The 243,793-nt window shown below is 42.4% G+C and overlaps 6 protein-coding genes across 9 annotated transcripts; 2 read left to right on the top strand and 4 right to left on the bottom strand.

Moving 5' to 3' along the window:
- Nucleotides 1–1,333: 1,333 nt before the first annotated feature.
- zmym2 (zinc finger, MYM-type 2) lies at nucleotides 1,334–33,733 on the bottom strand. 2 transcript variants are annotated; one of them, XM_076746862.1, is made up of 25 exons: nucleotides 33,653–33,733; nucleotides 25,717–26,430; nucleotides 25,104–25,272; nucleotides 21,690–21,844; nucleotides 21,378–21,526; nucleotides 20,968–21,130; nucleotides 19,261–19,473; nucleotides 17,500–17,650; nucleotides 16,391–16,506; nucleotides 15,634–15,759; nucleotides 15,246–15,396; nucleotides 14,949–15,121; nucleotides 14,682–14,847; nucleotides 14,358–14,386; nucleotides 14,049–14,190; nucleotides 13,558–13,679; nucleotides 13,202–13,352; nucleotides 12,749–12,985; nucleotides 11,035–11,159; nucleotides 10,743–10,935; nucleotides 10,492–10,634; nucleotides 8,414–8,528; nucleotides 7,361–7,603; nucleotides 6,789–6,933; nucleotides 1,334–5,694 (listed from the first exon to the last, which is right to left on the bottom strand). In XM_076746862.1, exons 2-25 carry the CDS (start codon nucleotides 26,413–26,415, stop codon nucleotides 5,472–5,474), a joined length of 4,299 nt encoding a protein of 1,432 aa, XP_076602977.1. In that variant the 5' UTR covers nucleotides 26,416–26,430; nucleotides 33,653–33,733; the 3' UTR covers nucleotides 1,334–5,471. The 2 variants fall into 2 exon arrangements, with proteins under 2 accessions (XP_076602977.1, XP_076602976.1); XM_076746861.1 differs by lacking the exon at nucleotides 33,653–33,733 and adding an exon at nucleotides 31,831–31,916.
- A 3,023-nt stretch (nucleotides 33,734–36,756) lies between these two features.
- mphosph8 (M-phase phosphoprotein 8) lies at nucleotides 36,757–67,683 on the bottom strand. 2 transcript variants are annotated; one of them, XM_076747663.1, is made up of 14 exons: nucleotides 67,482–67,683; nucleotides 65,162–65,323; nucleotides 63,514–64,587; nucleotides 62,661–62,757; nucleotides 59,972–60,232; nucleotides 59,573–59,695; nucleotides 58,499–58,587; nucleotides 46,845–46,985; nucleotides 46,383–46,469; nucleotides 45,895–46,049; nucleotides 42,164–42,315; nucleotides 41,585–41,709; nucleotides 41,178–41,261; nucleotides 36,757–39,877 (listed from the first exon to the last, which is right to left on the bottom strand). In XM_076747663.1, the coding sequence occupies exons 1-14, from the start codon at nucleotides 67,581–67,583 to the stop codon at nucleotides 39,836–39,838; spliced, it is 2,694 nt and encodes an 897-aa protein (XP_076603778.1). In that variant the 5' UTR covers nucleotides 67,584–67,683; the 3' UTR covers nucleotides 36,757–39,835. The 2 variants fall into 2 exon arrangements, with proteins under 2 accessions (XP_076603778.1, XP_076603777.1); XM_076747662.1 differs by lacking the exons at nucleotides 36,757–39,877; nucleotides 41,178–41,261; nucleotides 41,585–41,709; ... (2 more) ...; nucleotides 46,383–46,469; nucleotides 46,845–46,985 and adding exons at nucleotides 48,520–52,216; nucleotides 53,948–56,321 and having other exon boundaries at nucleotides 67,482–67,680.
- Nucleotides 67,684–68,927: 1,244 nt separating this feature from the next.
- ttf2 (transcription termination factor, RNA polymerase II) lies at nucleotides 68,928–81,613 on the bottom strand. The gene is made up of 23 exons (XM_076747666.1): nucleotides 81,539–81,613; nucleotides 81,169–81,274; nucleotides 80,517–80,603; nucleotides 79,519–79,588; nucleotides 78,112–78,987; nucleotides 77,161–77,281; nucleotides 76,839–77,015; nucleotides 76,560–76,666; nucleotides 76,243–76,324; nucleotides 75,972–76,097; nucleotides 75,566–75,716; nucleotides 74,963–75,068; nucleotides 74,612–74,796; nucleotides 73,871–74,024; nucleotides 73,579–73,670; nucleotides 72,560–72,645; nucleotides 71,468–71,610; nucleotides 71,164–71,343; nucleotides 70,990–71,045; nucleotides 70,677–70,830; nucleotides 70,156–70,238; nucleotides 69,484–69,558; nucleotides 68,928–69,072 (listed from the first exon to the last, which is right to left on the bottom strand). Exons 1-23 carry the CDS (start codon nucleotides 81,564–81,566, stop codon nucleotides 68,928–68,930), a joined length of 3,390 nt encoding a protein of 1,129 aa, XP_076603781.1. The 5' UTR covers nucleotides 81,567–81,613.
- A 1,191-nt stretch (nucleotides 81,614–82,804) lies between these two features.
- cpap (centrosome assembly and centriole elongation protein) lies at nucleotides 82,805–93,048 on the top strand. 2 transcript variants are annotated; one of them, XM_076747665.1, is made up of 18 exons: nucleotides 82,805–83,188; nucleotides 84,122–84,248; nucleotides 84,379–84,597; nucleotides 84,775–84,919; nucleotides 85,114–85,207; nucleotides 85,412–86,197; nucleotides 86,389–87,241; nucleotides 87,686–87,818; nucleotides 88,121–88,286; nucleotides 88,685–88,816; nucleotides 88,934–89,068; nucleotides 89,284–89,392; nucleotides 89,708–89,859; nucleotides 90,228–90,317; nucleotides 90,786–90,926; nucleotides 91,029–91,113; nucleotides 91,588–91,708; nucleotides 92,135–93,048. In XM_076747665.1, exons 1-18 carry the CDS (start codon nucleotides 82,805–82,807, stop codon nucleotides 92,325–92,327), a joined length of 4,065 nt encoding a protein of 1,354 aa, XP_076603780.1. In that variant the 3' UTR covers nucleotides 92,328–93,048. The 2 variants fall into 2 exon arrangements, with proteins under 2 accessions (XP_076603780.1, XP_076603779.1); XM_076747664.1 differs by having other exon boundaries at nucleotides 89,705–89,859.
- A 569-nt stretch (nucleotides 93,049–93,617) lies between these two features.
- On the bottom strand, nucleotides 93,618–114,516 carry rnf17 (ring finger protein 17). The gene is given in 37 exon segments (XM_076747400.1): nucleotides 93,618–93,718; nucleotides 94,571–94,757; nucleotides 95,001–95,136; nucleotides 95,430–95,553; nucleotides 95,934–96,044; nucleotides 96,527–96,580; nucleotides 96,663–96,785; nucleotides 97,023–97,103; nucleotides 98,137–98,256; nucleotides 98,407–98,570; nucleotides 98,894–99,005; nucleotides 99,596–99,758; nucleotides 99,969–100,123; nucleotides 100,339–100,429; nucleotides 100,851–100,963; nucleotides 101,069–101,216; nucleotides 101,445–101,702; nucleotides 102,173–102,290; nucleotides 102,401–102,518; nucleotides 102,962–103,077; nucleotides 104,308–104,470; nucleotides 104,716–104,845; nucleotides 104,998–105,185; nucleotides 105,418–105,559; nucleotides 106,113–106,284; nucleotides 106,731–106,889; nucleotides 107,125–107,211; nucleotides 107,322–107,581; nucleotides 107,783–107,857; nucleotides 108,221–108,297; nucleotides 108,555–108,723; nucleotides 108,830–108,933; nucleotides 109,116–109,205; nucleotides 110,312–110,399; nucleotides 110,559–110,656; nucleotides 111,621–111,733; nucleotides 114,450–114,516. Coding segments are annotated over 37 exon segments (4,770 nt in total). The 3' UTR covers nucleotides 93,618–93,622.
- Nucleotides 114,517–195,355: 80,839 nt separating this feature from the next.
- Nucleotides 195,356–227,350, top strand: LOC143330588 (rho GTPase-activating protein 20-like). Its single transcript, XM_076747273.1, has 15 exons — nucleotides 195,356–195,656; nucleotides 198,774–198,859; nucleotides 207,225–207,401; nucleotides 209,003–209,152; nucleotides 209,815–209,856; nucleotides 210,198–210,282; nucleotides 210,466–210,543; nucleotides 210,790–210,856; nucleotides 211,362–211,565; nucleotides 215,015–215,199; nucleotides 216,099–216,263; nucleotides 217,204–217,313; nucleotides 217,869–218,058; nucleotides 224,053–224,167; nucleotides 225,201–227,350. Exons 1-15 carry the CDS (start codon nucleotides 195,564–195,566, stop codon nucleotides 226,907–226,909), a joined length of 3,456 nt encoding a protein of 1,151 aa, XP_076603388.1. The 5' UTR covers nucleotides 195,356–195,563; the 3' UTR covers nucleotides 226,910–227,350.
- Nucleotides 227,351–243,793: the final 16,443 nt, after the last annotated feature.

Below are 243,793 nucleotides of genomic sequence, written 5' to 3'. Positions count from 1 at the left end.
ACATCCACACTACTACCGAGTCCCTGCGTAGTGACACAACACATCCTGGCCGCTTTAACCTCTCCAACACGACTTCCTGTCTTGCGAGCCTGAGCCTCGTCTCCCTGGCTGCCGCACTGACCCGGGGGTGTCGACAGGCCACACCTCCCCCTGCCCTGCTGTCCGTCAGCTCAAAGATAACTCTCCCTGCCGCGGTGTCATGTCCGCCTGGCACCTTGTAAAAAATGGACATGATAGCGAGGAAGGTCAGAGCGCAGTGAAGAGGCCCCCATGCTGTGCCAACATTGACACCCTGTAATAATTTTAACCTGGGGCTCACATATTTCTATAATCTCTGACGTTGGAATGGATAGCAAGGTCATTGACCCAGGATAATAATTCTTCCTTAGATAAGTGTGCTTCCAACTTTGTGTCAATAGTTTGGACCTTTCCCCATTTTAACATGACGGAGCCCTCCGCGCACAAAACCAGGTCCATGAAGAACTCGACAGGACTGATGAACTGGAACACTGACTGTGAGCCAGACCTTATCACCCAGTTCAAGTGCTGGTTCTCCCCAAATGAAAAGAACAAACCCAAAAACTTGCTTGTGATTAATATATACTAAATAAAACTTCAGTTGGACTTTTGTGCTACTTAAATACTACTGAAGTGTAATAAGTACAATATTAGTCTGGATGCAAGTACACTTAAGAATGCTCAGTATACTAATATTTTGTATATTTTAGTGTGTTTTTTCATCAGGGTCACTAATGCTCTTGTCTGTTTGGGAGCAAATGCAGCAGGACAAACATCTGGTGGAAACCCTGAAGACCCTGTGTGACCCTGTAGTGTATATAAAGTATTATCAGAGTTTTCATTCGCTGTCCCCTGCTGGTCTTTTCTCCATTTCCCCATTTGAGGGATTTGCAGCATCAACCTTCATCACACGACCCCGGTTCTTTAAAGGGTAAGTTCACCAACTTCACAACAGGACATTTCTCTTAGGTCGAGCACTATCAGGTTTTAATCTGTGGCTCTCTGCTCTTGACCCAAAACAATGAAACTGAACAGGAATGTAGTTTAAACAAGAAAATGTAAAAAAAACATAGCAGCACATTGTGTCAGCAGAAACAATGTCCTGGTTACTCCTAATTCTTTTTTTTTGTTTTAAGATTCTGTTCACCACCATCACATTGAATAAGCAGCGAGACAATCTCAAAGTCTGAGCGCATCAGAGTAGAGCTTCACAGCTCCATACCAGCAGGGGCAGGTAAGACTTCATTATGGTGTGCTGAACCTTTAATGTCCATGTGTTTTCACTACAGGCAAATAAAAGTGCACCGTTAAGGAGTCTGATTAGAAAATGAAACCATTTATTTAACATGACCGTATCAGCAGATCAGCCCACACATAGCATCAGACTCAAGTCACAATCACTCACTTTCAGTATATACAGATAGGCACATTCACATTAGGCATTAAAGCCAGCCACAGCGACTACTGAAGGTCCAAACCTGTGGCAGGTTTGGTCACTGCCTCTGAGTCCAGCAGGAAAGCTAGCCAGGTTGACCGGGGTCTCTGATCCTGCGTCAGTTTTGTTAAAACGCCACAGTCAAGTTTAAAGGTTTGGATTTTGGACTGGCGACACTCCTCTGGTGTCAGAATCCAGACCGACGTTCTCCCGCTCAGTCCTCTGCCTTAGTTCCTGAAATGTTACACTGCAGTTCAACACCACTCAGTCAAGTGTACAAAATAACAGGGACACCTGCTCTTTAGACAAAATAAAACTCTAGAGGAGCATTCCCTGACCTTGTTCCCCAGGTAAATCCACTTGAGCCAGGAGGAGCAGTGATGTGGATCATGCAGAGAAGACATGTTTGATTTTTGACCAGTGAGAAATTTGAGACATCGAGTTCATGGAGGGTCAAACTCAACTCATCCGGAGGGTGTTCCTTACATTTTGAGCACTGCTTGTGGGAACAGAAATTAGCTTGGTGTAAAAATGTATCCAACTTTAACATGTGAGAGCGCTGTCTCTATTTAAACGACAGCCAGTAAGTGACGACGAAGAAGCAGAAAAGGAATCTTCAAATAATCTTCACTTGAATTTAACTTGATGACACTTTATCCAATTTATTGAAACAATCAGAGCAAAGAATAAAACTCATAAGTAAAAAAAAGGGGACTTAAACCACAAATTAAAATAATAAAAAAAAAATCATAGAAATTAACAATGGATAGTATAACTCTGAAAGAAAACAGGTTCAGTTCATGAAAATGAAAAAAAATTCAAAAGCCCAACCAATTCTTTATTACATACAAGCTCTTGCTTCGCAGTGCTAACACTAAAACAGCTGGGAAGAAGACGAGGGCACTTCTTAACAAGTGCTCAGTTTTCAAACTAAATCGATATCAAGTTTAGAGGTGACTAATTGAAAAATACAAACACGGGGACAAAAGCGGAAAGGAAACATTCAAAAATAGTCTGTTGAGCTCTGAATAATCAGTGTCCTTCATGGTTAGCAGGTTCCTGCACCATATACCCTTTAATTAATGGACAAGAGAGAGACCAGGGTGCAGGACTGCAGCAGGTTTTCAAAGAATGACAGTTAAGGAAATGGCACCCATAAAAATCCCATCCCAATGCAAAGAGGATACAGTCAAACTAATAAAAAGAAATAAATAATCAGTCTTTTAAAAAGGCTTCTTGGGAGGCGGGTTTTCAAGCTGAAGGTTTCGGAGGGAGTTTTTATTTCCCCCCAAACGACACAGTGTCCCTCTGTGTTGACTCCATCTCAAATCACTTCCTCGTTTCAGAGATATTTACACTTCAAAGCAACCCAATCTGGGCTTAGTACGCATATAATGCTACATTGCATGAATGAAGGTTCCCCCAATGCAAGAAAATCCAAGAAATGCAGCATGTCGGTAGGTTGCCTTTACCTGACACCACAGCGAGTCAGGTCTGTCGGAAGAGAGATAACACAAGCTTTAGAGTCAGTCCTCTCTTACTGTCCTGGGATCAGTCCTGACTCCTGCTCTTCTGAGCTGAAGTCCTCTGTGGTGCAATGGTTTTTGCCTGAGAGCAGTACTGACAGAGGAAGAGCCGTGAGCGGGATGATGGGATGGAATGAAAGCAGCCGTTAATGGAGATGTGTGATATGGTAGATCGCCCTGACTGAGAGGAAGAGGCTGCTGGTCTAATGCTGCGTTCCAGACACGTTGGAGAGTCAGAAATTCCAAATTTCACCCAAAACGTGGCAAAACGTATCACACTGGAGGTTTCTGTTATGCACTCTGAAGCTGTTAGCACTACATAGCATCACTTTCAGCCTAGTTCGGTTTAGGTTCACAACTTTTAACCGCATTCACACACACACACACACACATACACACACACACACATTTTACCTGATTAGATTATGCTTGACTAGACTGTGCAGGTGTGCACGACATGTCTCTGACCCTTCTGTTGCACCTGTTAAGGCGGGATGATTTACAGCTGTTATCTCTTGGTACGATGAGTTTGGTGATCTCACAGTATTCACTGCATAAAGATATGGTCACAGAATAACACTGCCCGGCACACGCCCTCTGAAAAAGAGTCATGTTTCTGATGCAGGTGAGAACATTTGCCGTCTGGTAGTGTGACTATGCACTAAATACAGCGATGAAACAGGCTAAAATTATACCTCTGAGCACATCAGCCCAGTCAAAGGTGAACTCTGACAGCCGGCTGGAGAGCACACCAAAACAAGAAACGCATGCTTGGATTCGTCTGTTTTATGGACTTCAGTAAACGGAATGGTAAACGGCGAGCGAGCACTGGTGCGATGGACGCGTAATGTGACCATATCTTTATGGAGCAGTCAGAACAGATTTCACTCACCATTCATTTCTATGAGGAACAGATGTATTAGCTCCTGATCACAAACTGATCCCACCTTTCACTCCACACAGAGTTCAATCAGCCTGAACTGTGACACACGACATCTCTGGTGGGTGGGATTGACCTGCCATTCAATGTGTTCCAGCTGCATGGCCAAGTAATACCAGCAGAGAGGAAGGGATGCTGTTTAGCTGGACTGAGCGCAAGAACAGTGACAGAGGTTCATGGAAATGTCTGATAATGAACTTTGTGTTAGCATGCTAGCCCTGCTAAGCTCCTGCAGTTTCCAACCCTACCCACGCCATTTCCCGCCTGTTTTTCGCCAAACAACAGAGTAGTCAGACAGCACTTTCACACCACCAAACTTTGACCTGAGCAGAAGTCCGACAAGCTGACATGTGCGTGTGGATGGGTGATGCTAAATCTATAATTCATGAAACCAAATATTTGTTAAATGCACAAAGTGACACCTTCACTTCCATGTAACAGCAGAAATGTTAAACCCTCATTGGTGAAGTCACACTGGTCAAAGATGCAAGAGACCTGAAGCTGTCCGCCAATCAACGCATTTCTGCTGGAGAATATTAAGCGTTTCATCACACATTAAAATAGAAATTTGTATAAAGTAGCTCTTATACCAGCACGATTAGCTGCTAAATTTGGAACAGGATAGAATGTTGGCAGAGAAAACAAACAAACAAAAAAAAAAACTTCACCAGCTATGTTTCTACCTTTTTTTTATTTTTTTTAAGAAGCTGAACTACAAAATGCATCAAAGGTGGAATTTCAACCTACCAACTGGGAATTTCCAACTTCCAACTTTTCAGACAGACACAGCATCAGCCTTGCACTGCCTCCTCTACTCTTCTTGGGTAGTGGTCCTGGTCTCATCCAGACCCCTCCGCCTGCCTTGTCCCTTGCTTATTGATTATCTTTGTAAAAATTGAGTCCCTCTCTCACCCCAAGCACTCCACTGCCTCTCTTCCACACACAGACCGGTAGCGGTGAGGAGAAAATAACATCCCGACCCTTCGCCTCTGCGTCTGCTGGTACCTCCTTGTTGCCTCCTGGCGGCTGCTGATAACCTTTGTTAAAGCATTATTCTGTGTTGTTTAAAGTTTGAATAGATTTAAGATGAGAACTATAAACACGTTAGGCCCTTGGAATTGATGCCAGTGCACGACAGCACATCTTATCTTTCCAAAATATCATGATAACCGTCAATACGCTTTGTTTTCTACCTGACTGAGCTTTTGTTTGGCTAAAGATAATGAATTACAGCTCCACCCCCTCCATCTCTTACTCCTTATCCTCCTATTAACGTGAACTAGTTCACATCACACATCAGGACACATTGGTGGCCGTCCTCCTCCTCTGGTTTGTCAATCTACCAGCAGAAGCACAAGCTTGGGCTGCTCTTCACCACCATCATCATCCTCTGCTTTCTCAAGTTCCCTGTTGTGGATGCCCCTCACCAGGAGGAAACAGCAAGTCGGCGAGGAGGGGAAGGAGGGCTAGACGATAAGACAGGGGAGGAGCACGCACACTAGCTATCCTCTGCTGAAGGTTCTGGCTCTGCTAGCAGAAGTCCAGGCGACTGCTATTCTCCCCCAACTGCTTCGCCCCTGTCCTCTTCCTCCTCGTCTTCCTCCAGGTGTTGTTTGTCTGTGTAAATGTCCCTGACCAGGAGGACTCTGGTGAGGAGGCTCTCCAGGATCTGTCGCTCCAGCGGTGTGGAGCTGAACCACAGCGGGTCATCAGGACTGCAGGCTGGATCCGGTTGAACATAGAAGACGTCCAGACGCTCCCGCAACAATGGTGGACTGGAGGGAGGGAGGAAGGGTGAGGAGGGAAGGACGGGGTGAGAGAAGAAGTGAAGAGGCCAGAGTGGAAGGCAAGAAGAAAAGTGAGGAGAGAGAAGGAGAGAAAGGAAAGAAAGAGATAAGAGGAAGCATCAAGAACAGTGTGAGAAGAGAGGGGAGGTCAGGAAAAAATAAAAAGAGAAAGCATCATAGAGTGATAGAGTAAGAGATCAGTGTCGCAACAGGAGGAGTTAGAAGAGCAGGAAAAAGGGTGGCAGAGCAGAAAAGTGCAAAAAAATTAGATAAGAAGAGAAGACAAAGGAAGAAGAGAAGAAAATATGGTTAAAGGAGGGACAAGGAGAGAAAACGGGAGGTCAGAGAGAGAGAGAGAGAGAGAGAGAGAGAGAGAGAGAGAGAGAGAGAGAGAAGTGTGAACTTATTTGGATTTTCCTCATGAATAATACAGAGAAACTTTTGACAGCTGACAGTATTTCATGGCGAGTCCTCATCTTTCAATAATCAACACTGTGGTTCAGGATGTGAACAGCAATGAGTTATAATCACAGGACTCACACTGCTTAACTGAGTTTGGGATGCAAGACGGAGCAACTGAAGAGAAACACGTTGCCTAAATCAAACCTTCTACAGATTATACACATTATGAAATATATTCAGTTACTGCTATCTAAAACATCCATGAGGTTAATGTAATGTCTGAAGTTGAGCAACATTTTTAGGTTGTATTTTCACACTGTTTCACCATTTTTTGTCAGATAAAATACTAAATGTTTAATCACTACATTCATTGATCCATAAAATCATCAGTTGCAGGCCAGATTTTGATTTCAGCTGCTTCAGATTTAAAGAGGAACAACTTCTCTCTACAGTAACCTCCAACACTTTGAATAACTCCTGGAAATGCTTTGAGCATGAGATTAATGAAGTGGGAGAATCTTTGTTTTTCCAGCTGCTGCACAATCTGCTCCTCTGGGTAAGAACAGCAGGAGGAGTTTGAAATTGCTTCAACTACAGAGGTGAAGTACTGCGGTGAGGAAGACGGTACTTTAGAGAAAGAGTACTGTAATTAGCTGCAATAGTAAAGATGTTGACCTCACCACTTTGATCTGTAGAGGTCATACAGGCGACACTCGTGCTTCTTCACCGGGCAGCGTATAGTGGGGCCTCCTGAGTCGTCGTCTGGTTCATAGTCCTGATCGCTGTCCTCTAACTTACGCTTCCTCCTCCCAGACTCCGTTTGCACTGAAGGACCAGAAGACAAAATCAAACATTTTTAACGAGATAACGTGATTTGACCTTATTATTAAAGGCTGCAGGTAAGAGGTGGTACTCACAGGAGAGATGATGTCATCAACAGATTAACAGATTTAAGTGCAGATACAGAGAAAAGTTGTGGGACAGTCATGTTGGGGAGATTTTGCTGTAACGACTAAATTTCCCCAGTGTGGGATCAATAAAGTCATAAATCTTATCTTATCTTATGTTTTTCTTTATCTTATCTAGACGCTATCATGCATGTTCTTTACGGTGGCTGTGATAACATGCAGGTTCTTTCTACTAATTTTATTTTCTAAGACAAGACGCTAGTCGCATTAACTGCACTGATATTGCTCGGACGCATCAGAAAAGTGCTACAAATGTTCAACTGTGTCCGCGCTGCTCGCCTCACCGTGGTGATCCTGAGAGATGGAAGGCACGCGGATGCAGACAGTGGTCTCCTTGGTGACAGGATGGACGGTGTCAGGGCTGTAGACGTTGGCGAAGGAGAGGCGGAGGTGCTGCTCCACGGTGCGCAGGCCGAAGTATTTGGTGTTCAGGTAGACCAGAGAGCGCAGCAGAGCGGAAGGACTCTGCTCGCCGAGCTGCCGGCTGCTCCACAGGCTCTGCTCCTCCACTCGACCCCACAGCGAGCCTGGAGAGCAGCAAACACGTTAAAACCCTTTCTACAACCCCGATTCCAAAACAGCTGCGACGCTGTGTAAAACATAAATAAAACCCAACGCTATGTGCTTAGTTGTGTTTGTTCACGGCTTTGATTCCATCCATCTATTCACAATTGGATCTCACTCATTTCAAACGCTCAGATTTTTGGATCAAGCAGATTTCAATTCTGGGCTCCCCATGAGCTCGCCCAGTGGAGTGTGTACCATGTATTAAGGCTGAGTCCTGACTGCAGAGGCCCGAGTGTGAGTCCAGCCCTTTGCTGCATGTCATTCCCTCTCTCTGCCCTGCCTTTCCTGCCTCTATCTCAATACAGCAGAAGTAAAAACTAATTTTAGTTTCAGTGTAAACTCATTTTTAACTTCATAGCTTCAAATGTGTTGCCTGTTGGGGCTGATAGAGTGTCCTCATTTGACAGTACAGTGCAATCACAGCGTGTCAGGATGTGAACAGCAGAGGAGTTCTAATCATTGGACACCGCTCACGATGGAGCAACACTACAGTTAAACGGTCACTAGCTGGCGCCAACAAGCACACACTCATACACTCATACCACAGTGCCACATGTCCAGTGTCATCATCAGTGGTAGATTTACTTTCTAAGCTCCACATTTTTGGATTGTGTCCCTCTAATTGTCCTATTTTGTGTACAAAATGTGGTCACTCACTTATGTAGTGGGTCAAATTTCTTATAAATTCCAAAAAATTTGACAATATTCAATAGAGCAGACTTTTAGTGCTGGACTGACGGTGATATCAGACGACGCGTGGCTGCACTCACCATCAGGAAGCACACTGGGCTGCCAGTCCTTCAGGACCTTATTGAGTTCCTCTCCAAACTGCTGGTAGCACGGGTCACTGAACAGGTCATCCGTCCGGCCTTTGGCGTGAAGATGCTTCAAACAGACAAAAAAACTCAAAGTTAAAAAAGGTGAAACACACGCAGGCTGTGTTTGCTCATATGCATTCAACCTTCAGTGTCCTCATATTTAGATCATCATCACTGTTTTCCAGAATGTGAACAGCAAAGAGTTCTAATCACTGGACACACAAATCTGTACATTCAGACCCATCTGGAGCAGAGCGTGGATATTTTCTGGCTTCCTGCTAAAAAAATACAAAATACAAGTCTTCACCTCAGTGAAACCCCACAAACCAGCTCACTGAAAGGACATTTTCAAAAAGGGAGGGAAGTTTACCAGCAGGCCCAGACAAAGTGTGAAACATTTTCAAGTGTTTTAGGCCTCAAACTGTACATAAACCATGAAATCTGAAAACAGGGATCGTTCTTACCAACAGAGTCACAGTTCTTACATGTTTCTGTGAGAAAACTCTCACTGCAGAGGACCTCTGGCCGTCCTGCGCTCCTCTCTGCAGCCATGCTGTGCTGCTGCTGCTGCTCACATGTGGGAGCAGGAGGGAAGGCTGTGCACCAGTACTATCTGTCCCTCTGGAAACACACTCTGAAGCTGAGTTCCTACCTCTAAAATGACTACAGAGGGATTTTACTGGGACAAAAAGGAAAGTTCTTGCTTCGTGTATTTACTCCCTGTGAATATTTATATTGTTTTATATAAATCTAAATTTCATTATTTTGCATTATCTTCTTTTTTTTATTTTAGTTGGTGAAACAGTGACACTTAATGACAGGAAGTCAACAAAAATACTACTGAATTGAGCCTTCTGCTACATTATGGCAAGTGCCAGAGATGCCTCAATTTTGTTTTAGTTTTTTAAAAGTATTTTTAATGGCATATTTGCCTTTATTTGATAGACAGCAGTGAGGTAACAGGAAGTGAGGGGGGAAACAAAGGAGGGACATCAAGGGTAGGACTGTGATTGTATGCAGCAGGATGTCCCATTCTTTTCAGAATGCCTTTATTAGTCCCCCGAAGGAGAAATTCCGTATTGTTTTTGCAGTATAAACTGGATACACTGGAAGTTGAACAAAGCTCCACAGAACTAGTTAGATGAGGAGAGACTGACATGAAAATAAAAAAAAATGTTTTCATTTTAAGAAACAACATGACAACTAGATTTCCTGCCTCATGGTTTATGCCTCCATCAGTCAAGCTGCAGTTTACATCCATGTGTATCCAGACTGATAACATACAGTGAAGACTTTTGAGGAATTCAATAAAAGGTATTCAGTGTATTTTTTTGGTGAAACAGAAGATTTCCAGTGAGAAACATGCTGTCCTGAGTGCAGAGGACTGATAGAGAGCTTCATCACATGGTGCAAAGACAATCCCCTGAAGCTCAACATCAGCAAACCACTGAGCCTGTTGTGAACTACAATGATTCAAAGATGGATGTCGCTGCAAAGAAGCTACAAATTGTAATCTTCAACCCGACAGCACAGAAAATCTCTACAATCAGCACAGTTTGAAGGTGGACACCCAAGATCAGTGTCAACAATTCAGCATCTGACCAAGTGTGAAATGTGGTCACAATCTGCCCTTCTGTTCCTGAGTTAAGGTGTTGAATAATGACCTGAGAAGAGTTTCTGCAGAACATTATGATGTCACAGTGGAGTTGACCTTTGGATATACAAGGTCATGACTTCAGCTTTTTATCCTGTCAGACATTTGTGTGAAATGTCATCATAGATAGTGTATGAATTCTTGACTTACGGTCAAATATGTGTCTGGTGTGGTCACAGTAACATTTGTGCCAATTTTAAAAAACAAAGGGCATAAATAAATAAATATTTCAGATGGACTGTTTGCACAAACATGTGGTGCAATCTTTGTGGTGCAATGATAAATGTCTCCATGTCCAGTCTTGAGACTTTGGTGTCTGCTTTACAGTCTTATGTCTTGCTGGAGAGGTGCTGGTGTTTCTGGGGTTTGTACCAACCTGCTGGATCCCCAGACAGAGGTAGAGGATGCTGTCTGGAGAGTAGCGCTCCCCACTGGGCCTGCAGACCTCCCTGACAAACCGGGCCAGAGCCACATTCAGCTCCTCTGAGCTCAGCAGCAGCAGGTTACTTTTAGTCCGGGCTGCAGGAGATGGAAACAGACACCGACTCCGGTTAGCAACACATCTTACAGGTTTTCAAATTCGACAATCAACCTTTCACTTCTGGCATTTTCAGCCAAACAATGCACCTGGTTTGGAGCTGTCCTTTACTTTGGTGTCATCTGATTGGTCAGAGGGAGACAGCGCCCAGCGTTTCCAGGCATGGACACCATATCGAGCTTTGAGGGGCAGTGATCGACCTTCTGAGTGTCTGCCTGTTGGATGGGAAGAAGAGGACAAGGCTGGATCTGAGCTCTCCTCCACCGCTTGCCTTTTGTTCCCCTGCAACACAATCACACCAGTTACTACACAATTAACTGTAGCTGGCCACAACAAAGGACTCACATTGTTCCATGCGCGTGTTTGTGTCTGTGCACATACTTGTCTCCTGGGCTGTGGTCGAGGTGAAGACTCCTGCGCCTCCTCCTTCACCTCTGCCAGGACTGGAGGTAGAGAGAAGCCCATGTCCTCATCCATTCCCTCCAGGACTGGAACAGGGTCTGAGGCTGAGACAGGAAACAACATCTGTCAGATTATTTTCTTATTTGTTATATGATGGAAAAATAAATCCAGTCAGGATGGGAAACAGGTAACACTACTTTAGATTTAGGGGTTTATACACTGTGACTCGGCATTCAGAGTTCAGTGGGTCAGCACTTACTTCAACGACTTATTGTTAAGACACTGAGTGTGTCAGCATTATGGGGTCCTGAGCCTCAGGTAGAGTGACGCGCTGTCATAGTCAGTATAATTACATGCATTTAACAGAGCAGGTTATTCAGACAAACAGGTTTAGGCAGCAAATCACACAACATGTTTACATGCACTGTCACTGAAGAACCATGTATACCTGCAGGAAGTCAGTAGTCACATATCTCCCCTACCCCCCAAAACTATTCCACAGCATTACTTACTTATTTAATCTATACTAGTGATAGAGGAGGCAGAAGAAGACAGACAGATAAACATGAATGTGTCTGAATTTAACACATATGAGGATAAGGCACTTTTATCTCTGATAAAATATCTCTGACTGGAACTCTGTTACTTAAGAGGCCGCAGAGTGTGATGGAAATTAGCCCCAAATCAGACTCTCTGGCTTGTGGACAGGAGAGAAGATGAGACTGATCGATGCTAAAAAACCCGTCTGGCAAGAATGTTGTTCATATTACTAGTAAAATCAGCGATAGCAGCTGGTGAATTTTCAGCAGCTAAAAGAATCCAACTGCTGCAGCCACATTAAAGGTTACACTTAAAGTATTTATATAGTGTGTAGATGCTTGATGGGGCGTTACATTAAAAGGTTACCACTTTAATTTGTAAGGTAAAAAAATGCTCTTTATGATGCTAATAATGCAATTTATTTACCAAAAATGGAAAAGCATTCAATGATGCTGTTTACGAGAATTATACAAAAATACTGAAGGCTGAACGTAATGAGTTCTGAAACACTGCTTTCTGAGTTTAGGGCAAAAAGCTTAGTTTGAGAAAGAGACCAGCATATTTTGGCTATGCTCCCAAGAATGGACCGAATATTGTGGCTGAAGCTGCGGTTGAAGGACATATGATCATGGCTGAGCAATACACAGTCAGGGACAAAAAATCAATAGAGTAAGAAGCTAGCACATGTATTGGCCTGGTTAATGACCTCATACTCTTCTGGACGGTAGGTGGCGATGACAGCAGGTCCAGAAATAGCCAGAGGGAGGAATCTGAATTTCAATTACCGTGCTGATCCATTAAAAACCCATGCAGTCGGATGCTGTTACATAAGCGCTGCTTCACTAAACAGAATGAATGAGATGGCTTCAGTTCCAAAATAATGTCAGGAATGATTTTTATATTCAGTTATGTTTAGTATGGAATGAATGAGGTCTGTCGTGCTTAGCAGATGATGAAAAGTGCACCTAAAAGGGCTCAATGTTCCTTTCCTGTTATATCGAAGTCAGTCTCTGACTGTTTGAAATCCAGAGCCTATCAACACCAAACACTGCAGGACCACGATCCCTCTCGGCTTGTGAGTGGTTCCTGACCGACGCTGCCTCCCTGGTCTACCACTGACAGGCCTGGAGCTCCATGTACAGGAGGTGTTTACCTTGAGGGAAGTCCGCCTCCAGGTCCAGGTCAGGCTCGTACTTCTCCTCCTCCTCTTCCTCCTTTTCCCCCTCCTCTTCCTCCTTTCCCCCCTCCTCTTCCTCTTCCTCTTTCTCCCCCTCCTCTTCCTCCTTCTTCCCCTTCTCCTCCTCTTTCTCTTTCTCCTCCTTGTCCTTGGACCTGCTGCTGGAGGACTCCTCCCCTCCACACTCCGTCTTCACCTTCACCGGCTTCACATCTGAAACACACAGCCGGGTAGGTGCTCGCTGTCATTATTTGCTGCTTTATGTGTATCTGACTGAACTGTCTTGCCTGGTCAAGACTGAAATAAACAAACAGTTAAACCTAAAAACCACGTCTCTGTGTGCACTTTCTTCTGAATATTTGACACTTTGGACATTTAAAATAAAGAGAGAATTTCAAGAATTTCCATCAGTGTTCATCCCCTGTGTACCTGGCGTCTGGTCCTCTGTGATCATATCGGCCATGGAGAGCAGGTCTGCCTCCAGAGGATCAGAGGGCACTTTGTTTTTCAGTTCGTTGATGGTCTGGATGATCTCCTCTGCCCCCTGCAGGGTAGTGGGTAGGAAAACAGGCACAGGAACCTGGATGGGACGAGACATGTAGGTTTTTGGTTAGAAATCAGACAACTCTGATTAGCAAATCTCCCCTCACTTTGCGTGAGTGAGTTTGCTGCGTTTGCCAATTTGTTCTGACAAGAGACACTTTAAGCAGCGTGTCATTGTAACATCCATTAAACAGGCTTTTGTTGATTTTTCTGATGTTCTTCAGCTAAGGGTCATATCTTACCGGTACAGGCAGAGAGATGGGAGCAGGAGTGACCTGGGAGTACATGTTCATGGGCACGGGGATGAAGACTGGCACAGGTATGGGTACGGGAACATACTCCCTCTTCACACCATCATCTACATCTGTGGACACAGACATGCCAAATCATAACATTATCTGTGCAAATCAGTATGTGTATTAATGGGTCATAAAGTAATGATTTCAATATGCAAGCAGCAGGAATTCCTCCACATAACTGTTAAGCTGGACTCAGACCAAAACTTCACTAAAATACAGCAATGTCCCAGTTCTACTGGCTCGCTAAAGCAAACTTTATCTGTGTCTGACCTGTGATCATATGCTATTCACTGAGCCCTGCACATCTCTGATTCAAATCCAGCTGGCTGCCTTTACTGCCTCATATCATTTCCCTCTATCAAACTAATTCAAAGTGTCTGAAATGAAAGGAAAACTTGGTAGCACTCTTCTGAGTGTGATGCTGCTGTGTTTACCTGTCTGTAAAAGTTTGCTCTGCATATGAGGCTTGCAGTAGGTGGCCTTGGTCAGGGTGAGCGGCTTGCAGAGCACTGCCTTGTTCTTGACATCTCTCACCAAACCTCCACCGGCGTACGCCACAGAACCCTGATTCACCAGCTGCAACGTGGCAGAGAAAAAAAAAAAAAGGGCAGGTTTTAATTGCAAACAGAAATAACAACAAACAATAGGCTTGTTTTTAGAGGACAGTAGATAAATCTGAGAAAACAGAAAATATAAATGAAGTACATCTCAGAGCAACTGATGATGATGAAATTCTTCCTTACCCCAAGTTTGGTGCCTTGCATGTCGAACCCTGTAAAGAGGAAAATGAAATACATCACATCTTTAACTCGTAAAGAAATCATGAGAGACAGTCACACAAGCAGGCAGGCTTGACTTTCTTTGTATCACTGCAGTTCAGATAACACTGATTCATTCTGTAATACTTGACCCTTAAAGAGCATTTTCTGTTACATGGAACAGTAAGCATGTCCTTAAGAGGGTAATCTGTAAGACCTTAGTTCCTCAAAAGGAAACACACACACACACACACACACACACACACACACACACACACACACACACACACACTAACACACAGTTCATACCCATGCTGGAGTTCTCGGGGCCTTTCTGTGTGACCATGATGGGCTCGTTCTGCTGGCAGTAGAACTTCAAGAGACACTCCTGGTCACAGAAATGCTTCATCTCTGCTCTCCACATCACGGACTCCGTCAGGTTACCCTGCACCTTACAGCAGTCACACCTCGCCGCCTAGTGGCCACAAGCGGACAGATTCACAACACTGAGAAAAACTTGTTTCGCATGCGGAATTTGTGTTCATTTAGTAACAGACACGTTGAGTATGAGCGGACCTTGTAGTACCAGTCGTGGAACTTCTTGGCACAGGTCTCGCTGCAGAAGTCCCGGGTCATGCCACCGAGCTGCCGGGTCACACCTCTCTTACAGAGCTGGTTGCAGTGGTTACAGCTGACACACTTCAGACCCAACCGCTTGATAAAATCCTGCTTAAATAACAGCTTGCAGCCTGGAAAACGACACCAAACAATTAAAGAGAAGAAAAGATAAAGAAAAAAATGAAACAGAAAAAGGAAGTGTAAAACAAATTGCTCAGATTTCTGAAGTTTCTTAGAGAGGAAGGAGTTTAGTACCTTCGCTGCAGAAAGGTCTCTTCACCCCTGAGAACTTGACCGTCTCATGTAGCGTCTTCTCCTCCTGGCAGTACTCACAGAACGTCACAATGCAGTGGAGCTTCTTGTAGTCCTCACAGCACGCTTTACTGCAGAACTGGTAGACCTTATCCTGAAGACACACACACACATAGATAAATGTACTGTACCTATTCTGATTCATCTGCTCTGCATTCATTTACTGGCTAAAGTTTCAGCTCTTTGGTCGACTCCTTGAACTTTTATCATCTATGGTTCTTTTATTAAAAACAAATAAAAAATAAATAAAGAAGAGCATTATTACTTGAAGAAAAAGACAGATCTGCCTGTGATATGTATAAAAAAAAGTTGCTCCTGGAGGTGGTCTTACCTCCCAGTCCAGAGTTTCGGGCTTGAGGCTGAATGATCCTCGACAGTAGTTACACTTCAGCTGGACAGTGTTGTTCGTGGTGGAGAGGGGCGTCTGTCCATTGGTGGCCATTTGAAGAGTAGCATTCTGTTAAAAAAAAAACAAAACAAAACAAAACAATCACATGGAGAAAATGCAGCTTAGGCATGATCCAACATGCCTAATGCCTGTCAGCATCCTGTTACTGGATATATCAAAACACACCACCTGGTTGTACTACAGAGATAATTAATGAAGCTAAAAAACACACACAGTGACCTGAAAATACCTCAACGCCCACAAACCTGTCTTTCCACATGGGCGCTATTATATGAACTCTGTGTCATAAACAATGATGGAGGCATGGAAGTCAATATGTAAATTTATGCAACATGATGCTAAAAAACTAATCAGGCCATGGACTCCACTGAAGAAAGGTGGTGTCTCATGTTTGTGTTTAGAGCTGCTGTTTTCATGAGCATGTGTCCAATGGGTGGAGGACAATGGCTAACCTAGGTTGCATGCAATTAGTATTTTCTGCTTATTTCAAGGAGCATCCTGTTCACTGTCACAGCAGCAGACACTATAGTTAGACAAAACTATGTGGCATTTTCATTCAACTACACCAAATAATTACTGTATTTAATAATCCAGAACACATCAGAGGGACATGAGGCACTAAAAATAAGCTGGACCCATATTTGTGTCTTCTGATTTGAAATAATAAAAGAGCCCCCACCTGGAACTTGGTAACACACTGCGAGCTGCAGAAGTTGAGGATGTTTCCCTCTGGCAGTGTGGCCTGGTACTGCGGTAATGAGTTCCTTTTACAGAAGTGACATGTGGGCTCTGTGTCTGCATACACACAGACATCAAACATCACAACAATACAAAGAGGCAGTTATTACATATGCTTGTGGTTTTTAAAGATCCTTTTTACATAAGTTGTTCCTACTTACGTATTCAATGTTTGGTAACATAAACAGTGGTCTACCCAGGCCTTACCATGACAAATGCACATTATGTTTCTGCTAAAGCGTAGGGTTGGGCAACATGACGGTGTATACTGTACAACAGTAGAAATGCTCCCACCGGTAGAGACTCGGGAGTGCTGTGTCCACAGCAGGAGCTATCCCTTAGTGTCTCAGCTATATATTTGGGGCAGGATCAGGGCTGGATTCTCACATGATCTCGTGATTCTCACAAATCCAGCTGCCTCGCAAGGCAATTCGCTTTGGGCAGCAGGATTGCTAACCATGCTCTCACGGGACATGACAGCAGCAGTTGGTGACAGTAATGCACCTCCAAGCTGGAGAAAACGCAGAGGACTACTTGTAACACTTGAACTTATTGTTCCCATGTGGAACGTTGGAGCTTCTGTTTTGAAAGAATGCTAGTTCTTCTGTTTTGAGTTTTTCTGTGGTTGACTCAAAATGAAGAAAATAATCCAATATGATGAAGTGTGGTATGCCAATCTTAAAGCATTACTTCTTTCAAATTAGAGAACAATTACTGTATCCTGATAAATACTGTTGTTATGATAGAAGATTACACATGCCATTGATTTTAGCCATGTTGCCCACCCCCACTACTGCCCACCTACAGCACTGAGAACACAACTTTGCGTTGCTCATATCTGTTGAACATCTTATAGGATTTTGTGGAATACATTATCTCTTTTTCTGGTTGAAAAAAAAAAAATTTTCAACATGATAAAAGGTTTAAAGTGAAAGCCACACTTCAGATGGCCCTTTCAAAAATCAATATTCTTCAACCTGGAATGTTTATGGTTCAAAAAGCTCACTTTCAAAGCTTCAACCCTCTTGTTTGAGTCGTCTGGTTACTCACTGAGGAAAGAGGTTGACGTCAGTTTGCCCTTGTTCATGCAGTTGACAGAACAGTAGGAGCCCATGGTGCCGCCTGCTCCGAGGCTGTGGAGCACCTCGCCTGTCTTGATCAGCGTTTTGCAAGTCAGGCAGCTCGCAAGTTTACTGTGGGCCTGAGACAGAGGAGAAAACACCACATCAGAACAAACAACGACACAATGACCTGCAATGACTATAAGATTCTAGCAACTCACTGATAAAGCTAGTGAGGGGACAAACGGATTATTAGTAATTGTGGGAAATCTTCACTGAAACCAGAGATTCTGATGTGTTTGTTAAGAATCCAGAGTGGCTTCTGACCTTGATGACATATGAGCATTAACAGAGCAAACAGACTATCTGTTCGCTTTGTGACTCTTTTCCCGCTGCTCTGTCCTATTATTATCATCACAGTGGTAGCAGCATCATCGGCCCTGGAAATGTGTTACAGCATTATTTGATAAAAATGCATCTTCAGTATGTGCAGTCAGACCTGGTACCGTTGTCACTTTTATTTATTCCTCCCAACAAAGTACATCAGGGAAAATGCAATTACAACTGAGTAAAGATTGAGGTCATTTTCCTCACTGTGCTAAACTGTGATTATTGAATTTGAGTTCTTCAAAGATTGATTTAAAAGTGAGGCGACATTACAGAATTCAGAATGTGCCTCCTCTCTCCTGCTGGCATAAGTTAGGATCTATTGAGAGGAACTGATAAATTCTTGAGGATTTTTCAACTTTTTATAGAAATGTGGACAACAGAGCTAGTCAGACAGAGAGAAGACTTGTCATCAGCCATGGAAACACTTAGCTTTCACTATTAAATCAGCTGCGCTGGTCTGTTCTAGATGGATCATTACTGCTCATATTGGATGTCTGACAAACACCAGCTCACAGTTTCAGTGAACAGTCAGCCTGTCGTTTGAATTTCATGCCACTGCAATGAGACAGACGCCATGGTTTCTTCCACTTATTAGCAATAATGTCCAATAGGCCAAGCAAATATTGAAAATTAACACAATTTAGTTGTGATATCTTGAAAAAGGGGAATAACAGAATGACTAGAGATTTAAAGGGCTCCAAAGGGTTGGTGACCCATGTCCTGCTAAAGTGTGCCTTTCATCATCTGGAGGTTCCTAGTCTGTCCACACAACTTGGCAGGACAAACAGTGGCTGCTCAACTCTGTAACTCCATCAACAATCATGACCAAGACTGGACCTTTAAAAAAAAAAATTCACACAGTGGAGGCCAACATGTAAACAATCATTGGCAGAAAAGAACACACATCCTCAAAATAAAATGCTGATCGAACCATTAGTAATATGGAGTAGAATATAGTCCTTTTGCTTTCAGTGCAAACAGAGTCCTTTTTCATTTGCTTTGTTCACTCAAGGACCATTTGCTGTCTCACTTGGATTTTCATTTCCTATTATGACAAAGCACACTAGTATTTCTGCAACTGTAAATGCTTTTTTTTTCTCATATATATATATATCTTAGGAGGACGAGTAACAAAGCCAGGTTGATGATTTTATTGTAGTTACTGTGGAGGCAGATGCCTGGCTGTGAGGAGGAGGAGGGGTCGCCCCAGCAGAAACTTTGCCATGTGTCAAAGTTCTGGCTGTCAAGGCAAAGCTGTAGTTTTAAATGAATGTAGTTGAATGAAATAAATGAATCAATCACATAGGCCCCAATCAGGCAAATCCTACACACCTGCAGCCTGCATTTGGGCCTACAGTACCTGCTTGTACTCCCTAATGCAGTTCTGGCAGCAGAAGCGTTTCTGTTGGCCATCAACCAGCAGGAAGTGGTTCGCTGACGCTCGGCTGGGCAGGTAGTCGCCACACTGCTCGCAGCAGTTCATGATCAACCCATTGGCCCTGCGGTAAACGTTGAAACATGTGTCGCTGCAGATCTTATGAGTCACAGTCTTAAAGCTAACCTCGTGCCGTATCTGTTGACAGAAAAATGCAGAAATGGCAGCAAGAGCCGATTAACTCCACTTCATTTATCTTTCGTCTGCTCAGTCTGAGAGCAATGTAGTTATGCATCACACTTTGTTTCACTTCATTTCTGTGGAATTCTAGCTTAGCCCAAACAACCCTTTCAGTGGAAATCCAATAGTGCTTCCCATTGTGAAAATGCAGGCTTGCTCTTGAACAGCTGATCAGCGCCTCTTTCATGCATTTGCTTTCTAAGTTGTCCTAAGTTGTGACATCCTGAAATTAAAATTAGCTAAAGCTACAGGGAATGACAAATCTACTGGAAAACTCTTGTTTCTTTGTTGTTTAATTCCTACATCTGCATATTGTCCATGTTATGTGCTTGCTTAAATCATGGAGGAGATGCAAATAATGCAAGCAATTTTATGATGTCACAAATGTAGATGGCTGTGGCTGCTAGGTGACAGTAGTGCTGGTTAGCTGAGGCACACAGGGATGCAGGTAACACAATAACCCCCCTGCCTAATACTGAATGTGAGGACTAGAAAACACAGTGAAAAACATATTGCCAAGCTCACCAGAAACTGAACTGAACTAGTTTATCTATTTTGGATACTTTCCCCAACTCCAACTCACTAACTAATGCTGCATTGTGAGGTGGAAGGAGCTTTTTTCCAACTCTGGGACAACTGTTTTTGCATGTGGTGCTCATGGAGACTGAGTCCTGCTGAAAATGGGCCTTGAGAAGCCAAGCTGAAATGGAGGGATGGAGAAAAGAAAAGCCAGAAAGAGTGAACAAGAGAACAATGAGGGCACACAAGGAACAAGGCAGAGATAAATATTGAATGAAAGTGACCTGAGGTGGAAGACAAAGCGGAGGAGAGGCAGTGAAACGGTGTTAAGAGAATGTTCGTTAACGGATAAGAACCAAACACAGGAAAGACAGAGAAGAGGGCGAGAAGATGAGCATAAAGACAACAAAACAAACAGCCAAGCCAAGGAAGTAAATAATGAAGAGAAGGGGAAGCTTAACAAGAGTCTGCAGAGATCTCGATTTCTTTAAGCTGCATACTTATATGTGGACAGTCTTCAACACATACTACAATTGTAGAGCTCCTCTATTTGATGTGTTTGTCTGAACAACATGTAAACAAAGTAAACAAACATACCAACAAACAAAAAATGGTGTTTGCGGACGCAAGAAGAAAACAGGACCACAGATGGGAAATACAGTACATACATAATATGCACAAAATAAGCGCTAACAAGCTTTTCTTGTGTGGGTGCAGTCAGTGTGCTTGTATTGAGGACGGATGTGGAAACCATGAATTGGCTGTCACACTTCATGGGTGCTAACTAATACACCCACTGTGTACCCACTGCTAGCCAGTTATTCATCCCATTGTCAGGAATATAGTGGCAGGTGTGTTGCTCTGGTTAGGAGTGACAGGTTAATGGAGAAGTGGACAAGAGAATGTGCTGTACGGTGTGTTGGACAGACTGACCTCCGTGAGCTTGCCGCAGACTGTACATTTGGTTTTGAGGCCCGATTTGGGGGGGTTTTGCTTGTTCTCATATGCACCTAGGCAGCCTGTGCTGCAGAACTCCTGGAAAGACTCACTGGAGTCGACCTGGGCCACGATCGTACCCTTCATGTTTGTGATGTCCCTGGAAAACAAGAAAAACATCACAGGGCGCGGACAGATTAACATCTACAGGAAGTGTGAGTCAGTTAGCTCAAAGAATAACAGCTGTCCTTACACTCAGATGCTGTGCGTAGGACTTGCAAACACATGAGTTAAAACTCAATAACTGGAACAGACAGATAACTCTTCTTTTCCCTTCATTCAACTCAAGCACAGATTTGGCTGATTGTTACAGATATCTCCAGGTCAGTGGGTTCCAGCACGCTCACTTTTTGCACATGGTGCAGCTCTTTTTGGGGGCGGGTTTGTGCGAGAAGGCAGAGAGACAGGTGGTGGAGCAGAACAGGTGTGTGGAGCCTTTACGCTGGTATGCCGTTTGGCCTTTCTTCAGAGGCTTTTTACAGTTAGCACAGGTCACCTGCGATGAACAAATGACAATGACTTAATGATTAAGCAAGCCGGTTTTACAATGGCAACAGGTAAACTCGGACTTTAATCCATTAGCTGCGAGTAGAACCAGTGCCCCTCTGTACTACTGAATACAGACAGAAAAAGAAACCAGAGGGGGAAAAAAGGATCACCTTGACCGTCCTGGGCTGTTGCTGGGAGCTTGAAGAGGAAGTAGATGAGGAAGACTGGCCTGGAGGTTTGGGCAGGGAGGTGGCTGGTGACGGAGAGTCGACCCCTGTCTGTTTTTGGTTGCGAGGGACAGAAGCTGACTGGGAAATCCACGAGTCTGCAGGGAAAGACAGAGCGCCAAGCAGTGACTCTTAGTGCTGTTCTTCAACACCTTTTGTTTCATGTCCTGATGTTTTTATCTATGAAATTCTCTAAGTTGGCTTCACCATTCCAAGTATATGTCACAAGTATGCTGTCTTTTTCTGCATGGTTTGGGCTCCTAGTTTCAATTCAGGGAAATCTTAATACAACAGCAGAACTGAAACACCAACTGCAAAACCAAAATCTGAGCAAGTCTCTGCAGCCAGGTTCAAAAATCTAGTGGAAAGAGGAGTGGAGCGAGCTCTTCAAATATATGAATGTCAAGTATGGGTGTCCACATACTTTTGATCTTATAGTGTAATCGTACTATATCAACAAGTGAGTCATTGCATCTTTTTATATACTAGTCATTAATCAACCATGTCCTTCTTAACTCCAGGAGTCTGAACATGTCTCCCTTGCCTGCATTCCTTTCATGATAACATCTTTTAAGATTATTTATATGCTGGATGGGTGACGGTAGAGAGGTAAACGCTGCAAAGAAGGGGAGACACGGGTGTGACGTCTATAAAACATACCTGGCTAGAATCAAACGAGGGACATGGGGGAGTGTGGTCTGCACCTTGACCATTTGGGGATAGCGGGGCACCACATAACAAAGCACCATGACCAGTAGGATGATACAATATCCATTTATGCTGTATAGCCGCTCCACAACTAGGGTAAAACTGAAAACCAGGAAATAACATCAGACTTGCTGTTAGCACCACCAATCCATCTGGCCTAAAGTCACACAGCCGCACACTTGTTGTATCTCCAGCCAAATCATGGTTTGTTGTTTTTTGTGGTTGTAAATCTGGATAAGATGCTGTTGCAGCACGAAGTGGCTGCTCAAAATGTGAGTCTGCTGTACTGGCTTAAACTGCAAACATCCAAAAACATAATCCTCCAGCTGCCAGTTTTAGAACAGAGTACCGCTGCAGTCAACAGCACCATCTGGAGTCCGTGTGGAGCAAGACTGGAACATAAAACTGTCTCAGGCCCCGTCCCAATGTCCCACCTTATCGATTCATGGACTTAAATGCCAATAAGTCAGTCAGGGCTTGGGACTGTGCCACCATGAAATCAGAAAGTGCCTGATGGCACACTTGGGAACTATTTAATCCCTGTATGCACACTCTCCACAGGTCTGCAATGCTGGGAAATTTGCTTGAGGGAATCACCCAGTTCATAGTGTTCTAATCTTAAAAGCAAGTATGACAGGCGAGAACAAGTTCAGTGTGTTTGGTTCTTTGTCATGTGAAGGCATGACTTCACACAATGCTGTCCCATTCTTCATAAAGCATGCTGACCCCCTCACACCACACACTCACACATCTGTGCTTAGCGCACAGGTGGAGTTTTTCAAAGTCTGTGATGGTTCACTGGGCAGGTCTGAGGGTGAAAACTGGAATTTGTCTACATGAATTTCAATACTTACTCAACCTACACACAACTGATCAGCTTTTCTCCTTACTCCTCAGCTTTCCATTGTTTTTCTAGATGTGAACATCAGCTCTGCTCAGCGCAACAGAGGTTTTTTTTCTTTTTTTGACAGAATTTAGACCTACAGCAAAGTGAAAGCACATGCTTCTAGAGGCCAAAGACTCCACAGGATACATTTAGATTATATCAGTTTGTAATTAAACTGATGTTCGGATTGAATTATTACTTATTTAGTTTCAAGTCTTTACTTTCACCCTACTGTGCCAAGCAAAGCATGACAGAATGCCCTGTCCGGTTCCTCGTAGCGTGCACGCACTCTTGTAAAAACCTCGTTGTCATGCATTCTAACCAGAAGCAGCACTATAATGGGCTGATTTCGCTGCGGCGCATAACTTCAGGCGACGAGTGAGACGACGAGACAAAACCATGCAGGAAAGCCAGTTGGAGTAATATGTCAGAGTTTGAAGGATAATCTACCACCAAAACACTAGACAGTGTTTTATAGCAGCCTGCTGTGCTTTGCAGAGTAATGCTGCATTGTGTTGCAGCAAAAGTTAAAGCAGGTTCAGCTTTTTTTCACGATGACCCTGCTGCTCCAATCAATGAGAGGGCTGTGTCTTTTCACACAAAGTGCAGCGTCTACCTGAACACCTAATCACTTGTTTACATGTGTACGCATGTAAACACACAAACAAACACCGGAAACACTTCTAAAGAGCACGCATGAAGTTTGTTCCACATCTTTTTTTTAGAATAGGTTTTGTCAAAGATGTACAGTATATATCAGCTGATACGGATTGATATGTGACGGACTGTATCCACGGTAATAGCGGCAGACATTCTGATTAAATACACTGTTCGTGAATATCTCCTCCCGGCCCACTAGCTGTGTATTCTGTGTGTGCACTGAAAAAGTCTGGTTTTTGTACACAGCGCTGATTCCGTAAGTGGCAAACATACAAAGTGGCTTGGATCGAGCCACACACCACTCTTCCAGCCAACCAACAACAGGTGGCGTTCATGCTTATGCAAAGGACAAGGGGAAGAGGAGAGACGAAGGTCATGAAGAGCAATTTCACAGAACATAGGCCTAGTTCAGACTGCCAGCCCAAATCTGTTTTTTTGGCATATCCAGATCAGTTTTAGAAAGTCTGGACAGTAAAAAACCCACAAGAAATGTGATTTTTGCTAATCAGAAACAGGTCACATTTAGAGGTGGTTTGAAATACGATTCCAATCAGATTTCTACAGACGTGTCTCAGTCCGGATACCCTGGCCACGCAAATCAGATTTCAAAGTGTCTTTTGTGTCATTTGTAACTTGATACACAACAACAATGTCAAATCCAGAGTGACGGGAAGAACATCAGAGAGGCTGAGCAGAATCCACAGGCTGTGTGGACACACAAATCTGACCGGATCACTTGCAAATGACTTTGCAGACAGTCTGTCTTAAAGATCTGATTCCAGAAACAAATGTGAATTGCCTGTTGTCTGACCAAGGCCAAAGGCAAAGGGCAGACAGTGAGGGCTGAAGGGATATGCTTTCCAGCACGGGTGGAGGCAGCATGCAGGTTCCTCAAAACAAAAACCTGAATAAAGTGATGGTTAACAGACACATGTGGCCTGTCAGCACTCACATGATGTTAACTAGCTTCAGTGCTGCTAGCTTGCACGCACTGCAGGGCCCAGGCTAACTGTGACACTTCATTGTAGTCACAAACAATCCAAACGTTTTACCTGACAACACATCAAACCAGATTTCTTCCACCTGCGTGATAAACTTGTTACCTGTTCTGTTGTGCGTCCCTGTGTCTCCATTCTGTACCAGCTGGCCCAGGGGGCCCGAGCCTCGCCCAGGGTTGAAGGAGGCTGTTGGTCGGCCAGGTGGGGTGTCGGGATTCAGGCTGAACGTGCTGCTGATCTGCAGACCATTTTCTTCTGCCTGGCCTTCACCTGCCTAGACGAACAAGTGGCTCAGGTTAGTGTTTCCTCCTTAGTGACGAAACATTAGAAAAGAAGATGACAAAGAACCAAAGACACAAGGGTCTGGTATGCTGTGCGGTGTGAAGAACCCACAATGAATCCAACCTTATCTAACAAGGAGCTGCCAGTGAAACCTGGATGAATAAACACTGGCATAAAATATCGGCACTCAGCAGTGTCATTCTAAAGATATCATTATCCACTTTGCCAAGAATGAAGCTGCTTTGCCACAGAGAACACCTGCTTTCACCAAAGTCTCGCAGCAGACAGCATCAGAGGACACAACTTCTAGAAATAAAAAAACATTTGTTCAATATATGACCTAAAAAAACCTAACAACTCAGAGAGCAGAGATGAATGTCAATGAGAAGAGAGCAACATAATGTGTATAGGTCAAATCAGTCCTGGTGATTCTTACCGCCGCCACAGACGCCACCGCGTCCTGCAGTGATGTCACTGAGGTTATCATCAGGTTCATGTCTGCCTGGATGTCCACTGGATGTGGTGGAGTATTTACTGCAGCCATGGCGGAGCTTTCTTTCTGGCTACTGGAGCCCAGCGTGGTGACACTGGCGATCCTGATCTCTGAATCTGGCTCAGTGCTGCTGAGTGCACCTGGCGAGTGGGATGGGGAGGAGCCTCCCGGGTGTGCTGGTGAGGAGAGGGAAGTGTCTTTCTGTTCAGAGTCCTCCTCATCATCAATGACAATAGGCTCCGCTGCCGTGGTTGGAGGTTTCGGGGGTGTGGCCACCGTGGATGTGCTGGAAGACGCGGGCGAACTGGGGGTCTTGGAAGGCATCGCTGCCATGGACATGTCCACAGTTTCCACGGCAGCAGCTGGCTCGAGGCAGTCCGTGCTGGGCGTGTCTTGGGAAACGGTCGCGGCAGAAGGCTGGGGAGCCTCCTCCCCGACAAGAACCACATCATCATCGTCGTCATTGTCCTCTGTGCCATCCTCCTTTGTGGCTCCATCTTCTGTTACCATGGAAACAGCCTCAGCAGCCTCCTCCGAGGGGGGCGTGGTCTGTTCCTGGGGGGAGGGCGTGGCATCCATGGGCTCCACCTGCTCCCCTGCCTCCTCTGCTACGACAGGGTTGGGTTCTGACTCCCCATTCATCGCTAAGGCAGCCACCTGGCAACACAAACAAAAGGCGGTTGAGAGATAATGAGGTGGAGCGAGCACCAGCGACTGGCTTTATGATGTCTGACAGCTGTGCAGGTAGCGCAGGTATCCCCAGAGGCAAACTCCCCCCACACAGCTTGCTCACGCCTGATGGAGACTCACTGCTGGCTCCCACCTTTTCTGCATTTTTTTCTTTTTAGCAATTTGGTTGAAGTTCACCTTTTAAACATCCGTCTAATTTCCAACCAAGCCTGTCCCAGATAGCAGCCTTTCATTTTAAACCTCGACCTGATTCCTCCGCGATGCAGTTACAGCCGTGATTTAACGTGATGCTCTGCTCGCAGTTGGAGCCAAAATGGATGTCTCTGTGATGCCGGGGCTGTCGTGTCAGTGTTGTGTTACTTCACTGAGGTCACTGTGGACGAGTCAAACTATCCCTGCTTGACCACGAGGCTCTAAACATTGGACTTGTTTTGTCCAGTTAATGAGAGCAAAGAGCAGCAGCAGCTTATAGAGTCATTTTGAGGCATAAACCCTGATAACACCAGAGACTTCCTTCATTGCTCAGTATTCTTATTATTCAATAACTGGTGGAATCTTAAATCTAATTACCGCGACACGTTCATGTGTTTTTACTGCAGCCTTTGGACGATTAGTCCACGCACAGAATGTACAGCTCTGAAATCTTGAGAATTATTGCTAATCAGCTCAGAAACCTTGCCGTTTTATTCTATCAAAATACCTTTGCTGACATCATTCTCTCAAATGATTCCTATATTGATTTGACTGAAGGACGGTGGAGGGTTTTGTGCTCCTGTAGTAATGCAACAGTGGAGGCGATGTCTTCATGGCTGAGCGTAGACTCAAGAACTGCGACGTGCCTGCCCAGCAACGATGGGGGGGTGCAACTTTGCACCTCCTCCTCCCCATCACGTCTCTTCCTCTCATTCTCCTTCACGTTCTCTGCACCTCCTTTAACCAATCACCCAGAACTCTACTCCTCCTCTCACCTGCTGTCTTTCACATACCTCCCTCCCTCCCTCCCTCCCTACCCCTGCATGTCGCTCGACACAGCTTCTGTCTTGTTGCCCCCGGCAACTGGTGAAGCTACACCTTGGTTGCCGTGGTGACGGTAGGGCCCACAACCACAGGGACCTGTTCTCTGTGTTCTACATCTGGGTGCTGTTGAGTTGGAGAACACAGTATTTAACAGGCTTAGATATCACCCTCCATGATAATGAATGAAGCCATAAACAGCTTTTCATGAACGGTTTGTAACGTTTGGTGTGGAACAGCGTTTCTCAGTGAAGTGTTACTAAATGTGGGCTTCTGAAGTATCTATAGATCCACGAGAGAAGAAATATGTTGTCAGCTGATTTGGTGCCACACTCAGGATCAAACATTATTTAAAGCACTTTTGGGGATGTCGACACTCTGTGTGTTGATCTGTTTCTGTCAAAGTCTCCTTTTCATGTTACACAGCAGTGAGGGTGGCTGTAAGCCACACATCACATCACTGCTGACAGCTGCAGCACAGACGCACACACACAAACAGACAGAAGCTCAGACACACTCCTGTACAGTCAATGATCTTTGCAGCTCTTCTTCAACATTCACGATGAAAACACCTGAATCAGCCTTTAGAGCTAGAGCTGAGCACAGTCTACATGACAGAGGAGGCCAGGTCACTGCCTTGACATCACTGTGGCGGCCATTTTGGTCCCAGCACTGTGAGGTGCATCCAATAAATATCACAGGGCTGCAGTTATGGTAGATAGATACCCAATATCAATGGAAATGGGTGGCATGTTAGCTAGAAAGTCCATCCTTTATCCAGACGTCCTCGATTGAACATCAGTCCCTAAAGGTGCTGTGCTGTCTGGCAGGTGACCCTGACCTCTGGACAGAGCTGAGTGAATCATCACAAGGTTACAGACTGTGACGCATCTTTCTATGACTGGAGATGAACGTCACAACCAGCATGTCTAGATGTCTCACAGCTCTCTACAGCCACGAATAAAGGAGATCTGCACTTTTGATTTCCAGAATGTGCCGTTACAAAGACACAGAAACTAAATTCATTTTCCTGACTTTCAAGACTTCCTGGGACATCTTTGCTTATTGCTCATTTTCAAAAAATAGGGAGCTGGCCTGCTACTGGAGGTTGGCAGTTTGACCGTATTTTACTTGTCAAGAAAAGGACGGGGTGGGACAAAAGACAAAATACCTCACATGCAATGCTATAGTCCTCCTGAAATTGGGTTGGATGTAATGTAAAAAATGTAAATATGAGTGCTAATTGGCCAACTGTCAATTGGTATACCAAAACTAAATATCTTATTTTGAGATATAATAACAAAAAGTTTTTCATTTTTTATGACATGTTCCTATACACAGTGTTTACGTGCGATGCCAAGACCTAAAACTTCCTGTCAACACACGCAAAACAGTGAAAACGTATCAAACGCAGCGGTGACATTAAACAGAAGACCTTTTATGGGATGTTTGTACAACAATGCTAAAAACTAAACCCTCAAAGACAAATATGGAGCTGAATCAACACCTCTAACTGACTCACCAAAAATCAAACATTAAACTCTGATATTTACAGCAGGGTTGCATTTTCAGACGCTCCAGTTACAGGTTACACTCCCATGTAAACAGCAAAAAAACCACACGAGAACCATACATTCAAGATGCAAACAAAAGTCAAAGTCAGCCTCTTTAAAGCATATGTACACTTCATACATATACACACACAATCCTGCTGCATTGATTACGTTAAACCCAACTATGTTGTTTTCTCTTAGTGACAACTGGAAAAGGCTGCATCAACACTGAGAGGAGATGGGCTACATGAACTGAGCTTTACTAATGATAATAATAATAATTCACCAAAGCACATCCAAAAACTATAAGCAGGCTGGTTCTTTTCCACATTAACTCAATAAAAATCTCAAATGAACAGCTTCGTCTGGAGAGCAATTCATGACAAAACAGATCCAAGTCTGTACTTTTGAATAAAAACACTGCGTACATTATTACACCTCAGTGCTGCGTGCTCAGGAAGGACGCCGTGCCGGAGCTGTGTAGAGTATGTGTAGTATGTGACTGTTAAGATCACTTGGCTGTAAAACACTAAAGCTGGAAGAGGAAGAGAGTCGCTCATGGTGACCATGTGACAGGAAGCAAAAGCCAAAACAGCGTGACATTCAAGATCAATAAGCTGTTCTTGACTGTTCAAAAACAGGATGGGATTCCGAACCACTCTCAAAACCCAGTGTGTAATCTCACTCAAGCTCGTCTTTTAGAAGCTTCAACCCAACCATAAGTCTAGAGAGCACGTGGTTTAGGGTTACAGCACATCTGTCTGTGACCGTGGGGTTAACTGGTGTCAAAACAGAGAGGACCCAAAGGCACCCTTCTCCCCGCGTGCAAACCCTCGCCAAAGTCAAGACGAGCTGCAAAAAATATTACACCAACAGAAAGGGAATCTATGTGCAAAGCATCTGAGTAGTGCTCTGAGGGGAAAAAATAGCCTGGTCTAGACTCACTTCAGACTGCAATGCAGAGCTATGAGCCAGCCTGCATTCACGTGGATGAGAGGGAAACGAGGGTCCAGCATTAATGAGCTCTGACATGCAACCCTGCACTCAACGTCAGCACCAGGTGGACAGAGAGGTGGTCTGTGCTGGGCTGTAGGCTGTAGGCCTGCCCCCCCCCCCCCCGAAACAAAACACTCAGCAGACAAGCAGTTCAAATCAACAGCTGCGCCAGACCAGCCCCGGCCACATCACCACCTTTCATAGGTGCTCCTCTACCTTTCCAGCGCTATCGGTTTGCGCATGCAGCCGGGTTGACATCATTTTCCCCGCAGGTCACAAGGTGGAGACATGCAGCTGTTTGCGCCAGTTGCGCAGAGAACAACCGACTAATAACATATTCAAATCAAACGCCTGAGATTATTATATAAGGCTTATGTCACTGAGAAGTGATGCGTAATGCGCAGCCACCAGAACATCCCCCAAGCCAGCTGATGGGCTAAAATGCAGCCCATTCCCTGTTTACCTGGCAGCTGAACGCAAAACTAAACCCTGACTATTCTGAGCTCCTCACAGCTGATCAGCTCTCCTCTGAAATGTTTGAAAATCAAGGACAGCTTGTACCAAGCTTTCAGGGGCCGCTAAAGTCCCCCTGGCTGTGCCCTTGATGATCAACACTGGCTAGAAGCTCAGCTCCATGACGAGGACCACCACAGCATGAAATCCGGTCCAAGCGCCGGGTTTCCGAGGGGACTGTGACTCGACCTTATCCGAGCTTCCCTCCTCTTCTCTCCTCCAGCAGTCATATTTACCAAACTTAGCTATGGAGAGCAGGTCCAAAACTTTAATCAAGAACGATGAACAGAACCAGCACTACCTGAGCTGCGCAACTCTTCCATAAATAACCCAGGTGAATAAGGGGGTAGGTTGGCTTCCAAGTTGGGATCCAGAAGAAACGTGGTTCAGGGTGTTCCGTTCCGTTCCGCTCCCACCCCTGCCCTTCCTGGCGCAAACAGCCATTGGATTAGCGGCGGATCGAGGGGAGGAGAGCAGACACAGACTGCGCCGTTGTTGAAATACCACTAAATATGACCACAACTTACGTGCATCAAATAAATGAAATTAGAAGCAAATTTTGCACCGGATGCACAGTGTCACACTCAAAAACATCTCGAATGGCTGGCAATGTGTGCTTTTACTACACACCCCCCATCTCGTGCAGTTCATTTCTTCTACTTGTACACAGAGCAGAGCCGCCAAAGCAGACCCGGAATCCGCATAAAAAGCCCGATTTTTATGATACCTGTGACACTGGGGTTTTAATTGGAAAGTTACCCTGCACGTCCACCCTGGCGCAATCAGTGGCAAATATACCCGGCCGCCGCTAGGGGCGCCCTAGTGTTACGTATCACATGAACTGTCTTCATTTGTGTCATGCGGTGGTAAACAACGCGGCTCGATTCATTTCCAGCATCGTGCTTGCAAGAGTCTCTCAGGAGTTACCGTGACACAAAGTCAGGTATAAACCCCATATTTTCTCAACCAGATAGAATTTGCCCCCCCCACACCCCCCCCCCCCCCTCCCCTCCTCCTCCCCCAGCGGAAAGCAGCACTGCCTGCCGTCCGCCATTAGGGAGCTAAGTGAACAATACTGGAGACTAGAGGCGGCAGCAGCCACAGCACACAGAGCAGAGGAGAAAATCTGTTAAAATTAACTGTTTATTGTTCCCTGTGTGTGTCTCCTCGCCCCAGCGTGACTGCTGAGAGAGTCCCTGGAAATCCGCCTGACGGCTCGCACAAGTTCCCGAAACTTTGACTAATTAGGCGTAAAACTGGAATATAAAAAACGGCTGTGAAATTCGCTTACCGGAGTACAGCTCGGAACGGTGTAGCGCCACTTTTGTGCCTTAACATTAATCCGGGGAGCGCGTGCGCACAACGTAGAACTTTCCACTTTCTGTCCAAAGATTGTCTAATGAGCAGATGAGTCACTCCGTGCAGACGGCTTTTCACCTGACGTAACACGCCTGTTTGTAGCTTGATGAGGGCATTACCTTCATCTTTCAGCAGCAGTGTGAGGACGTAGATTGAGATTGATTGATTGATTGATTTAGGTGCATTATATACACTTTTCTGAGTCATTTTTGTTTTGTGTGAGTATTAGCAAGGTTAAGAATCTGGTCAGCTCACTATCACTGTGTGATGCTCAGGTGACCTTTTGTGCAGCCATTTTGAACATGTAGGGTGAGAGAATGATTGTACTGAATATTTAAAGTCAGCAGGGAAGTTTGGGTTTCCAGACTAAATAAACAGTAGGCAAAGATAACATTAAGCTGTGGTACCTCGGCTGGGGGATGGAACCCCCACAAGGGGTTGTAAGATAAATATGAAGGGTCAGGAAATTATTCGAAGCACTGGAAAAACAGAATCAATTTCTGCTATGTTTATTTTTGAGGAATGATCCTTTTTTTTTTTCTTGTTGAGCATTTTACTTATTCAGGACTCCAAATGTGATGAGTGGGTGCTAGTTGATGTTGCTTTGTTTTAAGCCAAAAAAAGACTAGGAACTAGTGCAGTAATGGGACAAAACTATGGGGTCCTCTAATATTAAAATGAAATGTGTAATCTATCTGTGAATAAAAAGTGTGCAGTGTAATCTTAAATCATTCTAAGTTATATTTCAATGTGGGATAATGCTGTGCAGACTTTGCACAGCAATCTGCACTCAATGTGCGTCCCCACTGAACACTATTAGATCTCTGGTATTCACATTCACATTCAGAACTCAGATTCAGGAAAACTTTATTGATCCCTGCAGTAATATTTAGCTATAACTAGTTGAAACCTCTCAAAAACGCTGGTAAGGTCCTTTAAGGCGGAAGTCCTCTTGCACTCACGTTTATTGTAACCGGAAGTAGCGGCAGAGTGGGACCTCACTCATTTCTTACCCTCTCTGACGGCATCCATTCGCATTTCTTATATATTTTTTTCGGTGCGCAAGCGCAAGAGGGGCAATCAGGGGTTGCATGGTTGGCAATTAAATTCTCCATTAAGACGATTTAACCGTACCGATGCATATTATATGTCACGTGTAAACTATCCCCAGTTCTGCAGAAAAATGACATAGTTTGATCACGAAAGGGTTTTGAGGAACAGCATAATAAGCTGCATTGAAGTACAGAGCTCGGGTCCAATCAGGAGCAGGGATCCGGGTTGAGAGAGTTCATGTTCTCAGCTCTGTCGGTGTAACATCGGGTTTCCTCACGTAATTTCGTCCAGACATACAGTAGAAAGTAAACGGTAACTAACAGGCTAGTCCCACAAGAGTGTTGTAAAATGCTCAACACACCTCAACATCAGTCCCTGCATGATAAGCAGGCTGGGATGCATGTTAATGTCGGAGGAGACTAAAGCCCCTTTAAGTCTGATAATATCAACGTAAACTCACTACTTAGTACAACGGGCCAATTATGAGTCACGAGAAAAAAACATCAGCAGGAGGAAGCGCGTCGTTTATGCATCAGGGAGGCTAAAAAAAGTCAAATGATTACGTTTTAAATATGGCGGATCAGGTGCGTTCAAAGCAGTGACCTGTACACCGCTGAAACGTGCCGAGCGGATCACGTCAAGAGTCGACGGGGCGGAAAAATGACTTCCATCTCTCCAGCAGCGCACATGTCTGAACTCACCAGACTGAGGGAAGCAGTGGACGAAGAGTAGGATTATTTCTTAATCAGTCTGATGAAGTGAACAGATCTTGCTGAGCAAAATGTCGGAGATTTTTATGTTGATAGGATGTGACGCTAGATCCAGACTGAAGAAGAAATGCAGACTGATCCTTTATCACCCCCAGACAGTACACACAGCCTTTATGAAAGTACAGTGTGTGTGTGTGTTTGTGTGCCATTTGCTGATTCCATAATATTTCCATTTTGAGCCAAAATGTGCTCTTCCTTGTTCGATTCCTCCATGAGCCTCTTTATTGTGGACGATCTTCATGCATTGCCTCTATGCGTCATGTGTATGGAAACATGTCCCCTGCTTTTACAGAAATATGACACGTGTTATTTGAGCAGTTGCACCTTCTTGAACCATCAATTTGGCAATGTTTGTTTTTTAATCAGTAATAATAAATAGAATTGCAAGCACTGCAGCAGCATCCTTACCCTCAGCCATGTGTAGAGGGCAAGTGCCCCATTATCACGTCAAACACGTTTCTTCCATTTAACATGCAAGGATATAAAAAAAAAGAAAGAAAGAAAGAAAAAGAAATGCTAAATTAATCATAGAAATATGTAATGGAAGTAGTGGTCCCCTGGAGTTGTGTCACGAAAATCAATTATTTTTAAATAAAAATCACACTGATGACATCACTTGACTTCTTCCTGTAGATATATGAAGAATAGACCGTGGAAATCCACTGTCTCTCTGTAGTTATCACAAATGTTCTAATTTATCTCATGATTTCATATGAAGCAACTTGATTGTGGAAAAAATTGATTAAATGCATATATCAGTAACACCAGCTGTTCATTGAGTTCTTTAGCCCCAAAACAGCAATAAGACTTAATAAGACTCATTGTTAATCATCTGTTCTTGTACGGCTGAACTGAATAAAGCTGAGAAGCAGCGACTTTACAAACAGTGCAGGAATACTGATCCTGAACGCAGAGCAGAAACAAGGCTATGCAAGAGACATGGGCAGAAAAAAAGACAAAAAAATGGAGCGTGAGAATAAGTGAAAGAGAGAAGAGAGCTGAACGTGAGGCATGCGTCAGTTTAGATGCAGGCAAAATCTCAGCAGGAGCATTCAGGAGATACCTTTTAATATTCCCTGGCAATACGACGCATACAAGAATCTCAGAGAAGGCCTCACCACCAAACACTCCCTGATCCACATCGATCTCAAGAACTGTGCTTGTAAATACTCATTTCAGTCTGTCCACTCTGAGGGGGTCACATCAGCAGGTGACCCTCCACACTGGAGTGTTTCATCTTCCAAAGCAGGCACTCATGCCCTTCTGCAGCATCTCTTCCACAGCCAGGTATGAGCCACCAGCTGTATGGGCTCACGTGGGCCCTGTTCTTCATTCCCGGCAAAGGACCACTCTGATGTCCAAAACCTTCACCCAAAACAAAAATTGAGCCACACTGGAGGAGCTTCTTGACAATGATATGGAACTTCTGTGAGGCAAGTCAGGGAACGGGTACACAGGAGGAAGAGGGAGCTGCACTGAAGACAGCAGCTGACACATTAGTTGGTGAAGGTAAAGATATTCCTGAGCTTTTTCCAGATTCTGAAGGAGACAGGCAAGATGAATGGATTCAGCCACCATCAGGATGTAGTTAAAATAATCATCTCAACCACCTTTAACATTAAAATGCTGCTAATATGTTAATGCATCCATATGCTGTGTACACACACGCTGCTGATAGTACTGGTTCATAAAGTCATTTGATTCCATTTTCTCATTGATCATACAGTTTGTTTTTGCATCATGTTTGTCTGACCTGAGTTCAGATGTCAGGTGGTTTTTAGTAGCAGTCTTGAGTGCAACTAAACTGAACTAGCTGACAAAATAATCTCTACTCCAGGTACATTTAGTAACTGATTTGGAGGTTCTGATGATGTCACATAATCTATAACGAGGCCACTCCACCTGCAGAGGAAGATCGAGTGATGCATCTGATGCTCCAGAGCTGCTACTGCATGGATTTCACATAAGATGACATCTACAGCACCTGAGGAGCGTAGAAGGACGAGAACCAGACTTGAACCCATAATGCTGCAAGGAACATTTTCAAGACTTATCAATAGAGGAAAGATATTGCCCCCCTCAGGTCTCTGTGTAGTCAGTACACCTTTGACTGTTGCAGTCACGAGTCTATGCACTTTTGGAAACTGCAATTTTTAAACAATTCTCTGTTGCGAAACTGTTCAAGTTGTGGACTCTTCAGCTCATTCCTGCCTACCTTTGGCTTTTTGTTCTCCTCAGCTGCACTTTCATTGAAGACTGCAGCAGGATATCCTCCATGAATGAATTTGAGCCTCTACCCACACAAGGCTTCCATGGTTTGACCTTACTGACATCTGCTGATCCTTCGCCTTCCCCTGAGAGGTACTGTTGTCACTATGTTGCCATATTTGACAGGAAATTGACTCACCTGTCCAGACCTCCCAGATCCAGGTGTATTTAGCCAAAATGACTTCTCACACCTTGAATACAGGCAGGTGACCTTAATTCCAAACATGAATATGAATGCATGACTCCGTGGCATTTCTAGCTTCATAACCAACCATCTCTCTCAGACTTCTGCATTTTTGTGTAATGATCTGTGTACTCAGAATAAGGGAGGCCGGGGGCCATGTGTGGAACTACTTGCAGTGCTTTTTTTTCTTGTGATGTACCCAGCTTTGTCCATTGTTAGAGTGAAATAATTCACAACTTTTACTGTGATCGCGGAAAGTTTTTAACTTTAAAACTATGGAGGAATTATTGCATCGTCAAGAGAACCAAACCAGAACAGGGAGTAACTTTTCTACAAGGGGCCCACATTTTTAAAAGATCACCTTCAAGACATCTTTTCCGTAAACTCCATGTCATCAAATATCCCTCCTTTTTTACCCCTCACTTCTTGTCAGATCTGTTCTGTCCTCTACCAAATAAAGGCCAAAATGTCTAAAAAGAAACTATTTTAAAAACAAACAAGCAAACTGTTTTAGCCCCTTTACCAACCTCAAACTGGATTAAAAACTTCCCATTTGATGAATGAATACAGGCAGAGAAAGCAGTGTGGAAATATATGTACACCTTTTATTCAGGACAGAGACGCAGCCTCGGGGTAAGCAGTGACTGGCTGCAGCATCTATACAAACAACATTGAGATCATTCTTTCTCACATATACAGTACGTCTACTTGCAGGAACATTCTGAGCCAAACATTTACCCACACCCTCAAAACAAAGGTGCACACAGCAAGACAGAAGAGGTGTGGATTGGCAAAGGAGTCAGAAAACCACAAAGGTTCAAACAATCAGCAGACACAAAGAATCAAGACAAATGCTTCTGCTCATGAAACAGCCTGTTCACAAGTTTTAGCTCAACTACAAACCCTCGATATTGTCCATAACTAATGACTCAGTTTTAAATGGATTTCTCTTGAAACTTGCTTCGCGTGTGTGATCCATCACAGCGAACATCAGCTTCAATAATGCAGCTTTTTGTTTAAGTTTCATGACGTGATGGATCACACATCTGGGAACCAATCACTGTGTGAAAAGTAGGAGAAATACATGAAAAACCAGGAGACACAGCTCAGTGATGTGTAAAACAGTGAGCTGTGCTTGTAAAGCAGGTGATTAGTCTGCTCTGGAGTCATCTTTGGTTTCTCAGATAACCCATGAATGGGACAGAGCTGCTGGTCCTCCCAGCTCCACAGGCTGGACACAACACTTTCATTTCTTTGTTGTTTTAGGTTTAAAACTGCCATCGCTCAGTTTCCCAAACTTTTCCTGTCACACGGATTGGTCAATTCTCAGTTGTCACTGAGTGTCCCAGGGGTTCTGCTGTATTAAAAAGGCAGTGTGCTTGTGTAACTTAACAAGGTGCTTGACGCACCAGTTTCTGTTTAAGTGAATGTTTGGCTGCGTTTTGTCAGGGCTGAACTTGCCCCTTATCTTGCTCATCTCCAAAAACCTCCACCAAAACACCACCTTTTCCTGATGAACTGATTCCTCCCTCTGTATTTAAAGCCAGTTCTGATGTTGCTTTGGATTCACTTTTTACTCTCCCTGCCATTAAGCATGGTAAGATGATGTGGTGCATGCCTCCACTGACTGAAGTCAAATATGTCAGGTCAGGGATAAACTGAAAACAAAAGTCCTGCTGGAGCGTATCAATAGGATGGAAGGTGTTGTTGGGTAAGATTTCTGCAGCATCCACACATGCTGCCCAGCTGGGACACCAAGTTAGCAAGAGGTAAGCAGCTCTACACTGAAATGACAAGAATGAGTCGGAGAGTGAGGAAAACAAACAGTACGGGACGCAGGCGTCCATATTACTATTACTATGGATATTAAGGCAGCATGGAGAGGCCCCATCAGTTTGGAGTCTCGGACAGCTTCATTAAACACAGCAAACAGACGAAAACACAGAAACACTCCACTAGCATTATTCAACGCTTCAAAGACACATCGCTGCCCTGAGCTGAGCTCATAGACAATATGACATAGCTAGAATCTAGACGTGCTCCTGCAACATTTGGGTTTGGTATTTGTGCCGTGCTGCAGAGGGGCTCCTTTAATATCAACTGCACTTTTCAAACGCTAACAAGAAAGATTGTCAGAGGAGAGAGGAGAGCACTGAGGGAGCTCTGATTGGCACTGACTGGCTCGGTACAGTGTCGGCAGGTGACCAAGAAGCTTTTACATTAAAAAACCCCGAACCTCAACTCACAGGGCAGTCCATCAAAGCTGAGGCACCGCAGCCCTTCAAAGTAAATTCACATCAGAGCTTTCAACTGTACACGCTAAATAAGTTAACCCACTCCTTCAGTGGCAAAACATAGTCAGTCATTAGATGACACTTTGCAACTGCATATATGTATGAATATATTTATATATAGTATGTGAATATGTACAGGGCAGAAAATATAAACAGCAACTCTGTGCATGGAAGGCAAAAAGGAACTTTTTCTTCATTCATTAAAACATCTTACTTTGCAATCAATTCTGTATTAACTTGTGGGAAAGTGTTGTCAGCAAGACACAGGGCGAGTAAAGGGGGGTGACACCAATTTAAGGATGCATGCACGCTGTGTGTGTGTGTGTGTGAGTGTGAGAGTGTGTGTGTGTGTGTGTGTGTGTGTGTGTGTGTGTGTGCCCCAGAGCCAGCATTTGAACTCCTACCCCTCGATTCTAAAGTGACGTGACTGAGATTATTAACTACTCCGCTGATAGCAAATTGGACTCTGATTTTGTGAAACCAAAAGATGTTATCGCCGTAAGATGGAAAGCAAGTGTGACAAGCAATTCAAATCTGATTTTGGGTGTAGAAATCAGCGGAGCAGCGCCAGATCCGACGTTCAAAACATTGTCCCTTTAGGTGTGATGTTCACGAGCGATGAGTTCACAGGTTCTGACTGACTTTTCCAACAGGACAGGATTAAAATCCTTGCTGTACAACACTGACGCACAGCTTAATACGCCGAAATAAATCCACGATAAAGCAACGTGTTACCAAAAACAGAAGTGGAAAAGCATAAGCTTGGTCCAAATGCTAAAAATAGAGAAAAACAGTGAGGTAAAATCCCCTCATGTTCTTCAAATGCATGCATGCATGCATGCAAAAAAAAAAAAAAAGTCCACGTACACACACCTACACACAAACTAGGTTTACAGACAACACACGCTTCTATCATATCCACGCCGACAGAGGGTGGAAGTTGGAGAAAGGCACGACTCAGGAGGGTTTCAGTGTCAGAGGTTACTACAGTGACAGCACAGGGAGATCTGAATGCCTCCTTCCACCCGGAAGCTGCGTAGCGATGTCATCACCAATGAATGGACGGGCTGCTTGAGGGCTACCCCTGGTTTCATCGACCTCGCGAGATCCTCACATTTGTGCTGCGTACGTAGGCCGTCGCAGAGCTGTGGTCTGGACGAGCTGCAGCCTTTGAGAATTTGTGCTGACGCCAGATGAAGGCAGCTTTTAGTTTCACTTCACGGTGACCAGGATCCAACAGGCTCTTCCTTTCTTAGAAGACAACGAGCATGGCAGAGCACTTCAGCTGCTGCTCAGTGCATGTATGTGTGGTGGTGTGTTCTGCTGTGTTGAGCAGGCTTGGTGTGACCTTTGACATGAGAGGGGGCATCATTGCAACTGGACTCTGTACGCACAAATGAGGAGTTTGACCTGAGGAGAGAAGAAGAAACAATTAGCACTGGAGTAGCTTCATTACAATAACACTGTGCCTTTTTAGCCTCTGATGCTGACTGAGGCAGCAAAGTGGAAGTTCTTTCTACACTGGCGCTTTCTACCAAACGCTTCGTATGGAAAAAACAGAGGAAAAACTGGAGTGCTAATAAGTCAGGCTGATTATATTCTATGTTTTTCTTATTGTCCCTTTAAGAGGTGTATCCTGACATGTCTTCATCCTCTGTGCCAGAGAGCCATTGTTAAAAACACACCAGTGAGCAACACTGCTGCCCTGGGTGACACGTTCCTTCACCACCATGAACACACACACACTGAGGTTTATTTTGAGTCAAACCCCCCCACGCCGTCCTGCTGCTGGAAATACTCACTTGTGTTACTAAATGTGTATTAATCCATGACTGAAAATAGTTCCCAACAAATGCATTATTTGATCAAGGAAAAACTACAGGGTCCAGCCGTGATGGGAACATTCTGAATAACATTATTATCATATAATATCTTAATATTAAACTATGCATTTGTAACCTGATTTATGTCTTCTAGGAATGAACGGGCTGAGTGCCACAGACGGGGCAGGGAAGAGGGGCAGACTTACACTGTGTTTTTCATGGAGCATATTGCTTGACATTAAAGAAGAAACGTATAGAATCATGTCATCTTCTTCCCTTAACATGAAGAGACTGCCAACATCACTGCACAGGACAAAGATGACATTAGAGTAGAAAGTCTTTTTTTCAACAGCTAGGTCACTTCATCTGACATACTAAGTATTACTTCAAGCCCAGATAGGCGGAGCATAAAACCACCGATTTGGCTCATCCTCAGCTGTTTTCTTCTCTTTCAGGACATCTTTTTATTGCTGTAGCTGCTGAATAATGTTTGAGACAGAGAGAACATGAGCTTGGAGGGCGCAGACACTGTTACATGATTCTGGATGCTCGTCAGCTTTGACAGAAGCTCGCAAGCCGTGTTATTTGTGGTAGCTCGCTAACCTTAGAGTGACGCTCCACGCCAAAAATGGTTTGAGACTCTCTACCCCTCCAGACGTGACATGTCTCTTTAAAAATCTCGTAGCTTATTTCTTATTCACTAAAACACTGCAAGCTGCTGTGTTCTGCTGCAAGGACAGATGATTTCTTTTTCCTTCGAACGGCTAACAGTGACAATTCTCAAACCCATAAGCGACTTTTCGTCACACTACCTGAGAGCCTGATTGATGGCAGAGGGTTTATGTGTATGGTCAAATTCATGCATGTGTTCTGTGTTTGTGTATCACCTTGGCTGCTGGTGCCTCCGCTAAACGAATGAAGAGCCTGTTGATGCCTGGAGCCGGGCTGAAGGAGTAGATGAAGTGACTATCCTGAACATTTGAAGACAAAAATGAAAACATTAGGAAAAATAAGCACATTGCCATGTCGTATAAAAGAAAAAATTACCAGGTAAAACAAACTAACTTAACAGTACCACTAAAATACATGCCTGTATGTTTTCCTGTTAATCGCCTGTGCAGAAATATAGCCACTGTAGTATCAAAATGGGGTTTAATGTAATGATGTAATCTTGTATTTTAACTATTTTTTTTCCATATTTTGTCTTTTGACCAAGTGCTTCATATTTGTTCTGATAAACCACTTTTGCTTTTACGTGCTGTGTAACTCTCTGCTGTTTTTGTTAAGGACCAACCAGGAAGATGGGCAGCTGGAACTTGTCATTGAGCACCACGGCGTGAACACTGCAGGGTCCACAGAGCCTGGCTGTGATTTCATTCATGAAGTTAGCGTGGAAGATGAAGAGGAGGATGCCAGAGCCTGCAGAGGGAGGGAGGGGCAGAGGTATTGGGGGAGAGGAAAACAGGGACGGATAAAAAGGAGGAGAGAGTCTTAGAAGTCTCCCACAATGTTGTCTGAATGTCACAAAGTCCCAAACGCAAAGTTGAGAAACTTGGATGGATCAATGACAACATGACCGGCTCAATAAGAGAAAAACAAACCACATCTCTTAAAGGTCCACTGTGTAGGGTTTAGGGGGATCTATTGGCAGAACCTGAATATAATAATCAAAGGAAGGGTGTAGCGAGGGGTATTCAGCTGATTACAATCTGCAACCTCAGTGTTACGATGCCACTGAATCCTACACACTGGCCCTTTAAGTTATTCCAGATCAGTGTCTATGAAAAAAATAAAATAAAATAAAATAAAAAATAAAAAATCAACCAGCTGTTACCAGAGGTGATGACCTCCAAATTCAAAGATTGTGTATTACCCTCTGGTTGTGGCTGTGACTTGAAGCCAAACTCCAGAGAGAAGTCTGGTCCCTCACAAAGCCTGTGGCAGGCAAGAGGGAAGACTGGCTCCAGCAGCACCAGACGAGACTCAAAATACGCTCGGATGGTGTCCTCCGCCACACTGGACAGCCTGAGAGACGGAGAGATGGACGAAATGCATGAGAATACAGGATGGACAGATGGACTAGAACACAAACATGCAGCAAAATGCAGGGAGTCAATTTTAAAACCAAATGTGCCTTGTGTTTAGTACTGAAATTCACATCTTTCAGACACACCACACTATGGCACCAATAAAATATCTGAATTTCTGTCTCTCTTCCAACACACACTGGGCCAGATCTACTCAAGTTTTGCATGTATAAAAATGTGTGCAAACTCATTGCACACGCAAAAAATGTACAAACTGATTTACTAACAGTGCGCACCGAGGGTTGAGTCTTTCAAAGGTGCAAAATAGCGCGTCTGCATCCAGTTAGTACGTCTGCCGCAATGAATATGCAATATGGGGCATTTCCACGCAATTGTGCGCGTGTTGGGAGGAGAAAATGTAAATATATTAATTTAGCACCTGCAATGTGATTTATCAAACCTGAGAGCAATTTTGCTGATAGAAACTGCATCTATGTTTAACACGTGTCAAAAGGAGGTGCAAACGGTTTGTATGCGTAATTGCGCACACATGGCTGCGGTTACTGTCGCAAGAAGGAGACATCGAAACGATGAAAGGAGACGCAGAGAACACATTTTTCACCCTCGAGTGAACATTTTTTGGAATGAACGAGGAAACACTCATTGAAACATATCGCCTATCCAGCATTGCCATTCTGGAGCTGTTGGAGGAACTCAGAGTGGAGCCAGCCACGAGAAGGAGTCACGCAAAGCCTGCAATGACAAAACTCCATGCAAGTTTACTTTTTTTTTTTTTTTTGCATCTGGGTTGTTCCAGTGTACGGTGGCTATTACAGCTGGGATCTCCCACTCCCGTTTTTCAGATGTGCTGGCTGAAGTCCTAAATGCCATGTCGTGCCGGATGGCCAAGTTTATTGGGTTTCCACGCACTCGGCACTCATTGAATGAGACCAAACAAGACTTTTTTGCAGTAGCTGGATTTCCCAGAGTTGTAGGAGCGATTGGCTGCATCCATGTACAGCTTGTGCCCCCCGCAGACACTGAGCATGTGTACAGAAATCGCAAACACACGCATTCATTGAATGTGCAGTGCGTTTGTGATGCCAAAGGGAGCATTACCAACGTTGTGGCAATATATCCCGGGTCAGTACATGATTCTGTCATTCTGAGAAACAGTTTTCTGTTTTCCAAGTTGCGAGATGGCGAGTTTGGAGATGGCTGGTTTGTAAGTGAGTCAATTTGTAAAATCTTTTGTAAAATAATTTATGACATTAAAAACAAGAGCATGTTTCATATTGATTCATATGTTTGTTAAGGTGACAGTGCATACTCCCTACACCCCTTCCTCCTGACACCTGTTCTCAACCCGACCACTGCCGGAGAAATAAGGTACAACGAGGCCCAGAAGAAATACACCTATATATTCATCTGATATATTTTACAGCTGTTTTTTTCAGCTTTTTTCAGCCACATGTGTGACTGAAAGATAAGATCTGATGAAGCACAAAAACTGAAAATGCAACATAGTCAATAGTGTTACTCATTTTTGAAACATCCATGACTGTGATAACAGGTAAAAGAAACAAGTTTCCAAGAACTCTGTATTAAAAATAAGTCATTTTGTGTGTGTTTTTCCCCAAATCAGTGATCACCTATGAAATTGGCACCTAAAGGGTTAGAATCCTGATTTATTTATTTATTTTTTTTTAAGATTTGGTAGTTTCGATCAGAACTGAAGTGGATTAACAGATTTAACCAAAAAAAGGTAAAAACATATGTTTCTTATTTATTTTTTATAGCTGTATGTTTTAGTGGCTGTTTTCAGCCACAAACCACATTAGGGTAGTAAATTTGCCAAAGCTGTATTATTGATTTTTAGAAAAATTCAAAATCATATTTCCAAAGTTTGCATTAAAGTAAGAAATCTCCCCAAAAACCATTCAATTTGCTGAAACACAGTAAAATGCAAGACCGTTCCCTCTGGTTAGTGTGACCCAACAAACTAAAGTGCAGAGCATTGCAAAGTTAAGCAAATCAACATTTACTGAAAAAATGATGATGACACTTTCTTAAATTCTGAACATTATTATCAAACGAAATACTCGGTGTCATTAACGTCTAATTATGTTAATCCCCGCAAAATCATATTAAAGACACACTGTTTCCTGTCAGAAAATGTATTAGGTTATAGTTATAACATTTATGATGCTAAAAAAACGAAAACAGCTCTCCATCATATAGCCCGTTTTACACAAAATAAATATTCACAGCCAATATAAGGCAACTTAAACGTGACAGTTGAATGTATTATTTGTGTTTCCTTTTACGCAGGTGGAACTTGCCCGCCGTGCGCACCTCTCCTCCCTCCTCAGTCCCTGGCTGCCTAGCTGTTGCTGTGGGACTTGATCGGCCCGCTTCTACACCTGGATTGAGGGCAGTCATTGCCTGCATCCCTTCCCGTAGCCCTCTTGCCACAGAACTGACGGCCATCGTCAGGGCAGATACTGCGCTGACCATCTGTCTGCAGTGCGTGGTAAAGGCCCGAGTGTCGCGCCCTACCGCCCGTGCCAACGATGACGCCGCTCACGTCTCCCGTGCAATTGTCTGAAGGGCTGCAGACTGTTTCTTTTGTTCCTGCAGCAACTCCAGATCAATGTCCTCTGAGCCCTTTCGAGGGTCTGCAGGGGTGGCAGCTGCTCTGGGGGGATTTGAGGGGGATGGCTGGACTTCTGATGAAGATTCTTCATGTAAAAAAGAAATGTTTTTTGTTAGGGTTTTTGGGATTTGACTTGAAAGACAGCAAAATGTAACCACAGGAGGTACATTCATTTTCACTTACTAAATAAATATCTTTTCAGAAAAAAAGTGTGTTTGTACAGTATTATTGTGCGCCTACCTTGTTCTGCTGTTTGGTCCAGTGTATCAAACCCGGCGATTCCAGTGACTTGCTCTGCGCAGAACGTCAACTGCACCTGTTCGTCAGTGCTGGTCAGAGGCATCTCACTGCGCCCTGACTTGTTTTATTCGCAGATGTTTTATTGTACTCCAGTTTTTCTTTTGTTCGTCTTCTGATATCTTGATATCTTCTTTTCACTTCATCCACCATTCGCATCGTTTTGCCAACAGGATTTACTTTTTCACAAATTTCTCCCCATATAGCGTTCCTTTGTCCGACAGTCAGATTTCTTTGCTGTAACTCATTTAAGTGTTTACTGGCTTCATCGACCAACACCTCTAATTTCACAGGGTCGAATTTCACTTTGCGCTTTCTTCTCTCCAAACTCGCCACGCTGCAAACCATGAAACACGCAAAGCCCTAATTTAAATAGGGTGTCTCCAACACGTTTGCGCCTGTTGACATTTACGCAATCACTCTTAGTAAATCACTCGCAAACCGTGGTTCAGCCCCACGCGCAAAATTCTAGATTGCATAAGCAAATTAGTACACGCAAATTGGGATCTTAGTAGATCCAGCCCACTGTCTTTTAAACCCAGCTGCTGACTCCATCCTTTACCCATTACTCCATCCCATCCTCAGTGTTAGCAGAGCAGGCTGGTAGCTATGGTGCACACTCACATGCTGATGTGGTCCTTGATGAGGTCACACACCATCAGATTGTTGCTGAGCTTGGCAAAGTACATGGCTGTGTTCTTGTGTTTGGACAGGATGTTGCAGTCAGCTCCATACTCCAGCAGGAGGCGCACTACATCAGCGTTCCCTCTTTTGCATGCCTAAAACGAAGAATAAGAAAGGATTTACCAACACAGCCTATGTCCCATGTACAGGTCCTACCACTGTAAATGAAGCCCTCGGTTTCTTTATGTTTAACTTCCATCTCTGCCTGTCTCTTGGCACATTGTTGCATATCTTTGTGCATTCCCATCAAGATCAGTGGAATAGTGTGACACCATTGTTGGGACTGTGTATCGCTGTGCATAGACCTGCAGTTGGAGAACCAGGACAGATCTGTCACAGCACCTGTGTCAGGTGTAAATGGTCAAACCTGGGCTGCTTTCATTGCTCTGTGCCAAACACAGAAGCTTGTGTGTGGTATGTGGCATCACCTTCATCAGTGCCGTCTCCCCGCCCAGTGTCTGAGCGTTGACATAGGAGCCCGCCTCCAGCAGGATAGACACAGTCGTCAAGAAATTCTGACAGAGAACGGAAACAAAACAAATGTGTGAGGAAAGTGCTAACAATGTCAAAAAGTGCACGAGGACATGAAATGAACACTGGATTCTGGAAGTGCTGCAGTACAGTACGATGGTGCGCCCACCAGTCTGTCATACTTTGTGTATCAGCAGTGCAACGAGCTGTAAACACAACAGTGACACATATCACCTTAAAGACTTTAAGGCTAATGTGTGAGAAAACCGTGCTTTACATATCAGCAACATTCCAATATTTAGTCCAATATTAACTCACCTTTCGGCTGTTTTTGTCTAAACTAACTCCTGAGGGAAATGTCTGAGATCTCTATCTCAGTGTCCAACATCACATCCTCATCTTAGGTGAGGCTGCGTTACCTTTTCAGCGGCATGCATCAGGGCTGTGGTGCCGTTCTTCTGTCGCCCATTCACCCTCACCCCCTTCTTTATCAGCAACCTGAGGATGTCGTCCTGCCCCCCCGCGGCTGCAAGCATGCTCAGGGACATACCACTGACATCCTGTGGAAGAACAAACAGAAACAAAGCTACAATGTCACGAAAGAATGGGGAAATATTCTCACTGACCTGCTTTGGATCTTGATTAACAGTCTGTAATTTATTACAGTTGAAGGATGGGAATCCCTAAAACATTTCTACAAGGTTTTTTCCAATTCTGCTATTTTCTCTGTGGCCCTCAGAAAACACCGTGCAACCTCTCTGCAATCACATCCACATCTTTCAGATAAAGGACGTGCACACCATGGCCAGCACTGCCGAGTTTGTGATGAGACATTCCTGGTAATATGCTACATGTTAAGCTATTAAGCATGACGTTCGCCCTGCACTTGCACGCTGCATACTTGCCTGAGGTTGAGGAAATTGGCATCTTGTCACAGCAATGCTGATTCTAAAATGTCCCAGACTGGGGAGTCCATCGGTAAGACGGATAAGTGTCATAATACAGTAATTACTCTTCACTGTTTCAAGACCTCATAGTTTATAACTGTATTTGAGGAAGATTATTCAGTTCAGTCAGCATCTGCAGATGATGTATGAATTGTGAATAAATGTGCGTATTTGAATAATTTTCCATTAGTCCCTGAGCGGAAACAGATGTGTGAGACAATGTGTTGTTGTTTCTGCATAAATGGTATAAAATAATGATTGTACACACACACACACACACACACAAACAAAACAAAAAACAGACGGTTTGAGCAGCTTTGTTATAGATATCAGAGCTATTCCAAATAGCCACAGTAATTGTGAATTGTGATTCGCAGGCTGGCAGACGGCAGCAGCCAATCTCAGCTGACATCAGACCAGATGCCTGGTTCACTCTGGACAGGCAGTCAGTCTCACAGGGCTAACACATATACACACCAACCGCACTTTCTAGTCTACAGGTTATTTAGTACTTGCAATGTGTCAGCTACATACCAGCATGAGCCATCAGCAGGTCAAAATATTATTCAGTGAAATATCTCAACACCTACTAGATGGATGAGCACCAAATTTTGTACATTCATTTGACATTCATGCTGCCCAGATGTTGTACTCTTCATGACTTTCCAATGATGTGATGATGATGATGTGTGAGGTTGACATTTTGTTTTCATTGAAATAACTCAACTGTTGGGTGGTTTGCCATGAAGATTGATACACACCTTAAGAATAAATTTTCTGTAAAAAGTTTGATCCTCTGCTCTTTCATCTACCACCATCCATACAGCCTCAGCTGTATGTTGAGTTTATTGCTATTTAGGAAATATTAGCAAACCAAAACACTAAACGAAGGAGTTAACATGGCTAATGTTACAGCTGAAAATGGTATTTTGATTGAACCATCGCTGCACTTAAGAATAACCTCATAGAGCCACTAGCATGATGGTAAATACTGAAGTCTTGCATAAAAATTCATACAACACTTTGGAATTGGTATCAATTAAACAGTCACCTTTGACACTTTGGGGAATTGGATAAAAACACAAAAACTTCAACATACAACACTTTATGCACAAATACACAATGTCTTTTTCATAACAACAAAACCTTTCTTAAGCCAAGGAGGATTTTATTGTACAAGCAGAAGTCATAAATTCCTTACAATACTTGATAAGAAGCATTAACTGAAGGCATTGTAATTGCACCAGGATGAAAAGAGTAACACGCACTGTGTGCTTATACAATAGCAATGAAAGAAAGCTATCTAATATACAGACAAAAAATGTTTTACTTCGCAACACTAAACAGCAATGGTAGCGTCTGAATGATCATTTATCATTTGTAGACCTTGAGCAGATTCATTTTCCAAGCACTGATGTATGCGGGGTGTGACCCTCATTAGTGTATATACACTGCGACACATACATACCCCTTTCACAAGGAACCAACGATATGGGAAAAAGTGTTTTCCGTTGGTGTGAATGAGTTAACATGGTTTTTCTAGTCCAGGTCTGCAACCCTGCTCACAGTCAGGGCTTTATGTGTTTGACACTAATTGCTTTGGTATGAAAGGGAGAACACTCATTACTCTACATAGGTTCACTACAGCTGCTACTGAGGATAACACAAAAACTTTTGTCCATGACAAATAGCAGCAGTGCTATCTGGAACTCTTACCCATAACTTGTGCACCTTTTGATTACAAAGAAAACTGTTAAAATTACTGTAGATGCTGATGAAGACATCTACAGTTTGCAGTGACCCTACCCAACAACAGGTGGTCCACACCCTTTGTGCAAAACAAACACTGTGGTGACCAATTTTTGAAACTAAAATGGGACGACCCCGTTGAGCCTGGACTCCAGTCACAAACCCTGTGACCAGCAGTCTGCTATTAGTAAATATTCATAAAGTCAGTACTATTTGAAACCTTCAACAAGGTTTGTATGCAACCAAAAAAAGAAAAAAATTAAATAAAAAATGAAGGAAAATGACTTTTTCATCAAGACTTCAAAAAAGCTATGCCCATCCCTTCATATTTAATGTAAAGGGATGTCTTTCACTTTGATCTTGTTTTGAAGTTTTGTCATGTATAAACTTTTGTAATAACACTAAAAGCCAACAACAAAAATCATTTGTTGGTTTACCGGCCAGCTCACAAAATCTATCACATTTGTAGTTACTACACTACGCGTGGGATACAATCAACATAAATGAGGAAAAAAAAGTTACACAGTAAAAAAAAAAAAAAAAGTAAAAATAAAATGAAATCAACATAAGGCAGTCTGATCTTCACAACTGGATATTAATGTCACAAACATCCAGATAATAAATGCTTAAAAACAAAGTGATGCAAATGATGCAAATTAGAGTGCTGAAGTAATAAAGTACTAAAATGTTCTACAGTTACTGTATAGTGATAAAAAAATACAACCAAATCTTGTGGCAGCTTATTAATACACAAGAAAAAAAACTATCACATAAAAGACCATCATGAACACTTATCGACAGGACCCTCAAAGAAAAAAAAATGTTTTCAATATTTAAGTGAGAGGTATACACAATCAGCTCCTAAGTCTCTAACATCAGCAAGGAAGGTATACCATTACTGCTGCAGGCTATCAGGGGCCTTCTACAATACAGGCTACTGGCTAAAGCAAGAATACAATCCATCTGGGCCAGGCATTTGGGAGTTGTATAAAGCAAGTCAATGCACACCTATAATGTTGGAGGGAGTGGCTGCAAAGATTTGCTGGTAGGTTTCCATTTCTGTTTTGATAATCAAAATTCATAAAAATGCTACTGAAAACAGTACAGGCAGAAAGATAGATGTCCAAGTAAGTTTTGAAGTAAGTAAGAGTAAAAATCCCTCTAGAAATGTACAGACACTGAGGCTACCTTTGCCCAGTGCAGGGTGGGAAATGCCCTGGCCACGGTGGCTGAGGAGTCCCAGACAATTGTGAAAGCTTTCACCATTTTCACAAATATTGTGTTTGAAATTGTGAAAGTGTGTTTGGGTGCCACAGTGGCTAATTGCCACAGAAATTACTCGTGGCAGGTTGAAAATCCTGGCAAAAATGAGATTCACATTTCCTAAATAATCACACATCTAAAACTTGAACATTTATAGAGATAACCTGCAATGATCTGACAAAGTGACAGTGTTACATATCTGACTATGTTACATACATATACGCAATCTAACCATATTAAACATTAATATCCGCTTTTTCAGAGTCAAAGCTACAGTTTAAACGTCCTCATTTCCACTTATGTATTTTGTGTATATTCATGCAAGAGCTTGGTCCAGTGAGCTTGATTCTGAGTTTCTCAGGAACTTCTTAAAAAGTGTGACTAAAAGAAAGGCAGGACTTGACTGAGACCAAGATTCACTGACAGTACAATTTACATCCGTTGAATTCTTAAGCCCCATACAATTTGAGGTTAAAGCCACAGCCCTCACGCACTTCTCACTGATCACTTATTGTTTTCTAGCAAGTTCATTACAAATATTTACAGGGACAGATAAACGGGACCATCCCACTCCGTGCTTGGAGTATGAATCTCTGGTTCCTGTCTTCCACCTTGTTTGGAAGCGACTGGATGCCCTCTTCTTTTCATCGACTGAATTGAGTTATGTACAAAATATTTGACTTCCCTCCATGTTCTGCTGTTCAAGGCAGGTTCAGCAGCTAAACATGCATCACAATCCTTTTTGCCTGGTACTTTTACCAGTTTACAGAAGTCTCCGAGCTGCCGTCTCACCGCGGCCTGCTCCTCCTCACTCCACAACCTCTTGTTTCTCTTCTGAGGCTTGACAGCTGGAGTGATTATAGAGGACATGGGTGTACTTTCCTGTACCACGAGTGTTCTGTCAGGAACACTGGGTCGATGGATTGTTGGGACAACCTGTGCAGTTGTAGGGGCCCTAGGTGGATTTGTGGGGTAAGCTGGTGCGTTTGAATGGTTCAGAGGTGTGAATGAAGAAATGATAGGCCTACTTCTGTCATTTAGTGTTGAGAATGGAGGGACCATTGGTGAACTTGGAGTATTCAGTGACGTGAAAGTAGGCACCATTGAGGTACTTGGAGCATTAAGGGTGCTAAAATTAGGGATCATTGATGAAGTCGTAGTGTCCTGTGGTGCATACACTGAAGGGGGTGGCATACTTGTGGCATTCTGTGAATAAGGAGGAGACATTGGCATAATTATGTTCTCTGATGTGTATGCAGGAGGCATTAGTGCATTTGTAGTGTTGTGTGGAGTAAATGTAGGAACCACTTGTGTATCAGTAGCATTCAGTGGTGTGAAAGTAGAAATCAATGGCTGGCTCGTGTGGACCATATCTGTAGTAGTGGAACACAAGGTTGCATAACTTGAAGTCATCTCTTGGGGGAATGGTGTTGATGACTCTCTTAAGCTGGTTGGCGGTGCCATTGTCATACAACAATTTGAACTTTCTCTCAGGTGATCTGCATGCACTGTTGTCATACTACAGACAATGTTTGCATCTTCCAAATCTTTCTTTGTGGTTTGGACTCCAGCTTCTGGACTCTCATTTACATTTCCTTCAGTGTTTTGCTGGTTATTTCTCCTCCGTATTGTCTGTAGTGTGTTGTGTACATAGTTTTTGACATCTGTCCAAGATCTTCCACCAAGATCTGGTTCAGCAGCTATGCAAGCATTACACTCCTTTTTGCCTGGAACCTTCATTGTCGTGATAAATTCACACAAGTAACGCTTCACTGCAGCCTGCTCCTTCTCACTCCAAGGTCTTCTCTTCAAAGCAGGCTTCTGTACAGTTCCTAAGATAAAAAGTGTAGAGAATTGTGGTTATATAAGAGACATACAATCTTCATTGACTTCAAAATGCAATAGTATCAATATAAAATGTTTAATCAATGTTAGCTGCAGGGCATGGCAGCTCGATTTTGACCATGGAAAAAGCAAGATTTTGTTTTGTCAATTGATGTTTCCAAGACTGTTTGATATATTGTCAACTTCATCTGCTGATGAAGACTTTGTGAGATACAGTTGAAAGTTCCAGTTCTAGTAAATAAAGACCTATAAAGAGACATAAAACTTGGGCTCTTGTTTGGTGTACCAGGGACCCAGGTCACTGGCTTGCTTTTAGGCAACTTAGGAACAAATGCACATCTGAAATAAGAAAGGCTAAAGCTAATAATGATTTCTTTTTAATTCTCAAATCATATTCACATCCAGCTAAATCATTTAATACACTTGATAATGCTGTCTTTTAAAAATGCTTCACAATATTGAATTTGATGAAAGTCCTTATAAATGGTTTCAGCATTACCTCATGGACATTTTGAAATCAGTGTCGTGATTAGAAATGTTAAATCTTAACTTGTACAAATTGTAAAAGGTATCACTCAGGGCTCAATCCTGAGGCCTGTTCTGTTCACTCCTCATACTGATGATGTTGCTTCTTCTGTAAATGGGTTTAATGCACATCTAATATACATTTGTTTTATACTGTATTGAGATAATGTGCATTCTGCTGTTAAATCCCTTCAACACTGCTTCGCTGACTTAGAATCTGCACTTGGTAATCATACAATAGTTATTAATGCGGGCAAAACCAAACTTATGCTTTGCACCAGAGCTGAAAATATCAATTATGATAATCTCGTCATCTCAACTAAGAATGGTAAAAATATTAAAAGAGTCATAGAGTACAAGTATCTTCATTGACAGTATCTATCAATGAGAAGGTAACTTTTTTTTAAAATATCATAACTTACGTGGTGAGCATCTATAGGAATAAAACACGTCTTCCTGTGCACTTTAGAAAGGTGCTAATTGAGGTAGCTTGCCTGTCAGTCTTGGATTATGGTCACATTTTATAGATGCATACTTCAGTTGTGCCTCTGAAACCCCTGGATGCTTTTAACACTACACTAAGATTTATCACTGGTGATAATTCTAATACTCATCATTGTGAGCTGCATGTTAAGGTGGCCCTCTCTCTTTATGAGGCATTATAGACACTGAGTTTTATTCATTTATAGGGCCCTTACTGTCTTTTCCCCCCTTACATTACTTCTTTGCTGTCTTTTAATGTGGACCCTTATTGAACGTGCTTTTGCTGAACTTGGAAAATCCGTTTTTTCTCACTGTGCACCTGCAACCTAGATTAACACACAGAACAATCTAAATCTTACCTCATTTTTATTCTTCGGGCAATTCGTATTTTTAATCTTTTCTTGTTTCACCTTCAGGTGTTCTTGTTTTACTTGATTCATTCACTTTCAATTTTAACTGTTTATTTATTTTTATGGATTTATTATTTTACTGATTTGGCTTTAGCTTCCCATTTGTCTTTGTTGGTGTCTCCAACCTTTTGCTGTTTTTTTTCTTTTTAAACTTGGTGTATCGTTAATGAGGTCTTTACCTCAATATGTCAAAATAAAGGCTGAAAAAGTGAACTTAAATTGTAGACTATTTGCCATCCAACATTTGTAATCAAAGAACACATTAATGCAACAAGATCCAACGGAGCAAATGGTACTCACCATCTTTAGCAGTGCTGGGTAGACCTGATGGCAGTGTTCGATCTATCTTGAGAAGTTGTTTGCTCACTTCCTCCAGCTCTGATGCACTTTGTGAGAGCCTGTAACACTCCTGGCTGCTCCTTCCCACCAGCTTGGCCACTTGATCCAATTCGTGTTCATTGAGACTCATTAGCTGCCAACAGCTGGCAATTTGCTCTCTTAATGATGAGGACAGAAGTGCTTCTGGGTTTTTAACTCCACATTCCATTGCAGACCTTCGGAAACAGTCTAATCCTCTGATGAAGGATGGACCTTCAGTCCTTGCAAACAGGTATGGGTTTGTTTTTGACACACCTGCTTGTTCTCGATTTTCAATGAGCAAGTCGACTGACAAAACCATCCTTTCTGTTAGCAGAACCAGCATGTTCCTTCCATACTGACCTTCCAATTCCAGCCTGGTGAAATTGGCACCAAGGTCCAGCTCCAATTTTGTGCTTTTCCTTATTTGATCTGCAGAGGGCACAAATGCTGCCTTACTCTGTTTGCGAGTGTAAGTTTGCAAGAGCATTCTACCAATATTTCCTACCCTTCCTCTGTTAAACAGACAAACATCTGCTAGAGTGGCCTCACTGAGCTTTTTCCATGTTGACAAACTAGGATTTTCTTTCAGCTCCTTCCTGGCTTCCTCTTCTTCCCCTGTGATAAACCTGTGGAGTTTTATCAAATCTTCTGTCACAGTTGATTTGTCTACTTCCACTTTCTTGACTTCTTGCTTAAGAGATAATGCAAGAGCTTTGCGAGAAAAACACTCATTCCATTTTGTATCAAGAAGCTGTATGAACTTTTTCACTTCACTTTCAGTTTCACTGTCCTCTGTCATGCGACTTTCCCCAAAAGCTATTTCTGCAGCTCGTTTCAAAGAGTAACCAATCTTTGAGACAAGGGAAAAGGTTTTAAACTTACTGGAACTGGGATCAAAACCACTAAGTTTTTTGGCCCCTTGAACTGCTAATTCAAATCTGGATGGTAAACATACTTCATGCAAGTACTTCACACTCTTGTCCAGCTCATTTACAGCGAGCACAAATCTACCCAGTTCTCTCATCTTTTGTGCGATATAAGCAAACTGAGACTTGTCATGATCATACTTAACAGACAATGCATTGCCAAATTTACAAATAAGTGGGTCATTTCTGATATGTCTGGAGATGTCATCTTGATGCATAATGTGGATGATTTCCTCACAGCCTCCAGTTAAGAACTCTGACATTGGAAGTAGCTGGGAGGAGGCACTGTGGACTCTGTTTCTTTTTGTCCTTTCACCAGATTTTTGATCTCCCTTTCTGGCCTTGCATGACCGCTCATGTCTCCATAAATCAGTTTTGCGGTAAAAAGCAAAGCAGTGCTGACAAGGCAGAAAGTCACGAACAGATACGCTGGGATTTTTTACCTGCTTCTTCGTGACGATTTCCCCCTCGCCACTTTTGAGAACTTGGAAGTTATGTTCATAATCTCCTTTATTGCGAATTTGGTCAAGCAAGGTCTGTCTGACTTTGGAACCTTTGGGAAAGTGTATTGCATGGGCAACATCTGTTTCCTCTGCATGTTTCCTTTCCAAATGCTTTGCAAGTTGGGTAAAAGCCATTTTGCAATATAAACAGAAGTGCTTTTTGCAGGGCTCTTTCTTTTCATCATCCAGTATGCTAGGTTTTGTTTCAAGCACTTTCTTACAGGTCCTTAAACTGGATCGTGTTGGTTTTCTCTCCACAGTTCTTCTGCGCCGCTGTTGTGTTTTAGGAATATCCTTTGCGACCAAATTGAACACAACTTGATCGGTGCTATCTGATTGACCTGTCACCGCATCCTCTGCCTCATCGCTTGAGTAATCTGCTTCCTCAGGGGAACTTTGTTTGTTAGCTATGCCCGTTTGTTTTGGATTGTCATCATCCCTTGTCAGTATCCCTTCTGCATTTCTGTTGAGATTTGAATAATCAAAGTTCAAACCCATTTTACTTGGTAAACCACCTGTTGTGTCGGCTGACATCTTGTGTTCATGTGCTTGCTTCTGGTCTTCCTCTCCTTGACCTTCCTGCATGGTAGCTGAGTCACAAGCAGTGTTTCTGGATTCAGTTACATCTCTCCCATATTTTTGGATCTTTTCATGTTCCCTCACTGTCAGTTGCTCAGTGTTTGTACTGGCAGGGCAGCTTGACATTTTTTCACCATCTTTTGGACCATCCAACTCTTGTGGGGTAATCTCTTCTACTCTTGGAGTACCCTCTTCATTTCGTGCACTGTCAAGGTTAGAAGTTAACCTAAAAGCATCACTCGAACTTCTCTCTTCAATCAAGCTCCTCTCTCCTTCAAATGACTTCGTCTCATCAATAGTACAAGCCTGCAAAAGAACAAGTATAAGTAAGACTCATCGCCAAATCAGACCTTGTGAATAATTTGACTGAGTGAACTTCAAACACAGACCTATAAGAAATTTTAAAAAAGCTAAAATTTGGTTTGAATTTTGGTTGTTCAGTGGTGGTGAAAATTGGGTAATGTTTTCATGGTATTTCTTGTTAAAAATCCTTTGCACATTTTCAACTGCTGTTTAACGCATCAGCACCTTGGCAATGCCCCATCAAGATCCAGGCTCATTCAAACAGAAGTCAATGTGATGGCCACACATCACTTTTGGGCCCAACATCAGTATAAAAAACCCCTGACACCTCTCAAATCTCCAGTACAAAAACCACATGTGACCCATTCGAGAATAGTTAATGGTTTTATTGGATCAAGCAGCGTTTTGACATTGTAATTGTCTAACCAAGTATACGTAATCATGGGGTGTTGGATGACAGGCTACATGGAGAGAACAAAATATGCACTAGACCTACATTCATGGCTTGCAATCAAAACAAACAATTATGTTACTTTTGATGGCATATACAAAATATTTTGGCTAAGCATAGCTGTGTTTTTTTAACAATTAAATCTATGAGTGGTGATTTAACATGTCTTCAATATGGCTAGGAAAAAAAAAGATCCTGAATATATGATATTTATATTTACTGGGGCACGGTGGCTACACATGGTGTGCTATGATCATGAGGATGATACATGTTCTGAAGGCATATACAGTATGTACCTGCTTCAAAAGAGTTCATCTTGTCCTTCATGTGTTCGGGGTCTTCTTCCATTGGGTTGTTCACTGTAAAGAAGGATGATACCAGTCTCTTATGTGCAGACATTATGATGGATATATAATGATGGCTTGATAATATTAGCTCCAAGTTACCATTGTTCAATTACACATACATTAAAGTGTCATTTTAAACTATTTATGGTTGATACAATAAGTCATCTTAACTTAAGATGCTAAGAGCAGTGAGTAATCTGACAGAGAGAGGCAGTAAGATTTCATGACACAGGCCTCAGCTGAGGATTTAATTATCTTTTTACATATTTTGCCCACAAAAAATACAGTTCAGGTTAAAAGTGACATGGCTCTTTAATTCTCAACACACTCTAGGTATAATTTAACTCTAAAACCTACTAATTACCACAAGGTTGTTCCTACTTCATGTAATACAGACAAAAATCTAAATAAATGACTACAGTACTAAATTTCCACACTACTATGTCATTGCTTAACAAATATGAAAAAAAGAAGAGAATATTTGAGGCCATATTCTTACCTTGTTGCAGAAGCCACGGTGCTTTGGAGTTGTGAAAAACATCTTGTGGCGTTGAATTATTAGTAGACATGAAACAGTAAAGCCTGAAGATGTAGATCTTGAAGAGAGATTCCTTGGTGCACAGTTCCTTTGAATTAAGAGAATGGACTCGTCTCTGCTACATCAAGTAGCCTTAATAAGCCATTTCGCTAATGTTTGCTATTTAGTATATTCCATTGCTGCAGATAGTATTGTGTAACTTGGAATTTTATCAGAGGTTTTCCTAAGATATTTTGAAGAGGTTCCAGAAGTTCCAAATTTGATCAAGTCTAGTCATAAACAGATAATTGTAGCAGATACAGAAAATTTGTCTACATTCATCTGTTATGTGTTATGTAGCACCATGACATTTTCAAGAAGTTTGAAGTTTGTTGACAGCTAAAATATTTAATTCCTGGCCCACAGATGTTTATATCAAATCACGTTTGAAGTATGTCCTTCTGCAAAATGAAGTGCAATTTTAATTAATAAATTAATGAATGCTATTTTTTGTCAGTTCATGTTTTTGTAATGCAGAGGATTTGGCTGGGCAAGTCGACCATATTAGCACTGTTCGTGACAGACATAGCACTGTGTTTTACTGATCACCCACAAAATTCACACCAGACTGCACAAACACTCACACACATACACACTGGGGACAACCAAGGTGCGAGCTGTAAAATTTGTAAAATGTGTTTCTGACTTGAAATTGAAGACTCACAAATCTTGACATATATGTAAATCAAAAATACATATAAAACAAAATAAAATAAGGCTAAGCTAGTCAGCAGATGGTTTGGAGGAAAGTTTTGTTTTATAAAATGTACTAAGATAAACTCTTTTAAAAGGAGAGAGAACATACCTCCTGGTCCAGATTGTAGTCCTCTTTGGAATTAAGTGCCAATTTTACAGCCATGTAATCTCCACTTTTCACAGCATCCCGCAACTCACCTGACAGGAACAAGGTAAAGCCAAATGAAGTTTAAAGAAAGTACACCTCATAGATCTCACAATCAAACATCCATGAAGATCCTGACAAAAATCTTTATACATGTTATATAATATCTATTTAAAAATAAATAATAGCAAAAACTAAATAAAGAACAAAACATCAACTTCAAGGGTGGGCTTATTCTGGCAATTCATTACATAAACCATTCAAAGAAAATAGCTGTAAACTGGCAGCCAGCATTATAGGACAACAAGTGCAGAGACTGTATGTATTGCATACTTGTAATGACACCACGGCACACTGATACAGCTGCTAGCATAGTAATATATTAGCAGCAATAGAGGCATTACATTCTTCAAGCAAACTTTGGCTACATCCACAGCTCCTATTCATGAGTTTTCTCCAACAGCAGGCAGAGCTATTTTCATTTGAATATCCATTTGACCAAAAAAAAAAAAAAAAAATCACAAATATTTGAGTTCTATTAAACTATTGTCACTATACAATATTTTGATGACTGGAGTTACACTAAAGGGTGAATACACATCTAACCCAAAATGATCTGGAGCTACTTCCTAATCTTGCCCATCATATAGAACTGCATTTGGGTGAGAGCTCATGGCTCGTTGTAACTAGAAGAACCATATCAGACCTGTGCGTTTTGGATATCAGCTGGAAGAAACTTCAAAAGGATCATGGTTGTGCTTCAACTTGTTCATTTTGCCCTTGTTTTCTCTTCATCCAGATTTAACAATGTGGTGAAGGAGGTGTGGGTGGAAGCCAACAGTTCTCTACAGCTCCATATTGTTCATAATCAGTAAGTTAGGCCCACTATCTATATAGTCTATACCCCGCTCATATATTCTATTCATACTTCAAATAGGCCACATTACAAATACTAAAGACTCTGAAACTGATGTGTGTGGATAGCAATAGCAGTCAGTAGACAGTCATCAGCCAAATGTCTTAGAGGTTAATACTCACTGGGTGATAAGGGTGGACCTGACAGGATCTCATCCTCCCCATTCAGATGTTTCCGGAAATCGTCCAGAGTCATCCAGTCCAGGTTGAGGTCCATTCCTAGACTCAAAGTGGCTTGGCCCTTGTCTTTACAACACAAAATGCAGACAGAGATACTGCATTAATTGGCAGACTGAAACCTCACATACTGCAATTTAAATGACCTCTTATTCTCTCTGAAAATCATGCTCACATTTATGTTTCAAACTTCATTTATTGATTGTTGTTTCACTGTGATCACATAAAAAATGACCAAAAACTGACATTTCAACTGAGCAGAAGGAAATCTATGAGGGAAACACCACTCAAATGTTTGGAAACAGCAACAATCAGCATGTGCTCAGTGGCCAGTCAGAAACATACCAGATTTGTCAGCGCCCTCTGCTGGGTCCTGGGTGTCCTGATTGTCATCACATGCCATGAAGAGTCTGGGCTCACTGTCCTCTCGCCTCTTCCTCCTATCATCTGTTGGGGTTTTCCTCTCCCAGCCTGGCCGCTGTGTCTCCTCTGGCCTCTCCCTGCGCTCCCGGGGTTCCTCTCCAGGCTTCTGCTTTGCTGTAGATTCCTCTCCCTCCCTCTCATCACTGTCCAGGTTGAAGCCATAACTCTGGCCAGGCCTGGGGACTAGAGAGGGAGAAGAGACATTGTCATATTTCTTGGAAGATAAAAAGCATAAACAGCCTTTTATCCTCCTTCACAGCTGTCAATCAAACCTATAGAAAACAGCAGTGTGCTTTATCTTCATGGTTGCCATTCCCCATTCCTGCTTGGTAAAGACTTTTTTCTCACTGGCTATTGTGGGCATGTTGTCAAGTGGTGACAGCACTCAGAAAAAGAAAGGGAAAGAAAAGGTTTGAAGTTATTCAGGGACATGGTGCTGGACCATAGAGGTAAAAAAAGAAGAGCACAATCTTTGCTGGATTTAAGATACTTTCTCTTTGCTCCAGAAATTAATGATATGAGATATGTACATAAATGTGCTGCTTGTGGAAATGTTTTGTGCCTGATTAAATGTGAACCTCTTTCTGCAGTAGCAATTTTAGGCCTATTTTGTCTGATTTTATATATCTCTATTGTTTTTCTTTTATCTTGACAATTTACCATTAAGTGTTTCAATTTAATAATCTCCATGAAAATATAGGACAATTTAACTGAACCCCTGCCCTGCTTCTCCAGTCATCTGCCAGTCATGGCAGTCCCTGAAGCAGAGATGATCTGGGATTATGCACAGAGGCTCATTGTAAGACTGGCACTAAAGGATTGTCTTGTTTCTCTTCCTCAGGGCACAGCAAAGAACACAGTACTTCCTTCCTGTTGTTGCCTTTCCCGACGACCCAAAAAGCTCACATCAGTGACAGTTAAAGGAAAACAACAACTAAGCCTCTTTTCTGCAGCCTGCACCTGTGGCACTGATTGACATAGAAATTTCCGTAACATTGCAGCACCTTAACCAATGCCCATGCCTGTGCACCATAACCACATGCCCCTGGGATTTATTGTGTACCTTTTGAAGCACAAGTGCTTCCACGTTGCACTGTGAGGCTGCTACCTGTATGCATTGTACAACTAGGCTAGTAAGATGTTGAAAAAGTCAAGCATCTGGAACAATTGCAAAATCTGCAAAGATGACCCCCCAAAACGTTGAGTGCCAGATATGCCAAAGGAAAATGGTATATCACAAATCTGATGTTTGAACCAATGGTCCCCACAAAACTGCTCATAACTGTTCACTGCTCATAACTGCTTATGACTAATTTATTTTTCAGGACAGGAAAAGGCTGCACTCTGCCCAAGCAAGGGAATGTCTCTCATGTAACGACAGCAAGATCCACTGACATGCAGGACTGGATCAACGGCGACTGGGAAATGGAGAGCTTTGTATCGGACTCTAAATCAGTGGATGAGAGTCACATGACAGCACATAATGCATGCAGAAGTGGCAGACGGTTCTCTATCCCTGCTAAGAACAACAACAATGCCGCAAACATGTTCCTGTGTGCCGTCTTTTATTATTTATTCACTATTAGTCTAATAATTAAACAAAATAAACGGACAATGTCGAGAAAACAAATATTCACATAATATTCCTTATTTAACAGAAAAACCAAGTTTCTCTCTTTCACTGACTTGACTCCTCATCAAACAGACTTTATTCAAACTTGACAGTAACAAAATAAAACTCAACAAAACAGTCTCAGTTAGTCTTTCCATTGTTCCACAACCAGCTCTGGTTTGGTCAAAATAAACCTTGCAACCTGCAAATAATTTGGGTGCGTGGGTGGGTTGGTGGGGAGGCAATGGACTCAGCCAATACCGCTCTATTCGTCCCATCGGCCAACTCCAGTATGAAAGTATTGAGGCTTTGAATATTCGTGGGTAATTCTCACTGATGCTATAGTATAGTTTTCATTTCCATGGTTTGTGGTGAAGAAAAAAAAAAGTCTAACGTTTTCTTCACCACAAACCATGGAACTGAAAACTTTGTTGGAGGTGGCAGAGGAGATTTTTATGACTGTGTCTAAGGGAAAGAGTAACAGAGGCTCTGACTCTGGGAGGATTGCTTCTCTTGAGGAGAACACAGGATATAGTTTCAGTGAGAACTGCCCACGAATATTCAAAACCCCCACACACATACACACTCTCTCCGTTCTCTCTCTTTGCACTTGCTACAGATGCTCTGTTGATGAATAAATAGAAGTCTGCATAACACAAACATCCAGGGTCATGTATAAACTGATCAAGCATGCCATATATCATTAAAAAATCTTCAGTTTTGATTAGTGAGCAACTTGTTTTGCATGTAAACAACTTCTTCTGGTGTATAATCTGGTGTCCATGCAGATGGGAGCACTATGCAAAGAGGCTAAATCACTCCTACACTTTTTGATTTTCGCATATGCAGGCCATTTCTGTATTTGGCTTGTTTTCACCTGGTGTTAGGTTTCTCTTTAACTGACGTCAATTTGCATTGATGTGACTATGTTCAAACTCAGCACATTCAATAACTAAATGTTTTCTACATGTGTTTTTTGTGCCTGTGTATCGTGCATACCATCTGATTGCTTGGTCTTCTCCGTCTTCTTGGACTCTGGTTTCTGAGCTGGAGAATCTTTGTTTGACTTGGGGATCTTCTCAATTTTTCCTATTAACTATAGTTGAGAAAAAACACAAGATGTTAAAACCTTGTAGTATTTCTGGCAAACCACTGAGCAGAGGGTTCATCACATAGAGCAAATGTTCATGCTGGCCAAGGGAAATGAGATGTTCAACATTTGACACAAGTCTCACATATTCTGAAAAGACAAGCATGTCAATGTGGTCATATCATGTCTTGACTTCTTTTAGGTTTTATTAAGCAAAGGCCTATCAAATGTGTTAACATGGAAATAAAGTATAGACTCTGTTCCATTTGACCACCAAAAGTAATGATGAAATTGTACAAACATCGGACAATATTCTTGATAATGCCTGCAGGTGTTTTTGGTGCCATTCCACAACTACCTTCACAGTATGCTGGCATGTGTTCAGTTACCGCTCACACTTTCTGCATGTGTATTCAAATAACCACATTTTAATCTGAAGGTGATGGCAGCCCTTTACTGTGAAACCAGCTTGGGTTTCTTTTTTCTAACAGTAATTTAGCAATTTGCTCAGTAAATCAGACCTTCTAGAGGTTTGTGAAACTTTGCATGGGAGGAATATGTATTATTACATCTTTAACAATAAAGGGTGGAGTTGGAGCTCAACAATAAAGACAAAGGCACAGGAAGCAATTACATCTTTTTAAGAAACATTTTCCTGCACTTTTGGCAAGATAAATCAACATGTACCCTATTATCCCCTCCAACATGTTATGCTATATGATGCAAATCAATGGAAATACATGCACAGCACTAATACTGTACCTTTGGGGGTTTGCTGTTGTTGCTGCTGCTGCTGCTGCTGCTGCTACCACCACTGGTCTTTTCTGGGGGGGGCTGATGCACTGGCTGCCTACGGGGGGCGCGGTCCTTGGCCTCGCAGTTTAACAGGAACTTCTCAAAAAGGTTAGTGGAGCCTGTGGCGTCCTTCTGTCCCAATACCTCCTCTTTAGCCACCTCATCCTCCTTACCCTTGGTGCTGCTAGTTGCTGTGACAGAGGATGAGGAGGATGAGGAGGATGTGGACGAAGGGACTTTGGGTGGTGCCGTTGTGCTCTCCTGCCCTTTGCTCTTGGCTTTCTTATGTAGTGTGGAGCTATCACTGGAGTCTGACAGTGGGGCAGCCTCCTCCTTGCCTTTAGAAGTTAGGCTCTTAAGTTTTTGGAGGCTGCCTTCTTTCTGGGCGCTGTCTGGCTTTCTGTTCTTTTTGTCATGGATGAGGTCCTTAATGCCCTGCAGCTTTACTTCCCATTTCCCCTTCTTTTGCTTGGATTTGTCATCCAAACGTACCTTTTCGGGGGACTTTGCTGCAGTATCCGTTGACGCAGCATCGTCTGTTTGGGATTCTGATGGGCCGTCGCTCAGGTCGTCTTCCAGAGGTGCAGCAGCCTCGTCTTCAGATGTGTCAATTTTCCTTTCCTTCTTTGTCTTCTTTTTCTTCCACTCCTCTTCCTTTTCTTTCTTATGCTTCCCTCCCTCCTTTCCCTTTTCCTTTTTGTGTTTTTTGGAGGGAACGGGCTCATCGTCCTCCTCCTCAGAGTCAACCAGCCGCTTTTTTGATTCAGTCTTTTTCTCCTTGGGAGGAGAGGGTGGAGTTGCAGCTGTCTCTTCTTCCTCTTCTTCCTCATCTGTCTCTGGTGCTGGTAGAGGTCTGAACTCCTCCTTCCGTTTGTCTTTCTTCTTCTTCTTCTTCTTTTTCTCCTTTGGAGGTGATTCCACTTCTTCTTCCCGAGTCTTTGTCTTTTTCTTCTTCTTGAGGGGCGCCTCAGCTGGACGGTCTTTGTCACTGTCACTCTCTGAGTCAGCATCAAACACGTCACTCTTTGTAGGCAGCAATTTCTAAACAAAGAACAGGACAAGCAATGCCACATTTTTTAAGATCATACATAGTATTTTTGGTTTTCAGGCTTAAAGGTTCCCTGTGGAGTTTCAGACCTCTAGCAGCACTATGGAGCTGTGTGAAAGTAAGACTGTGTGCACTGAGCTTCCAACTGGTGCGGTCCACATGTTGTGTAAGATTTCAATGTCCTGAACAAACCAGAGGAATTTCAGACACTTATTATCTGATTATGGAGTGTTTTTACCCATGTTATTGTGTCCAAGTGACTAATGGACACATCAATTTAGAATTTTTTCCAGTATTTAGTGACAGTGCTCCAGCCAGCAGCCACGAAACGGGCTGCAACGTAATCCCCCCAAGTGTTTGTGCACCGTCAATATGTGTCCACTAGTGTTTGTTTTGCCACCGACAGGCTCAGATTGTTACAATAAGTACAGGAGGAATACAAAATAAATACACTAAGTGTCTGACTGTCTTAATATATTTGTAAAAAGAGTGTACCTACACCAATACTATTATTCTGGTGAATACAATATCCGAAATATTATGTATACCTGACTGTCACAGACTTACCACGCTCTTCTTGGCTTCGGCATCTTTCTTGGCCTTAGCATCAGCCATAGACTTCTTAAAAGCCAGGAGAACCTCGCGACAGTCCTCTAAATGGGCCTCAGGCTCCCACGTGTCATCATCAGAGCAGTAATTCTTCCAACGGACTCTGTAGAGCACTTCACCCTAAAAACAGAAAGAAGATGTTCAGCTCAAGTATTACCTCCACACCAATCTGACATGGTGACTGGTAGCTTTCAGAATTTCACTGCAGACTATTTCACCAGCAAACACAATCTGTAGAGTACATATCCATATGATGGCTGTCTGCATGCTAACATGGCTGACTAAGTAAAATCAATAGTTAGAATATTTTGAATGGTGGATATTTTTCTTTGATTCACTGGTTGTAACAGATACACTGTACAAGACAGCAAGAGTTAAATAAGGAGAAAAAGCAAAAAAGACTTAAAGCTGCACTCGCCAACTGCTGGAAAAATGTCCATGTGCAGAAAAGGCAACATCAATTACTGCTCAATGCTGATGCACATATTTAGCAGTCTGGACCACACTGTACGCATTTATACAAAGGAAGACAAATGGAGGGGGGGTGGTTCTGATGTCATGCACATGTATGCAACAAAGTTTTGCAATGAAGTATTGATTTGTTAGTTTGACAAAACACCACAACTTTATTTAGTACTTGCAGTGCCAATGTCTATTAAGGGAGCTCCAATGTCTCTACATCAACTTGATTTACAGGACAGCTCAGGCTGAGTCTTTTTGTTTGTTGACAACCTATAAAGCGTCAGTCAATAGTCGAATGTGTCAAAAACAAAAACAGGAGTAACTACAACAATAAAAGAACAGACTTTTACAGAGCAGTTCTCCTGTGATACAGCACAGAAATGTGGCTATCACAGCGATACAGTTTCTCCTGCACAGTGTTTATCAAAAAATACTGACATTATTCAAGTTTATTTAAATGCAGATTTGATAGAAGAAAATTGATATGTTTAAGAATTTGTTGAGTGATGCTGCTGTGAATGTTTTTTTTAAAAGACAAATGCTGCAGTGTGGAAACTGACTTATTTAACAGTCCTATGTTTGACGGGAAGATCTACGCAATTTTGATCCGATGGATACCACACTGCACAGTTTTAAGTAGCGATCTCTCCCCTTCTGCCAAGTTGCCACCTCCCCTATACTGTACTTATTCCTGTGTCTTCATAAAGTAGCAAACTTACAAATAAATAAATACAGGCATAAATTCACCTATGTTTACTCCGTTTTTCTTAATCCTTTAATCTTATAAATCAACTTGAGAACTTCAACAGCTGGGGACAAAAAAAACTGATCACTTGAACTGATGTAAACAACCACAGTGAATGCATGTTCAAACCCTGTAAAAACACCCTGGCACTCAAGGAAAAAACAACAACAGCTGACACAGTTAGTGTCATTCAAGTGCCATTTCATCGTGGTTAGTAACAAGTTGGTGATATAGAAATCCGCAGGATGTATGCAGCTATGAAATATGAATATCTTATCTACCGTCAAATACTTAAGGCCTGCTCGGTCACTACATAGACAGAATATGTCACTAGAACCTCAACTGAAACATTCAAGTCACTTAACGCAGCAGGTCCATACGTTACAAACACGTCACTACGTTCTAACAAAGACACAATGCCAGTTACAATAGCCCAAGTGAGAGAGGACTATTAATTATGATGAACTATTATCCAGTGCGGTAATTGTTATTAATGCACAGAAAAGTGAAATAAGACAGGTTAGTCGGCCAGCTGATGCCATTTCAAATACGGCGGCCACTGTGATACGTAACGTTAACAGGCGTGAGTAAATTCACATTGGGAATTACGTTAAATTGCATGGTTTATCGCTAGCAAACCATCTACATTCTTATTTGTTTAATGCACAGTGTGACTAGCACAATTCCTGGGATTTGTTCGATGTAGCTACATCGCTGGTCAGGAGCATTGATGAAATTATTTGCATGCTTGCAAAGCGTCCGTCCGTCCGTCCTTGGCCCCAGCAGGGGAGAGGCGAGCAGACATCATGGGAGAAGTTGTACAGAAAAACGATGCTATGTATGGACGTGCAGTGAGCCACGACAAGTGTACTCGCATTAGGCTAGGTGAGTGACACAAGAGCAACCAAGTGCAGCAAATTACTTGTTAGACGGGCACTTTGTTGACGGAAAGTGTCTGTGCACCGCCGTAGATGGGCTATGCGTCGTGAGATTTGGAGCGAAAGCAATGCCAGCCATGTTCGGAGAAGCTAGCCAGGCGGCTACGTAGCATTTAGCTAGCTTTAACGTTACCTCCTCCACTCGCATGTCAATAATCCTCTCCACTTCGTATACATCTTCTTCCTCATCTTGTTCACTGTCCGCAGGCTCCAACTTGTCAGTCTCCGCAGCCATGGCGGATTGTTTTGCTAAAATGTAGCTATTGATTCAGCACTCGTGAAGGCCGCGTTAGCCGACGCAGGACGCTAGCGTACCTGGCCGTACTCACTGCACTAGCTCTGCAGCTCAGAGGGATATAGAGCGCGGACCAGCTACCGCCCGCTCTTACAACGCTGCATTCAAATGCTGCTCATAGCCTCCTACTCTGCTACTTCTACGTCACATTCACGACGTTCACAAATTTCAAATTGTTTTGTTAGAAGCTTATACGTGGGACAATTAATTTAAACTTTCCAATGTGCAGCATTAATCATTGAACTGAAAGAATGCTGAAATACGCGATAGCAACGTGAATCATTGATACATAAACACTGGCACATTGTCTTAACATCTGTGTCTGACATGCGTTTTATAAATGTAGAAGTTTGCTCTAAAGAGAAGTCTTGGCTACATTGATTATATGAAGACACTGATTAAAAAAAAAATAAAAAAATTAACGACTCGTGGATTCCGTCACCGCTCTGTATAGTTATTTCAGAAGCTGATTCCAAAAATCCCCAGGTTTTTAAAGGCAGCATGGACATAAAGCTACCCTCTGAATTTTTTACACAGCGAGCAATGAAGACATGGTGGACTGCTTGGGGCAGGCAAGCAAGGGATACATCTGATAGAAAACATTGGTTTTCTATCAGATACTTATAGGTTATCATCTCCAACATCCTATTATGTTTAAGTACACAAAACTAACTCAACATTAAGTTTTTTTGCCCTTAAAGACAGGTGACATTAAACATTTTATGCACATATTTTTAGCAGCAGTGACATTGAGTTTCATTGAATCCTCAAATCCAAACAAGCCTGCCAGTTAAAGTAGGCCAACATCTTGACTTAATTTCCTAACATTTTCAATTGATAATCATTTCATTTACTAAATTTCCCCGGTGTGGGATCAATAAAGTCCTATCTTATCTTATTTCAATTTACTATGCAAGTGACTTCATACAGCAGGCGGTCACATTCTTCTCATCACAACTTCTATAACTTTGAACCACCTGAATTTATTTAAAATCACAGAAACACACATACAAAAAAAAAACCAACTTGATGATGTGAGAAAAAAAGGAAAATATCTGCTTGACACCAATAATGTGTAAGCTACTAAAATAACTGACCGCACAAAGAAATAATTACATGGTGGAAAATGAGCTCTCTTGTATCTCAGAGCTCTGTCATTTATTACCTCAGTGTTATTAGGTTATTTCAAGAGACTCAGACTTCAGAATGTGTCTATAAGCAGCTCTGTCTTGTCATAGCTGTGGGGTTGACCGTGTGGCACAGCAGCCTCGATTCCCTCCCATCTCAGACACCAAAAATGATTCTGAGATCAGCCAGGGAGAGTTTGGAGAGAGTGCTTCCTGTTCCCGACAGCACATTCTGGGCCAGCTGCTTCTTCTTCTCCTGAAGTTTTGAGATCTTCTCCTCCACTGTCCCTTCACACTCGAACCTGGAAAAACACACACAAAGCTATTAACACACAATTATTATTCTACTCTTATTAAAAAAAGTCACACCTCAGCCTTCAGTAGAATTACCTTACAATGAAGATGCATACAAATGAAGTTTTGTAAAGATTCAATCAGGAGCAGTCTAAACCACTCCAAACAAACCTAAGAAAAACGCTTTCCATGAATCTGAAGGTTTGTTTCGCTCCCCCACCTGACATGAGGATTTTAATTCGATCTCCCTTTTAAGCTACTTAAGCTGTATTTAACTTTCACTTGGATTCAGTCACTTTGTCACTTGCCTTAGTCGATATTTTTCTCAGTATTGTCCTTTTGCAACAATGGCATATGATGAAATCATAAATAATAGTAGTAACCACAGACACCCGTCAAATGTCCCGCTGATTGGTTACCTGTGGATGGTGACATCTTTAGTTTGTCCAACTCTGTAGATTCTGTCACATGCCTGATCCTCCAAGGCTGGGTTCCTGTTAAAGTATACGTGGGTCAGAGGTCAAAAACCAACCACTCTTACACAGATGATGTCAAATATTTTGACACTTTATTCATAGCATTACATATTCATCTGTGTGTGATGACTTGATCTGATCTGATTGGTTTTTTAATCAACTGAAGTCTGGATGTGCACATTTGTGAGACAGAGGACTTTCAATTTTTGAAGTGTATTTAATCTTAAATTACTTTATTACTTAAAACTTATATTACAAAATGCAGAATTTAAGAGGGAGTACATTTGAAGAAAGTGAAAGTGTGCTCTCTTTTGCTCAAAACACTGTAAAAAAGGTTATTATGACTTTAAACAATGTCTTTCCTTGTAAGCCACTGAAAGGGGTTGAAGGTTAAGGCAAGCTAAAGGCTCATCTGACGTGGAATAATCATTTTGTTTCTACAACATTTTTCGAGTGAAGTTCAGCTGAAGGTCAAATAAGGAGCAATAACAAGAAGTAAAGGTACTTTTAAGAACATCATCATAAAAGGAATAAAAAACAACCATATTTCAGACAAAAGACATACTGTGTATACAACCACTCTTTTGGTTTTGTGCACGCCAGTGTGTGTCTCACCAGTGCATGTCCACGAGGAAGAGGTGATTCCCACCAATGAGATTGAGCCCAACCCCTCCAGCACAAAGAGAAACCAGCATCACCTTTGGCAGAAAACCACACATAAATATATATAAATACACGCACACTCACAATATTTACTCACAAAATATTTAACGTAGCACTGCGCCTCAGCAGTACTGTGGGGGCTTTCACTGAAAACCACTTTGCACTGTGTATTTCAAGTTGTGTGACAAAACTGTGGGGTTAAAGGTACATTTCGTCATTTCTTCACCATATATTTGAAAAACAAAACACAGATGTTTGTCAACTGATCAAATTACAGGCCTGTTATACTTGTGTTAATGAACATTTCTGATGTATACAAACCTTTAACAGCAAAAGAATATGTTTTGTCAAAGGTCTAATTGCTGCCAAGTATTCATCCCTGCATTAAACTACCTGCTAATTAATGTAAAAGCAGTATTAGGTTGTAGTCATGTGTTTTGTTTTTCAGGTCCAGAGTTTTGGGTGAGATTTACCCTCGGTCCTTCAGGGTTGGTGTTGAATTCTTCCACCAGGTCCATGCGGCGTTTGGGGTTGACAGTTCCGTCGATAACACTGTATTTCAGGCCAATCCGCTGCAGATGAACTGCTACAATGTGCAGCATGCTGGTCCACTGGGACACGATCACACTACGCATTAGGAGAGGAGGAGAGGAGATACCAAGTGGGTTGAAAAGAATGCATTAAAATTTTGCTGCAAGACGAAAAGTAAGTCAAACTGAAGCAGCTTTAGAATGTAAGTGAATGAAAAACTGAGTCTGAGGCGACTGTGAGACTTTAATATTTTACCTTTTCTGATCACTCTTCTGTCTGATTGCTTTCAGCTCAGAGATAATAGCAGAAATCTGGAAAATTGAGGTAGAATAATTGGTTCAGCAGCAGACATCAAACAGCCGGCATTCCACATTCTCACATTCAGGATGTATTTGCGATGTTAGGGTGCTGGGCACAGCGGTAACCCACCTTGGTGCTCTCATTGGTGTCCCCAAACAGCTGTGAGGAGAAGCGGGTGCCATTTAGGGCCACAGTGTCTTTGGGGTCAGGGGCCGATGGCGAGGGGCTGAAGGAGAGTGACAGTGCATTGAGCTGCTCCTCCAACGACAAGACGATCCCATCACCCTGCAGCTCCGACGTGTCCAACGTCTGAGCAGAGAAGAGAAGGAAGGAAATCAGAGCTACACAGACGCTCTTTGTTGTCTTTATGTGTGTGAGAATGTCTTTTGATTAAGGACTGGTGAGCCTTGTCAGAGCACGCCAGTGTGTGTACCTTCCTAAGAAGTGACAGGTGACAGCAGCACTGTCGGAGGCGCAGCAGCAGAGACAGGATGTGGATGGTGCTGGACGCCTGCTGAGGCTGCTGGGAACCTGACACAGCAGGGTAAGCCTGGGACACCCCAAACTCTTGGGCCACTGGGGAAGAAACACACACACTTTTCATACACCACCAAGAGAAACAGCCACGCTGATTACTGATCAGGTTTGGCTTAAAAGGCAATACAAGACTTGATCAGACAGACACACCTCAATGGAAAATTCGCACTTCCATGATTTAATTTTTGGATAAACTACACATAATTTTGCACATGTCATAAAACAGACAATACAAAATAAAACAATAAAGCCAATGGTGTGGGAGAGTAAGGCAGAGGATCACAGGAAGGCTGAACTGTAAAGGGAATTAAATGAAGACACAGATTTAGTCATCCTAATCTTCTCTAGAAGGCTGGTCCACAGTCTGGGCGCCCTGATGGCAAATGCTCCATCACCTTTAGTTTTTAGTCTGGAGTTAGGAACCAGCAGGAGAACAGCATTTGAGGACCTCAGGGGCTCTGAATGTACATGGGGAGTTTAAAGGTCAGAATTATAGCTTGGGGCCAAACCATTCTGGGCTTTAAATGGTGATCAGTAAAATCTTAAAGTCAACTCTAAAAACTAACAGGCAGCCAGTGCACAGATGAAATGTGCTCTCTGCTTTCTGATACCTGTTAAAATCCTGGCAGCTGCATTTTGGATTAGCTGCAGAGAGGACAAACTTTTTGCTGCAGATAGAGAAAAGGGAATCGCAATAATCTAACTGAGATTAAGTAAAGGTATGAATGACAGCGTTGATGGTAGACAGAAATGGCTTCATTTTAGAAAATTCCCTGAGTTGAAAAAAAACATTGCTTACAGATTAGAGACAGCTGTTTAGAATGAGGTTGCTGTCAAACTGGTTTCTTTAACAGGTTGAATACAAGCATTTTTGAAACAAAAAGGACAAATTATGTTTAAAACGGGCAGGAGGAGGGGTTCATTCGTGTTGACAGTTTCTAACAGTGCAGCCTGTTGAGGACGATAAATCAACCAGCTGATGTCTCACCTTTGTTAAAGGGATTGGAACTGGAAGGGTTTCCCTCGTTCACATCATGTCCTTCATGTCTCTTCAAGTAGTTCTGCAGAGTAGATCTGGAGAAGAGCAAATCACCATTTTAGTGTTGTTTTTGTTGTTTTTAGTTGATCCATCAACTGTATCCAGGAAGACTTGAAGGCATTCCATCCAGTTTTTTATGCAGTTACACATGTTTGAACTTTCAAGATGTTGTAAGCATCCTTGATGGTAGTTTTCATCATATTTTACGACATCAGCCCCCCCCCCCCCAAAAAAAAACAAAAAAACGTTAATAATTAATCCTCGGACAAAATCCTCATTTTGAATGAAGTGATTCATTGGATTCAATGAATTAGTCTATTAAATCATCAGTCTTCAATGAATATAACTTGTCAGTGTCATCAATAAGAATACACATAACTACACTTGTATGTATGTATTTCCAGCTCTAACACAGCTGCTTCTCTGTGTCTGTAGTCTCACTCAATGTCCTGCCCACAGCGCTGTCTGATTGGTTACACATCATGAGTAATAGCCATCAACACTGAAGGCTTCTGTGCCACAGAACAGGAAGATCTGCTGCAGTGAGTGAGTGGAGCTGTGTTTTGAAGGAAAGGCAGCAGATATAGCCAAAGTTGCAAAAACACCTCAATCTTATGATCCACTGAAGGTTGATTTAGATTTTGAATGTCAATGATAGGAATGAGAACTATCCAGTACAGCCCTAATTTATTGTCAACACCTAAATAGTGTACTGTCATTAAAATATTAACAAAACAAGGTTCCAGAGGATGGTAATATATTCTTTCCTTCGTTAAGCTTCAGGAGACAGGACAAGAAGCTGTACACCAGCATGTCTCAGCATTTTCTTATCACAGCTGCTCAGTTTGAACCTTTCTATCCAAAACAGAATGAGTGTATACACTGTGAGAGACTAAAAAAGGACCACAAGGACGTTTTCTCATAAATCTTTTGTTAGATTAAAAAAAAAAAAGAAATTGTTGTGTTACCTTGATTGGGCAAAGACCACATCATACACAGCCTGTTCATCCTTGGACAGTCTGAGTCGATGCACCTCACAGGTCCGATTAGGAAGAGACACCTGGAACATTCAGCATTTCACATCAGCTGGGATCAGGACTGAGCGTGTGGATGTTTGAACCAATCAAAAGCTCAGCTGTAGCTTGCAAAGAGTCAGGTCTGTTTGCCTGAACAAACCTAACAAGCTATGGAGATCAGATACTCTGCCATCATTTAAAGACAAACTCAAAGTCGAGCGCCCGCGTGTGTGTCTGTCCGTACCAGTGGTTTCCCTGTGGAGTCCAGCTGGTCTTTGCTTCGTCGGAGCAGGAGACTCCTCGTCAGGATGTTGAGTCTCTCTCTGCCTCTCTTAGAGCCGTTGTCCACTTGAGCTTTCCACAGTTTGTACTCATCAAATGGAGAACAACGCAGAAACCTGACGAGACAGTGAATGAACAGAATCTCATTCCAGTTAACCGTCTGGAATTCACTCGACTGCAGTGAAGATGCTGTTACATTAGTGGATTGGTAAAGCACTTTGGGATCATAATCAATCTCAGAGCATTATCGGGAGAAAAGCATAATTTCATCTTTCTTCATGCAATGTGAGAAAATGTTGGCAAAATAAACTGAGCCTTTGCTTCTTCAAAAAGTATTTCAGATTTCAGTGGAATTTGTGAAGTTGAAGTTAATCTATAGCTCCACCTTGTGGTCATTTCTAAAGCACTTTTCAATCTTAACTCCTGCTCAGTAAGCAAAAACTTACTTTCCCAGGATTCAAGACAGAAATGGATCGAACAGATTGAGCTTTCCACCTGAACGGATTCTAAATTAATTAATTAATTACATGAACATTTATTATTTGCTTATTTTGTGTAGCTTTAACCTGCTTGCATTGTTTATTTTATTTTATCATTACACAAAGAAGCCATTAGGGTCATTAGTCATATATCTTCCATGTTCCAAGCGTCTCTATCAGATTTGATTTTTAAACCTCTTTTGTTCTCTGTGTTTTTGTCTTACTTGAGCAGCGAGTACATGTCCAGCAGGTTGTTCTGGATGGGTGTGCCAGTGACAGCCCAGCGGGCTCCCGCCCTCAGCTGACACACAGCCATGGAGGTCTGCACTTTTGGGTTTTTGATGTTGTGGGCTTCGTCCAGGACCACCCGGGCCCAGGCCACCCGCAGGAGAGGAGCCAAGTGTGGTGACTGATGAAAACAACATGGGATAAAGTGTCTGAGTTTGTTTGAGTTTTGGAGCCAAAGATTATTGATTTTCTGTGTAACTAAGACTGGATTCATATCTTAAAGGCAGAATCTGAAGTTACAGCCCTGAAGCTGATAACCTCTGAAGTCCTAAATATAGATTTCTCACCACATCCTCAGCATCTTTGGTGGGTTTCTCAGCCTTCTCCTTCTGGACTGGGATCTCTTTAGAGACCAAGCTGTATGTGGTCACCACCACATCATGATCTGCCAGCCTGAGGGATGACAGAGAACGCTTCATTCAAGAATGGAAGCTGATGTCCAAGCGTTGAATTTTTCATACCAACAAATACAGTTTGAGCTCAGTTGGAGACCATGCAATCAACTGCTAACTATGATCATGCTGTGATATCACTTTACAAAATTCTGTAATTAAAACAACAATAATTCTAAGCAAATTTGAAGTAAAAACTAACAAAATTAGTGTTTGAAGTGGTCATTTGTTGTATGAAAAGCTTTGTCAAAACACAAACAGGACGTGGGCTCTGTCTGCTCTGCAGCGTTTTATCCAATCATGTTTAAGTCAACAATGTAATCCTGTTCCTGTCATGTTATCTGTGGTTAGAAGCAAAGGTAAATGAAGCAAATACAAAAACTCCATAATAAGAAGCTTTCATTTTATCCTTGCTCTGACCAAAGAAAGCAGGCTGTGACTGCAGTGCACTGTGGGAAGAGAAGAGTGGTGTGTACAGTATGTGCACAGTTTCCTCACACTTTGGCACTTTTCTCGCGGTTGGGGCCGTGGTACAGGTACACAGTCAGCTTGGCCGCCTTCACATGTCTGTCAATCTCTCTCTTCCAGTGGTGGACCAGGGAGGCGGGACAGATGATCAGAGTGCCTTTAGAAACTATGAGGCTGGAGTCTGGATGATCAACAAACAAACAAATCAAAACATTCATGAGAGTTCACCCACAGCATTCAGACGAAACAAGAGGCTACAGAGGCACTGATTGCAATTTTCCATTCAAATTTCTGATTTTTTAAAAGTCAGACATGCTGATTCCGATTTTGGCAAAGATACTGAAAACTGTCCGTCTCTACAAGAGCTGTTGTCTAATTAATCATGAACTGCATGGACCTATAAAAAACTGAAAGAGTGAGAAGAGGTTTTAGTTACCAGCTTTTGAGATCCAGCTCACCACCTTCTTCTCTTCCTTCTTCTCATCTTTCTCTTTTGTCTTGATCTTCTGGGCCAGTATGAGAGAGATCATGGTCAGGGTTTTCCCCAGACCCATGTCATCCGCTGAATCCAGACAGGGCGAAGGAACAAGACAGAGAAAGGATGAAGACAAACACAATTAGAATTTGAAGTTTCTGTGACATAACAATTAGGATATCATTCATCTGTTTTCAGTTTTAGTGATCACGTATAGAAATGGTGAACATACCCAGAATTCCTCCACAGGGATTCTGGGTTTCTCTCCAGAGCAGCCAGGCCAAAGCTCTCCTCTGATGGGCCAGGAGAGACACCTGACCAACCAATCACAAGAGGACAATGTTATTAGAGAGACCAAACAAAAGAAGACAAAGGATTTTTCGCTTAAAATGAATTTGATCATTGGTTATGGAAACAGAGCCTTTGTATTAATGTTGTTGTGAGTCATCTGTGATCTGTGTAAATGTCTTGATGTATGTCAGCCTGTCTGTTCTGAGCCAGGTGAAGGACTGATGAAAAATCAGACTAGTGACTGAAGGAATGTCTCACCTTGATGCCTTTTGGGTCTGGAGCCTCTGCGTCAGGGTCGGGGCAGGACTCCAGGGATTTGTGGAGATGGTCGATGGCCTCGCAGGTGGCCTGGACCTGTGGGGTTGCTAGAAACATGACGAATTGAAATTTAGGGCGCTTGCAGTGAAAAAGATAATGTAAATGACACCAAATGAGGAGATCACTTCGTGCCACAAGACAGATTTCAGATACATAGAGTCAAATGCACAAGTTTTAATGCTTCAGGGAAGACTGATTTCAACCTCCCGTTTGGCTCACCTCCATGCATCTGGGTGTGTCGCTGGCTCTGGTGCAGGCCCATAGAGCTGCTGGAGGCCTGCTGCTGGGAGGGGCCTGGGGTAGGGAGGGCAGGGAGCAGGATGGTGCCACCCTGCCGGCTGAAAGGGTTTGCGTGGCTGCTACCCGGATCACCGCTGCTACATGCACCCTCGGACTCTGAAAGGGATTTGCAGTGGTCACTGAAACAACTGTTTCACCATATTTGGTCATTAAAAACATGCCTTCATTTCTACCACAGCAGTAGAAGTGGACTCTTGACAAATAATTCTATATTATTCCTACGTAACAGTGAGTGAGTTACCTGGCTGAGAAGCAGCAGTGAGGCTCAGAGACTCCAGAGCTTCCTCCAGCTCTTTGACCTGAGTCCTCAACCTCTCCCCTTTATCTGGCAGAGCTGCTACATTCACCACAGACAGAGTGGCCTTGACAGGAGGAAAGAAATGGGGTGAGAGGATAGATGGATAACCTTAAGCAGAACGTCTGTTTCATTCATTTTGAGGTCAAAGAAGCCAGCACACAAACTCCACGGCCCCATATTTTTGCTGCTGTGGTGTGCCGTACTAAAGACTGTGGACTGCTGTTTCAATAATAAATCAGTATTTCTTGTAGTATGATTCAAGTGGCTGAGAAACTAACACCGTGTCTCCTAGTCTACAGAGTGACACACGTGCAGCATTCAGTTGAACAGTTTTACAGTTAAACTATGTGATAGGTTCAGTAGAGGAAAAGAAAAAGAGAAAATTATCACCTGAAACCAAGTAATAATGTAACAGCATTAACAGGCTAATTTAGCGAATATCACATCACACTGTGACTCATATAAAATGTTAAATATCAACCGTGAAGTTAAAACACATGAGCTCACGCTGAGGCTAAACTACACCAAAAAGGTCTATTAATATTTGGTGTCAGTAGAAAGATTTCATATCTACACTCTGGACTATGCATTTATTTTACTGTAACATGTTGTAAATTTCCCATCCATATTTAATACAGCACATCTGAACAGCAGCACTACAGATTTAATGACACACACAGGCTTCTTGGACTTTCACTGCTCACCTATGACACTATAACAACTAAAAGCAGCAAGATACTGTAGTGCTTCTGCAGACATGTCTGAGGTGCATATCTTGATCAGAATTCTTTCCATGAATATTAGCATACCATTAGTATCAGGCTCAAAAATGCAGTCCTGCTCTTATCGGTATCATAAAAGTGGCTCATCTATGACATGGTGGTCATTGCTCACCTTTTTCTGTTGGAGTTGAGCAGTGAGCAGGCTGTGCAGCCCTTTGGGATCTTGCTGCTGACTTTTGAGCTTAGAAGCTGGCTGGAACCCAGGGAAGGTGGTCAGGGTCTTTTGGACAGCAGAAACAGGAGGAGTTTTCCGAGTAGCAGGTTCCACCGACACCAACACTACATCATCGTCTTGCTGGTTTTTGCTTTGACTGGACTCTGTGGATTGAGTTAGTTTGTTGGATGTGGGGTCTCTGGTGTTATCAGAGTCTCTGGAAGCTGGAGTGTTGCGGCTGGGTGAAGATTCAGAGACACTCTCTTTCACAGGAGGTTTGGTCTGTTCCACCGCACGGGCGCCACCATCGGCTGGTTGCCGGGGCGAGTCCTTGTGAGGATCCTGTGAGGTCTGATTGGTTTTCTCAGGATGAACAGCCTTGACCCTGGAGGCAGAAACTGTTTTTTCTGCTTCTCCTGGCTTGGTGTGATTCTCTGTAGTCTTGTCTTGGGCTTTCTCTGTCCTTTTGTCCGTGCCGCCAGCGTTGGGACGGTTTCCCTCCTCAGCTGAAACCCTCTTCTTTATCTTCATCCCTGGTGGAAGTCGTCTACCTCTGTCAGAATCTGATGAATTCTGCTTTCCTTCCTCTTCTCCGTCCACTCCAGCACCTACACGCTCCAAATTTTCTTTCTGATTACTGTTGCTTCCTTCAGCCTTGTGACTTGCCTCACTGCCTTCCTCCTTCCTTTCCTCATAATCTCCCCCACACTGCAGCTTCCTCCGCTCAGAGTCCTTGTCTGTCTTGCCAGGAACCTTAAAGGGGTTTCGGACAGGCGGCAGCGAGGAAGGCTGTTTCTGTGAGTCAGAGAGAAGGTTTCTCTTTTCTTTCTCTGGCTGTAATGATGGAAGATGACAAACATTTTAAGAATGAAGAGCAGACAGTTTTCAGGAAAGTGATTAAAAACAATTGATCATTGAAAAGTGATATTTATTTGTAAAAGTTAAGAAACTGGCTGAAAATGTCAACTTGAACCAGGGATATTGTGATTGGATGATCAGTGACTTTAACCCTTAAATGTAATTTTTCTGTCCAATTAAATCTCTGTATTAATTTCACAGATCACAGCCTGACATTAACATATTCGATCTTCTTTGGAAAAGTTGGGATAATGACAAAAATTCAACATGAAGCTCTGAAACCGAGTATGTGATGATTAAGGTTTGGATGCAGAACTGAGTCCCAGATATGGTTGCTGACAATGCTCTATAAATAAAGGTGTCAAATGCAGCAAAATAATGATTTACTATTGAGCGGCTGGTGAATTTGAACATGTCTGTCAATGGCAGGTAGATTTTTACATTTAAAAAGTTCAGTTCATTTTCTACCCGGGTGTGTGGGTGAATCTATGACAGGTGTTGTCTTACTGCAGTCCAAGGCACGTTTCCACACCATCTCTTGCCTGATTTTTTCCCCGTAGCACAGCGGAAGAACAAACTGCAGAAAGAATGAACTGTCAGACGTTCACGCCAACCAACCAGGTGTGTGGTCACCTAGAGACAGGCATCTTGCTCAGGTGCCAATTTACATGTATGTATGTATGTAAAATGTTCATTTCATCACGTGTTTTAAGCATCGCTTCCAAAACTGTAAAAAAAAGGGTTTATTAAAAATCACTGGACCATTAAAAAGAGGTGTAGGTACAGTTTTTAACAAAGCCTTGTAAACTGGGGACAGGTGGTGTCTTAAACCTCCTCCTCTGTCTCATGAGGGCTGCTCTACTTTGACACACTTGGTCTCCTCGACACCTGTTTAAGAGCGCCCGTCTTCTCTGTCTAGGCTACATACCTCATGGTCTTTAAAACAATGTTTCTTTAGTCAGAAAAGTGTGAAAACGACCGAGTTTTGGCCTTCTACTCCTCACTGCACTTGACCGCATATACAACATTTCTCTTGAGACACTTGGGAATCTGGTCCTTTGGATGGACACAACACTGTCTTTGTGTGTTCATAGGTTTAAAATACACAGGGATGTTGTGTTTGGAGGAAACCCATCAGAACTTCTCAGAAACTCCAGCTACATATGGAACAACAACGTGGTTTCTTCGGTCACTGTGAGCTCTTATCCTTATCTAGATATCTTCATGTGTTTCATGTGTGTTTTGATTGTGCGCACTCTGGATAGCCACACTTTCACTTCTCATGTGCTGATCACATGACTTCTTTGTATTTCTTGCCAGAGTTACTTTCACTTTCTCTTTCTCTTGTGTGTATGAAAACCAAAATGTCTTACTGTGCAGTGATTTTAATAAACCTTTTTAGCAGTTTACAGCCTGGATTTCTTAGAAAATCCATCTACATAGACATGATAATAAAAAAAATTCTTCTTGTTTTAGACCATAAATAAATCCACCTGCACACCCACCTATGGCTCTGCTGTTGTTGATTGTAGGTGAGAGCTTGGAGTTCCACCATCGAATCCTCATGATGGAGGCAGTGGGATGGTGGGATGCTGAAAGAGATGATAACAATAACAATAATAGTGATAATGCAGATCAAAAACAGGATCAAAAGTCTGTGCAAAAAAAACCAAAAACAACTCATCTTCTCCCCCAAACACAAAAGTGGGAGAAGCAATCCAAAATTTGCAAAACATTTTAACTTTTATGCAATTAAATAACAGCCAGTTATAAAGCTCAAATGTTTGACAATGACAATGCAGATCCAGTATGTATGAAGCAGGCCTATTGGCAATGAGGAGAGTAACACTGGGTACCAGTATGAATACCACAAAAGCCATATCAGCATGAGACAGTTCAGACTTTGCCAAACCAAGCTTAGAAAATGGTATTCATATCATTTTATAAGCAAAACACAGAAGTGACGATCTTTTCAATGAGGTTTCGGTATATTTTTCATAATAAAGATGATTTATAGTCCATGTTACTGCTCTGGCAGTGAGTAAAATGATCCACCCTCGCCTTTGACATCCCCTCTACATTTGTTTGACAGTGTTAGGCACAGGGGATCCACAGAGGACATATCTGTCCTCATTGATGTGAATAAGTTAACATTACCTGACCATCTGAGTGAAATCACAGCCTTCCTTGTCAACGCATACGTAGAAGCTTCTGCCTTTATTTGGTCCATCTTTCACGCCCGTTTTTAGCATACACACGCTGCCTGTAAGGGGAGATAGAGATGGAGTTATTTATCAAATCCTTTCTACTCACTGCAAGTTAGCAAAAGAAATGCGTAGAAAAATTAGCTTTTTACCAAGTCTAAAGTTAACGTTATACAGACAGCTGAAAGAAAGTGCCTTGTCATGCCCGTAGGTGTTTCAGGGAATAAAACATAAATATGACTTCTGGAAACTCAACACAATACCTATATATCTTTTTTACTTTACAATGAACAGTGAATTTCCATTAACATATCACGACCTACCGTGGACATTGCACAAAATCTTCTCCATCTCTCCAACACACACACTCAGCTCAGTTCCAAACTGAATCTACGGCTATAGTGAAAGTCATTGGTGGACTTCAGTATTTTCGTATCAACCAATCACAGTTGTCAGAAAATACATCCGGTGCGTTAATACCAGTATAAAGGTTTGTGTTCAAACTGGTGAAAAAAAAAATCACTTATATTGACTACACAAGTAAAAACACCACAATATATATAGTAATTTAACTTAAACTACATAGAAACGTTGGTAGGCAAAATAAAAACTGTACGGCTCAACGATACGCCAGATTTTATTTGTTTGATGACCATTATTATGAAAAATCTTTCTGAAGCGCTTTTAAACCGGATGCAATTCGAAGCTAGTCTCGCTAAAATGTTATTCAATATAAATATCACGTTTCATTTTGTAAAAAGTTTCTGCATATTTGAACTATTATAGTCGTTTATAAGACACAACAAACCAAACTTGAGTACAATTAGCGAAACCAAAAGTTCAAAAACACAGTTGAACTACATTGCCCACAATGCAACTGACTTGTCGTTGGTGTTCTTTTTACTCTCGCGGGCTTTGTTGTGATGTGGCGGCACTCTTCGAAACTTCTGTTGGTTATGTTTCTATAACGCACGCTTTCGTTCCACCGTTTTTTGGCACATGTCTCAGGTAAATCCCGTGTTATGACAATTTTATCAATGTTGCGAACTGCTCTACCTCGTCACTACGCTGTAACACCCGTAAAAAAAGCATTTTGTATCTCAAATAACAGGCAGCCTGCTAACAACGGCAAGTAGCTACAGTAAATACCACCAAGGAAGTCAAGCCTTTTAAATGCACCGATAATTGTCTGACATGAACTAAGAGCCCCATCAACCCATTAGCTGTACTGCGAGATAGTTCTAACGTGTCTTAGCTCCATGTCACGACTGTTGTCACACTGTCAATGATTCCTAAGCAGCTTTCATTTAGTGCGCTGTTGCTAACCAAACAAATGCTCATTTAAAATCGACCCTCTGCTGTCGTGACTTGCTATGGTGTAACGTGTAATCGATGTCAGATAACAGCTAGGTTACGTATAAAAATAGCTAATGGTATTTCAACGCAAACCGGCTACTATATATAGTTTTCTTGGATCTGGGCATCATCTATTCTAGAGCGTGTTGGACGGTGTTTATTCACGGTGTGATTAACCTGTCACCGTAATCTGTTGTTCAAATCCCGGATTAGTGAGCCCTACCTGAGACATCATGTCATTTCTAGCCGGGCTTGAATACTCCCAGGCAGACTTTTTGGCCCGATGGATGCCAAGTAGCGCCAGAGCCGGGGTGATCCTCAACCCGTGTCCGGACTTGGCTGGCTCTTTGCGGCACACATCTGTCGTCAGATCCCCGTCCCTGGAGCCAGACGACTCCTTTGCCTCCGACTTCGCCCCTCTGCCCGCCTCTGCAGACAGCAGCTGCCTCGGTGTGGATAGATTTGCCCGGTCACCTGGTGGAGAAAGGTCTGGGACTGACAGGCCAGTGAACGATCTGTCATCTGTACCTACGAGAAATTCAGATGGAGAGCTGGACAGTGTGGATGAGATGGCAAACAAGTCACAGGATCTGTCGCTAATGATGAAGCTGGAACAGGTAAGGACATTATTGCATTTCACAATCTGGTTGTCAAAATGAACATTAAGTCAAATGTCTCCCTGAATCATGTCTGAGATACCTGAGCATGCCATCTGAAATTGACAGCTATTCCCACTACTATGTAATACGATGGGCTGGACATCTGCTTGACAGTTTAACTGCTGACACTTGGCAGTCTGTTAATGTGATATAGGTACAGTTTTTGTGATGTACAGTATTCTATGTGTACTAGGAGAAGACCGTGTTGTTACAGTGGTCTTTAGTCACAAACTACTGCAGAATAAACACCTTAAGTTTTTGGATGTACACACCAAACCAAATGGAAATAGGCTTGCAACAGCAAATTAATCAGTAATGTTAGGACATCTGTTGATGTCCTGAAAATGTCAATTTGTGTAGACTTCACTGCTGATTACATCACTGCTTCCTGTTTACTTAATACCCCTCACCTCCATTACACGCACTCCCACACACACTCTGTCTATTATTAGTATTTTTCCTCTCAGGCTATTTTGATGAGGACTCAAATAGTGATTTTACGAACTCTTCCCGAGTTCATGTAGCGCTTGTGATTGACTGAGTCTTTCCAGGATGCCCCGTTCATAGCCAATCATGATACTATCACCTGTTACCAATCAACCTGTTTACCTGTGGAATGTTCCAAACAGGTGTTTCATTCCACATCTTTCCCAGTCTTTTGTTGCTCCTGTCCAAACTTGCCTGAAACATGTTGCTGCATCAAAGTCAGAATAAGCAGATATTTCCAACAATCAATGAAGCTGATGAGATCAGACATTACATATATTGTGTTTGTACTGCTTTTAACTGATATCGTGTCAAAATGGATTGTCAAGTGATCACATTGTGTATGTTTAACACAGCATATCAGCTTTTTTGGATTTGGGGTTATATAAAATTGTGTTTGTGCAGTTGAGAAAATGGCAGCAGCACATGCAGGAGCAGCTAAAGGCCCATCAGTTGGAGGAGCTGCTTCGCCTACAGGAGGAGCAGCAGAGGCTGTTGGGAAAAATAACAGTATCCCAGGACTGCACAAGAGGTAAAAAAAAAAAAAGAGATATATAATAATTTGTTTCACTGAAGATACAAAATATGCCGGTTGTTGTAGCTTCTTTATGTTTATATTTTCCTTCATGCACTGTGTTAAGTGACTGTAATGTGCCTTACAGATCACACAGAGAGTTCAGGGCTGTCAGAAGCAGAGCTGGGGTCACTCCACGGAGACCGTCATTACACAGAGACCCTACACAGCCCTGCCATTAAGTGCCATAGATTCACACAGGGCTCGACCTGTGGCCCCCGACAGGAGCAGGAGCTCTCACCAGCAGGGAGACAGGAGCGGCTACCAAGAGGTCAAGACTGTGAGAAGGTGGATGATGAGGAAGAGGGTGAGGAAAATGTTTTCTGAGCTCAAGGTGACGACAGAATTCGTACAGTTTATTTGATTGTAGAGTACCATAACAAGCACAAGCCTACGCTCACTTTCATCGTTTAATTGTTGGCATGATTGTGGAGTTAAATCACTTAACAGTATACTATAAATAATATAAAATTGTTTTTTACAGGCATGTGGAATTCCAGAGATGATGACCAAGAACAGATTGTTGATACTAGCCATTTTCATGAGCATGACAACAAGTTAATACCAAGAAATGGTGTGGCTTTGACTGAAGTTAACAGCAGAAGAGAAGATGAAGTCTTCCATGACAGGTAAATACTATATTCCAGTATTGTATACGGTGTTAATACAAGACTCTCACGAAGAGATAAACCAAGCAAGTATACAGCAGAAACCTGTCAGTGTGGCTCTTATGTTTGCTGCTTTGTATGAGTGTATTTCTCGACAAACTTGTCTGTATGCATACATTTGCCTTGTGTGCGTCTCTGTGTGTGCCCCTTTACAGACCTATTGGGGGTCAGAGGAAGACGTTTGAGGAGTTGCTGGAGGAACAGCTGAGGCTGGAGGAGCAGAGGCTGAAGTCTGCCCAGCAACAGCAGGTCAGACAATATAACAAGGACTTCCATACATATATTAAAAAGTAAACTTGACTGCATTCAAAGCAGAAGAGTTTTGTAAGCAAAGCTCTTAAGATTGCCAATCATTTAATTATGAGCCACATACACATTTGATTTATTGTTTGATTTGCAGACTGTGGGTGACAGTCTCACTCCAGACTGACTGTTTGCCTCTCACCTTAATAGAGCCAAGATGGAGATGAAGCTGTGCAAGCCCCTCCTAAGAGGGCCTTTCTGAAGCGAGGCGAGGGCCTCTCAAGATTCACCAATAATCGCAAATCCTCGCTACAAAAAATGGAGCTGAAGAAGGACCCCAAACCTCAACTCCAGGCTAGAGTAATCTGTCGCAGCAACTCAGAGCCTGCAGCTATCCAGAGAGGGAGCACGAATGGTGCCCAGCGGCTTCCCGTCCAGCGTAAAACTGCCACACTCAACAAGGAAAACCAACTGAGGGGGTTCATTTCACCACCCCAGGCCATCAGAGTTGAGAGTAAGGCAGCACGGACGAAAGTGTTGGGTAGTCATCAAAGACAGAACACACAAGGATCAGAGTTGATTCAAAGTGACCCAGAGGGTAGACGAGCCAAACACCTGGGGCAAGTAAAGGAGCGGAATAATAGGAAAGTGGGTCTATTAGCTCAGGCCTCAGGGAGCCCGGGTCACAGCACACAGCCAAACCCTGTAACCAAACAGGTGGGCATGGTAAGAGGGCCTGAGAAGGCTGAAAATGAGGCACCTGTGGAGAAAAGCTGTGGTTCAGGAGTGCAATCAGAAGAAGGAGGAACAGGTTCAGAAGGAGGAGGAGGAGGAGATGGGGTTCCGCAGGATTCCTTTGAGTTGTCGTTCCAGGAGAAGCTCCAGCGCTGGGAGTGTGACCGGCAGTTGGAGAGCATGGAGCTGGGAGAGTTTGAGCTGCTGGAGCAAGCAGCTGAGGAGCTGTCCTTCTCGTCCAACTCCTCCTTTGTCATGAAGGTACTTTATTCAAGTCGATCATTCCAAATGTAGCTTGATGCTTTCTTCCTTGTGCCTGATTGCATGACTTGTCTTGGATATCTTGTCCAGTTGTTAAATTTTCTCTGGGTTTTTGTCCCAGTAGGGTCCTGTTATGTTTGACCTGTTGACTGTCCAACAGTGTGATTTTAGTCTCTGTTCTGTACTTGTAGGTTCTTCAGATGGACCAGCTGCAGGCTGCCAGGGGGCTTCATCCACGAAGACTCTCCTCCACCCCCATCAAGTCACCTCCCAGAGCTGCACTTCGGAGGTGCAGTAGTGTTGGTAGTAGTAGCTGTGCATATAAAAACGGTTCCATGAACTCAGATGTTGAGGTGGTGAAGATAAGAGACGATACACTGAAGAACAAAGTGAGCATTGAGGATGAGGAGAAGCAGGACAGTGGGAGAGAAGAAGAGCACAACAACTCTGATGTTTCATCCTGTGGTGGCTCTGAATCCAAAGACCAGGAAGCGGTGGTCAAACCGCCTTTGTTTCCCAGCACTCTTTGCTTTCCTGCACAGTCTGACCCGCCATACGACAAGCGGTCGTATCAGGACGAGGACAGTTTTAGGGATTCAGCTTCCGATGTGACACAAGTTGATGATGGGCAGAGTGACAGCGTTCTCAGCAATGCTGATGAGTCCACTCTGATAGAGGACAAAGACGGACAGCAGGGTAGAGTTGAGTTTGATGACAATGACACATGGAATGACTCGGAGGACACTACAATTGGCACAACCAATGACAGTGGGGGATTTTCCAAGGCAACAGCCAAAGGAATCTCACCTCCTGAGCAGACTCTGTTGAGGAAAGTGGCAATGAGCAAAGTTGTGGAGCTGGATAAGGGCACAGTCATTGGTTCAGCTTATCAGGAGCCAGAACCTCCTCCTCCTCCTCCTCCCACCTCCCAGCTCATGACAAGGTTGTTCCCCTCATTGAAACCAAAGTCCCAGAATGCACCTCTCCCTTCTCCTCCTGCTGCTTCTGTTGCTCTTGAGTCCAAAATGGCAGACGTGGAGACAGGTGAGACAAACACTTGTAGTGTTTTAAATGTCATAACCTGAATCAGCATTTGTCCTCTCAATGTTCAGTGAGACAGGAAGCAAATTTGTTCACACATGAATTAGATTGCTATTGAAGGATGGAAATGTGCTGCAGCTCATCCTTATTTTCATTACCAATCAGTCTCATATTGAGGTATTGAATGGAACTTCAATACCACAAAAGTAAAGCACACATATGCATGAACAGATGCTGACTGGCTGCCACTTTATTCTGCCATGTATGTACTTCTATTTAAAAAAAATAGCAGGAAACAACTATAGAGAGGCCTGAGGCCACATCTGTCAATCCTCAAAGGATTATGGTAAGAGTCACTCTGCTGAATGGTGACTTTCACCAAAGCAGAGAGGATGAAACAGACTTGAGGTTACATGTGTGTGTGTACGTGTGTGTCCTCATTCACAGGTCAGCAGCTCCAGTCTAGACTGCTGAAGGAGAGGCTGGTTGAGCTGGAGATTGAGATCGAGAGGTTTAAGAAGGAGAATGCTGCCCTCACCAAGCTCAGACAGGAGAACGAGAAAAACCAGGAAAAGCTCAGGTGAGATACCTGTCTGCTCTTAATGTTGTTTTAGAATAACTTTGCAAACAGCTTTCTCCTCTGAGTTAGTCTTTTTGATTTCCTGCATGATGCTGCTTTGCAATTCTCCTCTATTTTCCTTCATGCTGTTTTGTTAATCTTACCTGTGGCTGTATGATTGGGATTTCTTCTTGTTTATGGGAGGCCACCCTGTACAAACCAAAGTCAAAATGTTGATAAGTTCTGCAAGTTCTTCTTGTGGCAATGACGTCTTGTCTCTCTTTGCCTGTCTGGTTTATGTCTACTTTGTGTTGTTTTCAAAGGAAAGAGCGTTTGGAGTTTGAGCAGATGAAAGCAGAGGAGCTGGCCAAGTTTGAGGAACACAAGAAAGAGGAGAACAGGAAGTTGCAGAAGGAGCGCAAACTGTTTGAGAAGCATGCGTCAGCCGCCAGAGCCATGCCTGACAAGAAGGAACGAGAGGAAATCCAGGTGACATACTGACAAGACTCGCACCATATCAGCACTTCACATGTCGGTGGATAGATAAGTTGACTCTACATGTGCCTTCTTTAAAAAAATACTAATGTTGCTGCACATCCACGCAGCTTTTTAAGAAAGAGCTTTAAATTTGAGATTAGAGAAATGAAATCAGTGAATTATGTAAAGTCGACATGTTACATCTCTGGGTTAAGGGTGAGTTCTTCAGTATGCAGATCTAGTGTGTGTGTGTGGCACATTTTTCCCTCCTCACATTTTTTGAAAAGTTACTTCATTGCACTTGTGTAATTACTGACTGACCTGTTCAGCAGCACAAGAACAAGATATTATGTGTGAAATCTGAAAATAGGTGGAACTCCCCTCTCAATCTGTCCTTCCCTTCCTGCCAGGCGATGAAGCAGCAGCTGAGCTCCCTGCAGGAGGAGCTGAGGAGGAGGGAGAGTCGCTGGGCCTCCACACATAGCCGGCTGCGGCAACAGATCGACTCCCTCAGCCGAGAGAACGCTTGTCTCCACGACGAGGTACCCCCCTGACCTCTGACCATACCATACACATGTCTTTGTCTTTGCTGTCATTATTCAGTTCCAGCCATGTTGTGTTTGTGAGTGTATTTTTTTTACTTTCTCTTGTAATTCAAGATTCGTATGTTGGAAAAGCTCCGCCTCAGCACCTGGAAGAAAGACCTCAATACAGAGAAGAGCAAAGAGAAGAAAGATGGACCCAAAATATCTGAAAACAACGTGTCTTCTGTGACCAAAGGAGTGAAATTTGCTGTAAGCATGTTTATCCTATGTTTTATTGGTTATATGCATGCTGTCAGTCACACATGATCACACATGGCACTCTGTTCACACCTTCATTTCTTGATTGGGCTGAACAAATCAGTGACTAGGACAGTGTGGGACAATTCCGATCAAACCGTATTTGTCTCACAGAAAGGCAGTGCTTTATGTAAAAAAGCCAAAAAATGCCTTCTCTTGGTTTTCAGAGTCCTCTTGATTCCAGAGGAAGCAGCATCAGCAGCAGCAGCCCTCCACAGAGCAGCACTGCTGCAGCCACTAGAAGGGGCTCCAGGGAGAGCGGTCAGGGGGCTCCAGGTATGGTTTCAATTCAGAGACATTTCTACAGCTCTGCAAAGACTAGGTGATTTCTGGCACATGGCTCTGGGGTTGCAGCTGTTTGCAGACCTGTAAAGGTGCTTTGTTTTGAGGATGAAATCCATCAAGTCTTGATGGAAATGTACAGCATTATGGATGGAATTCAAGCAGCAGATGGTTTTCAGAGCTGATACACAGTAATCTGGATTAAATCTAGTTGAGTGTTGTTTCTGTGGGGCTCTGTCATCAATCAGACACATGAGGAGACTCACACATTCGTTCTAGATTTTTCTGTTTTGTGTCTATTGTCAGCAGGGATAAAGAGCAGCTTGAGGAGGCCAGCAGGGCCAGGCTCCTCTTCCTCAGCCTCCTCATTGGCTGGCAAGAGGACAGAGGAGAGGTCAACACCTGCCAGCAACAGCCAGGACAAGCAGGCAAACCAAGAGAGCTCACACAGCTGCTCTCCGGTGAGACGTTAGCGCTGGTCTCTCCCCTCTGCTATAACAAATCTGTATGAACACTGAAGCTGCCGCACATTAACTACAGATCCCAAAAGAAGATGACGTACAACTGGTTTTAAGCACTGACTGTCCATCAAACTTAGGATAGGTTTTTTAAAATCTGCTGAAAGTTTATTTGTTTCTATAACCGGGACGGCACAATGGGGATAAAGCAACATATTGTGCAGCTAGTTAGAGCTAATTTACAGCCCCTGATCTGCTCAGAGACTGTTGACAGTGTGGTCAGTTCAGCCAGTCACAAGTCCATTGTTTCCAGTGCTCAGCCACAAGGCCTGTGTTTAATAACTTTGTTTTTTGACATCTCCTCATTGTAGAAAAGAGATTCTCTGCCAAAAGACCCAGAGAGCAGTGAGGCTGACGAGCCAGACTCAGCTCAGGAGGTTATCACACACCCTGATGGGAAGGTGAGACAGTGGAAAGACGGGTCATTTCACCACAATATGAAAACTCCTCCAGGCAGGAGATGTTTTCCACACTCTGAGACTCCAATGACCAACACTGCAAAGCAGGAAGTGGCTGATTTTATCAGGTGACCTTCATTTGGATCTCAAAGGAAATGGCTGCCGATTTCAAAGACCACAGACAACAACGTGTTAGTCCGTCTGTCAATAAGACCTCCTCGCCTGTCTGTTGCTCTTTGCCAAAAGTTCATGTGTTCCTACTGAAGATGTGAATCGTTAAATATGGCTCATAAGTGTAGAGCTCCTAACCAGAGTCAGCAATCGCTCACCTGCCACAGTTAACAGATTTGACTAAATTTTGTTGCTTCGGTATGGATATTTAAAAATGTGGTTGGATTTTCAGTTTGTTTGTTGTGAGTTATTGATGTTAAGTGTTAGCTGCTGATGTAGCTCTGCTTGTGATTCTTCCAGATCGAGAAGGTTCTGGCCAGTGGCGATCGCCTCATTTCCTTCCCCAACGGAACCAGAAAGGAGGTTTCAGCAGACGGACTGACAGTCAAAGTCACCTTTTTCAACGGAGACACCAAACAGATCACAGCCGACCAAAGAGTGGTGAGATGTTTAAGCTGAACATAAATAGCCTGTTGGGCCTGTTACCCACCTGTCCTTCTCTATGGGTGATGCTCTTAACAACGCTCTGCTCCTTGTGTTCAGATCTACTACTACGCTGAAGCCCAGACGACACACATCACCTACCCAGACGGCATGGAAGTCCTGCATTTCCCCAACAACCAGACTGGTGAGAGCACTGATCACTCTATAGTGAGCCGTTAAGAGCATCATCACCCGCGATTCCTGCAAAGTATACCTTTAATCTATGACAAATGCAACAAGTATAAAGTAGCATCAAATGAAATTACTCGAGTAGGTGAGTGAGTACCTCCAAAGTGTACTTAACTACAGTTACTTGCCACCACTGGATTTTTTTTGGATCAAGGTGTTTTTATTCAGGCTTTAGGTTTTACAACCACCACTGGATTTTGACACTTCTATATGTTATCTTTATTAATCCATTTGGCAGCTAATTGAAAAAATATTTTATATGCTTATTGGCTTCATTTCTAAAAGGGCTGCACTGAAAGTTAAGTTCAAAAAGCAAACAAAAATGCAGGCGATGGGTTTTAGTGAAGTGAAAATTTGCCATGATCGCCACAAACTGCACCTCGGTGCCTGAAAGCAGCATGTTTATGATTGCTTTGTATTTGTGCTGCAGAAAAGCATTTCCCAGACGGCAGGAAGGAAATCACCTTCCCAGACCAGACGGTCAAGAACCTGTTCCCCAGCGGCCGGGAGGAGAGCGTGCTGACAGACGGGACCATCATACAAGTCAACCCGTGAGTAAAGACCGCAGCTTCAGCTTCTAAAATACAGCATTGTGTTAAACCAGTGGGTTTGTCATGTTTCAGATGTGAATTGTGAGCAGGTATGTCACACATCAAAAGTAAAGGTGCTGCTTCTGTATAATGGACACCAAAGTACATTTAGTTGATAATACTTTTGTACTTTTACTTCAGTTGGATTTTGAATGAGAGTTGTAATGGAGTAGTTTTACATTATATTGGCACTAACAATTGTTTCCATTATCAGCTGATCAGGTGTGTATTTTCTCAATCATTTTGTCTGGACAGTGTCAGAAAATAGAAGGAAAAACTGAATTTTCACAGGGATGAGCTGTTCTCTGCTTTAGCTGATGACTCCAGTTTGGTTCTGTTTTAAAGTCTCATCTTCCATGAAAACTAACTGGGTGCTGCCTCTCTCAGGGACGGCACCAAGGAGATTCATTTCAACACGGGCCAGAAGGAAATCCACACGGCAGACTACAAGAGGAGGGAGTATCCAGACGGTACCGTGAAGACCGTCTACACTGACGGCAGGCAGGAAACCCGCTACCCCACCGGACGGCTCAGGATCAAAGACAAAGAGGGCAATGTCATCGTGGACAACGGGGCGTAGAAGCACCATGTCTCAGACTTAGTGAGGCTAATCTCAGTACACCTCTGATTCCCAGAGACTTGCAAAAAGTCAACATGCTGCCAAAGTGAGAGGCAAAGCTGCAGCTGACAGTCCACAGTGTGAAGAAATGATAAGCCTTTTTATAGCTTTTTAATTCACAGTTAGTTAAAAACTCCACAGGATACCTTTCAGACTCAGGTTTGTTTGAATGTTTTTACACGTGTGCTCCTGTTCTGTTTGTTCTTGTGCACAAAGATGCACACAGGTTCTGATTACAGGTGGCGGTAATGCACCAAGAGATGCAGGGAACAGTTCTAACACGGAAACATGGATGTAAACGATGCAGCTTCCAAACACTGCAGAAAAATGCCTTTGCAAATGTTTGATGAAGGAGGAAGGTCACACACACTAAGTTTTGCAAACAGGAACTTTGTAAGAGAACTCCACAGGGCACCTTTAATGTTTCGTATCAGAAGGTTTGCAGTGAAATCCCTTTAGTCTTAAAGAGCGTCTTTTTGGCTTCTGATCTCCCACCAGGCTTCATTCACAGCCTGAATGTTTTAACAATGACTCCTTGTTTCCACTCTCAGTGAAGGGCAGGGAATGATGAATGGTGTGCAGCAGATCTGCATCAGTGTGGTGTGTGAAGTGTTTGTGCTTTTAAGTATTTGTTTACAACATTTTAATTTGTAAAAATGTTCACTACATATTTATTTTCTTAGTTGACTGTATATTTTTTGTAAATTAAATTTTAACTTTTTTTTTACACTTAAGAATCATTCACTTTGCTTCGATAAGTGTTTAAGCTTTAAGTGTTTATTTCCACAGAAAACTGTGCAGAGAGGTTAGACGGCACTGGAACACTTTAATGTGAACCTTCACACAGACGAGCCTGTCTCACATGAATCAAATGAGGAGAAAACAAAGTGCTCAGCCAACACAGCTCAAACATAAAACAGCCAAACTTCAAGCAAATCACTGGAAAGACTAAGACCTACTGTCAAACAGCACAACACAATGAAATCAACAATTATTTTCATTATTTCTCAACAACTATATTCAGTCCTGATGCTGTCCAGCAAACAATATGAGCAGAGACTGTTTTTCAAAGTGACAAATCTGAGGACAAAGTAATATGTGACGTTTAAATCTGAGCTTCACAAATCAGTCAAATAACTGAAGTTCTAAGAGAGCCACATTTTAAAAAGCACTGTTATATTATTAGAAATAAAGAAATAAAGCTGAAACCCCCCATGAACTGCACCTTCGGGTCCAGGAGGTTGTCTCCGCTCTGCTCACTCGAGCTCAGCCAGTCCTCTGCTCACCAGAGGCAGGTGGACCAACTTGCCCTCCTCGTTGTACAGCAGCACTTTGAGCTCCGGTTCATGGGCCTGAACAGAAGAAGAAGAGCAGTAAAAGACAAAAAGTCACGTCTCATGCTCTGACAAACATCTGTGAGACCAAACAGGCTCTCAAAAATTCAGACTGAAGTTGAGTTTTTTTGAAGTTGAGGCTTTGGTAAGATCGAGATCTCTTTTTCAAGAGACGCCTTCAGAACACAAGACAGTCCATGCAACCAGCATATAAAAACAATATAAATAATGGCAGACAACCACAGTCATGAAACAAATCCAATGAATTACAGGCATTATAAAAATACAGCTTCAAAAACTCAGAGTGGAACAAACAGATCCATCCTGAGGGCAGTTTATTCCTCTGGACTACATGAGCGCAAACTAGTTCTGCCAAGATGAGTGTAGCATATCTAAGGACTGGCAGTTACTGGATTGTGTACTCTAGTTCCAAGATATAAATGAGACAAGATGTGAGAAGGTCTGAACAGTTTAGAGCTTTTTAGGTAAATATGAGAGGTCAGTGAGGGAATCCATCCAACTATTTGCGACTGAGAGCTGCATCTGTACTTTCTGCAGATCAACAGATGGTGATGATGTGCCATCAAAGGCAGTGAAGAAGAAGACTGCAAGCTAGCACATGGGTGTAAACAATGCAGGCTTCAAACGTCACACAAATGGTTTGTAATAATGTCACATGGAAAGAAATACATTTATGGCGTTTGCTGGACATTAAAGATACACAAGATGCATTTTTGGGAGCATGTAAATCTACCCTTTGTTTGTTTCCTCCACAGGGTGTCCAATCCAAACGAAAATCAGTGAAACATAATGATGGCTTTTTCTTTTTGTTTCTTCTTTTTAAAAACAGCCATGTTGTGCAGTTCTTACCACAACAGAGGCTGTGATGTTGTTGTGTAACAGGTCGATCATGTCCATCGCAGCCTTCACGCTCCACCTGGGGCTGTAGGGCAGCACGTCTTTCTGCCTGTTGACACTTGGAGCCTTGAATCCGGCTACTTTGACCTTGAGGGCCTGCAGTGGAAACCCCAGTAGCTTGGCCGGCATCTGACGTATCCTAACATGAAGTGACAGGGAAGATAAGCACAACCAATCAGCCCACTGACACACAACACTAAGATGAGGAGTGCGAACTGGTGATAGCCAAAAAAGGTGGTGACTTTTCTTTGCTGAAAACAAAGTTATTAATGTGCGGCGCTCAGGTCTACCCTCCCTCCGACCGCCTCGTGCCGTGCCTTGGTTGGGTTGGTTAAGTCTAATGTGAATAAAGCTGCACTCCTGCAGTGTGTGTCGTTCGTACTTGCTGGTGGGCAGAGAGTCGTCAGAGCCAAAGTCGACATGTTGGACCAGGATCATGATGGGCTCCACGCTGGTAAACTTGATCAGCTTGGACCGGTAGTAATTCCCGTCACTGTACTCTGCCAGACACGGACTGCCTGCAAAACACAAGCATAACAGTGATTTCTCAGACACACATGCATGTTAGCACAGGACCTGGTGTTAGGATGGCTGCAGAGCAAAGAGGGTCCTTTTATGAACATCAGGCCACTGGACAATCCACAGCTTTATTTCATACTAGAAATGTTTTGATCCAAGTGAGATCCAGCTGCCACTGGAACACACAACTACGTTTGTACATACATTTCCAATAAGTGTGTTACTTTCTGAAGACCAGCTCATCCCTGATATATTTTGAAAGCCTCTGGCGGTGAACACAGTGAAACATTACCATGAGGGAAGCTGGTGAGTAGCGGCAGACTGTTGATATTTGCATTGACTCTGCTCAGAGCCTCATCCAGAGTCTCTCCATCCACCTCCACATAAGCTGTTCCCTCCAAAGGCCACAGGAACAGCTGCAGGACAGACATGAAGACTGATCTCTTTCCAGCAAAAGCATTTCAGTTCAAACATCAGTTCAGTTTCATTTAGTCAGAGTTAATGACCGACTATAGAAAACATCAATATGAATGATGTAAATATTTGGGGCAGTGTGTAATTTGTTGAAATGATCTGTGTTGACAAAACTGTCCATTAATTATCCTGACAGGCTGAAAAGTAACTACAGCTGCAGTTAAACCAAGATGCCTGGACCTTATCATTCGAGCTTCAGTACTAAACAGACTCAAGGATCACAGACCCCATCAAATCACTTCAACAGTCCAGTTTACTGGAACTGATGCGCCATCATCACAATGTTTTAATACATAATATTGTCCCCGTGGCCAAGAGCTACCTCGTTGGGCGTCAACAGGTGCTTGACCCTGACTTGAAACTGCTCTCCTTTCTGTGGCAGGTTTGGGAGGACAAAGGGTCCCAGCATCGGTTCCTCTGGGCCCCTCAGACCCTGGAGATACAGCAGCAGCAGCATCAGTCTTAAGTTCACCCACTGTGCAATGCCAAGACTCACAACCTGAAATGTTCTGCTGCGCTCCAAGTCTTCTTTTGGCTCTGGTTTGAACCTCAAAACATGCTACATGTTCTGCTTCCCTCACCAGCTACTTGACCACTTCAGTTCTCTTTGACTGACTGGGCGGGAAGCATATTCAGCCTCTCTGAGTCTGTTTCCTGGAGAAGGTTGCTTATGGTGTTTTCTGTGTATGGGGAGGTCGACGAGAGCAGTCAGACTCTGATGTTTTCTAACATTACTTCCTCTGGATGAACAAGTGTTCATAACCAACTCAGTCATGTAATTTGGGTAAACAATTATATGGGATGGTCTGCATCTATACATTTTTAATCATAGCTGTAAATATGGTTCAAATAAGTTGAAGTGAGTTGTGGCTGGTTTCAAAATCAATTCTCCAGTCTTCACTCCTGCTACAACACCTCAGTGTCGATGTCCCAGTCATCCAGGACGGCAGTAGACGTCACTGAGAGTCCCTGCAAAGAAACAGATGTTCCTGAGTCAATTATGGCAGAACTGTTTTATCTTGGGAAAACACACACAAATACACACTCGGACCTTGCGTGCTGAGACAGTCCTGTCCATGGAGGCGTGTTCATGGTGACACAGGATCCTGCTGAGACTCTGACCATCCAGGAAGACCTCAACTGTGAGGGGTCCCCTTGGGTCAGTTGGCAGCTTCTACTCCACACACACACACACACACACACACACACACACACACACACACACACACACACACACACACACACACACACACCTTCTATGGATCATCAGCTACTTCACTTGAGCAGAGGACTAATAAAACCACTATTCATCGCTGTGGCCAGTAGCTGACCATGGACAGAAGCCAACGTCCCCAGATTTACAGTAGTTCATGTTTAAGACAACAACGCATGCATTCAAGTGTGATTCTACCATGACTTCTATGTCCACAGAACGCTTCAGCAACAGCTCTCTCAGCAAGGTCACCGCATCCCACTGCCACCGGCCCCCAACCTGAGTACACAGATGAGATGAATACTGTAGCTTAATACCAGGCACACACAGGTCTCAGAAAGACACATTTCAGCCTTTAAACTTCAAGTGGTGTGCCAGTGGTTCTGCATGTTTAAGCCCAATAACTTCGATCTGCTCACACCTTCTGCTACCAGGAGACGCCACTGGGCAAATTTACTAGACTCTATCCTGTTCCTGTGTCTCACTTCCTGCCTGGCTCAAACCGATGCTGTACAGCAGTCGTTCTGTAGAAAGTGTAACTGTGTTCGGAGCTCCTCGTCATCATATTCACTTCACTACTTTTTGTCTGCTAACTAGTATGCAGGTCTTCATCTAATGATCATGCACATCATCAGCACAGAGGTGCTGCTGTGTTGCTAAAACTGTCAGTCAGCTACATCATGTTTGTGGACCATTCAATACACCTAACTGCCAAAGTTCTGAAGTCTTTTAAGTCTGAGTTTCCAAACATCATAGCTTATGAATGCAATGTTATGTGGCAGCTGAAAGGCGAAGCTTTATCTGGGATTTTAACACTATTAAAACTTTAAAATGAACTAACATTAAAGAAAACCTCAGAAGCACGAGGTGTGTTATATTATGATGCATCAGCCATGTTGAGCAAGTTTCAAGTCTTGATGCAAGTTGATTTTAATAGCACACTGACAGCACAGAAACTCATGAGGCCTGGAAGGTTGGAAAAACTCGTCAAAGTGACAGCGTCACACGGAAACGTTCATCAGTACAGTAAATTGTAAGCAGAATGGATTTACTGGGCTGATTGTGCAGAACCACTGGAATGGCTCAGATGTCTCTTGTGATTAAACAGACATTTTTGCTCACTCTCGTTAATTCTGACTTTCTGAATAACTGTGAATTCCAAAATATAAACGAAATTACAAATCCTACAGTGAATCGTCCACTGAAACAAAAATACACGATCAGTTCCACAAACATTTTGTAAGATGTACATTTAAAGACTATTTGCTCCATCTCTGAAGAGCCAGTAGGTCACACACACAGAGACTCTTACAGGGTTGATGCCGTGCAGCTGGCAGGGCACACAGAGCTGAGGAACATCAGGACACAGCAGAATGGGGTACACATGGACCACTGGGATGTTCTCCACCAGGCCATAGTCCACATATTGTACCTGGCAACACACACATACACACACGACCAAACACAACAACAACAAAAATGATTTGCTTCATGTACGTGCTGTTTAGCACATACTGTGTTAGGTACAAAATAGTATAAAATCATAAAGGGAAGGATTTTTTTTTGTGTGTGTTCTCCTGACCTTAACGTGTCCTCCCAGCACCTCCAGCAGCTGTCCGCGATGCCATAGCATATCAGGCCCAATGATGGCACAGCCCAGGACTGACTTCCACGTGTAAGACTTCTGTCTGGGCAATGTCTTCATGCTCTGCTCAATATTCTCCCTAAGATTCTCCAGCTGACAGTCTGACACACACACACACACACACACACACACACACACACACACACACACACACATACAAACTTACTGCAGGATGGCAGCTTCGGTCATGGCAAAGAAATAATATTTTCTATAACATACTGTACACCTAAACCTGTGGCGGGTGCTCACACACACAGAGCAGACCCTTCACCACTCCTCATGTTTTCCATCACCGTATGATGGACAGATTATTCAGTCAATTTGTAATTTCTATAATAAAGCTTAAAGGTCAGAATGAACAAGTTTGTAGTATTAAAAGAAATAAGTTGATGTCAGCTTTAACTCAGTGTGCTCTAATGTGCACCTGCATCCTGTGTTCTGGCATAAATGACACCATCCTCTCCAACGGCAGTAACACTCATCTGGATGTGACCGAGGCATGGAAGCTTTGGGGGGTGGTACAAAGGCGTCTTCACCTGTATACAGGCGTGTGCGCGCGCGCACACACACACACACACACACACACACACACACACACACAGAATACAACCAGAACTATGGATATATATTTTTTTTAACTTATCTACATACAAGTTCTAATATTTTACTTTATATTCACTACGCAAAGTCCCTAAAATGCTCATCTTTTACCAGGACAGGCAGTGCAAATGTAATTCTTTGGTACTTTCAAGAACAATGCAAAGTGCAATGATGCACTTCGATTAATAAAAGGCAGCAGCAAGCAGAAAAGGCTTAAACCTTTATTAAAAAGAATTAAGAGTTGGAGCAGTCTTCAGAGTTTCCTGATATGTGTCTTTTGAGACAGTAAACAGATCAGTCCCAGACAGTCTGAGAGGTCTGGAAGGTTTTTGTTTATCATTTTTGTGATATAGGCATCTTTTATGCTGTTGCGAATGTGAATATTGTTCTGAGCTTAGCTAAATGCTGAAACTGCCATACACTGTCACCGAGTTTGCTTTAGTGAGTGATTAGTTTATGTGTTGTTGCATTTACACAGGTGGAACAAAATGGTTTCTGTGCAAAAAGTGTTCATGTGTATTCTCACCTTTTCAGCAGACATAATGGTGCGTGGGGCTGGTGTTGGACGGGTTGGAGCGGAGACGACGGAGGACAAGGGAGGGACAGGAACGAGAGGAGGAGCTGAGTGAGTGGGTTTTTTGTTGCCATTAGTTTGTTTCTCGCTCACTGGAGACTGTGCTTCAGCATCTCTGCAAGACAGACAGACAGACAGACAGACAGACACATCTTCATTTTAAAATTAATTCAGAGCTGTGCAGTAATGCCTATCAGAAAGAGAGACAGTCAGAAAGTGTTATATAGAGAAAATAAAAAAAGGTTTCATACAGTACTTAAAACTTGTGAATCATAATACTCTCTCTCTCTCTCTCTCTCACTCACACACACGCACACGCACACACTTTCATGCATGTGGCACACATGCACACGCAGACCTTGGATTTTTCTCCCTGAGGGCGAGGCCCTGTATGGCCAGAAATTCTGTTATGTTGACAAACTGTCCCACATCATTGCAGTAGAACAGTGTGACGGGTAATGGACGCTCATCGGTCAACTCCTAGACACCAGGAGAGGAGAGGGAGACACACAGGGTGCACAGTCGTGAGAAAAGACTAAAACAAGTGAACTAACTACGAATTAAACACACAGTAGAGCACCTGTGAAGTCACTGACTTAAAGAAATGATTCATCTCTATAAACTTAAGCAGCAACTCGAGCTAAAGGAATGGGAGAGAGAAATGGGGGCGTAAGGCGAGGACAGGAGAGAAAGACCTTGATGGTTATGTAAGCCTTGGCTCCAGTCAGGTAGTGGGAGATTAATTCGCAGGCTGTAGCTGTCCAGGTGGATAGGCCTCCTGCTGGCCTACAAGAGAGAACGGAGAGTGAGGAAGAGGTCAAGGTGAGAAAAAAGTGAACCATGAAAGAGTAAGAAAGAGGTGGAAAGCAGAGAACACACATTACACCCAAAACAAAATACGAGAATTGTAGAGCAGCCGTCACGAGAAAAGAAAGCACATTCACACAGTGTGAAACTCTCCACAGTCACTGAAGTATGTTAACACATTCAAAACATAAACATTTAGTACTACACCCAGCAACATGTACTCACATTCTTTAGAAATGACAGGAATAGTCAGACATTGTGACATACTGTACATCATGACTGTCAAATGTTCAAAACGCACAGTAAAAAAAAGCTTCGATCAATTCTTTTCATATAGACACTACATGTGTCTCAGTGCACAAGCAAACACTGTGTCTGTGTGTATGTGTGTTTGTGTGACCTGATGTCACTAAGACTGCACTCCACTGCCAGAGAGCCTGTCAAGGAGGTCGGCAGCGGCCGCAGGTTGCTGACGTGCAGCTTCACCTTGCTGCCATGGTCACAGCGCATCACCTGGTAGCAGGCAGCAGAGACACAGGGACACAGGCACTGTGATTGATGAGAGAAGACGACGACTGCTGCTTCCAGGCTGCTGTTTGGGAACAACAGTTTTCATACCTCTGCGATGTTGCTGGATGTGACGTCACAGCAGATCTGTCCTCTCTCCCAAACCCCATTAAGGTGAGTAGCACAGTACATGCCTGCCTTCCACAGCACATCTTGGGGCTCCAGAAGTTCACACTCCTTCTTCACCTCCTCACACATCCTGAAAAACAGATGTTATAATCATAGCACACTATATGTTGCAACATAGTATGACGAGCAGCACCTTTTTTTTGGTGGCTTTAATGCTCATAAAAATAGTAAAACTGTGGTAGGAATGTCAAAGGATGTCGTATTCCTAGTAACCACGAGGTATTCTTCAGAACAGGATTTTCCTGCACCAATACTTCGTTTATCTAAAGCATTTTTAAATCATGGTTTTGCTGCTGACCTTTCGAGCTGAGAGTCGAACTCGGTGAACTGGACATAGAAGCTGCTCGGTGAGTTGACGTGGCTGACTCTGACTTTCAGGTCTTTGAGTTGGGCTGGGAGGTTCTGCAGAGGCTGAAACTCCGGCAGCTTCTTCTGCTCTCTGGTGGTATTTTGGTCCAGAGCATCAACAGCACTCTTCGTGGCCACACCAAGCTCAAGTGGAGGATCCCATAAGGCAGACTCATCAACAGGGCTAATGGCATCCTCCAACTTAAGTCTGCAGGAAGGGAGGGGGAATTGGAGGAGGAGGCAGGCAGTGAGAAAAGAATAACAGGTAAAATGGACGTAATGTACAAGTGGAGTGACAACAAGAGGTGGAGAAAATGAGAGTAAGAAAAAAATTGAAAGAATAAAGATGACAATAAATAAAAATAATAATAAAGTATACAAAGTGAAAATGACCTGAGCAGAAACTGAAAGAGAAGTAGAAATGACAGATTATATTACCATTCAGATGGTCATTTCTTTCCTCTCTTCAATAACTACTAAGCTGTAACTACACCAATTACAATATTGGCCCCAGACTCTTCAGATCAGACTGCAACAACATTGGTGCATAGACAACATCCAAGCTCAACAACTATGTCTTCAGTGGTGTGGAAAAATACATTTTCAAGTCTTAGATTATATGATTTATGTGGGCTTTTAGAGATTCAAGTTACAGAGGGCACTCCAGACCAGTCTCACCCCCCTTTGAAGCAGGCCAGCTCCTCCTTGACCAGCAGCTCAGCTATGTTGGCTGGCGGCCCATTCAGGCTGCTCTCAAACAGTTTGACTGGCAGAGGCCCAGTCTTGCAGGTGGTTCCTGGAGGGACACAAGGAATAAAAATGGTGAAAAACACACAAAATGGACATTGGCGACAAGTGGGGGCTCCACTCTCTCCACAACCCCACAAACACAACCGTGCACAGTACCTGTAGCCACAATAGTGACCAGTTTCTGTTGAGCCAGGCTGATGAATCTGCTGATGCAGGCGTCAGTCCAGGTCTCTCCATCCAGAGGGATCACTTCTGACAAACAGCAGTGGATTGCCTTGACAGAAGAGCAGACTCTTCCTGTTGACTTAACCCAGCACTCTTTGTATGGTCTAAAAATTTACCTTTTATGTGTATTTTTTGCAAATGGAAATGTCAACATTTTAGTATAATATCATGCATGTGTACAGGTTTTAGAGGACTTAAAAAAAAAAAAAAAAAAGAGACTGGGATTGTAAAAATAGAGTCTAATGTTGTGAGAAAGTAGTACAGGAACTAATCTCGGTCAATTTCAATGTCACTGAATTTGGTGGTATTGAAAAGCAACATGTAGAGTATCTAGCCATTTAATCAAGAGAAAAAAAAGGCAGAAAAATACGATTTTTCCTTGAGGACAGGATGGTCAATTTCTGCTAATTTACAGCAGGTGTAGATTATGTTTTCTTTTTACTAAAAGTTAAAAACAAATATAAGTTGATCAATCAAAAGCTGTGTCCTCACCATGGAAGGAAGCGCGAAGAATTCATCCTTGATCTTCCTCAAGTCACTAACTGGCAAGATGCTCTTATTGCCAAAGTCTACATAACATACCTCCACTTTTCTGCCCCCTGGATGACCTACACACACAAGCACACACAGACATCAGGGCGGCAGTGGCAATCATCCACAACACCCCGTCACACAGTACCAGTCGAAAGTTTGGACAGACCTTTTAATTAAGTTTTACATTTTTTTGTTTGTTTTTATTATTTTCTACATTGTAGATTAACTGCAGATTTATGCAGTAAGAAAAGATCTGCCTTCCACACCACTGGCATTTTCTCAACCAGCTTCAGGATGGGGTTGCCTGGAAGATCTCATATATGCTGAGCACCTGTTGGCTGCTTTTCTGCCACTGTGGGTTAGGGCTAGTACAACTCTTGCTAAACCATCTCATTTGGGTTTAGGTCAGCTGATTGTGGAGGCCAGATCATCTGATGAAGCACACGTCAGCCTCCGTCTTGGTCAAACAACCCTTTAATAGCCTGGAGTTGCGTTCTGGGTCTGGGTTCCTGTTGAAAAACAAATGATGGTCCCACGAAGCGCAAACTAGATGTGATGGCAGAGTGGTGTGGTAACCAAGCTGGTTCAGTGTGCCTTGAATTTTGTAAAAATCACCAACTGTGTGACCAGCAAAGCATCCCCACACCATCACGCCTCCTCCTCCATGCCTCATGGTGGAGCCACACATGCAGATAGCATCCGTTCACCTTCTCTGCGCCTCACATAGACACAGCCACTGGAACCAAAAATGTCAAATTTGGACTCATCAGACCAAAGTACAGATGTCCACTCGTCTAATGGCCATTCCTTTTGTTTCTTGGCCCAAGCAGTTCTCCTCTTCTTGCTGATCTCCCTCAATAGTGGTTTCTTCTCCTGATTCACCCAGTCCATACAGCTGATGTTGAGAAGTTCAAAAACAGCTCACTTACCATTTAGACATGTCTGTTACTGAACTCTGAAGCTTAAGAGGGCTCTGAGGTGCCATTAATTGCTATTAAGTGTCATTACACTTAAATCTGACTCATGCATAGTTGGTATGTCAGCTGTTTGGGGCAACCAGGCGGTCCAGTGGCCAAATTTGTGCAAATAACGTGAAGCAGCAAGCCTTTTGTGTCTTTGACACACACCACTTCTGATTTCTGACATACATGTGAGTACAGCAGGGTTATCAAACAGCTGCCTTGCAGGTGTGACAAAGCAAAGCCGTGTCCAGTGAGCATTACGATAAAACTTTCATGAACTGGATATACAGTACCCACTCCTCATTTGCTCAAACTGTGCCATGCACATACACACAACCTCACCTATGACCTGAGCTCTGTACCACAACTTGTCATCATAGCGTGCAACATAGGCCTGTCCTATCACAGGGCAGTAGACGTTGAGGTCATCTTTTCGAACCGCTGGTGTTGCGTTGTAACAATCCTGGAGCTTGGCTGTGAGCAACACGGACTCCACGTTATCAACCTGGTCGGGGTTGACAAAGTGAAAAGATGGGGAATGAAGAAGAAAGGGACAGAAAAAAAGAGAAATTTTGAATTATATTTTTCTGAAATTGTCTTGGTGAGATTGCCTTAAAATGGTAACCTTTAAAAATTACCAGGTTTTTATCTCTTGTTAATCTAAACAATATCCGTGGCATATGACCCTCATTTGAGAACACTGTGTATACAGTGCAGTGTGTGTGTGTTTTCGGGGTGGATATTTAGTACCAGCTGGATGTAGAAGTCAGAGGGGTTGTTGATGTGGGACACCACAGCATTGAGCTCTGTGTTTGTCTTGGGATAGACAGGAGGGTGGTACAGCAGGGGCCTACTGCCCGGCGTCACTGGTGAATAAAACCTTTTGTGATAAGAGCACAGCCAAAGTTAGGCCACATCAGTACTAGCGCTTGATATCCACGTAGTCTGAATTCAATTTTCACTGAATTTCATTCGATTTCACTCTTGATTATTAATTATCATATTTTTTCGTGGTAACTTGCACATGCATACCTGGCCACTTCAATGAAAACAAGGTACTCTCGGACAGAGATGGCCACATCACTGGACTGGTCCATGGGGGCTTTCCTCAGGTCCACTAATAAAAAGTCTCTGTCCTGACCCAAAGGCCGCATCTCCACTGCTGCAGAGTCAACCACACTGTGGAATTCAAACTGTGCCTCTTCACTCCAGCCCTTTGTCTGCATGGACACACACACAAAAATATATTGTAAACTCACCTCCTACTACTGCTGTGTCAGCTAAGATAAATTGACAAATTCAAACAAATAAATACAAAAATTTTAAACAAAATTTCACAAAACAGAAAAGGTACTCTCTCTACCATCTGTCTTCCTCTTCTGATTGTTTGTCTACAACATCAGGAAAATGTAACTACTTAGGCAAAAACAGATATATCTATTTAAATCTTACCGGGTCATAGGGGACCAGGTCCTTGAGTGAACACCTGATGGCCTGAGGAGCAAAGTAACCCAGCTCCACATTCTCCGCTTCACCCACCTTCCTCAGGTGGTGGTTCACAGCCTTCAGTGAAGACTCAGCTGTCCCCTCCTCACTGGACAAAGTGTCAGAGAAGAGTGGAGGATGGACGTGATGCAGAATAATGCTGTGCAGCGTTTTACTGAATAACTGTGAAAAATGCTTCACAATCAAGACATTCAAAATGGGCCAGTTAATCATTTACGCTGCATGTACTATATATTTACGAGACACTTCTATGGGCATTGACAACAGATCAAGCAAAATACGGTTGTGGAATAATGTCTTTAAACTGAAACTACACTGAGATGCTGAGATATTTTGCTGATTTGTTTTAATAACATATGTTTATATGTTTACATATATCTTTCATTCAGTACAGAAATCCTGTTCCAGCACATGTAGAACTGTGGATAACAAAACAATCGCAGGACTTTCTATGCAGACATTCTGTTGAGAAGCAGGTAGTGATGAAGCAGTGAGAATAAAGAGCTGGAGAGCTAGAAGAATGAAAGCTAATTTGTTTGTGTGGCTTAAAATGGCTTCTGTCCCTACCTGTGCTGTGCATCATATTTTTCAACCTGTGGGAAACACTGATTTGTGAACCTCCTGTACATTTGTGTACTTACCTCTGTATGGTGATGCTTTTGGTGAGACCATAGTCAAGGAAGAAGACGTGGATATTGGCCAGTTGGTCGACGGGGCAGGCTTTCACAGCCTCCACGCATCCATTCTGCAAGACTTCAACCACACTGGCCCTGCACCAGAGCCCCTCCTTCCACTTAACAAAGATCACAGAGCCTGGACAGGAGCAGAGAAGCAAAGGCTGAATCACATGTCAGGCGAGAAGAGGAGTGCTGTGTGATGCATCCTCAATATTATTTAAATAAAAATATTTAACGATGATTAAATAAATTTACAACATAAAGCTAGCACCAATTAGTCAGCCAAACACACCATTCTTAATTAAATCAATTAATGAATCTGTCATCAGGTGCAGCACGAGTAACCATAATAAACTTTGTATTTCGCTTAACATTAACTTAGTGAAAACTCTGCTTTTGACCTTTAACTATAACATTAACAGTAACTTTCACTGTTACATGGAATAAGCTTAAATCAACACTGAAAACTAAATTTCTCCTTATGTCTCAAACATTTTGAGGATGGACACATGGAACACACACACACACACACACACACACACACACACACACACACACACACACACACTTCCAGTGACACACCAGTCTCCACTGTGTCACTTGAAGTGAAGCGGCAACTATCTCTGCAACAGATGTGGTTGATTTTCTTAGAGAGAGTCTCGTTTTCCCTCTTCTCAGCCACATAGCGGATGTAGAAGTGACTTGGATTCACAATGTGGGTTACAATCACCCATTGGGCAACTGGAACAGAGGAGCAATGAGAGAGAGAGGAAATGTGATAGCAGGGGTAAGAGGAGAGAATGAGGGCAAGGATGAAAAGCAGGATGACAGGGAAGGTGCACAAGCATTAGAAAGGACATGCTCATCTTCAAAAGGTCTTTATGCACAAACAAAAAAGGACGAGATCTTATGAGGGTTGTTTTCAGTTATAGATATATAATATCAACCTAACTACATGATTGTACAGTTGTCTTACCATTTCTCTTATTGACAAACTGATTTCTCCTTCTCCTGTGAACCCTCCATTTGTCATTAGCCAGCTCAGGGCCAGTGGGTGGGAGAGCTGTAGAAAAACACTACACATTTAACTGGATTGGGCTGGAATTAATTGGATCAGCCATTATTTAAGTGAAATTACAGTCAAACAGAAACAGGTGATGAAGCCACACACACCATGCTCTTGTCCTTCATCTAAAAGCTCTTCAATAATTACATCTGGAGTTCCAGGGTCTGAGGCCGAGCTGTGGCTTGGAGAAGAGCTCTGTGACGACAAACTCTTAGCTCCAAGGCTCTCCTGGTGCCGTTTTTGTGGGGTGGGGGGCTTGTCACGACTGGGTCGGGTAGAGTTGCTGTTGCTACCCACTGCACATTGCCAGGGGGACTTTCTGGTGGAGTTGCCTGGCTGGTGGCCTTTGGATGGAGACTCAGACAAGCTAAAAAGAAGCAGCCAGAGGATGATGTTTTGAAAACACAAATGCCGCGAGTTCAGCCATATGAAAGAGTGCAATTTAAAAACGTTTACACGTAATACTTTACGCAATATTCTCAACAAAATTAGTTGGGGCTTTTGGCAGATTTCATCCTCAGGCCAAAATCAATCCAAATGACATGCTGAAAGATAGTGAAGGACTCACAGCTTTGGGTTGCCGACTTCCATCTTCAGAGACAATGACAGACTCTGGTTCAGACCTTCTGACTGGAAAACACAGCTAGAACACAAAGACACAACCACACCCAAATTCAAATTCAAAATCCAAAATATAAGCCAAAGCTAACATTCGTCATGCTTCATGTGGTTCTACAGTACAAGAGGAGGGAAAATAAACTGTGGCAAGTATACAAATATTCCAAATGTCTTCTGTTTTGGCAATTATTTTCATATTTAACACAATCTGGTTACCAGCTACAGCAGCTGATAGAGCAGAAAGAAATCGCTATTTACAGTATATTGTACTTTGTTATTTATTATGTACTTATTGTTTGTGGCACTCACAGACTGTTGTAATGATGAAATAACACATTTCTGAATAGAACACAAAACTAAAACAAGCAGCAGGCTTAAACTGACAAACCTCAACCCAGAACCCATAGTGACACATTTCATATTGAAGGACTTGTTATCCACAGGAGTCTGCAGCGTCCTCAGAACCTATCACACACACACACACACACACACACACACACACACACACACACACACACACACACACACACCGCAGCATAATTTAGTATCCACTGTATTTTAAGCAATTTAGTTTTTCTTGAAAATTGTTGGAAAATAAACATGAAAGCTGCAGCCAGAGTTTATGAACATGTACTTAGTGGTCATTCTATAGTATCTGACCACGCATTGTGTGCTCATTAGGAAGTATCTGCTGGGATGTATATAAGCAGAGCATTTCATACCTTATCGAGGGTGCAGTACTGCTCCAGGAAAGGAACACGGCGGACTTCTCTGGCTATCTGCATGGCAATCTTCAGGGTTTTTATCCTTTCTTGGACACAAAACACCTGCGCTTGGCTGGTGGAGAATAGTGCCCCCAGTTTTGTGAGCTGATTCAACTGCACATCCTTCCTGTTGACAAAGAAATCACAGGCATCAAGATATATGTTGCTTTCCAGACTTTCTACAAAAAAAAGTATCTATTATTTAACTAGATTTGGAAAGATTATGCTCATACCACTTTTGAATAGCATGTAAAGCATCGTCTGCAGCGTGCTTGATCTCCCTCTCCAGCCGAGCTCTCTCTATCTTGACCTGTCCAGCCAGACCAGCTTTCAGGGTCTGCACAGACGAAACACAGACATGGAACACTCCAGCAACATACTCACAGCACAGTTTCATAATTAATTTTTTCCTTTCTGATGTGGAGAAATTCTGTTTTTTTCCTGCTAGGAAATAAATATTGTCTAAACTTATGTTCTACAAGGTGTGTGCAGCGTTTCTGGATCTAGCGCAGCTTTCACCTCATGGATGTATTCCAGCTGGGCAAGATTTTCTGCAGCCTGGGCCAATGCCTCATCCACCATTTTCTCAATCTTGTCGATGTCAGCTGGCTGAATAAAACATAACAAGAATTTAAAACTTTTTAATCTGAACAATTTATGTTCACTGTACACCCTCCTTCACAATGAACTGAGTTTACGCTACGGTCAGACAACAACATATGTCACCATGCGGGCACTCTGCAACATGAATACACTTCAGTCAGCGGAGGATTTTATCTCTTCAGGGAGTATCCCAGAGTATCCCACAGACCCTTTCCCCAGCTACATCCTCTAGCTGCTCTAGGAACCCAAGACACTAGGTCTACCCCAGGTGTGGCTTCCCAGCGTGACATGTCCAAAATGTAATGTTATTCTTGGTAAGTGCTGAATGCACATGACAACAAGGGAGGAGCAGCACATAGATTGTTGTGATGAATTCACCAGTCAACTTCAACAAAGCTGTGAATGACCTAAGAGACAAGGAAAGAAAGCCTCTTTTACTCCATCAAAAAGAAAACCAAGTTGGACATCCCAATCAAAATTTTGAGCTACTTCCGTCTATGGTTGCAAGTTCTGGGGTCCACTTGCAAACCAAGAGTTTACAAAATGGGACAAACACCAAATTGTGACTCTGCATGCAGAACTCTGTAAATCTACTCTCCAAGTCCAACATAAAACACAGAATTATGCATGCAGAGCAGAACTTGGTTTAACTTGTTCATTTTAGCATTTAGCCATACCCAGCAAGCACGTGGTAGTCATGTAATATTGTGAGTGTGTTTGATTTGGGTCACTGTGATCACCAAGTGGTGTATTAAATCAGTGATTAATGAAGGTAGATGTTAGTATTTTTTACTCTGTCAAGGTACAATGATGCTAACCATAACCCATAATGATATTATCATTGATTTTATTACACAAAAAAAGAACCTTGTCAACAGTACTGATAGTAAAAGTAATTTGCTGCTTCCACCCCTGCCAGTGTGTAGCTTCGGCTATGCCCCTTTGCTAAAAACACATTTATAGTTTGCCTCCCTCTCTTTGGACAATATCAAGAACATTTGTGTCTGATGTTTTTAGGGTTAAATGCATTTGTGTGGAATTTTGGAACCAGTCCTCGATGCCTAACCCGACAAACATGACATCTTCATTCCCCACCAGCAACTCAAACATACCTGCTCCATATCCTCAGTATTAGCGTTCATGTCTGTGGATGTTTGCAATTTGGTCCTTCTGTGATTCCTTGATCTGTCCCAGCGGAGGCTTCAAGAGATTACAACAGTTAAGCAATGACCCATTCTCTTACAAAAATCCACTATACAATCTGATTACACAAGAAGGTAGTAAAAGTTCTTAAAAAGATTCCTTCCACTGCACGTGTTAGTAGTGTGGTTCAGCTTAGGTTTCAGAACTGCATCTTACCTTTTCATCTTGTTCATTTTAGCCGTGTAGATGAGGCCAACGATTCTGCTATCTTCCTGAAGTTCATACACACCACCTTCAGGAATGGTCAGCTCAACCTGCAGAGAGTGGGCTTTTTCAATGACATCACCACCACTTGAACATTTGCAGCCTTGAACTTCATGCAAATGACAAATTTGACCGGGAAGGCAAGATTAAACTGATGGCTGGCTGGTAACCAATAAGGAAATAAACAAGGACAAGGCTTGCATTTAATAAATAGTGGGATTATACAAGACACACCCAAAATACAGAGCTAGACGATAATCAGAGTCTGCAGATATGAGATGCAGAAGGCCACTAAAGCATTATGAAATGCCTTAGAGGACTATAGCAGGGCTATACAGTGCAACATGTATGCACATGCATGTATCTGCACATGCTACAAAAAACAAACAAAACGGTTTGTGTGATGAATGAAATTACCACAGTATTTTCTGCTAACTGAACAGGTCAGAACCTGCAATATGTTGGTGGTAGGGATTCATCTCTGTCCCTGCAACTTACCACTATGGGCAAATAAAGAAAACATTTGTCTGATTTCTTGTTAAGGTTTGGATGGTGTCTTGTATTAATTGCAATACTTCAAGATAGTTACAGACAGTTTATACTTGGGCTACAATTATCACTGCTATGTGCAAAACAAAGTTAACCTACAGCTCTGCACGTGCTGCATTTCTAGACCCACTCTGATCTGTTCCAACTGCAACCACAAAACTGGATAAAATGGCATACAGCAAGAGACAGCTTACATCAGCAGGCCAGAATTCAAAATATAGCCTTGTGTGACACATTTTTCTCAAATTATGCATTCAAGCCAATTCAATCCAGTTTTATTCATATAGTGCAGAGGTTGTCTCAGGACACTTTCCAAATAGAGCTGGTAGAGACCATACCCTTTATCTACAGAAACCCAACAATTCCCTCATGAGTAAGCACTTGGCGAATGTTGCGAGGAAAAACTTCCCTTTAACAGGCAGAACCAGTCTCTAGTTGGTAGAGAAACAGCACTGGTAATTTTACCTCACATTCTGGACATTTAATCACACTGTCATGGTGAATGGACAGCAGGCAAGATGTGCAGTAGATGTGGCCACATAAGAGCACACGAGGGAGGTTGCCGTCAACTTCATTCTCTAAAAAGAGAGAAATCAAAAAGAAACACACAATAAAGACAAGCAGGAATAATGCAGTGTCAGTGCAAACGACGAGTGTAAATGATGAATGCAAGATCCTATACTTCCAGACCTGCAAACCTTGGGAAAATATTTTGAGTACCACAACAGTGTCACACTTAGCTCACATGCTTTCACACCACTTTGCTTTGCACATTGTCATTTCCCCACTCACCGCCATATCACAAAGTTATTTGACATATAAATCGGCTATGAAGAAAACAATTTTTGTTTTAAAGTTTCAGGACACATGCTTAAAACCATTTTTTCATTCTAAATATTTCATGGTATGATATGTGTGTTTATACGAACTTATAACCACAATTGTACTTAAGAAGAAGAAGAATCAGAGGGACAATCCCCTTTATTTGTCACACAGTAACAACTACATGCACACACACACCATGCACTGGTGAAATTTTTCCTCCGCCTTTAACCCATCCTGGTCGTCTTTCCTCTGCGGCAGACCAGGAGCGGTGGGCTGCCATCCGACCGGCACCCGGGGACCCAGTTCTTAATTCACCATTAATTATTTACAAAAATGGAAACAATTTGTTCTGTATATTGTAACACTATGTTTTCACTTTCAAGTATTTACAGAAAGTAATATTATAATGAAAAAAAAGTTGTTTGTGATATAAAACACAACTATAAAACCCAAGGACTTCTATTTCATTTTAGAATTAATCAGTTAAATCAGCTTATATATGCATACATCATATAGGCCTATCAAAAAAAAACATTCACTTTCAGCACTTAAGCTTTATGAGCTCTGTAAAGTTTGCCAGGCATTTGATAAATTGATCATACTGTGGGCTCTGCTCTTAAGTCATACTGCTGTCCACTGTCTGTGAGTGAGGAGCTCAGCCCTGCACTTGTCAAACAGGCAGCGACACAGAGCACAGGCAGACAGGCATTATGCAGCCAGGACACTAACGACCCATGGTATCAATAACCTTGACCTTAAAGACCCCACAGATGTTAAATACCCGAAACTCACTGGTTAAACAAACTACTTCCACAATATTCCCATATGTAACCATTTTTTGAGAGTGTGCCAGTTAAAATTTTTAATGGTTGGATTTATGCATTGCCCTGCAGAGCCAGAGAGCACCGGCTGTTCTAGACACAGCAGTTCCAGACCTACAGTTTTAGCTCCAGGGTTAACACTTTTGTTGACTGTGCTCCTTTGAAAATGTCATTTGGTGAGTTTTTAATAATAGGGTTGATCGGGAGACTGTGCTGACTTGCTGTCTCATTTTGTATGGCCTCGGCTGCTGTTGCGACTCAAACTGTTGTGGTCTGGGTAGATTAATGTGCTCTTTAAACACATCTCATTTAATGTGTAGTAGTTTTGGGTGTTCTGCCTGTCAAATTTGCATTAGCCTCCCCTGGTTGTAACTACTATACTTGCTCTGCTCTGTCTCTCTCTCCCTCCATCTGTGAACGTGAGAGTTTGTGTGTGTGAGGAGTACAATGCAATGTAGTAGCGAACATCAACACCTGTTGGTAATTTTGACTGTGAAAAAAGGAGTCAGTGCAATCATCTGGTTGTTCACTGCATGGTATTTTTAGCTGTGTGGGCTTGGTTCAATTATGTATTCACATTGATTTGACATTGATTGATTGTAACTCCTTGGAACTTAATATAGGATATCTGGCTAACTTCATCATGAATTTATGAATTTTATTAATAGCAATGATTACAGGTTACATCTGGCTGAAAAACTTGTGAGGGTTAGAGTTCAATAACAGGGCTTTTCTATCTGCATCTCCTGCAAATGCTGATAGTTTAAGTCCGTACTGAAATTCCTGTGTTGTTAATAAAGTTCAAAACACAAAAAAACTGGATGCACATGCATGTGTGAAAATAAAAAGGCTGAGACGAAATCATGTACTGCTGCAAACAACTGAGAAAGTCGGAGCACAGTGATTTATGCATCTTGAGCCCTGCATATTGCTGATTTTCCACAGCACACTTAATAGTAACAAATCAATCATTACTCATCACAGACAAGAAAAAAAATCAACATATTTCATATTAACAACTACTTGTTATTAATAATTTAAAAGTTCGGCAGGAACAGTCTTCCAGGACGTCATGCAATGCCAGCAGGTGCAACAAAACAGAACAGGACAGCAGGAATGGGCAGTGGGGCAGGCTAACATTAATAACCCCGTTTATGAAACGTTTGAGAGACTAGCATTAGTTCTGCTCAAAACTAATATGAAGCCAGTCATTTGAATCTGTATATAAACATCCAAGTTGTTGTTGCTCTAAATCTTTAAGTGGTTAATTTAGAAATAAAAACACATTTCTACCAATCACTTTGAGCCACTCTGGATTGATGCTACAATTTGAGTTTTGCTAGCTTAAGTTGAATTGACATGACCACCATGTCCCAGAAGAAAGAAGATTTATAGACCTTGGAAAATCACTGGATTATATTCTTATATTCAAAACGCTTAAGTGGGGTGGTTCCAGGTAATTAGACAAATTTTAAGACTCCCTTGGATCAGCCAGCACACCTGCCAGTTAAATTAGCTAACATAACTTCAGCTGCGGCCACTTGCTAGCTAGCAAACGGTGCTCGTTTAGCTAAAGATAACGTAATTTATCCTAAAACACGGTATAACGGAGCATTCAACTGTAAGAAAAGGGATGTAAATATCCTACCAGGAAGAGTGAATGCCTCTCCACACAACTTGCAAACCACAGCGCTGGGGCTGCCGCCTCTGTCCATCGTTATAACGGTTTCTGAAGCTGAACTGTGTCGAACGACAAAGGCGCAGGCCGTTGACTTTGCCACGTGACCACGTAGGTGCGTTCAGAGCGCATAAGGAGTTCATGAACATTAGCAATAATTAACTGTTTAAATAAAAGGTTTATGATTTGACGTTGCCTCTCTGGCTTTAACAGGTCAGCCATTTCCTTTGTGCGTTTATATATCTTGATAAATTGTATCAGAAAATATTCGCTCTGTAGATGGTCTTGTAAACTTAGCTTTATCTAAATGCTAGTGTGTTGCGATGGCAAACACTAAGTTTCTGATAGACCAAACCTAAACCTAAAATTCAGCAATTACATCAACTTTTATAAAACTGATGTTGTTGTGTAAGATCCATTTTAAAATCTATTCAATATAATACATTTGGAGCATGACTGGTGGTGTGGGGGTATGTCTGCAAAAAGAGGCTGAGAAGTACTGGAATAAACTAACTACTAGTGTATATTTTAATATCTTTGTGAGTATCCAGCAGCTTTCAGAGATATCAGTAAGCTTGGCCTCCAAAAACCAGCATTCGTACAGAAATTGTCAAATTGTTTGACTAATGAATAAAATGAGAAGCAGGTACACATGTTTGAATGTGTTTATTGCAATACCAATATTGATCTGATCTATAGAATAAATACAAACATGAAAAAATAAAATATAACCCCTCATTTTGCCATGATCTGCTCACATCATACTGAACACAGTTGAAATCAAGGTTTTGTACAATGTTGACTGTTATTCAAATAGTTTGTAGGACAACCCCCCCCCCCCCACACACACACACACACACACACACACTCAACATTGTACAAAGCAGTGATATGATTTTGTCAAATGATAACTATTGCCTACTTGAGAATCCGAATTGTGTAGTCTTTGCTGTGACCACCTGGGGGCGCCAAAGACTGAGGCAGACACATAGGCCACAGGTGAGCTGATGCGTTTACAAAGACCAGGTGGAGAAATGTACCTTAGAGCTCTCGAAATGTACAAATAGTCAATTTATGTTCTTTTTGGATAGATACTATTTAAGACCTCTGGCATCACATTTCACCCTACTGAACATCTCCACTTGTTGAAATTACCCAGTCTGACATCCCTTTGTCTTTGGACTTCAGGGTTAAGCATGGCAGATGATGGTGTATGTATAGTTGTTTATATATATGCATGAAAGCTCATTTAGTAACAATATGTTTAGTAACAATATGTTTCTGTTGTGCCTGAATGTATCAATTGCAGCTATATGCTGAAACAGTATGAGATTGCATTATTTTATTTCACACCGTGTTTTTAGCCTGTTGTATGTGCTTTATTGTTTTGCTGTTTTATCACCTTTAATCTCTTTAATCTAACACAATATGCATCCGTCTTGTTTGTTGCATTGTGTGATATATTCTTTTGTTTCCTTCTGAACCAATTGAAAGCCTCCACAGCAGACCTAACGGCAGCATGTCGGTCCTCTCTTCCATCTAAGCGCAGCTGCCAGCAGCACTGCTGCCTGAGGACAATGGCCAGCCACCCAGCGAAGCAGCAGTAACCAGGAGTGACAGCAAGTGGAGAGCACAGAGGCACAGGCATCAGATGGTAAAGGTAAATCATCTTGCATGCAACATGGTCAAAACTTTAACCTTCAGAGAGTGTTCAGCCAGATCCCTGGAGGGGGGAAAGAAAGTGCAGTGCATCAAGGGGATCTTCCATTTAGAGCTGGCAGGATGCAGCCCAAAGAACAGCTTGAAATACATGTGTTTTAACAGTACCGCTCCCACCTCTGGATAAGTGTCCAAATGAATACAGATCCTGGTGTTGATCTGAAGTGAATGTAGACCACCTTGGTGTGGGGTGTCAAAAGGCCTACAGGTATAAAATGCACCTGTCTGCTAATAGGAGGCAGGAAAACATCCAAGATCAGTTAACACACTGGCCTAAGGATGTTCAACACTTCAAATGTATCTGACCCTACACCCTCTTCTTTTTTTTTTTTAAAGGAAAATGATACATCACTTGATACAACACAGACAATGACTAATGTCACCAATAACTCCCATAAATAGAGTAGTAGTGTAAAAATATCAACACACAAACATACAAAATAAGAGAAGGTACCCTCTGTTAATATTCTGTTGCTGTATATGTTTAATGTATAGAATATTCAAACTTAAGAGTCAACATGACATTGAGACGATATATTAATTTCCCCTTAAAGTCTGTAAAAAGAAACCTGCGGAACAAAAAAATATTATTATCATTATTATGTATTATTTTTGTATAGTTTTTCCTCTGTAAACTGACAATATAATTTGATAAAACAGGCCAAACTAAAAATGAAAACATCTTTTTGCCAGTTTCTTTTTACAGGCGTCAAAAATCTACTCAATGAAAAACAATCGATAAAATTTAAGAGTTGATTTATTTCCTCTTGAGATTTTTCTCATTGTCTGTGAACACGTTTTGTAAACTTTACAGCAAACAAAGGAATATTTTCTCCATCCTGCTCACTGAATTCCAGAAGATGGAGAGAGTGTGGAGTTATGTATGAATGTGATTAGGGCACTGAAGGAATCTGACCATTGGTCTTCACCAGGGTAGGATGATCATAGACAGACTGGAAGGGGGGCAGGGTGTGTGTGTGTGTGTGTGTGTGTGTATGTGTATACCAGGGTGGGGGGTAGTAGACGTGTTTACTATGGGTAATGAACCAATCAGCTTGCCGCCCAGGGGGGGATGTGGGGGTGCCTGTTAGGGGAATGGGGGTTGCGCCCCATCTTCCCTCTTCCCAAATGTGGGTCACTTCCCATCCTCGGGTGATTTCCCTTGTGTTTCCGTTGGAACAATAACCCTCCTGCACCCCCCAAAACCCTTATCAAATCACTTACTCATTAATGATGCTCTTAATTAAGCCATGCTGTCTTGTTAGCTGTTTCCTAATGTCTCGCAAAGGTCGTGTACAAACCATCCGTCCGCTTCATTGTTCTTATCCATCTATTTCTTGAATCACTTATTGTGGGTCATCGCCTGTGACAGGAGATGATGTCTACAGGAAGCTGTCTATTTGTGTGTATCTCAAAGGTGTTACTAGAAAAACAACCTGCCTCCTATTCCCTCAATTCTTCTCTATAGTTTACAGAGTAGGAGTGTAAGATGAGGATAGGAGAATTGAATTTGTTGGACTGAAGTCAAAATCTTTTGGGAACCCTCAGAAAGCAGTCAGATGAACTGTAAGGTACATTAACAATACAATTGCAAGGAGATCGTTAACCTTGATGCTACTTTAGCAAACATATAGACTTTTTTTCCGAAGAAGCATCATGGATTTTTCCACGATGCTTTTATCATCCTTTAAATCTATGAAGCTCCACTGACCCACTGGCTTTGTGAGCATATTGTGGTAACAACCTCCTCCCTCTTTTCAGGTTGGGTCCTGACTGTCTGGAAAAAACAATGAAAAAAACAAGGAAAGGTCAGCAGACATGCAAGGAGATGCAGGAGACTCATGGATTGGCTTTAAGTGGTTGCCCCCCACAGGCCACTTGGTCACAGCATGAAGAGAGCAGGGTGATGGCAAATGACATTCACTTTATACGTTCCCTAATCTCTTTGTCTGGTCAAAGAAAGACCTGCCATTGCACAAAGAATCATGTTCCACCAGTGAGAGAAGTGCTTTCAGTAAAAATCTGTGTAACAGCTGGCTGTTAGGCAAGTCAATCTCATTCTTTTAATTTGATACAAATTGTTCTACACATTTATTATATATATATGTTTTTCTGCTTTACATTTCTGAAGTCAATTTTTGTTTTTGATTGGCAGGATATCTGCCTGAGAGTGGTAGTTATAATTAGATCCGGGTCAGCTGACACAAACACACAGGACTGCTCTTTTTGACGTGGAGTGTCCACATCAATACACATGATGCACAACGATTCATACTGGGGGTGGTGGATGTTTCATATTTGTTCACAGTGTGCTCAAAATGGACCTATTATATTAAGAGGTTACAGATTTCCAATGGACATCCTCAAGTGATGTGTTATGGCATAGGGCCTTTTCAGTTTCACCTTTTTGAGGTCCTACTGTAGCGAGGATGAAGCCTGTCCAAACACACTTTTACTTTCCTGTCATTCTTTTTCTAGATAACAGTGCAATTTTGGGCTCAGGAATTACAGATGAGCAGAAAAGTAGAAAGATCTGTATGCTATAATGCAATTCAATAGCCCTGCAATAAATACCACCTTCCTACCTAAACTATTTAAAATATTCACATTTGAAACCACTACTTCAATTGTTTTTGTGTTGACTCAACTCCATATGGTACTGTTAGAGGCTCCCAGTTTAAAAAGCCCAGTTCCCTATCACTGCTAAAGCCAAATTTATGTTTGATGCAAAGGGTTAATGGGAGTCCCAGCACAGATACCTGTGTTATGGGTTTGAATTTGTAGTTCAGCCTCAGGTTTCTCACACTGATGGTACCACCGCACCACTAGACGCTGTATTATGAGTCTGCATTGTTTTATCAGTGATTATGAGACCATTTCATTTTATTCATGAGCAGGGGCCAGGGTGAACATTAGCTCTGCAGTGGAGAATGGTTTCATTAGGGGTGTGTTACTGAGAAGGCGATGATAACTGAGCCTTTCGTCAACTTGCCTCATGTTGTCTTCACTCTTTGGAATCTACACCAGCAGCAGCAGCAGTTTATAGAAAAGCCAACCATAAGATGAACAATCACATTTGTTGTAGTCCCCTTGTGTAACCTCCACCTCCTTGGCCTGGGGAGCATGTCAGCTATGGTGTAGATACACACACAGCATCTAGAGATGCTATGTGTGTGTCCATGGCTATGCTCTAACACCTTATTACACAATCGTAAATGAGCCTTCATCCTTTATGGATAATATCTGTGATAAGTTTTATCTGGACCTACCAGGCTCTAGCACCAACCAATATGAGTCACTAGTGCAGCAACAAGGAGATGATCCCTCACTGGCTCCCACTGATAAACATGACCTGTTGTGTTCTTTGGAATACAAAACCAGTTTCAAGAAACTACCAGCAGGAATCCAATCAGTCTGATTCTCACTCTGAGAACTGTCTCTGATGTGGTGGGCAAGAACTAAACCCCTCCACTGCCAGATGGGTGAAATTAAAGGAAAACTGGAGAAACATAATGAATGGTTCCATAAACTTCTTGAGGGGACAGTGAAGGGTTGGAGTCTGATACTTATGGGACTCACATGGGCTTTTCACTCACCAGATTTCAACTTAACTGAACACCTGTTGGACATGTTGGACTTTTTTTTTCTTCTCTAAAACCCAGCACTCTCTCCATGTGTCATTTTTCTGGTCACTCAGTGTACATCAAAGTGTGTGGTGTTAATCCTTTGCCAAACTGGTGGCAGTGGCATACATCCCATCTTAAAAGAGGGCACCAGGCCACAGCAGCTCCAACAAGCCCTTATTAAAAACAATCCAAAGTCAGGGGTACTGCCTGTGAACCCTTTGTGCCCTTAGTCTCCCTCCCTCCTCTCCTTTCTCACATCCACTCATACCTACATTCACATGTGCTTGAGGACTTCCACTTACTCACACTTGGAATGCTTCCTTGCACACTCAACCCTTCATTCCTCAGGCTCAAAGGCATAGTTAGAGGGCGTAGGTGGCAGCGGCGTTGGAGGCCATGGAACCAGTGGTCGGGAGTGACTTGAAAAGCCGGCGCGTTTGTAAGACCAACCTTGCCGCCTCTGCGACCTAATACCCGTCCAACATCACACGGATCCACATCAAGGGGAAGGACTGGGCAAGGGTGGGAGAGAGCGGGAGATCAGACCAATCAGGCAGCTCGTTAGCCCGACTCACTACTCACTCTGTCGCTGAGCATTTCATGACCTGTCCATCCTAAACACGATCAGCACACCACCGCTGCCACTCGGCCCTTTACACCAGAGGCCGCTGCCTTTGGAAAAGCAGGTTGTTATGAATGTTGTGTGACTTGAGAAGGGTTGAGTCTAAAGGGGGTGGAGACTGGGTGATTTGGGGGGGTTGAGGGGAAAGGGGGTGTTTTAATAGTAAGCCGAAAGCAGTCTATGTTGCAATTATCTCACTTTGCTGCACTTACAGAATGCTTGACCTGCTTCTCAGCATTGATATGGCACATTTCTCAGGGCGAGGCGGGGGTCGGCACAGAGGGTTCAGATCTATGTGGGAGTATGTGTGTGAAAGAGAGATACTTTTGACTGTGTGTGTGAGAAAGGACATGTATAAGTGTGATAGTGTTTGTGTGTGCATGTCTTTTTTTTTTTTTTTTTTACCTGTCATCTGCCCTGTGGTGGGACTGAGGTCGTGAGAGCCTCGGCCTTCCTGGGTGGGCGATAGGAGGGGTGAAGAGGTTGGAAAGAAGGCAAAGTTAGTGTTGGCTGATTTACCTTATCACAAGACCCAAATACTGAAAAAAAAAAAAAAAGAGAGAAAGAAAAACCCACCCCATTCTTAAGAAGTAGGACAAAATACACACTCGTATGGGACATTGCAAAAAAACAAAAGCATATTGCAGTGATTTTTTATTTTTTTCTGGCCTGAGCTACCCCTTTAAGTACCAGACCAAGAGAAAAATGCAGTGGGTCATTCAAAGATCCTCTGGCCTGCTGTGCAGACAGAGTTTAACCAGGTTATTATTTGTCATTGGGAAAAGATACTTGCTGGGGCTGCTAGTTTTGGCTCTGTTGGTCGTAACTGAAAACGTCCCTCATTTAACTCCTTTGAATTTTCAAACTTTCTTCTCTTCTTGCTGAAAATATAAATGCACTATTCCTGCCAGCAATGCCACACTAATTTGTCAACTGCAGCAATTAAGAATATTTTCAAGAGAAAGCAACCTAATACCTGTGACGGACACGGGTATTATTATGTTCACTTTGAGACACAAAATGAAAACATCTCTCCGCTCTGTAGAGCAGCACGTCTATTTCCACTCAGGCTTTGCCATCCAGCCGATGGTGCTGCTGACAGATTTCTGTCTGTGACATCTGTCAGGAGACATGACTCGGCTGGGATGCGTTTTGCCATCAGGTCTTTGACACACACTCTCCCACCTCCATTATTCCTGCGTGAATCAGATGGAGGAACAGCTGCTCGGGTGACTCAGCTGGAATTTATTTACATTAACAGAAAAGCTTTGGTGAAACTCAAACTCAGACTTCTTGCACCAAAGTATTACTTTGTTGTTTAGCTGCAACATGACTTTGTTTTATGCGCATGTTTGATCTTTAATCTTCCTGGACCCTGGGAAGACGAGCGATTACTCTGTGGAAGCTAATGGGGATCCACATAAAGAATAAATGCCCAATGAATCATATTCTTCATGTTCACATTAGTTTTTAATATAAATATAACCTAATTAAATCATCCAAATGATTTATTAGATGATTCATAACAGGACTAGAGAGCCAGCAATACTACAGAGAAGAGGTATCCTGAATGAATACTCCCACTAAGATCAACATAAATGAGAAAAAGAAGAATAAGCCTTTCCCTTACTTCCCAAGGCCAAAGAAATACATTGTAAATTTAGGACAGATTTTCAAGCTTAGCTCTTAACTGTCCAAATATTGTTCCATATTTTCAGGAGGTGAAAAATTGATTTAAATGAGAATGCCAGATATCAAATGAAGCCCCATCCAATGTGTACGGCTGGCCTTTGATTACTGGAATTCGAAAATGGAGACGAGCCCACTGCTTTCACCGTTGCTACAGAAAATGCTGGCTACAAAAAAAACGAGTGATGAATACTCCCACACATCATAATCATGAATCAACCACAACTTCACCTACCTATCTTGGGGCAGAAATGCACACCTGGGCTTGCTGGCAGGTATCAGCTGTTTCTATTTCTTTCCCTGTGAAGTGGTCAGCTGCTACAAAGCTCTGCTTGGAAATGTCAAAAGGTTGACAGGTGCACTAGTGGAGGCTGTTAAAACCGCTATTTGTCTCTCAAGATCTGTTTCGCTGTTGTGTTAAATAGTCTGGGATTTACAGTAAATACTCACACATGCTGTACAGTGACACACACACCTGATCCAGAGGCAGCTGTGTGACAGTTTTAGCCAGGAATGAGGAGACAAATGAAAGGAAAGTTGGCGTTGTATATGAGAAGCAAGTCCAAAGGCTCAAGAGGGAAGCTGCTCTTTTCTGGCTTCCAGGCGACATGAATTACACTGCATGCAGGGGGAATCATGCAATCACCTCTCAGCACTGAACCTTCATAAATTAATAACTTGGGTTTTCTATCATAACTTCATGGTGACACCTGCAAATACTGTTCAAACATTTTACAAAGCATCACAGCAGACTTAACATTTTTTGATTTGGGAGATGATAATGTTACTACCAGCTTCTTGCTATGTCTATTACATTAGAGTTAAACAGATGTATGTCAGAGTGTTTTTTTTTAAGTCTTTCTGGGATAGTCCAAGTCAATTGTTCATGGCAAATTTCAAGTCAAGATGAAAGACTTCAAGTCTCTGAATGCTGACCAAATAAACTGATTCAGCATTTCAAAGTCTTTCCTTCACAGCCCGGTTAATATTTTGTTCTACAGAGCATAAGACAGGCAGAACTACAATTCTGACAGTGTCAGGAAACACTTTCTCACAAGGTGACCTCTGCTGATGACCCAGGCCGACATTGGTCGACATGCCATTGTTTGTTGTTTTGTTTTGTTTTGTTTGCTGCATTTTTAAAAACATGAAGGTGGTGCAGATGAATGAAGCGACATGATGTCTCAGTTTTTGTGCACAGGATTCACCAGGCATTAAAGGAGGGTGAGTCATCCTGGACAAAGATTGTTGATGTTGAGTATTTCCTCATGGTGCACTGGCTGCCTGATCTGTGTGTGCTGAAAAAGAATGTGATGTTTGTACACAGCCCTAGCTCTGCAAATGGGAAACAAACGAAGTTGCTCAGACCGGGCCATGCGACCCTATTCCAGCCAATCAGCAACAGGTGGCGTTTCAAGGCAGAGCGGAAATAGGAGGGGCGGGAGGGACGGTAAATCTGGCATGCTAGCTAACGTGTAATCACACTGTGAAGAAGGAGAAATGGCAATATCAGCAATCTTCCTCCAGAATGACTCTCCCCACCTGTAATTGTACAATCTGATATGGCTCAAATTTGCGATCGCACAGGCTGGCATAAATTGTGACCAAGATTTTGTCAGAAACATCCCGCAGGGTGACCGCAGGGTGACGTGTAATGAACCTGCAAGATCACTTTCGGCACACTTTGTATAGGGGCCTCACAGCAGTCAGGACCAGGTCAAGCCTCATGTCCTCATTCCTGTGACTTAAGTCTGTCAAGTCTAGTTAGATGATGTGTGCTTAAAACATTTCAGAACACTTTCTATGAAGGTCATGTCTATAATGCATTAGCACATTCAGAAGACATTATAATGCACTTATAAGGCTTTACAAAACTCTTTAGAATTGTTTATAATCAATGTATGAAAAGTTATGATAAGGTTTATGAAGTCTTATAAGTGGTGGACATGATGTAGTGTAAGTTCGGCATTCATAATGGCCTATACCTCTATGCCAACAGTCTAACATAAAACACAAGAGACTATAAATTCTATGTTTCTGAAATGGAAAAATGTCATAAACATCAATGTGTTCTGTGCAAATGACTGCAGTATGCAAAGATCATCCAAACAAATTCTTTCCTGCTCAAAAAAATCAGAAAGATATCCTCACTTGAAATAAAATTTCTGTGTTATTGGATATTATTGTGTCTGAATAAAATGATTTAGTGTTTAGATTGGCTCGGTTAGAGCCATAGTGTGAGTATTTTTGCACTGCACTTGTCTAAACTGTCCTGGCTGAATTTACTGTAGGTTTCAGTGACACTGAATAAAGATCAGGTGAGATCAGGTGTCGTGTTGCAGGTTTCCTGGGAAGGGAAGTTTGTTTCCCAAAAAAATCATAACTAAGACGTAAACCCCTAACACACGCACAAACATCTGCACCTATGCTTCAGTGGAATTCTGTTGTTCTCTCCTGTCATCTCAAACATCCTTTTGTTTGTCAGCCTTCCTCCTCCTCTCCCCTCTCCCCTTTGGCAGACAGTGAGTCTCTGTTATCGCCCTTCTTCTCTCTCTCTGTCTCTCTCACTCTGTGTGTCACTGGAGACAGACAATGACAGCAATGCCATCAGCCGCCAAACCCACAGTCATAATTACACCCATAACAGAGAGCCGGACCGCCCTCTTGTCAGTCAGAACCACAATAAACCATGACAGTGACCTTAGAGGAACACCTGGGTGAATGTCTCAGAGGTGACGAAAGGGTAATGTGGTGGTGAAGTGTGGCGCCGTGCCACGAGCACACTCACGGCCCTGTAATCTGGGGAAGCTGGAGGAAATGGCTGACAGAATGACTTCCTGAAATGTTAGATTTGCAGTTGCGCAGTCATAAATAGTGTTGTCTCCCCTCCTAAAGCCAAACTGTGTAAGACAGCAGCCACCGCCTGGACAGTATGAGAGCATTCAGAGACCATTGTTTTAGACGTTAATGTTTCTAAAAACACTGGTAATTGTTTCAAAGTGCCTTATATCAGTGGTGGGAAACTACTATACTATACATCAGGTTTCTTAGACCAAGTTTTTCTGCATTTTTGAATAGTAACAAAACAAATGTTTGATTTGTCACAGAGCAAAGTGTCTCTTCCAAATCTCATCTCATGATCTCAGAATCATAAGGCAACTCAAGACTGACAACCAGTTCTTCATATGTTGCACTGATCTGTCACTCACTCGCTGCTTTTCAGTAGATAAACTCTGAACAACAGCAGAGGTGCTCCCAGTACTTACATAGGAATGTATAGCATGTAAAGTACTGTGAGGCAATTTGTAGTGTGGATGTCACAAACCTGGATCAGTCGTCACTGTCGTCAGAGTTAGACACTATGGCATGTTTTTCTCTTTTCTTGTTTATTCCCCACTTAACCTTTTTTGTCATTAACTTGTAACATAATTACAAAAGCTGAACTGTAGAAGTTTGTCTCTTGTTTCCGTGTTTGACGTGACTGACAGCATTTTTTCATGAAAATACTTAATGGTTCTGTTGGTTATAATAACATACCCACGTCAGTCCAACAGGGCAGGAACCTTGAGCAGTCAGGCGATCAGACAGGTTCTAAACAAGCTGCCCTTTTATCTAAAACACCTTATTTGGAGGCTGAGAGTATGACCAACAATGCTGCTAATAATCCCAAACTACACAGAACACAACTATTCCAAGTACAGTCAAAACTGAACCAGGATGACGGTCTGTGCATTATGGTCGATGTTAACAACTGGCGATTAGGATAATGATTTTTACATTTTCCTTTCTCTTCCAAAAAGGTTTGACGAACCTGGAGGTTTAAAACCTGCCCGACTGAATGACTCTTTGTGTTTTCTCTTCTATTTTTAGCAAAGTTACTGCTATCCCACATTTCAGCAATTACTTTGGTCAGCACAGTGTAATTAGAACTGATGGCTAGAGCAACAAAAATAAAACCCCTGCTATATTAAACCATAGTTTTCCTTACTTTATCCAGCAAGTCTCACTGAGATAACAATCTCTTTAGAGAAACCTGAGAACAAATTACCTACGTAGACACAAGATCAGCTAAAGCAGTCAGCACACACAGACACACTTATTAAAATAATCACTTCAAACTTCCAGCTGTTCATTCCAGCAGGAAGGTGGACAGCTCCAGAGAGTAGTCTGTGCCAGCTCAGAGCTGATATGAGGTACTTTTTAAACTAATCTATGCTGTGACCTGTTATCATGGTTATTAGCCTTTAAATTCAAGCAAGGAGGTTAAATGTCTTGTCAGCTTGGATGTTTAAGTTTTCTAAATTAAAAACACAAGAGCGTTTTCCAGATGTCAGTGATGTCCTTCTGACCTTTTTCATATGTTACAGTGGTTTAATGGTGTTGGCAGCAGCTGAGCATACAGGATATCTCCATTATTGCATTATTTAATATGGGAAATTTGTTCTTTCTTTAATGGTATTCAAATTTATTATATTTACTAGCTGTTTTCTCTCTGTTCCTCTCACCTTCGTTTATCTTCCCTCTGCCTGCTGCACCAGCCCTCACATTCACACTCACGTTTCTCTTCCAAGTGTTCTCTGCATCTCCTTTCTTTTCTTTTCCATCTTTTTCCTTTGCCTGTGATTTCTCAAGGCTCCCAGTTGACCTTCCTGCCCCCTCTGCTCTCTGCCAGTCACGTTTCATATGCTCCCATAAATGGGCCTTCACTTCCCACTGGCACTGGAGTAATTGTGAACATAGCTAAAACGACTGCACTAGACGTCCCCCCATGTTAATTTCACTGTGCAGTTCTTGGGTTGCCAGCTTCAGGCTCTGCACTTGTTTCTAACATCAACATTAGCTGCATTAGGGCTGAAGCACACAAGCGAGGAGGCACATTGCTTCACTGCGTGACAACAACGCAGGCACTGACGCACACGTGCACATACACACATAGTCAAGCATGTGTGTGCTTGTATATTTGACTCAGAGGGATGGATGTCAGTATAATGAAAAGATCAACACCAGGATACACGGTGGGGTAAACAGACGCGGCCGTCTGTTTGATAAAATGCCTGTCAGGCCACATGTCAGTCAATCCTTACTCATTCACATCATGCTGAGAACGTGTTGCTGCGCAGGAGTTGGTCACATGGAAAGAAGTGGATCTGGAAAAATGTGGACACCGTTAAATGAATACTTAAAGGAATACACTAAAATTCTAGATTTTGAGAATCAGGCACATGCGTCAAAAGGTCAATATAGAAACAACTTTCCACTGTCTGTAAGCTCCAAACTAGATTCCCAATGCTCACATTTTCCCTCAGATGAGTAAACAGCTTCACTTTGTCACTTGTACTTTCAACCATTTGTGTTTATCATTCAGGAGCAACAAATTTAGTTGTGTGTGACAAAAATGTGCCTTTAGCCATATTTTGGTCAAAATATGAATGTTTGAAATACACTGAGAATAACAAGGTACAGCAGAGAAGTGGACTATTCTTGATAGTGTTTTGCAAAGAAAAAAGCAGGAATAAAAGACAACATATGTTCATTAAACAGAGGGAGAAGATTAATAAAAATAAAGAGAGGCATTATTCCTTTTTTTTTTTCCTGTGCCTCCAATACGCATTTCTTGCTCATGTTAATGAAAGTTAATGGCAACAGTCAGACAGTGTTCAAGTCCATATCCATTCCTTGTGATAATCTGACACTAATAAGGCCTAATGATAACATAATCCATCACCTTCTGTACAAACTTTCAATGCTCTCATGTTACACAGGCCTCATGCTACATATAAACCTTTTAAAGAAATGGCCTTGTGCCTTAGAAACTCATTTGTGAGTCACTGAGTTTGTCATAAAGTTAAACTAAGCACGGTTTACTTAATAGTGCCTCTTGATGAACACAGTTATTGAATTTGCACACATTAGGGAGCCTTGATAGCAGAGCTGTGTTATTTTTGGATTAATGGAATCCAGCGTGCAGAATCAGCTGGAATTCTTGCATTAGTTAATCCATTATGAATTTTCCTTTATGCTCCTCCAGAGCCTTCACTGTCTATTAGTCTGAGAATAAGCATGAGCCGGTCAGATTGAGCCCACACCCTCCCTGTTTACACTGACACTAATGACTTGTCCCTCGCTGCAGCCCCGCCACAGCCATCCACACATGGAAATAATTCTATCTATGCACTACACAAAGACCGCCTGCTGGATCGCCCCACCAGCATCATCCTGTAAAACAATCTGTTACTAAGGCAACAGGTGGTGCTGGAGACATCCACACTTTAACCAGAAACAGGAGTTGATTATAAGTGGACAGTCACTGAGAAGAGAGCGCTTATGCCAAGGAGACCCTTGGTGAAACACAGTAAGGATGACATCAGTGTCCACACGTGCACACGATCTAGAAATAGAGGCCACGTGCTTGGCTTGGCTTGTCTGTAATTGCTATTATTGGGCTTTTGTTAAAAGCTTGTGTCAAAATGTGAGATGTTGCAGATATTGCACACGCCAGGAAAGCTGTTTAGAGAAAGATTTAATGAGTCAAAGGTATTAATGCGTACTGAGGCACTTTAGGCTCATTCCCGTCAAATTAACATTGCAACATCACTGGACCGGCTCAGCATATTTACTCAGCAAAGACAACAGGAGAAAAAAATAGTCTTGGAAAAACACTGCACTTGCTATCATAAAATCTCCCTCGCACTCTGTTAAGGTTGTCGCTGTTTGAACCATACTGTAAATATTTGAGCATAGTGTGGGTTTTTCCTGGTGTGTCTTCACTTTGCTTTACTGTGTGGAACGAGGAGCCACATGAGGATCTTGCCTGTGTAATGTAACGTCAGATTTGCGTACCGTCTCGCTAAATCTAGGTCAGCGCCGAATGAACAGAACCCATTTCAGAGTGTAAGACAAACACTTTGCCCCAATCAGTGCCTTGCACGACCGCATTCCTCAATGCCAGAGCTCTCACGTTCCTGTAATCCCCCATTTTCAACCTCAAGATGACAATAAAACCCCAAACTGTAATTCACCCAAGCGTGCCCAGCATATTTTGCATACCTTGTGAAATACAGTCAAAATGGTACGTGACTTCTCCTTCCACCCTTCATTGTTTGGAAGATCTTTGCTATTTGTGTACAGTAATGATGCAATCATGACTAGTGCATGCTGCACATTCAGGAATTTTACACACAAAAGGAGTTGACTTTGGCTTTAAGCTCTGTTGATAACAAACGCCAAGAAGTAGGTCTGACTGTTGATAGCGCAGGGTTACAACACACCTGATCAACAGGAACACAATAGACATTCCTGAGCTGAACCTCATTGGCGTTTAATGCTTAACTTTGCTGTAAATAGAAAGATATAGATCGGTCTGAAAGGGGATTCCGTCGAGTCACGGCACCGTGTTGGAGAAAGAGTAGAGCCTTGTGATGTTGAGGCAAGTTGACGGTGTAGCCACAGGATGTAGGCCTTGAGACGAGCTGGAAATAGATTTCTGACATGGACGGCTCATCCTGGAGGGTTGGTAGGTACGGCTGCCCAAACTTTGGGGGGAGAAGATGTGGAGTTGTGGGTGGACGAATCAGTGGACCGGCACAGATTGCTTCCGGGCGTTTCTGAGTGCCAGTGTCCAGACGGATGATGATTAACTGAGGATGACTGGTGCTGGCTGGAACCGACCTGAGATCAAATCAGGTCTTGTCCAAAACAGAATCTGAGTACCTTTTCCTCTGCTCTTTTCTTGCTCCTTCCTTCTTTTACTCCTGTCTTCTTTGACGGCTTGCTCCTTCCCTTGACCTCCATTCCTTCCCACCTTCCCACCATCATTTTCAGGTTCCTCCGTCCCTTTCCCTCTGCTGTTTTTCATAATTTTCTGCCTTCCTTCCTCTAGTTTGTCCTTCATCTTTCTCATTCCCTCACTTTTTTTCTGTCTTTTTTCTTTTCCGTTTCTGTTGTGTTTTGCACGCTTTACGCCGTTTTTTTGCCCCCTATCCACAAGCCCCCCTATCTGTCTTATAAAGAAACAGACCCCCTTGTTCCATAAAAACCAACCAAAAGCCACTGGTGCCGTGCATGACTTCTGTTTTAAAACAAAACCTGACAGTTTCCAGCGTGTCCTTATTCCATTACCTTCACATGGTCTGTTCTGACTGCTGGCATCGTCCCATTCAAAAAGCCTCTGAGTGTGTGAGCCCAGCATGCAACAAAGCAAGGCAAGGCAGCTTGATTTGTATAGCACATTTCATACAGGGTGGTTCAAAATGCTTTACATGAGTGAGTAAGACAGCCACAACAGAGCCAACAAATGACCTGAAACTAAAAGAAAAAAACACTCTGTCCATCATATTCTCTATCAACATGTTGTTTTTCATGGCTGCTGGCTGCATGTTCCATCAAACTGAAATATTTTACAGGTCTTGTGCTGTATTTTTAAACACATAAAATTCAGCTGATACATGTTAAACATTAAATCTGCTTGCAGTCAATATGCAAAAATTGTCATTGAGACCATACCAGTGGGCCAATGTTTGCCAACATACAACCCAACAGAGCCACTTGCATGGCTGTTGATTTTCAGTCTTGTTTTGAGATCAGCCAACACAGTCTCACAGCAGTTTGTGAAATGATCAGAAAAAGGAATTAAAAAATTGGCAACTTCCTGCCACATTTTTAAAATAAAGCTTGCTGAGAAACTTTCTGGTGGTGGCCGCACTTTGGTCAGGTTTAGGAAAACTGTATGGTTTTGGTAAAAATAACGACTTCCTTAAAAACAATCACATGGGAATTGAACCCAGGTCTCCTGTGTGAAAGTCCTGTCATCCACCTCAGTCGCCTCCCTGTGCAGACTCTCTCACTCTTTATACTATGAGAAGGGAAAGAAGGGAGAAGGGAGCTAAAATTTAAAATGTTGTGTCAGTTTTTTGATTGCAGAGCAGCAATGTTGTGAGGAAAGAGCAAAGAAAAAAAAAAAGCAAACTTCCCTCCTGGTTATTATAACTGGAGTATATGACTGCATATGCCTGCCAGCAACTTCTGATGAGCGATGATGCACGCCTGTCTCTGTCATGCTCCTGAGGGGAAGGCAAAGCTCAGGGATGTGCACGGGCACAAGACCAAACCTGAGGTTCTGCGTTGTTGGTCAGAGGGGAAAAGAATGGTGTCATTGACTTGACCTTTTCAGATCACAGACCAGAGGACGGATGAGCTGCAGATTTCTCACACTGATTCTTTACCCAACGCCTTTTTGTCTCAAACTGTACAAATATTTAAGGATATCATTTGCAGCCAGTGAATCAAAGTTAGCTTTATTTCTTATTGCTTTCTATTTAATTTTTGTTAATTTCTGTACATTTAATGTCATTATTTTACTTGTCACATTTTATCACAAAAGATGCAAATTTCAGTAGGAGCCACGATCAGCACTATCATATTAGACTTTCCCTCTGGCACAACGGAAAATTTTCTGTTTGAAATTTTCAACCTGGAACACATGAATAGGTGGTTCAGAGTCTGGTGTCACGATTTGTTCGAAACACAAGGCTGAAGTTACATTTTTTCTGTACTGTGAGAATAATAAGAGAACCTTGCCTCATTCATCTGTGACAGTATCGTTTTGGTACCATGGCAACGTGAGCAGGAACCATGGAAGACATATATATATATATATATGTGTGTGTGTGTGTGTGTGTGCGGGCATGCATGCACGTGTATAAGGTGTATGTATGTATACAGACATTTGAGGACAACAGTTCCAGTTGTGTTCCAGTTTGTACACTTTGGCATCACATCGTCAGTTCATATCAGTACTGACTCACATCACAGAGTAAACATGAACACGCCACAGCTTTATTCTGTGTGATTGTACAGCTTCAAAGACATTCCTATGCAAACACTAGGTCCTCCAGAAAAAGGCGTGTACACTGCATCACATCCTGACATCTGAGTATGTGAACGATGAATTTAACCTTTTTGTTATGGACATAAACACAGCTGGATATTTTGTAGTAGAAGTTATTATCAAGTTCATTTCTAATGATCTGGCTTGAAAGGGTCATGTGGTCAGGGATAGACAGTTTTGGAAAAACACCTGCAGTTAGGTAATATGTAGAATCCCAGAAGATCAGACATCCTTTTTTAGGGGTAGTTATATAATTGATAAACACAGCAATGACCTGTGTGTGCTGTCAAGTATCAAGTCCCATCAGGCCAAAGTTTTATTAGTGGTAGTCAAACTGCCCAGCACCCAAAGTTACGTAATATTTATCACCCGCAGAGCAGGTCAGGAGCACCCGCTGATGGTTGCATCGCATTTTGATAATTGTATTTTAAATAGAAGATAATCTGCATGTATCTTTGACATTGTGAATGTTGCTTATGTTATTTTGGTTGAGGTAGTGGATTATCTCGTCTTCCTCTGCATTTGTACGATTTTTACTTATAAAAAAAATAAAAGAACAAAGAAGAGCACTAAATGAACAGTAGATAAACTCCACAAATCCATGGGTGGCGTCTGCTATGATCACTTGACAGATGAATCTGTGTTTCCTAAAGATGTGTTTCCCTTGGCAAGGCTTCTTGGCCTCAGGTTCCCTCTCGGGAGGATGGATTGTTATGAACTGTTTCTGTCATCACAGTAAAATTACTAAAAAGGAAAAGTAACCTACATTGTCCACATCAGGCAGCTCGAAGCAAAAAACTTCCCAGGTCAAGTCAAACAGCCTGTTGAAAGCTTTCTGTGGGGGATTTGTATGTCTGTCTATGTCTGTGCGGTTTATCTGTGATGGGAGGAAAGTGTAACACATACTGTGATCATATGCATTAGACATTTCAGCCTGCTGAAAACTACCTGACTGCATTACTCATAAACCTTTAACATAATTATGCTACAACACCTTGACTTGAAACATTTTATCAAGAAAATGGCTGACTGATGTCTCTGCCCTTTGCTGCCTCCACTGTCAGAATGTACTGAATGTACTGAAAGGAGGACACACAGCAGTAAAGTGAGTGCACTCTGTGTTACCTCCCTCCAGGACAACATGTTCTGTGTGGAGGGGAAGAGGAGTCAGAACGACATGCACAATGTAATATCATTGCAGTTTCAGGAAAGAAAAAAAATACTTAATGGCATTTCTTTTTTGACAACACACTGAGGACAGATGTTGGCGTCAGTGGAGGCTTGTTTCATATCTGCTGTCCATCTGGCCGTGTGAGCAGAGAGAAACAAGAATTCAAATGCAGGTGATGGATAAAACACCGCATTAACATGTATAATAACGTGTCTTGTAACTTCTCTTCTGGACTAATCCTGCGCTGTGTTTGGCTGCTTCTTATGATTCCTTATACACAACCACGATCCCTGCTCACTACCAGACACCAGCATGGCCAAGAAAACCACACAGGTGCTGAATGCCCAGGCCCTGCTGTCATTTTCTACCCCCTCCCTCCCTTTCAGAAGATGCTCCAACCCTGTCATCCAAAAACAACCATTCTCTCCATCCTCCTCCTCTTACACTCTCTCCCTCCATGCTCCGAGCTCCTCTCTGGTTGCTGAGTGAATTCTGTCTGTGTTTGGATGAGCTCACTGGAAAAGGATGCGCCACAGCTCCACATCGTCTTTCATCTTCCCGCCTGGACAGAGACTTGGGCAACACACGCTGATGCTTTCAAACAAAACACGTTGGGTGTCCACTATGTCCACGCAGCAGAATTGTGGTGCAGCTTTTGAAGCTTTGTTTTCAGTCCATGCTGAAAAGAAAGGCAAGGAAAGACTGGAATACTGCACTGAGGAAGCTGAAAAAGTAGACAAAGTACAATAGAATGCACCTCCACAACAACTTCTTGAATTTTATTTGCATATATGCTGCATGCTGGTCCCTGGTCACCTTAAAGCTCAAGTCTATCTTCACCCTTCTTCTTGTGCTCACTAGCTGTTTGAAGGTAGTATTACTGCAGCCACCGCAGTACTGATTGGTCTCTGGGTATCCGGGTAAATACTGTAGCTGTGTGCACTGCATTCAATGGGAACTACGAGGCTACAAGGTACATACAGCGTACCCAAAGCACAGGTAGGGTGAGGAGTGAGTAGGGATTAATCCAGCCATGGGTTGCAGCTGGAGACAATTCTATCTTCTACAAAATATGATTATTTAGTAACAATTTGTATTTTTTTAATACCTCAAGATGCCAAGTTCTGGTGTCTTTGAACAAATTTAGCACACAATGATCTGTCAAACATTTGGTAACATTTTCCCCTCAATTCTTCGCAGAAATGTAGCCAGAGTGCCACAGCCTTTATCAGAGAATCTAGTCTCTGACTGATTGTTGTGAACACACAGGGATGATCCTGACACAATCGCTGTAGAGATATTTACAAAGCTGCCTCACTGAGGCTTTCATTTTCAGGTTGGGCTACTGCAGAGTTATTCCTGGTTGCCAGCACATGACAGGAGTTGTATTGGAGATGACAGCCAAAAAGCTCTCCTGGCTGAGCAGCCAACACACTAAAGTCCATCTGCTACTGGAGCACTGAGCCACTGGGCTGCCAACCGCATGCATTTATACACTTTAATGGTAATGTGCCGCCTACAGCAGAGATTCCCAAATGTTTTTGTTTTGCCAAAATGTCAGTCAGGGAGATTCCCTAAAATTCTCATTTGAGAACATTTAGGTCCTGTTAGTCTCCTCTGTAGGTTGGCTTGCACCACCTCTGGACACAGCCGATGTTTTACAATTTATTGTATTAATTAGCAGTTAAATTAAAATCATGCTCCTCCATGAAGAGCTCTCACGAGTCCTTGGGAGTCCTCATACCAAGTTTGGAAACAGTAGATCAAGAGGTTACAGGGAATGGCCCTTTGAGCACTCCAAATCCCCAGACTGGCTGGGAAAATCTATGCATAGAAAGTAAGTTGGGAACTGTAAACTGTGGCTGCTCAGTGGCAAGCTGTCAGGAGTGACTGGTGAAAAGAGAACATGCACATGCTTAATGATGACATAAAGAAAAGTTGAGAAGCTTAGTTTCTCCTAAGAGGTTAGCCGCCGTTTTCCTACTGCAAAAAGGAGCATTTGAATATGTCATAATATCTTATTTTAGGATGAATGAATCTCTAACATAAATAAGCTTGTTGATCACCATTTGCATTAGGTTGCATAGGTTTTTTTTGAGGCTTTTGTTTGAAGGAAGCTGGTTGTGATTTATCTTAGTGAAGTATTTATTCTCTTTTACGATCAAGCTTAAAGAAAAGTGGATTGCTTGCTTGACACACTCACATCACCATCAAGAATAATTAATGTTTCAGAGAAACATCAATTAATTTGAATCGAGTTTTTCAGGGGCTTTAAAACAAAACAAGAGAAAGATAACAAGGCAAATGTCTTTTGTTAGACTGATTAGAGACACTGCCTTCACTGCACAAACATATCTAAGCAAATCTGACAATCAGATTTATGTGATAATCTGTGATAATTCAATAAATCTCAGTCTGAGTCATTTTCTGCTTCTCTAACCAGAATCTGAGACGCAAGGCATTGTCAGTCTATTAGAGTTATAATCCCACTTTTATCCACATTCTCACGTGCCAAGCCTTTGAAAACTGCAAGCTGCCTCTAGGGCTTTACAGTAAAACAGTTTTGGCTTTTTCTCTGTCTTGTAATAGTTGTAACATGTATGCCCAGGAGTTCACTGGTGAGTGGATAGTGTGCTTGTTAAAGCAAATTATGAAATGCATCCCTGTAATTACCTTCAGTATTTAGGTTAAACTGTGAAAGGTACACCTACAATTACCTGCAAGATTGAGGTTAAAACATGATATATAGCAGTTTACCATAGAATTTGGGTCAAACTGTGAAATATATCCCTGTAATTAACTTCAAATGTATCAGTTAGTTAAAGGGGCAAAAATGGTTTATTTCCCATGCACCAGCCTCTGTGTCAGACCCGACCAAACCAACCTTTTACAACAGTTCTGTTTGCAGACAGATGTATGTAAGCACTGGTGCAGTCTCTTATTGTACTATCAGCAACAGTAAAACCTGTGCAAAGGTACATAAAGACATGCCTACATCTGAAAGAGAAAAACGACAAAGGGTGGATAAGGGGATGACTTATAGCCAAAGAGGGAATGAATGATGAGATGAAGATTCAAGACAGCAGGACATGAAACAGAAGGCAAGTGCATGCAAGTAAAACAGAAGAGTACGAGCAGACCCTTCTCTCCAAAATGTTGAGAGATTAAGCTGTGTGGAGGTGTTTTTTCAGCATGTGTCCGTCCATAAAACTCTCTATTTTTTGAGTTCTTCATAAAATGTATGTATATGAAAACTACTATATCAATGTTGAATATTTTGTTATTGTCATTGTTGCTGGCTGATTACTGATTTTTGACAGCACTGGGTAAACTAATAGATGGATAGATAGACAGATCACAATAATAAAGTGAAGATGGTGGATGAACTGATAGGTACTGACAGTCTGTGAAATAGTTTTAATTAACACAACTTGGGTTACAATGTGTGAATGTTGTCAACACGTATTTCATCACACAGACACATGATCACACACACATGATCCCACACACACACACACACACGCACACACTTAGGAGGATATGTCATTGACTTGCATTAACTCCTTGGAGACCTCCCCTCACCTTAGCTATAACCACCACATGCCTCAGCCTAAGCCTGACCTTTACCAAAAACCACCCCCACAATGTGACTGTGTCTTCATAATATAATTTCATCATGCATACACCCAGCTCTACTCATATAACACAACATCTAAATCAGACATGCTGCACCACATATTGTGTTGCATGCACCAAATGATCATAATTACCTGTGCTGTAGTGTATTTATTGGATTATGTTGTATACTGCTGCACTCTTCTGTGCTTGTACATCATGTAGCCCTTTGTTCCTGTCTAATGTTTTTGTTATTGTTGCACCAGTGAAGGAATTACAGTAAATGTCATCCCGCTGTTTACCTATATGTGGATGTTCGACAATAAAAGTCTCTGGACTTGATTAGACCTGACATACTGCAGCTTCCAAATGAAGCCGAATGTACCGATGAAGCTGGGTGGGCCTGTGAAGACAAAAACAACAAGCAGCAGACACTGTAGCTCGAGGGGAAATATCGGGTCATGTAGATGTTGGTTACTGTGAACCGATGCTATTTCCAAGTTGAACAGACAGAGAAGCAAGAAGAAAAAGACAGAAGAGAGGGGGATGAAGAGGGTGAGGAATACTATGGAATGCAATTTACTGCAAAATGTGTGCAGGTCATTATGGTCTGTGGGGCTGCACATTTAAACATGGATCATAATAATCATAAGGATTTTAGAATTTTATGAAAGAAGAAAGAATGATATAGAAATTATATTTTTACACCATATATTTAATGAAGACAAAGTTGTCCTTTCCGTCTACTTCAGATTTCCCCGGTTGACCACTGCTTTATGAGCCCATAGGCGAGCTGTTATGAAATCAATGCTAATTGCAGTTACACAAGAGTCATGGGAGTGCATCGGAGGTGTTTGAGCATCTCATGACCGTTTGTGATGAGAGGTCAGAGGTGTCAGGCGAGCTTGTTTGTTTTGGGACGACACTGTCCTGACCCTCATTCCCTCCAACATTTCTTGAGGGGAAAGCCAAGGTTATTAAATAAGGCAACCTGGCCTCATGGTGAAAGGGGAGGGGGGCTTTGTAGCCTGGCTGTCATACGGTATTCTAAAGGCTGCTGTGAGAAGTATGTGCACAAGAACTCTGCGTCTCTGGATCTGAAGCTATTCCTAAACCAGGCCTCATTAATGTTGTACTTGTTGAAATGTATTATCTTTACCAGTGCGTGCAAACAAATTGAAAACTGTGGGATTCATCAGTGTTTTATTGTTGGGAAAAGGTTACTAATTTGCATTTAACTAGCAAAATAACAGAAGAAAAACAAAGAAAGTTGAATATAAGGCTTTTTGTGTCTCCAGATTGAACTACACAAGAAATTGCCTCAAGTGATGTAATTTAAGTCAGCATCAGCTATTAATCCTTACCATAAATCTTTACCCAGATTAGATGCTGAGGTTTCACCACAGCTACTTCCTTACAGGCAAGGAAACTTGGTCCAGACCCGTCATACTCAGTTGTTATGTGTGTGTCTGTATATTTCTAAGTGTGTGCGTGGATAGGTGCAACCTTCTGACCACCAACCATGTTGTACCCAGTGATTCTAGTGTGCTGACATCGTTAGTACACCATTAGCATTTAAATCACCTGTATCGAAATCTCCATATAAACAGTTTTAGAAGCAGCCACTAAGTAGTTTGAGTCTGCAGGCCTGAACGACTCTCTCACTGCTTTATAAACCTCTACTGCAGTTACATTGTTAATTTACAGTACATTATAATTAAGGCTGATGTATCACACTTAAATATTATTCTAAACCTGTAAACCTTTTAAACATCTTAATGTGAAGTCCACTTTCTTAAACACAGAGAGATGTCTTATAAACACTGTAGACATACTCCATCCCAACAAGTGTGTGGCAGAGCTGCAACTAATCATTATTTTGATGATTTATTATTATTATTTTTCAATTAATCAATCATTGTTGTTGTATTCAATGTATAGTGATGAAAAAAGAAAAGCAGCAAACTATGGAGATAGACTTCTATCAAATAATCTGGAGAGTGGAAACAAGCAAGGTCATACCACGGGACACCTGGAAACAGGTGTGTACTGAGGCTAGCCTGGTTTCAAATGCAAACACATGGAGGGAAAGTAAATGGAAAATAGTTACCAAATTCTTCAGAACACCAGAAATAACTTCCAAAATGGGCCCAACACATCCCAGTTCATGTTGTAGAACACACACTGCCAATCACACCCATATATTCTGGCTATGTCCTAAACTAAGTGTATTTTGGAGAGAGAGGTTTGATGTCCTCAACTGAGCATTATGACTTTCATAAGGTAGGACTTATAACAGCACTGTTGTATTAGACTGTAGACTCCTATAAATACCTCAGAGTGCACCTAGACAACAGGCTAAAGTGGACAAGAAGGGCCAGAGCCGGCTCGACTTCCTGCACAGGCTCAGAGGCTTCAATGTCTGCAACACGATGTTGCAGATGAGAGTGATGGTGAGAGATTCTAAGAAGCTCAATAAGCTGGTTAGGAAGGCCAGCTCAGTCATTGGAGGAGTTGAGCTGGTCTTTGTGGAGGTGGTGATGGAGAAGACATCCTGAACAATGTCTACCTCCTCCACGACATGCTGGTATAGAAGAGAGGCATGTTCAGCCAAAGACTTATACCCTCAACATGTTCCACCAAGCAGCACAGAGATCACTCCTGCCATGGCCATCAAACTGCACACCTCATCCCTGCTTTGTCGCAGTATGGACTTCAGTGGAGTGGGAGGATACTGAGGTGTCACTGGACTCGCTAAGTGGACTTTTTAATTACATTTTCTATAACCTTTGGCACAGTGCAGTACATCTTTTGAACTTAGAATTACATGCATTTAGTAATTTACACACTTGCATGTGCTTAAAAGAACATACTTTTTTACTGTTATGTTAGTGCTTGTGTCTAAGTATATTAGTTTTAGCCAGGTGTACCTCACAAACATAATGTAGAGAATGTATAGAATGTCGTTCCATTCCATCTACCTGTGTGTCAGAATGAAGTCATAAGGATAATGGTTATATATAAATGTTAGACTTCATCATTTCAGCCAGTTCAATCTTGTTTGTTGGCCGATGAACCTGTCAAGCAACCTCGAAACATTTTGTCTATTAACAGTTATTATTCACTGAAGACTGACACAAACCAACACTGAAGTCAAGTCACCTTTGGACGTCTGGTAAGTTGATTAAATTCTCCAAATGCCACATGTTTCTGCAGAGAAAAATCACAAGTCTCATGCTGCAGTCAAGGTTTTATGAACATCTGGCTGCACTGCAGATATAAAACTACTTCACTTGGTTCATAAGTAATGTCGCTGACACGGGCAGATTGTTTTTAGAAGTAATGGTGAAAACGCCTATTGTTAGTCATATGAGGAACAGATACTTTGAGAAATTACTTGAATCTCATCTCTCACTGGTGATTAAGCATAACAGTTATGTAAATGTTCCATCTGTATTTTAAGTATACTGAAAATGAAATACAGGTAATATACAATAATATGCAGCTTTGTATGTGTGCTTATTGATGAACAGGGGTGTAAACATGAATACAACAGCAGCAGGAAGAAATCAAATAATAATTATTTCTACTCTCAGGTGTGCAACATTTTTCATCTTGCACCGTTTCTGCCTACCAGTGCTTTCAGGTCATGGTTGGAGGTCAGATCTCCTCCAGCTCCACTGGCTATGAGGTGCAGGCTATCCTGGGGAGTGGCACCTCTGGCGTGGTCACCTAATGCAGGAAGGTAATCGCAAATGAAACACTGGCTCTAAAAGTCCTCAAAACCAAGGACTGCATTGAGGAGGCGAAGGAAGAGGTGCAGCATAAATGATGTCTATCAACGTCGCTTGTATAATAATTCAATAACACATTGCATTCACATCAGATCTCTAATATCTCATACATTCAGGAGGCAATGCTAAAAAAAGATGAAAGAGCTGGACGCAGACAAGTTTAACATTGTCTCTCAAGGGACATTTTTGTCTTGAGTTGGAGAAACTCGACATCAGTCTCCATGACTTCCTGCAGCAGAGCCTTTTCCAGTCTAACCAACAGTGTTTTCCATGCAGGAAGTGAGCCGGCCCTGTGGAGAATTAAAGTGACATTATTTGATCTTCATCTAGCTGTGGTTATATTAACATGTTTGTTTCTTTGTTTTAGTCTGTCACTGCATCTGGAACAAATGAGCTCACTCGAACACTCACCAGATGAAGTGAAAAACGTCTCCTGTAACCTGCACACCATTACCAGCCTGAGCCAGCTGGAGCAGGTAGGATGTCTCTTTAAGAGAGCAAAAAAAACAAAACAAAACAAAAAACCAAAACCCTTCAGATTTTCTTACCATTTTCTTTTGTCTTCCAGTGTGAAGAAATGGTCATATTTTACTCAGTTGTCTCAGTTGTAACCTGACACCCTCATGATTTAGATCATATGATAAAAAACAGCTTATCAGCAGTTTATCTTGTTTGATGATCTTTTTAGGATCAAGAACGTTCTGTTTTTTATGCCTTTGCAGTGAAGCGCCAATGTCAGTGAGCTCCTGTATTTACTCTAATCACATTATCCTGTCAGTTATGGTATGATGAAATGTGTGTGTGACTGCCTGAATGGCAGCTAAGGGGGGAGAGTTTTCTCAATAAATTCTAAATATGTTATTAAATTTTATCTCTGTGGCTTATGTTATTGAGGTCATGGCTCCCACTAAGGTAAAGGCAGTCTTTGAGATGAAAAAAAGCACCATGGAGAAAAGAAAGTGCTTGCAAAAACTGAAAAAAGAGAGTGTTGATAGCAGGGGGCATAAAACACATCTTCACTTTCATTATGTCATGTAAACGGACAGACTTTTCATTTATAGTTTAGAACAGTCCTTCTTCTAGTCTTTCTCTGACATAATTGGCAAAAACAATAATAAAACACGTAATAAAATGTTTTTATCCTCATGGCATCATATCTTCTGCAAGAAGTCAACACTTTACCAATCAGCCACTCACAGCAAAAGTAACAAGCTGGGGTGTCCCTTAACTCTATACAAGAAGCCTGGATTGATTTTTAATGATATGGTGGTGAGAGATAACTGTAGGGGAATATTTGTCAAGACATTACACAGGTGATTCCAGGTCGCAAGCAATGCTTTCGACTTGTCAGTGTAAATATTGGAAACACGTCCGAAAATGTTCTTTACATCCTGAATATACTTTTTGCATTCATTCAAATGATGATTTGCAAAACACAGATTGAGAGGTGTTTGTGTGGGGATAGTAAAACATTTGTGAATTCTACTTTTTGTGTTAATTTTAATGGAGATACTGTATATCTCCAGAGCAACCACTCATATTTGAGAAGCTGAATACAGAATGTTTGGCATTTTCACCTGATGAACGAGTTAAATGATCAATTACTGATCAAAATAATAGATAGCTGGCAAATTTTATGTCAATCGGCTCATTGATTAATCAACTAATTGTTAAAAGAACTTGTATACAGGATTTTTATTGATCTTTAACCACTTTAATGATGGATTCATTTCAATTTAATCATATCATTTAGGTTTCATTTTATTTTTATTCTACGCTTAACATTTCATGAGCTTACAGAATGGAACCATCTATTTTTACCCTCTTCAAGCTGCAATGAACAAGCGAGTGTATGGCCTTGGCAACTGTGTGTGTTTGTGTGTGTGTGTGTGTGTGAGAGACAAAGGCATTGGAAGATCACGTTGCTGCACATGTGTGTTTCTATAAAGGCTAAAGTACTCCATGTTTGTTTGTACAAAACATGCTCCAATTAATTGTTCAATAATTGCTGGCTTCGTTATGTGCATTGTCTCTCGGTGTGGGTACAGTATCTGTAATGCTTTTGATCGGGATGACCGGTCAGCACGACCAGCAACAACACAGCAGAGAGGACAACATGTTTGTATGTGTTTGTGTTTGTGTGTGTGTGCGTGTGTTTGTGTGTGTTCAGGAATTATTTTACAGCACATCAGAGCTACATATACACATCAAACTCAAAGCTTGTTAACACAGAACATGCTGTACCCAGGTTATGGGAACTGGGACAATTACACTGTACCTCCATTCACTCTTACTGAAGCAGAACACCACATGTTGTTGGGTTACTGAAGTTATGTAATATAACGTCGGGCATGTGGTGGACAAGGGTTAGGGTTAGAGTTGAGGTTGGAGTGTTCGAAATTTGTTTTCAGCCACTATGGAGAGTTTAGTGTTCCAACTGATATATTCAAGGTTTCTCATAGCGGATTCTATTTTGATATTCAGCATCTTTAAAGGATCAAGGTCACCCAAATTAAAGAAAGATATTTTTCCACTTAGTGCTCGCTGCAGTAGTTTTGATTTCAGTTTTGACAGAAATGCATCTGACAGTAATGCATTTCCAGTTCATACAAAGCAATGTGGGGTCCTGTCTTGACCTTTGACAACAATGTCTATAGCCCATACAGGGTAACTAGGGTGTAGTTTCTGGAAAACGCTGCTGCATTGTTTTAAATTCACATCCCAAAACACTAGAAACCACTTGTAATTGGGAAAATATGTGTTGTATTTTGGGTGTACAAACCTGTTTAATTTCATTACGCTCTGACACACAAACTACAAACCACTGAAATCACTTCAGAAGACCTAGCCTTTCTTTAAAGGGGAAGTTAAGAGTGTTTGATATGCGTTACTCATCGAGGCTGTCATATAATCACTGCAGCTCTGAAAAACAAACTAACAAGGTGCCCTCACCTTGTCAGGGTGAGATCCAGCTCAACTGCTTCTTTTCAGATGCACTGCAGTGAAGTATGACAGCACCATCATGCACTGGAAACACACACCAGACCACTTCTTTTGCTGTTGATGGTTTGAACGTTTTAACATGTTGTGTTGTGGCTTAAAATGTCTCTGTTAGCTTATTAAAACATCCGTAACCGCTCAGCAAACAATTCACATTTCTGTGTCAGTCGGTCATTTAATTCTTCAAGTGATAATGAAGCCCTTTGCTTTGCAGAACGATTCAGTGAATGGGTTTAATTTTGAACAGATTTCTCGATTCTTTGAACTCAAACGAGTGGTGGCTGAGGTTTCCTTCTGTAGGGCATTGAGGAAATGTGAAACATCATTGACCCAAATAGATGCCACATCCACCATCTGCTTATAGACTCAACAAACACAAACAGCAAAAACCAGTTAACTCAGCTCTCTGATGCTCTGTCCATCCCTCTTCTTCAGCTCTCAGTTTGCTTCTCATTCATATAATCTATTCATAGCATGGATACTGCTAGCTTATGATATCAGTCATAGTACTTGTGACTGTAAGTGTGAATACAAAAGGATTTATATATTTTTTTGTGTGCATGGAGATTAAATATTTATCATAAGATTTGTAATTATAACTGCAGTGGATCACATGGTTAGTGAGGGAGAGAGACAGATAGTGTCTATCTTGGCACACAAATAGATTTTGACACTGGAAACTGCAGTTCTTTCTTCTATCTTAGTCAACTTTTTTCAACAGAAAGACAAAAGAGAAGGGAAAGGAGATATTTCAACTGCACACACTGAACAACCAGTGACGCACTGTGTGTTGGCTCACATACTGCAACCTTCACCTTCACTCAAGGACAGAAAACAGCTGTCACACATTTCATTTGAAGTTACTCACATTTGTAGACAATAGACTCTTTTCACATGCTGACTTGTCAAAGTGGGAAAAACACAGGTGGTATGAATGATATTAATGATGGCTCCATTCCATTAAGTATCCCAGTAAGCCATGTCAGTGAGTGAGCATGTACAACACCAGAGGCCTGGAGCAGGCTCATCTAGGTGGAATGTAGCTACTATGGTGGTGTGGAGAGGTGTGGGGCTCTGTTCCCTGTGCTTCCTCTTCTGGCAGGGCCTGGGCGTGGTTCTCCAGGTGGCTCCTACTCAGCTGGGATTCATCGTAATCAGCACAATATAAAGAAGGGCTGATGAACACTCGTCGGCAGATTGTTATGCTGCTCAGTGGTATTGTTGGCCTGTCACGAGTGTTTGTTATCATCAAGTGTTAGTGTCTCCACTGTTGCATCTCCTCTGTCTTTTTCCTATGTTTTGGTTGAGTGAGTTCACCAGTATTGATCTCCAGCTCAAGCGTTTCTGCCACCATGCCACCCAGACTCTTGCCTCCACCTGCCTCAAGCCTCCAACCCTGTACCTGCCCATCACCTTGCTTCACCTGTGCCTCCATCATCACGTGGCCGCCACAAGTATTCACCCCACCTGAGCTCTGCGCGTTCCAGTATATCTTGGAACTGCTCACCATCTCAGTACCTTGTGCCTCACCTGCTGTTCTCAAGACTTCCCAGCTACAAGTTACCTCTTTGCACATTCAATAAATTACTATTTACCCTTATTCCCTGTTTGTGTGTCTGCTATTGAGACCTCTTCCCACCTGAAACATGACAGCCATTCTATTATTAATTCCAACTGCTGCTTTGACAAGTCAAATTGCTGTGAAATACATGATTTAAAACAGACATTTCAGTTCAGAAAACACTATTTTGATGCAAAATAAGGGAAATGATTGTTATTTGTGATGTAAAATGTTCTCTGAAGTGTGAGTAGTGCAGTATAGTATTTTGGATTTTTGTCATGCTGCCAGCAGCAACTGGTGCAAAGTGTATTAAAAAATCGACTGGTCGTGCAGAATTTGGAGTAACATTCTTCATTAAAATAAATGTTGAAATACTACAATGGGAAAATACCCAGGTAGAAGTCATGCGTTCAAAGGTTTAATGCAGGCAAGTATCAGCAGAAAAATGTATTCTTGTATCAAAAGTAAACATGGTCATTGTGAAGACTCCACGGGTCTGACTCTGAGCACCGTATCACACTGCTGGAGATTTAAACCTGGTACAACAGTGTACTGTACTGCAGCTGTTGGATGGAAGCATTATATCTCCAGTTTTGGAGATAATCTTGTTTTCAGGTCAGTTTAAGGTTTGCATGTTCCTGAGGTGTTTGAGTTACAATGGCCGGTCGACGGCCGCTTTGCTGTGAGGCAGCCACTATTTTGTGTCTGTCCCATTTGCCCTGAGGTTTATTTTTGCAGCTGACTTGGTTGCATGTTAGCCATGTTTTCAGGTAAAACCCAGACAACCTGCAGCGCTCACCTACACCTGAGGAATGAATATGACCACAGACTCTCACACACGCCCCTTCATCCAGCTCTGGTGGTGGCAAAGCTTTGTAAACAACTTTTTGTATCTTTCTGTGCGAGTCTCATGCAGGTTAGTGTGAGAAGTCTGTTTATGTTGGTTGAGCCCACTCTTGATCTTACATGACGTCAATGTATGCCTCATTTATGTACTCTCTGTAAGCATCTCTCTCTAAATGAGTGGTTTTCTCCTTTTGTGGCTTGGGGACCCTTTATGGTACAATATGCTCTGGGCCTCACAGTCACTGGGGCTGGACTGCACCAGTGAATCCTAAATAAATCCATTATGATGTTTATGTGTGATGTCTTTCTTAAGGTCTTAGTAGCTACTAGCTAATATCAAATTATTGGTAATGTGTAAATTGGTTGCTATGAATCCTATGTTGCAACATCCAATCAAAAACAGGAAACAGGAAATGTACTGTAACATAAATTCAAAAAGATGCACAAAGCCTGTGTCAGACATCGTTAACATACTGTATTTAATGAAGTTTGTAGGAGGCTGTGCTTCTTTCCGGTTATGCAACAATGCAAGAGACAAAGAGAGAGACGAGCCCCCAGTTTGGCATGACCTGGATCTGAGGCCATGACAAGCGAGAGAGAGAGATACTGGTTGACAGCAAATGAATGACTAATTTAGTTTAACAAAGGGCACAATGTTAACACAAGGCAAACAATGAGGAGTGCTAATCAGTATAGTCAGTAGTGATGGTGTGTGTGTGTGTGTGTGTGTGTGTGTGTGTGTGTGTGGCTGAGTGAGAGGTGTTAGGAAGTGATGGTGGACAATCATAAATCAAAGAAAAATGCATGTGAGAGAAGAGCTCCACTCGGACTGAAGAGGGGTGGGGATTTACAGCTAAGGGGCACGTGGCTCAGGTGCTTCCAACCACCTCCGGGTCACTGCTACATTATAAAAATACAACATGTAGAACAGGTAAACAAGAAGGCCAGAGGGCTGTCAGAGCTCAGTGCAGGCCAGTCAAGTTCTTTCACACTGAACCGTTGTTCACAGTTGTTTCTTTATAGACCTGACTTTGTGCTTTGTTTGTGTTGATACAGGAAAGGGTTTTCTGTAAAACTGTTGCACAAACTTGGATGCACACTATTGTCTAAAATATCAGTCTATGTTTTAGCAGAAAGACTAAATTGCAACTACAGTCAAGCCTCTTTCACACTGGACAAAAAACCAACTAACACCTTCCAGCATGTGGCTTTTGTCTTCAGTGGGAAAGACTACAATTGGCATTCATTCAGTCAAATGACTCTTTCAAACTCATACATAAAAAAGGCTTTAACCCTCATCCATCCATAGAAAACCAGTGAAATAGTCAAGTAGATCATACGAACGTAGTTGTTATACACCCAGCACCAGTGTCCACGGCTCTCCTCCACAGGTCTCATAAACCCAAAGAATGTCTTTTGTTTGCCATTCTCAAGCCTTTTATAATAACATTACACAACATGAGGAACATATAACACATGCCATGTTGTGGCCGCTTTTATCCACGGCGCCTTGCAGTACAGTCAATGGATACATTTTTTAATATGGGCGGCCTTGGTGGGAATCAAAGTTAACACTGGCAACGTTATTACAACTGACCCAGCGACCTATGCTCATAATAACTTAAAACTAACACATTAGAGCCACCGGGCTAAACTTGAAATCCGTGTTTGATCCAGAATATCTTCTCTGTTGTGGAAACAGTCACTTTACTGGCAAGTGATGTAATGTTCAGTTGCCTTTTCTGATCTTTAGTTGTGGAGGCAGTGTGTTGCAACATAGAGCAGTCCGTTGTCTTTGTGAAAGCAAAGATTTAAATAGTGTCTTTGTGATCTGAATGAAGAAATCATAGAGCATTTTAAGATGAAACCAACAACCTCAGAGCTAGCAACCTACACACTGTTCTAGGCTGAAAATGGCAAGATACTCTAAACTGAATCTGGTTGGTAACAGTACGAATGTAAACATGCTAGCAGCTGTTACCTTTTCATTTTTTTATGCATTTTTTTTACAGCGACTTTTTTCATTTCAAATTCCACTTAAGCAAGTTCCCATGTGACACTGAAAGGGCTCTGTCACTGCATCCTGGGCTCTGCGCTGCCCAAGATGACTGTGCCCAGTTTAAAGAAACACAAACAAGCTAGAGTGTTTTTCCTCTATACGAGAACAATAATATGTGGAACCAGACCTCTCTTCAGAGCTGGCACAGCGCTGTGGAGAAAGGTCTGGCTATGCAAGACTAATAACATCTAAACCAATTAATACCAAAAACATTGATTTTAGGATTACCTGTGACAGTGATTAAAGTTCAGTTTTAATAAGATACAGCAAGCACCAAGTTCCTAGTATATCCAGGGGCTCCTGATCTCATCTTTCTATCTCATCTATCCTGCCTCTGTTGTCGTGTCTGTTGACAGACTGGTGGAGCTTAGAGCTGGCTGATGCACCTTTATGTCCTCAATGATTATTTTTTTGGCAAATTAGACACATCTCATAAATGCACAAAAGTTGAATCCAATGACAAAAATGTAATGATGTGTATCATCTTTGGTGTTAAGGAGATGCTGTCAGATGCGAGATAGGAGGAGGTTTAAACGCTCAGCTAACCCCTTTCCCACAGGGCCTAGCTTCAGCTGCTGAGCCCCGGCCTTCAGATTTCATTTAGCAAAGGAAGGAAGAGTATCTTGATATGTCTGCGCCTGGCCGAGGGCTTCTCTCAGCTGCCACTTCCAAGGTGGATGGTTGTGTAATGGCAGGATGTACGTCTCAGTGCTGTTCAGCCAACTATGGTAGGGTTTCTTGGAGGACACAGGGGTTTATGTAACTGGGATGTGAAAAAGGGCATGGGAGGATATTGTACCCTGCCATCTGTGTCTATCTTTGGATGTTGAGAGCTCTGGTTGAGACAACGACAGGCAGAGGAGGCACAGTGAGATATGCGGGGAACATCTGCCGGTCGCAGTCCAACTAGGCCGAATGGGAAAGTGATTACAGGGTTGGCTGCCACTGTCGCTGTGTTTGTGTGCTGCTTCTGTGTATGCTAACCGAATACACACACACACACACACACACACACACACACACACACACACACACACACACATACAAACACTCTGCACACCAATGTTGAATTTGAATGTGACTGGACTGATTGTGGCCCATTAGGTTTGATGTTCACCGTAATGAAACACACAATTCAAATGTCAGTGGTTAGTGTGAAATGAGATCATGAATTCTCTGAGTTCTTCCAGAAACTGTCCTATTTACTCATATTTACTATCTGAAGAACTCTTAAAGGTGTGTTTCAGTCCAACTGTGGGTCAAACAAGGGTAAAATTGCCATTACTGATTGAATAACTTTTCCTAGACCTGAGGCCGCTTTTGCCAAGATTGGCAAACACTAAAGTTGTTGATCTGTTTATGTAATATTAAAATAACTTGTTGTGGTTTTCATATGATGTGTCTCAGACCGTCAGTGTCATAAAAACACACTTCCCCATGACTAGTCGCTGCGCTGAGAGCTCAGCAAAAGGGAACAGAACAGTCTTTTAGTTCCTGCTGTTGGCACTTCATTTCTTTTGGCTGCATCCTCTGTTGGCCCTCCATGCACACACAGACGTACACACATCCACCACACACACACTGTAATAATGCAGGGAGGAATGCTTTGACGTCACAGCTCTGCTAATGTTATGTTATATTTGTTAAGTACATACTGTAGGCAGAGGGAACCTCTTTGTCACTCTGGAAAAGTGGACAGTTTTCACAGTGAAGGCTTGGAGCTCAGAACAAGCTTTTCCTATTAATCACCACACAATCAAACATTGTAACACAAACACTGCCAGAGCAGCAAATACGTGCGTTCACTGGTTTCTGAGACAGATCATAGAGGTGCTCTGGCCATTGCTTTGGAAATGAATGCTGATGTGGCTTTTGTTGTTGATAAGCTGCAGAGGAAACAAGCTAATACATTCAGTGACTTCTTTTTATTATTTCCCAACACATGTTTTACAGACTCCATTTTGCAATTCCATTATGCAATCTTGCCGATTGTTTTCAGATTTTCTTTATAATAATTTAATATACTACAACTATCATAAATGGTGCAGCTTATAGTAACCTTTTTCTCCAGTTTTTAAGACAATTGCACATCAGTCATCTTACTTAACTAATGTCCTTTTTGTTATTTTAGAGTTTGCCACTTGCAGTCTCTATTGAGAAAACTGTAATTGCTCCTACACATTATTTCATCAAGTTTGCTCCATCATGATTTTTTTTTGTTTCTGCTGATCATTTGCGTTCAGGTTTCATCTTGTACAGATTTCATTTCACTGTTTACACCAACAAACAAGGCAAAACTTAAACTGCACTTTGTACACAGCGGTGAGGAGAAGAAAGTGAGCAGTGTGTATCTCCCAGGTTAGAGCTGCTGCAACTTTCAGCATGTTCGTGTTCTCCATCGGAGAACAATGGCTCTACTGATCATCTGCAGAGGACCATATCTTTCCCAGTTAGCAGCCCAGCTTAGATTTTCTTGGAGGAAAAGTTGTTAAGTTGTTACTGAATGGTGAAAATGCACAAGAAGCTAGAAGTTATTTTCCATGTCCGTACATCACATGCATGTGTTCAAGTATCTGCATGGCCAAGACAGCAGAAATGTAGCTGTGCTAAACACAGACATCAAGGTGAATGGATTTTAACTGAACTCATTTCCTAACCTGCACACAGACACAAGCACTCTCGTAAACATGATGCTTCATAAAATTGCAGCAGAAATAAAACAGTAACCTGGTTTTTGTAGTACATGTAAACACAGTAGATGTGTTGGTTTTGGGTGGCATGTTTTTGAATGCTTTTCCATCTGCTGCCAACTAATGATGAGTGAGTATGCTGTAAGCATAGCCTGGCAGCACAGTTGGACTCAGAGGGAAGCCTGGTCTCAACCCTCCCCCTTTCACAGACCCCTTCAATAGTCAAATCCTCTTTTGTTGGGTCTGAATGATGTGGCTGTCGACCACATCTCCGAGGCTCCAACACAACAGTGATTCACACCAAATGAGTCACACAGTGTTGCTCTTTAAATCATCTTACAATGATCCTTCACCCTGTGGTCCCATCTCTGTCACTGAAACGGTTCACTGTGGCTTGGAGTGAGATGACTGTATACTATGCCATTATTTCCCTGAGATATACGTATAGTAATATTATATAAAAACATCAGTTTTCTCAAATACTGATAATTTAAGCTTGTCAGGAGTTTTAATCTATGTCATTTTACAGGTTAAAGCCATCAGGTTTCAGAGGGTGTAATTATGTTATAAAATTATGTTTTAATTTGTCCATTATACACAGTGGATGCCATGTTTTTGAGTCGTGTGCACTGGACCTTCTTTAGCGTTGAAATGTCTTGTCAAATTGTTTGTTTTTCAGTCCACATTTTAGCTCATAATGTTACTCAGGACACAGCTGCTCCTCCCTCAAAAAGTACCTTCGTTCTACCAATCTGAGGGCTATTTTTATGTTCTTTCAACCAATCACAAGTCTCTCTTTAGAGCTCCCAAAAGCTGGCTTTCCTGGAGGACTCTGGGATTGTGGTTATGTTGATTAGTGGCTTAGGGACGTATGTAGCTATATATATACTTGGGAAACACACCCAAAATACAGGCCATTCTGGAAAAGCGGCGGGGTGGGGGTGGAGCGGGAGAAAGAGATAGAAAAAACAGAGAGAGAAAGAGGATAAAGTCCCCAACATACCACAGATGTTTCTGAAAACCATTTGATCCACAGGGAACTCAAAGAAAAAGTGACTTCATTTTGTGCTTGAACGATTCCGTATGTGATTTGTTCCTCTACAGCCAAAGAAGAGAACGGCCTCAGACCGTAGACATCTTTTATCCTCTCGTAGTGTTGGTGTCCATTTTTCAAATTCTGAAACAAGCTTCAGGTCGGGATGCTACCCATTTGTAAGGACTGAAGGCCGGTAGGCTGAAGCTGCCCACTGCTTCCCAAATTAGATGGTGTACAGAGGATGCATCATACGCGAGCAATATGGAGAGATTGGTCAACATGATGTCAACACACAATTTTGTCCACATAGAGCTCACACAGCTGTAGACTTGACACTTAAAACACTTGACACTAAAAATATCAAATAAAGTCTCTGGTGTCAATTCTGTAAAAGAGATTATTAACTGTTCAAAGATGCTATCACAGCGTTCAATAGAAAAAAAAAAGTGCAATTTGCTTATAAAGACTTGTGACCTGACATGGACTTTCTCACAAGGACTTCAGACCTGACTTAAGACTGGCTTGGACATGATTTGAGACTTAATTTGAACTGATACAAGATACTTAAACATCTCCATAACTATGTGACTTCATCCACAGGAAGTTGTCCGGTTGATTAATCGGTAAAATGATAAGCTGTAAACTGTCCTAAAATGTGACATATTAAAGTAATGTCAAATATTCGGTCTGGCTAGATTTATGTTATGTTAGATTTATATTTTCCAGATGTGCCTTCAGTGGAAAATTGTTGCCAAATTTTTATCAATTCAATGAACTTATCACTATAAGTGAAAATAGCGACAGTGAATGTCCTTTTGTTGATATTATGACCAAGCAAAGCATGTTTGATAAGGTGACAAACATAAAACTCAGAATTGATATTTTCAGGAAACTATACATTTATACTGTATTTTGTAAGGACTGAAATAGATCAGACCTACTAGAAGAACATGACTGCACAAATAAGGTGAAGGTTCTGGTCCACCACAATGAAAGGTTTATATGACTTTCTCTCTGTTATAATGTTATGCTTTGTATTTACACTTTAAGACGTCGCTCTTATGCTCCAGAATATAATGACATCGCTCTCTACTGGAAGTGTAAATAATCTCATCTGTGTTCACGTGAACGTGGAACCCAACCCCAGGTGAGACACACAGTGACGGACTGAGAAACATTTCTCAGAGATGATGATGAACAGAATCAGTCATTTTTGTTGTGGGATCAAATCCCCAAAGGCATCATTTCCAAGCATATCTGAAATGTGTTAGTCATCTTAGTTGTAATTTTGTTTTTATTTTCTCAGAGCTAAATACTTCAACAGAAACCACCCTGAAATAGAAACCATATGGACCTACTTTCCATTAGTATTTGTTAGGATCAACAACTCTCTTGGTAGATGGAGAGAGGAGGAAGAAGAAGAAGAAGAAGAAGAAGAAGAAGAAGAGTAAGACTGAGCTGACAAATACAGAGGATGGTGTTGACTGTGGAACATGTATTAAAATGTAAAGCTTTGAATCATTTAGTGTTTAGTTTAGCGTTAAAGGTGTATTTTGCAGGAATTGTTGGTTACTGTGCGTAAACACAACATTCAAACTCAGGCCCTCCTCCCCGGCTCAACACCACCAGAGGCGCTCTGCTTGTATGCACGCTGCAAGTTATTGTGGCAGGAACATTACCTTTGTTGGAATGGAAAAGCCAATGCTTAAGCAAGCTAACTAAGTTTAGCCCCAACCTGTCCAACAGAAAACAGGCCAAGTTGTGCTGAGTGTTAATCTGGGCTGGTCAAAAAAATCAATGTTATCACTTAATGATTTGCAGTGGAGTTATGTCATGATGACATGAGTGTGTTGTGTTGTCAAAGCAAATAATCTAATTAAACATAATTATGATGCAGGACATTCATTGCTTTCAATTTCAGTTCTGCTAATCTTTTATGTTTGTTGCCATATGTCTGGAAATCTGGAAAACCTAATTATCATTATCATTACACTGATGTCATGTCTTGAGAACAGAAAAGTCGGCCTTCTGATTGATTCAATGAAAGCAGGTTGTTCTGGAGCATTTTTCATGAGACATCATGATCCTGGAGTGTCTTTGCTTTAACAGGGTCTCTCTTGCTCTTATTAGGAGGTTTGGTCAAGTTTGCTTTTGTCCCACTACCAGAATCAAGACATTTCAAAGATTTATGAACTGTGATAAACTAGTTCACATACATCAAAATTTTGTGAGAGATGATTGAACGTATTCATTATTTACTCATCAAATTACAGTATCCATTGCTGGCTTTGGTGTCTGTCAGTGTAGCCCCATCCTTCTCATTCCTTCATTCATTCATCATCTTGAAACCCCCCTTATATTAGCTGAATTCCATCTGCTCTATGTCACTGTTAGGATCCTCTCCTGCCCCCAACAGTTCTGCTGTCTTTCACAGATGTGAAAGCTGCGGTGCTCTTGAAGCCAGACTTGGCCGGGACTGGCCGCGCTGTGCTGGCTTTGGATGACTTGAAGTTGGACAGAGAGATACTGCAGAGCTCCCTCAGCATTACTCCTGTGTTAACAGTGTGGTAAACTGCGTAATGCTGCACTGATTTCGGACTTTTTTTGCTGTCGGTTTTGCAGCCTGCAGTGTCTGTTGTATCTGAAACGCCCCTCATAAATGACAATTTAACCTGATGTCTCTCTTGGAAAACACAGTGCCTACACACCATAATTCAGGTAACTGAATAGTCCCTGTTAGTCCTCCTCACTGAGCTACACTGGTAATGCACCTTGAGTATTTGCAGTATTTTTAGTTTGTTTACTTTTCTGTTGCCATGCAAGGACAAAAACATATTCTCGCCTCTTTAATGCTGCCCTCACTTATCTGTTTGTCAGACCCAATCCCCACTCTCGGATAAGTGCAGTCGAGCTCTGTGCAAACACTTGATGTAAAAGAGACAACCTCCTTTTGTAAGCCAACAGCAGACATTTATTTTGATCATAGTTAAGAAAATTAATTGACATTTTGGGAGGGAATGAAAAAATTGAAAAATGACATATTTTATTGTAATAAAATTATATTATATATGGATTTCTATGCCAAAGACATATAACATGGGCCGCTGTGTCACCAGATTGACTTGTCATGTCATCCCACATGTCTGTCTCCCCTCATTTCCTATAATTTCTCTACTGTCAGCTGTTTTATAAAGGTATGAAATGTCCAAAATAATTAAAGAAAACATCTGCTATGTGGTTTCATAGGCTCAGTTTCTGCTACAAGACTTCCAAAGTCTATAAAGCATCTCCTGAGAGTGGCCGAATATGTGTCAAACCTGTCAGAGAACTTTGGAACTTCTGCTCAATGCTCAATGCATCACAACGGCTTTCTTTCCTCTCTTGGAGCCAAACTTCAGCGGCCATTTGAGGAATTGCAGTTTTGGCCACATTGATTAATTTTTTAGCACCAGAGGTTGCTGCTTGGTCACAGCTAAATGTATCGTATGTAAGTATGATTGTGCATTTATATGGTTTATTTCTGCTCCCAAATGTTTGGAGAAATTTGAGATCTCCAGGATGGCTGCCCCGTCCTTTCTCTTTCAGTTCTCCCAAATATCCCCTAAAAAAAAAAAGAAAAAGAAAAAAAAAGCGATATTTTAAAAATTGTTAGAATGAGAGGGTCAATCACTTAAACGTGGATTCTATTTAACCCTAATATTGAAACTTAGCCGTTCGAATGAGAGACATCAACTAACCCGCAAACGTCAACTGGAATGACAAAAGAAAGAAACTTTGGCTTCAAGTACAGCTTACCGAGAACACATTCAAGGTCATTTGGAAGCGTAGCAGAAGAGAGACAAGTGAGAGTTTTTGGTGTGGGAGTTTCTTTGACGTGGGCGGGTAGTGAGCTGCGGCTCAGCTTTGTGCCAGTCGCTGAGGGAATTCAGCTGTGTGCCCAGTGGGATTGTCTGTGGCTCTGCTGCTGCCAGCAAGCTCTGCCCTTCATTCCTCCAAACTCCATCCACATCTGAGACTTCTGCTTTTCATTGCCTGTGTGTGAGGTTTGCCCTCCGGACTCTGCAGTAAAGCAATACTGCCCTAATCTCTGTGTGTGGGTGTGTGTAGTTTTGTTACAGGTCTTCATCTGAAGCGCTGCATGCTTGTGTAGAGGTGCATGAACAAGCAAATGTGTTTACATGTGTACATATGGATATGCAAAACTGTGGTTTGTGAGTGTTTATGAGATACAGAGCTGAGACTCAGTCTATACTGTATGAGTGTGCAGGAGTGTTTAAACAAAGACCATATTAATAATTTCTACAGGTCATGAGGTACAGAGTATGGATAAATAGCACAGACACACACACGCACTTATATGTTGTCAGGATGATGACAGATGGACAAGGTGATGTGTTTATGACCGTATTTGGTTTAGGATGACTCCGTCTCTTCCTTCAAAAAAACAGATGAAGTATTCTGGCTGCAGCTGCATTGTCTTCGTCACTTGTGTGAAGAGTTATTAGGCAGCTCTCCCACTGAGTTCTCCACAGGAATGCAGCTTGTTTATCAGTTTTTACACCGCATTTTACGATGGCCAAAGCTAATAATGTCAGGAATGTGGGACAAATGTAAATGTTGTACTTACAATATTGATCCCTGAAGAGAAATTCGCTGCTTCTCCAGGGGATCCAGAGGTCACCTGCAGAGCAGCAGCAATGGATGCGCCGCTGGCAGGAATTTGTTTTGCTCAAGGGCACTTGAGCAGGGTGGAGGCATGTCATTCTAGAACCTGGAAGCCAGCTGCTGACCCAGACGTCGACTGTATTCCTTTCTGATGAAATCTATGTCCAGCTCTGACTTTACACGATCACTTTGAGTCATTTGTTACTGCTGCATCATTTCTTTACAGATGCTTTTTCAGCTAAGTGTTTGCTAAGTTAGATTTGTATCTCAAGCTGATTAAAAGCTCTTACAAAAGCCACTTTGGCCTGGCCTAATGGGGTTTCTGTGAAGTTTGAGATAAAAACATTTCATCAGTGAGTCAAAGATCCAGAAAGTTTTTATCATAACACCACCATCAATAACCATGCCTAATTAGTTTCATCTCAGTGTGTCTGAGTCATGGGACACAGAACTCAATAGAAATTAATTACAGACTACAGACTGAGTATGACACATCATCAAAGTAACTGTTGATTTGGATATGATATCTGTTTGTGAACGCACTATATCACTGGATATACCACGAGCTCTGTGCATCATGGCTCCTCTGAAGTGGAAAAGTGCACATGTTTCGAGAGGGAACCTCTGACCTGTTAAATTTCATCCTGGAGCAAACATGGGCCTCCCTCCTCACGTGCTGTGCTCGATGCTAATTCACCTGTTTTGACTGAGATTAGCTCCAAATCAGTCACTTTACTCAGATAAGATCTCGGGGAAGTATCGCTTTACACTGCCTCTAGGGGAAATATTCTCTGTAGCCATTTTTCAATGGGTGTGAGATGTGCTGTGGGCCGTCAGCAAGATTTAAGTTCAGCAGGCTGCTTCAATGAGATTGTTTTCAATTTGTGAGCGCATAGAGCATAGACCCACTGTCGAGTAGTCATTTAATGATGTTTACATGGCATCTTTCTTTTACTATTGAACAGAGCTTGAGCCTCTGTGACCTGCAGTTACCCATAACACTGTGTTCAGAGTAGATTAACCGAGACATTTGGTGCCATTGGCCACGTCAAGGCGTGATGCCTCATTTGATGCACGTCTGTTGACACATGAAACAAGTCATTCGGACAGAAAAAGCAGGCATGGTTCAGCAGCAAGGATGTGGTGAAGAGGAGTCAATGTGATAAAATTGCTGTTTTCCCAGATTTGATGCGGTTGATGCTAAGAAATGTGACAGTATCCTCATGATTTGATGCACATCAACTCGTCCTGACATGTTAAACATACCCTTAGTTATCTTTAACTACTGTTCTTAACCATTGCTATTATTTTACGACTGTGTATCAGGACACCTTGTCATGCGTTATCACACATGTAACTTTTTGCTGGGCTTTTGTATCCTTGCTTGCTCGATTCAGCTGAAAAAGCAATGCAGTCAGAGATTCCTGTCAGAGGTAATTGCTCCAAGTCACACCCTCCTTTGACAAGGTCAAATTTAATGGTTTCCAATTTAGTGTCCTCATCCTTCTTACCTTAAAAGCAGCTGTGTTTGGATGAAGCAAACAAATATTGCAGTTCCAGTGACAAATGATCTTTGACCAATGACTGATTCACAAATTTGATTTTTTTTTTTTTTTTGTCTATTCTTACATCCTACCTTGAAACATATTTGATTGTTTTTCTAAGCATCTTGATGCCAACACAGATAAAAGGACCTCAGGGCGAGAGTTGTGTTCAAAGAAGGGATTTAAGGCATACGTAGCTGGACTTTTGACAGCAGATACACACACTCTCATATACACACACTCTCATACACATACATTCCTGTGCAGCTGAGCAGAGGGATGAGACAGAGGGGGGAAAGAAGAAGAGGATGGTTACTGACAGTCAGGGTTCCAGCAGACTTGAGTCATCGGCTTCATGCTTTGGTGCAATTGGGGTGCTCAGGTCAGCAACACACACACATGCACACACACACACACACACACACATACATATATGTATCACTACAAATATGCACACACACTGGTGAAGGTGATCTCAGATCCAGGTGTGAGAGTGTGAGGTCAGCACATACATCAGATTCCTCTTTTTCTGCCTAAACTCAGCCTTTAATCAACAGCTTCACTTTCACCGCCTCAGGTCGACACTTTCCTTTACTGTTAATCATAAAAAACACTGCCCAAGCAGAGATGATTGAAGGATTCTACACCTACAGCTATCTGCCGTCTTTATGCTTCAGTTAGGTTTAATAAAGTCATCCACCCAGAATGAGAAGAAGTCGAACTGGAGAGAGACATTTTCAGACCCTTTTGTTTTGACACTTTACTGGACACAGCTCAGTGATAAACCAGCTGTTTATTAATGGCCAATGTGGGCGGATTGCTGCCGCGCTGCCAAAAACAACTGCAGCTCCTCCCAGCTGCTACACAGAGCTTTACTCTGAAATTATGTTTTGTTATCTTTTACATTCTTTGTGTTTTCATTGTTTTTTTTTTTTTTGCCTTAAGCTTTGAGTTAAGGGCCGTGTCAGGGAATACTTTCCTAGAAATGCCAGATAATAGCTGGTGACTCTGTCTCACCGCCATCTTACTCATTTACTCTCTATAAACCATCAGAAATTATTGAGAAATTTCCTGTCACAGTGCTCCAGAGCCCAAGCTGATGTAGACAAATAGCCAAAACCTTGAGACAAAATGGAGAAAAGCAGGAAATGCCACATTTAAGAAGCATGAATCAGGGAATTTTCACTTGATAAATATAAATATTTTTCAGTGTGGTTTATTTTCTGTTGGCTGATGAAATAATCAGCATTTTAGTGCTACTTTTTGGAAACATTGTGCACCACAGCAATAAATCCATTCACACCTTAAAGCTGCCCAGTTCAATCCATTGTACCATCTCCACTGGAGCTGAGCTGTTGATTCAGTACTTTTACTTGTTTTACCTCAAGAGAAATTTCAGAAGACAAGAAAGGTCTTCTGTCAACTGTCACCTTTTCAGTTCTAACCCTGCATCTCTGACCTCTAGACTAAAATTTGACACTCTGATAGTAAATCCAGACGAGCCAGCCTCTTGTCCTCCTTTCTGGCTGATCTTCAGTCGCTTTGCACCCAGAGCATTTAGCTGTTAGTGCAGAGTGTTACCAAACACAACATTTAGCCTGTCTCCAGTGCAGAAAAATGGGCCTCATTAGCACTCTCAGCTAATGTGGATTGCTAATACTCCACTGGCAGCGAACCAGAGAGCTAGCTAATGCTCACACAGTCAGAGCCAGAGTTACGTTGCAGGGTGATGATGGCCATAGTAAATTAAACTAATGAGACTCTGGATCATCTGTCAGCTCTGTAGTGCCTGGTATCCAAAAGCTATGAATCTGCTTCTCTTAGAATTAGGTCAGGTCCACTCTGTAACGCAACACTATGGACTGATAATAAAAACATGTTTTGTAAAAAATCATGTCCATATTATCCGGCATGGCTTTAAAATAATGGAGACAGCATCAACTGAGAGATGTGAAATTTGAGGTGTTTGCATGAACGAGGACCTTTTTATGATCACTGCTCTAAAGAACACAGAGGTTTTCCAACAAGACTTGTAACTACAGGGCAGGGAGACAAAGGAGACTCGACAAAGAAACATTTCAAAGTAAGGCACAGATGTTGCCCTGAACGTTAGCATGTTTTAGTTGCGCAGGCTTTTTTGGTCAGTAAGCAGTACGCCTTGCTCTGTAAAAAGTGACCTCTAACAATTTAAAAACTGCTGTACTGTTTATGTCACAGCTTCAGTATTAATGTGTGCAAAGAGACAGTGAGACACTTACACAGCTCTGAATTCTACTGGGCCCATTTACTGACGAAGAAATGATCAAATCCATCACCAGCAAGCATTGGTCATGTCCTCACCTTGTTTGCTCACCTTTTTCTAAGTTATCACATCACCATGCACTTCACAACATAGTGAGTCTGCATTTTAGAACTTAGTTCAGTCATTTGCTGCAACTTATTTAAGTGTTTATTAGATAAACAGCTTAGAAGTCGACCAGCAGTGACAGAGGTATCAGATCATGTCTGTTTCAGTTGCTTTTTAGGAGGAAGCAATGCACTTTGCAATGGCTGAGGAGACAAGGATGCTCTCAGTCACCAGTGAGGACAGCTCCACTGCTGAAAGCACCTGATTCGGACAGTGGAAACTGTGATTCAGTAGAGTCCACTCAGTGTGAAGATCTGGTGATCAAGGTGTGTTTGCGCATGGACTGAGCATCTCTAGTCCCAGTTTCTCCTCTGAATACACAAAATTGATGCTGAACCTCTCATTCAACTCCCAGGATGACAGCAGAGAAACCCACCTCTCTAACTTTCAGAGTGACAGAACTTCATAGAGAGGGGTAAAGGTAGCTGTATTTGAAACTGTAATTTGGGTGAAGATTACACAAAACTATAATGTCCCTTGTTATATTCAGAATGGGGAGTTCTCTCTCCCCATGTTTCTTTTGGGTCTTTACTGTTGTGGTCAATAAAATAGACTGAAATGCCCAAGAACAAAATAATGGAAAGAAAGAACTTGTAAACCTTAGACGGCTTTTTATTGACAAAGCACTTTACTGTTGCTGTTTACTCTTGCTGAGTATCTGAGTTACGAAGTATTGTTTTCCACCCTGCACTGACACTTGATCTGCAGCTGTCTAAAACAAATCCAGATGATATTTCGCATTGATTATAATCAGCTGTTGCAGGCTTGTCATAAACAATGGAACAAAAGTCACGTTTTCTGAGCAGAGTCCCCTTTTGAGTCACAGGATGCATGGAAAAACTGATTACTTTGGCAATTTCTCTTCCATTCCCCGCTGATTTTCCTCCTTGTTTTATTTCGGTTCCAGACATCCACTACGAAGAGCAGTAAAGCTTTCAGAGTGAGAAGAATTGTGCATTTTTCCTCAACACAACAAGAAAATGGTATGGCATAAATCAAGTACTACAGCCTTGAGCCTTCCTCACGGCATTCATCGCACATCTGCCTTGTATCGTATCCTCACTTGAACGTTGCTCAGCAGGAATGAAATCAGGTTAAAAATCTCAACAAAACTGCAATAAACTTCCTATAAACCAGTACCAGATATTTTCTTTTACATTCTGACAGCAGATGGAGGAAGATGCAACAGACGCTCCCTGCAGCTGAAAGATACTCTATTACTATATAAGATACTCTAAAGATACTCTATATACTATATTATTATCATTAAGAAAATGTCCTATAGTTCAAATGTTTCTGAAGTAAAAGCATTATTTTACTAGTGTTCATTTCAGTAAAAGCAGGACTTTACTGTTGTAGTTGGTTGATGTGGAGCTCATTTGGAAATATTTTGTATATAGGACTGCGGCTAATGATTACTTTCATTGTGGATTCATCTTTCTACCTTAACTGATTCGATGTTTAGTTTGTAAAAATTCTGAAAATAGTGAGAAATATCATCACAGTTACCCGGAGCCCAAAGTGACACCTTGACAATGCTTGTTGTGTCCAATAGCGCAAACGGCAAAATTATTACAAATAAATGAAAATTTTGGAAAAGCAGCAGATCCTCACATTTGTGAAGCTGGAACCATGAAATATTGTTGCATGAAAAATGACTTATCAGAGTAGTTGCTCATTAATTTTCTGTCAATCGACTACTTGTTTCAGATTTACTTGAATAAACTAGTGAGTAGTTAATAATAAACCATCACAATTCAAAAGCTCTTCATATGTTCTGTAAGGTAGAATCTTAATTTGTAACGTAACTAGTAATTAAAGTTGTCACATAGATGCAGTGGAATAGAAGTAGAAAGTGCCATGAAAAGAAAACACTCAAGTAAACTACCACAAACTTGTATACAGGAAATATTACATTCCACCACTGCTTGCGCAGTAGTAGCACAGATAAAGTGTTTCGACTGTAGCCCTCCGTGGTGCAGCTCACCTGTCCTCCTTTGACTGAGGACCCATATTTCTTATTTCACCTCTGACTGTTGGCTCTTATTTTGAAGCTCCCCTGAGAAGGAATAAATTCAACTCTTTCTCTCGACAATAAATACTCCAGGATTAGGAATGAGGTGGGGTGAGATTTAGGTTTGTGGGACTGTGTGTGTGTGTGTGTGTGTGTGTGTGTGTGTGTGGCGATTATGTGTGTTCTTTTATGCATGGACGTGCGCTTGCAGGTTTATCAACACCATTATGTTTGGAAAGAACAGGAAACCTTGCCTCCTCGGTCTCTTTCTCTCTCGAGTAAAGACGTGAGTGTAAGATTAGTCTCAGCTTCTAAGATAATACTGTGTACTGCCCGATGTGAACCCAGCCAAACCTCACTCACCTCCAAGCACAACACTGACTTTCCAGTTTTCAGAAATACGATCACGTGCTGATAAGACATGTGATCAGTCCTATCTGCCTCAATCATCGCTATGTCAACACCATCATGGGTGGTGCGTCAGTCATGTGGGTGAACAAGGCATTGACAGAGTGAAGGCTGGAGATTCAATTCTGCTTTGTAGGTCAATCTGTTTACCTGGAGATATTCAAGGGTTATATCCTGCATTTGGAGCACAATACTGTATATTTACCAGTAAATACAAATACAAATTCCAGCAGACATCACCATGAAAACATTATCTGCCTATTTTCTGTCATGTGAAACCTAAATTTCTCAACTCCAGAGGGACACGAATGGCAGCAGACTGAATAAATTTACTTACGTTATTATGATATCAGATTTTTGCACAAATTTGCAGGTTTTCATGCTTGTGCTAATCCAACTGTAAATATATGTTGAATATTGGAGGCCTCTTCAATAGCTAAATCACAGGTGGATACCCTCCACCTGTGATTTAGCATTGCACCTAGCAAGGTAATCAGAAGAACTAATGACGTCTTAAAAAGCGTTTCAGACAAGATACTGAGAGAGATGCAGTTTGAAATCAGTTTGACTTTATATTAACTATTCATACATCTACATCAAAGTTTCAGCACATAAGCTAAAGCGACCATCAACGCCTGTGTCTGAAAATGCAACCTGAGCCGATCTGTTAATAAGTGCCTACAATTACTGTGTTCTGAAGTGTGTCCAGCAGCACACTGACGAAAACACCTGTAAGATCTTGTGGATAAAAGCTTCTCTCAGCTGCAACATCGTGTCACTAACCGCAACACTGGCTACAGAGTTGTTGTGGATCGAAGCGTGCCGTGCCTCAGGGAGAAGGATTAACGAGTGTTTGTTAAGAGATTTATGATAATGGAGGCTGGCATGAAACACGCATTCTTTAGATACATCACCTGTGTGCTAGTTCATGTCCTGCTTTTGTTGAGTCTGTGATGACGACAGGAAACACAAGTACCCATTGTACCTTTTGTTTGCTTATTATAAGTATGTCATTAGTTATTAACTTTTATTTGGCATTTTTAAGTTGCTAGATATTCTATTGTATCCTATTTAAGTCTGGAGTTCAGTTGGAGTGAAACAGAGAGGGTAAGCGATAAAAACACGTTTATGAAGCAAAACATCACGAAAGGTTAAGAAATGATGATAACAAAGTACAATAATTCATTTTTTAATGTAATTTTAATATAAAACCAAACGCACAGAACAAATGCATAAAGAAGTCTGGAAACAAAACAAATTGAGAATGCATTACATTTATTTTGTTTTCTCAAAAATACATCTCACTTTTCATAATGTGCTTCATTACAGGCTATTAAACTGGTACTCGACCCCCTCTTCCCCACCCTTTATTTTCCCCTTTATTCAGGAATCCAGAACCTTTTTCCTATCAAGGGACATTTCAATTTTCATAACTCTTTTGAGGCCCAAACTAAATTACTGACCACATTTACCACACTAACCTCTAATGCAATGGCTGGAACTGCTGGTTCTGTCTGGTGTCAGATGGTAGTGATGATTATGATGATGATGATGATGATGATGATGATGATGATGAAGATGATGCTACTCACAGCTGGTTTTCCAGGTTTGTGTCAGTCAGTCTTGAACTGAGTCTTTGTAAGAGTCACTTTTGAAAAGAGCTGCTCTCAGTAGTGGGTCGTCCCAAACAGAGATGCAAACTCCCTCATACAGTTTGTAGAACTGGAGCAGAGGGGAGTTGTTTTAGCTTTGAGCTCATCATTGATTTACAGACACATCAGCTGGTTCTACAGCAAATCTGTTAAATTCCTTTTCTTGACTTTTCACGTCCTGAAACCTCTCACCAAATGCCTGAAGGAGTTTTCACACTCAGCAGCAGATTCATGTCATAGCAGCTTTTGTTCTCTCAGAGCAGGAAAATGCAAAGTGTTTCCTCTTTCCAGCTGCTGCAGCTTTAAGTTCACTTCAGATGAGTTCACATTTGAAAGCAGAGAACTGATAAACTGGCTGGAGCTTGAGGTTCAGCTCTGAGAGGTTCTTGGTAATGTCCACCATGAAGGCCAATTTGAGTTTCCATGCCAGGTTCTCCTTCATCTCTATGAATTACTACAGACAAACTGGAACAATTTTACTTTGTCTGGTAGCTCTGCGGCCCAGGGGCCAGATGTTCTCCACACCTGCCTGAACAGAAATTTGGTTGATATTCTTAAATCTTATTATTGGCATATTGTTGTGACTTCATTTATTTATTTATTTATTTATTTTTGGCTCATTTTAGAAGCATTTGAAGTAGTTGTTAATAAATCTAACCAATTTCTAAACTGTGCTGTTCGTGGAGCAGCCTTATCATTGCCACGGGACCATACCTAATGCCAAGACACCATATTACAACTGAAGAGCATACCAAAGAAAGAGAGCAAGAAGAGAGTGAAAGCAGTCTGCAGTCCTGCTTCTGCCAAACTCTGTCACATCTATGGTTTGCTTACCCTGAAACTTTAAATACGATCAAACTAAGCCCCCTCAGGAACATATATCCCCCTGAGTGACAGCATACATGCTTAACTGGATGAATGCCCCCCCGACTCCTGTAACCCCATCACACATACACATTGGTCCAATCGCAGCTCAGGAATTTTTACCTGCCTGGAAGCCTTGATTCTTGCTTGTCTAACCATCTCTGTGCTCCACCCTGAGAACTCAGGGTCAGTCAGGAGTTCGTTTCACATCCAAAAGGAGCTTTCACATTGATTTGGCAAAATAACGGACAAGTCTGGGTTCTTGCAGTCATGTCTGTTGCTGGCCCCTGTAGCATGATGACAATGTCAGTCCAACATCTCCTTCACCTGTGCAAAATAGATTGGATATCACAGTGAGGAACTGTAGGCCTAGCACATTGTTTACCACACTGCATCACCCCAGGAACCATCCAAATAGGCAGTCATGGTCATGTGTGTGCTATGTACTTACACTCATGTTGCTCCTATACACTGCTCTGCCGGTCTGGTGCATGGCGAGGTCAGCCAAACAAATCCAAACAATGAAAAATATTTTGCTATCTCTTCTTCTGCTGCCAGCCAGCAGAAGGAACTGCCAGGAGCGTGGAAACTGAATCCAGGAAGGGTGCACTGGAATTTTATCACTGAACTCTAAATACAACAAACACTTTTTATTTTGTTTAGCCGTGGACAGTCATGGACATTTTCATTTACCAACCATGAGGTGGCCACAGAAGACACTGAAAAGGAAGGTATAAGGTACGTTTCTCCCACATTAGAGCTGACTTTATTTTCAACACGCCCAATGACAACTGTTTTTCAGTTACATATGGATATGTACAGTATTCTAGCTAACAGACATAAACTAGCTAGATGAAACCACCAATCAGAAACAAACTGCAGCATGAGGTCAGGGGCTGCACATACAAAGGTTTAACTGTGTCATTTAATTTCTGTGATTCATTTAATAAGTCCTGCAGCTGAGTTAAGGGCCAGTATACTGCATATAGTGCTTGTCAGATGGTCAAAACTCTTCATTAGAAATTTAAGTGCTAAATGCAGCCACTTAACATGAATAGAAACCATCGTGCTATCGTAAGATTTGACTTCCTAACTGTAACACTTGCCTTCAGATCAGAGGTGACCCTGTGAAGCAGTTTCTCATGCCATAAATCTTTTGTTGCAAACTTGTCTTTGTAGATCCAGTGTACAATAGGTGGAGCGACCTCATAGTCTCATCATCATCCTCATAGTTTTCAGAAAAAAATGATATTTTGTTAATTTGCTTTGAATTTTCATGGTGGAGTGGGAAAAATCCTGAAAAGGAAGCATTAAGAGGGTAAAAAAAAGAAGAAGAAATTCCAAATCTCCTCTCTTCCACACAGTGAATGTGCTGTAGTCTGCAACTGCAGCAGCATGAAAAGCTGTCTGCATGTCCTCTCTCCCTCTGACTCAGACACACACACAATTGATTACATCTTACCCGTCTGCATCCCCCTCTGTGTTGCTGTCCACCCCTATCTGTTGTGTGCCCTGTGTGACTCACCTTTAACCTTTTATGCTTCTTCTTACTCAACACCCCCCTCCTCTGAGAGTGACACATTTGTTACAGCACAGTCTTTATCTCTCCATCATCAACGTGCTTTCCAGCACTAAACAATTATCAACTGGTCTTCCTGTCACCCACAGATCCTGCTGCGTCATTTGTTACTGACTAAATAATTGTGATTACATTTAAAGACGAGAGGGCTGAAATTAAGGCTTGAAAGGGGGGAAAGTGACAGCTTAGTTGACATCCATGCCTTAGAACATGTCATCAGGGGCGTCTTAAACAGCATGAAAGATATGGTGTGAGATTGCGAGGCAGATTGTGTCAGCAGTGATGTCACAGCCTGTATCGCTGTATGACTATCAGCCATCAGAAACATCAAGCCGAGCACAGGGCTGTCTGCTTTACTGCAGAGACAACAAACTTGTCCTTTAACCTGTAAATCTGCTCTCTGAGACATTAACCAGAAAAGTTACATTTGGAATGAGATCACATGTTCTTTAAGTCATGTTTGGTGTAAATGACCCAAATGTATGGTAAGGTTAAGAGTTCTGATAGAGCATGCATGTGATGCATTGCAGTGAACCACCTGACCAGCTCCTCATCAGGGAAAAACATTAACACTTATATTTCTATGTACTGTATATATTCTTTGGAACTGACTCATCAAAAAACTATCTTTAGGGAGTATCTGTCTGCATTCATTTGTGGGTGGGCTGCAGTCAGTTCAGGTTATTGAATGGGCCAGTTCAACACTTAGACCACATATTTCCACTGCATATCATTTGAAATGATTCTGAAGTGTGGTAAAATTTAATGTGAGGTCAGTGGACAAAAACCATGTTTCCCCACAGGGAGAGATTTATGATTTACAGTTCTCATTAGAGTAGACATAAAGTATCGCAGATGGGTAAACACTCTTAGTGGAGGAGACAGGGGTGAAGAAAAGAGATTTGAGCCAGCCTTCATACAAACCACACACTGTAGATGAAGAGGGTGAGAAGATGTGAAGAGGAGAAGCGGGGGAGATAGAGGGGGTGTGAGGAGAGGATGGGAGACAGAGCGAGAGGAGGGATCGCAGCCCTCAGGCTTCATGCCACATGTCCAATCACTCATTCAAATTCTTGGCAGAGCCTGGAGCTCACTAACGAATTTAAGGTGGTGAAGACATCAGCTGTCCGTCAGCGCTGTCTTCTGAACACACTGAGGACCAATAAGGATTCATCATTTGGAGACCTTGTCCTTATACGGGCATAGCTTTCTGTTTGATAAGAGGTTTGATAAGAAGAGCCAGGCTGGTAATTTGTCCAAATTTAATAAGAAAAGATGGTGATGGGAAGGGAGGACGATGAATCTTCTCACATTTTTCCTGGAGATTATTTGTTCTAATGGGGGGAAGACCGCATGGCTGTGATGCACGTCATATGGACACAGTGCTACAGTAACATTCATCAGCCTGCCCTGTCTGAGGTGAACTTAGTATGTACTGCTGCAACTGCTGCTGCTCCTTAGCATCACAGACACAATCATTACAGTAGACATGAGGAAGTCGAACCAACACCAGTTAACCAGTTTGTCTGCAATATTAGCAACCAGATAAGTGTTAAGGCTAGAACATGCTCATCCATGAGCCAACATTTGTCAGTGTAGCTTGGAGACATTCATGAGTATATTTTTAATCTAGCACAAAAAGTTCTGTACATTTGCATGTTTTTTTCTCTTCAGTCTCAAATGTGGCTCCTAAAATGAATTGGGTCAACCAATCAGTGTCTTGCAGGATTTGGAAGATTCATGTCAGCTCCTCTGGGAGTCTCTGCAACCCACAATTACCCAAGCCTCTGCAACAACTGGACACAAATCTTTATTTTATGAATTTATTTTTATTTTCTGAGAACAACAATTCCAGCCTTATTTATGCCAGATGATACAAATGGGGGCAATAGAAGCAGCTGCATTTGGCCAATTGTCTTAAAGTTATAATCCCTAAGATTTCACTGCTCACTGACTTGGCAACTCCCAGCCTGTTGTCCAAGGTAATATGTCCACATGGGATGGTTCTCACAACCTATGTCCAATGCCAACAGTCAGTGCCAATGCAGGAAGTGGTTAGCCATTTGGCAGAAAGTATGGGACCAGCATGCATGGGAGTTTACATCCCACCACAGACTGCATATGTTTGCCTCTTATTAACTGTGACAAAGATTTTTCCTCAACCCTAACAAAGTGTTTGAGGCACCCAACTCTAACCATTTCTTAACCATAGTTTCAGTTCTTTGGGGGAATCTGATGTTATGTCAGTGACAAATATTTAGAAGGCCAAAGTTCTATGTTTAATATATTAAGAAGATGTTACCCTCATCCCCTGTGGTGATTATGTAAATAAACATCACATTCAGTACATGTATGCTTTATTTTCTGGGAGTCCCCTGTGCGAGTGTACATAGTTTGAATTCCTTAGGCCGAAAATAGTGTCATAATAACGTAATAACTAGCATCTTTACTGATAATCCAGTCATAATAATGATAATGATAATATCCAGTTATAAACATGTTGATCCTGATCTGACTGAGTGTACAGATATTAAAGGAGATCAAAGGATCTCATGTATTTCTGAGGTTGACAGTGGTTGACTGTTTAATTTCACATCACATCACAGATATTCTAAAATTTGGCTTTCTGCTATGACCTAAAATAACATACAGATTTAAATATAATTGATTAGATTAGATTCATCTTTACTGTCATTGTCAGAGCGCAACACAGAGACAACCAAATGCAGTTTAGCACCTAACCAGAAGTGCAAATAGTCATAATATCCAAAATATAAATACATACAGGTAGTGCAAGTAATTTCTATGAAACCATAAAACATGTGCAACACAGTATATTTGTTCATTGCTAGTATTTGTAAAGGTATGGGGACCATACCTCTGGTGCTTCATCAGGTGGCTTAAATTAAGACATTATATTGCGGGCTGCCCATCAAGCAGACGCTAATCAGACATGTTGTATCGCTCTGCCTGCTTTAAACTCTTTGTCCGCTTGTCTTCGTCATCTGTCTGCTTGGCATTATAAAAGCTTGAGTGAGCCATGATCCAATTAGTCAAATCCAGACCCAGACCAAAGGTTGGCCAGTCACTCAATTTGTTGGGCTTATGTAAGATTGTCTCCTGAGTCAGACAGCGCGGCTGTTGCTTGGTCTGATTGGAAACCAGCTACAGTACCCGAATGGAGGTTTTCAATACAAGGACCAGCAACATAGCAGTTCCATAACAGCTCCAGGCCTTCAAATGCATTGTGGGTAGAAATATGTATGATCCTTAAGTGTATGTCCCTCTAATACTTAATGGGTGCACCGTGTACATGTGCATGCATCTGATGTGTGCATTTAGGATTCATTTCATCACTTCAATTCATCTGATTGTATTAATCCGATGATATATATACATTGCTATTGTTGCATTCATGAGACAACAGACAGTATATAGATATTTACATTTTACAATAAATGTCTGTCCAGGTTTAACAGACATGTCGTTCTTCCAGCATGACGGCACCAAGAGCATAATCCTTTCATATACATACACACTGTTTTTATAAACTGCTGAAACTGAGGCACGAGGCAAACCTAAACACACCGATGGAGAGAGTCCAGAGAAGGTATTAGGCTTGAGTTTGAGACTGAGTCCAAACAAGCCATCACATGCTGTCAAAATATCTTATCTTATCTTAATGCCTGATTCCTGCAGTTTGCAACTCGTCACGACAAGTGGGAGGGGGCACAGGGTCAGCACAGGATTAATGGCATGAAATCTTTTTTGTAATATACAAATTTACCATCATATTTTCACTGTAATCTCGGTGGGAAATGCCTTTCACTTGTGAAAGAATGAACATGTCGCAACCTGGGGGCTTTATCCAGTAATTAATCAAGGAAATTAGCCTGGAAAGAGAATTAAAAAACCTGCTTTGTGTGTCAGAGATCATAATTCTCTGTACGTTTACGTCTGCAACTCCTTTAGGAGGATGTCAGCCAAACATTGGTCGAGATTTACTGTTTGAATAGGAAGTTTATAGGAAGACCTGAAACTTTCCTGGAATTATTAGATTTCCCGAACAAATGGTTTTCAGATGGGATCACGCAAATAAAGAAAGCATTCATCTCTGAAAAGTCTGTCTGTCGATGCCCAGTGTGAACGGTCACATAACAGCTGACCAATGTTTAGGTGGCACTGTGCTCAGAGCTCTTACACCCATGTCCCCTTATCTTAGTTTAGCATACTGGCGTAGCATTTGCTCATTAACTGTAAACACAGAGTACAGCTGCGGCTGAGAAGAATGTCATTAGTTTAGCAGGTATTTGATCATAAACCAGACAGAGAGATACACGAACAGAGAAAAGACGAGGGAACACTGTGGATGCATATACAAATACAAACACCCTCTTCAAGTGTACGTGCTTGTGTGTGTGTGTGTGTGTGTGTGTGTGTGTGTGTGTATGCGCACGGATGTGTAACGCTCATTTGTAGGGGTGTAAATCAGTTTGCACAGTCACCCTGGAGACAAAAGTCCCCATGATATAAATCATTAGATTTTAAGGTGATAGTAGTGGTTAAGGTTTGAGTACGTCTCCAGGAAATGAATGTAACTCTGTCCTCTGAAGTGATGGATGTGTATGTGTGTGTGTGTTTGTGTGGGTGGGTGTGTGTCTGCACACTGGGCTACATGGCTGAACACAATGCCGCCTATTCTCACATCAGCACAGTGCATTTGAATAGCAAAGGCTACTGGGGCAGCAGTGGGTGGGGGAGCACAACACCAGTGTGGTACAGTATCTGTCTGCGGGAGGAGCACTGGGTGACACACACACACACACACACACACACACACACACACACACACACACACACACACTCAGAGTTCTATTTATTTTGTCACTGTTCTCAGTTTGTCAGGATTGTTGGTTAATTTGGCCTTTCTCTCTCTCTCTCTCGTCTTTGTTTTTTCCTTTCATTCCAGTTTAACATTTTTTTTTAAGTTACAAGCATCCCCCTGTCTCTCTTTTTGGTCTAGCTTCAGAGTCCAGGAAGAAGCTTATCTGGTCTACTGTTACTATTGCCACCCCCCACCCCCCAACCCCCCTTGTTGACCCCTCAACGATGAGACAGTAGAGAGGAGGGGGTGAAAATCAACCCTGCTTGAACTACTAAAAACTGTTTTTCAAGCAGAGAAAAGTCCCTGCAAACTGCAAATCCCCCCTCTTTTCCCATCACACACAGCACTTATCACAGATGAACACACTGATCATGTTCTTCCTCCTATTTCCCGCTCTGTGTCAGTTTGGGGACGCTGTCAGTACCCCTTATAGCCCCCCTTCATCCATTTCCCTACACCTCCTCCTTTTGGCCTCAGCCCCTCCCTCTGTTTGCCCCCTTCCACCTGACTAGCCAATGGGACCAGACGGGTTTGTCTGGGCCTGTAATGACCGGGGAGTGGGAGGGGGTGGATGCCGGACTGGACAGGACCAAACACCTTGCCAGCCAGACGGGCTGAAGCAGAGAGGCTGAGAGAACAAGTCGAGTTTCAGAAAATCAGCCTTGTTTTGCTCGTAAATGGGAAGATTGTCTCTGGGTGACTGAAACTTCTCTAACTGTTGCTTTCTTTCAGTAGATTTATACAGCTGCAGGTGTGGAGGACAGAGAAGAAAGGAGAACCAGAAGAAGAGGAACATATACATATGAAGGAGGGAATAAAGAGGGAGGAGAAGGCAAATCAAAAGTATCAGACTGAGCTGATGTCAAGTGAGCTCAGCAGAAACATCGGACTAACACACAAACAACCAGAGTGCTGCACGATGCCATCAGGAGCGCAGAGGTTTTCAGACATGGAGACGTTAGTAGGGATGGAGGATCAGCGAATGAACGCTGCGAGGAGCAGGGCTGGGAGCTGTGTGGAGTTTTACAGCGTCAAAGTAAGTTTTCTTTTCCTCTTTTGATAAAGTTGAGAGAGGGCTGAGGGAGGTGGATACTCAGCGTTTCTGCTTCTAATCAAATGTCTGGAAGTCCGAGAAATGTTTTTCCCCACTTGTTGCACACACTTGTAGCATGTCTGAATGAAAAACCAGGAATGAAACGTTATCTATTTCTGACTCAGAAAATGAATGAAAAGTCATGGAATTTCACATGCAAGTCCACGTGGGAACTTTTGTGATGCTAACTATGACGTGTGATGTGTGTATAAGAAGTCAGCACAATTTTAACAACTCATTTTGGTAAAACGCTAAAAGATTATACTACTCAACACCACTGAAAATTGTTATACAATAACATTACCCAGTGCCAATTACATACAGCTGGCAAGTGAGCAACCAAGCTTACTTACATGGTACTTCTCAAACGTGCTTTACAAGAGGAAGACAAACATTCACAATACACCGTGGAGCACAGGTTGAAAAACAGAGCAAAAAGTAGGCTTAATCTTTGTTTCATAACGCTGGACTGTGTGTTTTTACGGTGATACAAATCTCCACAATACAATAAAGCACACATAATGTCGGTAGCATTTAGACGGATAAGTTCAGCCGTTATTACAACCACTTCTCTGTGCCTCTGTTAAAGCCAGCAGACCAAAAGAGATTTGTATGTGATTGGAAAGAGCTGAGCTGTTTGAGGAGGGTCTGAGCTGTGCTGCCAGATGCTCACACACAGCTGAACCTGGTGTTTTTTCCCAGCTTCGCTCTGGGTTAATGACCTCGAGTCTTGCGAGCAGTCTGCGCTTTTGAGGAAACACTGTATGTGTCGAGTGATACTCCACTCATTTTACTGCTGGATGATTTATCTGAGGTTCAGGATAAATCCACGAGTGGAGGAAGGTCATTCAAATTCAGATTGGATGCTGCTGAGTCTGAAATCTGAAAGGTAAACCTAAGGCCCTCGTGCAGTATGCTGTAGAAAATCCACTGATGGGCTGAGTTCACTGCAGTCCTTGAAGAGCAGACTCTTCTGAGTGTCATAACTTTCTGACTTGGTGTTTGGTAATTGTGTCCTCAGGGGCTTGCTATAAAAAGCACAGGGTACTGCATTAACAGTGTTTTGGAAACAAATAGTGTCTCGTTATGAGATCCTGTTGAGTAAGGTATATATATTATACATTGTTACTATTGTTCTATTTGACAGTTAACTGAAACACTTCATAAAAGTCATGTAATACACTACTGACCATCCAAATAAAGTGATGCCTGATATACCCTTTGAGGTGTGAAGTGTGGAAGAGATGCTTATGCTTATGAAGAGGCCTGTTAATGATCAGTTCTGACGGCGGTAAACCGACACGTCTCTAAGACCAGCTGGAGAGCCGTCTAGCTTCACTGCATTCGTCAATCTGAATCCCTTCAGAAAGAAACATCGGCTATCAAAATGTTTCTGTTTTATCGTCACATTTCTAACTGGGCCTTCCCTTGATAAATCAGACACATGGAATACCTTCAAGCTTGCATGCTGTCTGAAGGATTTACACTGATGTAAATACGTTTCAACTTACAAAAACCCCAGAATAATCTGACAGCATAAAGTCATTGGACCTGATTTATCCAACCTTCTCTTCACTGGATGCAGCAGGTCAGCTATACTGTTGATACATAATACTGGTCTATGCCTGATATCTTCTGCTCATTTTATTGCCATACACTACATAGACTATAGATTTAAGAAGGGTCATGTGCGCAGTGTGAAATGTTATTGTGCACGTGTCTGCCCCCCCACCCCTGTGAAAAGGAAAGTCTACGTCTTTTCCTTTTCTTTGTACAGTCTGTGGCTGTGTTATGTACACACAGATTATACAATTTGGACTGATGGAATTGCAGAGGTGTAAGTATAAGTCAGTGTGTACAGTAGGAAGTCAGGTGGCATCACGTGAGGTGGCTCACAGACTGGACAGACCCAGAGGAATGCTGTTTTTGTGTGGCATGAGACTGCCAGCTCTTTGTTCAAAAACCTGGCTGAAGGGCTGCTGTACAGCACACCCCCCTGAAGCTAAAAGCACTGGTAGCAGCAAACAGATTGTATGAATCTAGAGATTTGGTCTTTCTTTTGCAGAATTTATCCAAACGATTTGTAGCACATAGCCTTAAGTAGAGGTATAGGAGTATACAAGATTTCTCCTACTTCGACTGTCTCAAAAATCCTGTAAAAGAGAACATTTTCATTATCATTCTTTTCATTTCACTGACACAGTGTGTCCAAATGCATTTGCAGTTTTATATATCTAAATATTTACCTTATTTATTTATGTATTGAAAATGTTAATCCAATAAAATGTGATGTTAGATTTTGGGGTGACCTTGGTAATCTGTGATAAAGCTTGCACATCCACCACTGTTCTAAACATGACATTGCCATAAAGGAACATGTATGCAGCAAACCTGATTACTAAATACAGAAAGGGTTGAACAAACAGATAAGCAAACTGGAGCAGTGGCACGGCCTGAATGTGTCAGCTGGGGTGTGAGTTTATTGTTAAACTGTAAAGTTAAGGAGAGTCCCTACTAAACAAATACACACCAGAAACAAAAACACAAATCTGCTCTCAAAGCCGTTTCAGTGGAGCATAAGATGTTCTCTACAATCCACAGCAAACCGTGTTACCAGCAATCAGAATATGAGAAATCATGTTTTGGGGCAAAACGGTCATTAAATGGAAAGTTTGTTTTGGAATGATTGTCCTCGGAATGAACAATCTGTCTAACTCCAGCTGGCAGGAGAAATTATAGCCTAGTTGAAACCGGTATTATTAATTATAAAAACAATCCTTTAGTGTATAAAATTAGAAACAGTCACCAGACCACTGCTTCAGAGCTGAGCTGGTATCTGAACACACGATGTCTGGTCAATCAAATGGCAGTGAAGGTAGAATATAAAGGACTAGTACATGCAGAAACACGCGAGTTCAGCTTAGTATTTAGTATACTACATGTCACCCTTATATACTCAGTAAGGATTATATATGGATGGACTCACTCATAGGTCAGCTGACTTATGAGTGAAGGACTGAGTACACCTGAGAACCAAACTGACTCTTCAAATAACCAAACATGAACACCATTAGCCTGCAACAGACAAGCAACAGTGACAAAAGCGAACCAGCGGCCTAATGATCATTTTGATTTATTACACAGCTTATGGAAGTTTCAAGAATCTGCTGAATGATTTTAACAGTCGAGAAATGGTTCAACCACATCGTTTTAGTTAAAACACTTGATCCTCCAAGACGGAGGTTCAAGACATTTCCAAATGACTCTAAGTTCAAAACAGCAACATATCGGAGCAGGTGGAGGGTTATGTGACTCAAAGGTCAGTGTGTGTGTGTGTGTGTGGGGAATGACGGTCTGTTTGTGTTCAACACAGCCCAGTGATACTACGAGCCCCAGGTCTGAGGCTGTATCAGTTATACAGCCATCCACATGTGCGCACTCACACACACGTGCACTGAGAGTTTGAAGTTCAGAAGCCGTGAAGCTCAGTGTATCATTAAAGTTATCTCCTCACTCTTCCAGGTATATCATTACTGCCCTGAAGTCATAACAGATCAGTCCATACTGATGCACTGTATATGTATTTACACATGTATGGTGCGTGTGTATATATTCAGTCCCTGTGTGTGTGTGTGTGTGTGTGTGTGTGTGTGTGTGTGTGTGACAGAGAGGGTTCAGGGGGTTACAATCATGCTATAAAGGTATGCAATTGTTCTCACGTGACTGATGTAATGTGTGCACAATGTGTGTGAGTGTGCGTGCGCCTGTGTGTGCATGTGTGTGTGTGTGTGTATGTGTGCGTATGTGTGTGTCAAAGAGTCCCCTGGGGGTCTGGTGCTTTATCTCAGTGTGTCCTTGTTTGAAGGGGAATCCCACCAAAGCCTTTGAGGGACCTCACAAATTGAAGATCAAGTCACGTCTTTGGTAATTGCGACCTTGTCATCTTTCAGAGCAGAAGCTTGGCGTGCTTCTTGGGAATAGATGGAGTTGGGCGGGAACGCGTTTGATCTGGGGTCTTCTTGTTTTTAGCATCAGTGCTGCAGTGTGTTTGCCAGAGCTGCAGACGGAGACCAAGCACAAAAAAAAAAATAAAAATTTGGTGCCTTAACACTTGACTTGTGCTTCACTCCTGAAAGACTTGACCCTTCAGGAGGTCAACTTGACTCCCTAAAGACTTGAGACTTGAGACCATAAACGTTTTGACTTGGTAAAATCCAATTGATAAAACATGATCAGGCAGGTCTTGCTCGACCATGCAGATTGCGTACATACATTCAGTTCAAGGTGAACTCTAATTGTTTGACTTGACATGATCTGATTTTAAGGACCTGAGACTTGACTAAACATGTCTGATTTAAGATTTGACTTGAGACTAGCTTCGGAAAGACTTGAGACTTGTCTTTGACTCGCCCTCGAAGATGTTAGACTTGACTTGTCTTTGACTTGCCCTTAAGGACTTCACTCTTTGTGGAAAATGATTTTTTCTTTTTTTACGATTTAGGATCCATGTCAGATCCCAAGTACTTTGTTGCTGATCAACTTGTATTTTTCTCTGGAATCTCTCCCAGCTTCCCCCATGGGTGGCCATTAGGGCTCACTGGGACCACCTTACATATCATCATCAGAGCTTTGCTTCTCCAAAGAGAGCAAGAGCAAAGGATTCAACGTCAGGATGCATTAAGTCTCCTTGGCTTCAGCTGGTGGTCGTGACACGGCAGGTTGTGAAGTCTGAGACGTCAGGGTGGCGGCAGGAGGTATTAGGCCAGCTGTATTATGGGGGGGGGGGGGGGGGGGATTATGTCCCACTGACCCTGTGTTCACAGGTTAGAGAGCATGAGGAGGAGGAGGAGGTGAAGGTTCAGGGTAGAGAGACAGAAAGAGAGGATCAGAACGAGGTTGGTAGGAAAGGATGGAAGATGAAAGGAAGGACAGGACGCAAGGAGAAAAGGGGATAAAGTTTTTGATGCGATGGCATCTGGCAGGCCTTGGCCGCCCCTCCGATAACTTTTACAACTACATTGAGGGAAGTAGCTCCCTCTGCTGCTGCGTCTATGAATACTAGACGGAGACCTGCCTCAACAAAATAGACAGACTGCACCTTTACCTACTGGAAACTGACCTCTTACCATGGGATCACGTGTTCGCTGGCTGTTTGACTACAGAGGTACAGATGTGTGTCACGAAACTGTAATTCCACACTATCAACTGTGAAACATTTAATTGTGGGGTTTTTAATAAAGACTCTTAAATAAGATGGTGGACATAAAACAAATATATCACAATAGGTAGCAGATAAGAGATGGTGTTCGCCTCAACCTCAATGATGCACACATTGCTTAAAGAACAACTGCACCTTCTTCTTTCACTTGTGTGTAGTAATAAACGTACTAAAACATTTTGTCATCCAAATCACAGTGAATTTAGAGCTTTTTTTTTTTTTTTTTTTACCAAGAAGCACTTGGGTTGGTCCAGTGTGGCACAAAATAACACATTATTGAATTGGCTATAGAAGAGAAGCAGTCTATTAAGCGATCTTTGGTGACTTATGATGACATTCAAGCTAAAAACCTTTCTGCTCAGAGTCAGCTTAGTATGTTTATCTGCCCTGAACTCTCCACATTCAGAGAGGCTAAGGACGGAGTAATGACTAAGAGGCGTGTGTGAATGGCCAAACAGTATGTCACTTACTGCATTTCTATAGCAACGCCACCAAACACAACTGCCTGCCCTATCAGCAGTTGATCTTCTGAGAGAGAGAGAGAGAGAGAGAGAGAGAGTTGTGCAGCAGATGAGATTGTTTCCAGAGCATCAGAGGAGATCGACGACTAGTTGGGCTTTTGCTTTGTTGTTGTAGTGCACTCCTAAGCCATGCGTGACATCATTTGGCCATTAGGGTGGGTTATTACTATGGGTTTCTGAGGGTGACCTAGTGTAAAAACATGCACAGCCCTGTTTTCATCCACGTGTTGGAAGTCTACACACATATACAGTATGAGCATAGTGTGTAAAACCTGACAGCATTTCTTGTTGTGGAGGAGAAAAAAAAGAAAGACACCAGCAGAGTTTCTGAGAATTTCCTCCATGGGAAGCAGGAAAGAGTCTACTACAGACACAGTAATGGAAACAATGTACAGGAGGGAGATGTGGACGGGGTGACAAAAACAGACTGAAAAAACAAGAAAGAAAAAGATCTCTGACACATTGGAGAGAGTGATTCATCAGCAAGCCCACTACGTGATCTGGCTTAGGAAATGTCAGGAATGGATTACAGCAGAGAGTGAGAAAGGAGGGGAGCGGTGGATGATAGATTTTACTGTGCGCAGGAAAATGTGGTGGGACGCAGCAGGAAAAATGTTTTTATGGCAGAGAAGGGTTTAGGTCAGGCACTCTCAGACAGCACAGCGGCAAGGTTTTGGAAACTTGTAAACATTTTGGTGTTGCTACATCATGAGAAAGCGCATGTTCGCATGTTTGCCTTGTAGATATTACAAGTTGGATTTTGGTTTGCAATATTTACAAGACAGTCAGCTGCTACAGTCTGTCGAAGTGTTATAGTGGCATTATGGAGAGGTCATGCAGCTGCAGCATGGGTGCAGAATTAGAAAAATCCTTCAGACATGTTATGTGACGCTGTTTTTTTCTGCTAAATCAATACTAGTTTTATTATGATTACCTCGCCAGTGTGTTGAAATCGTTGGCTTTCAGATCTCACTTTCCAGCCTTAACAGCAAAGTGTTCCAGTATTTAGAAAGGTGATATGTGCTTTTGTTGGATTGGCGCTCTAATTAGCTCACTTTCTCTCGCGTGTTTGTGCGACTGTTTAATCTCATTGTTGTCACTCAACTTTGAAATGTCAGAGGATTCATTATAGACCAAAACACATTTCAAAGATTTCAAAGATTAACACATACAGTGTGAAGATGAGTGCCGCGTGCTTTCTGATAACTATATACAGCTTCCTGTTTCGAAGCTGTCTCATTGGTTTGCTGAAACCAAAGAGCTACCGCCAAGCTTTGTGGTGCCAGTCTATGTTCTGATCAGACAGATATCCACTGTTGACATGATGTGTCACTGTCCTGACATCTCTGTGGAACCACAGACAAAAGTGACTTCTGATATGAGTTGTGCTCGATGAATACCACAGATAAATCTTGTGGTTAATTGTTTCGCTGACGGGAATGCTTTAGAGAAAACTGATAGCTTTTGCAAAGAGATGCGCTGCAATGTTCCTGCTGAGCGGCTGAAAGGGAATGAATAGATGAATGTTTCCCACCTGTGGTTGTTCAGGAGAAGGTGTGTGGACCGTGCCTGCTCTGTTCCACTGTCCTCCACATCTCTCCAGGTTAACCCTTCCACACTGCCTCACATCTTCCCGGTGCTGCCCTTATCATGTGGGTGCCTGCAGAGCGCATCAGCTGTAGTCTTCAAGGGCAAACTTAATGCATATCGAGATTTTAGAGCAGATTATAGACTGTGCCAAAAGCTTTCAGTAATGACTAAAAAAAAGCCCCCTGAAGTTTCTCTCTCTCTTTCTGTTGAAGCTGCCCTCTCTGAAAACAAGCTCAATTGTACAAGATTTTTTTTAATGTCGTAGAACATTTAAATATTGATTAAATGTGCACGTCAGCAATGTTGACAAGAAAAAAAACACGAGAAAAATGTCTGTATACTTCATCATACACAGCACAGTGTGTAACCCACGTTGCTTCCTTAAGAATGCAAATGTTTGCAAAATATGAAAATGTTGAATAAATCACATGTGCATCACATATGGTAAATCGCTTTTAGCTGCTTTTGTGCAATGCGGAGGAATGAGAGAAAACTGAAGTTTATCTTGCAGAGCACTTTTCAGCAGATAAGCCTTTCAGATGTGGAGACGGAGCGAGGAAAGATAGCGGCTCTCCACATGTTGATTGAAAGAGATTCTGGTGAGAAAGAGGGAAGGAGAGAGGCTCAGAGAGACAGACGGAGAGAATGAAACAGAGAGGACGACAAACTGCTCAGTTCATCTCAGCTATTTTTAGTCTCGGGCTCCTTGTACGATGCCACTCTTTCTCCTCCACAGTAGCTGGATCTCTGCTATGGCAACACAGGCTTTAATGACTTATGTGAATACTTCCATTTGCCCCTGACATACACAGTGTGTGTGAGTGTGTGTGTCCTTTTGCCCCTTTATGGAGTGCTGCCAAAAAATAAACAGAGCTGTCCATTAGTCTCCTCTGTATGACCATCTTCAAAGGTCACACACGTCTCCCTCTTCCTCAAACACACACACAGACACGCACAGATACATCACATGCATGACACCCTGTTTTCTACTACTTTCTACTCATTTGATCCCACATTTACTGTCAGAAAGACAAGTTGTTAAAGACTTCCTGGCAGCAGATAAAGTCAAGTGTGTTGAAAATGGAAAACAATGTCAAAGTGCTGCTTGGATTTGGAGGTGCTCTCGATGCACAGATGAGCTAAATACCGTCCAGATGAAAAGGATTTACTTTCCCCCAAAAATTCACAGAGCACTTATTTTTTTTAACAGCTAATAAAAGAATATTAAAAACCTTTTAAATCCAATTAAAAACAGGACCAACATAAGAGCAAAGTAAATATATTTTTCTTAACCATAACTGTGAAATTCCTGCACTTTATGAGTGACTGAAATAACACAATGAGTTTCTGTCCTCAACACTCGCGGCCTGGATGCTCTTTCCTGGGAAAAATTCCTCTGATGCAAAGGAAGTGATGCATTTTACATCTCCATTTTTTTTTTTTTCAATCAAAAGCAGAGGAACTGTGGGTAGTTAGTAGAAGCAGTCACAGATATCATGGTTGAAAATAACACCACCGATAGAACTTTAGCCACCAAGTACATTCTGCCTACTAGTTCAGGTTTAGTGCGTTCACACGGTCACTGCAGTGGCGACAGCAACTTGAAGCACTGTTGCCATGACCCCAGATCTCAGAGAGTACAGTGCTGCACTGTGATGCATTGACAAGGTATGGACTTCTCATGAGTGGGTGTGTGCAGACCCAGTGGGGCATGGACCACATCCTGCTTAACCCTCACTCCACTTGATAGCCTTAGAGGGTGAAGCCTATACAAAACAGAACATTAGTTACGTACCCTGACTGCAGCCCTTCAAGCCGTGGGTTCCACCGATTTCTTTAACTAGCTGGAGAAAAAGCTGTTCTTGTGAGCTCATTGTTCTGTCTTAGCTCAACTTGTACACAAGGTGAGACTGAGTGAGGCCCGTGTAATAAGTGAGAGTACAAGTCTTCAGCCCTTTGTGGCCACAAACAAGTGATGAACCAAGAGCAAAAGCCTTAAATGTAGAATAGATTGAATCCCGTCCACCCTGCTGTCTGTGTTTGTTTTGGAGTATAATAGGGCTTTAAACTGTTATGGAAGAGGGATCTATATTTCCCTGAGATAGGGAACAGACACTGACAGAAACGCAAGCCAAATGACCCGCTGCAAGCACAAATGGTTCTAATTTATCCAGTAGGGGAAAAATAAAGATGAAACAGTGCTCCTATCTTTACACAAGCAAACACAAGATAGGGTTTGGAGATTTGCTAGTCAGTGTTTAGAAAACACACAAGCTTAGTTACAGAATGCAAGATTTGTGGAGAGGTGTGTGTTCCTGCTGCCATTCCCTTTCATGGTTCACCTGCTCAGCCGGTGCTTTTCCACTCTCATGCCCCCTGGCAGCCACACCCACCCGCCCACTCACCTGATTCTCATTAGCCATCAGCCCAGTATATAAGCTGCTCTCCCACACTCACTCACTCAGTGCCAGATTGTTCTTTGTTTCCATGCAAGACTCTCCAGCGTTCACGATTTTGACTGACCTCTTGTCACTGAACCTGCCTGCCTTTGACTATGTCTGATCTACTGTTCCTTCCTAAATACCTCAGCCTTCTGAGTTCTGCCTTGCACTCCCTGTCTTTTTTTGTCTGCCTGTGCTAGGTCTGTGTGTACTTCACCAAACACTGAAAGAGACTCTGAAGTTTGGTGTTTTACACTTCCTGGGTCTTTGCTTGCCTATGTTTGGTTCATCAAACATTTTAAGGGACTCAGAGTCCAACAAAAGAGACTTCACATCCAAGCTAGACATTGAACTTGTTGCTGCTCATCTGTTTCTGCCAAGTCCAAGATTAAAGTTTCTTCAAGCTATATCCGTGTTCTGGTGGCACTGCATTTGGGTCCTAAACACCCATGTGACAGTACAATCTGTACTGCCGGCCCCAGTCCTGCTAGCTCCAGCGGCTGAGTTTGCTAGCCACAGGCCTGCTATCTTCTTGCTAACTCCAGTCCTTGAGTTAGCTTGCCAGCAGCTTCCTTGCCCCCAGCCATGTCCCGTTCCTGAGTTGGTAAGCTTCCTGCCCAGGTCCACCCTTGGCGAATCCCAGGGGATTCCAGTCTGGGGGACACAGCTGGCCTTCAATATGGCCCCCACAGGAAGGAAGCAGGGCTGCAGATAATGTCATGCCATGCTACTGCCCAGCTCCTCATCCTCACTCATGCCATGGAGGTCTCATTGTCCAGTACCGTAGTGGTCTGATCGACACCTGTTCCTGGTTCCGAGCGGAAGGAAACATAATCCACAGACAACATTAAAGGCATTTCTGCTTCCACAATCAGCACTATCAGTATGTTTTTATTTGTTTTATCACTTATTACCTCATGCCACCTATAGCATCCTGTGAGTTATTGTCTTTACTCACCAGCAGCAGCTCTGAACAGATATTTAATAATGGCTCAGGTCAGGTCAGGGGCTGTTCCTGAGATACAAATAAAACAAAACAGAAAACAACCTTACATGTGTGTTTTCATTCACTTGTGTTTTATTTGTTTGGGCATGTATGGATAACTTTTGTTGTGTTAGTAATTATATGAATATGCTTTTGCACAAACCACAACTGCAAATACTTAGAAACATGACTGCAAGTGGCAAAATAGACTTGCACCAGAGGAGAACTGCATAAAAACTGTGTATGCCCTCTTTGTGCCTGCAGGAAAATAGAGCCCAGAGTGTCTTTATGAGACTGTCCTTGATGAGCAGAAAGATGCAGTAAATCATATGATTATGATTTTTTTTTTTTACAAAGACTGTTTTCTTAAAGCAGAACTGTATATAAGTAATCAGAAATTGATGTGTAGTCTCATTTTTGTTGCCTTTGACATTCATTTGTGATTATGTGACAATTCTGGATAAAAACAAGATTATACAGCCATTCCACCAGTGTTGAAACTGAGAACCATTCACTTTCTTTGAGGTGGACAAAAGCACAATGTCATCTAAACAGATTTGTCAGCATATCCCGCAAGTTTTTGTAAGTACACTCTTATGGTCTTAGGAGAGCGTGCTGATCTGAAGTAATTACTACATGTAAGAGATTCTGCCTCACTTCTTTGAAGAGCTTGTCCGGTTACTTGCATTGCTTGAGGTCAGGCAGCTTCTTTGAGGATGATTTGTTAAAACATCAGGGTTGCCCTCTGCACTCGATGCTCCACCTGTTGAATGCTTTGAATTTACAGACAAACACAACAGAAAAATGTCTACTGTCTCTGCTTTACGATGGTAGTATTTCATCAGTGATGAAGAAGGATCAAGTAGGATCCTACCACACACTCAAGCATGCACAGAGATGTTGACAAAGCAGGATGGTTGTGTGTCAGGGCGTCTTGGCAATAGTCCAGTAATCTACACTTGGCTGTCGACTACTGCTGCACGTTTCTCCGCCGCTCTGTTTTGACAGGACACATGACTGAATGTGCAGAAAAAAACAATTACAGCGCTCACAGCTCCACAGAGCTTCTGCAGCACGTTAAAAATAGCAACAGGCGTTCCCTGGAAGCAGAGAGCTGTGTGTGTGTTTCTGTGCGTGATTAACACATTTTTGTGAGTGTGTTGAAGTTAATGTGATTATTGGGTTTGTGTGTGTGTGTGTGTGTGTGTGTGTGTGTGTGTGTGTGCTCTTAAATTAAAGCGGGTTAATTGTGGCTAGAAAATGGAAAAAGTTCAACATTGCAATTCTGGTCCAGATCCTGGTTTATTTCTGGCACTGTACAGCCGAGACGTGCCATCTACTCTCATTAAGACACACACACACACCCACACCCACACACACACACACACACACACACACACACACATATGCATCCTTGTCTTTTAATAAAATCCAGACCATGCCTTCCCTGCTCTAGCTGGGTTAGAGAAGCCACAGTTGAACAGGATCCCATCAAATTACAACGTTGGGGAGCCACTCCCTCCAGCTTGGATCAGATTTTCTCTTCCTGTCCGATGCAAGCTGCCGTACAACCGTCATCTCCAGTCAACGTCAATGATATAAACAGATTGTTTATTTGATATAGTGTTCATGTGTGTTATTTCATAATGAAAAGAACCTTAATGCTCGTTAAACCTGGTCAAAATACGCCCTGTGAAGGTTGCCTCCTACCTTCTGCAGTGATGGAAGGTCTGCATGTAGTGCTGCACTTAAGTACAATTTCAGATACTTGCACTTTACTTGAGTATATAAATTTTGCATAATGAGTACTTTTACATGATATTTTAAGTGCATGTTGCTGCTAATGCTGACGTACTTTTACTTAAGTAAGATTGTGAATGCAGGACCTTTACTTGTAGTGGAGTATTTTTACACTGTGGTGTTACTTTCACTAAAGCAGATGATCTCAATACTTCTTCCACCGCTGAGGGTCTGTTATACATCTTTGCACTCCTGAGCTCTGCTTCACTTCATGCTCTGTCCATAGTCTACTGGAGGCCACTGACCTTTGACCTCCTTATTGGCTGTTTGTGATATCCATCATGCAGGAGAGGAAGTTCATTCTGCTGCTATGCTTTTAGACTCACTGTGGAGAAAATGAAAGTATCCATTCAATATAAAACTTAAAAATGTGCACACTTGACATACAATTGTGTGATTCTTCTTTCATCTTGGCTGTTGGTTCAGCGCAGCATCCACTAATGATGTTGACCTCCGGTGGAATGCAGACTTTGACCTTTTGACCTTTAACCTCTGCTGGGCTGATAAGAGTCGTCAGGTAGTGATAGCAGCTCACACATCTCTGCCACCGCTGTGAATGTGAACAACACACACTAACACCATGCACACATACACAAAAACGCTGGCAGATGGACTTAACAATCAGATAAACTCTCTCCTGTGCACACACACACCAACGCCATGAGTGACCGGAGGGTTGAGGCTGTTGACTGAAGTGTATGTAAACACACTCATCCCCTCATCTAAATGCTCCTGATTGGCTTTTGTCTCTCGGCGGTCTGTCTGACTCCTCCAGCAGAGAGTGAGAGAGCAAGTGCTGCCATGAATCCCCAAGTGACTCTCTGTCTGCCTCTGCGTCTCTTCTTTTCTCCCTGCTGTGTTTTCATTTTCAGACACATTACTGAATGACTCTGTCGTTCAAGTCAACATTGTTCTGTGACTGTTCGAAGAAGTGATGCGCTCGTCATTTCTTCATTGCCTGTTTGAGAATGTGAGGCTGACAAGCGATCGCTGGTGCATTCAGTGCAGAAACACCACAGAAATCAGTGACAAGCGTCGCAGATAGAGCCCGAAAACCAAGTGGACACTAAAGACGTCAGCAGCAAAAGTTCATTACATTTCAAAATAATTAAATTCATTCAGCATTTCCCCACACGCTGCTCTGAACATTCAAACTTGACCAGACAGGACCACTATGATACTGAGGGAGGTGGCGTTTTCTAACCATTCTACGTCACTCCACCTTGTCAAGCTGTCAGATGTGTTGCTACCAGGTCTGATGAGGTCAGGGGTTTAAAGCCCCCTCAGAGGGCTTAGCTGATGGACCGGATATGAGCATATATCAAATGGCTTTGTCTGGTTAGTGACATTATTGGTTGTTAACGGGGGGGCAGTTTGATTGATTGATTGGATGAATGATGTTGATGAATGAAGTATTAATAATAATAATAAAAAAAAGTCCTCAAATTTTCCTGGAATTGTAACACTATTAAAGTGGTGATGCACAAATCAAAGTTTGGGATACATTCCTACAACAACCTGAGCCAGTAAGGGGAGGTGAAGTGAAATAATAATCAGCATTATTGCTAATCACAAGCATCCAGAGCCCAAGGTAAGATAGCTAAAATAGCTTGTGTTTGACCCACAGCCTAAAAGCAGAAAATAACAGAAAATCCTCACATTTCAGTGACTGGAGCAAATGTTCAGCATTTTGTTTGATAATTACCAACTAAGGACCGTTTAATCAACTTATCAGACATTTAGTTTAAAAAGAATTGAGACAGCTCTATGCACTCTGTTTCACCAGCATTCAAAGGCTTCAGGAAAACGCTGGGCCACCCACAAAAACGTATGAACGAGCTCCTACATGTTGTCTCTAACTCGCCAACTGATCCTCTGCACAGAGTCAAACTGTTTAAGAGCAACCCTCGCTCCAAGCTGTCAGTGACATTTCAGGGCTGTCGTGACGGCTTTGTGCTTGGAAATCCAATTATTTAAACTCGCTGGCACCTTCCCCGCTCCCTTTAGCCGTAAATTGTGAAACTTTTCCTTTCAGTCACTAATTTTTGGTCTCTGTGCTGTAGAAGGATCAAACGTGACCACATTTTCTTTTGGAAGGAATGCAGGTCAGATGATTTAACGGTGACCTTTGTGTGGACCCGTCATAGTCACTGGCCAGAGGGATTTTTGTCTCCAAACGTTTTCCCTGAACACACATAGAATAAACCTTTGGACGCTGACATGACTTTTTCTGCTGTTTGGATGAAGAACCCTCAAAACATCAGCCAGTGAAGTCAGAAATGCCAGAGATGTATGCAAACATTTCCTGACAGCATAATGATCCCCTGTGATTACATCAACAGTTCTGAAGCAACTCCATGCATGCTGTGTATCAGTGAATGCAAACATAATGTCAATCAAAGATTTAGAGAGAGAACAACAACCAGCATAAGATCTCCATGAGCCAACTCCTCAACACTCTATCTTGTTCACAATAGCTGCATTTTACTTATCAAAACCATTTGTTTCACTTTGCGATGGCTGAAACAGTCACATTTTGGCAAAATGCTGCAGCAATTATTTATCATCATGTTTATGGAAGAATGTAGCTGCACAGTGCTGCTCAAGGGTTGTGCACACATTTATGGAGGTCAAACGTGACTGATTCCTGTCTGGGAAAAGATAATTAGATGACCTTTGTTGGAGCTGCCATTGTTCAGCTGATGGGGTCATGAGGGTCAGCCTTCAGGATTGTAAGCCTGTAGTTCCAGTCGTACATGCTTCAGAAACAGACAGCTGACCAAGTGTGAGAAGGTGAAATGAGTGAGGTTCTTATAGCCACAGAGACAATGGATATCACATTAATTGATAGATTTTTGCAAACCTCAGATGGGCTTCAGTGACAATTCAGTGACGTTTCTGCATGTCAGTGTCTATTTAAATGTTTCTACAATATCCAAGTACAATTTGATTAGGGTGTAATTAACATTAGGGAAAGAGAGTGACTGTTTTTTTATTAAGCTGAAATTGACTGCTCCACAGTGTATCTGACACCTCTTTTCATAACAGACATAATATTGTATGTATTTGCACTGAGCACAGAGCATAAATGGAGCAGTGCAGCGTCGTCTGCAGGGATATGGGGCCAGTTTGAAGGTCATTTTCATAAAGGGCCAACTTTATCTTCATCACGATGATTGTTTTAATGTGCTAGGAGCAGCAGAAAGGTGGGGTTTACTGCAGCAGGTCATGTCAGGTGAGATGTAAGATATCTCATTCATTTGCGTATCTTGAATAGCTCACTGTGTTACACCCTTCAGGCATTTAGAACAGGACCACCTGTTTCTAACATTTGGTGTTTTGGGGTATGTACTGGGATTAGGACGCACATCACAACAGCCTAATACTTTCTCTCTTATATATTAATATATATATACACATATATGTAAATCACTCTAATACATGTTATTGGAACCTTTCACCATATTGCTAACACTTTGCCAATATGTCCCACAAAAATCATTTCATAACATATTTGCTGTTTGCTTGGTTGATCCAAACTCCCTGTTTGGTTGAACCTGCTGCTGACACCAACACGACCCCTCCACTGAAACCAAGCCATCCTGTCAGCCCCAAGGAAATGAATGACTGAACCTGTCCCACTGCATCCTTTAAATGACTCCTGTCTTCTTTTGTCCAAGCACACACACACACACACACTCATGTCTATGCACAAATGCACACACATGTTTGGATTTAAGGACCAAGATGAGTCAGTACTGTAAGCACAGGGAGAAAAATCAAACAGAAAAATTGTTGCTGTTGCTATTACTATATGTTGTTTATATGACAGTGAACAAAATAATTTTACAAAATGCTTCAAACAAAATAATAGTCCAACAAATAATATAATGTAATAACAACAATACAACAAACAACACAAAAAGTTGGAAAGATTTAGAATGAAATTTTCCTAAATAAATACCATATGGAAAATCTGTGTGCTTACACGCAACAACGGTAACTCACACAGCTCAAGCCACGTGCAGCTGAATACATGACACAGCGACACACGGTCAGGATAATGTCACAACAACAACAACAACAACGATAAAGCACAAACATGCACATTGCAGTGTGTCAGTGGCATCCCTCCGTCTGTAGAGAGACTGTGTTAATCAGATTAGCTGGGTTAGAGGGTCTAGAAGGTGGAGGAGGGGTGTGTGGTTGTGTGTGTGTGTGTGTGTGTGTGTGTGTGTGTGTGTGTGTGTGTGTGTGCTCGCCCAACACGAGAGCAGATGCAGTGGACCAACAGCAAGGCTCAGACCGTCTGTTTCTCTGATTTCTGTCTCTCTGTCTGAAGGCCTGTCTGTCTGTCTGTGCTGTCTGTTTGAGACTGCTGGGCTTTAGGTCGACTCAAAGGTACAAGAAACTGTGGCAACTTAAAGGGTAACTTCACCCAAATTACAAAATGACGTATTTTTCATTTACTTCGTGTGATATCTGAGCCTCGGCCATAGTTTTGGTTTTATCTGCAGAGGATCTGTCTCTGAGATTTCTGCCTCCGCCTCAATACAATGACAAGAAATTTGTTTGTTTTGCTCTCGGCACTGATGCCATTAAACAAATTATCCCAATGAAAACAGCTGACTGTGAGGTTTGTGGACACAAAAGATCTAATGACAGTGAATCAACATAGTCAGATACCACTCAGTTTTTTTTTTTGGAATCTGTGTTGAATGGCCCTTCGACAGGTATTCACACAAGCTGTTTCAGTTTCACTTCTGGACATTCGACCACGCTCTGATATGTCATCCTTTAGTCTTTCTCTAACCTGTACCAGGTGTTTCAGTAGACTGGTGCACTTAAACTTAATAACGTGTGGAACCCAGAACACAAACCCCTGGTCTGATGCCAAAGTCCTGTACTTCCTCTGCCATCCACCCTTACCCCAACCCCCCCTCTTCTATGACATATAAGAAAATTACACGTCCTGGATTTTTTATTAAAAAGCATTGTCAGTGAAAGCAATCCTGGTGGCAGTTATGCTTCCTCCAAAACAATTTTAGTAGAATATCTTTTTTTTTTTTTTCTTGAAAAACAGGCACAGATTCAGCTTTTTGTTGTAGGAACAGAGAAAAAAGACAAATAAGTCAGATAATTTCCAGAAACTGGAAATAACTTTCTAACTTGACAGGATGACAGATTATGTAAACTGTCCAATAAACTCGCTGCTTTTAAGTCACAGGACTGTAATTAACAAGCCCTGGTTGTAATTTTTTGTAGTTACAACCTAAATTGACCAAATGAATCCCAACTTGGCTCAAAACAAAGAAAACAAACTGAAGGGTAGCTTACATCTTACAGCTTTCTGGACATGATATGCTTTCAAAGTGGCCTTGATGTCATGGGTACTTTGAATAGCTTAAAAAAAAACCCCTGAAAACGTCATATTGCTCGAGCTGGTCTGGTAGAGGCAGTGGCCAGCTAACCCACAATTTCCATCTCCAGCACAGTGTTGTTTAGATGTCATCCCTCCCTCTCCTCCACCTGAGTCACTCCCTCTCACCACAGGCTTTGTCTCAGTCTGGTTCGCCCGGGCTGCCTCCGTCTGTCTCCTCCACACGTCTCCACGGCCTGATCCACCGCGGCCTCTCCGCGCCACAATGTTTAGACAAACCAAAAGAGACAGAGACACAGTGACTGTGGAGGAGAGCGGTGCTGAAATTTCCGCCTTCTCATTCTGTGTAACTCACCCTGATGTTTGTCTTAGAGGCTTTAAAGGCTGGATCCATAAATCCCTGAGGAGTAAACAGACCATGGACGCAGCGTATGAAGAAGAAAATGATGAAAATAAGATCATCTTCACTTTCACTTTTTTTCCCCCACTCATTAGTGCAACATTAAACTGTAAATGCTAGCAATTCAAAATTCCTTACATGTTGTATGGAAGCACTTCAAGTTGCCTTGAAGTTGAAAGGTGCATTACAAATAAACTGGCTCAGCCTTTCCTAAACAGGAAAAGAGATTTGTGCCACATTTTTTTTTTAATGTAACTACAAATAAAGAAGAATTTCTGAACCACATAAATCGTTCAACTAGGGTTAGAGTTTTAATATAGCTCTTTAAGGCTGTCCTCATCAGAGAAATGACAGCACTGGTCTATAGTCCAAACCCTTTTTCTCCATCAACACAACACAAATGTCGTGGATGCGAAGCTTCTAGCTTTACCACAGTTTCTGTCCAGTCTCCTACCAGCAGTCAGTGTTGGATCCTCTTAATCAAGACCCAAAGTTTTCCTAACCTCACTTACCCTCATTAAAATATCATTCATTTACAGGCGGAATTTCTGATAATGTTCTTTTTAACATGTTGGTTTGGCATTTTGCCTTTTTTGGATATACAGATAGAGCAGAGACACAGAGCAGATAAGATGCAACAGTTATGCAGTGTGCACTGGTAGTGTTTCATGTATTCTAAGGCTGTATGTTTCTTTTTGAAACACTGGGAACAACCAGGAACTGCAGTCTTACACAGCAATAGGGTTAGAAAAATGTCCCCAAAAAGATTTCCCACCCACTTGTCATTTTTTCCAGAATTTGTAGAGCCATACCTCAAACATTTGTTGCCCAGAAACCTCTGGATTATGCTGCTCAGGAAAAAAAGGAAACAGAGGGCCTTTATTTTTGGCAGGCAACGTGGAAGTCTGGCTTCTTAAAGTAGCAGCAGCGGTGGTGGTGGCAGTGGAGGCGTCCATCCTGGGGTGGTGGATACTGTTTTGGGTCACAGCAACTCCCTGTCATACTGTCATCCATCCATCCATCCATCCATCCATCCATCCATCCATCCATCCATCCATCCACTACAGCTTCTAAAACTGCTCATCATGTACTTGTGGCCTCTCCTCTACCTCCCTGTACATCAATATGGATGTTTGTTTTGGGGGGGGGTAGAGCGCTCTTTAAATAGATATTCAGCTATGAATAGTGTATGTGTGTGAGTGTGTATGTGTGAAGGTGCATTTGTGCATGTGTTTACAGTGCAAAGTGCAACCCTACCACCCCACCCCTGTGCAGACAGGAATAAAACCTCCATGTGCAGCTCCCATCACAGCTCTGGACTCTCTCCAGCTCATTTTCTCTCTCTGGAATCGACTGTTTGCCGTCCAAGTTGATACTCTCCTCCGCTTCAGGTTTTCAATAGCCTGACTCTCCGGGCGTGACAGAGACATTCCCTCTCAGACACACTTCAAAGGAAGTGTCAGATGATATTCATGATGACACATATTGATTCTCTGTCTTTCATTTGAGGGGAGAATCACTCGTGTGGATTAGACTTCCCGTTTGTCCCTGACCTGAAGACACTTGGCCAAGCTCAGTCGAGGCATGAGGAGAATCTTTGAGCGTTTGGCTGCCGTCTGATGATGTGGGGGGGTGACCCACTTTGGGGTTTTGGGGTCAAATAAAACGTGTGTTTTTCACTTATCACAGAGAGATGTGTTGCTTTTGCCATGGATACCGAGAGAAAAAACACTCCAAGACACGTTTTTTATTGTTGCGACCCAGCGTCTTCCAGTGACAGAGTGGAACAATGAGGAGATAGAAACAAAACAGTGCAGCGCACTGCAGCCGTGGTCAACCAGTGGCGTTTCCAACCACATTTCTGACACACCCTCAATTTAGTCTCGCTTTTTGCTTTGGGTCCCTCCAGACAGGCTACTCTTGACAAACAGCAGGAAACAAAAGCAGTCATTTAACCCCTAAAACTGGGGAACATGAAGAACAGTTTAAGTTCAAGAACAAATAGGACTGGGCCACACTGGGCCCTTGATGAGAGGATGATTTAGTGGCAGAGAGAAGGGATGTAGCTGTCAGTGCATCAAGAGACTCTCCAGACAGGAGCCAACAGTGTGCCCCGGCTGGTGCTCCATGCAGCTTATGACATGATCAAAGGGGATGGCCAAGCACTATCAATGTTCTTATCATCCTATGCATGCCACTTTTCAAGGGACAGATAAGATGGAACAATTGTTGCATGTTGTTGTGTTTGTGCAGAGGAGACAATGGGCAACAACGGGCTGCTGTGGGAAATAATCCTGTCAGGTAGACACGTTTTAAGATTTGGAACATTTTTGCAGCGGCAGACAAACAGCCAGATGCAACCTTCTGTCTCTGCTTGTTTGTTTAAAGAAAAATTACAAAACTGCTGATTTTTTATGATTTTCCACTCCCGAGTATCTCTATAATATTTAAATCCAAAGTGTGAAACCAGTGGACACAGAGATTTAATCCCAAATGCTGAAACTCTGTTGGCATGGGCAGCAAATCAGTTTAACTTCAGCTTTGATGGAGGGGTGTGCTTTGCTTGCCGTCAGACTCTTAAAAGTAAACACTGCCACCCACTCAGGAAGTTATCCTACAGTGAGGCGTACTGTCGCTGTAGCTGTAAAGCAAATGTGTCATGCGTCATGCCTGTGTAAAAAAAAAAAAAAAAATACTGTGGACATTCCTCCTCATCAGTCATGTTATTCTTGGCCCTGGGAGTGCATTCTAACACCTGGCGAGGACCCTCTGCAAACCGCTTTCTGTCGTACCAGAACAGTCACCTTCTATATGGCACTAACTGCCAGACAAGGAAAACATGTGATGGGTCTTTCATATAAAAACACACACTTGTAGGTACACAGATATCTTAAGAGTTAAATCAAAACATGCTTTCAGGTATGTGAGCTGGTCAAGGCACGCAGATTAGGTCAGGATATGACCAGAAGTTACCTACTGCCTTCAAAATAAAAGAAGCAAAACTTGTTAAAGTGACTGGAGAGTACAGATCACCCAATATTTCATACTCACTCATCTTACATAGAATGGAGTGAAGCTGAAAAAATGTGAAATAGATTAACGCAAAACATCTAAGCAAATTTCACAGGTACAGCAACACACACAAACAAAATCACTATATATATATATATATATATAGTATATATATATATATATATATATATATATATATATATACAAACTGTAGGTGTGCTTGGAAATGCAAAAAGGAACTTACATACTTACATAAGAAACATTATGCTGTATATACTGTACTGCACTGGTACATTATACATTACATTAAAAAAACAAGAGGAAGAACTTGATTTTCTTGTAATTGTTAGCAATTCACGTATTTTTCAGCTTTTTTCTCCCTTTTTTTCTTATTTTTTCTCTTTTCGTGGTCTTTTAGGCTGCATGTATTTTAACTCTTCATACAATCATAAAGAGATTGATTCCCTTTATAGTCACAGTGTTATTTGTGACCCCCCCCGACCTTCCACCGTCTGTGCATCTGTACTCACCTCCAAGTCCTCATTAAGATCAGAGTAACCAGAACTGGAATAAAACTTCATTTGTGTTGTTTAATGATGGTTGTCGTAGAATATGCATCACGTGAGAAGTACAATATAAATTAATACAATGAACCTCTTAAAACTTGTGACAAAATTAGTTAATACTGCAGAATTTACTTTAGTTGACTGCACTTAAGTCGTGAAAATTTCCTCTACTAGGCTTACTCAGTTGGCTAAAAGCAAATAACAAACAGTGAATACGGGACTTTTTGAGTTCACTTGCAGTCTGGGGCTCTTTGCTCACTTAACTTATCCAGCCTTGGTCATATTTAGTATAAATGCAATATCGAAAGTTCACATAACAAGTATGCAGTTTTAACAAACGTTACTAACATTTGACTGATGATCTCTCCCTTTAACTCGGCTTCATATTTTATCTTGCTTAATGTCACACAAAAAACACAAATGTCCTGCTTCGTATACATGGTTTTATTTTGAAAAGTAAGATCGGAAGTCGTATGTTTCGCCTCTGCTAACTTGATAGCATTAGAGTCAGCTGAGGCGGACCCGAGTCGCAGCGCTCAGATCAAACAGCGCTCAGACGCGGAGACACACAGAGAAGAGCACGCAGCACATAGCTTCCTCCTCCTCTTCCTCCGGATCACCTCCTCATCATCATGGATTTTCCTAGGGCTCGTGCCCTGCTCTCCGCCGGATAAACTTTGGACTTACACTCGTATCATGGGAATATACCGTCTGTGCGCTCGGCCCCGTGGATCCATACAGTCTTGATGGAAACCATGTCACCGCAGCAGGGGACCATGGGACAGAACAGGTCCGACTCTCTGACGGGAGAGAGCAAGACGCCCCCCGACAACAAGAAGGTACCAGTGACGCTTCTCTGTAGGACTTTTTGGTGCTGATGTGGTGGTGATGGCTGTGGATACGCTTTGCGTTTTTGCGCGCTGAGTTGCCGATGCGCTCATTAAGCAGAAATGAGTAGCCTATTCTAATTACCCCGTCAGGAGATGTGAAACACACATCACAGTCCTGTAATATCCCTGCAATATCTGTCAGTGTGGTGCGTCCGATTATGTTTTCCAGTAAAAACTTTCTGCTTTGACTGCATTTCTTATTTATTTAATTAATTAATTTATGTATTTATTTTTGTTCTTGGGTTGTTGAATCATTGTTCTCATTTTTCGTGTAAGTCTGCAGTTGTGTTTCAGGTGGAGGTCAGTTTTGGACTGAACAGTGGTTAAACTGATGGTGGTGTGAGCTCCGGTTGTCACTAAGCTCGTGGTTGTATTTTAAATAACAAACAGTTATTGACACATTTGTTCTAGGTTTTCGCTCTCTGAAAAATCTGACGCACAAAGGTTCATCAAGGAGGGCAGTTTTCAAGACTTTCAGGAAAAAGCTGACCGTCTCTGGGTTTTGATATTTTGGAATAATGTAATCAAATGCTGACGAAATTAAACAACCCTTTAACTAAGAAAAACGCCCCTAATCCCTAAATTACTACTATATTTTACTGGTCTCCAGTTCGTCTGTGTTGTCCTGAATAAAGCAGTATATGAATGAGCCCAGGAACCAAATAACAGAGCAGGATAATGTGCTGATAGAGTATTTTAATCAGACAGACAGGAGTCACCACGCAGACACAGAGGAATGATTCCTCCGCTGCGGAGCCATCAGGTCTGGCTTCTCATTCTAAGTTTGATTCCTGATTTCTGACTTTCCTGTAAATACACTGCGCATTTTTACAGTTATTTATTGCAGTTTTCTCACCCCAAGTTTGCTCCTTTTGATATATAGAGGTGGTGAATCTCCAGCAGCTCAGTTAAATTGTAGTAAACAGCGCCCCCATCCAGCACGTGTTTAGAAGGTGTAACTGCATCTTTCAGCAGGCTGGATGTGAGTGGTGGTCTTGGATCTGCCAAAACGCTGCTAAAAGCAGGAGTTTGGTGAAAGAGGTTTAAAGTTTGAAATAAAAGGCAGCTTATATCCTTCAATATTACCCGTTATCATCTTGCCTTTATCTGTAAAAAGAAGGCTGGTGTTGGTGTTTTCAGATTCAGTCTGTAAACTCAGCTACAGATGAATCAAAATTAAAATCATGCCTGATGGTTTGCAGTTACTGTACAATAAGCACAGTAGTTCCAAGCTTTCTTATGATGTTATCCTCCAATTTCTCCAACCCAGTGCAGCACTTTTTGGCGCCAGAATACAGTTACTTAATGTTTTTCTAAGTATGTCACCACCTCTCCAGCCCCAGCTTGATCTTCCTGAAATTTTGCCTCATGAATCAACAGATATTGTTGCTGTACCCCTTTTTTAATGAGCAGTTGCAGCTCTTTTGCCTGGTTTGGGAGGCATTGTGCTGTGTTTAGCTTTGGTAAGTTCAGCTGTGAGAAACGAGCTGTCATACAAAGAAACTGGAGCTTTGCTTTACCGTCACTGACTGAGAAAATCTGCATAAATGCAGTTTCTGCATGCCTCCGTTCACTCAGGAGTTGTTTGCATTGAGATGTTTGCATCAGAATGTTGAGAGTTCATCCTAGGCTGTACTTGACATACATATAAGGTACATGCTTAACATGTGTACTATAATTTACTGTGTTTATACTGCTGTTCTCTGAAATAATAACACTGCTGTTTAGTTAGTGCCTACGGTCCATGCTTCCTGTTTCTTTTCTGTGGCCAGTCAGCATAGTTTGAAATATCAGGGCTTGTCATTGTTGTTTCATCATGCCAAGTGGACTGTTTTCATGTCAGTACTTCATGTGTCGGTCAGTCACCTCATGCCTGCAGGAAGAAGGTGCATGTAAACTTACAAATGTTACTGTTACTGTCAAGCCTGGTTTCACTGAAAATGTGTGCTAATGTGTCAGAAAAACAAAAGTGCGTGTCTTATGGAATTTGCATGAAAGATGGCAGCAAACTCAACTGGGTCAGTGTCTTACATGAAAGTAATGGAAACCTTACCCCTATCCAAACCATCATATTTTACACAAACCATAAGCGCAATTAAACGGACCAAAAATGTAATGAAAATGTCAAGACATTTTCAGTGCTATGTGGCAACTCTGAAAAAATCAGGACAAGGTTGCAACAAGGGAAATGTCTTTCTGGGAGCCAGGACAGCAGTTTTCACTGTGACGTCTGTATTTTAAAGCAGCACTGAGAAATGTAAAGTGGATACAGCTTTCTTTTCTCCAAGCACTGTGTCAAGTCTTTTATGATGCACATCCTGTCACATTCTTTGTTGCACTGTAGTAACTTTGACCTGAATGACTAATATAAATCTAATTCTTCCTTCTATAGATCTAGGGCAGAGGAATCTTACCCATAAGTCACTGCAAAGTGACTTTAGGAAGCAAAGACTTTTTTCAAGCCTGACCCAGGTTGAATGAGCGTTGTGTGTGTTTAGGGGCAGCTGCAGCATGCTTACAGCTCACATGGTTTAGGTATGTTTTAAATAAATTAAGTTTCATTGAAATAGCTGCGTTAGCCACAGGCATGCCTGTCATACTTCTGGGAGGGAGCTTACAATTTATCATGTTACCATGATAATATATGAGGGATCATTTACATTGTGCAACTGTTAGACAACATATTTCTCTACTTCAGTCTTGTTTTGTCTTACTTTTCAGTTAGTGGCCATCTTCAGCTGTTTTTGCTGGCTTCCTCTCTTCCCTCTTTACTGTGGTTACTTCTCCTTTTTCTTAAATTCTCTCTCTCTCTCTTTCTCTCTCTTGTGTCTATTTCCCTGTCTGCCTGTATTTCCTGCTGTGATCACAGCCAAATACCAACCTGAAGCAGTGCTGACTCTGAGCTTTGCAACCATTTTGTCTCCCCCTCCACAAATATTATTCATTATGGGATACAAACCAAAAAGAATGGTGCCAACCATCACCTCCAGTCACTGCTTGAACTGACCCCTCTCCTCTCTCTCTCTCTCTCTCTCTCTCTCTCTCTCTCTCTCTCTGACTGTGCAGAAGATGAAGACCTTGGCCCAGAGACGACAGTCAGCTCCCTCACTGGTCATCAGCAAAGCACTTACCAGATCCAGAAGCACATCCAGGTATGAGCAAACACACACACACACACACACACACACACACACACACACACACACACACACACACACACACACACCAGGGTCGGGGTGCTGACACCATTGTTGGCCTGTCTCTCAGTGGAACCATGATTTCTCTCAGTAGATGGTGTTACAGATGTTGCTCCTCCACTGGAACACAGTTTAGTCCTTCTGTCCTGTGTGAGTTATGCTGCACGGTTTCTGAGCAAGCACAGTTGTATAATTTCTTCCTGTTTCTTCTTAGTTCTGTATAAACTTTTGGTACTTTATTAATAGCTTTATGAACGTTAATGAATCTTTTCTATTGTTTTATAGGCTGTGAAAAGTCTCTCTTGGTGGTCCATATCCTCCTCCAGCATGACAGACTTTTTGGAAGCACTTATAATTAATAGCACTCACAATAACAGCTTATTAATGATGACGGTTCATGGTTTATGCATACATTTACTCACTGATTCGTGTTTTTGACTAAATTCTCTCAGAAGCCCCAGAAACACACAACTAGAAATTTAAGTGGACTAGAGATGAAAAAAGTGAAGCTGGGAGGCTGCAGGTTAACGTCTCTGCTCTGGACACACACAAAATGTGGATGAGGACAGTGAAAGTGCTCTCCCTGGACAAATACACATTACAAAATATACAAAGTTTCAAAGTAAAATTACAGAGTTGAGAGGTTGGCCCCCCAGACTCATTCATGGCTTACACGGGGTTTAAATGCTTAGTTCTCCCAGAGCTATCAGACATTTCATCACCCTCGTATCGCACAAATCCCTTCCTCTTCCTTTAACAGGGTCGGAAATAAGCCATTACAAACCCCTTGGGGAGGGTATTTATTTACTAGAACCTTTGTCTCATATGTCTTTGCCAATGCCAGATTTGGTGGGATTTTAGGAAAAAAAAAAAAAAAAAAACACTGAGGGAATTTCACGGACCTTTCAGTCTTTGAAGAAAAGTGACTTGTCACAGAGAAACAAACAGTTTGAAGTTATAAAAAGGAAGTGCGTGAGGATCGCCTAAGAGCGCTGTGGACTTCCTTAAGGATACAGGCTGGAGAACCTCAACAGGCCTCAGAGCACTTTTAGGCTTAAAAAATAGTTTTGCCATCGGAATTTCTCCAATGAGCAAATGCCTAGGGATGAAACTTGACGTGGTGCGACTGTCTGTGTTTATAATGTGTGTGTGTGTGTGAGCTAGTGGCAGTTTTTTAGTGTTAGCAGGGGGAGATCAGGCTGGGCGGCAGCACGCTGAAGTGTGAGACTGCACCATTTAGACCAGTGCTGAGGGAAACACTCCACACTGTTAAATGGGTCAGTGCTCTCGGGCAGTGTGCGTGTGTGTGGGTATGTGTGTGCTGGAGAAAGTGAGAAAGTCAACTGACATTTTCAGCTTCTAGGCACAGAGAAAGGGCAAGACCAATCTGTATAAACAGATTCTGCATATGAATGCAGAATCTGCTGGCAAGGGACAAGATTTTGGGATCGGAAGCGTTCTGGTTTCCATTTGTAGTCCCTTTATAGTCCAAATAGTATTGACCAATCATGTTTGAGTAGGCTTTAGTCCATGTGGAGTGCAAAAGAGGCAGAACACATTGTCTGAAATGCAATCTTGGAAACCACCAGCAATCGTCTGATCATGATTTAGTTGTTTAAAAATGGATCTGCATTCATATGCAGGTATCAGTTTATAGAGCGTAACCGAAATGTTGAGTAGTCGTCGGGTTTTAAAGTCAAGTTGCTGTTCAGGCTATAAACAACGACTGGCATACGGAAAAGGAAACCTTGGCCCAGATATCCGTTGTCCATTTTCCAGAATCTGCTGGCTACACCAAAAACCCCAAAACTTTGGCCGTTGACCCCAGAAGCTGAATTGTCAGACGATAGCCAGTGGGCTGCAAGACTGGAGCAAGACAGACAAACTATAGAGTGAAAGTCACTTCGTCTGACCAGTGTGTGAGTGTGTCTGCGTGAGTGTCTCAGGAGCTATGGAGCCAGGGCTTGACACTGTCAGCTGTCACCCTTAACCTCTGACCTCACATCAGGAGGTGCAGGGGCCAGCGGGGGTCACCTGGGGTCAACACCTCCCATGTCAGTGAGTGTGAGATATTCATTAAGGTCCGGATGTGGATATGCATGCGCAGGGGGTCTCACCGGGGGGAGATGTGAAATTAAAGCGGTCAGGTGAGTCACAGCAGGTCACTGTGTATTTCTTTTGACACGTACTGTCACTGATTTCCATGTTTTGAAGAAAGATGACTGTAGTTATTGATCTTTCTCCTTTTTCTGTTATGAATTCAGACTGTTTGTAAAAGCTTTTCAGACCATCTGCTTTGAGAACTGTTGTATAAAATGTGTAACACCCCAAAGTCCCGTTAATACAGTTTTAATGTGTTCTGTGTATCAGTGCTGCCAACAATACTTGGCAGTGGTTTACTCACTCTTGCATCACCAGTGTGGTCTTTATACAAGTAAATCACTGGCTCAGGTGTTATTACAAAGGGAGGGAAGTAACGAACATTATATGAATCAATCAGTGTATCTGAGGGCAAATTTACAAACCATAAACTGTCTCCAACTCTTTCAGCCCACTGCTGTTCATTTTCAGTGCAAATCTCTTTAAGGCAAACTGAGATAACGGTTCATAATAAAGATCCCTTCACATGAGAATAACACTCATCTGGTCAACCTGGTGGATCCAGGTTGACCTGAAATTGTGACAGACATTGGGAGGATGTTCTAGTTTTTCTTACGGATTGTTACCAATATGAGGTAGCAATCAATTTATGATCAGATTCAAAGCTCTGATTCTGATGATGTGCCTCTTCAAGCTCTGATTTGAGGATCTACTTTTTCCTTTCCTCTATCTTTGATATGCCTCCTTCTTCTCCCTCTGTCCTGCCTTTCCCATCAGGCCAAGAGGCGCTGAAAGGCTCTCTTGCCTTCAGCTCAGCCACTTACATCACCTCCACACTCATCAGCACATACACACACACACACACACACACACACACACACACACACCCACACACACACACACACACACCTCATCCAGAAGTATAACCTCATCCTTCAGCCTCCAGGCTTACAGTTCAGGGTATTATGGCTTCACACTGGAGTATACGCCCCCTCCTCCTCAGGCAATGAAATCTAGACTACAGGGAGGAAGGTGGCTGTACCATAAAGCATAAAAACACATGATTGGCTGACACCCTGACCTCACACTCTCGCTCACTATAAGCCACCACAATGTGACATGCACACTTAAATCCAAAAACCACCTGACTGTAGACACACACACACACACACACACACACACACACACACACACATACACACACACACGTGCATGCAGACAGAGACACAAAGTACATACATACATTTCATTCATATTTTAATGCACACACACACACACACACACACACACACACACACACACACACACACACACACACCACAATAACCTGTCTGTCCATTCTACTTGCAGCCAGCTGACACACGTTTAATACAGAGATCAGGATAATACTCTGTTTACTTACTGAATTCTAATGTCAGCCTTAAACTCGGAGTCCTAACCTGCATTAAGCAATTAGAAAAAGAGGAAATGCTCCCAGTTTGGATGATTGTTGTTTGATTTTTCTGATTTTGTGAGGACATTTGCTGATCAAACTGTCAGATAAAAGAACACACACGCAGTCACACATAATGCAAAATACATTTCCCGGTTTTAATAATGAGCCCTGCTAAAGATATCACGGCTAACAGCCCCCGGTCACTTCTCTTTCACTGACAGGGAAGAGTTTCAGTATTCTGACCTCATCCTGTGCGTGTGTGTGTCCCTGCATTTGTGTGTGCTTCCTCTGGCTATATAGAGAGTATTGTGTGTCAGCCAGAGATGACATTAGATTTTGCCTATGGAAATGATCTGTCGCAGCCAGAGTCAGGGCAGGGTGAGGTATGTCAGGTGGAAACAGGAAAGAGACAGAGGGTGAAAAAGATGTGGTTTCAAAAGTCTGGTGGCCTGCTTGGTGTTTCTTTCCTCAGTGTTTCTGCACTTCTGTTGGTCTCCTGTCAACCACACAGCGTGGGCAGGCCGATGGTTTCTTCTTCGGATTGTCCATGAAAGAAGTTTGAGTTTCAGGAGGTGAAACTCTCCCCCCATTTTTAGGCTGAGTGGGTAGTGGTCACCCGTGCTTACTATCCACAAATCAATTACCTCAATTCTCAGTAATAATGAATCAAATTGTGCCTAATGTAAAATGCATAGCTCACTTCTTAAGCCGTTGTCGTGGTTTCACTTCACTCTTATTAACCTAACTTCCAGTAGCAGCAAGCACCTTCTCGATGAACATGAATAAGTGTGCTGTTCTGAAAAAATATCCACATAATATTGACCCAGCTTCAAAGAACAGAAAACTACATGCTCATGTCAAATCCCCAGCAGTAAAGTCAGGTCAGTTCCCCATATATGAAGAATGAGTTAGTTGTAATTCAAGTGCAATCCAGAAATGCATCCCTTTTGTAACGTCTTTATTTTCACGTTTACGGCATTGTTTGTTGCAGCAGTGAACAAAAGCTGCCACTGTGCATTGGCGGTGGAGATGGAACAGACTGATGTGTGTTTGTGCAAAGTGACATCTTCTTCAGTCTGCATGTTAACACACACTGACTCCCTCTTTCTGTCACTCTCATGCATGCACTGAATCATCAATTGCTGCTTGTCTGGACAGGCTTTATACTGGAGAAAGAGGACACACTACTGGAGATGCCACCCTCCTTATGCAGAAACACAAACGTACCGCTCAACATTCACATGTCTGACTCTTTCTATCCCAGTCACAGCTTGCATGTTCTGTAAGGAAAAAAGGAGAGAGGTGGAGATTTCTTCCTGGTTCGTATTGGATTCATACCATAAAAACTTAAAATGCGTTGGTGCCCTGGAGTCAGGTTTACTACCAGATGCAAATCAGCTGCAGACAAACTGATGATAGAGATACAGAAACACACATAAACACACAGAGTCCTTCTCAGGGTTAAAGCTGAGCAGATGGACAGAGTTATATAAGTGTGTGTCATTGCTGCCCTGAGGGAGTGAGTCTGCTCGGCCTGGATAGACCAACTGACAGCTGAGGTGACATTGCATTAAGCTGCTGGGTGCATTAAGGTCTTGATATTTCTAAAAACAAAAAAGCAAAACAGATGAAGCTGAGGTTGAGAAAAAGAGAAAAGTTGAATGAGTGATGCAGAACAGATAGAAATGGAATGAGGGAGAAAAGTGGCATGATGGCCATCTCAGCAAGAGGAAGAAGTGAGGAAGAAAATCAGGGAGCGAGAGAAAGGAGAAAGAGAAAGCTGCAGCTGTTTGTCCAGCTGTTGTCCTCGGGGTGTGCACTTACAGGTGTATCAATCATGTTTCTGTCCATGACTCTTCTTTCTCATCCCAACCCTCCACACAAACCTGAAATCATTCAGGACTCAGAGAATCAGATGTGTGAACAACACCAGGTCTGTCAGTCCACATGAATGATGCAGCTCCATCCAATCCAGTCCACTGATTCTGGATCATTGGTTGCATTTTAGAATTCTTGTAGCTCTGTAACTTTGTAGTTCTTGGTTTTAGATTGTAATTCTTTTTGTCTATATTATGAATTTACTCCTAATTGAGTTGTCTAAGGATAGACTCATTTGTGATTTTGGACTCTTTAAACCATAGACTTGTCAAAGGCCTTATCCTTATTGATTCATGCTGATAAGATGGATCAACCTTTATATACAAATCAAGCCCGATGCCTCTTAATTATTCATGCTGGGACATTAGTATGCTGTGTTGCGTGGCTCATTGTACACTGGCCCCTTATTGTGTTCCAAAAAGTCAACAGTTCTCCCCACAGTGCCGTGCCTCAACAAAGGTGGCCATGTATGTGCGGGCAGGCAGAGCACTCAATTTATCAACATCACATGATGCACAATGGAGCCGTTAGTTGCTCATCCATCAGATTCAAAGGACGGCCGGCTCAGCTGTCAATCTTACATTCAGGAGGGAGGGATGTGTGGTGAATACAGAAGATGTTGTCTTTTTGGGGGGCAGCGGGATGTGAAAGGGGCTTTACAGGAAGGTTTGTCCGTTTCTGTCGGTGTGTGTGTGCGTGTGTGTGTGGGCTGCTGACAGGAGCATTTCCCGGTTCTGCATAGACCATAAGAACAGAGGAGGATGTGTTGATAGACTCAATGGGAATTTTTGGACTTTTGCTCTGTAACTGTGAACCTGAGAATCCTCCCAACGTCCCTCTGCAGTGGTCTATGCCTATAGTGGTCTTAGCCTATGCTAAGAGCTGGCTCAAAAATGAAGATTTACATGTTGTTTCCACTGTCTCCTTGACAAAGAAGTAAAGAAATGCTTAGTTTCTAGCAGTGGAGTGGTGAGTTATGTACAGTAACAACAATAGCAGATTGTTGTGTAACTGTTGATTCTGTAATCGTTACAGCAACATGGTGTCTTGGCCTTTGTACAGTGAAGTGTCATTTACCAAAAAAAGTGATATAATCCTCTCACCTCATCCTTCACTCATTTTTCACTCTTAGACAGTTCAGTGAGTTTTTGACTTTTGAAGGGCGACGTGTCCCACTGAGCATCAGCCCTTAATTGGCTACATTCATGGCTTTTAATTGAATTCACGCAGCTCCCTCTGGGTTTATTTCTGGATGACACACAAAGTCAGACAAAAGGGAAAGCTCTCCAGCATAGTTGTCTGTTCTTTGCTAATTAATTATGTAACCAATCACTTATGCAACATAGCAGGAAGGATTTTGGTGTATGAGAATCGAAGCATCTCTGTCGTCCCAGCGGGGCTTTCAACAATGCTGGATGCTTTGTTGAAGGGGTTACCAACAGAGTTGTGTGTGTGTCCTGGTGGGAATCAAGGCTGTGTGTGTGTAAGAGAAGGAATGAAATGTAGAAACTGTATTAAAAGAAGTGGGTGTGTACCTGCGTGAGAGGGCAGACCACATGTGTGCATGTTTGTGTACAGAAAGGCAGAGACAGAGATAGAAAATGTGTATATGTGTGTGTAAGTGGAGATTTAGGTCTTTTATCTGCTGGTGAAGGGTAAACAGGAAAGGATGGAGCTCTCAAACTATTTCCTCTTCCTCCAAAAATTCCCCTCTGTTTTCATCTGTCCATCAGTGGCACAGATGGACAGCAGGGGAACAGATACAAGAGAGACAATTTGAATTAAATCAAAAGCAAGAAAGTGTCTTTATAGAAGCTTTCAAACCAGTTGTTACAAAGTGCTTCAGTGAACGGACAAAAGAGGAAGAGGAAGCAAAAGCGACAGACAAACAATGTATAAAAACAAGACAAAGTTTTTGGATGACTGGTTCATCATTTTACCACATGTGCAAGTAGAAACTCGCTGACAGAAGCTCCTCTTTCCATATCGTCTTCGTGCAGCTCCAAACATGCAAATAATCGTACATGAATTACAAGACCATTGCACTGCAGGTCCAAAAGTCCAATATTTATTTTACTGATGCTTGATTATGTGTGTGGTTGCCACTGTGAGGAGTCAGTAAAGGAAATGCAGGGAATAATGATGTAAATATTCCACTTCAGGACTTTAATTACCCTACAATAGCTGTTTGGACATTCAAGACTTTTCACAGTGTTTTCCAAGTTCAGTTCGCCACAACATGGGCCTCATGTTTTTTAGTTTCATGCTTGCTGCTGCATCGTTGTTCCAACGCTCTGGACGGGGTTTGGAAAATCCCCGGGTGCTAATAGAGCAGAGTAAAAACAGGGAGAAATAAAGCTGAGGACAGAATGTTCAAGGTGACGTGCATTTAGCTTTAGGCAGATTTAGTTTCTGACTTTTGACCTGCAACCAATCTAAATCCTTAGATTCGTTAATTTTTACTGCTGTATTGCTAGTTTGCACTAGCTAGCTGTTGAGTGAACTTTACTGATGCTTGTTGCATTTTCACACAGTTGTGCATATTCACTTCATTAAGGAGCTGCATCAGTCTTCTTCTGCTGGTCACTGAACAGCTTTATTGTAGCAGGGACTCAACGTCTCACGCAGTGGCAGTTTTGTCACAGTCGCCGTTTGAGGAGGTGAAGAGAACTATTGACTATTGGCCATCCTGGGACCTCTCTCTCGCTGTCTGTGAATACATATTATAAAACTTTTTGACAAACTCGTGATTTGGTATATTGGCTTGTATAGATGAGACTGACTTGAGCCCAACCACATCCAATGCTGGGTTTCGAAACTACCTCCAAACTCATCCAGACCACAACTTCTTCCTTTGAGAGTCAATGGTGTATTTCATTCATTCTGTGTTGTGTGTTTGTCCCCCAGGGAAAGCTGCCTGACACCGGTCAGCCCAGAGTCTTGTCCCCTGGTCCAGGCCTTCCTGGCTGAGTGTCCAGGCCGTATGTTCCTGGGTCACGCCCAAACACAACTGAAGACGGGCCTGCAGACGCAGGACAGACACCTCTTCCTCTTCACCGACACGCTGCTCGTCGCCAAGGCCAAGTAAGTTTCCTGCTGTGTGTCTTATGAAATGACAGAGAGAATGAAGGAGTGTGTGTTTATGTGGTTGTGTGAGTGAGAGGGAGACAGAAAATGGAGACAGGAAGACATAAACAGGAAAAAATAGGCCGAAACAAATTTGAGAAAGGTTCTTTTGCAACAGTTATCTCTGTTTTGATTTATTTTCTGACTCATGTTTTTAATTGTACACTGTAGGAAAAATCAATCAAACTGGTGCTGGGTTGTTTTTTTTCTCTTTTTCTAAATTGTGTTGTTTTTGTTTTTGCTGTCAAAGGAATCTCAATCAAACTGCTGTTGGTTTCTTCATTTTAAGAAAGGCCCTTCTCTGTTGAGTGAACGCTTCTTGTTGTTTCTCTAACGCTGATAGCAAAAAACAGTTTTTAGGCTACAGGATAGAGTTACATCCTTCTGCTATTTTCCCCTCAATCCTCCTTCCCTCACTCCCTTCTTTCACTTCTCCCTCCCTCATTTTCTCCCTACTATATAATTATTTCCCAGCCAATTAAATCCATATGAAGCCTGGCTCAGATCAAAGCCACACTGGCCTGCCTTGGGCCTACAGTGTGGCTCCCTACCCACAAACTGCACAAACTGCAACACACACACATTCAAAAATAGAAACTTAAAAGAGCACATTTCTGTTTTTGAAGTCCACGCATAAACACACATGCACTAATGCACACACACAGGAAAAAACACATGCACAGACGGAAACAGAGTTCACCTCCGTGTACTTATATGTACTTACTGTACACACACACACACACACACACACACACACACACACACACACACACACACGCCCCTCAGTGCAGATGCAGCAGGACCTCTGTGGTCATGTGCCAGGGGGCGGAGCTGACCCTTCCAGCACTGAGAGTATACACACTAATTGGCTATTACATTGTGGCTGAACACAGGGTGAGTTAGAGGAATGTGTTGGTATGTGTGTTTGAAAAAGTTCTGCATGTGTGTGTGTGTGTGTGTGTGTGTGTGTGTGTTTGTGTTCCTTCGTATCTGTGTAATGGCAGGGACAGTATATGTGCATGCCACATGCGTGCACTTGGAGTCTTTCCCTCTGTAATCACAGATGCAGTGGTGGATAAATACACTTCTACTGTGACACTGCCTGTCTTAAAATGCTGAAAATAGCTTGATCCTTTTAGAATTCTAATCTATGTAAAGCATTTCTTGAGGGACTGCCATGTGTTAGGCGTTTGTGGAAAAATGTTCTATGAAGAAAATTAAAAGTTAGTTTGCAGCAGTGGGCGATGCCAGTTCATTCCTCATGGAAGCCCTTGATATGGGACTTCCATGTTTTCATGCATTCTTTTACAAAGGAACCTTCTTGAGTTTCTCTCATGCAAAGGTTTCCCCCAAATTTAAGATTATCTGACTGACAAATTACAACTTTGGAACACTGGTCCGACAAAACAAACAATTTGGAAATATCATGTCAGGCAATGGGAAATTGTGATGGCGTTTTTCAGTATTACTTTCAGTATGACTAAAACAGATCAACAATGAAAATAATTGTAAGTTGGAGCCCTAGTTTGGTTTCATGTATCTCACTGCGTCTTCTGTAGGTCTCCCACTCATTTCAAGGTGAAATCCCAAGTCCGAGTGTGTGAGATGTGGATGGCCAGCTGCATAGAGGAGGTGTGTGAGGGAAGCACCAACTCAGAGAGGAGCTTCGTCATGGGCTGGCCCACCTGCAACTATGTGGCCACCTTCAGGTACATTCACTCACATCCACACATACAGTACATAAGCAAGTTGTTCATATGCGATAAGAAGGTGAACTGTAGGTTTGTTTTTCAAAGATAATCTTAATTTGATCGAACAGGAGCAAAGTCAATTCAGTTCCCTAAATTTTCTCATATATAGCGTCATTCTCAGTTTACTTGCATTGCATGGCACTTATTCATGCCATGGACATAAAACATATTCCTAGAATGACTCACTTCAGTCTACTTCTCAAAGAGTACGCTATGTTCTGAGGTGCTAATGCAGGAGAGAGGGGAACTAAAAGCTGAACACGCAACCACAAAATCTCTAAACCCTTAAGCACGAAGGCAGTTCCCAGTCATAAAGCTGCTCAATCCAACCGCAGTAGGGCCTGAACAGATACCCACATATGCACAGCGGGCACAAGCATGCAACACACATTCAGATACATTCGCATAATGTGCTGAATATTCATCTTGTCAATGGCGTACACACATCGGTGCTCATTCATACACACACTCATTACATTTTCCATCATCAGGAATCCAGTCATAGCTTGGGGCGAAGTCTGCACTTTTAGCCAGCACTTACATAACGGAGCAAAACAGACAGTTGCTTTGAACATGATTTCCGCTGATTATGTTTTATGACTCTCTTTACTCCTCTGCAGCTCTGAGGAGCACAAGGACAAGTGGTTGGCACTCATCAAAAGGTAAATGCTTGGCTGTACCCTGCAATGTTTTTTTTGTTTTGTTTTGTTTTTCGGGGGGGTATTTTAGCTCATTGTTCATCTTGTAATTGAATTTTCCTTACGTTGCAGCAAAGATTTGATTTGGATAGGACAGAGGAGATAGAAGCCAGCTCAACATGAGTAAACACAGTGTGAATAAACAGGAATTAACTGGCCCGATCGAAGTTATGAGATGAATTTATAAGATCTGAGCCGCTATGACTGGTACAGTCCAGCTAATGCTTTAGTTATATGAACTTAACTTATATTGAAATGCTATTTTTATTTAATCACGGACCTCTTTCCTCTGTTCCAAAACACAGTCGGATAATTGAGGGAAAAGAGAAGGACGACCCCAAGACTATTCCTCTGAAGATATTTGCAAAGGACATTGGAAACTGTGCATATGTAAGATTCCTGTCTTTCCTCTGTGATTTTCGTTGCTTCTATCAGCACAAAGATGAATATCGTTTGATTGCACCCTTGTCTGTCTTTAAGTGGATAAATAATGACATCACTAGCCATGCCACCATTTATGTAACATACAAACAACCAGATATTTCCATGATGTTTTCAAAATGTTTCCACCAGGCCAAGACGCTTGCGGTCAGCAACACTGACAGCACCACTGATGTCATCCGCATGGCTCTGCTGCAGTTTGGCATATCAGTGAGTAACCAGAGACCAGTGCTGATACTCAGCTCTTCATCCAGTGGTTATACTCCAATGTGATGTTACAAACAGTCTCAGGCAATTCTGTGATGTTAGAAGTAGCCTTTGCTGTACCTGTCCAGTCCTGACGTTAAAATGAGGTCCCAAAATATGTAACGCTTCAAAAAACTTTCAAAAACATTTTGAAAGAAAGATCAAGATCCAGCTAAAATAAATTTCTTAATTCTCATCTTCTCTTTCTAGGGCTGCGTTAAAGACCACCGGTTGTGGGTGAACTCCAGTAAGGATGACCCGCCTTACCCTCTCATTGGTGAGCCCACCTGTCATACACATCATTATGAACAGCCCTTTGGTTAAAACACCATCAGAACAGCTACTCTTTTCCCTTGAGACTTTCTTTTTTTCTGCATGTATGCTTACAAGGACATCTTGTCTCCATTCATTAAAGTTAAACAAAAAACCTCCCGCAATGAATATTTTGGAAAACCAGCATTACTGATGCAGAGAATAACCACAGCAGGGATCACTACTGTACCAGCATCAGCAGCACACCAAAAACCCAACATCTGGGAACATTTCAGAGCACATCTTTTGTCACAGTGGCATTTCCGTGACATTCTCTTACCAAAATCTTTTGTTCTCTAGTTCATGCTGAATTCCTAACATCCCTACTCAATACTGCTGATTCATGGCTGCACGGCACAAGTTCTGCCCTAATTTTTATCGGATTTTTGATTTGGCTCAACGTCACATGCAAAGACTGCACATGCACAGACCCATGACTTCTAACCTCTGGACCTTGACCTCTCATTCAGGCCACGAGTTTCCCTTCAGCATTAAGATGAGCCACATTCGGGACGGTGGGAGCAGTGGGGGAGGCCTGGGAGGAGGAGCAGGGAGGGATTCAGCGAGTCCTACAGACTGTCCAGGGGTGCTGCTGCTGGACCAGTGTCTCCCACCAGACACCCAGTGCCAGTTTATCCTCAAACCCAGCAAGGTTGCACCAGGACCGCTTATAGGTAAGAGAGCTGGTCAGGACGGGAGTTCTCATTCTGGGGGTCTGACCCCCACATGATGACATACTGGGAGTCATGACATTTTTCAAAACAAACGTGAAGACATGCTTGTATGTGGGCTGCTTCACTTAAGTGTGAGGTTAAAGTTTAAAAGCACTTTGAACTTCAAAATGAAGAAATTCTTCAGCACGCTGAAGTTATGTATCTGCTGACTGTCACTGAGATGAAACACTGATGAATACTGATGTGACTGACGGAATTTCACAAGGCAACAGTGACATCTTGCTTTTTCCATTCTTCTAACACAAACATCTGGTCTAGTGAAGCCATCATGCTCGTATTTCATTTGGTCTGCTGTGAAGGAAAAATGTCTTCTTGTGGTAATGTTGCATCCTCAAGGTGTACTTCAAAAAGTCAAAGTCAAATTCCTCTCAAACCAAAAATCTCAGTCGGTTAAATGTTTAAAAACAGGCATAGACCATCAACAATGGCCATCTGCTGGTAGACCTTTATGCATTGAGAAGGATGAAGGAAGAACAGCGAAAGTATGTGCTGTGACAGCGAGCTGTGAAAAATAGATAAATCAACATGACAGCTGAGGTTTTCAAGTAGATGGTTGGTCAGTGTCAAGAATCCATCCATAAATCTCATTCTCTTTGAAACCACAAGCAGAAATATGAGGATACAGATGGATGAATGCAGAACAGAAAGTACTTCCTCAGAATTTGTTTCACTTTGGGCTCATTCTTGACAATCAAACACGTAGTCGTGCTGTTCGTTCTGAGGATGAATCAGGAGGTGAACAAGTAGAAAGGGAGCCAACAAGAATGGTGGGAAAGGAGATTTTGGTGGCCGAGGGGCTACGGCAGGGGTCAGGAGAGACGCGGTGTCAAAATAAGAAAAACATCAGATAGACAAAGAGGAAGAAACCCCAGAAGGAACAGATCAGTGCAGGAATAGGAAGATGGAAAGTGAAAAGAGATGACACAGCTATTGAGTAAGTCTGAAGGTCAGTGTAGGTGAAGGAAAAAGAAACAATAGACTGTAGCAGATAGAGACGGAAGAATTTACAGAGGGACGGACGAGGGGACATCAAAAGTGAGAGGGACAGAAAAATGAGGAGGAGGAGGAGAAAGAAAAACAACAGGATGGTGGACAGGAACACACAGAAACCAAGATGGAAAAAGGAGGAGACAAGGTTTAGAGGAAAACAAATTTTGGATAAAAAGTGTGTGTTTGCCAGTCAAGGAGACTTCAGTCTGCCAACCACAAGCTTTGCCTCAGATTCCTTTACCTCAAGCATAACAGCGTCTTACATAAGCGCTCCATGCCAGCCCCGCCGCCGTAGAGGCTTAATCGCTCACACCCAACCCGAAAGCTGTATTTGTGTGTTTATTGAGTGGTAGCCATGGCGAAAGCCCCTTTTGAGGCATTTACTCTCAAACAATGCTGCAGGCAATTCTGCCTCAAAAATAATTGGTATGTGTTTAATAAAGCATTTTTCAAATTCCTCCAAGACTTGCCCATTGCGGCATACTGCATCCAGAGATCCATTTGATTTAACAACACCGCTGTGATAGCATCACTGTTCATCATGAGGCAAAACACCATGTTTTTGTGACATGGCATAAAGACTGAATGTCCCTTTCTGGCAGGATGTCCGACTCGTAAATATCTTTGAAATGTGCATTTGTGGTGGATTCAACGTCTCCGACATTCAAACTGTGACTGAAATTGGACTGAAGACGCTTTATTGGAAAGACATTCATGGACATTGTGGTGTTCTGCTGCTTTGAGGAACCGCTGCACTCATGACCACTAATTTAACATTGTTCTAGAGTTCTTCTAACTGCCATGTCAGTCCCCTTCTAAACAAAATTTGATTGGCATCTCTATCATCAGGACGTTGTTTATCAGTTTCTTCCAAATGGAAAAAGAAACAAACGTCGACTTGACGCTATCAAGCTTCTACGCGTGAATCACTGATCAGGCTAAACGAGTCTGCCTGGTCTGGTGTTTTATTTCTCGTGAGAGCATGGGCAATAAATATGCATCTAGCACCTGTTTTGTAACACGCTAGCAGAAGATTATAGTAGGATGACAGACATTGCCCACCCAGCCGACATGCAGTCTGTCTCCGTGTCCTCGTTCCCTCTCTCTAAACCTGTCCCCTGACTAGAAAGCTGCAATGATGTAACACCTGATTTACAGCGAGGTCATGTTTTTTCTATGATGGCAAGACCTGCTGAGCAGTGCCAGAGCAGGCCTGTAATTCTCTTACTGCTGAACTTTCTTCCAGAGTGTATTTGGGCATGACGCCACAGCAGATCGTTAAATAATGAATTGTATGTGAGGTATGCCGCATATTTTGGCCTTTCGGGCTGCTGGGTCCTCCACCCACTGAAAGAATCTTTTGTTTGTTAGGAGAGTCCCACCCTTGGATACAAATCACAATCGCTTAAAACGTTAATGTTATCATTTCACGATTGTTGGCAAATCAAAGTTGCTACAATTACATTTCACTACAATGGTCCTTTAAAAGATTTACTGCAGTGTTTGCAGCTTTTGCAAAATCCCACGTCACCAGGAGTTCAGCCAGGCCTTTTGGAGTAGTTGCAATCCTGAATGATGCTGCAATGACTGATTATTTCCATTGTCAGTTGATCTATTGAATATTTTCTGATATTAATATTATTTATTGATGAAATGTTCACGCCCATTACAAGTTCCCAGATTCCAAACTGCTGTTATCCAAATGATATAAACACAGAAAAGCAGCGAATCATCACATTTCAGTCAGTGAAACCAGCAGTCTCTTTCCATAAGAGAGATTAGAATAAACAGTAAATGTTTCCTGTACATTTTCATTCATATGTACTTCAGTGCACACACAGTATGCAGGTTCGTGACTGCAGAAGCACGCTGAGCTGTTATGTCATAGAGAAGATGTAGACAACTGACCTGCAGACAGACACACAAACAACACAGGTAGACATGGTGACATGGCACCGCTGAGCAAACACTCGACAAGGAACTCACAGTCACACACCTAAAGAGGCACACAGAGCCCCATACATGCATGCCGTCGCACACAAAAGCCCACATGGATGAACAGACACCTACACACACACACACGCTCACACACACGCACACAAACCTGAAATGAAATTGTGCTGTCAAGCATGAGGGCATGTCTACATGTTTCTCTCTGAATCAGTGGTTCTTCTGTCTTTCTGTCACTCTGAAGTTCACCGCACCATCTCAGACTTTTAGGCGAACTACTTAACAATTCACAACCTACCAGAACAGAGAAATTGAATGTTACAAAACTATTGCATAGGCTTCAGTCTTGCTGTTGCATTCCAGTGACTTCACCAGGCATTACTCAAGCACCAGCAGTTTGGCCCTAACTGAAACCACAGCTCACCTCTTCCTCTTCTCTCTGCTCACAGAGCCTGGTCAGCAGAAGTCTTTTAAGAGGAAGAGGTCTCTGATCAACTGGCCTTTCTGGAAAGGCTCCAACACACAGCTGGATGGCCTGCCACTGTCCCCGACCTCCCCCACTCAGGGACGGCTGTTCGGACGACCCCTGAGCTCCGTCTGCTCTCCGGACCACGGCCTGCCCAAGCCTGTCATGGTGAGCCGAGCGCAGGTCACGCAGGCCAGCAGGAGGGGTCAGGGCCTCGTCTGGAGGGGTCACGAGATGATTTGGGGTTCAAAGTGTATTTGGGGAAAGGGAGAGGTATTGATATGGGGAAATAGATTCATTTTTACATTGCAGATTTGTCTGATATAGCACTATGTATACTATATACAGTCATCACAGATAAATGGGTTAAATTGAAAATTATAAATTAAAGAAATAACGGACAAACTGGAATTACCAGAGAAGTGAAAGCCGAGTCTGTTCAATCAATCCAGAGTCTGCACTCAGCAAAATGTTTCCTTTTTTTTTTTTACACAGTGCTCTGAAGAACCCTTTTAGAAAGGCCTTTTTAGACTGGTCCCACATTAAGCCTTCATTGGATTTGAAAGAATAAATGAAATGATAAGACTTTTCTAGATTCAGATTTCCATCCAATCCAAATTTTTGACAGTTTACAATTTTATTAATTCAGATCCATGTTGAAAAATCATTAAAAAAAATAATTGAAGAGTCTTTCTGCCCTTTGTAAATCATAAAAACCCATTCAAGGCTGCACAAACAGACAGATTCACAGTATTCGCCCAAATGAAATTGTTCGGGGGAATGTTGAATCAAAAACAAACCAAACAGTCAGTAGAGCCCGAGAGAGCTTCATTCACTTAATCCCTGTCTGTTTGATTTCCTTTGGTTTAAACATCACTGGACTTCTGGCAGGATTTCTGAGCAATTAAGTCCTTTGGTGTCAAACATTAAATGCTTTCTGCTCACATGCAGAGGTGCTCACTGCAGCTTTGGAGTTCTTGCTCATGTCTGTGATAAAAACTTGCTGACTTCTCTGTGCTGTTTTGAGATTTTATGTAGGTAACCTTCCCTCTCCCTGTTCCCTCCAGGACATGTTGGTGTTCCTGTACCTGGAGGGGCCGTACACCAGAGGCGTCTTCAGGCGGTCAGCTGGGGCCAAAGCCTGCCGGGAGCTTCGGGACAGACTGGACAGCGGGGCCGAGGACCCTGAGATCACACACCAGTCTGTGTTCGTCATTGCTGCTGTCCTCAAGGTAACACACACACCCACATCAACACACGCACTCAACCACACACAGCTCTGCCCTGTCTCACTGGTTTGAAACCAGACAACAGAAAGCAGGAGCGACTGATGTGAGTCCAAAGTCACATAAGTCCAGACAGGATAATCTGTCTCTGCACAGCCAGGCAGGCTGCCAGTCACACACACACACAAGGTGCTCATTGTTCCACATCCAGGCCAAACAGCCACCACAACGTCGGGCCTCCAGGGAGCAGCTGAGGTGGTTTGGGGTTTTACACAGAACCGATTCATCCATCTTTTTGTTGTGTTTTTCTGCACAATGGACATGGATTGTGCCTCAACGTTGATGTTGATCAATTAGTCCACTGACTGAAAATGAATTGATGGTAATTGTAATAGCACTTGTACCTGAAGTGTTATTTCTCAAGTGGAAATACAGGAACATGGATGCATTCATTAAATAATGAATACGAGTCTTTATCGCTATTTCTTCTAATTATTTTACACATTGTCAGTCTGCTATAAGAGTGTTATGGAAGGGATCCTTTTATGTATCATGGAAAACAAATTCCCACTCAGGATGTCTTGTATTTTGGTATCTGTGCCCTTATTTCCACTACGCTTCTGACCATGTGATATTTTACTTTTTGACCTTATTACCTTGATGGCTATTTCTGTTAATTCCTCATGGTGTTTCATGCACAAGATAACCTAATTTCTGTGGCACTGTGGAATATTTTTTTTTATTTAATCTATGAAAATACATTAGAACATTTGTAAGGCTTGTTGTTCATACACCTGATGAAGGTTGAAATGTTGCATGAATCAACGATGAAATAAACCAGCAGTGACATAATGTCTAATAATTTTTATTTTTTATTGAAGCAAAAATACAAAACATTTGCTGGATACAACTTCTCAAATGCAAGATGTGTGTTTTTTTTATACAGGATTTTCTGCGAAGTATCCCGGGCAGCCTGCTGTGTGTGGACCTGTACAACCAGTGGATGGATGTGATGGAAGGAGACGGAGGCGAGGAGAGGACACAAGCTGTCCAGAGGTAGGAAATACATCGTCATGCATCATATTCAATGCCAAAACCTACGGCTAATTTTACAGTCATAATATGCAGTACAATATGTTACTGTCTCTCACACGCGCACATGCACACACACACACACACACACACACACACACACACACACACAAACAGACATTCGTTACAGACGGGTGAGAGACACTTCTCTATGACATGGTTTTTCCTGTAATTTCACACTGTTTATGTCTAGAGAGAGAAAGAAAGACAGACAGAGGGCATCACTTCAATTCCAGAAGCAACAAACTAAATTCCTTTTGCTTGGGAAAGTAAAAAACAAGTAACATGAAAGCAACAATGAAAATGTTTGTGGAGAAATTCCTGTGGAGCCTGAGATCAGCAAACAACACAAACACACACTCACACACACACACACACACACACACACACACACACACACACACACACGCTGTGAGAAGGCAGAATGAGTGTTTCAGGGTGTGTTTTGTGATGGCTGTGGGTTTAGCATTTACCCTCCTTCCATGCTTCCCTCCGTCCTGCCTGTCCTCTCTCTCTCAGGTTGCTCCATCTCCTGCCCAGTGACAACCTGCTTCTGCTGAGACATGTGATCGCCGTGCTGCACTGTATCCAAGGCAACGCCCAGGACAACCAGATGAATGCCTTCAACCTGTCCGTCTGCATCGCTCCCAGCATGCTTTGGGCTCCAGTGCCAAGCACCCCCGAGATGGAGGGAGAAGGTACCAAAAAGGTGAGGGGGAACACATGCACACAGATTCTACCATTCTGGCTAATGCATCTAATAATTAAACCTCAGATCTTGTAGATGATTATATTTCATGGAATAGTTTGGGAAACATGCTTATTTGCTTTCTTGCTGAGATTGATACTAGGGGTGCAACCAAAATCTAAGTTCCCAATCATATATGGCAAATAAAAGCAGCAAATACCCTCATGAAGATTCCAGGAAACAGTGGGAGACTCAGAGAAGTTACTGCTCATGGCCAAAAAATAGTCCCGCTCATGGCCCCCTTGTAAAACCACAAATTGTTGTTTATACACTTTGGTTTCTGTACAGATGTAACGTGAAAATTGTCAAGCTTTAGGGATGCTGGTAGGCAGATTTAGTTAGCTTTGGACAGGACCAGGCTGCTTTTTCCCTGTTTCCAGTCTTTTGCTAAGCTAAGCTAAACGACTGCTGTCTCCCACTTCACATTGAACGTACAGACATGAGGGTGGTATCAATATTCTCATCTAACTCTTGGCAAGAAAGCAAAAAAGTTTATTTCCAAAACATCAAACTGAACAACTCTGAATACACTGAGCTGCTACAGATGTGCGTGTTTAAGTGTGTGTGCGTGTGTATGTCTTACTGAGAGGGTGCAAACTGAGGAATTTAACGTTTCAGTGGAATAACAGAAGCAAACCGCCTCAGCATGAGTGTGTACGTGCTGCTGTGATGTATGAAACACACGTGACCAGACAGACAGACGAGTTAAGATATCTAGATTTTACTGACACAAGCACATTGTGTGTGCACATCCATACAGCGTGTGTTCACATGCACACACCATCCCTGTCAGACTGACAGCCATTTGTCAGCAGACTCGAGGTTGGCCTGCGGATGTGAGCGCTCACCTCGGAGCAGGAGCTGACCCACTAACACACAGCTGTAACACACACACTAAATCGGTCACATACACACACATGCTCAGTCACGTTCACATGTCATCACTGACAATCCCTCATAAGCTAAAATCACAACATTCTTACACTCTGCCGAGCTCGAGACCCCCGAGCTGAGAGCAAGACTTGACAGGAAAGAGGAAAGCCTCACAGTTTCATGCTGACTTACTCACACAGGAAAATATATGTATGTGTTTTTCCACTTAGGTGATTATGACACCCTCAAAGGCCTAGTTCTCCCAAATATTAAAAAAACAAACAAACATACTTTTTCATGGTATCCAGCCGTGCAGATAGATTTGATTTTATTTACTCAGCATTCAAAACTGTTTCTTTCTCTTCTGCATTCATCTTTGAGTTAAGTTCTTCCTAAACGCTGTTCACCAGGAATATCTTTGAGCTCTAATATCTGATCATAACAGGCAGCCAACAAATCGTAATAGTAACAGTTTTTCACATCTTTACCTTTTTGTGATATTTTTTCTGATACAAAATTTGAATTGGAGTCAGCTCAACAGTGAAGCAACGTTGCTCTCTCTTTCTCCCTCATAACTCGGCCAGCCAGGTTAACCTGAAATGACTTAATTCCTCAACAGTGGCAGCGGCCAGAGCCCACAAAGGAAGGCCCCTCGCCCACCAGAGCCCATCTCGCTGTTACTGAGACATAAAGCATACAAAGCTTTTTGATTTGTGGTCAAATTGGAAAGTCAGAGAATTAAATTACACACAATCTCTGTGGGTGGCTGGTTTGCTTATCTTAGTGTGTGTGTGAGTATGTGTGTATGCTTAAGGTGGTTGAGGGTCATTGAGAAAACACGTGAAGAATTTCCTATAGAATCCTTTAGCAGAAAATTGTGTCGCCGAAACACCCCCTTCTTTCCCTGTTCACACACACACACACACACACACACACACACACACACACACACACACTTGTCAGCACAAATACCCTCTGCACCCACAAATACCTAAATATCTCTTTCACAAATACTCCCCTGATAACACTTTCCCTCTCACACACTGCTTGTTTGTGTGTGCAACCTGAGCACAGGAGGTCTTTTTCTTGGAAAAAACTTTAAAAAATACAGCGAGATTTCAACATTTCCCTCCTTGCGGTCAGAGTCGGGGGCCAGTTTAAACGAGTGTCGGCCCCTGGCTGTGTAATGGCCAGTTTCCAACCATGTCTGGAGACACGTGAACGCTCAGTTTTGGCCAACTTAGCTTAGTCTCTGTGCCACTGTCTCTTTCATGCAGCATATAATTTGAATGTTTTTGGCTAAATATAGCCTTTAAGGAGTTTCTGAGGTAAATACAGCTTCAGTTTGTGTATTACTTAAGATGGAGACAGAGGGACAAATCGTTCAAAAGAATGTTTTTTCTCTTGATCTTGATCAAACTTTTACTTACTGCTTCGTTACGTCTTTTAATTCCAGTGACCTCTCTGCATTACAGTAACAGACAGCATACAGAGGAACGGAAAAGTGAAACTGCTGGGAGACTGATGACCTCAGAAATACTCAGAAATGACCCTCTAACACACAGCTGTGACATCTCTCAATGCATGCACACACCCACGCACATGTGCAGATAGTGTATACGCCGCATGTTATCCAGCCGCAGTGTAGCGTACTGTCATTGTATAGAGTCCGCCGTCAACCTGCATTCATACCGCAGATTTGTTCTGAATGAGAGAGTTTAAGATAACATTCTGTTGAGTTAAAGAAGAAGAAGCAGTTGTGAATGGGTTGTTGATGGAGGAGTGACAGTCTCCTGGATGCCCTCAGGCTTTTTCTAACAGTGCTCCGTGTCACGTAGCAGCCCTCTCGGAGTGACAGTGAGGAATGCTCAGTGAATGATTGAAGGAGGGCAGGAAGGCTAAATGAAAAGAGTGAATCAAGAGAGGGAAGTAGAAAACCTAAGAAAGGAGGCGAAAGAATGAAAGTGGTTAATGCAATAGAAAGAAAAAGGAAAGAGGAAGAAGGAAATAGGCTTGTTTTTGATGAAATAACACTGTTGACATTTTGGTGGATATTGAATTTTAAGGTCTAGAAGTCGAGCAAATGTAACTTCCATCCATCCGCAGATGGAAAAAAGAGTATCACCAACAAAACAGGAAGGAACCCTAATTATTATAGGCCTGCTATTGAGCGCTCTTGGCTACAAGTTGTGGATTTTTACATTGTTTGACAATAATGTGGCTTTAATTCAGACGTACTAGCCTATTTTAACTAAATGTATCTGTAATTATGCATTTGGGTCCAATTGGGCTGCTTCAGCCTATTGTTTGAGACTGTCCTCAACAACAGCACTGCTGATACTCACAGGCCTGGCAGTATTTTAACCCCACACATAGAGAAATGTAGTCATTATAATGCAGTTGGAACAATATTGAGCCCAGTTCCAACTGAGACGCGTAGACGTTTGACACGCACTCTAAACCTCAAATATCTGAAGCATTGATTTGGGAATTTGCACTATTGATTACACGCTGCTCTCTTGCCAATTGGCAGTGAAAATGCCTGTCAATGAGATGCTGGACTTCAGGAATGAGACTGTGGGATGTCATTGTGCACTGATAGTAAACAGATGTCTCAGAGTAGCAATGATATCTAAAGGTAACCTATAATCAGAGTTTATTCTCTGAAAGGTGATTGGGTAGATTCCCCCTCACTGAAAGCCCTCTGTTATTTTCAGTGGGATATGAAGGCACATAGTGAAAATGTTGTAAGAGGCGGTGCAGACGCCACGACTAAGCAGCTGTGGGATATCTACCTGCAGACTTTAGTCCTCTCAGCCATGTTGGAGACAATGAGGAAGGATCACAGGCAGATGAGACATTTGTACATTCCTTTTGGCGTGTTGCATAAGTGTTTTTTAAATGTCACTGCAGGTTATGGGTGGCAGAGTGGAGAATTACGCATAATCCTTGTAAAACGTGGCCTCATGGTTTTAGTACAGCAGTCATTAGTATATTAGTTGTGTCTGATGAGAGGCAGTGTAGCACAGAGGAGGCTAAACCAGAAGGTTAATGTTGCATTTGCTCTCTGGTAACAATTCCGGGGGATTAACTGTCTCTGACCGCCAAAATAAAACTACCATGGAACTTATTATGTTATGTAACTCTGAAGATGCAGCTCTCATGTCCCGTCATCTGTCAGGTAAAACACGAACAGTTTTTATTATTTTTTTCTGGTTGGGTGAACACCATAAAATCCTCAAGAATATCTTGTGTAAGAGTCGTGCTGCAGGCTGTTGTCACGCTGCATTTGGACAGCCAGCATTCTCTGAGAAAGGTACGACTAAGTGGAAGGTCCTGCAGACGACATAAAGGGTTTGCCGTTATATCAGAGGCTTTAAAGCCAAGTTGAAAAATCTGCTCAAAGCTACTCAACTGTGTGACCACTGACTTCACTGCCTCTGTTTTGTCCTCAAATATCCCCGCTTTGAATTTGTCTAACGTACGTTCTTGCTGACACTGTGTGTGATTTTGTATTACGTGCCCCGTTTGTCTGGTTTCATTAGTGCTGTTCTGTTAATGTGTGTTTCAGTACAGTGGAAAAAAAAAAAAAACTTTCTTATTTTAATGATAAATTTTGGTCAGTTTTCTTCAAAAAAAAATCACAGTACACTGAAATGTTTCGACCTGTTTCTAATATAATTCAACTTGTTTCAAGACTTTTGTTGAATTTGTCATAAGATTTTTTTTAAACAAGTTGATTTTAGTGGAAACAGGTTAAATGATCTCATCACTCATGATATTTGTGTTTCGGGAAAATAACTTTTATAACTTAACAATGAGCAGATACTTCACAGTGCAGCCTGACTGCGCGCTGTGGAGCCACACAGACTCTTCTTCTCAACACTGAGTCACATAACGCACATGGACACCACACAGACAGTGAACAGACAACATCTGGCCAACAAACAAACAAACAGAGAGGCCGTAAAGTTTTCTGTCTGCTGTGTTTTTCATAGTGTCACAGAAGTGGAGCAATGGCAGGAAAAACAGCTCATTTCTAAACACAACAGATTTTAGTGGAAACTTTCCACAAGGCGTGGAGGATGTGACTCCAGTGTTTCTGACTGGCGCTGGTGTTCGCCGATTATTTGTGTCATAGGACGTCATGTGCGTTTAGTCAGTTTTGTCTGCTTAGTTTAAAAGGCGGCGCTTCCAGCCAAGTGCTGTGATTTGTTTGAGGACAGATTCCAAATGGGCTGATTATTCCCAAAAAGCACAGACATGCTGTGTCAACTCTTTGGGAAAAAAGCCGACAGTTCACATTGGAAGCAAACTGTGAAACTCCCTTTATGGCATTATTAGCTGGTTTTTGGGCATGTGCTGCTAAATGTGATGATGAGTACAGTAATGTGCATTATCTTAGAAGACACGAAACCCTGTGCTGTCAGAAAAGCTCCAGTCAAACACTCCTACGCTGTATTTGCCCGTCTTGGTCATTCTACAAGCATTTGAGCGAGTGATAATCAAAGCCAAGGCATGATGTCACGTGTTATTATCAGGACATTATCCAGAACTGGGAAAAAGGAGTTTGATGTTTTCTTGGTCAGTGTGGAATGCAAATACTCGTGTAGTTGGAAGGTCGACATCAGTGCAAACAAACAAACGAACACAAACTTTTCTCAGAGTGATAATGTGGGACACACAAAAAACACAGCTTCGAACAGCTGTTTGGAGCTCATGTCGTATAGATATTTAGGTCATGATTTCACAAGATGAAGCATCCAGAAGCTGCAGTACAAGCAACTACACACTAGTCTCATGCCATCATATCCACAGCTAATTAATGGGTGCGTATGTGTGCGAGTGTGTGTATGCATTCCACTTAGCCATTTTTTCTTTTTTTGCAGAGTTTGCTCAGCCTGTTTTGCTGAACTTTGGTTGGTTCCCTGAGGAACTGCCTGAGCAGCTGAAGTTCTGCATAACCAATAACAGAATCACACTTTCATCCAACTGTACAACAATGAGAACAAATGGTCAGCAGCTGCAGCAAAGCAAAGTCAAAGCGTTCATGCTGTGACCAGGTGGTGCTTCTCCCTGCAGGTGTGTGAGCTGGTTCGCTTCCTCATTGAGAACTGCTGCAGTGTTCTGGGAGAAGACGTGACCTCGCTGTTCAGAAGCTTCAGCCAGAAGAGCAGCAGCAGTGACCATGGATCAGGTAAGAACTGAGAGTAGATGGTGAAGAGAATAACTGTATTTGTCTCTGACCCATGTTGGAAATGTCACGAAACTAGAAGCAGAAATGAAGCAAAAGACAACATTGAGGATTTGTCTTAGTTCTTAATGAGGGTCACAGTCAAGGTCAAAGTCTTTATCAAACTGTGTGTGTGGCTGAACAGCAGCTCTGAAAGTGCTTCCTCACTGACAATGCTTCAGTGTTTCACCTCCAAAAATATTGTAACAAGGTGCTTTGAGACTGACTCGCTCACTGTGTGTGTGCGTGTCTGTGTGTGTGTGTGTGTGTGTGTGTGTGTGCCAATGACCTAGGCTCTTTGAGGCCTGTTGATTGGGGTCAGCAGACTGACCTGCAGTCATTTCAATGATTGCCAGGGTCACAGGTGCTGATTAATGCAGCGTTGAATCTCCCCATTCATAAATACCACTAACTTTCTTCCTGATGCTATAAATAACCACTGGAGGTCAAGGAGCACAACGCAAGACGAAACTTTGTCCCCTGTTCTCCTCGGCTCCAGCAGTGAACTCTGGCTTTGTTCATTTAGTTCCCGGGTCAAGATTTTTTAGTTTCTCTCAGACTCAAACTCACTTGTTGTGGATGGAGTTTGTACGCGGAGTGAACGGCAGGATGTCAGAGGTGTAGCTATGGTTTTTATTTTTGTAGGTCATTGAGTAAATAAATAAAGTTTGCTCTGTGTCAGCTTGGATTGCTAGTAGGTAGAAACATCCTAAATTGGATCCTTTCATTAAAAGGAATGTCTGCAAAAGCTGTACAATTTGAGAACTACTTTAAAATTAGAGGAAAGATAATGGTACAATAAGACTGGCGAGTAAACTTTCTGTATTTTGGTTGCTTAGTGATTGTGTTTCTGTGTGTTTTTGAACTGATTTTATAGTAATTTCACGATTCCACAGTTAATCTTGTTTAGTCAAAGTCTCATAACAATATTCTTTCTCTCCTCTTCCTCCTCATTTCTTATCCTGTCTTTCTTTCCACCATGTCTTTCTCTTTCCAGATGTGTCGTCTTTCCAGATGAACGACTCGTCCTATGACAGTCTGGAGAACGAGCTGAACGACGACCCCGAGTCTCCCTACCAGGAACAGCTGCCCCTTCGTGACAAAGACAAGCCGGACAGCCGCAGCCGTGACTCCGTCATCACCCTCAGTGACTGCGAACCAGACCCCGACCCTGAGAGCGACCTTCAGCTGCAGCTCCCCCCGTTGGCCAGACCCAGGAGGTTCAGCCCTGCAGTTCGGCAGCCTCGCACCCGACAGGCCAACGGCCAGTCACAGGGCCCCAGGAGGCTGAGAAGGAGCTCAGAGCCCGCCCTGGCCCTGGCAAGCACAACACCCTTGGCCGTAGTGACTGTTCAGACCGATAACCACCGCCTGCCAGTAAGGAAGGCGAGCTATGATGCTGCCATGGAGGGAGAGGGCGAGGAGGACGAGGTGTTTCTGGAGCAGGGCCTGAACGTACTGCAGCTGAAGGAGGAGGAAGAGGATGGATGTGAGAAGGGAGGAGCCAAAGTCCAGAATAGTGGGCGGAGGAAGCTGAAACACACCGCTCCACCTCCATTGAGACTGGATGCCAGCTGTTCCAGTCTTTCGTCACCAGCAACCTCACCCACAGGCTCCTCCCTCAGCTCTTTAGACTCCGCCTTCTCACAGTACTCTACTGACTATGCCACCAATGGGGTGATTCCATTGGCTGAGCCTGCTCCTCTGTCCCCTGTGTTTCCTGGACGGCCCCAGCTGTCACCCAGGGGTTCCCCTCCTCAGAGGGAGGCCCCACCTCATTGGCCACAGTCCACCCAGCCCCCTCGGACCAGCCAAACCCCCTCCCACTCTCATGGCCTCCACCCTAACACATGGCTGAAGAAGGAACGCCGCCTGTCACTAAGGCAACCTGATAATGGACACACAGAGGAGGACTTGCCTGAGGTTAATGGGAAGACCCAACCAACCAGTAATGGGTACTCCACCGGTGCCCAGGAGGCCACGGTGACGAACCGAGACTGCCAACGGAGATCCAGCAGTCCCCCGTCATACCAGCAGGCTCTGCTGCAGCTGCAGCGCAGCCGCTCCCCTTTCTACAGGGGGACAGAGAAACCTCTGACAGTCAGAGAGCTAAGGCAGCTCCATGACCAGACCTGCACCTACAGACCCCCGATCCCAGCCTCCACCCACAACGCCAAACCACACACAGGAAGTGAGGTTACACAGAGACTGGCTAGAAATGAGTGGATGCAGCCCCCACAGGGTGTTTTCTATGGACAGAGTGCCACCACTCTAGTCCTCCAGCGGCAAAAATCCCACTCTCTAACTCCAGCCATGGAGGGACACAAAGGGAGGAAGAACCTTGCCCTTCCCCGCAGAGCATCTGAACCTGCCAAGGTCACTGCAAACTCAAACCCCACTTCCAGCCTCTCCCTGGACAGACCACACACTTCAAAAGGTCAGCCCCAAGATGGCGGTCTGAGAGTGTCAGAGGTGGAGCCCAACCACGCTGAGCCACGCTTCTGCCTGTCTCCCTCCGCCACCCGGGCTGTAAGGGACTATTTTTCCTCCCAGAGTCAAGAAGATGGAGATTCCTGCCTGAGGAGGAGTCAAGAGGTGGCACTAGCTATTGTGCAGGGGAAAAGGGAGTGGCAGAGCAGGCGGTGCAGTGACCCACGAGTGGACGAGTTTGACCAGCTTTTTTTTGCAGAAGAGTCATATGTGTAAATAAGGACTTTGTACAGACAAACTGTGTATAAGAGACTGTTTTTTTTTTTTGTTTTTTTTTTAATCTCACTTGTCCACTTGTGTACAACTGTCTTCATTGTTGATGCAGTGATATTTCTCCATATTATTTTCCCTCTTTGTCCTTCTGGCAGCAGTAGTGGCCAGATTACTGTAATGGTACATCCAAGTTTTAAGATTTTAAAAGGTACAGATACACTTAAAATTCGCAATATTCTACAAAAGAAGTTTAAAAGCACCTCATGTATTTGAAAGTGACATTGCTTTGTAGCACTACAGTTAGGATCCTCAAAAAATATATATATTGATGCCTGATTCAGTGAATTCATTACAAAGACTGGACATATGGATCCATACACAATCATTAAAGCTGCTGTCAAAAGGGGTTAATAGTAAAACTCTTGCAGCAAAATCTGGTTCCTGAAAAAAAAAAAATTCTCCGGCAGTGTGACCTTATTTTGCCTTTGGAATGCATCATTGCGTTTTTAGCCTTTAAAGAAAAAATGAAGGATAGTCCTTCAGAAATGAAAACAAAAGGACAAGGGACCCTTTTTTCATTCTCTGAAAGCTTTTAAAATGAAAGTCTATTTTTATCACTTCCAAAGCCAACAGAAAATCCATTAAGTCTGATGGAAAATTTAATTATATGTTTCGTTTTTCCAGCAAAACACATCAACTTTTATGAAAAAAATGACTTAATGAGCATGAAAATTCAGATTTCCCTCGATATTATCATACTCATTGCAGTTTTTGTGCAGAGAGAAATGCATAAAGCTCACCATTTTTGAGGAGATACCAATGTTGGTACAATAAACATTAACGCTGCTCTCTGCAGCAGTAATGATAATAGTAAGTTCAAGACGACTGCTCTGTCTTCATGCAAATACTATGAACATGCTTTTAGCTTTATCCACAACACCTGTGCTGTTTGCTGGAGTGCCAGAGGAGGAACGTGTTAAGGCAGATGACCCCGCTGTACATACTTATTCCTTCAGAAAACAGAACATCTTTGACTATTTTAATGGTGTTTGTACCTTTATGACCAATTACATCTGTAAAGTGAAACAGTTTTCACCCAGAGGGTAAAACGTTTGTCGGTGTGAATCAGTAGGGTCGGTATTTATTCATATGAGCTGAGTTTCCAGACACGCAGCACAAAACGTTGTGCTCTGTAGCTCTGGTTTATATCGCTGTGACCTGGGAGGGAGCAGGGGATGAAGATGGAAAAACTGTTGATGTGTGTTTGTGTGTAAGAAATTCAGATCCTCCTGAATATGATGTGATAATCAACAGCGTGTCCTGAGCAGGAATGTGAGAAAACGTGTGCCATTGAGGGAGAACCCTCCTTTATTCTTGCTTTTATAGCACGTCATTATTCTCACCATGAAACACAGGAATGACAAGGACATGGCCTGTTGTGTGTGTGTGTGTGTGTGTGTGTGTGTGTGTGTGTGTGTGTGTGTGTGTACATGCGTGTGTGTTGGGTTGAATGTGCCATTGAAAAAGTGTTGTTTTATCCATAATATGGTCTTTTCGTTGCAGCGCTGCCACTACTGCAGTGCTGATTTCTTAGGTGACACTTAACAATAAATGACCTTCTTTCACTGTGCATTAATTAATTTGACATTTAAAAACGTATCAACAGCATATTCTCAGTACAATGTAACAGCAGTTTTCATGAGTAGTAACACAGTGTTATTATGAACTTAACATAGCTTTTCCACAGGATCACACACTGGAACAAGGGCATTGTCATGTTAAGTGTTGCCATTTTAAATGGTCTCAAAAAGTAGTTTATCCTGTATTATTAATATTATAATTGTTATCTCCATTACAGTGAAATGTGTTCAACGTGTATAGCTCTGCATATTTATGATACAGAAATATATGATTATATATAAATATATTATCTTGTTACTTTGGTATGTTGTGTTGTGTGACAAAATCAAATGTGTATTTTTGTACATGCCAATTCTGCTGCTGCTGTCTCTATAGAAAGTATATTTGCTACAAAACGCACCATTTGTATATTGTGTACATGATGTCCAATGCTCACGAGAACAAAATATCTTTGATTTTAATAAATGTTGCTCATGTGAAACTACTTTGCAGATCAAAGTGAATTTGTTCTTCAGCGTGGCTACTTGAAAAATGAAAGAAGTATTTCACCCGGAACACAGGGGGAAAAATAGTTCAAGCCGAGACACGCACAGCAATGAATTGAACATTTATAGCAAATAGTTATACAGTTGGATTCGGTGGGAAAGGCTCTGCTCCTCAAGGGAATTCTTAAAAAAGCAGAGATGCAGCAGAAAGCGGCGTTTGCATTAGTATACTGTATAAGCAGATTAATAGTGACGAGAATCAGCTTACAACAGCTACAATGCATGCATTTCTAAATATGATTGGATGTTATTTGCCAGCTACATTAGTAGCCTAACAGCTGATTAATGAGCCAGTGATACAGAAGTATGAATGATGCAGCTGTTGCTAATCAGCTAGTGCATCTGTGATTTTAGTGCTCTACTGATGGCAATGTTATGCTCAATGGAAACCTTGCATGAAGCACCATGAGAGAGGAAAACATGTATTCTATGACAATTCAAAGAAGCAGTTGCTTGAAGCTGCAAAATGTAAGGGATTTTGCACTTTTGGGGGTGGGGGCCCCAGTGGGGGATACCGGCAGGCAGTGGTACTAGAACGGGCAACAGAAGGTAAGCCAATTGAGCAGGCAACTGAACTGGGCTCAGCAGACTTCAGCTGGTCCAGGACCGAACACAGCATCCATTGGAGTTGTGGTTGTGTCACCTCTTGCTCTCTTTTTGGTCTTGAGGGAATCTGGCTCTTTAGCTGCTAGATGATCTGCTAACTGTGTCTGTCTGACATTCAATGATGAGCAGGTGGACAGTGGGTTTTTAGAGCTTTATCCCTGAATACAGTGGTAGAATGAAAGCGGTAAGAGTGAGACAGTAAAGTTGCAAACAGTAAGCATAAACTCACCATACAGCTCTGCAGAGCCGACAGGAGCTCCACATTCACTTGATAGTTCTCTCTGAGCTCATTGCTATGACACACATACACAACATTGTGTTCACATTCAAATAATTTCATGCACATTTCTGTGATTTCAGGCTATACTAAGTTTTAGATATCTACTAGAAATTAAAGCAAGATTCTTTGTTTGAACAATGCTTGGTTATATGACATGAGTCGGTGAGGCTGAAGAAGTTAAAGAATTACACGGCCCTTGAAAAGATTTATGAAGGAATTCTTGAAGGAACCCTGTGCGGTTCCCCTCAGACTGCAGCCTTAAGCATCCCAGTAACGTTTGTTTAAGCACTTTGAGTTATGAGTGCGAACCTGATATGCATATTTACTGCAAGGAAACTTTGAGAGCGAAATTTACTAACACAAGAATCAACTGTGGCTTTGTAATCTTAATTTATAATCTTTTCTGAAAGCCCTTAGCACACAGTTCAACGAGAAACAGAACATCAGCAGTCGTGGTTGACTCATATATTTTGAAAACACATTCTGGGCTGTCAAAAGCAGCAGAAATATGGACGGAATCATCCAAAGCCTTGAGATTTGTACATTGGTATATCTTACTCTGCTCATAGTTTCCACCAGTACATGACGTTAAGATGTACATAGTGTTTACTGATGTGGCTTCTTTGGCCTGATGTTCCTCAGGGAGGCAGCTCAGCAGTTTAGGTGATGTAAACCAAACACAGCTTTGTTGTATAATGGGAATTTCTCCCATAAAAACCTAAACTCACAGTTAACAAGTTTCTCTACAAGACTGTGTTTTAATGTTTGTGTTCTGGATTCAGTGGAGAATGACAGGTAGGGTGTGTGTTAGAGCTCCTACAGGCAGGAGTTTTATTTTCCCTTAACTTTTCACATATATGTGCTTAAGGAGTTGTGAAATACTAGAGCTGCTGTGAGTAGCCTGTCTCTTGTTGTAATACCTGTCTCTTCCCGGGCAACTCAGAGATGCACCAACACCTCCTATCTCCCTCGACTTACATGGACCTGTAAGTGACACAAACATGCAACAAACATCTGATTTAACTTCATGTCTGAGGTGTTATTTTGGAGAAGGATGTGAAATGTCTTGGAACACGTCGCTGCTTTACAAGTCACATCTGTTACAGAGCGTAAGTCATATGGAAAAGTCCAGAAAAACTGTGTGTGAAAGGAACAAAAGAAAGGTGCCAAATCAGCCACCACAGTAGAAGAGAAGCTGCTGGTGTGTCTGCAGCTGCAGGAAGCAGAGCTCCATGTGCAGAGAGGTGACACATACATGTTACAGTACATGTGTGCATTCACTGGTCCAGAGTCAGGGGGTGTGCATGAGAGACACCTTGACAGGGGATAGCACTTAGTGATTAAACAAAAACTACAGAGCTATTTCAATGCACCACCTTGAGAGCATGCTAAATGCCCCACACACGCACACAATGTTGCGTGACCAACAGGTGCATGATGGGTCTGGCTAAATGCTCAGCGCTAAAGTCCTCAAGGTGGATCCACCAGCAGTGACCTCTGAATTTGTCTAGGAACTTCTGAGCAGGGAAGTCGAGCACAGGGCCGATCGCAGAGGGCTTGACAGTGCACAAGAATGAAGTTCAGGCAGGTGAGGCTGTACCTCACTGCACAGAGGAGGATGTCAACGCCCTGTGTTACCTACAAATGTAGCATTGCATGTGTTGCACTGTGCTGTGCAGAAACTGTGCAGGCTCTCTTTTAGCTTCAGTAATTGTTGTTTGCGGACTGCTGTAGCTGCTGTAGAGTTTATTTTGTCACATCTCTGTTGTTTGCTGTGGTGATGCTTATTTCTGTTGTTGAAATTGCAGGTAATTAAAGCACAGAGCCTAATAATGTGTGTTGCACTCACCATAGTGTCCACAGCTGTTTAATATAGGTCATTTTTGCTTAATTGTCAGACTTTTATTTTCTTTCCTCTTTATTTACATCCTGATGATGCAGGTTGAATATTCATAATTGAAAATCAGTTGTGTGTGCAGGCGTCAAAGTGCTCTTATTGTTATCGTCATCATGTACTCCCCCTTTCAAAAACTCAGTAACGTTCACTCAGAGTACATTTTAACTGACCTACGATTTACTTTTATCTGAGTACATTTTTCCACAAGTAAATGTTTTTTTACTTACTCTTTCCATGCTTGCACATAGGTCTCCTCAGTGTTACATAAACTAGAGGTTTGGTTGTGAATAGACCAAGAACAAATCAATCATTTGTTTCAAGTTAACATGGTCTGAAGGTATCATGACATGTGGGAAACTCAAGTTTACCACCTGAAACAAAGGTGGTACATGAAAAACATTTTCATGTACTGATGCCTCAGATCTAAAGTAAGAGTTCACGGCATATAACAACTAGCTGTTAAACAGGATTGATGCAGCTGTCAAAGATAACAACAGGCATACTTTGAAAGGGATAAACTCAGCCATAAATGTCATCAAAGACATCTTCTGAAATATGTTCTGTGACAGTCAGTTGTGTTGACTCTCGTTGTGTCTCCTGGGACCTGGAAGATGATGTAAGCAGGGAGGGGAACTGTCTTGTGGGTATTTATAGCTCAACATACCTGGCTGGTGGTTTACCTGCTGCAAGGGCCTGCAGGTAACACATGTTGATACATACAAGAACATTTGACAGGAATGGTGCTGATTTGCTCTGTGTGGAAAACACTCAGACAAGCAATCAGAGAGGCATGAAGGAGCTAAACCAATCTGAGCATCATAAACAAGTAAAAAAAAATCAGGGTTGATCCTCAGTGTTACAGGTACCCAGTGTAAGACTGATGAATGATGGGAAACAATATTTTAATAAAGTCTGGCTGGAAAATAGTATCCTTTAAAATCACATACCAAGCGATCTGTGGTGATTTGGAAAACCCTAGTGTTTTCCTGTGTGCTGTGGAGAGGTGTGGGGCTTTGTTTCCTGTTTCCTTTTTTGGCAGAAGCTGGGTGTGGTTCTCCAGGTGCCTTGGAGGCTCATCACAATCAAGCACAGCTTAAAGACTGTGGACTGCAGAGGACTCATCGCCTGATCTTTTCTGCTGCTAAGTGGTATAGTTGGCCGTTTATCAGCGCTACCTGCGGGTATAAGTGAATAATTAGTTTTTGTTCTCTCGCTTTAATCACCAGTGCCTGGTCTCCTGTGTCTTTTTCCTTTTTGATCCTTTTAGATCCAGTGTCTCTGCCACCATGCCAGCCAGCCTCTTGCCTCCACCTGCCGCTAGCCTCGAACCCTCAACCATCACCACCTTGTTTCACATGTACCTCCACCACCAATGCAAGTACTAACAAAAGACAAAATACTTATTAAGTAGTTTAGAAATATCCTACAATCTCCTTAGCAAAGGTGTTGGTGTTGCTGTCATATGAGAAGTTTTAGAACTAGGTTCAGGAACAAAGACCCGGCCTTCAACACATCCTGTGTCCATACAAAGGCATTAAAGATCACCTGATTTCTTTCCTTCCCCTTTGACCCAGTTCACACCCATCCCCCCTAAAAAACTCTTTTCTTTTCTCTCTCCCTTCTCTCTCTTGTTTGAATTCAGGAACCACTGGGGGCACTCCCCAGAAATCCTAAGCATCTGAGGAGACAGCTCCTCCATTCAGAGTTCTCTCGTAACAACCAGTGCACCATCGCAGTCCGCCATCTATGCGTCATCCCCCATCCTTTCATCCCTCGACTCCATCCCGAGATCCTCATCCCTTCATCCCACTTTTGTTCCTCTGTACTATTGTAGATCCCTCCTTAATCATCTTGGCTCTCCTGCATCCATAACATGCATTCAACTGCTCTAAATCCATATCTCATCGGCATGGGTTTTTTGTAAGCAAGATTTAATATGCAGAAAGTCACAAAGAAATGTCTTGTAATATTGTGATCTTACCCAGCACCCTAACTCAGTGTTGTTAGTTGTAGTGTTATATATGTCATTTTCATTATCAAACTATTTTTTTTTATTTTTCTTGGCTTCTTTCATACTTGGAAGAATTAATAGTAATAATGTAAGTCAAGATACAGTAAACATTACTGTACTGTAACACTATAAAATGTGAGTTCTCATCAATCAACTTGATTTGTAGCATCCACAGAACATTGTGGTCATATATTAAACTAAAAGATCTGTACTCTAGAAAGAGGTTCATATCTAATTTATGACTTTGATTAAGAGAAATTACAACATAAAAGTAAGTCTGTGGTACAATCAAATCAAATGTGAGGACAACCAAATGGCAGGCATGCACAGCCTGTCCAGATCCAGCCCTGAGCTGTGTGTGGAGTTCATCCGCTTCTCAATCTTTCCACTTCACACTGATCCACAGAGACAATGCACATCTGCAGCAGCTGTGGCATCACATACAGCTGCATCAGCCTGGTGTCCACTCTGGCTCCCGTTCTGTGCTGGTCCGGCAGAAAGTAGGCGAATCTTTTCAATTTCTTTATGTTTGTCTTCTTTTCAGTCTGAAGGCTTGTTTCTGGCTTTCCAGGTGCAGTTCACCCTCAGCTGCCCTCCTGGCAACAGAAGAGTTTGCTTTTGTTTTCAGAAGGATTTTAAGGGAGTTATAGGGCTGCCTGGCTTCTCGGCGAGATTCCATTGCCAGCTCATAGGTCTTTGTGCAATGAGGTCACGCCTGATATGATCTATCTCACTTGTGGATTTCAGTCAAAACAGCAATTAGTCGTGTTTTCCTCCCTACGCTGTATTGTTGACCCACTCTGAAAAGCATGTAACTCCCTGCACAGGAACCCAAGTGATATTCCCTCATATTGTTTTTCTGACACACATTCTACAGCTTTAATGAAACAGTTATGTTGCAATGAAAAGTAGGCAAACCCCCCCCCCCCCAACAACAGCCCCACAGGACCCTACATCTGATGTCGATTAACTTTCTATGTGCAAAATATCACAGAAAATGCCACTGACAGAGGAATATCTGGTGCCAACTTGCATCCTATTTTACAATCCTATCCCACATGATGGAAGTAGCTGCTGTAAAAGAACCGAGTGTATTACAGCATTATGTTTTCCAGGCTGAGTCCCACAAAATATGATTGTGTGGTGGTTTATGGGACTCTGTAAAAGTACAGAGCCATTTGAAGAAAAACACGTCAGTTTTTTGTTTGACACTTTTACATCTAAATACCACAAATTGCAGGCACAGCAAGGAAGAATTTAAGACCTCCAACCAAGTTCAGTTACATAACAGGAGAGAAGATTTATGTGTTAGGACACAGAGGTCTGAAGAAAGTGTGACATAAAAAGACAAAGACACCTGTTAGAGAAACAGTGAAGAAGAACGACTGAGTAGATGTGCGTGTGAGCATACCAGTGTGCGTATACTGACAGTGTGTATACGTGTGCTTTCATGTTGTGGTTTTTGCATTTTTGTGTTTGTGATTGTCCATATATGTACGTTTTTGTGTGTGTGATTGTGTGTCTGTGTGTGGACTCTATGTTCCTTCCAATGAGTACATAGTTGTGTGTGGACTCCATAAAAAATGGAAAGCAACGCTAAACTGGAAAAAGATGTGCAATCACAGACGTGTGGTTACACAGGGGGGCTGAGGATGGTGGCGTCATGTAAAAAGTGACGTCAATGCATACCCTCCATAGGTGATTTGTTCGAACGTGACTGGTGATTATCAAAGTCAACCGTTGCTGATTAGCTGACAGTTCACATGACTTCATTGCTCTGCCAGAGCGAATGTCATTCAGAGTGAGTCCAGAAAACCAGAGGCAAAGGACAATTAATGCATATTCAAATAAGAGAACCAGTGGAAGGTCTCCAAAACAGTGACAGAGGAAATACTGCAGATGTGCTGGAGTAGCTGCAGCTTCATATTTCATGATATAGCAAAGAGCACGCTACACACTGCTAGTCTAGTCTGTCTTTATCTTGTTTCTGCATGCTGCTCTACTGCTGTTAGCAAGTGGGTCCAAGTGCACCAAATTTGATTTAGAATTAAGATTTATATTTCTACAACCGTGAAACAACATCACCAAAGTTTGGTGTTTGTTCCCCTCAGAGCTGGCTGTGCCTGGGCTTAAGCTGCACACACCCGTGCTGCTGTGAGGCACATTGGATAAAAGCTTCCAACATTAGATGGACATTTCCTCTCATCTACAAAGGCTGGAGTCTCTACTGGATTCCTGCCTACGGCTCCCTTTTGAACAATTATTCTCCATCCTCTCTGTACAGCTTACACACCAGAATACACACCTGCTTCTCAACCACAGGAACTATGACACCCTCACAAACACAAACACACACATTTAGCAGAACTCTGCCTCAAGCGACTCATTAAATCATTATATGAACAAGCAAATATTCAAACATGCTCACGCAGGGACACACCCACATTCACACAAGGTCTCTTATCTGCAAACCAGGAACCCTCAGGACGGCTTCCCTGCTGGTTTCCACATGCTGGCATGCATGCTTTTGTATTTTCTGTCCCTTTCATGTGTGTACCAGTGAAGGTGGGTGGGAGGGCACATGACACTGACCTTTGCTGGCATCAAAAGAAATGGATTTGGCCAAACTTTCATCGAGCCCTTTGTCATCACCACCAACGCTCTCATCCATTTTCCCCATGAAATAAATGCCAAAATGCTTTGAAGATCCTTTTGTTCCCCCTCTCTGACAGGGGAACCCCAGAATATTCCTTGGGGATACCCTTCATATGTGGATCTTGAATCCTAAGGATACCTTGAAAGTGTTCTCTTTTGCAGATCCACATGTGGAGCACATGCATATCTGCCTGTATTTTTGATGTCTAGAACATGACTGGAGTTTGTATAAAGAGAATGATTCATTGCAGGGGCAAAAGTGATGGGATGAGAGTCAGAGAGGAGCTGGGCACGGGGGATGGCTGGAAACGTGGTGACTGGGCTGGTGGCTGGTAGTGTCAAGCAGGAGGAAAGCCGGGGCTGAGTTAAGCCGAGAATACAGAGGGTGAGTAGCTGGAATAGCTAGTGGTGGGGGTCCAGGTTAGGAAGTTAGGAGGGCATGTCCCCCTTCCATAGGGGAAACACTCTAGGCTGGTTGTGTGTCATAGTCATGCAGAAAGTGTACAGCAGCCCCAGTCTACCTCAAATATTCTGCAAAGGGCATGAGAGCTCTCTTTGACTGCTCACCTTGTTTTAAGTGCAGTTTTCTTAAAAAAAAAAAAAAAAAATTAGATTAAGTGTCTTTAAGCCAGGGATCGGATCTCTACAGCTCTGCGGGTGCTGTCTCATTCCTAAGCTTTGACATTTTACCTCACCAGCTTTTGGTAGTGGAGAAAGTGAAAGAGCTTACTTGTGTGGATCAGTACAGACCTAGATTAAGGATGCACTTTGTTGTGGTTTGCGAAGAGAGTGAAACATGGAAGGAAACATGAGAGGGGGAGGAAATGGCAGTTGAGGTGGGGGTTCTGCCATGACCTATGAGTAAAGCTGAAGACATCAAGAACCAGAGATACCCCCCTGCCCGACATCAAGGCTTCAAAAGAACATAGTTGTCCCACAGCAACACCTACACCCCATGTTCCTCTTTGATGATGACACGTATGTGAGTCATGTTTAGTGGCAGGTCACGTTTATTCATGTTGAAGGAATAAAAGTGCTCGCTTTTGTTCCTATTTATAGTACATGTGTTGGCCATTTTGCTATTTTGATGCTGTGACCATTTTGCTCATTATGCAACAGACTGCAGACTATTTCTTTTAAAAGGTACTGGATGTGGCATTTTAACATCCATACACTTTATGTGTATACTTAAGTGCTTAAAAGTGTGTGTAAGCCTGTTTGAGTGCGTTTATCTGACATCACATCTGCTGAGGTTATCAAGGACGTTGCAGGATTTAGTGCTGACTGCTGCAGGCACATTTTTCTGTCACATAGATACTAAACTGTTTGGCAGGTCAGTCATAATGCCTGATGTAACTCATCCTTGGACATTCCAAAAAAAACAGAGCGGTACAACACAGAGAGAGTCAGCCATTCACTGCCCTGTTCGGTCACTGTGTAATTTACACCACAAAAACCATCCGTCTCACTTATTACCCCTTATTAAAAACGAAACCTTTTGATGTGACACAAACCTGTTCCTGCGCACACACACACGCTCGCACACACACACACACACACACACGTATGTTACATAATGCACCATAACCCCCAAAGACCCAATCTCAACCTCTTCTACAGTGAAACCACTGAGCACATGATGTCAACACTTGACAGAGAGAAAGGGTTTGCATTAGCAGAAAACAGCATCAATAGCAAATTAAAACCAGTGCGGGTCAGAAAACGGGGTAAAGACCTGACTAATAAAAGAGAAGAGAAGTGAAGCTAAGTAGGACATAGATGAATAAATGGATGGACTGACACCCATGGGATGTGATTCAGCAGCATGACCTCAGAGGAAGAACGTGGCAGATGTGTGTGGTATAGTTGAAACCGTGCTGAGAGTTAGTGTAGTGTGTGCGTTTTCATTCTTATTATCTGGTCATGGGTGGCCATTATATTCATGACCCCCAACCCTCTTACATAAGCTCCCCTGTTTACAACACTCAGGCCTTTTTACAGTTCCCTAGCATGGGTATCCAAAACTTTTCATGTTGCCAAAATACAACTGCCGGTTTTGTAGTGCTTTTCAAGAAGTGATTCACTGTTGGCTTCCAGGTGATACAGCACAATGTTTGGAAGCAATGTTGGAGGTCTACCTCTCTTATGCAACAGTGACTGTGTACAGCTGTGCTAGCTGTGCTAGAATGTGCAACGTCTCCGATGGTCATGAGCTTTGGGTGTTGACCAAAGGAATGGTACAAGAATCTAATAAGGATGACTCTGGGATGCCTCCTTCTGAAGGTATTGTAAGCAAATCCAGCTGTGAAGAGATCAGTTGGCAGACCAAGAATAAACTGAAGGGATAATACACTCCATCCCATATGGCCTGAGAACATCTTGGGATTCCCCAGGACGACCTGAGGATGTGACATATCTGTGCCAAAAAGCATGGATGGATTGAAAAGTAAGTAGGTTTGTGTCAGCAGAGCTAAGCATAGTTAATCCCTAATCTCCTCACTAATAATAAAAATCAGCTCTGCCGTGTACCATCACTCTGTAATTGAGGCCTGGGGTCTGGAGGATGACATCTTCCTCTGCTTCTAATTTTCCGATAGCTGCTAATGATGGAATGTGATCTTTGACCTTCTGTATACAGAGGCAGGAAAGACGAGGGTGCTCAGAGCGAGGAGTTCACTAAACTAAAAAAATGTTTTTCTTCTTTTACAAGGACGTGGCAAAACGTTCAAAAAATGGACCAGAGGAGAAGATACAGCATAAATATTTATTTATTTACAAGGAAAATCAGAAGCAAGAAAAATACCAAATTCTATTTCTGATTGGATTTTATCAAACCTGCTGTGTTGTCCTTTCCATTTTATAGCCACCCATTTTGGGATTTAGAAGCCAAATCCCACTTTTCTCCCATTTTCATTTGACCTCCTCACCCAACAGTCACTCCAACTGTCACCATGCATGCAAAAATATCCTTCGTGCACTTTGCTTCACTTTTAACCTCTCCTCCCTTTAGAATCGTACTCAGGAGAGTGAGTCACATTTCTCGCCTGCATTTCATTGCCTGAATTTGTGACAATGATCCTGTGCCAGGATTTTCTTGACAGTCAGGCCAATCAGACATGCTGTCATAGCCTACAGGGTGTTTTGGATACAGTATAAATGCCATATGTTACATAATTAGTGATGTAACCCACTTGACTGCTCCAATTCAGTAGAACATTATTTTCATAAATGAAGAACAGCACACACGTTCACCAAGGTCTTAAGGTTCCCCAGTTCGCTGATGTAGTCAACATTGTAGATGACATCATGGTTACATAACACTAGTCAGAGTTTGGTTTGATGGCACCAAAGAGGTAATAGTGATACGGTCAACATCATCTATAGGTCTCTTGTGACTGCTGACATGTGCTGGTTAGTAATGGATCCAAAGAAGAAGAAAGTTTGTGTGTTATTTTTCTATGATTCGCTCTCTTTGCACCTTTATTGCACAGTATTGCACTTTCTGAATACCTTTTAACTATGGTTTCGAAAGACACAGTAAAAACAAAGTTTATTACTCTTCCACTTTGTGTTCTGTATTCTTTGGAATGTTTTTCAGATTATGTGAGTTTAGCCGTAGCTGTCTAAGAGCTGTTGCTACTGATTTTTTCCCTGTGCAAATGAGCAGTCATGATGATTTTCTTTCCCATAGGGTACACTGTACAGCTGCCTCTCTTAGGTCCTCGTATATGCGTTAAACACCATCAGGACCTGAGCTCTGCTCCAAAAAATGAATATTTTCTTCAGCTAATGCCAGTGGAGCAGGGGGCCTAAGACTTAAGAGGGCTACACTTACACTCACACACCACACTTACAACCCCCTGAATGTGGAGCGTAATTAGACAGGAAGGCAGTGGCTTTGCCATGGTTAACAGCAGGGGTGTTATGCAAGCTAAAATTCTGGGGCAGACACAATAAGAGCAGAGGGCATTTGGGTTTTTCTCCACAAAAAAAAAAAAAAAGAAGCAGTTTTCCGCAGTTTGATTTGGGAGAATTATTTTAAAACTTCACTAAACAGTTTGTGCGGCTCAGTAATCTCCTGCTTTAGACAAGGTTAAATGTAATATATAAATAGAGATTATTTCTGCTGTTATGGTTTTTGAAAATAGTACTTCCCTGTCTTGAGTGTAACTGAGTCTTTTCAGAGGTGGTGTTGAACAGAGCTGCTCACAGTCGTAGACTGTCCCAAACAATCCACGACTGTAAATTCACTTCAAATGATTTCATTTCTCAGCAGAGAGCTGAGAAGCTGGCTGGAGCTGCTCTGAGAGATTCTCGGTAATGTCCACCGTGAAGGTCAAATCACACAGTCACTTGCTATGACTGAGGTCGTCCCTTCATCTCCATGAATTCTTTGAGAACTGGCACTTTGGAAGAATTTTACTTTACAGCTTGACTGCAGCAAAATGAAGTTTCAGCTTTTTAGCTGTTAGCTCCTGGTCTATGAAAGCTCCCGTTTGGCATCCAAACTCCACCAAAGAGTGTTAGTTATTGAGTGCACATACATCTGTCGTTTGCAGCCAGCTCATAGCCTTCTCCTCTCCATGTTTCGCACCGCCCGTGCGAATGGCATCTCAAAAGGGCCAGTGCTGGCCATGGTGCTGAACAGGCATGACAGGGTCAGCGTTCAGCCCTGTTCAAACCTGAGTCTGAAACAGGTCGTGCTGAGATATCAACACTAACTTGGCCTGATGAGTGAATAATTGGTGATAATTCTTTACGGTCAGTGATATACATTTTAAGTGAGGATTTATTATTAATGAAAATGTGAGGGAGTGGCTGGGCTGGGCCAGCTGTACTGTGTTTTGCATGTGCGGTGGTGAGTTGGACCAGTGTATGCTGGCCACTGGTTATTCATGGGACAGTGCAGAGCCTGTTGGGCCACAGGAAGACTGTACCAGGGTGGGGGAAGAGGAGGTGATGCCACAGCATCATTCTGATGAGGGTGAGGTGCAGCTGTGCTTCAGGTTGTGTGCCTCTTTACCTTCTCCGGCCAGTTACCACCAACTCCCGGAGCACCATGAAGACTGATGGTGTTACATACTGTAGATGAGGACCTGAAAGAGGCTACTGTAAAGTGTACAGTGGTGGGAAAGATAGTCTTGAGGACTTTGCATACACACCAAGATAAAATTAATAGGGTGAGGTACAGCGGAGACAGAGTTTGTAGTTATGTATGGTTCATTATGTAACTCATCCCCACATCCCAGTAAACACAAATAAAATAATGTATAATGTGTAATAAATTTGATGAATCTGATCTAACACAACTGTACAGTGACAAAACATCACAAGTCAGTGCCTTTCAAAATGAGTCTGGGGTGGAATAAAACCTGGACATATAATTTGTTACTGTTTCATTAACTTGGTGAAACAGAATACACTTCAGCTCACAAACAAAGCACAGCTGTTTGGACATAAAATATCAAAGTTTAAAAAACGAGAATTCAAAGAACGTTGTTATGTCATGTGACACTGATTTAACATATCTCTTAATTGACTTTTTACACCTTTAACCCATGTATAGGCCGATTAATCCCAACAGTAGTTGCATTATCAGATAATATCTTCAGCAGCTATTACAGTAAGAGGAACAATTTCCAGTTTTCATCAACTCAATTAATCCCTCAGAGGGATTTAATACACAAATACCCTCAAATCTGATTAATATAATCATTGTAAGTGGCCTTAAGAGGCTTTGGCCCAGTTCAGTTCATATCTGACTGACTGAACAGTAAGAGAAAGGAAACAAATATTTAGGCATGCCTCCATCACTGATAACTTGAGTATATTGTACCATGCTGACCCACTTTCTGCTTCTCTATTGGCTGACAGCCCAGAGGTTGTCAGGGGATACAGAGTTCACCAGCTGTCATTCACCAGCCTATTTTCTGGGATGAAATTCAGATTATCAGCATGCTTATCCGTGTGTGTGTGTGTGTGTGTGTGTGTGTGTGTGTGTGTGTGTGTGTGTGTGTTTGCGTGCACATTTTCAAATGCTAGGACCAACATGTCCACCTCAATAACACCGTGTCCTATCTGTCTGTCTGTGCACATCCTGTTCCATTATCAGGAACAGTGTGTATAAAACTATAAAACTATATAAAAAAGAAATGCTCTTTTACAAATAACCTTATTCTTTGATTTGTGATTGAGAAAATGTATTCCTAAGACTCAGGAAGGCTCTTGTATCCTTGTATAAATAATTCAGTAGAGTCTAATAGCCCTTTGAGTTTGCTTCTTTTTATTGTGTGATTCTGTTTTTTGAGTTGCGTGTAATTAATAAATAATAAGGAGACGTGCTGTGGTGGAAAAGAAGTCAGCTACAGGGCCACTTCCTGCACAGGTAACTGAGCTAACTAGCTAATGGCAGCTAGTTGCTACAGTGAAAGATATCTATAGCAAAGAGTATAGTGAGCAGCAGTTAGTAATGACTGTGGTGATATGCTGCCCCCCCTTTGTTTGGAGTGAGCTTTGGCAGGTGGCCAAGGTGGAGTAAGGAGGATGGAGCTGGAGAATTATCTGATTCTGTAGAATGGGTGAATCATGAAATATGAATGAAACAGTTTTTGGTTTGCTGTTAGAGGTGCTGCTTTCGCAACTTTAGATGTTTTGAATGAATTCATATTCTGCAGTACAGATTGGAAGCTTTGGCGGTTTGGACGTGAGCCGCTCGCTGCCAGTTGACGATTGCATACCTGATTCTCACCTGCTGACACTGAATCATGTAATACTGGACGTCCAAACATGTAGCAGAGCTGCATCACTACACTTAGCCACCACAGATGAGGCTGCCCCCTTTGAGCTTCATAAACCTTCAACCACAGACAAATACCTCAAAGTGAATCAACTGCAGCATGCTACGTCTACAACAACAACCAGTCAGGGATCTCAGCAGGTATTGGAAAGAAATTCTATGTTTGACAGATTTGGCATCAAAAGCACTAATTTCTTTCCGTTTGTTCCTGGACTCTGCACCAATTGGAAAGCATGAATCAAGTAGGAGAAGCATGAATGCAGAGAGGTCATCCAGAAACCAAGCCACCCACTTCCCTGACCAGAGCACTCCCTGTTTGGTCTGACAAACCCAACATTCCTCACACAACTTCCTCCCTACGGCCTACAAAATGAGACAAGTCCTCTGATGGTCAAAACCGTTCTGGACACAGAGAAAGAGACGGATAGCAGAGCGAGAGTGGCATTTAAATTTAAA

Source organism: Chaetodon auriga, chromosome 13 (assembly GCF_051107435.1).
Source record: "Chaetodon auriga isolate fChaAug3 chromosome 13, fChaAug3.hap1, whole genome shotgun sequence".
NCBI lineage: Eukaryota > Metazoa > Chordata > Actinopteri > Chaetodontiformes > Chaetodontidae > Chaetodon > Chaetodon auriga.
The sequence above is the reverse complement of the archived record's forward strand: the minus strand, read 5'-3'. Positions and strand labels throughout refer to the sequence as shown.

Excerpts from the sequence above, each read along its gene's own strand:
- zmym2 (XM_076746862.1), bottom strand. The coding sequence starts at position 26,415 with ATGAATGGGGAGTCAGAACCCAACCCTGTCGTAGCAGAGGAGGCAGGG. Across the intron at positions 25,273-25,716 it reads CGGTGGCGTCTGTGGCGGCG|GCAGGTGAAGGCCAGGCAGA; the intron begins GTAAGAATCACC and ends TTGTTCGTCTAG. Across the intron at positions 6,934-7,360 it reads CATCTCTCAGGATCACCACG|TGCAAACGGAGTCTGGGAGG; the intron begins GTGAGGCGAGCA and ends CTGGTCCTTCAG.
- mphosph8 (XM_076747662.1), bottom strand. The coding sequence starts at position 67,583 with ATGGCTGCGGAGACTGACAAGTTGGAGCCTGCGGACAGTGAACAAGAT. Across the intron at positions 64,588-65,161 it reads CCGAAGCCAAGAAGAGCGTG|AAATTGCTGCCTACAAAGAG; the intron begins GTAAGTCTGTGA and ends TTCTTTGTTTAG. Across the intron at positions 56,322-58,498 it reads ACTACAATCTGGACCAGGAG|GCTTGTACTATTGATGAGAC; the intron begins GTATGTTCTCTC and ends GTTCTTTTGCAG.
- ttf2 (XM_076747666.1), bottom strand. The coding sequence starts at position 81,566 with ATGGAGAAGATTTTGTGCAATGTCCACG. Across the intron at positions 78,988-79,518 it reads GAAACGTGCCTTGGACTGCA|CCAGAGAAAGAAAAGAGAAA; the intron begins GTAAGACAACAC and ends CCATCATTACAG. Across the intron at positions 70,831-70,989 it reads CAGAAGAGTGATCAGAAAAG|TGTGATCGTGTCCCAGTGGA; the intron begins GTAAAATATTAA and ends CCTAATGCGTAG.
- cpap (XM_076747664.1), top strand. The coding sequence starts at position 82,805 with ATGTCATTTCTAGCCGGGCTTGAATACTCCCAGGCAGACTTTTTGGCC. Across the intron at positions 90,927-91,028 it reads TCACAGCCGACCAAAGAGTG|ATCTACTACTACGCTGAAGC; the intron begins GTGAGATGTTTA and ends CCTTGTGTTCAG. Across the intron at positions 91,709-92,134 it reads ACCATCATACAAGTCAACCC|GGACGGCACCAAGGAGATTC; the intron begins GTGAGTAAAGAC and ends TGCCTCTCTCAG.
- LOC143330588 (XM_076747273.1), top strand. The coding sequence starts at position 195,564 with ATGGAAACCATGTCACCGCAGCAGGGGACCATGGGACAGAACAGGTCC. Across the intron at positions 210,544-210,789 it reads TGCTGCAGTTTGGCATATCA|GGCTGCGTTAAAGACCACCG; the intron begins GTGAGTAACCAG and ends TTCTCTTTCTAG. Across the intron at positions 210,857-211,361 it reads CCCGCCTTACCCTCTCATTG|GCCACGAGTTTCCCTTCAGC; the intron begins GTGAGCCCACCT and ends CCTCTCATTCAG.